The sequence below is a fragment of the Vicugna pacos genome, chromosome 28, assembly GCF_048564905.1.
Source record: "Vicugna pacos chromosome 28, VicPac4, whole genome shotgun sequence".
In the NCBI taxonomy this organism is placed as follows: Eukaryota; Metazoa; Chordata; class Mammalia; order Artiodactyla; family Camelidae; genus Vicugna; species Vicugna pacos.
Genome location: NC_133014.1, coordinates 7115573 through 7337949, shown reverse-complemented (window position 1 = coordinate 7337949; position 222377 = coordinate 7115573). Strand labels below are relative to the sequence as shown.

Sequence of the window (222377 nt, the reverse complement as noted above, 5' to 3'; positions counted from 1 at the left end):
CCCTTCCTCTTTTAAGCCTCTCCCGACCTTTCTGGACAGAAAGAGTGTAAATTGCTTCAGCTTTTCTGTGGCATAACTTATCAAAATGTATCAGGAGAGATGAAGATATGAGGACTCTTCACCCTGGGAACTGTGCTCCTAGGACATGACTACAAAGAGCCTGGCCTGGTTATGGCGTTAGTAACCCACCCCACCCCCGTTCTCTAACCTAGAGGGAAATTATGCCCCTCCTAAGAAACAGAATTGGAATAGCATGGCTTCTTTACAACCATAACTGGTCAGAACACTTCATGATGACAGCTGGTATTTTCAGCCTTTTCATCCGCACTGCTAACAAAAATGTGTAAAGTGTCCAAACATAATAAAATTGTTCACAGCCTTTTCATGTAAACCTGTTACTCCAACCACCTCTCCCCTGACCTCGGGGGGGGGGGTCCATCCTAATTTAATATTGATCTAAATAAAACAGTTATACTGCCAGTAAATCATATATCTCAAAGTCAAATAGGAATTATTTTAAAAGTATTATAAGGACCTAATTAAAGCTTTCCACACAGATATTCATGAATACCTTGTTGGTAACATTAAAAAAAAAAAAACTAGAAAGAACCTAAACTTATAAACTAAGAGATTGGTTGAGTAGTATATCTGACAATGGAATATTATACAACATTGAAACTGATGTAAAATTAGATTTAATGTTGAATGAAATAACAGTAGGTTCCACTTTTGGTGGGAAAAAGTGTGTGTGTGTGTGTGTGTTTACACATGCACAGGAAAAAAATGAGTACACAGGATTCTTTCATTTTGCTCTTTTGCTTATATTTTCTCATCATTCTCAATGAATGGGTATTACTGGTGAATTCAAAATAATTTGTTTGGCTTGGAGATATATTATGTAAAGCATTTTCAGCCTTATTATTTGAAAAAAAATCTGTCCCTTATTCCATTTCAACTACAACTGTTTGAGGTTTGTAGCATTTATTTCCTTCAAGTACCCTGTTGTAGAATCATAAAGACCTAATGATAAAGCTAAAAGGCAAAAAAAAGCAACCAGACTGGATAAAGAATTAGGTAAGTTTGGATAAAATAACCAAGGACTGATAGCTAGAAAATAGAACTTAGTTTTCTTTTTCTCAGTCATTAACTTGTTTGTCTTCCGTTTTTAAAGGCATGCTGATCCCATTTTCAACCAAGAACTGCTTCCAGTTACTGCGTAACCTCAAGGTCCCAGCAGCTGGCTTTAAAAACACAGCAAAAAGTGGGCTCATTTTACAGTCGACTTCCAATGATGTTTACCAAAACCTGGCTGTGGAAGACTGGATCCACGACCACATGAATCTGGAAGGCAAGTCGATTCTCTTCTTCTGGAGGAATTCTCCCTCTGTTGTAATTGGCCGGCATCAAAATCCTTGGCAGGAATGTAACCTGAATCTGATGAGAGAACAAGGCGTAAAACTGGCTCGGAGGAGAAGTGGCGGCGGAACGGTCTACCACGATATGGGTAATGTCAACTTGACTTTCTTTACAACCAAAAAAAAGTATGATAGGATGGAAAACCTGCAATTAGTTGTGAGAGCTCTGAACGCTGTCCAACCCCACCTGGATGTGCAGGCTACCAAAAGACTTGACCTTTTACTTGATGGGCAGTTTAAAATCTCAGGAACAGCTTCCAAGATTGGCCGGACCACTGCTTATCACCACTGCACTTTATTATGCGGTACTGACAGGACCTCTTTGTCCTCTTTGCTGAAGAGCCCTTACCAAGGGATCAGGAGCACGGCCACTGCCAGCATCCCTGCCTCAGTAAAAAATCTCATGGAAAAGGATCCCACTCTGACCTGTGAAGTAGTGATAAATGCTATAGCTGCAGAGTATGCTGCTTGTCATCAAACTGATAATCACATTACCCTAATTAACCCAGCAGATGAGACGCTGTTTCCTGGAATAAACAGCAAAGCCAAAGAACTACAGACCTGGGAGTGGGTATATGGCAAAACTCCGAAGTTTAGTATAAACACTTCCTTTAATGTGCACTATCAACAGTCACACTTGGAAATTAAAGTATCCATAGACATAAAGAATGGAAGAATTGACATGTGTAACATTGAAGCACCTGATCATTGGTTGCCACTGGAAATATGTGACAAATTAAATTCAAGTTTTATTGGTAGTAAGTTTTGCCCCATTGAAACTACCATGCTGACAAGTCTGTTACATAGAACGTGTCCAGAAGACGATGAACTACACAGTAAGTGGAATATTCTCTGTGAAAAAATTAAGGGAATAATGTGATTCCAAGTAAATTTCTTAATATTGGCAGTTTCAATGAGAAAATAAAAATGTTTCAAGTACATTATATGTCTCTTAAAATAAAAAAGGCCCACTCATTCAGTAACTTCTCCTGTTTGAAACTGTCCATCACCTACCCTTGTCCGTATTTTCTGCTGACCTCTAGGATACTCTGTCTCTTTCTGCAACGATTTTCATACCTGGCAGCATTTGTATTCCAGCTCCTTCCTCTGACCATCTTGGGGTTGTACGACAACTGGACACTGACCTCAAGAGTTAGTTCTCTTTCTTGCCTCTGGGGAAGAGAACCCAAGCTTCTTGCTACCTCTCATACCTTCAACTCTGAACTTCTCCCTTTTAGTTATATTTTCTTACCCTTCTATCCTTTCCACCAACTCAAGCCTGTTGCACTTTCTAAGCCGGTAACTCTTCCCTTGTCTCTTGCTTCATGTCCCTTTCTTACTAGCATCCTCCTTTGCTTCTCTTGATCTGTCACAATCTATCATAGCCACCTTTTTTTTTTTTTATTCCACAACTGATTTTCTATATCCTAACCCCAGATGGCAGGCAATGCTAGAAGAAAATTCACCTAACCATGCAGATTGACCCAATTTCATCGTTTTCAGCTTGTGTTTCTTTGTTGTTGGTGTCAGACTCAGCTCAGCTCATATTTAGGATTGGTCACACAACTGAACAATGAATCCATAAATTAGTAGAAACGTAAAAATTTATTGTTAAATTCATACATTATAGGAATGATCTGTCCAAAGTAAAAAAAAAATCCAGTATTCATGTAAAATAGAAATATATAATGTAAATTAGGTTACTACCCATCATATTTTTTTTGTGTGCTTGTTATGAAAAATGTCCACTGTCGTTTCATGACATGGTCTTAAATCAAAATCACAATATCCAAGGGAAAAACGACTCTAAGAAGAGAAGAAAAGAGGTTTGATTTTTTTTTTAACAAAAAGGACCAGAGCCATTTTGTTAAAATAAAGAGTGCTACACAGTCACTCGTAAGACTATATCCTACCTGTGGTTTCTTAAAATAATCAAGACCCCTTCCAATCTTAATCATCCATCCATTGTTGAACCTATTGAAATGAGAGTATATAGAATTATATTCTAGACATTTAAGTGTGACAATTGTCAAAGCTGTAGTTTATTAAGTGTCAGCTAAATTTCCCCATGACAAGTAAAATCACTTCCTTCAGCGACACAAGTTGAACCAAACCTGGGGTTACCTATGGGCTGTGTCTATGACACAAAGCATCCAGAAAACCATCAGTTGACTTGTTTAGCAGATAAAAGAGTTTAATCATTAAATGAAACCTTCTTCTTGAATTTCATCTTGCTGTTGAGACTTTCCTGCTCTGCTAACAAGTGGCTTCCAAGTGTACCCAGGCAGACTGTGCAGGTGTTTCAGGGCTTCTGCCTAGAGGTGGGGGGTGTGAGCAGGAGGCCCTCTGGTGGGCATGACACAGCGTACCACCACGCCTACTAGAATGTTTCACAGACCATGAGAAGTAAAACCACATTAAATAGATATTAGCATCCCTAGGAAAGGAAATTATCCCAGTGCCATAACACTATGTGTTCAGCTGAGTCGACAGAAAAGTAATTCCTCTTCTCACACGACATAGAACATGTAAATTTTACTCCATTAGGAAATATGAAACTCACATGCAGGACAAAATAAGCCCGATTTTTTTTCTCCCAAAAGTGAAAAGATACTAATATTGAGCTTTATTGAAATGTTTAATATTTAAATTGAGTATTAAATGCAACTATGTAAAACTGATTATAAGAAATAAAAATAAGTATTTTTCAACTGCATAAAAATTAAAATACTCTATCCCACTAACCTAATTTCTCGGTCGTGTATCGAAGAAGAGTATTCTAATTCCAACAGCACTCCGTGACTTCTGAGTGACTCTTTTATTTCCTTCAGGCCACTACTTTGCTGCTCTTTCCCACCGCCCTGTGAACAGGAAAAATGCAATTTTCTGCCTCAGTTATTAGTATTTTGAATTATTCCTAAACTATGCAATGTGAACCATAGGTGAATTAAAATGGGAAGATTCTATACTAGATTCACTGTTCATTACCTCAAAGAAGCAACCAAAGAATATGAGGTAGTTTAAGAGCAATTGATTTATCAAAATAATTGGTTTTTTCCAATGTGAACACAACTCTGTCCCATCTTCTATCATTTTTTTTAATAATTCTGTTTAGTTATTCAGATGGGGCTTCCTTCTTCTCAAATTAATCCTAGAAATAGGAGTTGTTTAGAAGCATTCCTATTTAAATCAAAATCAAGATAGAGATGATAGAAATTGTCAATAGTACAGACAGTACTGACAAACTATTTGAATAAGAGAACTAAGCAAAGTGACCAAATGCAAGATACAACATACTAAAATCAATGCATTTCCCCCAAGGTCTTTTATGCCTGTAAGTTCATTCCCAGGGGAAGAGCTCTGGAGCACGATGTCCAGGTTTGCCCTGCTCAGACTACAACCAGCAACTGAGTAAAGACAATGAAGGTAAGAAAGAGTACATGCTCTCAGATACCTACTTCTTCCAGGGAGGTGAGAAGATGGATAGTTTTTACTTTACACGGTCCCTTGACAAGCATCTCACAAAATCGAAGAAAGTTATACAGCTGAAAGACAGGAGGAGAATTTGTTTATTACTAACTGGTACATTTTAAATAACAACTTTTCATCATATTTGAGTGCAGTTCACCTACCTGATGAGTATGTCTAATATAAGGGTCTTCTATCCAAACTTCCGTAACTGTTTCATTCAGGTATTCTTGAAAAAGTGACTCATAACTGAAACCTGTCGCATTCTCTTCTATTTTAATTTGCTTGTGGTATTTTCCAGCTACAAAACACAAGCTTCAATAATAAAACCAGTAACTACTTACATTCTGTTTATACATATTACATATATATACAGTGATAAATCAGGATTGATCCAAGTTGACTGTTTTTTAAACTAGTGCACTCAGCAAACATCTCCCAATGTCTACTTTGTACTGACACACTGCAAGACGCTGCACACACAAAGGTAAACAAAACAAACCACTCCACGGGAGATTTCTGCCTTCACAGGGGCCAGGCAAATGGGAAAGTCTAGAGATTTGGAACAGTTTCTTGAGCTGAATCCCATAGATCAGGCAGTTTATTCAAGAGAGAGCCATATTTACAACATTACAAATCGACTATATTCAATAAAAATTTTTTTAATGAAAAAAAAATTTTTTAAAGAGAGAACCAAACATATAAAGGTATCTAATATTCCTGTCACCATGAGTAGAACCACAAGCTCTAATTCAGTGGCCATCTGGTCCTTCTCTTCAGATTTAAGTCTTTTTATGTCTTACAATTTAATAGCTAACGTATTAAACATATAAACACAGCATAATATGGAGTAGAGAGTGTTTTAAGCAGAAATTTATAGCACTTAACAATCCAAGCCAAAGACGAATGCCACAGGGCCAGCAGGGTCGTGCCATTGTTTTTGTTCATTCAAAATGAAAAATTATTAAGTTATCTAAGGCCTTTAAGGTTTTTTTTTTCTTAATATGACCCTTAATGGTAGTTTCTAATTTATATGGTAGTGGCACTTTTAAACTTTGGTTGAAAACCAGTACTTTGGATTCTGTTCCCAGTATTTCTGCAGACAGAATGTTCAAAACCAGGCATTGGTTTTCGAGCCACGCCAGCCACGGAGGTTAATTTAACCTAGTGTATTCAAACCACAATGCTGGTGGTTCTGTGTTTCATCAGTGTTTTAGAGGGACACTGCATTGTAGATTTCAATTTGAGATGAAAAAAACAATTTTATTTCCTCTCAACAGAGGAGTTCAGTGTGGGTATGGGCTAGTGCAGGGTCTCAGGAAGACGTGGGGAGGGGGCGGTTCTAAGGACAGTGAGGAAGAGCAGCTGCAGGCTGGAGGCAATGGCTTTTGGGGGTTTTGGAGGGGCAGGTCTGGCACTGGGTTTTTGCAGAGAGCAGTCCCTCTGGCTGTAGAAGGCAGCAGCGATGAGCAGGGGGCGGCAATGGCCTTTATGTCCATTTCTTTGTAAACTGGATGCTCAAGAGTAGAGAGCCAACAATGAACAGGGAACCACACTCCTGCATCTCTAGTCATCAGGAATATCTAATTTCTGAAGCATTTTGATTCACAGCAAAATCTCAAAGAAGTCCCAGCAGTTTCCTGAGCTATTTTAATATTTTGGTCATTTTATAAGAGGAAATACAAACAAAACACAGGATTTACGTTTAGTATTCCACAGCAGCATTGCTTATCCAGGAGTCCACACATGAGCTTCATGGGGATCTGTGAATTCCTTAAAACCGTGTGCAAAGTTCTGCAGTAAGTATCGCTGTCATCAGATTCTTAGGAGGGCATCTGACCCCTACCCTCCCACTGAGAGAAAAAAGAAGGTTAAGACTAGCTCATTACAGGCGAGCAGAAATGCAGAGGAGATGTGCGAGCCCTCAGGGATAAACGGTCCCAACCATGCACAGCTCCAACGGGCACAGCCAGAAACACTGGGTGAAACAACAGCTTGTGCACACACTCTGTGAAACAGCCTCCTTACCTTCTTTTTCTTGATCCAAGTATTTCTTTATGTTTTCTGCTCTATCCATGTACTCCGAAATTCTTTTTCTGAGATTACATTTCTTTGTTTCATCTTTGGTACCTACAAATTAAAAAATAAACTAGCAGGTTTCAAAAAAGGTTTCCTGTTTGGTACAGGTATTATTTCTCTTATCTCAGGTTATCCAAAGATTTCCTACCCTGTGGCATGGCTTGCCTTGGTCCTAAAATACACAAATAATAGGCCCAAATTTGGCTTAATCATGTAGGACCTTTATTTTTGCACTACCCATCTGAAGCAGCTTTATTTAGAAGTGGGGACTCTGACACACTGTGTGTCACTGCTGGGGACACCAAATCTGGGGAAGCAACAAAAGTGGCTTATTACGTGTCAAACCTGAGTCTGAGCACTATTTTGTCATAATTACCCATCAGTTTGAAATCTTAGCTTAATCAAAAGATAGCAAAAATATCTTTCTTTTTTCCACAAAACCAGCTTCTCTTCCAGACTTCTCCTTTATGTTTATGCTCAGTAATTTTCCCAGTCACCTTAAAAATGTAAGGTATTTTTGAATATACATTATCAATAAAATCTTACCCCAGACCCTACCCTCAATCAGTCACCAATTCACTTCCGGTTCCTTCCCTCCTCCCTTTTAATATTGCTTTTATTTTCTACTATAATTTCATTTTTAAATACTGTTTTTCAAAACATTTTATTTTGAATTAATTTTATATTTATGGAAAAGTTACCAAAATGGCACAGAATCTCTTCAGATTTCCCCAACAGTAACGTATCACATAACCATAGTACAATAATCAGAGTAAGGAAATTAACAATGAAACAACACTATTGGCTCGAAGCATCTGGAGTCAGAATGTTTTAGTTCAAAGCTTGCTTTGTCACTTTTGGCTGTGTGACCTTGGTTAGTTACTCAACCTCTCTGCATCTTCATCAGTTAACACAGAAAGAGTAATAGTACCTTAGAGTGCTGTGAACGTGATTAATCATGAAAGAGACTGGCATGTAGGAAATACTCAGTGTCATCAATATCATCATCATCTACATAATTATTTCCCGTACATCTCACGCTGGGCTTCCTTTAGAGACCCACATCATCTAACATATCTTTTCTTAAACTCACTGTCCTTTGCTACTGCCTTTGCTCTACTTTCCCTGTCCTCTGTGAATGTAGTTGTTCTTTGTTAATCATCATCCTTGATCAGCTGGTAGAAATTTGATACCACAGATCCACTCTTCAAACATGCCTTGGTTTTCTGAGCTTGAAATCACACAGCTATTTTTGATTCCCATTTGAACCTCACTTCCACATCCAATCATGTGCCAATGCCAGCAATTCAATATCCACTCTTTCCCCTCCTTTTCCTAATACTGGTGTTACCCACCCCCCCCCCAAGTTCATTCAGGCCCTTATCACCTCTCATCTTGATTCCTGCAGGAGCTCCCTAACTGGTCTGCCTGACTTCAGCCTCTTCAGGTTAATGTCTCTCCGACACTCTTGCCATACTCATTTATTCGAGGGGTATTTATTGAGAACTTACTGCATGCCAGGCATGGTTCTACTCACTGGGGACATAGCAGTTAATAAAACAAGCACAATTCTCCCCTATCATTCAAGTTGGAGGAAAGACAATAATAAAAATACACTGGCAAAACATGTACATTAGATTGTGATAAGTTCTATTAAAGAAAATAAAGCAAGGAAGAAGGGTGAGGGGGTCTTGGGATGGGGGCTGTAATTTTATGCTGGCGGTCAGGGAATGGCCTCTTAAATAAGGAGGTATTTGTGTAAATACTTGAAAGAGGAGGAGTATGCCACACAAATATTTGGGAGAAGAGCATATTCCTAAGAGAGACAAGCCCTGAAATGCAACTTTCATTACATCACTCCTTCGTAAAAACTTCAAATGGTTTTCCCTTGTCAATAGAAAGAGTTAACATCTCCTGGTAGTCAAGGCCAACCACAGTGTGCTCCAAGCCCCGGTCTACCTTTAAACTTTACTTCTCACTCTTCCTCTATAGACATATGCTAAACCACACTGAACCGCTTATTTGGTAAAACGGCACAGACAGGATTTGAACACTTTTAGCTGAATTTCTGAAATTCTACTTACTCTTCCAAAGCCCGTATCAGAAGCCACCTCCACCTTTCCACCCTGAAATGACCTTTAGCTGTTTAAATAGTCCTTGCACTTGTCTACATCGCTCTTGGAACTTATTCCCTGTGTTAGAATTACTTGCATTTATGGCTGAACCTGCAAGATCATGTCACTGTTTCTGTAATCACTACATCAGTGGAGCACACAGGGGCAGATCTCCTGGGACTCCCCTGCTTCAGATTCCAGCACTGTACACCATCTCTCTTCTGGGGAGTCAGTACAGCAGAGTCTTTAAAGCTTTGGGTTGCAATTGTAACTCTACCAATTGTGGCAGAACTGGGAAGCGAAATTTACTTTTTTATGCTGTGAAATAAGGATAACATCACCTCCTTTATCAGAGGGCAATTGCAAGGATCAAACAAAATCATGCTTTTAATGTGCTCCGCACACTGCCTGACACACAGCACTCATAAATGACAGCAACTCCTTCTGTCATCATCACCATCGTCATCATCAAATGGTCCCTGCCCAAGGTAGAGTTTTATAGTTCTGAGAAAAGCACCCAACCTTGAAGAGTGGCCTCTGCTGTCTCAAAGTTTCTAAAACACAAATTATAAACACTCAAGCTAAAAGGCACTGAGGAGGGTGGGGAGTAGGGACTGGTCTTAAGTCACTTTGATACATAATTACTATGTACCAGGGACTGTCCTGGGTGTTAAGAGTTATGTGGGTACCTCTCAACACTGAATAACTGGAAAAAAAGTCTTAAAATCCTATGCATTTCTCACACCGAATTTCAGTACACCCATTTCCCATAAAAAAAAAAACCTTTCTTCTTCTACCTCGAGATGATCTTATTTTCGTTTACTTTCAATGAACATGTTTAATGAGAAAAGAAAGTAAACGGGTGTAATGAATACATTTTTACCTATCACCTAGATTTTAAAACTGCTAGCAGTTTGTCATATTTGCTTCAATTTTCTTTTAAAGTGAAATCAAAGTCAGACATCATGACAATTCTTCCCCCAAACATTTCAGGCTGCACCCCTAAAATTAAAGACAGATTTCAAAGAAACACCATACAGCCTAATAAAGTTAATTTTAATGCTACCTAATCCATATTAAAACTTTCCAAATTGATCCTAAAATATCTTTTACAGTTCGTTCAAACTCAAGTCCTATCAAGGCTTATATATGACATTTGGTTATGTGGCCCTTAAAATTCTAGAATAGTAGTCCCTCTTTTATTGACATCAGTCCATTAAAGATAAAAACAAAAACAAAAACAAAAAAAACCCAGTACACTTGTCCTGTAGAATATTCCATCTTCTGTATTTGCTGGTTTCTCGCGGTGCATAGGTTTCGTTTTCACTCTCACTCCGCCCAGAGACAGCGGAAGGCAGCTCCTTTTCGTCTAGTCCTCTCTCCCCGGCTCATCGCTCACCTTTGAGAACCTGCAGGAGCAGGTCAATCCCCTCCTGGTAACACACCAGAGCCTGCGGGTACCGGGACTCGGACTCTAGTTCCAACGCCCGCTTTATCACAGCGACTGCAGCTGTGCTCCCAGGGTCCTGCCCCGGCCCGGACCTCGCCATCACCCGGAAAACTCGCCTCCGCCTCTATCTGGACCAGGGAGGGTGGATCAGCGAGTTCCAGGAGCGGCCACGTGACACGAGCGCGCCTGCGCTCTGTGTGGATGGCGCCTGAGTGGGAGGGACTCGGCCGGAACTAAAGTGCTCCAGTGTGCACACTGTGACGGCCAGGTTTGAGTGTGACGTTCTTGGTCCTTCCACTTCCGAGCTTCCCCTCGGAGGGAAACTTCCGGCTGAACGACATTTAGCAATCTCAGGTGAGTGGGGAACTAGTGGCCGAAAGCATTTTGCCACGAGTTCATATCTGGAAACTCTATACAGACGCGGATTGATTTTTCTCTGTTCAATTCAGGGTTTGCGGGTCACGGTAACTGAATGGGTCTGCGGCCAAAGACGTCCCTTTGGCTCCTGAAAAGCCCTTGGCAGACCGGACTCTGTTTCCCATTTCGAGGGATCCCGGGACGCGGCCTGTTGAGCCCCGCGTCCTGGAGCCCGTGGACAGAGCCCCCTCAGCTGGACAGACTGAGGGGTAAGGGAGTTCAAGTCTGTTTTTAGCATTTTTTGTGCTTCTGCTTTATTCATAACTTAAGCTTTCCACTGGGGTCAGCCTAAGTAGAATTTTTTTTTTGCTAATGGAGATGCAGGGTTCCCTGATATAAAAACTGCATTTTTAGAAGGCAAAACCCCCCGGAATTGACAGTTTAAATATTTACCGTTTTACTAAAAGACGTAATTTTGCAACCATGTTTTGATCACCCCCTACCCAAAGCTGCGTGTTCTGCGATTTTTTTGGTTGTTTTTTGACTCTTGCACTTACGAAGACTGCCTAAAGTAGTTAGGCATTAAGAGTTCAAAGAAGAAACATTTCTTGCCTTTAGAGATACTGGTTTATTGAAACGGAACTTACATGTTCTGCATTTTCTCTAGTGCCCCCCCATCATTAAATAGATGTCTTTTTAGAAAAGGAATTCGTTTTTTTTTTTTTGAAGAACGGTAACATGCATGGTCATAGTAAAAACAACAACAAACCTATCACACATTACAAGGGGGAATAAAGGAAAAGGCGCCCTGGTAGCCTACCCTCCTCTCCTCAGGGATGCTGACGTTTGTCTGATAGCCTTCCAGAGTTTTTCTGTGTTTATACGCACATTCACAGACACCCCCCCTTTTTCTTTAGTGGAAATGGGATCATACTTCTCATATGAAGCATTTCTTTTCCTGCTTTTGCGTCTGTGCAAGAGAAAACTTACTGTACAGTAAAAGACAGTATGATTGCTTCAAGGTCAACAAGTTTTGTGCGGAATTATTAACAATAACTTTTACTTTGTTAAAACTTACAACTTTTGATGGTCACACCTTCTGAATTCTGTAAATGAAACTTCATTCAGCAAAAATTAATTGGCTTCCACATGGCAGTGCTGCTTTAGGTAGATGCTTGGGATACATCTGTGAATAGAACAAGTCAAAAATAACACAAAAATTTAAAAATCATTGTCCCTGTGGCACTAACATGGTATTGGGTGGAAACTGACTATAAACCACAAACCTAACAAATAGTTAAAAATATTAGAAGATGATAAGTGCTTTGGAAAGAAAATCAAGTATGGTGAGAGAGGTCGAGAGTGCTGACAGTTGCAGTGTGGGTCAAAGTGTTAAATAATGGAATCAGGGTAGACCTCGTGGAGAAGTTGAGGTTTGGGCCAGAAGTTAAAGGGAGTAAAGGGATTAGCTGCCTGAATGTCCAGGGCATTCCAGTCAAGGGAGCATGCCTGCTCGGCAGGCTGGGGACCTGCTATGGGGCCAGTGTATATAGCGATGGAGCAAGAGAGTAACTGAAGATGGAGTCCTCAATGTGGGGGTTAAGGACTGGCCCTCAGTCTGATTGAAATGGAGAGGAATTGGAGGTTTTTCGTTTTTTAATAAGAAAACTTTTTAACATTAGAATAATTTTAGATTTACCGAAAAGTTGTGAAGACAGTATGGAGTTCCTGTAGACCCTACCCCACGTTTCCTTTTATATTAACGTCTCACATTAGTATGGTCAGTTGCTATAATTGATGAACCAGTATTGGTGCATTATTAACTAAAGTTCAAACTTCATTCAGATTTTCTTAGTTTTTACCTCATGTCCTGTGACTGCTCCAGAATCCCATCCAAGTTACTACATCACGTTTAGTTGTCAAGTGTTCCTCTTGACTATGACAGTTTCTCAGACTTCCCTTGGCTTTGATGACCTTGACAGTTTTGAGGCGGTCAGGTATTTGAGGGGGTCCTGGTCAGGTATTTTGTACAGTGTCTTCCAGCTGGAGTTTGTCTGATGCTTTTCTGTTAGAGTGGTGTTAGGGGTTTGGGGGAAGGAAGACATAGAGGTGAAGTGCCATTCTCCCTCGTATCAAGGATATGTGCATCAGCTTGACTTTCATCACAGTTGATGTTAACCTTGGTCACCTTGAAGATGTAATGTTTTCAGGTTTCTCTAGTGTAGTGGTATCCCCCCCTTTCCTATACTGGACTCTGGGAGCAAGTCATTAAGCATATCTTCTACTTCAGGGGTGATAACTTTACTCTGCCTCTTGGTGGGGGAGAACAGCTACATAAATTATTTGAAATTCCTCTGTAAGGGAGATTCATTTCTTCTCTCCCACTAATTAATTTATTTATCTGAATGTATCAGTATGGACTCATGGTTATTTTATGTTTTGGATTATAAGCCAATATTTTGTTACTTATTTTGTTGCTCATATAATTTCAGCTGTAGCCGCTGGGGGCCCTTTCAGTTGGCTCCTGCATCCCTTTGACATACCTGCATCATTTTGATTTTTTTTTTGAGTAGTTCCTTTATAGCACTACAGGATACTCCAGGCTCATCTTTGTGTGTTCCCTGATGCAACCCTATAATCAACCATTTCTCCCAAGAGCCCTGGTTCCTTTTATCTGAGAATGCTATTAGAAACTAAGGTCTGGGCACTAGGTGTGCTCATTGCTACTGGGATACCATTGCTTTTAAATCCTCTCAGCTAACAGAGCTAACCCATGGGTGTGTACGTATCTGTAATTATTTATGTATTTATCAGTATCTATATTAAGCTGAATGTGAGTTCCAACACAGATCTGTATCATTGGATCATGTGTATCATTCTAGCCTTCCTCTCTGTCTTATGTGTGATCTCCCACTCTAACAGTGAGAAACCTGGCTCTTTGGAAGGCTTTGGGTTGGCATGATCTGATTTCGGATTTAATGAGATGACTGCTGCTGTGGAAAAAAGACCTTAGGAAAGTTAGAATGGAAGCAGAAAGGCTAGTTAGGAGGCTTTTGTTAAAATCTAAATGATAAGAGATTTAACAAAGCCTGAAGCTAAATAACTTGGGTTAGTATCTAATGCTTAACCTGGGAGGAAGATGTATGGTAGAGAAAACAATTGAGCATTACGTATTAATTCAGACACTTTTCAGCAAACACTGGGTGCCTGCTGTCCATCAGATGGTGTTCTAGATGCTGAGAGTAGAAGATGAACAAGACAAAATTCTCGCTTTCAGGGCACTAAGGATATAGAGTTAACTCTTCTAAAACTGATACGTAATTAATTTTGAGACTGGTTCTGTTGCTGAGAATTTTTCTAAGTCAGGCCCTTTTAAGGGGACATCTTGCATTGATTCCCACAATTTCATTGTTTTGTCCACATCATAGGAAAGACCTGCAGAGCTTGAGTGAGCCAGACACTGGTGGACACTGAAATACAGCACGTGCCCTATTTTGGTATGTTAGGGTATTCTTATTATAGTAAAGCTCTGTAATAATTTAATAATTTTATAATAGTAAAAGCTACCATTTATTGAGGTCTTCCTATGTGCCAAGTACGGTTTTAGGTGTTTTTAGAATAATTCATTCGCAAGATAGGTATTTTCCTTCTGTCCTTTGGGGGGAAAATTGAAATGCACAAATTAAGTAACCTATTCAAAATATACATGTAGTTCATGAACCTAACCTTTCTGCATTAGTTTAAGCCAGTATAGTAGGCTATCATTGTTTTGTATCTAAATAAACATGACTTTTAGGTTATAAAAGCAGTGCATGTTCATTAAGAAGAGCTTAAAAATACAAATAAGCAAGAGTTCTGCTTTACTTTTTCACAGGAGAGTATTAAGATTAGTGAAAATATGCTGGACTAGGTATTAGAAGAATTGAGTTCCAGACCATTAACTCTCTTAAAAGCTGGGTGCCCTTGGGTAAATGATTTTCTTCATAAGTAAAGTAAGAGGATTGTCATTTCTAATTAGGATTTGAGATTTCTTCAGTCCTTTCCTGCTCTTTAATTTTTTTGATTCTGTAGCAAAGCATTCTTTATCTGCCCTTGCTGTTGAAGTTTTTTTAAATGATAGTAACCTCCATTGCCCATTTTTGTTGAATCAACCTAGGGTTTAAGTCTTTAGTGAAAACAGGATGTGATTAATGCATAATTACTACCTGTAGTTTTCTTGAACTCTGAATAAATCATTCATTATAACTTAATTCTTATCCTTATTGTATTAAAACAACCGAGATTTTACTGTTAAACATCATTCAGTTTAACAATTTGCCTAGTTTTTTGTTACTACAGAAGGGGAGGGGCTATCCATTTCCAAGACACATGTGACCCCCGGATCTGTTTTCTGCTTCTCACAGCCTCAAAGGAGAACTGTCACCATACTCATGGCAGGGATTTTGCGCTCCATAGTTCAGAGGCCCCCAGACAGACTACAAGTAAGTGTTTCTTTTCTAGAACTAACTTTTTTTTCCTATTCCTTAAGAATAGGACTCCTTAAGAACTTTTTCTCTTTTCTAATTAATAAACATACAGGCAAGTTAAACTTTTAAGTTCTTTTTTTTAAACATATTAATTTTTTTTAATGTTGAGGGTTAATTTTGTTAATTTATGGTTTATCTGCTATTTTATTCCTAAAGATTTAGAATCACAAAAAGACCTGTTCCTGGAGAACATGGTCTTAAAAGATGGGTTGTGCTGATTCCCCTTGGTCTGCCTTAATCTTTTTTAAGTTTTAGGGTTTTTTCCCCCTTCAATTATGAAAAGAGTCCATTTCCAATCAGAGAAAATTAGAAAAATACAGAAAAACAGAAAGAAGAGAAGCAATTTCCAGAGACCATTACTGTTTGTACTTTCATGTATTTCCTTCCAGTCTTTTAGACATTGCAGGAGTGTAGCCTAATCCATTCATGTGGGCCAGAGTCTAGATGTGACCCTCTGCTGCCTTTAGATGGTAATAATATGGGGTGCTCTACATACTTACCTTAACCTCAGATTATCCTGGGTGGTCAGTATCATTTCCTTCTTGTAGCTGAGGAAGCCGACCCTCTGCGAGGGCCAGTATCTCACGTGTCACAGCTGGTAAGTGCAGGGCCCGCATTAGATGCCCCGTGTTTCTGGTGTGTCAAGGCCCAGGTCTATCAGGCCTCCTCCCTGTCCCTCTCGCCATTTCCCTCCTGCTTATTCTCCCGTTATTTCTGCCATCTCTGCAGTACCGGGAGGGTGTGAAGGGAAAGATCACTGCCCACCCAGAAAGGAGTTCCCTGGTATGAAGGATGGGCAGAGAATCCTTTTTTTTCGTCAGCCTGAGAGAAACCAGACTGGAGGATTTGTAAAAGGAGCAAGAGTCAGGCGCTCGGAATTGATGGCATTGTTGGGACTAGAAAGAAAGCTGGAAACTCATTTTGGCTTTCTTTTACACTGTATTGCTGAAGGTGAATTATTGTATGTTGTCTAGAGCACACTGGCAGACTACAACCGACAAGCCAGATTCAGCCCACCACCTATTTTTGTAAAAGTCTTACTGGAGCACAGCCACACCGATTCATTTACACGTGGCCTGTGGCTGCTTTCGCTGTGCAGTGGCAGACCTGTGACTTGGCAATGGAAACTAGCCCCAGAGCTGGAATATTTATTGTCTAGTCCTTTACAGAAAAATATTTTTAACTGCTGGTCTAGAAATTAGTATTTAATGTGTTTTTTCTTTGTAATATGTTAGTGGTAAGATGAGATGTATTCGTTCAGCTAGGGGGCTGAGATAAATCTTTAATAATGACAAGTTGGTAAGAACAGACGTTTGTCACCTAAAAACTGGTAAGTATGGATTTCTGTACTATTCAGAGTTCTAAAAAACAAATGTTTTGTATCATATTTTAGACGGTGACAAAAGGCGTGGAGTCTCTTGTTTGTACAGATTGGATTCGTCACAAATTTACAAAGTCAAGAATTCCAGATAAAGTAAGAACACGGTTTTGTTTTTCTGTTACTATTTTTTAAAAACATGTTTATGCTTTGAGAGGTACTGGTTTTTGTAATATTGAAAACTTTCATGTTAAATTATTTGTGGGTACAGTAGAAATGTAGAGTTTAAAACAGAGTAGGATTTATATAAATAATTATTAAAGACAAAGATGTGCCGCTGCCCATCTGAGTAGTTGGTTTTTATCATCTCAGAATCTGTGCAGGAATTACACTAAATATTAAGGCTTTTCCCCTTAAAATTTTATGTTTTCACATTGCCATTGTCCTGAGAAGACAGTGTGTCTTCCTCATGAATGTGTGGCTCACTTTCTGTATCAACTATTGCCGGTTTGAATCTTTGAGTTTTCTCTGCTAGATTGTGTGTACCTGTCTTTCTCTCGGAAAACACTGTTTAAGCTCTCAATAGATTTTTTAAACATTTTTTATTGATTTATAATCATTTTACAATGTTGTGTCAAATTCTAGTGTTCAGCACAATTTTTCAGTCATACATGGGCATATATACACTCATTATCACATTTTTTCCTCTGTGATTCCCTGTGCTATACAGTATAATCTTGTTTGTCTATTCTACAATTTTGAAATCCCAGTCTATCTCTTCCCACCCTCTGCCCCCCTGGCAACCACAAGTCTTTATTCTATGTCTATGAGTCTATTTCTGTCCTGTATTTATTCTTTGTTTTGTTTGTTTGTTTGTTTGTGTTTTTGTTTTTTAGATTCCACATATGAGTGATCTCATATGGTATTTTTCTTTCTCCTTCTGGCTTACTTCACTTAGAATGACATTCTCCAGGAGCATCCATGTTGCTGCAAATGGCGTTATATTGTCGGATTTTATGGCTGAGTAGTATTCCATTGTATAAATATACCACATCTTCTTTATCCAGTCACCTGTTGATGGACATTTAGGCTGTTTCCATGTTTTGGCTATTGTAAATAGTGCTGCTATGAACATTGGGGTGCACGTGTCATCCTGAAGTAGGGTTCCTTCTGGATATATGCCCAGGAGTGGGATTCCTGGGTCGTACGGTAAGTCTATTCCTAGTCTTTTGAGGAATCTCCACACTGTCTTCTGTAGTGGCTGCACCAAACTGCATTCCCACCAGCAATGAAGGAGGGTTCCCCTTTCTCTACAGCCTCTCCAGCATTTGTCATTTGTGGATTTTTGAATGACGGCCATTCTGACTGGTGTGAGGTGATACCTTATTGTAGTTTTGATTTGCATTTCTCTGATAATTAGTGATATTGAGCATTTTTTCATGTGCCTTTTGATCATTTGTATGTCTTCCTTGGAGAATTGCTTGTTTAGGTCTTCTGCCCATTTTTGGATTGGGTTGTTTATTTTTTTCTTACTGAGTCGTATGAGCTGCTTATATATTCTGGAGATCAAGCCTTTGTCAGTTTCATTTGCAAAAATTTTCTCCCATTCTGTAGGTTGTCTTTTTGTTTTACTTATGATTTCCTTTGCTGTGCAGAAGCTTGTAAGTTTCATTAGGTCCCATTTGTTTATTCTTGCTTTTATTTCTTCTAGGAGAAAATTTTTGAAATGTATGTCAGATAATGTTTTGCCTATGTTTTCCTCTAGGAGGTTTATTGTATCTTGTCTTATGTTTAAGTCTTTAATCCATTTTGAGTTGATTTTTGTATATGGTGTAAGGGTGTGTTCTAGCTTCATTGTTTTACATGCTGCTGTCCATTTTTCCCAACACCATTTGCTGAAGAGACAGTCTTTATTCCATTGTATATTCTTGCCTCCTTTGTTGAAGATTAGTTGACCAAAAGTTTGTGGGTTCATTTCTGGGCTCTCTAGTCTGTTCCATTGGTCTATAATAGATTTTTGTTTTGTTTGGTAGACTATTTCTTAGAGCAGTTTTAGGCTTATGGAAAAATTAAAGTACAGAGAGTTCCCAAATACTCCCTCCTCCCACATCTGCAGTTTCCCTATCAACATCTTGCATTGATACACATTTGTTATAATTGATGAACCAATATTGACACATTCTTAACTAAAGTCCACAGTTTACATCAGGGGTCACTGTGTTATGCATTCTGTGGGGTCTGACAAATGCATAATGTCCTGTATCTGCTGTTACAGTATCACACAGATTAGTTTCACTGCCCTAAAAACGCTCTGTGCTTCACCTGTTCATCCCTTCCTCTCACCTTCCAACCCCCTGGCACCCACTGATCTTTTCCCTGTCTCTGTAGTTGTGTCTTTTCCAGACTGTCATATAATTGGCATCATATGGCATATACCTTTTCAGACTAGCTTCATTCATTTAGCAACATGCAGTCAGTGATCCTTGATGTCATGAGTTGATAGCTTGTTTCTTTTTGCTTCTTTAGCTAGCTATATACTTCATCAAAATAATGGTAAGCCATGAGTTAACTAGAAAATCTCCAGCTAGATCTAAGGAAAATGTGAATTTGAAAGGATTAAGTTGTTTCCCATTAAAGTGGCTGGGGGCTCGGAAATCAGTCAAGGTTCCGGAAACAATAAAAGCTACATTTTTATAACCTGAGCTTTGTGGCTGTGTAGTTTCTTTCTTTTTATTGCCAAATAATATTCCATTATATGGATGCACCGCAGTGTGTTTATCTATTCATCTATTGAAGGACACCTTGGTTGCTTCCAGTTCTTGATAGTGGTGAATAAAACTGCCATAAACGTTCGTGTGCAGGTTTTTGTGTGGTATGCAACTCATGTGAGGGAAATACCTAGGAGTGCAATTGCTAGACTGTATGGTCGTCTGTTTAGTTTTGTAAAGCCTGGTGTTTTTTTTTTTCTTTTGGTTTTGTTTTCCCCTATTTTGTATATTGTGGTAAAATACATACAATATAAAATTTACTGTCTTAACCATTTTTAAGTGTATGGTTCAGTGCTTATACATACATTCACATTACTGTGTGACCATCACAGCCATCCAGAACTCTTCGTCTTGCAAAACTGGAATTCTGTACCCATTAAACAGTGACTCCTCATTCCCCCTAACTCCCGGTCCCTGGCAACCACCATCCTCCATTGATTTTTTTTTTTGAAGATAAAAATAGTATTACTTTGATACCTTTAATGTGCTTAATATTCTTTCATCAGAAATCTCTTTGCTTTTCACGTCATGGTCTTTCCACAACTGTCGTGTCTATATCGTTCCATCTTTCTTAGACTGTAAACTTCTTGAAGGAAAGGCTAGATTCAGATGTTAGCTTTATTTAAAACAAGTTAGGTGATGGTTTTGATCGCCAGCTGTAGTGAACGTGAAAACTTTAGAAACTTCCTAAAAATGACTCTGAGATGTGCATTTCCCACCCTTTGCCTGAGCAAAATTCTTCTGAACTTACTCCTGTCTTCTCAAAGAGTGTCTAGACCTTGGTGCTTGGATAACCCATCAAGTTATCCAAAATTAAACTCATTGTCTTACTTTCCCTCCAAACAATCAAACAAAAAGAGGATGCTTCTCCTGTTTTAATTAGGTCAGTTAATTCTATCCTCCTCCACCTGATTTCCCGGACTAGAGACCTTTGAGACTGTCTCAACCCCATCTTCTTCCTCACCCACCATAAATCCATCCATTTGACTGCCCAAAGTCCCTAAATCAGTCCTTTTCTGTTACAGCTGCTGTTGTAACAGGCTCTTAGACCACAGCCCTTGGTGCTTTCTGAGTTTCCTTGTATCAGTCTCCACATGTAGTTCGTTTGATTCTCTTATAAGAATTTTCTTTCTAAAACTATCTTTGAAATGTCATGTTGCTTCAAACCTCCAATAGCTTTATATCCCTTCTGGAAATTTCGAAAGACTAAGCATAGTTCAGCATAGTTTAACTTCTCCTCCTGCATCGCTTTTCATGCTTTTTTTCTACTTTCTTCATGTAGAACCGCTTGCTTTTCCCAAATATTTCATGCTCTTCACACCATTTGTTTATATTTTCTGTACTTTTCCTTGGCGCACCTCCCCCACCCTCTGCCTGCCACCCTTGTCCTCACCCTGCATCTCTTCAAAATCTCTAGAAAAATGCCCTTAATGCTGCCCCCCTGGAGACAACTGTCGCCAACGCCTTCCACATACTTTTCTGTTATATGTCTTTACAGATGTGAGTCATCTTGTCCACGGTGCTTCTCTGGGAGCTTTCATCACTTAGCAATATCATCTTATAACCCTCCATGATAAGTTAATGATTGGATAACATCCTTTTTGATTAAAATACCATCTGTGTGTTTTTTCTCAGTCAAATTCCCCAGAGGTACGACTCCTGGCCTAATATTTTTGAGGCCTTTATACATACAAGCATATTTATATATGATTGTTAGAATCATATTTAGAATTTAGGATCATATTCTTAGAATCAGTATTTATGGAATATGTCACATATACACACTCCTCACGGTATAAATGAAACAAATACAAGATCCTACTACACATAGTGGTGTGGAAATTTGACATTTTTAATCAAGAATATATGATGACCATCCTTCAGTGTCAGTACCTACAAAGATGGTAAACCTTATTCATTTTAATGGCAGCATTGTATTCAGTAGGATACATCATAATTTGTTTGTTTGCATCATACCTTATATAATTATATTGCTACTAGTTTTATTAGAATGTATGCATCATTATTTAGCAGTTCTACTGAGGAGTAGGGATGTGGCCTTTAAAATTTTCAGTATTACAGATAGTGTAATAATAGACATAATCCTTATTCAGGGTTGCAGCCCAGTACATAATTTTTCATAATACTCTCTTGTTATTGTGATTGTAAATTAATATTTGTCTGCCTGATTGAAATGGGGGGAGGGATGCAGTCCAATGTCCAGCTCGTACAGTGCAGTGCATCCTTCTGGCGTTTCAGCTCTTCGGTGTCATCTGGTTGCTCCTGCTTCACTCTTAATAAAAACAAAACAGAACAGAACAAAACAAAACAAAACTCTTGCTCGTGTGATACGTTTCTTAGACTATGAAAGTCTTAGAGTCCATCTGTGTGAGTAATCAGGCTGGTGGAAGTGTTCAGTTTGAGGATGAACATTATAGAAAGATTACAGATGAAAGCATTATTTAGTTGTTCAAAGTCTTTTTAAGAAAAAAATAAAGGAGGTACAGAGAAACTATGTAAGTTGAAAATTTACCTTTTATAACCCCCTCCTTTCCAGGTTTTTCAGCCTTCACCTGAAGATCATGAAAAGTATGGCGGAGATCCACAGCACCCTCATAAACTGCACATCGTTACCAGAATCAAAAGCACAAAAAGACGTCCGTATTGGGAGAAGGACACAATAAAGATGCTGGGACTAGAAAAGGTGTGTAACTGTTTTACTTGCCTTCAGTGTCATTTAAGTTTGCTTTACATTTTCTGCATTTAAAACTTTAAGGTATAGATGTAGTATTTCTTTTGCTTCAATGTATTATTTCATGTACTGTATTTGAAAGTCTGATTTAGGCAGAATGGACCTTCCCCTTAACATTTTCCTGAAACACGGGACCCTCTGCCCTTCTGAAATTGATCCATAGCATTGTTTCCTCTGTTTGTAGGCTCACACTCCTCAAGTTCACAAGAACATCCCTTCGGTGAATGCCAAACTGAAAGTGGTGAAGCATTTGATAAGGTTTGTCATTCGTTATTCCAGCTGTTTTTTTTAAAAATGGGTTCCCACGTGTAACTCTAAAAGCATTTTCTTCCGGCACAGAATCCAGCCCCTGAAGCTGCCGCAGGGACTTCCAGCAGAGGAGGACATGTCCCACACGTGCCTCAAGAGTACGGGGGAGCTGGTGTTGCGCTGGCTCCCGGACCCTGCGGGCCAGGGAGCCGTGAAGTCCTGATGCAGCACCGCTTCTGAGGGAAGAGTGCAAGTCGGTTTGCTTTAAAGATGGTGAGAGAGTGTTGTCATTAAAGTGTATCTTAAATTCTCGTCGTTTTCACTGACCAGACAGGGTGTGCCTCCTCCTGGGCAGAGGCTTGGAGGTGTCCGTGCTGCTGGGCGGTTTAACCTTCCTCCCTCCCTCCCTAGTAGTTTCACTGAAAAGTGAGTGAGAGCGGCGCTGTTTGAACGTGGAGGTGCGGATGTCTCCTTAGCAATCTCAGTAACTTTTTGAAAAACTTGTTTTCTTGTTTCGTCAAATTCAACAAATTCTATGAGTGGCCATCCGAGTGAACAGTATGTTATGTGCTGGAGAAATCCAGAGCCGACCAGGACGTGGCTCTTCCCCAAACTGGGAACAGAGAACCGAGACTCAGCCAGAGGCGCTGGACCTGGGTGCAGCTGGGTCCGCCGCCTTGCGCTGTAGTGTCTGCAGGTACACGTGTGGACTCGGCTTTGTTTTCTCCTTAAATCTAACACCGAAAATAGTATCTTTTTTCTAATTACAAATCTAATTTGAGCTAAACCTTATTGCTAGTCTTTGAAATCCTGGAAACCTCTGCCAACAGGTGAGGTTGCTATGTGAAAGAAGAGAGAGAAGGGAAAAATCCTTTAGGGAAAATGGTTTTATTTCCTTTTTTTTGTATTTCGGACACGTGGATGGGCAGGGAGAAGTAAGAATTTGAGGAGAGATTCAATACTGGGAAATTGGGTGGCAACTCCTTAAAGATGGTGCTGAAGACTCTGAATTCTAGATGCCCTTTATTTTCCTTTGTCTCTTGTAAGGTTTGGCGCAGGCGACAGTAGCATTGGCCTGCTCACTGTTTGTGGTCCCACTGTCCATCCTGTCACAGGTCTTGATGTGTTCAGGCACATCAGAAGTGCTCCCTGCAATGAAGCCAGAGATCATTACTTAATAAGCTTCCAGGCAATCACAGTTTCAATTCAACAACGACTGAATATCCAGTAAGTGTGTCCCAGAAGGGGTACAAAGCAGAAGGTCACTAACTTCAGAGGGCACAGTCTCACTGGAGAGAGGCCTGTTTGCACAGCAAAGGCTGTCCTTGCTGGAGCTGGTTTGAGGACAGCTGTGTAAATGAAAGTGACTCCCACTAACTAATGTGTTGCCTTCTTGTTTACTGTGTTAATATTAATGTTTCAAACAAGGAGAAGACCATTGTTTAATTTTTACCCAAGGAGTCTAATAAAGTTTGGGTAAGTAATTTTAACCTCATCTGCCCATGACTAGAGGGAAATATCTAAATGTTAGGGTGGATGTTTAGAAATGACATTGTCCAGAAGTTTTCAGAAAAGTCTGCAAAGAGTCGAGCATAGGCCAGAGCACTCGTTTTCTGTTGCCGCAAAACACAGCACCATAAACTTGGCTGCTGAAAACAACACATGCTAATTATCTCTCTTGTTCTCTGGGTCTGAAGTCTGGGCACAGCTTAGCTTGGTCGTCTGCCTAGCATCTCACAAGGCTGCTAAAGAGGTGTCAGCCCAATTTGGGTTCTCCTCAGAGCCTTGGCGGGGCTGGTAACTGCTTCCAAGCTCTCTCAGGTTGTTGTTGGAATTCATTTCCTTGTGGCTAGAAAATACATAGCAAGTTGCTGCTTCGAAACCAGTGTTGGATTGAGAGACTCTAGCAAAATGGGTACTACCCTTCTAGGTAATCATGGAAATGCAGTCACCTAGATTCCATGACCTTTGTTGCATTCCGTTGGTTGGAGGCAAGTCACAGTTCCAGCCCACACTCAAGGAAGAGAGGGGTTCCACAAACTCCCAGAGGCCTGGATCAGGGGGCCCTGCTTAGAGTCAGCCCTCCAAGCCCGGGCAGCCCATCCTCAAGCTGACCCAGGGGGTTCCCCGGAACGGTATTCCTTTTCCCCCCATTATTTCAAACCTGATAAGAACTTCTTCCATCTTGTCTTTGTCTTGTGAGTTGCTGTATTTAATTTCTGTTTTACAGCTATAGGCATGAGCTCTAATTTATTAAGTATTTATGCACATGCCTAAATTCATAGTCTTTAGACAAAAACACTGGTATAATAAGGCTTTCTTCTAAAATATTACTTCCATTGTTCTAGGTTCACAAATCCCTTGCCACTACCCCTTTTCTTTTTATTATAAATCTGAACGGGCACTGCTTCACTTAAATGGACTTCACATTTGCTTATTTCAGTGTTTCTTTAGATCCAGTAGCTGAGACATGTATATCCGCCTTGTCTAAGAACCACAGCAGCAGCAACAGAAGTATGAGAAGTTCAGTTGACTTAGTTCTGGGGTCCCCGCTAACCTTGACAGTTTCCCCTGCTGTGCTGTATGGACTCTTCCATTGACAGTTAAGCCCCCAGCATCTTCCAGCTCATCACCTAACCTATGAAGTATTGTTGCTTTTCCTTCCTGTATCACTGTCCAATACTGTCACTGTCTAAGCCTGGCCACCTCCATCCCTCACCCGCAAAAGGGACAGCCCATCACTGCTGGCTTCAGGGGACTAGCCATACCCTGCACAGACCTTCTGGAGACTCCTTTGGATAACTCTGATTTAATTGTGTGCGTAGATTGTTCACACTTAGAAAGTAAAATGAAAAATTGCCAAGCAGGCTACGTCATCAGACTCAAATTTACCCCTGAAGTATAAGCTTTTCTCAGAAATTGCATTCATGCAATGCCCTCTCCCAGATCTTGCCAAGTAGCAAAAGTATTTATACTGATAGGATAGGTAGGTGATTTGGAGTTAGTCCATGATGTTGAAATGCTTCGGAAACAAGTGTCCTGACCCTCACAGGAGCCCCTATAGAATGGACAATTAAAGAGCCTTGACATGCTTTGCTGTTATGTAAGGAAGGGGCCATAATAAAAAGTGAAATTTAGCAAATGATCCATACTCAATATTGGTAGAATAATTTTAAAGATACCTCTGCGGATTTTTCCACTGCACACCCTACCTGCCAACAGCACAATCCTGACAAGATTCTGACAAAACGGGACAGGATGCTCGAGGCCCCTTTGAACACCTGATTTCCTCTAAGCTAACGGAGGCAGGGGTTGTTTTCTTGCTGCATTTACACACTCCAGGGCAAGCAGAACTGTGGATGTTAGAGAAACAAAAAAGCCACCTGATCCTCTAAAAGACTCAGCTGGATCCTGGGACATTTTTCATCATTGCCTGGGTTTTATAATCTGGGACCCTGGCTTTAAGTCTTGTCACCAGACGTGCAATCCTTCTGTTTCCGGTAATTGCCTGTGTTACAGTTGGTCAGTGTATCCTGTCCTGCAGCTTAAATGCTGCCCTGCCGCCATTGTCACATCAGATGACTCAACAACATCCTACAATGGGAAGAGGGGACTTAGCCCTAGTCCAGCAATGACGGCCCTCTCGACATCCTCCTGGTTTTGACCAGCAAAATCTTGACAAGTGAAAATCTGCATGTTGTGGATTAATTCCTTGTGGTCTGACTTTGCCTGCCCTTGGCCAAAGAGGGGCATTAGGAAGAGAAGAGCAGCTCACAGCCAGGAGCTGGCCTGGTGCCATCAGGCCTTGGTGTGCTAGGAGCTGGCCTGGCGCTCACAGGTGTCCTCCTGTTGAACATAAGCCATTTCACAGCTCGCCAGCATCAGGTGAAGCTACTCTGACTGATGGTGAGGTACAGTCTCATCCCAACTGAAATTCACCTCCTGGAATGGTGCTTGTTGAAGAAGCATCGTAGAGTAAGTGGAGTTTACCCTCCGTGGTCTGAGCATCTCGGGAAGCCTTTAATTCTCCAGCTTCCAAGCCTCCCCCATCCAGTCTGCCTCCCAGGCCTATCATCCAGGGAGATGATCAGGAATGTCTCAGCCAAAGAGCAAACGTGGACCCTCATGACTCTGGTTAAGACACAGAGCAGCATCTAATGATCTAAAAAAGCATTGGATTCAGGCAGCCAGGAAACTTCCATGAGAGGGGCCCACGGAGTCTGGTTGGGATGACTGGGGAATATTCTTGGGTGTAGCCTAGGAAGAGACCCCAAAAATAACTTCTAAAAGCTACCCAATAAAGGGTTCAGAGACTGCCTCTGAAAATGAGGTAGAAAGTGAATTGGTGAGTCACTCAGAATAGGACACAAGCAAAGACTTACCGAAGGGCTCAAGGGAGAATTGAGGCCAGGAGAACTAGAAAATGCCCAAAGTTGCACATGAGCAAGAAATGGAGGCATACCTCGGGTGTGTGCCATTCACAGCTTGCCACCAACCCTACATTGACCCCTCCTGGGAATTCCCACATCCACAAGGAAACAAGAAACCAGTCACCATGAATGGGTTGGGGTCACCACCTGAATAGCTCTTGGGAGAATCTTCCTGCTGCTGGGGGCCCGTCTAGGATTTAACACCTGGAGCAGTGTGATGGTACAGCCCCAGAGCAATCTCAGGATCCGGGAAATACTACTGGGGGTGCATAACTGAGCCTCAGTTCTCCAAATCACTTTGTACATTCTGAGAATTGACTCGCAGAAGAAGATGGAAGCACTAAAGGAAAAGTTGTCTGAAAAACTTTTGTTTGTTTCAGAAACTATACAACTCAGTCATTTGAATAACTAAGCAATTCAGTAACGCAGCAATTTTATCATTTACTTTAGGATAGAATCTCCTAGCTTCACTGTGAGTGAGCAGAATTACAGTTTGATCACAGTTAGGATTACTGTATTTCAGTATAAAAGGAAAGAGGTGCATTTTCTGATCATGTCCTCTTAATGTCAGAAACCATTTTCCATAAGATACAAAAGCTCTGGCTAACACATCACTGGAGTCATCTTGGTGTGTGGTGACTCTGTGCACATCAAGGCTTTTGATGTTTTTCACACTGGCATCATGTATTGCAATCCCCCCCTGTAAAATGTGGGAAACAAGACCACCTTCAAGGACCAGCCCGACTTTGGGGTATATTTGAGGTATTTCTCTTCAATTTAAATAAATAATTCATTCCTTGGGGCTCCAGCAGTGTAAATCTCAACCACCCATTTGGAGTTCCTGAATCGGGATTTGTTTACTTCGGTGATTCTGTGAGTCTGTCCCACCCCCTCCTGGGTAATGACCAGCCTAAGCACCTTCCTGCTGCTGAGGGCCCGTCTGGGATGTCACACCAGGGACAGTCCAGCTGGAGAACAGAGCCAAGGACCGCACAGACTCCGGAGATCATCTGAACTGTGTCCAGAGGCCAAGTGTGTGAGCCATTTCATGGCTGTGTGTCTTTGTACATGGTACTAATCCCTGAGAGGCTTAGTTTCCCTGTCTGGCAAAAAGGATTACAATGCCCAGCTCACAGGGTTTTCACAAACGTTAAGGAGAGAGTGTCTAAAACGTTAAGGAGGGAGTGGATCTCTGAATCACGCCATACCAAAAATCCGGTGCTTCATAAGCCTACATGTGAAATACAAAATAATAAAGTGTTTAGAAGTAATGTTGGCGAATAACTTCATAATCTCATGACGGAAAAATTTCCCAAGTGGGACATGAAAAGCGTGAAGAATAAGGTAATATTTATATCAGGTGCTTAGTGTAGTCAGTATCACGAAGACAGAAAGTAGAATAATGATTGTCAGGGGCTGAGAGGAGCGGGAAGTGGGTATGAATTTTACTGTTTAATGGGTGTAAATTTTATAAGATGGAAAGAGTTGTGGAGATGGTGGTCATGGCTGCACAACACTATGAATGTGTTTAATTCCACCGAACTATATACTTAAAAATGGTTACAATGATAAATTTTATGTATATTTTACCACATTAAAAAATTGAAAAAATCAAGGGGAAAAAAGGAAGCAGCTCAATGAATATAAAATTTGACGAGGCTCTTTAGTGTTCCCTGACTGCGTAGTAGGGTTTTTTCTTCATGAAACTGGGAGTAAAATATTAATGAAACTTCATTTTAAAAAAATTAAAGTATCACTTTGGATCAAAAAAAAGAATAAGAGAATAGATGGATATATTAGACTATAATAAAATATTTACTTATTTGTTGAAAATATCTTCTTTTGTGATGTCTTTTTTGACACTGTTAAATAGTTAATTTTGCCAAACAGTTTTATTGCACACACCCTTCTGTATGTGTTATTTCACTATAAAAGCGGTTTTTTTAAGAGGGGATTTTATTTTATTTTTATTGATTTATAGTCAGTTTACAATATTGTGTCAGTTTCTGGTGTAGAGCACAATTTTTCAGTCATACATGAATATACATATATTCATTTTCACATTCTTTTTCACCATGAGCTACCACAAGATCTTGTACATATTTCCCTGTGCTATACAATATAAACTTACTTATCTATTCTATATATACCTGTCAGTATCTACAAATTTCAAACTCCCAGTCTGTCCCTTCCCACCCTACTACCCACTGGCAACCACTAGTTTGTATTCTGTGTCTATGAGTCTGTTTCTCTTTTATATTTAAATTAATTAGTCTTTTTTTTTTCAGATTCTACATATGAGTGATATCATATGGTATTTTTCTTTCTCTTTCTGGCTTACTGCACTTAGAATGACATTCTCCAGGGACATCCATGTTGCTGCAAATGGCATTATGTTGTCGTTTTTTATGACTGAATAGTATTCCATTGTATAAATATACCACCACTTCTTTTTCCAATCATCTGTCGATGGACGTTTAGTTTGTTTCCATGTCTTGGCTATTGTAAATAGTGCTGCTGTGAACATTGGGGTGCATGTGTCTTTTCAAATTAAAGTTCCCTCTGGATATATGCCCAGGAGTGGGATTGCTGGATCATATGGTAAGTCTATTTTTAGTATTTTGAGGAGTCTCCATACTGTTTTCCATAATGGCTGCACCAAACTACATTCTCACCAACAGTGTAGGAGAGTTCCCTTTTCTCCACACCCTCACCAGCATTTATCATTTGTGGACCTTTGAATGATGGCCTTTCTGACTGGTGTAAGTACTTTCTGTACTTTTTGTAGTTTTGATTTGCATTTCTCTGACAGTTAGTAATACTGAGCATTTTTTCATATGCCTATTGGTCATTCGTATGTCTTCATTGGAGAATTGCTTGTTTAGGTCTTCTGCCCATTTTTGAATTGGGTTGTTTGTTTTTTTCTTATTAAGTCATATGAGCTGTTTATGTATTCTGGAGATCAAGCCTTTGCCAGTTTTCATCTTTTGCAAATATTTTCTCCCATTCCATAGATTGTCATTTTGTTTTGCTTATGGTTTCCTTTGCTGTGCAAAAGTTTGTAAGTTTAATTAAGTCCCAGTTGTTTATTCTGGCTTTTATTTCTATTTCTTGGGTAGATTGCCCTACAAGAACATTGCTGAAATGTGTGTGAGATAATGTTTTGCCTATGTTTTCTTCTAGGAGGTTTATTGTATCTTGTCTTATATTTAAGTCTTTGATCCTTTTTGAGTTTATTTTTGTGTATGGTGTGAGAGAGTATTCTAACTTCATTGATTTACATGCTGCTGACCAGTTTTCCCAAAACCATTTGCTGAAAAGACTGTCTTTATTCCATTGTATGTTCTTGCCTCCGTTGTCGAAGATTAATTGACCAAAAGTTTGTGGTTTCATTTCTGGGCTCTAAAGAGGGGATTTTAAATTAAATGCAGATAAACACTGAAATGGCAACTAAAAGAAGTAACTGATAATTCCACAGCCTTTGGCATTCAGCAGGAAGGGGACATTAAGAGCTGTCTCACAGGCTAAAACCTAGTTGGGCTGGGGACTGTTGCAGTGTCACTTTTAAGTCTTTTAATTTTTCTGGGGAGGGTGTAGCTCAGAGGTAGAGTGCCTGTCTAGTGAGCACAAGGCCCTGGGTTCCATCAAAAAATAAACAAACCTGATTAACTTCCCCCCCTAGAATTAAATTTTAAGTCTTAATTTTCAGAGGTCCACTCTCTCAGGAATCCTGCGTCCTTGGGACCTGTTGGCTGCTGAAGTCTTTCACCCAGTGGTGCTGCCACCACCACATCACCAATGATTGCTTGGTGATTTCTCACATCCTTTAGTCTTCACAATGCCCCTAAGGTAGGTCTTAACTAAGCCCACTTTTCAGATATGTTTTCGATATGCAGAGGAAGTAAGGGAAGGAAGTGTTAACTTCCGTATCTGTGACCTCTAATAACGTGCTCAACATTGATGCGTAAAGTCCTGTGAGGTATTGGTGGCCAACAAAGAGCAAGGATGAAAATGTAATTGTGAAAAAGTCCAGCCTGGAAAATCTTCTTAGGTTTTTTGTTTTTTGTGTTTTTTTGCTTTGAAAACTATTTGTAAGACAATCTTTCATCACCTTCCAATGAGAGCATAGCTTTTAACCACAAAAGAAGTGATATTTTACACAATAAGAAAAAAAAATATTCCTTAAGAGGGCACATGCAAAAAAATAAATTTAACAATTGAGGCTAACCAAAAGAATATTTAATGGAGCCACATTTGAGTCTAACATCTTTAATGTTGTTCTCAGTACATCCCTGGGAACTGTCTGGGACAGTTCTGTTGTATCTAACTAGTAACTCTAATATGCTGTGGGGAAGCTTGGCCTGGAAATCATGAGGCAAAGTGAGGCTTGTGGGCGGTTTCCAGATTGTTCTTACTATGTTGTCAGGTCAGAAAGGAAGGCAAGTGGTGTTGGGGGATATGCCCAACCTCCAGATGTGTCTAACCTTTGTGAAGCAGATGCCATCGGTGCCCTTCCCATACCCCTAGACATTTCAGGATTTTTGGTTGATTTCCAGCTGCCAGTATCTGCACCTCTGTGTCTACAGCCTCTTTCCTTGGACCTGCAGATAAGAGTGCCGCCTACTTGCATGGCAGACCAGAGGAGCAAAGAATTAACACTCTCTCCCCTCAGCAGGCAGATGCCTCAGTCAGTGGCTCTTAGAAATTAATGTATAAATATCCCAGCTCCTGTCCCTTGGCTGTAATAATTCTGAAGTGTGTGTTGCACCATTCCTCGATGTTTGCTTGGAGGATTGAGCTCCAGTGCCCACTGTGGTAGCTGGCTGGATGACTCACTTTTTATTGGCTGTCTTCCCTTCCCTGTATCCCCAAGCCCCTTCGTACCAGCATTCCTTGCACCTCTCAGATAAACTACCTGTACCTGAATCTTTGTCTCAGCGACTGCTTCTGTGGGAACCAAGCTAAAACACCTTAGTTATGGACTCTCCAATAGAGCATCTCCTGGTACCCCACTCATGAAGAGAATATGGGTGGAACAGATTCAGAGTATAAGTCATCATACTGTTTCTTGTTTTTCAAATTACTTGGAAATGATCTCACCTGGTTGTACTTTATTGCTTTAGTAGTGGCTTTGAAGGGGTTGGTGATGAGACAGAGTACATGCTTGTGGTTCCCCCCGAGAAGAAGTCATTCTTGAGCAAAGTGAACATCTAAAGAACATCCCGGATTGCCCACATGCAGAGATGATAAACAACGTATTTAACAACTGCTACAGCATGGTCCTCAACCAATCATAAAAGATGCTGGCGTGTATGCTGCAGGGCTGCCACACCAGCTGCCCACTGGCTCTGCTGGTGAAACACAGGGGTCCCAGCTCTGCTTGGGTCACAACTTCAGGCTAGACTGAGTGGTCATTGAGCAGAGAAGGGTTTACTTGGCTTTCTCCAGAGGGGCTCAGACGTAGGCGCATGTGATTTTGATTCTTAGAAAAAGAAACGATGGGTAGAAACATTTATCAGACATCTCTGAAGAGAGCTAAAGACCCAGCAGGGGCCACATCGGCAGGGACTATGAGAGCACTACACTACAGTGCATTATTTCTGTTTTCTCCTGAGTATGAAAGTAAAAGCCACAAACTGCTCCAGGTTTCCTTCTAGAGAATTGTCTCTTCTCCACTGTGGATAGCCTGGGCAAGACCAAAAATAGTAGCCAGCATGTAGGTGTGTATATGACCCAAGATAACTCCACTGGAGTCTCCTGGGACTGTGAAAGTGATGCAGACTGATGAGAGGATGGGAGGAAAAGTCGCTGGGGTTCGTCTGTGCAGTGAGACTGCTGGTTCACCCATGAGATAGGGGTGCTATAAAGAATGGTCAGCTGGTTCCTGCTTCCAGACCCCAGAGTTGCCTGGTTTCTCTGCTTGCCCTTGACCTTCTTGTTGGCTTTGTGAGCCTTTTGATGGCCTTCCAGTAATTTCCTTTTATTGCTTAAAATTCCCGAATTGGTTAATTTTACCTGCACCAAAAGAACCATAACAAATTTGGGTCCTACATGCTTATCTTCAGCCATGTTTTGTGGAGCGTGGACCCCTTGAAGGAGTGTGTGGCTGCAGCTACCAAAAACGGAGGGAAAGAAGCCAGTCCCCGGATCTTTGGCAAACAAGAGAAAGAAAACACAGGAGGTTGGTGTGGGCCTGAGGGACACAGTACTCATTCTTTGAGGAAGATGAGGGCTCAGTTACCCACAGAGCTCAAGCCCCACTCTGGGTTCTCCACTGTCCCGCAGGTTGCCTGGCTTGTGTGTCACAGATTCCTCACAAGCGAAGCCCTAGTGGCTCAGGCAGATACTGGGAAAAGGACAGAGGCCCAGGTCGGGCCCTCTTGTTTGCAATTCTGGTCAGACAGTGGAAGTGGGCATTGAAATCATGGGCTAAAATGCAGCCTTGCTGGAATATGTAGACTTACTCTTAAGAATATGTCACTGACCATGACAGTCACATTTACTACACAAGCATATGTCTAGATGTATTTCATGGGAACCCTAATGCGAACTGGGTAGATTTTCCTTTTTTATGCTTCTTTGCATTAAGAAAAGTGGGAAATGAGTTTTCTGTCACAGTTGCAACTATTCCTTTGCCAGTGTTGGGTACAACACGTCCACATCAAACCCTCAAAGAGAGGCCATCTGACCCCCTGCCCACCTGGCCCACCCACGAGCTTTGCCTAGAAGCCATGTCTCTTAAAGAATTTAGCGCGGGCCATAGTATCATTGACGAAGTCAGTGTCTATGTCCTTGAGGGTGGCAACGGCTTCAGCTCCTGACTTGAAGGCTGAGAGACCACCTGAAATGAAACCAGAGTTTCAGATTGAAATAGTAACTTAACAGCAGAAATAAGATACGAACCTTCCCAGGATGTCAGCCCTTTAGGCAAACCTTCCAAAGCAGCCAGTCCTCAGTCCTCTTTCCCCCTTCCTCCTCTCTGGAGAGGATCTAATACCTTAAGAATCCCTGAGAACAGTCCAGATTGCTTTCCCCTCTCTCTTTCTAAAGACTTTTGTTTTCTTGCTACAAAAGTCAGATTTGCTTCTCATTTCTTTGCAAATCTTCAGTCTAAGAATGCTTGTAACATTTCAGTCATTCAGTCATTTGCCCATGCACTCAATTCTTTCATTCAATAAATGCTTTTAAGCATCTACTCTGTACCAGGATGGGTGTCACACTGCATACATGGTGCACATGGTACCCAGGACATCCTCATTGCTTTGTAATGCACATGTGCGTATCACACCCTAGAAGTTTAATCTGCAGTACTTATTTATGTGTTTAACATAATTGTGCTCCGCTTGGATGTCTAGAGAAAAAGATCTCTAGTCCTGATCCCTGCCTTCGAGGACCTTGAAATAGAAAATAGAAACTGTTTATTCTAAATTAAGGCCATAAAGTGTGGAAGGAGTGAGGTACATAAATATACCATGGGTCTAGAGGAGGTAGACTTAGTAAGAATTGATGTGGCTGGATGTGAAGGGAGAAGGAACCCGAGAGCCTAAGAAAACAATCTGGTTTGTCTGGCTGGGATGACTGGGTATATTATGGCACCTTGTACAGAGACAGAGAATACAGAAGGAAAAGCAAATTTATAGTGGGAAACTAGTGAGTTAATTCAGCCTGGAAGAGGCTGAACCTGAGGGGGCCTGTGATCAGCCAGAGATCTCCACCTGGGCAAATCATGATACCTAAAGCCCTGGTGTCACTGAGGATGTTCACAGAGTAAAAATTCATTTAAACAATTCAGAAAGTGGGTGATAGCTTCTTGCATCAGGAAAAACAAAAAACATTATCAAAAGAAGGCAAACATTTTCTCTTAAACTATCACGCAGACTCTCCAGGCATCACTCAATGGCTCAATAACCAATGAGAGATGTAATAAGAACCCCAACATCTGGCAGAAGTGGAAACAGAAGTTGGGAAGGAAGACCACTCAAAGGAACTCAGTGATTCAGAGAGCACTAGGGCTCCTCCCAGGCCCACGCTGACCCGACGGGCACACGCCGGAGAGGCCCAGGGCTCACCTGGCCTTCGGGAGTCTCACTACTGCTCTTCTAAACAAAGCACCACATGTACGGCCTACCTTTGAGGTGCTGAGCCTCACTCCACGAGGGGAACTTTTTCTGGATTGCCTTAATTCTGTCCGTTAGAATCCCAACAGCCTGCAGAAGGTGTTCTTTGCTATCCCAGGTGCCAGCAGGTTGATGAATATTTTTATCAAGCTAGAAAATTCAAATAATAATATCAGCATCTGGATGAAGAAGCACATTTTTCTGCTGCTTCAGATTTCTCCTCCTTGTGTTCAAGATCATAGACACTGGCCTCAGCCCCTTTCCTTTATTCCCACAGAATCAATTCTGCAGTACTTTTTTTCACAGAAAAGAGAGTCAGAGAAGCAAAGTAAGATTTGGGAGAGGTAAATGTGGCATAGGCTTGGTTAAGCACTCAAATATAAGTAAATAAATGAAAAAAAGTTGTTTCAAAGCAAATAATTAGTACCCAAAGTCTAGATATTTCTAGTAAAAAAAATTTAAGAAATTTTTTCTGTGTTGGCATAAAAACAGACATATGGATCAATGAAACAGCATAGAGAGCCCAGAAATAAACCCACAAACCTATGGTCAATTAATCTTCGACAAATGAGGCAAGAATATACAATGGAGAAAAGACAGTCTCTTCAGCAAGTGGTGTTGGGAACGCTGGACAGCAGCTTGTAAATCATTCAAGCTAGAACACTCTCCCACACCACACACAAAAATAAACTCAAAATGGCTTAAAGACTTAAATATAAGACAAGACACAATAAACCTCCTAGAAGAAAACACAGGCAAAACATTCTCTGACATAAATCTTAGCAATGTTCTCCTAGGGCAGTCTACCCAGGCAATAGAAATAAAAGCAAAAATTAACAAATGGGACCTAATTAAACTTAGAAGCTTTTGCACAGCAAAGGAAACCATAAACAAAACAGAACGACAACATACAGGATGGGAGAAAATATTTGCAAAAGACGAGACTGACAAAGGTTTAATTTCCAGAATATATAAACAGCTCATGTAACTCAATAACAACAACAACAAAAAAAACAAACAACCCAATCCAAAAATGGGCAGAAGACCTAAACAAACATTTCTCCAGCGAAGAAATACAAATGGTCAATAAGCACATGAAAAGATGCTCAATATACCTTGTTATCATAGAAATGCAAATCAAAACTACAATGAGGTATCACCTCACACCAGTCAGAATGGCCATTCAAAAGTCCATGAACAATAAATGCTGGAGAGGGTGTGGAGAAAGGGGAACCCTCCTACACTACTGGTGGGAATGTAGTTTGGTGCAGCCATTATGGAAAACAGTGTGAAAAATTCCTCAAAAAACTAAAATAGACTTACCATATGATCCAGCAATCCCACTCCTGGGCATATATTCAGAGGGAACTCTAATTCGAAAAGATACATGCACCCCAGTGTTCATAGCAGAACTATATACAATAGCCAAGACATAGAAACAAACTAAATGTCCATTGACAGGTGACTAGATAAAGGAGCTGTGGTATTTTTATATAATGGAATACTACTCAGCCATAAAAAAGAATAAAATGCTATTTGCACCAACAGGGGTGGACCTGGAGATTGTCATTCTAAGTGAATTAAGCCAGAAAGAGAAAGAAAAATACTATATATCACTCATACATGGAATCGAAAAAGAAAAAAAGGACACTAATGAACTCATCTACAAAACAGAAACAGACTTGCAGATATAGTAAACAATCTTATGGTTACTAGGGGAAAGGGGGTGGGAAGGGATAAACTTGGAAGTTTGAGATTTGCAAACGTTAGCCATTATATATAAAAATAGATTAAATAACCAAGTTTCTTCTGTATAGCACAGTATCTTGTAATAACCTTTAATGAAAAACAGTATGAAAATGAATACGTGTATGTATATGTATGACCTGAACACTTGTGCTGTACAGCAGAAGTTGACACATTGTAACTGACTGTACTTCAATTTAAAAAACTTTTTTTCTGTGGAAGCTAGACATCTGGGTTTCTACAGACAATTAAAAAAAATAAAGCCTGGAAGCAAATATCCCAATGTTGCCTTCCTCCAGTTTGCCTAAAGAACAAGATGCTTCAAGTAGTGTTTAATTATAATGTTTTGATCTACATGGATTAAATTTACTGCTTCATGAACCCCAAGAAGATACCTGTAATAGTGCCCTTTGTAAGATTTTTTCAGTGTAAGTACATTGCACACAATTAATTGTAAGTTGTACTTATGAATCTCATAAAATATTCTTTAAAAAAGTATCCAATAACTGGTAAACCTTGAACAAAACACCAAAGATGTGTTACAGAAATCCCAGTAGGAATTCTGCTTAAGTACCAGTGTTCTGAAGCCTAGAATAAATGCAAATAGATCTCAGTTTGGATTGAGCTTCTGTCAGGAAGGATGAAGTGGGACTGATTGAAAGTTTCTAGCTAAGTACCTGCATCAAGCCAAACTTATTTCCTGTGTGGTCCCAGCCGTCTAGCAGGACAGTTCCGCCGTGGCTTACTCTGGAGATGATGGCTGCAATGAGGGCAGGGTCCACGCAGTGCCTCAGCCCGACTTCTTTGATCAGAGTCCGGTAAGGCTTTAAGGCCCTCAAATCCATGTCGGCAAACATTTCAGAACCAGGGATGCCTAAGTCAAATAAAAAATAAACTCTTTCCTCCGCTCCAGAAGAGAATCCTTTTCCAAAGTTTAATAAGTTAGACACAGCCCATGACTGCAGCCCACAAATCAGGACAACCATTCCGGGACATTTTTTGGTCTCTGATTGCATAAACTCAGAAAGGTCCACAAGCCCAGATGGACACCACTTCCGTCTTTTTGTTCTTCTGTTTTCTGCCTCATTGGTGCATTGGGAAAACTCTTGGACTAGAATTCAGCCAACCTGTGTTTGAGCTTGGTTCTGCCACTGCCTAGCTCCTGGCCCATGGGAAGTCTCTCCTCCTTGCTGAGCCTCAGTTTTCTGACCTGTAAACTGGGGAGGTAGATAAGACTGACCTTGTAGTTGCTTCCAGCTCTGACACGCTAATACCAAGATAACATGAAGAAGACTGGAACAGAATTACAAAAGAGGACAAAAAAAAAAAAAAGCAAGAGGCTTGTTTAAAATGCTCATGCTGCAACTTGAAGTGACTCAACAAACCCAGAAACCAAAGCCAGAATTTAATATTTTATTGAAGCAAGCATTTCAACAGGTAAAAATAAACACATCTGGACCAGATTTGGAATGGATGAAAGGAAAATAAAAAGAAACATTTTGTTAGGCTGGTCAGGATTCTGTTTTCCTCTAGTTTTCACTTGTGATATTAGTGCTCTAATCATGATTATACGTTTTCAAAATTAAACTACTCCCCAAGAAGGAATCTAAAAACGATGAAAGAAGGCTCGCCAAATGTTTGCCTTGCTTTTCACTTACCGCAATTAATCAACTTGCCAATATCACAGGAGGCACCAGAGGTCTCCATGGTCGTGATGTCACCATAGCAGCCGTGGTACAGGGGGGGATGCAGGCGAGAGTTCATTGAATGAGTGAAAGTATGTGAGCCCCTGGAAGTGCCTGGGTAGGGGCAGAATGATAATTCACAGGAAGCCTTCGAGAAAACATTGCTAAGCTGCTGTAGTGAATGTTACTAGACCAAAGGCAAAGCCATACACTTAATCCTCCCCAAGTTCCTCTTCGAGATCTCAGAATGGCTCATCAGACAAAACAGAATGAACGATCCCCCATTCCCACTCTACCTCAACCTTAGGAAAATTTAATACAGCACTTAATTCTAAACATTGTGCAGAGTGTTAGGATAATCAATTCTTACAGGTCTCAAAAACATTTGCTGCAATTTAGATCAGAATGAAAATTGCCACTAGAGTTTTAAGTACAAACTTTGAGAGAAATTTGAAGATACTTTGGACACAAATACTTCTGGTGATGGAAACATCTGAATTAATAATGGCCTTTGTTTAGGAGATCAGAAAGAAGGGTACCATTAACTTAAAAGTATTCATTTTAAATCATGCTGCTGTGAAGCTTAGTTTTATCTAAGTCTAATTAATACAAATTGGAAATAAAATTTAACTTACCATAAAAATTTAAGTTAAATATATGCTTATTTTTTTAATTTTGTCATTATGAAGTGAGTTTCTGTCCAATTCTGTTTACTAAAGGAGCTATAAAGCTTTCTGTACATTGAAAAGTTTGTTCTAACAGTTCCTAGGATTGTTGACTTGTACCTTAAGACTACAGATTTTTGTTGTAAGAAATTATATTTGTTACAATGTTTGATGTAAAAACCTATGTCGTTTCACTTAGTGTTGTGAATGGTGTTCTTAAACAGAGAGGTGGATTTTATCCGTTCACTGTAGGTCTAGTTCTGACTAACTTGGCAGTACAGAGAGTCTCTCAGAGTCAGGCGCACAACCAGTGGAGCTCTTCCTTATGAATATTTGTCTTAAAAGGAAAACAAAGCAACTCTAAAGATGACCTTTTTACAACCATGTACTTTTTTAAAAAGCAGAATTCATCAAAGTGAATAAAACTACAGGCACAGTCTGCTCTGTCCCACCTAAAAACAGGCAGAAAAGGAATTATAAATGGACCCAAAAGTCAGACAGTGAAACTGCCAAGTAAACTCCGGATGCTAAGAAAGCCGATGTAGGTAATAAAAGCAGCAGAAACTAGCAACGCCCTTAAACTTCTCTAAGCTGTGTGGAGTCCCATGTGAGGCAGAGAGCAGGACATCATGTCGACAATCTCCATGGCCCTTGTACTGTCTGGTGCCTGCACTGTGTGTGGGAAATACATGTGAGTGAACGAACGAATGGACAGATTCCCATGACACAGATCGCATGTAAAATTGAAGGAGAACGTGTGTGTGTGTGTGTGTGTGTGTGTGTGTGTGTGTGTGTGATTTGCTTATATTTTCAAGACACAATGCAAAGATGAACCAAGACCTTGTAAAAATTGTTAATTACTGGGGAGGGTAAGATGAAGGTAAAGGGAACAGAGATAGAGGTTAGACTTCTCTGTGCCTTCTTACAGTTTTGATTTTGGTGACTGGTAAGTCTTTCCATCAAAACATAAATATTTTGATTTACAAAGTAAATCAAATAGAAAAAAAAAGACATTCCTAAAGATGAAAAATAAACCTAACTCTCCATCGAATTGAAACCTTAACACGTAGAGGAAAACTATTTTAAATCACTTAAAAACACGTCAGTGTAAGTACAGCTGACCCTTGAACACCATGTTTGAACTTAGTGGGTCCACTTACACTTGGATTTTTTTCCAATAAATACTGTACTGCAGTGCTACACAATTTCCAGTTGGTTGAATCTCTGGTTATAGAACCAAGGGTAAGGAGGGCCGACTCTAAGTTATAAGCAGATTTTCCACTGTGCAGAGGGTCGGCACCCCTAACCCCCATGGTGTTCAAGGGTCAGCTGTACACACCACTAATGGCATGTATCCTACGAACATAAAAAATCACAAGAGAATCTTAAACTGTATTATATTCACAGTCTCATTGGTGGTTGGTAATACTGGCAGAGTTATTTTGAAGCTATTATAATATATAAATAAGTAAGGATGTTCATGTCATTAGGAACCAGGAATGGCAAATTGTTGAAAACCATAAAAGCTGGGTGTTGGGGACATGGGAGTTTATTATACTCTGCTCTCGCTGTTTTGTATGTTTGAAAATTTCTAGAACAAAGTTGGAGACCCTTTCTTGTTTACTTATATTAAAAATGCAACACACTCATACTTCATTCCTTGTCTCCCAATACCTTACATTTATATCACTTGCCACCTGGCATTTCTGTCTGTCTCCCTCCCTCCCTCTCTCCCTGCTCTCTCTCTGTCTCTGTCTCACCCTGTTCCTCTCACTAGAACTCTTTTTTCTCTGCTGTATCCTCCTCAACGCCTAGAACAATGCCTGGCACCAAGTGGAAATTCAGTAAATATTTGCTGAGTGGGTAAATGGATGGATAAATGAATGAATGAGAAGTAAAAGAATTACCTAAAACATCTAGATCAATTGTCCATATATGAACAGGTCCAGTTTCCTTCTACTGGGGAGACGGCCTTTGCTTTGCTCAATGTATGGCCCACAGGCATCAGTGTGATCTGGGGCGCCTATTACACATGCATCATCTCTGGGCTCCTTATATGAAGTCTGCTGAACCAGAATCTTTAAGTATAAGGCCAAGGAATCTGTACTTTAACCAGGATTCCCTACTTGTGTTGGCCTTATAAACACATAGGCCCTTCTTAATTACAGTCACCTTTCAGTTACACGCAGCTAGTAAGCTGGCTCATAATTAGTCTACTGGCTATAAAACCGTGTTCCCACCTGGCAGTTAAAAAAGGAATAAAAATTTTAAACTATGTTTCTCTACCTTGGACCATAAGTAACCTTGGACCAGAATTTCCAGTTGGAAATAATCACTTTTCAGTAGCCTCACCTTTCCAAATTTAGAATTAAGTATTTTGGAAACCCTTCTTAATCATCACTCTATTAACAAAGACAACTTGAAAGTTTATTCACAATGGCTTTTCTTTCTTTTTTTTCAGGCCAAAGTTTTTATCTTTTCTTATTCAAGTTCCCTGCCATTTCACCAGCCTACCTTTCCAGCCTTCCCCTCAGAAATCCTCTCTTCTGTTTCCATCATACTGACCTGCTTACTGTATCTCAAATACCTTCATGTATTTATGCCTTTGTGCCTTGACTAAAGTTATTCCTCCCACGCAGCAGCCTCTGCTCTTCTCTTATTAAACCACAAAGCCTTATTCCACTGTCATGTCTCCCCAAAAGCCTTTTTGGTCTCACCATCTTGACTGGATGTGAACTCTTTCTTTTAAACTCCTCCCCGACTAGCATTTTTTTTTTCTATCTATACTCATTTAACTCTCATTTACTTACTGTCTGGTTTTAACAGTATTCTCTTCATATGTCTTGCCTCCGAAGCACTGTTCGATGAATTCCCACTGATAACACCTTCAAGCAGAATACACTCTTAATTATAGAAATAGACAGGTGATGAATGGTCAAGAGAGCCCACCTCTCCATGACATGTAATCATCACTCTTTCTGATTCGTGACTGGGCTGGATGTTTCCGTGGACACCTTGCAAACACAGTGCTTAATGTCCACTGATGACTTACCAATGAGGGCGAAAAGTCCCCCAAACAGGGCAAAAGAGAGCATGGTGGTGAATCTTATCCCACAGCACCTGTTGTGATTTGAAGAAGAAACTGGTTAATTTTAAAACTTGAAAGTTTCCTAAAGAAATTTGCTCTGATTAAAGAAAAAAAGTTTGGAGTCATTTCCAATTCAGTACCCCCTTTCCAGTTCCAAGATTTTCATAGATTCAATATTATGGTTCATTGGCTCACTGTCTTAAGCACAAACTCCCAACTCATTTTAACCCAATTTCATGTTGACACAAGCCTGTGAACATCTTGCATGTGTTACCTACACACTCCGTCTCAAACAAGCAAGGTCACACCAGAATCTTGTTCCCATTCTCGTACTACAATCTCCTTAGAAGATCCAAAGAAACCACGGAAGGAGCATTCGCGGTCACGACTCAGCAGAAGTTTGCGGTGCTCCATTTCTTCCTCCACGGGCTCTACTCTTGGTTTCATTCAAAAAGCAGCTAAATGTGTTTTACAAAATCCCGCAAGGCTAGGACCAACCTGGTTTGTGATCCTGCCGAAGAAAACTCCCCTCTCTGAGAAGATCTTCCAAACTGAGCAGCAACCTGTCAGGAATTTACAAAGTGGTGGCCTTTGTCCTATAACATAGGTTTAAGTTTGAGAATCCATTAGACAGCAGATCTCGGGGTGCCTGGCTTCACTCTGAGCCAACGGCAGTGTGGCCCTCTGGCTCTGAAGGGGCTTTCAGCATGCAGACTCACCTGCCTCTTCCTCCCTTCCTCCTGTACCACCGTCTGGGAGGAGCTTTATATAGGCTTCAAAACCCTCCCTTTAAACCACTGACCTCATTAGGCTTAATTATAATGGTACTTTGGATTTACCTGGCCCTTTTAATAAAAGGATGTCAAAGCATGTAGTAACCACTATCAATTAATTAATCTAATGACTCCCCAAGTTGTACTGGAGGCATACATATATTTGGCAGACTGTTTCTGGGTATCTAAATTGTACTAGGCAAACAGCTTCTGAATTTGAGAAAAGGAAACAGATAATGAGCCTAAAAAAGATAAACAAACAAAGATAAAAAATAAAATACCTGTAGCTCCCATTCCTGGATTGGTAGTTTGCCTCAACTGCTGAGCCTCCTGCTCATTCTTCCTCATTCCGTTGTCACCCGATCCCTGTACCAACATGTCACAGGATCTGGACTGGTGAACTCAGCTCCTTGCTCCAGTTTGACCTCTGACAAACGGACCCAAGAGGGTGTCTGCCTGCCCCGGAACGTCAGTGCAGAACCACATGGGAGTAGCAGCATGGGTGCTGGTTTCCCAGACTTCCTGAGGAAATGGGAAAGAAAGATACGGCCAGGGATGAAAATGTCTTCAAGGATGGACTATATTCACACTTCTGTGTAAAGCACGTTGCACAGCTCCAGAAACAGGGAACGGAAGGGATGTTCTTGAAATAGGCAAAACGCATTTCCAAGAGTGGAAGGAGTGTGACGTGGGTCCCACCACCAGTGTGAGAAGTTTCTAAGACGGTACACATCCTTCCACACATCCACCAAGTGACTCTCAGGAAAATGACTCAGGGAGGGCCTGTGCCACCACCACCAGCAATGCGGCAGTCGGGGCCCCTCTGTAATAAGGGGTTTTGTGTGGGTCCAGCTGCTCCAAGGTAGCCCTCAGGAACACATGGGCTACCACCAGTGACAGTAGTAGCCACACACTGACATAGTGTTCATGGCACTCCCAGTGCAGGGGCTTATGTGGGGCTTCTGGGCTAAGTGTAAGGAGAACGTTCAAGAAAGGTGGAGGAAAAAGCGGAGGAAGAATTAAAAGTTAGGTGAAAGATACTAGGTAGAGGCTGAAGCTGTCCCTAGATTCTCCAAGAGAACAAAAGAAATGATACAACATTGCGAGGACTGTTGAAGGAGGAGCATACTTCACTCTTCTCTCTGTCTTCAGCTGGTGGGGCTACGAGTCCTTCCAGGGCTGAAGGTCTTAATGTCCATGCCCTCTGCAATTTAAATAATTATTTTCAAACTGATGTGGATTATGAAGATTTGCCCAAGTTGCGAGACTACAGGTGAACATTTATTTGACATCCATCCTACATTAGGTTCCTGTGGACACTGTATCATTTATCCCCCCAGAACCTAGTGGGATGGGTATTATCCTTTATTTTAGAGGTGAGGAAACTGAGACTCAGAGAAGTTAAGCAACTTGCCAAAGATGGCACAGGTAGGCAAAGCTGGGATTTGAACCCAGGACTACGAGATTTCAAAATCCATGTGCTTCCACTACATCAGAGCTCCTAGTATTATAGACCAAAGACCCTGCAGAGTGATTACTGCAAGAGGTTCAAATCAATCAGTTTTCACACAAAGCCTTGTCTGTGGTCTGAATAAATAGTTCACAGTCACAGATATTTACCAGTCAGTCAGGTGTTTGTAGATGCTGTTGTAATTTTTAAACACAAATGAATTTGAGTCAACTGAATCCACAGTGGCTTGCTGTCATGTTTTATCTTCCCTACGAGCCTTAATGGTAGCTAACATGCTTCGAGCTTGTACCGTTGGCCTGGTAGAGTAGTAGGAAGGGGCATGGCCTAGGTCTGAACCCAGGTTTGCTGCTCTCTAAAGCATAACTCCTTTCTTTCTTTCTATTGAAGTATAGTTGGTTTATCATGTTGTGTTAGTTTCTGGTGTACAGCATAGTGATTCAGTTATACCTATATATTATTCTTTTTCATATTCTTTTCCATTATAGGTTATTGTGATCTATTGAATATAGTTCCCTGTGCTATCTGGTAGGACCTTGTTGTTTATCTGCTTTATATACAGTAGGTTGTATCTGCTAATCCCAAACTCCTAATTTAGCCCTCCCTCACCTTCCCTCTCTGGTAACCATAAGTCTGTTTTCCATGTCTGTGAGCCTGTTTCTGTTTTGTTAATAAGGTTTAAAAATGGGCAGAAGACCTAAACACACATTTCCCCAATGAAGACATACAGATTGCCAGTAGGCACATGAAGAGATGCTCAGTATTGTGGAAGCCTGACTCTTAACAACCACCATCTACTGACCCAGTGGATGGGGAAGTGTGGGTACTATCATATGAGGATCTTAGACACTTCTGACATTTGGAAGTAGTTGACCGAATGATTCTCCATCTCTCCCCAGGGATGCCAAGAGTGACCATGCGTGGGAGTTGTATTGATGTTGCCTGTGGGGGCTCAAGGGGACCTTGTCACTGCCTATAATCTTCATCAGTTCCACAGACTTCCCAAAATAAAAACACAATCTCTATGCAAGTAATGTCCTTACTATACGAGTGGAACCCTATGACTCGTCCCCTGACCTCCTGCCCCTTCCAATCAGTTGTCTGCCTCTCAGACTTTGCTATAGAGCAATTTTCTGGTAGCCTCTGGTGAGTCATGATACATTTGGGGTTCCTGGCATGGGTGAGGACCTCAGTCAACCTCAAAATCTAAATGGGCTTAAAAATAGACCTTAAGCCAAGATGTATGCCGGTTCCATACAGACAGCTAGCTTTGGTCAGTCTCACCAGAAGCAGAGTGTGGCAGGAAGATTCCCTGGGCTAGAAGTCTAGAAGCCTAGCTCACGGTCTCAGGTCCTCCACTGACTGGCTGAGGGTTACCACCAGTGCAGACATGATTTTCCCATTTAGAGAATCAAAAAGTTGGATGAGAGCAGGTGATCTCTCAAGTGCCCTCTGGCCCCAGCCATCTGCTGTAGTTGGTGAGTCAAGTGCATGCTGGATCCAGCAGAGGGAGTAAATATGGGAGGTTGGGTAGAGAGGTGTGAATACGGATTAAGTCTACATTACAGTTTTTACTGTTTTTCATGGGAACTTGTTCTGCATCTCTGTTGCCATCAAAATCACAAATGCCAATGCAAGTCATCCTATGTTTTAGGGTGGCTTTCAAAGAGTTTTCTCTGATTTTTCTATCTAGCCATTGGCAAGTAGTACAAGACCTTTATCATATGTACACTCAGAATTTAAACTTAAGATGCTGTTTAGCAACCATTTCTGCTATGTCATGGACAACACAGAAGGAGGTGCAGTTTGCTTGTTTGTATGTTAGTCTCAGCCATAGTTACAGAGTTCCCTGCCAGGCTAGGTGAGTCGTGGCAGATATGAGTGCAGCCAAGGAAATTTTTTAAACTTTGCATGTGTCAAGAATTTCCCAAAAGAATGTAAATGGCTGGTAGATCTAGTGAACTGAAAAATCAAGCTTCTTCATTTAAAAATCGTAATTGGCATGAGACTCTCCAATCCAGGCTCTGGTCGCTGTCGCTCGTAGTTGGGGGCCAGGTGGGGCCCACTGTCTGGGGGACTCATTATTGTGTCACAGTGCCTGTTGCTGTGATGTCCAGTTCTGAGACTAGAGTCACATGCCTCTGGCAAGTTCCCTGAGTTTTCCAAATTTTCTGCTGCCTCTCTGCTCCCTGACCCCCGTGTCCTCTTCCACTGAGGTTGATCTGATAACAGAGTTGTAGTCACTGATGATGGAGACTTTAATTTCATCATTTTCAGGTACAATTTAATTTTTAATCAGGGTTTTCAATGCCTCAAGTTTTGTTTTCTCAAAGTGAAAAATGACCCAGTCTGATAGGGAACACCAGAAGGTAGAGGAGACCCACATCTTTGCAAAGGGGTTAATATTTTTATAGTAAAACACATACATTTGAAAATCCACACCTTTATTGTGGAGAAGAATGTGAAAACTGCATGAATGCTTCAGAGGGAATAGCAGGTTCAAGAAGATTTCTCTTTCAACTCCCTCTTGTGACTCTGCCCCAGACACCCTCTCCCCTAGAGTGACCTCTGTCATTGAGAGACCTTCAGTGGAAAAGCTTAAGAAGTACTGTCCCAGTGAGGATGAGGACATGAATGATGATGGAAAATGAAGCACTGTGTGTGCCCAAGGAAGTCGATTTTGGTGAGTGTTCCTTGAGGGAGTCCTCCAGTCATACCACAGAAAGAGCTGCACTTGTGCCCTGAGCTAGCTGGCCTCGGTCTGCGCCCTTGGGAATTAAATGAGGCCAGCATCTCAAGCTCCCTCGGTCCTTCTCCCTCTTTGACCCCATTCACTTCCCTCCCAGAACTATGCTGTGGTTATAGAAACTGGGTTGCTTCCGCCATGTTGCCGTATGTGAATGCCAGCCACAGCTCCCCATTCTCAAGAACAGCAAAGGATGACTATTATGGGTCACTCATTTAACCTCTCTGAGCCCCAGTTGGCCTCATCTGTAAAACAGAGATGATAATGATGCCCCATGACTTTGTTTTGCAGATAAAAATAAATTACATATGTGAAAACATGTTATAAACTGCAGTGCTTCATTCAGATGCCAGTTATTATGATGGGGTTTGCACTCAGATCTTGATGGGTTAGCTCATTGTTGATTTATTCATTTGTTTGCTGCTTTATCCATGGGGCTCCAGGAAAAATAATGGAGAGCTGACTTGTGGGACAGGAAGTAACAAGTAAAGCCTCACTTCCTCCAGGAAGGAAATACGGCAGGACAGGCAAGCGCTCTGGCTGGGACTCTGCAGCCTGCTTGGTGGGGCAGGAGAACAGCATCAAGAAGAGCCACACACAGCTGAGGCATCTCCTGCACGGCTCAGAAACCTGGAGAACGAAGGGGCTGCCCGAGAATGCACGGTAAAGGCACTTGGGTAAAAGTGGCTGGTGGGAAGGCAGAAGGGGAGCCCGTCCACGAAATTTCACTAAAAAGTTGAATTAACCACAAGATATTTCGATGCCTGGCTTGAACTGCTGAATACTCTTCTTGTTTTGGGGCTTAATCTCCTCTATGGTAGGTTAAAGGCCATGTCCTGCTGAGGACACCACTTACATAGTCTTCCAGTGTCAAGTATTTGACCAATATTTCAGAAAAGAAGATACACAAATGGTCAAAAATCCTGTGAAAAGGTGCTCAACATCATCAGACATCAGGGAAACACAAATGAAAACCACAATGAGATAGCATTTCACACTCTCTGAAAATCAAAGTCCAGCTATATCAACTGTTGGCGAGAATATGAAGCAGATAGAACTATTGAACAATTTTGGCTGGAATGAAAGATGGTATGATTGCTTTGGAGAATTGTTTATCAGTTTCTTATGAAATTAAACAGACATCTACCTTTATGACCCAGCAATTCCATTTTGGGGTATTTATCCAAGAGAAATGAAAACAAATGTCTCCCAAAGACTTGTACAAGAATGTTTGTTCATAGTAGCTTGACTCATAATAGGCCAATACCGGAAACACTCCACCAGTTCATTGGCAGGGGACTGGATTATTGTGGTGTAGCCATTCTGTGGAATAATACTCGGGCAACAAACAAATCAGAGAAGCACTCCAGTCCCTAGGTTGAGTCAGGTGCCCATATTCAGCTACATCTGGAAATTGATTTGTTTGAAAAGGAAATAGGAGAAGTTTGAATTTTTAAGAAATGTGCCATAACTATGTTCCCTATGCCTGTGATGGGAAGAAAAGCTAGGGCCACGTCTGGAGAAAGACTCGGGTCAGGCCGTTTTGTGGTTTATGCTGAGGGTGACTCAGAGTATTTAAATCCTGTAGAAGATATTGAGGCTATTGGAAATGGAAGCATCATGTGATCAGGTGAGGTTAAAGGCATGAGTTCAAAAGCATAGGAGTAGAGACTGGCCTGAGGCACGCATTGGAACTCCTCTTCCACTGCAGCGGGAGAAAAAGAGGGAAAAATCAGAGAGGAGTGCATTTCAGTTTGCAGAGTTGATAGGAGAAAATTGAGAGTTCTCTAATGATTTCTCATCCCTCTGTGAAACAGCTCAAATCACGTGCTGAGAGTAAACATTACGTGGAATTAGAGGCTTAAGGAATGGGAGAAAATGTGGAAAAGTCACTCGGGAGAATTAGAACTGACAAGAGGTCCACATTCGGACTAGTTGAGGTTGGAGCCCACGAAATGCTAGGTTTGGCTCAGCAGCCTCAGTGTTGACTGAGAAAGCAAAGCTGCTGAGACAGGCGGGGACCTGGGGCCTGGACCTCCTACCGGAGTGCGTGCACCTGAATGAACCTCTCCTGGAGCAACAGAATACAAACTATAAGGGACTAGAAAAAACTGCATGCATGCACATTTGGGGCAGATTATGAACAATAAGATACAAAAAGGCCAGAACCCAACTGCGGCTTCTGAGGGGCCAGGAGCAAAAGCAGGGCACTGCACTGATCCCTGCACGTGGCACCACCAAGGGGGTGGGCGGACCACTGAAGCCACGTCTCCGGCCCACCCACCGATCTACCCCCACCGTCACCCCATTTTACGAACCAGCCCCCCGCCCCGACCCCCGCCAACTCCTTAGAGAGTGAGCAAGGGCACCTGGTACTTGTATTCGCTCCCTCATACTGAAAGTCTCAAAAAAGCCTCGCCTGAATTCCTCATCTGTCCTTTATCAATTTCTACTGATTAAAGAATCCAAGAGCCCAGGTGAGTAACTGACTCCATCTGCGGCTGCAACCAATAGCCACATGCAAGCTTCAACCCGCTTTTCCTACTCCAGCTCACTGCCTGTTCCCTGCCTCCTGCAGTTTTAACTTGCAGGAGAACTGGACATCTCTACCGTCTCTCCTCGGTAACAGGAACGAAATCCAGGGCAGAAGGACTATTTGGGGGCGGGGAGTGGATGGTGAGAGAAATAAATCAGGCAGCAGTGTCTCGGCGGGCCGTGAGGAGGCCTTCATTTGTGGGCGACCCTGGGATGGCGAGTGCAAAGGGTTCTGGGTACCTTTTATCAGGTCAGGGGCCCCTGGAGGTGCAGAGAGAGGACGCATGGGTCAGGCCTCAGCTGGAGGCTTTTTAATAATAAGTTTTCTTATTTAACAACACAGAAATGTTCATGATTTGTTGTTTAGCTCTTTACGGAAGCAGGTTATTAAAGGGCACTAATGAACATTACCAATTCCGTTTTAAGTGTGTGTATACACAGTGACGGAAAATAAGCTGAATCGCATCTTCACCTGCATCAGCAATGGAGAGATGATGTCCCAGAGGTCAGGATGGGGTCAGAGTTACCCCGCACGTGGACCCAGCCTCGGTGGGGTTTCCTGAGGCTGGCAGCGGGGTGAGAATGCACCAGGCATTCCCAGGTTCTCCTGGTTCCTTTGTGGGAGCTCCTGACAATCCAGGGGCCGGAGAACTGACAGTCAGGGAAAGTGGGGATGTGGACGCAGCATGCATGCCACAGTGTTAACAACAGAGGCGGGCATTGTACTGCCTTTGGCTCTGAAAACAGCCAACTGAGGAAGGTGCCAGCATGGGCAGAGTGAGGGGCTCAGCCCAAAATATCATTCTACAGCGACTTTTGTTATATTTTATTAATCTCAGCCTGATTTACTTAATTTTGCCAGGTTCCAGAATTCTCATCCAAATTTCCCTGTAGGGAGCTGTAACTCATATTTTTAAAAAAAAAAGGAGAAGAAAATAAGAGCTCTAGACTTTCTTTATCTTTGTTTCTTTTGCTTCTCTGTAATGGTATCAGCACAAATGCACACGCCAAGGAGCACTGAGGACTGCAGGCAACATCAGCCGGGGGAGCCTGGCCCTGTGGATACCTTGATTTTGAACTTTTTGACTCAGGAACCATGAAAGATTGATTTCTGTTGTTTTAAAGCCACTTGGTTTGTGGTAATTTGTTACGGCAGTCCTAGGAATCTAGTCCACTGCTGAATTTCGATCGTCTCTTTTCTGGGTGGCTCTCCCATAGCCTGTTGATTTGTATTCTGCCATATTCATCTTTGTAGTCCCAGGACTTGGAGTAGTACTTGGCACACCACAGGTGCTCTGTAAATATTTGTGTGCTGCTAGAAATGAAGTGAGAAAGCATTTAGGGTTCCTTCTACTCCTGATAAATCTCTAAGAACCATCTACATGAGCCAAGGGAAAAGGCAAGTTTGGAAAATTCTGTGGGTGATTGCAGTGGAGAGTAATCCATGAAGCTTTGATTGGAGTGTTTTGCTATAAGATGCAGAATAATATACAGTGGAGTGTATAGTGGAGTATACAGTGGAGTGGAGTATACAGTGGAGTGGAGTATACAGTGGAGTAGCCAGAAGCAGAAAGACACAGAGAGCAGGGGCCATGAGGCAGGAGAAGCCATAAGTGAGCAGACGGGAGACCAGAGATTAACCAGAAAAGACCCTTGGCTGTTAGTGGTAGTAAGAGTGGTAACTGTCAGTACAGAGATGGAGGGGTCCTGAGTCTCAAGAACAGACCACCAGGAGCTGCTCCTGGGCCACTAGAGGGCTGTGTGTCCTGAGAACATTCTAGTTCCTTGTTTGTATGTACCCATCCTCTGCTGAGATGACTTTCTGTGTTTTCTCACTTTTATGAATCTTTGCAGCAGGTCACCGTCATCTGAGGAGTATTTTCCTCAACTGTATTTTAATTCAATTTGACTGCTTCTAGGCAGTCTTACTTTTACTTAGTCAGTGAGGAAACTGCAGCTCACATTAGCACACTGGGAGGCTTAGGGCTTCCTCTTTCTCTCCCCTTGCCTTCTCTCTTGCTACCCTTCCCACTCTCAGTTAGAAAGCAGAGAACAAGGCACAGAGAAGGCAGGCAACAGGAGAGGTACATTTTGATGGAGCAAGGTAGACACTGGTGTGAGAACTCATCAGAAGCCTTACTGGTCCTTCAGCAGAAGAATCAGGGCAGTGGATCACCTGCAGGGAAACAAATGCTTGAGGAGAACTTCCTTAGTTTTGCACAGAAAAAGTAAACTGTTTCCAGTAAAAGTCAAGGAGAAAATCAGAGTCACAAAAGCCTTTTTAAAAATGTCTTAATTTAAGTGTTTAAATGTTTCCAGCATTGTATTTTCACTCTGCTGAGCCTGCACGGGTTTATTCACTCACGAACACTCCTGGTGTGCTTGGTGTGTGCTGGTCACTCTTCATCCATCATGGAAGGAGAATTAATAGCCATAGTTGCAGGTAAGAACTTTTGGAAATTCTTCCTGATTGCTTCTGTGTTCTCGTAGAAATGATAAACAGACATCAACTCAGATTGTTTTGAAGACTAGGAAATAACACGTAACATGGATGAGCTTTGGAAACACTATTGCTAAATGAAAGAAGCCAGTCAGCAAAAGACCACAAGTATGATTCCATTTATATGGAATGTCTGAAATAAGCAAATCAAGAAAGTAGACACGTGTTTGCCGGAGGCTGGGGAGTTAGGTAGTGGGGAGTGTCTGCTAATGTCTACCAGGTTTCTTTCTGGGGTGTTCTGAAATGTTCTGAAATTAGATGGTGGTGTTGGTGACACAGCTCTGTGAGTATACTGAAGAAAGCAGTGAGTCATATACTTCAGATGGGTGAGTTTTATCATTACTGGAAATATATCTCAATAAAGCTGTTTTGGAAAAGAAAAGAAATAAAATACCAGGTACAAGTCAGAGCCTAAAACCCGCTGTTATGATTTTTGGTCATGGCAGCAGCGGAATCTCGATGACGTCATCATAATCAAGCCGTGCGGTAATTACTTTTCACATCCACCTCCTGTAAGAGACTGTCTTTTCCAAAGATGGCCACACCATTGTATATCCCAACCCAAGTGCTCTTCTTATTTTGTGACATTGACAATCTTGCATCAAGAGATCAGATCCATGTTTTCTCTCCTCAAACCTGGGTGGAGCCCTGTACCCTCCTCAGTTGAAAGAATGCCAAGAAGAAACATGGTGTGACTTCCAAGGCTAGGCCATGAATGGCAACAGAGCTTCCTCCTGCCTTGTCTCTTGGGATGCTTGGGCTTGGAACCCAGCCACCAGTTGGGAGGAAGCCATGCCACATGGAGAGGCCACCTGTGGCCATTTTAATGGACACCAGAGCTAGGCCCTCAGCCTAGAGCCAACAGCCAGCATCAGCCACCAGCCATCAGATGATTTCCACGTCCAGCCTTCAGAACCTCCAACAGAGGGCCCAGACACTAGGAAACAGACAGGACACCCCTATTGATCCCGTCAGAATCTCCAACCTACAGAAACCAAGATGTACTAATTTAGTGAATTTGTCACACAGCTGTGGATAACCAACACATGCCCCTTACTAAACTTTGAGCTAATGGCAAGGATTATGACTTACCCTTGAATTTCCTGCATCAGCCTTAGTGTCTGGCTCAATAACTAAATAAAACAAAATTTGAAGAAACATAACAGTTTCTCCGTTGATGGAATTCAGGTGAGGCTCTTAAGAGAAGTGAAATCAGTTCTCACTACAACAATTTTTAAAACATCCTGAAAACTTCTAGTCATTTTATCTTGATGTCAATATATCAAGGTCTCAATATTAATACATCACATCTCAATGTATCAGTGAGATTTGAAGTGGAGTAAACTATAGGTTTAATCCCAGCGCTACCACTTACTGGCTCTGTGACTTGGAATAGATTGTTTTCTCCTCTGAGTATAAAAAATGTTTTTACAGGCGGTTGGGGGCTCTCTCCCACTCCTACTTTCAGCTGTGGCAGCAGGTACCCCTGAGGACCAAGAGGAGCCCCTGGGCCAGTTTGCTGTTTCCAGTCGTCTCCCGCAGGCAGCCCCTCTGCCAAGCTCCTGAACCTGTTTCTTCTGTGGGGTGAAGAGAGAAGGACTGAAAATAAAAAGGACTACACTTAAAAAAAAAAAAACTTTACCTCTGAAACACCTAGGAGTGTGGAGCAAACTTTAAAATATATGAATCAGCTGGGGATTGGGTTAACATGCAGCCCTGATTCATTAGGGCTGAGGTGGGGCCCCAGATTTGGTGTTTCTAACAAGCTCCCCAGTGAGCGATGCTGATGTTACTGGTCTGCAGTGGGCGAGGTTTTGAGTAGTGTATGAATCACAGTTTCTATCTTCTGGATTTTATGATGTTTTGACATCTTGAAAAGATTGCTGGTCAGGGAAGGACTGCTCTTCCTAGAGCTTGCAGTTCTCAGAGATTGCAAAGGACTCAGGGGGGAGCTCGCCTTTCAGCCACACACCACCCAATCCGAGGTCTTATTCCTCAGCCACCCCCTTTATCTAACTCACACACGCCTTACCCCTGCCCTAAACCATCCCAAGGCCGGATTCCAGGCAGCTGGAGCCCACCAATATAGCTCAAAGCCCACTGCAGTTATACAGACAAGCCAGTCCTAAACTGTTTTCTCTGCCCTTCCCTGCCACCTTTCCCGCAGAAACCCCCAGAGAGGCTGACTCAGCCTCCGCCTTGCTCCCGTGTTCAGCCTCCCAACCAAGACCTGGTGTTTCCCCCATGGCCCTGAGTGAGTGGCGCGGCCTGCCTCTTGTTTCTAGAGGAACAGTGAGTACCATTCAGCTTTTCTGATGATGGCACTAAGTCACCCTTCTGTCGTCACTCAGCGTTGTCACTCAGTCACCTTGCTCTGTCGTCACTTTATAAATTAAGGCCCCAACACAGAACAAGCAACGGATCTGTTCATTTTTCTTGCTTTGTAAGATAGCCTTGTCTTAACGGTCTGCTGCCTTCTACCTTGGTATGTGCGTTAACAAAAATGCATATTGAGATCCCCACCAAATAAAAAGCATCTGGTTACCACCAGTGAGGCATTACATAGCTGTGCTGAGAAAGCCCTTGGCGCAGCACGGGCAGCAGCCAGCAGGGAGGAGAAGGCAGTGTGAGGGACAAATACAAGCTGGGCGAGGAGCGGGGACATGGGAGGAGCCCCAGGACACTTAGCAGCCCCCCAGCATGTCCTGATTTGCACCTCACCACATGGTCAACGGCTACCAAAGACTCTGCTCGTGGGAAGGGTTCTCAGGTCCCCTGGGAACACGGGGAGAGCATGAAATGCCACCTGCTTTCAAGATCTGAGAAAGTCACGACCCAGTCCCATCCTTAAACTCTTATCCTTAAAAGTTTCTTCTGTGTTTCCAGCATGAAAGTACTCCCTTTATGTGTCTATACATATGTCCTGTTTTTTTTTTTATTGGAAGTATGGACAAATCCTTTCTTTGAGTTATTAAGAGCTTGTAGACATTGGTGAGAAACACAGGCTGGTGCATGATTGTCCCCAAATGCGTGAGGTGAAGCCATTAACCAAGTGCTGTTTGTTAATTACCAAAGTCAGTCAGTGCCTGGTGTGTTGGGGCCTGGGGTCATCATGCTCTCCATGACCTGATGACATGGGACAGTGGGAGTTTTGCTTGTTTACGAGCTCACCTTCTGGAGCAAAATATCTGAGGGACCTGGTTCTCATTGCCTTCTCTAAGAACTTTAACTCGGGGTGTTAAGCATTCCCCTTTTTACTTTCCCCATCACAAGAAATAGAAATAAATTCCTGGGAGTATAAAATACCTATTAGGTCTGTGCTAAAAAATAGATTCAAGTCATGTATGAAAGTTGAACACCAGAGAAATAACAGTTGCTTCAATGGGCACTGACTGCGTCAGTATTTTTTTTTAAAACAAGCATGAGGCCACTCTAAGGCAGCGTGGGAAAGGGGCTGGAGGGGCCACAGGGGAGGCTGACAGAGTAGGAGGCGGGATGGCTTCACTGTGGCTGGACAGGCTGACTCAGCAAGACAGGTGCCTCAGCTCCACCTGCCCAGCTAAGCCAGAAGCGGTGCGCACAGCATCAAGGAATCTGGGTTTTGAATAGTCCTGAAAAGACTTAGTCTCCAGACAGCCACATAAAACCACCCGCCAACAGCCTATCTAATCCTGGTGATTCTGGAGACTCTGTGAGCCTTGGCGACATATTAGAGTCACCTGGGAGTGGGACCTGGGTTTTTTTTTCTTCCAGTTCTCTTGAGATATAATTGACATACAGCACTGTGTAAATTTAAGGTGTACAGCATGATTTGATTGACATACACCATGAAGTGATTCTCCCAATTTAGTGACCATCATTTCATATAGGCAAAAAATTAAAGAAAGAAAAAATTACTTTTGTGATAAGAACCCCTAGGATTTACTCTCCTAACTTCCCTGTGTAACATATAGCAGTTTAATGATGTTTATTATGTTGCACATTACATTCCTAGTATTTGTTTATAACTGGAAGTTCGTGCCTTTGGACTGCCTTCATCCAGGTCCTCCTCCCCACCCACACCTCTGGTAACCTCTGGTATTTCTATATATTTCAAGCTAGTCACCACAATAAGTCTAGTTATGATATGTCACCGTATAAAATATTACATAATTATTGACTATATTCCCCACATTATACATTTTATAACCTGACTCATTTATTTTCCAACTGGAAGTTCGTACTCCCTAATCTGTTTCTTTCCTCCTACCCCCTCCCCTCTGGCAAATACCTGTTACCTGTATCTACAATTCTGTGTTTTGTTTGTTCATTTGTTTTGTTTTGTTTTTTAGATTCCACATATAAATGAAATCATACAGTATTTGTCTTTCTCTGTCTGACTTATTTCACTTAGCATAATACCCTCTAGGTCTATCCATGTTGTCACAAATGGCAAGATTTCATTCTTTTTTACAGCTAATGTTCCATATAACACATCTACTTTATCTGTTCATCTATTAATGGACACTTAGGTTGCTTCCATATCTTGCCTATTGTAAATGACTGCAATAGACATAGGAATGCATATATCTTTTCTAATTAGTGTTTTTGTTTTCTAGGGTAAATACCCAGGAGCGGTATTGCTTGATCATATGATATTTCTATTTTTAATTTTTTGTGGAATCTCCGTACTGTTTTCCATTGTGGCTGCACCAGTTTACACTCCCACCAACAGTGCACGAGTGTTCTCTTCCCCACACCCTCGTCGACACTTGATGTTGACTAGCCATTCTGACAGGTGTGAGGTGGTATCTCACTGTGATTTTGATTTGCATTTCCCTGATGATTAGTGATGTTGAGCGTTTTTTTCATGTGCCTTGGAAGAAATGTCTATTCAGATCCATTTTTAATTGGTTTGGTTTCTTTTTTTTTTAATACTGAGTTGTATAAGTTCCTTGTATATTTTGGATCTTAACCCTGATAAGCAGGTGTATCATTTGTAAATACTTCCTCCCACTCAGTAGGCAGCCTTTTTGTTCTGTTAGCAGTTTCCTTCACTGTGCAAAAGCTTTTTAGTTTGACATAATCCAATTTGTTTATGTTGCTTTTGTTTTTTGTTTATTATTGCCTAAGGATATACACCAAAAAAATTATTATGAAGAACCACGTAGGTAGTCCCATGAGGGTGTATCTTTACAGAGGCTTCTCACTGGCCTTTTGGAAAAGACCCTTCAGAAAACAAGCACTGTTTGCATCCAGATGCTAAACCCGGAGTGTTTCACTCCTTTTGCTGCTTTTCTGGAGCAAAAATACTTCCTCTTGGAAACCTAAGTAAACAGACTTAGCTTTCATTGCAACATGAAAGCTACATTCATTTTCCAAGCATAGAGCTACATGTCTGTGTGGAGCAAGCACTGGAATGAAAAGAATCTATGTAATACATGTGCCAATGACTCGGGAACACTGTTACTCTCTGTCATTTTTTTTTTTCAGTTACATCAGGAAAGAGCAAGAAGCGACAGTAGATGTAGACACAGCATACTGAAGGAACCCAATTCCATGACCCAACTTTAGAGGTGCCAAAACCCTCCCTCCACTGAGCACTTTGTCATTCTCAAAGCACTGTTTAGATTGTAAGGCATCATCATGGACCATTTCCTCTTCAGTTAAACAATGTTTCTGGGAAAGGTGGAAACAAAGGTCTTTGTAGTTCTCTCACCAGAGAACCCCCATTCCTTTTCCATGAATGGTTTCCCAGATTTTCACCATAAACCTTGAACCGTAGGCAACCAGGTCCTTAGGGCCCTCCAGCCAGCCTGGAGAATGTGCTGTGTTTATACCCTGAGTTTCTGGGAGACAGAGGTAGCCCTGCCCCATCTCCCCTTCTAATGCTGGAAGGACTGAGAACTGCTCTGCACACCTGCACCCGTCTTCCTAAATTTGCTAATATTTGTTTTGTGACCTATCACATCATCTATCCTGGAGACTATTCCTTGTGCCCTTGAGAAAAATGTGTATTCTGCTGCTGTTGGATGAAATGCTCTATAAATGGATGGAATAGTCTGTAAGTGTTCTGTAGGTCCATTTGGTCTGAGTCCAGTCCAATGTATTCTTGCTATTTTTTTCTGTGGGTGTCTATCCATTGCTAAAAGTGGGGTATTGTAATCCCATACTATTATTGTTTGTTTGTCTGTTTCTCCCTTCAGAACTGTTAGTATTTGCTTAATATATTTAGGTGCTTCAGTGTTGGGTGCATATATATTTATGATCTTGATGAATTGACCCCTTTATCATACATGATCACTTTCTCTAATTTCTTGTTACCTCTTTTGGCTTAAAGTCCATTTTGCGTGATAAAGTATAGCTACCCTTGCTTTCTTTTGGTTTCCGCTTGCATGGAATATCTTTTCTATCTCTTCATTTTGAGTCTATATGTGTCCTTAAACCTGAAGTGAGTCTCTTGTAGGCAGCTTATAAATGGGTCTTGTATTATTGTTTTTTCAATCCAGCCAGCCCCTCTACCTTTTTGATTGGTGAATTCAGTCCATTTACATGTAGAGAAATTATGGAATATCTTTTCTATCTCTTCATTTTGAGTCTATATGTGTCCTTAAACCTGAAGTGAGTCTCTTGTAGGCAGCTTATAAATGGGTCTTGTATTATTGTTTTTTCAATCCAGCCAGCCCCTCTACCTTTTTGATTGGTGAATTCAGTCCATTTACATGTAGAGAAATTATTGAATGTAAGGATTAATAATGCTATGTAATTAATTTCTGGCAGTCTTTTAGTTCCATTGTGTTTTCTTAATTTTATTTTTGCTCTCCTTTGTCAGCTGGTCATTCCATGGTGGTATGGTTTATTTGCCCGTTTTTATCTTTTGTGAAACTCTTGCAGGTTTTTGCTTTGTGGTTACCATGAGCCCTGCAGAAAACATCTTTTAAATAAAGCAGTCCATTTTAGGCTCATAGGAACTTAACTTCAGTCATACACAAAAGTTCCAACATTTTTATCCTCTCCCTTTACATTTTTAACATCACAATTTACCTCTTTCTATATTGTGTGTTCATTAAAAAATTATAGTAGCTATACTACAAAATACATAGCTATATATTTTTAATACTGTTTTCCTTTAACCTTTGTACTACAGGTAACTGGTTAACATTCCATCCTATTACAGAATTAGAGTTTTCTAAATATGACTGTATGCTTCCCTTTACCAATGTGTCATATATTTTCATATGTTTTCATGTCACTAATTAGCACCTTTTCATTTCAGCTTGAAGAATTCCTCCTGGCATTTCTTGCAGGTCTAGTGGTGATGAACTCTCTCAACTTTGTTTATCTAGAAAAACCTTCATTTTTCCTTCATGTCTGAAGGGTCACTTTGGATAAATTATTCTTGGTTGGCAATTTTTTTCTTTTTACATTTTGACTGTTAAGTCATTCCACTCTCTCCTGGTCTGCAGGGTTTCTGCTGAGAAATGCCCTGATGGCCTAATTGGGAAGAGGGAGGGGCTTCCTTGTAGGTTACAATCTTTTTTACCCTCTGGCTGCTTTTAGGATTCCATATTTATCTTTGATATTTGATATTTTCATTATAATGTGTCTTAGATAAGTTTTTTTTTTTTTGCATTGAAATAGTAGGGTCATTTATTAGCTTTATCAACTTGGGTGTCCAAATCTTTCCCAAGTTTCATAGGTTTTCCACTGTTTCTTTAAACTTTTTACCCTTTCTCCCTCTTTTCTCCTTCTGAAATACCAGTTATTTTTAATATTAGTACATTTGATGGATTCATATAGAACATGTAGGCTTCCTTCACTCCATTCGTTTTTCTGCATTTTCCCCTAAATGGATTATTTCAAAGTTCCCATCTTCTTGCTCACTCATTCTATCTTCCATTTGGTCTATTTGCTGTAGACGCTTTATATTGCATTTTTTTTTCGTTTTATTCATTGAATTCTTCAGCTCCAGAATTTGGTCCTTTTTATGATTTCTAGCTCTTTGTTAAATTTACCGTTTTGTTCGTGTATTTTCCTGATTCACTGAGTTGTCTTTCTCTGTTTTCTTGTAGCACACTTAGGTTTCCTCAAAACAGTTATTTCAAATTCTTTATCAGCTAGACCACGAAATTCCAAGTCATTGACTTCAGTTATTGGAGGATTATTGTTAAATTTTGGTGATGACGTTTTCATGTTTCTTGAAGTTCTGCATTGCTGTTTTTGCACGGAGGTAGTGGAAACCCCTCAAGTCTTTACTCGTTGCCTGCAGGTGGGATATACTGTTCACTGATCCTCTTACATCTGGGATTTTCCCTGCCCTTGTTTGGATATACCTGCTCCACACTTATTACTCCCTCTTGCGGTGGAATTTTTAAGCTTTTCTGTCTTTGGTTCTTAAAACTCATCAGGTTGACTGCTGGAAGCCTCTCTCATTTGCCAGAAGGTGGCATTACCACTTAAGTTGTGGTTCTTTCCCTGTCCACAGACCCTTGTCTGATTTTTCTGAGAACACTCTGTTTACTGGAGCTCGCTCTGGCTACTGCATTCAGGAGCACACACACAGAGTCACCTGCAGAGTGAGGGGAAGTGTGCCTCCCAGAGGGTCATGGGCAGATTTCCTGCTTAAGACCGGAGAGCAGGTGGTGGGAACCTTGTCCCTTTAATGCCCTTTGATGTTCTTACCTGCCTCTCCCCTGATTTCCTCCTTCCTCCTAGTCCTGGAGGCCCTGCCTCAATGCTCTGAGTGCTGCTGGCGAGAAATGGGTTTCCCCAGCAGCGTCCTGCACGATTGGGGCAGCTGGCCCCCATTCACTGCCCCCCCCCCCATGGAGGAGGCTGCTGCTGGTTAGTTCAGCCCTACTGTGTCGCTTTGGGAGGGGCAGCACTGGCAGAGTTCCTCTGACCCCCTCCGATGTGTCCAAATCCATAAGTTGGGCTTTTTTTATCCAACAGTGTGTTAGACTCTCCCCCTAGGCTTCTTCAAAACCTCTCACCCAGGTCAGCACTCTCCAGGTGTCACCTGGCTGCGGCTGGGCAGGGCTGGGGCAGGTCCCCTGGCTGCTGCTGGCTCCGTAGCCTGTACCAAAGTCTGCCTATGACCAGACGCACAGGTGGGTGAGGCATCTCCCGGGTCCTGTGGCATGCGGTGCTGGGCCCACAACTCCCACAGGGGCACTTCTGTTTGTAGATAGATGTGTATTTAGGTGTGGTTTTTTTTTTTTTTAAGGGACAAAAAGGACAGACATCTTATACTGTGACACTGAGGTCACTCCCCATTTCCAGTTTTCGCGATCAGGATTCTTCCCTTTACGTAGGACATTCTACCTGCCTTAGTTTTATTTTTGTCTTTAGAACGAATCGAAGTCTTAGTTTTCCTGTGCAACTTAGAACATAGAAAAACACAGTTGTAAATAATAAAACAGTCACGAAGATGCTAATGACCAGCACAAAAATATTTAAGTCAGTTGCCTTAAAAATACATGAAACAGGAATTTGTATCATGTGTAAGGAAAAAAGGGCAACCTTCCCCAAGCATTTAATGGAAGAAAGACTAGAAAAGAACCAGATAGTTTCATGAAGGGGGCGTGTATCAACTTGTTTGTTTGGATGGACCTGGGAAGAGGAGGACAGTGAGGAGCTGGGGCCACTCAGAGAAGGGGCAGGAAGTGGAGAGGAAAGACCCTGGCAGTGATCTCTGAGGGAAGGGAAGCCTCCTAAACAGACCTGTCCTATCAAAGAAGTGCAGAGAGCCACGTGTTCTCTCCCACCTCATCTACCCTTCCCACCAAATACACACCCCCTATTCTATGGGGGTATTTTCCCAATTAAACATTTTACCTGGAACATGACACGGGCAATACTGGAGAATTTTCATTCCCAGCCTCGGACTTGTCAGTGGGAATGGTATATTCAGTAATTTATTTTATTAGGCAATTAAAAAGTGAGTTCTTAAGGCTGTTTCATAATGTGTAGTATGTGCTGTACATTCTATGAACACAGAAAACCTGGTACTTTGGTCAGAATTGCTTGTGTGTACCTGGAGATCTCATTTAGAGATTTGGTTTCCTGCTGTTTTATGAAAAAAAGAAGAATAGAACGTTGCTGATTTTGCTGGCCCAGAGCAGCCCGTGTTTTATTTCTTGAGGAACTGAAGGCACGGGGCAAGTCTTTCATAAAATAAGGAGTTGGAGTGTGTTTTAAAAAAGAGGGGAGTCCAGAGGGTTTTTCCCTTGACATTTGCCTGATTAGAAAATATCTTCATATGCAACATCTGTACAATAGAATACTTTGCATTCGTTGAAGAGAGAGGTAGCTCTGGATGTACTGTTGCGGGAGAATGTTCAAGCTACGTAGCTAAGTGAGTGGAGGTGGGTAGCAGAGTCCATGTTATAGGCCATCCTGACCTCTGCAGGGTACCTTGATCCTCATCAGAAAGAAGAGTCCATCCGCCCTTGACAAACTGAGGAGTGGCTTTCCTGCCCCTAAGTTTCTCTGAAATTGTTCGTATCCCTTACCTTTTCCCTTCTTTCGTCCCATTTCATTCCTAAAATCCTCTCATTGGATTAGACTTCTGTCCCAGTCATGATGGTGACTGATCATCCATTGATCATGACGGTGGAGATCCAGGAGGTAAAACTCACACAAGGGTGGGGCCCCCTCTCCCCCTGATGAATGAGTCTCCATGGAGGTTTTAATTTAACTCTCAGAGTTGTCCACCCTGAGTCTCCAGAAATTCGTCAACTACAGTTCAGGTCTCCCAACCCTGGCACGGGTTCCCAAAGAGATTGCTGCTCCAGTAAGTTGTGATTCTCTATATTCCTGTGGGTCTGTCTAATTTTAGGGACAGTGGCTTGCCCTGTGACCTAACTTCTCTTAGGAATCTAAGGAGAGTAGTTGTTTTTTCAGTTTCTTTAGCTTTTTACTTGTTGTTTGGATAAAGTGCTGACGTCCAAGCTTCTTACATGCTGGACCAGAAATGGGAAGTCTCCCTTTTATAAATGTGTTTACTGTTACAAATTTCCCATTGACCTCCCACAAGGTATGGTATGTTTGTGTCCATTTATCTCTAAATATTTTCATATTTCCCTTGTGATTCTTCTTTTTGTCTTCTTGTTAAGCGTGTATTGTTTAATTTCTATGTATTTGTATATTTTCCAGTTTTCCTCTTGTTAATTTCCAGCTTCATTTCATTTGGGTACAGAAGATACTTTGTATGATTTTGGTCTTTTAAAATTTATTAAATTGTTTTGTGGTCTAAAATATGGGCTATTTTGGAGCAGGTCTTATGTGCACTTGAGAAGAACGTATGCTCTGCTCTTGCTGGGTGGAGCGCTGTACAGATGTCTGTGAGGTCTAGTTGGTTTACAATGTTGCTAAAATCCTTTATTTCATTTCTGTCTAATTGTCCTATCCATTATGGTAGTCTCTAACTGTTGTTTTAGAAATGTTTATTTCTCTAATTCTGCCAAAGTTTGCTTCATTATTTTGGGGTTTTGTTGTTCGGGGCATATGTTTATAATTGTTAAATCTTCTTGATGAACTTGATGTCCTTTCCTGTCTCTTGTAAGTTTTTGACTTACATCTGTTTTGTCTGATATTGGTAGAACCATCTCAGTTCTCTTTTGGTTTCCGGGCTCCATGGTTTTTGATTAGGAATTTGTTATATCATTGAGGATTCCTTGTGCATGATGGCTCTGCTTTCAAGGTTCTCTCTTTGTTGTTGGTTTTCAACAGTTTCGATTATAATGCATCATAGCATGGATGTCTTAGCATGGATCTCCTTGTGTGTATCCTCCTTGAATTTATTGAGCTTCCTAAATGTGTCTTTTATCAAATTTGGGAAATTTTCAGCCATTATTTCTCTAAATATTCTTCCTACCTTTCTTTGAAATTCTCATTAATGTGTATGTTGGTGTGTGGTTGATGGAGGGCCACGGGTCTGTTCGGCCCAGTTCATTTTTCTTCATTTTTTCTTTCTCGGACTAGATAATTTCAATAGACCATCTTTAAACCCACCAGTTCTTCCTTCTGCTTGCTAAAACCTGCATGGAAACACTCTAGTAAGTTTTCCATTTTAGTTTTTGTACTTTTCAGCTCCATAACTTTTTTATGGTTTCTTTTTACAACTTACATTTTTTTTGGCCTTCTGTTTGTTTATACTTTATTCTCCTTGTTTCCTTTAGCTCTTTGTCCATGTTTTCCTTAAAGTGTTTTAGCATATTTAGATCCGTTGATTTAAAGTCGGTCTAGCTACTAGTCCGTTGCTTGTGCTTCCTCGTGGACAGTTTCTGTCAACTTCCGTGAATGGGCCATACTCTCTTGCTTTTTGCATGTTTCATAATTTTTTGTTGAGGGTGGAAATTTTTAATATTATAATGTGAAAACTCAGGAAACCAGATTCCTCATTCTTCCCAGTGTGCTTTTTTGCACGTTGCATGTTCAGCTGTTTAGTAACTTCTCTAAACCATTTTGTATTTGCTCGTCATGTGTGGTCTCTGAAGTTTCCGAACCCTTAGCTGTGTTCAGCTAGTGCATTTGTTTTTTTAACAGAGATTTCCTTGAACATCAAAAAGGAAAGGGAGAAGAGGGAAAAAGGACAGAAATAAAAGCCTCTGTCACTCTGCAGAATGGCTCTGAGCTGGGGTACTTGTGCAATGCTTGGTCAGGCTGTCAATAACTCTGACTTAGCCCTCACGTCTTGCTTTCACTAAACATAGAGATCAGCCAGAGGTGGAACTTAGTCTTCTCAAGTCCTTGCAGACCATGCGTCTTGCCTTGGGCATGCACATGACTTTTGAAATTCCTCACTTCTAAGGTGTGGTTTTGAATGTCCTAATTTTCCTCCAGAAGCTCTCCCCGTGGGTTTTCCTCCCAGGCTTTGGTGCTCTGTTGTACACTTCCACCGTGATCGTTTGCTCCAGGTGGCTTGAGGTTTGCTTATGTACCTTACCAAGGCTTTAAGGAATGCCTGCTGCTTTTCTTCCTTGAGTTCTGAGTCGGGCAAAACAAGGCAAATTCCCTCTTTCAGTCCTTCAGGTAGCTCCTCGATAGGTTAGAACAAACAATGCTTTGCAGATAATGTCTGCTCTGCTCCTTCCAGCATCGGGGGTCAGGGCCCCACACTGGGGGCAAAGGCTGCTCTCTACAAGACCACCACAGATTCCAGGAAAGGATGGGGCAAAGGCAAATAAAAATGGCACAAAGCTTTCCTTGGTTTTTAGATTGTCTTTTTCTTGATTCAGTGTTTCCTTTGATGTTAACTTTTGGTTGTTTTCTATAGTTATGACAAAGTTGATTCTGACAGTTTTTGCTTTTTTTTTTTTAAATTTTAGGGGTGGGGGTTGGGCCCTTGGAGCTGCCCACTCTGCCATTCTTGCTGACCAGAATTGGACTGGTTTTATAGGTATATACATTCAATACTTCCAAAAGCCTCGTATTAGAATTTCTACAACCATTTTCTGGTTGTCTCAAGTTTGTTGTTTAGCAGGTTACTCATTACAATATTATCTGATTCATGCATAATCATACTTTTATGTATGGTTTTTTTACTTAAAGTTTAGTTGGCTAAAATATAAAATCCTTGTTTTATATTTTCCCCTCTAAATATATTAAATATGCCTTTTTGGCATAAAGTGTGGCAGATAAAATTCCAATGCCAACCCAATTTTCTTTCCTATATTAAGCGATCTGGTCTCTGCCTGAATAAACAAAACTTTACTTTCTTTTTCTCTTTCAAAAGCCAATAGTTTTATGAGACTATCAGTCTTGGCCATTCTGGGTCAGTTTTACTAAGTATTTGGATGCCTTTCCAATACGTACTTTTAAATCTTTTTTTATTTCAATGAAGTTTTATTTAATTACAATTTGGGGAATTTTTCCCTATTCAGTTTCTTTGGTTTTCTTCTTCATAGACTCTTAATTATAATTATGGTGGATCTTGTTTGCCTGGCTTCCATATTTAACACTTTTTCTAAAGAGTCCTTTTATCTCTATTGTATATTTCCCCCTGTATTGCTTCTAGCTTTATTTTCACTCATAGAATATTTTTATTTTTAATACTTCCCTGAACTCTGTCAGCTCTTTTTCATATCCTCTTGTTGTCTTGTTGTTTATGGCTCTTCCAACTGTTCACTTTGCTGTTCCTTTACAGTTTCTATCATCTTCAAATGCATTATGGAAATGTAATTCACAACACATAGAAGTCATCCTTTAAAGTGTACTTAGTGTCTTCACAGATTTCTGCAACCATCAACAAATCAATTTTAGAACATTTTCATTAACCCAAAAGAAACCCCACACTCAACATCCATCGCTTCCTATCCCAGGACAAGCCCTGTCTTATGCAACATTAATTTACTTTCTGTTCCTATAGACCTGAGTTTTCTGGACATTTCATATAAACAAGATCATACAACATATAGTCTTTTATGACTGGTTTCCTTAACTTAGCATAATGTTTTTGATTTATCCATGTTATAGCACATATCAGTACTTTATTCCTTTCTATTGCCAAATATGATTCCATTGTATGGATATATCACATTTAATTTATGCATTGACATTGAGGCTGTTTCTAATGTTGAGCTATTTTGAATAATGCTGTCATCAACATTTATTTATAAGTTCTTATGTGAATATAAATGTTTAGTTCTCTTGTGTGAATGTATATAGATAGTTACATTTGAGTGAAAGTGTTTGGTCATATGGTAACTCTATATATAATTTTTGAAGGACTGCCAAACTGTATTTTAAAGTGACTGCATCATTTTACAATGCCACCAGCAATGCGTGAAGGTCCGCTTTCCACACATCTTTGTCGGCACTTGTCACTGTCTATTTTTTTGGAATAGGTGTTTATTTATATAAACATTGGTTTATCCAAAGAGAGCTACAAAAATGACTTGAAATGTTTCACATATAGTAATTATCTCTAAGACGTGTTTTTTGTGTAGTTCAGACTATATTGAGGAAAAGTGGTTTTTCTCCTATTATTTCAATTGCTAAGTATGTTTGTAGGCACTGATGTTTTCTGCTTGTTCTTGAAATTATTCTGATTCACATTTGTCAGTTAAGTTTATCTTACAAATGTGTACATTTCAAAAGCATTGTTAAGACCCTATGGATGGTACTTGTAGGATTATGTTTAACTAGATGAGTATCTTGTTTCTATTTCTTACAACTAACAAATTATTTTTACATTTAAAATTCGTTTTATCCTCAACACCTAGAAAAATGCATTGCAAATTGTCAAAATAAATATTTGTGAAATTAATTAACCTTGAATAAAAGTTGCTTTATTTAAAAACTTGAAGTATAATTGACTTACAATATTATATTAGTTTCAGGTATATAACATAGTGATTTGATATTTTTATGGATTATAAAATGACCACCATAATAACTCCAGCTACTGTCACCATACAAAGTTATTATAATATTATTGACTGTATTCTCTATGCTGTGCATTACATCCCAAGACTTTTTTTTTATAACTGGAGGTTTGTACTTAATCTCAGTCACCTATTTCACTCATCCCTCCTCCTCCCCCCCTCTGGCAACCACTAGTTTGTTCTTTGTATCTATGAGTCTGTTTCTGTTTTATATTTGCTTTGTTTTTTGGATGCCACATGTAAGTGAAATCATATGGTATTTATCCTTCTCTGTCTGCCTTATTTCACTTGGTAGAATACCCTCTAGGTCGAGCTATGTTGTCGCAAATGGTAAGAGTTATGCCTGAATAATATCCCATTACATATATACACCACTTCTTGAGCCATTCATCTATTTTTGGACACCTCAGTTGCTTCCATATCTTGGCTGCTGTAAGTCATGCTGCAGTGACCATAGGGGTGCATGTATCTTTTCAAATTAATGTTTTTGTTTTCTTCAGAAAAATACCCAGAAGTGGAACTGCTGGATCGTATGGTAGTTCTGTTTTTTAATTTTTTGAGGAAACTCCATGTTTTCCATAGCGGCTGTTCCAATTTACATTCCCAAGGAGAGTGCACGAAGGTTCCCTTTTCTCCACATTCTCACCAATACTTATTTGTTGTCTTTTTGATAATAGCCATTGTAGCAAGTGTGAGGTAATATTTCATTGTGGTTTTTATTTTCATCTCCTTGATGATTAGTGATGTTGGCCATCTGGATATCTTCTTTGGAAAATTACTATTTAGATTCTCTGCCCATTTTTAAAATAGGGAGGCTTGTTTTTTTGATGTTGAGTTCTTTGTATATTTTAACTATTAACCCCTTATCGGATATATCATTTGCAAATATGTTCTACCCTTCAGCAGGCTGCCTTTTCATTTAATTGAAACTTCTTTCCTCACTGTGCAAAATATAGTTGTTTTTTGCTTTTGTTTCCCTTAACTGAGGAGTTGTCTCCAGAACAATACTGCTAAGACTGACATCAAAAAGTATAATTCCTATGTTTCCTACTAGGAGTTTTGTGGTTTCAGGTCTTATATTTGTCTTTAACCCATTTTGAGTTTATTTCTTTATATGGTGAAAGTAGTCCATTTTGATTCTTTTGCATGTAGCTAATTTTCCCAGCACCATTTACTGAAGAGACTGTCTTTTCTCCATTGTATGTTCTTGCCTCCTTTATCATAGATTAATTGACAATAAATGTGTGGGTTTATTTCTGGGCTTTCTATCCTGTTCCATTGATCTGTGTCTACTTTGTGCTGGTACATTTTTGATTACTATAGTTTTGATCTAAGTTCCCACCCTCCCCCACTTTGGTTGGGGGGTTAGGGTTAGTTTTTTCTTTTAACATGTTTTAAGGTGGAAGATCACTGACTTGAGATCTTTTTATCTTAATTAGGTGTTTACTGCTACAAATTTCTCTATAAATGATTCTTTAGTGGCATTCCATAAGCTTTGGTATGCTGCATTTTTATTTTCAATTATTTGAAAGGCTTCCCTAAAATTTTTTTTTCCTTAGACTTTTGGTTATAAAGGAGTGCATTCAATTCTACGTATTTTTGAATTTCCCATATTTTTTACTTATTTCATTCCATTACAGAGAACATGCCTTTTATGACTTTAATATTTTTCAACTTACTGAAGCTTGTTTATTACCTGGCACATGGTTTATATTGGAGAATTTTCCATGGATTGTGCTATGGTGTGAATGTTCTATAGAAGTGTTAAGTGTAGTTGATTTGCTTTGCTGTTCAAGTCTTTTATTTCTTTGTGGGTTTTCTCCCTTGTTTTTCCTATTCATTATTTAAAGGTGGGTGATGGGTCATGTCTCAGACTTTTATTGCAGAATTGTCTATTTCTTCCTCAGTTCTGTCAAGTTCTGCTTCAGAGTTCTTATAGCAAAATACAGAATTATCAAAATTTATGGGCTCCATTGTGAGGTGTAGAGATGTTTACAATTGTTACAACTTCTCGAATTCTCTTCTATCATAAAACTACCCCCTTTATCTGTAGTAAGTCTTTGTTTTCAATTGATTTTTGTGTCAATTTTCTATTTGGTCCATTAATTTAGCCACTCCAGCTCTCGGATGATTGGCGTTTGCACGGCACAGCTTTTTCATTGTACTTTTACCTTTGATTCTAAAGTGTGTCTTGTGGATAGACTATAGTTGAATCTTGTTTTTGTAATTCAGCCTGACAATATTTACCTAATGATTGTTTAACTGCTCACATGTAGTGTTACATAAACCCGACCATGTGAAGAGTATGTCATTTCAGCTTTTGTTTTCTGTATGTATCTTCTTTGTTCCTTTGTTCTTTTTGTGGTTTCTTTCTCAAGTAAAAATTTTCTAGTGTAATATTTTAATTTCTTTCATTTTCTTTGTATATTTTGGGAATTATTTTCTTAGTGAATACTCCAGGATCTGCAATATACATCTTGTCAGTATCTGCTTTAGCTTTATAGCAATTTAATTCTGGTGAAATGTACCCCTATAAAGCTCTAACCCCTTTCCCCTTTTTATACATATTGCATCGCTATATGTTAAGCATATAATACTTTTTTAAAAGTTATTTTTGTTTAAAATAGTTGAATGAACATAAATATTTAGATTTTTATATTAACCTTTAAATTTACAATTGCTTATCCTTCTTTATGTGGTTTATTTAAATATGAAATATTTGCTCCCACCTGCTTTATGGTGTTGTAGTCACAGACATTTCTATATGTCATAGGTACAATACAATTATATAAATATTGTTTTACAGAATTGCTTTTAAGTCAGCTGAAAGAGGGGAAAATAGATCATTGCAATGTCTTTTGTAATTGCTTATATAATTACCTTTATTGGCATCGTTTTTCGTTCAGATTTGAATTATTGTGTGGTCTCACTACCTTTTAGACAGAAAACTTAGTTTAGCATTTCTTGTACATTAAAATCCAAATGTGTCATTTTGCCTTCATTTCTGAAAGATAGTTTTGTTGTAAGATGCTTGGTTGAGCTTCTTCTTTACTCAGCACTTTGTATGTCATTCCACTGCCTTAGGTCCTCACTGTTTCTGATGAGACAATTGTTAATCCTAATGGAGTTTCTTGTGCATGATGAGTGATTTTCCTTTTTTTCCCAAGATTTTTCTCTTTCAACATTTTTATTCTGACATGTCTGGTTGTGGATCATTTTACTTTAAGAATCTGCTGAACTTCTTGGATTGATTTTTTTCCATCAAATTTGGGATTTTTAGGCATTGTTTCTTCTAGTAATCTTTCCACTGACTTCTTCCTCCTCTCCTTCTGGCACTGCCATTACATATATGTTGATGTTCCCTATTTCTCTGAAGCTGCTTATTTTTCTTCCCTTTCCCCTCCTGTCCTTCTGATGGCATTATCTATAGCAATTAATATCCTCATTTTCTGATTCTTTCTATTGCAAGTGAAAGCCACCAGTGAGTCCCTCTAACGAATCTTTCATTGCAATTACTGTACCTTTCTAAGTCCAGAGATCTCCATTCAACTCTTTAAAAATAATTTCTATCTGTATTACTATTATTTATCTGATGGAATACTATACCTTCCTTTACCTCCAGCATGGTTTTAGTATTTAAAAATGTATGTACTAGCTACTTAGAGATGTTGTGTCTTCTAACATCTGGGCCCATTCAAAGGCACTTTTTTGGATTGCTCCCCTCCCGCCCAGTCACACTTTCCTGTTTCTTTGCAGATCTTCTAACTTTTGTTGTTGTTCAAAACTGGGTATTTTAGATAATACAGCAGTTCTGGAGACCCATACTCCCTTCTCCTCAAGGGCCTGCTTGCTTGTTTAGTGCCTCAGCTGGACCATTTCGGTTAGATCCACTTACCCTGAATTACCCTGATATTCCTCTGCAGAGTGTGCAGCCTGGATGTGACGCAGCTGCCCTGACTCCGCCCCTCGCCCGAGGACAGCAGCGTTAGGAGGGCTCTCCCTCTCTTTCCCTGAGCTCCTTGTAGGAATTCTACAATTGTTCTGCCTCTGTTACCATGTCCTGCTATCAACACCCACTGCCAGTGGACCCCTCTATTATTTGACAATGCCCTGGGACATACATTGCCACGGTTTGAGCCAATTAAATTCAGGTTCTTGTAGCCTTTGAGGCTTGTTACCCTAGGACTGCTCTGGGCTGCCCCTTTCGTTCTATCGTACGCAACTTCTCACTGGTCTTCCCTTTGACTTGTTGCTGTCATGGCAACACCAGTCTCCTCTTCTCTCCCCTGACCCCTCTTCAAATCTCCCATGTTTACAGCAGCACCCTTAGGCTTCAACTTCTCTCCCTCTATTCTAAATAAAGTCAGTCCCTTTAGGGAATGCTCTGGAAGCTGTTTTTACAGCTTACATCTCTCACTGGACAGAACCTTGTGCTACTGCCCCAGAGCTGGGGAGGGGGAGGGCAGCCTGCATTTCTAGGAGCCTTTTCTTCTAGCACTTTGCGGCCTATCAGTAGGGCAGCAGGTGGTCTTCTCTGCCTGCCTCTCCTTGCATGGACCCTCCACCCTAATCACCACTGCTCTAGTTATGAGTAAGCTGGGGCAGCAGTGATTAGAAGACAGTATCCTTGGTCTGCCTTTCCTGGGGTATGTATTCTGTGCTACAAGTGGGGACTGGGTGGAGGAAGGAAGCTCCAGACTTCTTTACTACTGTTACTTAGAACAGAGCTTCTGCAACACAGAGCTTGGGGGAATGAGAGATGCTACTAGTCTGCTCCTCCAGGGGATAAACTGAAGGCCAAGATTGGGAGCTGGAGGGGAGGAAGGGGGCAGGAACATGACTCAAATGCCACACAGACTCACTATTCTTTGGATAAATGTTTTTGTTTGCTGTATGCTCTTATGACAATTTCTAGAGACTTTAATTAAAAAAACAATATTTACCAATTATAGTTGTTTCACTGGGGGGGTCTATAGATCTCCTCTTATTGCCATTTCAAAAGGCCTTCTTGATTATTTAATACATGTCTTAAAATACAAGCGATCAGAACGCTTTAAATAAGGCAATATGTTCACAACCTGAAAAAGCTATCTGCTTCTATCAGCTGATTCAACAACAACATGCAGAGTACAGAATAAATAAACCCTTTTTAATAGTTATTTAAATATATTCCAGAAGTAAGGAGTGTTTCTAATTCATTTACAAGTGCAGTCTGTTCACACCAGGAAATGTTACTTAACCTCTTGTGGAAAGTAAATAATGCTGATTAAGAATTAGTCCTGGAATAGTCTGCTGAATTTCTATTTCCAATCCAGTACGTTAAAAACACAATTGTGAATGGTATAAAAACGTAAGAATCATACTGTGATAAAACCAATCTCAAAAATAGAGAATCCAGACCCTCCCCCAGTAATTTTCGAACTCAGAAGTTTTCCTCAATTTAAACATGAGCTGCTACACAGAAAAGATTAAAGACGTCTTTCAATGTGATGCAACTGCATAAAACTCTAGAATGTGACCGTCAGAAGATCAATGTATTGAAATCAACAGAATTTAGAAAACACATCTAATTGTGAAGAAAGCAGAAATAAAAAGACGATTTACAAAGGATTATAACTGCTCTCTAATCATCATCAGAGTCTGAATCATATTTCTTTCCTCGAATAGTTTTCTTTTCCAGCTTTGTGAAGTTTGTTCCAAATTTCTTTTGGCTCTGAAATGGTGGCTCCATTAAATTTCCACTAAAAACAAAGCAAATTTGAAAAGCATTTATTCTTTATGATTCAGTACAGCTGGTACACCAAACTGCATTAAAAATCTATCTTTCCTCACTGTAACATGTGGAACGGAGTATAATTTTCTTTAAAATGTCAGTGTCAAGGAAGAGGTACATTATTCATGCTGATGATTAACAGTTTTAAACCTTATTTTGTATTACTAAATGCTTTAGATTAATGTTTCCTTTCCTTACCATTAATTACTAGTTAACATTTCACAGGATGCACCAACTGAATTTCTGACTGAAAAGCACAGAAGGAATTTCATCCATTTTGGATATGCTGAACCCGTATTAGATTCTTGTTGACTGTGAGAATGGCAGAGAAGTCAGGCTCTAGTTCTGATAGCCTGTTATGATTCGTTTGCTCCTGTTTAACATCTTTGAATGTTTCGGTCTCTATAGATACCAACAAACCCATGGAATTCATCATCATTAACCAAGAGTTAGTATGAATCTCTTTTCAATGATGCCTGACAACTATTTCAAAAATACCTGGAAATATTCCGAGCATCTAGGTCTTGGTTTTGAGATACCACTTGCCACTGAAAGAAACCATGGCTTCCGAGAGAAACAGCCAGTTCCTATGGAGAGCACAACACGAGGCCCCGAAAGGATCTCGTCTGCGCCAGAAAGAAAGTGCTCAAAGGTTTATGGGGACACGTCAGAAGGACACAGAAGACAGTGTGAGAGGGGTTCTCACTGGCCAAATCTGAGGCGATGTGAACTTCAAAGTAAATAATAACAGTAACAGACTACAGCCCACTGAATAAAATAATCCACAGCCCATTCATTCTAATAGAAATAAATGAAAAAGTAAGTTAATGTGGGGTGTGGAGAAGTTCTTCCTTAAATCCCCAGTTGGCTCGGTAGACAACTGAGCACGGGTTAACCAGTTATCACCACCAGAAATGAGGCAAACCATCATCTACCCCCGATACGATGTACCGAGAAGGCAGAATACACCACCACTTTCGGATTACACCCGTGGGAAAAGTGTATAATCTGAATCTAATTTTGAAACATTAGACGAACACAAACTGGGGGATGCTCTACAAAATAGCTAGCTTGTACTCTTCCAAAATGTTAGAGTATTGAAAAACAAAGGAAGGTAACAAGTTGCTACAGGTTAATGAAACTAAAAACACATACCAAGGATATGCAACCCATTTTTTCAGTATGGAAGAGGTTATTGGGACGATGGTAGAATTTGAATGAAGTCTGTAAATTATGTATTTCCTGTTTTAACAACTGTACTGTGGTTGTATAAGAATGTCTTTGTTCTTAGGAAATGCACACAGAAATATTTAGGAGGAAAGGGACAATACATCTACCACATCCGATCAAATGGTTCTGAAAAAAATTTTTTATGTATCTAGAAAGACAATGAAAAAGCAAATATAAAATGTTTAAAACTGAGGAATATGGGTGATAACTCTGATTCTGCTGTAAGACGATGCTAATGGACACTTTTAAGAAATAAGCTTTCCCTTGGTAAAGTTCTTTTCCCATCTCAGCTAAAGTCTTAGTTCCATAAAATATATGTTAACATTAAACATAAAATATATGTTAACATTAAAACATTCTCTAAAAATATAACTAAGTATGTGAATTAAAATAAATTGATAGTTTGCTAAAAGTTACCTGTAATTGAGAATGTCAGAACAACCCAGTCTCCATTCTAAAGTTTCTGTGCTGAAGTCGTCTGTATTTCCTAGGTCAGAAAATCCAACAACAAAATCTTGTGTTTTTCCATCTTTTACCAGTGCTAGTGTGGGAATGACTTTGATACGCAGTCTCTCACAAAGGAAAGGTGCTTTTTCCACATTCAGCTTCAAAAATTTGGTCTCAAGGTGCTTCTTGGACAAGATCACCAAATGCCTGTCTAGTATTTTACACCTGTAAACAACAACACATGAAAAGTCAAAGCCTCAAATGGCAGACTTCTTTTCTTTTCCAAAGTAAGTATCATTACGGCACACCTAATTTTTTAAATTTTTCTGGATCTCAGAATTCGGCAGCCAGCCTCTGCCTGTGTCAGGTAACCTCACTTCTATGTCATAGATCAGCTGCCTGGTTTTCTACCTCTTATAATCTAGTACTCTAAGGAACTCAGATTTGCCTAAATGATATTTGTAAAAAAAACAAAGTATTCAACGTATGCCTTAAGTCTTAAGTGGTTCACAAAGTTGTCATGTTCATGGTTAATAATAAAAAAGTTGTCACCTCTCTTATGCATGCTCCCTGGCATCTCATACAAGGTGACAAATCTGAACTTGACAGAACTCAGAAGAGACACTTCTCAGAATCAGAAATGTACATCTGGTGGCATACTTGGAAGTCACTAAGAAAGACTGAAGGTACCACCGAGAAGGTACACTTCTATCTGTGCAACTCTGTCAGTGAGAAGCATATTAAGGTTAAGGGCTACAAATATGGTCATTATGGTTCTAAAGAAATGAAAAATGCCAGCAGTAACCTTTATTAAGCCACCTGAAAGGGAAAATGGAAAGTGACACTTTCTTTAAATTATATTTTAAATTGCTTCACAAACAACCCAGAAACACTGGGTTGACAAGGCTACTGTAATGATCCTTTTGAGCAGTAGCTCTTAACCAGAAGTAATGATTACAATCAATTTTTAAAATATACAGATAAATCAAAATTCTCTGGGAGCTGAGAAACATGCCAGTGATTCTCATGCCCAATAAAGTTTGAGAACTACTCTTTCCGATGACCAAGACACCAAATGCTTCATAGCTGATTTTACTAGCAGGCTTTTCGGGTACTTCTTGGTATAGCTTTTCTTGAATTAGATTTGGGTACAGAGAGTTTCTTATAACCTTGATGCCTCCTTACTTTTCCTAAGTGATTCTTTTTATGTATTACCCATGTAGTGTGGCAATTAGTTTTAGCGAAAAATGATAGGAGAGAACAAATTAATAAATGATTTTTGATTTAAGCTCCAAACAATGATAAACCATTACATAAGAATATACATTCTGGAAGATCTGTAATAAGTCACCTCCATGGTTTTAATGGAGTAAGAACGGAATCTACTTTAAGCAGATCTGTGTCCCATTTGTCAATTAATCCATTTTTTAAAAATCCAGAAAAAGCAATCAGAGTGTAGTTAAAACATTAGGCTTAAAACCTGGATTCCAGTTCTCTTTTATCATTTAGCAGCTGAATGACACTAGGTAAGTCACCTAACCTCGCCAAGTCCTGCTGTCCATGCACGAAGCACAGGAATTATACCTACTTACCCCAAAGGGTGATTATGAATGCTCTAGCCTGCTATGTGCTAGAAACTCATATCTATCTGCATGTATAAACTCATTTAACTCTTGATTTTTCAGTTTTGTTGTAGGGTAAGTACCCCTGGAGCTGCACTGTTTCTACATCCATCAAATGATTTACCGAGCACCTCCTATGTGAGGTCAGTGCTGCTCTGTGGCTGGGAACCTGGAACACAGTGTGCCACAACACAGGCAGACTCTCTACCTTCACAGAACTAATAATCTAGTGAGTGGGCAAAGACATCTAACAGGTCAACAAATACTATCCACCTTATACTGATGTCTCGTCACCTCGTCCTGTGTGTCTGAGGCTGGCACCTTAAAGAATGTGCAGCAGTGGGAGGTGATCGTGTAAATGGCAGAGGGTTTCCCTGATGCCCTTTTACCTTCCTAATCGCTTTCCCATTCTCCCTTCTGGGAGATTTCACCATCTCAGTATTTTCTTTCGATTTTATATTCTTAGTCAATAAATCCCAGGCAATCAATCCCCGGAAGGTGTTAATCAGTAACCAAGTTGTTGGGTGATAAAGATAAAGGCCAGGCTGGCTAAGGGAACCAGAGGAGGGTAGGACTGAGACAACAGTGAGTAACCGAGGGTATGCACTGGCGGGCGCCTGCGGAGACAGGTACCACTTGGCATCAGCAAACTGCTTTCATACAATTCTAGTTATCAAGTTACCTGATTAAAAAAAAAATCCTGAAATTTGATTTGTTGCCAACATTAAACATTTTAAAAATGTTGACAACTAATCAAATTTGAGGGCTTAAAAAAAAGGCTTGAGTCCTCTGGTTTAAGATATGACCTCTTCTGGGTCATTTTCACTTTATGAGGGATCTGCCTCCAACGAGAGGCTTGCAGACCTGGGTTGGTCTCAGAGAAATCACTTTCTTCTCCTTCTAAGCCAATCCTGGCAGTCCCAACTGTGCTTCTGGTGAAAGGCTTGGTCAAACCGCTGTCTCCTTGTGAACTGCTAGTTAAGAAGTGACCGAATTTGGAGCTGGTGTTCAGGTTGTTGGCCCCATCCCCAGTACTGTGGCTGGACCATACAGCAGGGACAAAAGTAGATTCCTTGTTGCATTGATAAAAAATTTAAGTGCATATGTCTAAGACATTTTTTAAATTAGCTAAAATATTATTCAGAAAAAACAGCCATTTCTATGGAAACACTGATTTTCAATTCTTTATATTTTTGTATGTCACTGGAAAGTTAACCTTTAATAATTGCTTAACTTTAATATACATACTTCTAGTATAAAGAAACAACTCAGAAAGTAGGAGTTCCTTTTATATTTTTCTTCATGTCTCTCAAGTCAGTATATATCTCTATTCAACAATCTCACCTTATTCAAAACCAGTCACTGAAGGAAAAAAAGTTACCTGAATGTGGAGTCTCTGTAGAAATGGCAAACCACTTTTTTACTCTCCTTGACTTCTTGAAAAAAGTCTCTCTCACTAGGGATTTCTCTGTACTCCCCATGTCCTTTCGAAAGCCATTCCTAATTGGAGGAAAGGGAAATATTACACATTTGAAATATCTCTTTCAAGATCACTTTACATTCTGTGTCCAAATCACTATAATATTTTGTAATCAAATGGATTTTATCTTAGAAATGAATTGCTTTTAGTGATTTACTTTCCTGTATTTCTAGTGTCAATGCAAAGATAGTCTGTGGGCAATGACTACCTCCACAGCATGGCTCGTATTTAAGACAATTCTCTGTCTTGGTAACTTGAAACAGAAGTTCTCTTAGAACTTTGAAAATAAAAATTTAACTTGATAGATTTAGAATGTCAACATCTATTTAATTTCTTTGCACCTGACCTACTAAAATCAGAAGTATTTGTTCGAAGTTACTATGAAGCTTTAAAAATAATGCTCATGAGATAAACCCCATGGGTCCTTGGGGGAGGGGTGTGGGGTTGGGAGTTACTGCAGCCTGAAGCTCAGGAGCCCTGTTTGCTGTTGATGACTCAGAGAGGCAGGAACGTCTACACTGGCTACCAGTGGGTAGTATCTTGGGAAGAAAAAGGTGTCTCCCTACGTGGTGTCCAGGAACAAAGAACCCTTAAGTCATTGAATCCAACTTTCCCAATCAATACAACAACTCTTATCATCCACATGACAGACATTTTGGTTTCTTTAACTGTTCCTGTGACGGGAAGCTAGTCACCTCAACTGGTGGCTCATTTCCTTTCTCAGGAGCTGGTTTTAATAAAAAGGAGCCCCGGACTTGGAAGCAGAAGGGCTGGGCTTGAATAGTCGCTCTACCACTTGTTAGGCTATGAATCCTAATAACCGGAGTCTCACTCTCATTTGTAAAGTGGAGACCATAAAGCATCTACCTCATTGATTACAGTGAAAAGAGTCAACATGAAAATAACCACGGCGGTGTCTGGCGCACGTGCTGCAAGAGCATCTGTCCGTGTACCCGGCTGTTCCTAGGGGTGACAGAGGTCTCCTCACACTGCCTGTAATATGTCCGTAACGTTGGTCTGTGGAGCCCAGCGTGGACCTAAGATCAGAGAGAGAAGTTCTAATGTCTCTTTCAACTGTCAGCCCTTCAAATATCCTATGTCGCCTACGTCCTCCCTTCACACTGAACATGCGCTTTTGACTTTCTCGTGTGAAATGACTTCGAGATTTCTTACTCTTCTGGCTGCATCCTTGCACAGCCTCATTCCTCCACGCCCTCCTGAATCCACGTGGCAGAAGTCTGAACGCAGCCCTCCAGAAGTCATCCCACTACAGCGGGCCAGGAGTGCCATCTCCTTTCTTCTCCTGGATTTAACGCTAGCACAGCCCAGACTGCATTCCTTGTTTTGCTGTCTATCTACACTGGCTTACACCAAGCTGACCCTTACAGGAGGCCCTGATCTTTCCTTATTTCCTTGGTAAAGCTTCTATAAACAGTTTAAACTCTCAAGGATGACCCCTTAATGATGTGACATTTCATGATTCTTTCCTTGCCTCACCAATGACATGTGCCCTAAAAGAGTGTTTTTTCCAAAATGATATTTCTTTTCATTATTTGTTCTCAAGTATTTAACCGAAAGGCTGAAGATCCAAACCTGCCCAGGTTCCTTAGAGGGAGGCAAGCCCAGTCTGAACCTCCATCAACGCACACGTCTCTTCCCAGTCCCGCACTTAGTTCCTTTCACACAGCGTGTGCCCACAGGGATCTGCTGGATGCGATCACAGTGCAGCCTCCCTCCAGGGCCAGGCAGCTGGGCAGCACCTAGCTCTCCCCCAGGCCTCCAGCAGGCTCTTCCTGCTTCTCTTGTCTTTCTCTCCCATCTAAGTCCTACGTCTCCAGCTGCCGTAACAGTAGAAAGGTGTGTGGCCAGCTGAGGAATACTGATTAGCACAGGCCTATTAAGTGCTCACATCACTGTACACACTGACTTCCCTTGTACTCACGTGGGTCAAGTTTACTACGCAATCAAATCAAAATTACTATGCAATCTGTACTGCTCTTTCAAAAAGAATACTTATAAAAACCATGAAAACTTCTTGCCTACTTCCTCAGAAAAGATGTTAATAAAAAAAGACCTACTAAAATGCAATAGGAGCTGTAAAACAAGACCCTCTGAGTAACTTTATGACAAATTTACGTTAAAATGGCTTGTGTATTAACTTTAAAAAGCCCTATAGCCTGCCTGCCTCAGTTGGTTTTTATTTTTTAAGCTCTTTTACGGGGGAGGAGAGAGGGGGAAGGCAATTAGGTTTATTTATTTTTAATTTTTTTTTAAATGGAGGTACCAGGGATTGAACCCAGGACCGTGCATGCCAAGCAGGCACTCCACCAACTGAGCTATACCCTCCCCTCTTTGGTTTTTAATATAAATATTCAGACTATTGTTTTTAACTGCTCACAAATTCATTTAAGACATTAATGTATGCCCTTCACTGCAAATCAGATAGACTCATAGTCATTCTACAAAAAAAATCCTAGTTATGACAATTTTCAGTTGAGCATTAGCAATTAGTATACTAACTGTAATCGTGAAATACAAGTTTGTAGCAGAATCTCATAATATATAACCTTAAATCATTATTAGTATTAAGAGAAGTAGCCTGGTTTCAAAACTAGATATAATGTGTGTATACAGGTGTGTATAAACACACACATACAATTTTAGAAAACTCAAAATATAAAAATTGGAACTCAGTCGCGTTATGGAAGTCTTTCCTTTTTGTAGCAATTCTTCCAAACAGTGAGGGTATAAACACTGTCAAACACATGCGATAAAGCAGTACAAACAAAACTCCGTCTCTTAGGAGAAGTAAAAGCTCACGTGTTCATCACAGCCAGCTGAAGAGGAACCAGAGTTGGTGATAATGTCTTTCAATGTAACTTATACCAATGGAGCCATTTTTTAACATCAAAATTCAACTGACAGAATTTAACCCAATGGATTTTGATCAGAGCCTGTCAACTACGAGTTTGTTCCATGCTCTCAGTTTAAGTGGCTGACAAGGACAAAGCTGTGGCCGCCTTTCTTTATGACCCAGATGCATTCTTTTGAAGAGATAAGCCACAAGATTAAATGTTACATGGGAAATGTCTGAAATAATTTTTTCAAAAAGAAAATTGCCTTACAGGTCTTATCTTGTTTGCTTTGAGCACGGCCAAATTATGATTGGCTTTCTCATAACTCCACCTGAAAGAGAAACCACTGACTCCTACCACTCTAGTGCTCTTCCCAGTTCACTGTCCTCAACCACACAAGTCTGAGCTCAGAAAATTATCCTGGGCATGTGTTTCTTTCACTTGATGATGGATGGATATACTGGTCAGGCTAATTCTGAACATGTCTTTAAAACTTAATTTTTTGGGTTTTTTTCCCCTTCTGGAGAAATTTTTAATAGCATTAGGTACTTTGAGGTCAAAAAAACCTAAAAACTGAGGGCTGAAATGTAGCTACTGCAGCACGGTTATATATAAGTTGTTAGAAGCATACTGTTATGGCAATTTCAGAAAGCAGGGCAGAGAGGTTACTTGTTTCTGCTGTTGAGCTTTCCTTAGTGCCTCAAGTCTCTTTTCTTTGAGGCGTTCCAATTCATCCTCATCCATCTGGTCCAGTTTCTGAATTTCCGAATCCAAGTGTTCTTCCACTAGTTTGGTAGTCTGAAGCAACTGATTCTCCAGGACTTTGGAAAACATGTCAACAGATGCAGTCGCCTCCATTCTTCTAAACAGTACAATTCAGCCTGGATGCTGGGGAGAAGGTTTACAAAGTTAGAGGAAAAAAATAAGATGCTTAAGTTTTCTCTTATTTCCAGAAATGCTAGCAAGTATATAATTTGTAGCATACAAAGTGTTCTGCTGACAACCAAGCACTTCATATTACGGATTTTTACTTAAATGTTTCAGAATTTGATTTTCAACAGGTTATAGTCACGCTACGCCAAAACGATTTAGACCCAAGTATAGGTGCTTCGGATTTAGTGTTTTACTATCCTAAAGCAAAGACAGGTCTTTGTGACCATCACCAGACCAGAAATCAATGGGTAGCTGAAGTTAAACTAAGTGCTATATACTGATAATAATCAGTGTTCTTTACCAAAGGAAAAGAGAAGAAAAGCAGTAATGACTGGGAACGATGATAATGTTGAACTGTAGTGAGGTTTTACCTGCACATATACATACCAAACTTTGCTTCAACTCTGCCTAAATGATTTTCGTTTAACTCCAAAGAGAGCTCATCACAACATATGTGAAGAACTCTGACTGGTGTTCTTAAGCTTTAGTTTCCATTCCTGTTCTTCCATTATCCAGTAACGTCTATGAGGCCACAAAAATTGATACTGGTATTGACTTACTGATACTCAGGGTTCTTAACTTTGATGTCAAACTATAACACTCCAAATATTACAAAGAATATTGATTATTCCATCACTCCTCTATAAGACAGGAGTTTGAAAATAGAATCTAATTCAGATTAGAAAGGACGATCTCAAATACGTATTTTAAATGTATTTTTTTTCAACAGCAACAATCAGATGGCGATTTTCTGTGTACCCCTGGGTTATTATCACAGAAATTCGACTTACAGTTTGCCGATCAAACAAAGAGGCTGTTGCATCTCAATTAACTTACTACAATACATTTGGAACTACTACTGAAGCACTTTCAAAAATCGGAATAAACTTGTGAACTCATTCACCCAGCTTCTGACACACTGCCTGGTCCCACCAGATCCTCTATAAACGCTAAACTGTCGAGAAAGAGTCGTCTTGCAAACTTCGTTTCAAGTTCTTTTTTTTTTTTAATATGAAAAGGAGCTGAAAAGCGTACTTGATTTCATCTTTGTTTTCCCGGAGCTAGCAGTGCCTGGAACACAGCAGGTGCTCAAAAAATATTTGTCAACGGTTGAGGAAACATGTGCCTAGCTTTTGTTCACGTTGTTGTTAAGTTTCAAAAGGATTTCTGGGTTTGAAAAACCAAAATGTAAGTTCCTCATCAATACTACAAAATTTTAAAGGAGCTGTATTTCAAATGGAGAATTTCACACTCCCTACCTCCTAAGAAAAACGTAAGGCTGTGACGCTCCGTATCGGGGCCAGATGAGGCAAAAAACTGGATGTTAAAACATAGAGCTGCACGTCAGAACCTGTTCTTAAAGGGGCGTAGCGGAGGCTTCTCCCTCAAGTTTCACGGGCTGAGCTCAGAATTTAATTCTGGGATAACCAGAAGCAGAAGCGATTAATCAGAGCTGTTCTGGGGGCAGGTGGTGGTGGCGGTGGTGACCGCAAGCAGAAACGGGGAGAGGAGATGGTGCAACGATCCTGATAACTTCATTCGTCAAACCACAGGCTTTTTTTCAGTTCAACGGAATGGTGAGCAGGAACTTGTCCTCAGATTACTTAACCATTTCCTTGATTCCCCACCGTGCACCCGCCAGAACACCCATGGGCCCTCATCCTTAGCAGCACACCAGTCACTTCCCAAAAGCATCCCCGCCACTGCCCGAGCCCCCGAGGACAGACGAAGGCGGAGTCCGGGAGGCCAGCGACTTCGACGCCTGCCGGGGCGCATGCGCCAAAGCCGCCTCCGCCGCGCTGATAGCCGCGTCCGAGCCGCGCCCCACCCCCCCGCCCCAGCCGGGAGTCCACTAGCACTGAGACGCGCCGCCGGCTTTTTCACACCACCCCTTCGGCCTCACCTGAGCTCTCGGTGATAAGTGAGAAGTGAGGAAACAGCCCCTCCAAAAGAGCAACCCACTCTGGCTTCACCCTCGCAGCGGCTGCGAGCGGCTCCGAAGCGGCCGTCACTTCCGCCTCCTCATTGGCTGCAACCCTCACGCGATACAGTCTCGACTCCCCGGGAAGTTGGAGGGGGGAGGGCGACGGAGGTGAGCCTTCTGCGCATGCGCTCTCATCCCCACTCGGCCCCAGCCGTCCGGAAGCCGAGGTGCCCTATCCTTTCCCTCCCTCCGCGTAAACAGCCCAGAGGGCGAGGGAGCAAAGTGTGCTGGACATTGTAGTTTCTTAGGGCTCAGCCTGGAGTCAACTTTCTTAGGCTCTGAGCCTCAGTACACGTAATGTTACATCAGAAATGAAATAGCTGCGATCTTGCTTGGGAGTGACGCCCCAACTTCGTTTCCATTCTGTTTCTTGAACTTTCCCCTTCGAAGTGTAACTTATATAGCATGATTTGTTTCTACACAGTTAGCACTCATATCATCGTCCAGATCCGGATACAGAGCACTTACACAACACCAGCGGGTTCCCTCGTGACTTCCCTAACGCAAAGTTTTAGAACTTGCTCTCGTTTTGAATGTAAAGATTGTGGGGAATGGATGGGAGTGTCCCTGTTTAGGGTTTTTGTTTGTTTTGTAACCGTACATACCGCATAATTCACGGAATTTACTGAGGGACCCAGTTTTGTCCCGGATTTAGCTACCTCCGCTGGGAACACCCAGACCGCTCACCGCTGGTTCACTGTGGTTCTTTACTGAACCTCATGTAGCTTAGAGTACAAAGGTATAGAGGGTGAAGGGTGGAAGAGAAGCCCAAAGGCGGCCTTTGAGACTGAGCTCCGACTCCCTACGTTTGCGTTTCCCCGCAGGGAGGGGGTTCTCGGGGGGAATTTTCAGCCTCATTGTCCGTCCACCTCCGGGTTCTAGAACCTGGAAACCGCGCGGCGTCGGTGCGTGGCGGGCGCTTGCGGGAAGGGGGCGCTCGGGCTCCTGCCGGGCGGGTGAGTCCACTGGAGACGCTCTAGCCGAGACGCAGCTCTCGATGCGCCGCGCCCTGCGTCCCCACGCCGAGGCGGCGGGGCGATGCGCTTGCGCACTCGAACCTCACACCATATGTGCCCTGTCCCAGTGCGCGGGTCTGTGGAGAGCCGGGTGCGAGAGGCGGTAACGCGAGGGGACGGAGCCGAACGGAGACCGAAGTCGGCCGGCGGACAGTGGGTCTGTGAGAGACCGAATAGAGGAGCTGGGGCCGCGAGCGCCGCTGACACACCATGGGAAAGAAGCAGAAAAACAAGAGCGAAGACAGGTAAGCCAGTGGCGGAGTCCGTCCGGCGGCGGCCGGCGCGGCTCGGGGGGTCGCGCGGGTCCCCCGGGCGCGGAGTGGACCGGGTCCGAGGCCCGAGGCCGGCCTCGCGGGGCACCGCCTGGGCCCGGAGTGGGCGGCGCGGTACCAGGACCCCAGTTCCGGGCGGGCGCGAAGGGCCTCGGTGGCGGGCGAGTTCCCAGCCGAGACTCGGTCCTCTCGCTGCCCCTCGCCCGGCCCGGAAGAAGGGGCCCCGGCCTGAGGAGCGCGGCGGGCTTCGGGGTTGGCGGCCCCACGGGGAAGGGCTGGGGCGGCTCCACGGGGCCAGGGCGGCTCGGCCAGCGTGGCCCGGGCTGGTGGGGGCTGTTTTTGCGGCGCTACTGTTGGCGGGGGTCGGGAAGAGTTCCTTTTATGTCTTTGTGTCTGTGAATCTTGGAGAGAGAGGGAGTTGGGAGCTGGTGCTCCTACAGCCAGGTTTTCCCACTCTCTCAGCCGCTCAGGTACGCTGGAGTTACCGGGAGCAGTGTAGCAGCCAACTCCCTCGTAACTTCTTTTAATTTGGGTACAGTTTTCATTTACTTAAGAGCTGATTATCCGACTCCATGCTATTTCGCTTTCCTTCTTCCGGCCTGTCTTTTGGTCATTTCTTTGCTCTCTAGCACCTCCCCTAAGAAAGGAGGAGGAGATGAAACAAACCAACCAGGGTCGCTCTTCTCTAACCATTTGAAAGAGTTTTGGGGCGAGAGAGTCTCAGGATATATGTAAATTACGTACCCCGAGATTGGAACATTTCTGGGTGTCATATTCGATTGAGTTCTTTCCCCCTTCTCATCGAAAGGGTTTATTTCCTGGGAGGGAACATCTGTTACTTTTCACCTCTGTATGCTACTCACCAAGCTTAGTTCAAGTGCTAGGCGGGGAGAAGATAAATTCGAAAGACAGAAACAACCACCTGCGATAGATAGCTCATCACTTTGACCCAAAACAGCTGTGCGGTCTTGAGGTTAAAATAAGATTACTAGTTGTAAGTTGGAATCCTGAATTGTTTCCTCACCTGAGCCTCGCCTAGCTGATGAATGGAATTAAAAGGCGTCAAGGCGAGTCTTGTAGTTCAGTTACAGGTCTATTGGAAGAAGTTAATTGGTTTGAAGAGTAGAACTTACTGCTAAACCAGATAAATAAGAAAGAATAAGCAGAATTCTGGGGTGATTTAGTGGGACAAAAAATCTCTCTGCTTTTGACAGGATATTTTGGTGGGTAGGATGCTTTTTTCCTTCAGCCTTCACAAGAAACAGAAGTGAGCTCAATAAAGCTTCATGTACCAATTACCCAGCTTCAACCGTTGTCAAATGACTGGTTCTGTTTCATCCACCTGCTGGATGTTTTAAAGCAACTCTCAAAATCCTTTCATGTGCAAATCCTTCGGGTATCTGAAAGGTATATAATTGAGGGGGGGGAAAAAACAACCACAGGAACAGCCATAGTGTCATCATTAAGCCTAAGGAATTCTAGCAGTATTTTCTTAAATATTATAAAATGTCCAGTTCTTTAATTTCACTGATTCTTATTTTAAAAGTTATTATTACTGTTTTTTTACATTTGGTTTGTTTGGATCAGAATTACCGAAGTCTCTTCTTTAAATAAAAAAAGTATGTTATTCTTTCACATACAGTTTTTACTTTCCAAGCTCTTTCACTATGGAAAAAAACCTCTTCAGAGAGGAGATACTTAATCTTGTCTGTGTATTTTTTAAGAGAAAAGTGTCTCTTGATTCGTAAAGATTTCATGGATGATGTAAAGTTTAAATTGCAAACACTGAAACTTGTTAAATGATTGGTTTGGTAGTGAAGAAGGAATGCTATGGGGTTTTTTTTCCCCCTCAGACTAGATCTTTAGTCTATTTTTTGGCTTATGTTTAAGGAAAAGTGGTGGCAATGTAATTGAAAAACACGTTTATTTTCTCATAAGCCAATGTCAAGTTTTTTTTTTTTGTTTTTTGTTTTAAATGCTTCGTGGACTCTTGCTTGAGTGCCTTTCAAATTGTATCTAAGAAATCCTAGGGTTTTGCAGGGGGCCCCCTTTGACCAGGACTGCTTGGCCTTTTTGCTTTGATGTTTCACATAGGATATTTGGGGCAGGGCTGAGAGTGTCAGGAAGATCTACTACGTTGAGAATTTTTTTGCTTTGACCTTTTGTATGTTAAAATAGTACTTTCTTAAAGGATATTATAAATATTTGTAATAGGAACAAAACCAGACTGGAAAGAAAGTTAAAAAGGAGAAAATACTATTTCAGTATTAATATTCTTGTTTGTGTAAAACGAGGTATTTGTCTGGTTTAACTCTCTTGTATAAAGATCTCCGCTTTAAAAGCTTTTACATCCGTCCCAACTGCCCTTCCCTTCCAAGCTATCCTAAGTCGCACGTTTTTCTGCTCAGGAAGAACCGGGTGAGAAATGAGCAGCTGCTTATTAGCTCTCAAGGTAAGGCCTTGAGCCACTTTTCAGTTCTTGGAAAAAACATAACATACTTGACTGCTTTAGTCCTTATATCATTATTTTAAATTCTTAGCCACTCAGTGTTCATTTAAAATTAAGTTTTTTTTAATCTGAGTGTCTAATTTTATTCCGATCTTACACGTTTTGTTATACCAGTAACTGATCTTTGTTTAAACATTGAGTTCTAGAATTTTGTTTCAGCTTGTGTAATTCTGATTATGAGATTTTGATAGGCGTTCGGCAAGTTTTCCTACCTTTTTCAGTTGACTGGGATGAGATTCAATATTCACAGATTATACAAACCAAACATAAGGCCTATATTTTCAGTTCTTCCTGTAACTTGCCCAGTCATCAGTTTACACAATGGGACCTTATGGGATCTCGCATTCTCTAGCGATGTTCTTCTGTTTTCGTTTACACAGCACGATGGCTGTTCTCTTACTGATTTGTACAGAGAAAAAAGGATCTGGATTATTTAGTTTTTCACAGTTACCCTCCAGTTGTTCATTCTGGTCTTTTTGTCTCTTTTTTTGCTCCCCCAAGTGTGGTAGTGATGTTTAATAAGGAATAATGTGATGTTACCTTAATAGGAATAATACATTTCCACCCCCTTACAAAGACTATAGAGGGAAGGAAGATACTTGTTTCACTGATCCCACAGTCAGATACGCAGGTGAGGATGAATTCAGGAACTAGAAGGTCTTTCAGGATTTAGTAGCGTTTTTGATGTATCTTCAGTATCAGTTTACTTTTTCGGTGCTATGATACTCTGCACTAGTGGTGAGCTACTATAGTGACTCCACTGTTGTTTGCGTTTAATTACAGATAATGCTCCTGTCATTACTGGCAAACTCCCTCTTTTTGGGGGGAGTTCTGGCTATCTCTGAGACAGCTGTATAAGTTTTAGATTTTTTTCCCTAGTGTCAGATATTTGTCCTGGTCAGTCAGGTACGATGAGGGTAGCAGGATCCGTCCTCTCTGATATAAAACATGGTGATCTGCTTAAGGAACCTGTCCAGAAGGAGCTGTGAGTATAGCAGGTACTCCAAAGCTTCCCAGAGAGGAAGTAGTCCAAGTGGTAAATAGTTCAACAAAGAAAATTATTTCTCATTTTCCTATATTTGAATTAATAGTAAACCTTTATCTGCGTACATTATATCAAAAAAGAAAGAAGATGTGTAATTTGAGTGTTCTCTTGGCTTCGCCTGTTCCTACACTGATACTTTGGGAAACTGATACCTGGAAGAAGGGGAAGAAGTCCTAGTTTGCCGTAAATGAGTAAGAAAGCAGATGATAAACTGTTGTTATTAGCTTATAGTAATCTCTTAAGCCTTCTATGCTGGTGAGCTCTGGGGCGCGTATGCAGCTACTTTTGATGTTACTTGCCCACTAGTTGTGCTTTACTTATCCTTCAAAGTTTATTCCAGTCTTAGAATTGGTAGATATGTTGGACAAAGTGTTATTTATTTAACTGAGGAACTGAGTGGTTAGGTTAGAACAGCAGTTCTCAATCTTTTTGGTCCTAGGGCCCCTTTGCACTCCTAAGTTACTGAGGAACCCAAAAGGGTTTTGTTTGTGTGGGTTAAATCAGTTGATACTTAACCATATTACAAATTAAAACTGAAAAATTATTAAAATATTTATTATCTTAAAAATAGAAATAATAAACACATTATATGTTAATCTAAATAACATTGTTAAATAGTCAGTTTCCAAAAAATGAGAAGAGTTATGTTAATCAGTTTTGCAAACCTCTTTACTGTCTGGTTTAGTTGAATATAGTTTGATTCTCATCTACTTGTGCATTCGTGATCTGTAGCAGTATCACGTATCATGTGGCCTCTGGAAAACGTTGCTATGCAGTTGTGAGAAAATGAGAATGAAAAGATTAATAGCCTCGTACTATTTTGAATATAATTTTGACCCTTGAATTAGTTTAGACCCCCTGAATAGGTTTTGGGGGGCCTACTTTGAGAACTGTTGTTGCAGGGATTCCTAAACTAGATTTAGGCATTTGTGGGACATTTTCCCAGCTGTTTGACTTTCATTTATGTTTGCCCAACAGGTCGTTAGAATACATGAGAATCACTCAAGGACAGCTTAAGACATACGTGGGCATTAATGCTCTTGATAGTTTATCCACTTAAGATTTTCTTAATTTTTTTATGTAAAAGGTGTATTTATCAAGGCCTGTTAAGAATCTATTGGGATTGATTTTAATTGGGAGTCCCATTAAGTTTTTATATTATTTGGGACACATATCTTTATGCTAGTGAATCATTCCATTCAGGAAGTGTATGGTCTGCTTAAGTGTTTGAGTGCCAGATATCCTTGTAGGTGCTGAAATACAGTGATGAACTAAAATTAGTAACATGACATGCTGCTCTATTTGGTTAGTTGTATGTCAGTAAAATTTTATGATTCATTTGAGTATTTAAAATATTTCTTGCTTGTTTTATTGCCAGGGGTCATATGGTTTTTGGTTGTTGTCTGTAGTATGTGTCTCTTTCTGTGTATGTATTTGGTAAATAGGAAAACTTTTTTCAAGATGGCTATCTTGTGTCTGACCAGCTTACTGAGCTCTCTATTATTAGAAGTAACTGTAAAGGATGAGACCTGAATTGTGATTAGGTTATTAGTTTGTGATAATATGCTATAGTAAAGAGACAGAGAGCTGGGAGAAAAAGACATTACAGCAGCATTCAGATGTTAGTGACAGAAATGACTCCTTTTCTCCTCCCTTTCTAACTTGTGCCTTATGACAAATATGTACTGTTAAGAAATTTTAGTACAAAATATACAATAATTTTGAACCCTTATTGAAATCACAGTACACTGCTTGCTCTAGCAGTAATCATAGTATTTACACAATTTTAATAGTAACAGTGAAGAAGCAATTAACTCTGCTGTAACTAGTTTGAGAACCTGGAGGAAGAAAAAGGTATAAAGATATATGAACTACTATGTAACATGCAGAAGGGGAAACAAGCATAATAATGTACTGTCAGCTATTGAAGCCAAACCTGACTTAAGAACCCGTTTTTTGTTTTTACTGTGCTGTACTAGCTGATTTATGACATCCTGATATTCCAAAATGTAGACTTTCCGAAGAAAAATTAATATCTACATAGGATCTTTACTGGTGAAGCAACTGTTAAAGATTAAGAATTTAATAGAGGAGGGAAAATAGAAGAATGACAGCCATTGTGCACAGGTCAATCAGTGCCAACATTTCTTTAAATAATTTCTTTTTCCTTTACCCTTAGTTGAACAGCTGCCTATCTCATAGCCTATCTGTTTAAAGTGAGAGCAGTGATGATTTAATGTTTCATTGCTTCCCATTTCAGACATGGTATATAAAATTTCAGATTTTTTTTAGAGAAGCTCCTACTTTCCGTGCAAGTAGCAGTGAGTGATTTTTTTAGAATCATTGGTTTTCAAACCTTCCTTTGGTGATAGAAAGATACTTTCTATTGAGATATAAAGTATTTGTTTGGTTTTCCTGTTTTTGAAAACTTCTTTGATACCGTAAACTTTGTATGAACAGTCTCTGAAAAGTACGTTGAGTACTGTTGTAACTCAGTTATATTTGGTCATTAGATTTCAGTTACTGAGCGCTGGTGACTGGAGATACTGTAGTAGTTGGAATGAGATCTGCTAAGTCTAGAATCACGTGTCCTAAGAGTCCATTGTGTGAATATGCCTCATTTTATTGACCTGTCCGTCAGTTAGTGGAGATCGGGTTGTTCCACTTCCTGGCTGTTACGAATAGTACTGATATAAAAATCCCTGTACACGTTTTGGTGTGGACATAGATTTTTCAGTTCTTTAGGGTATATACCTAGGAGTGAAATTGCTGGGTCATGGGTTAACTCTGTTTCACTTTTTCAGGAACTGCCAAGTAGCTTAACTCTTTTCCCAGAAACTGCCAAAGCTGCATCTCCATTTTATATTCCAACCAACAGTGTATCAGAGTTCAAGTTTCTCTACATCCTTATCAACACTTGTTATCATCTGACTTCTTGATTATAGCCATTCTAGTGGGTATGAAGTGGTATTTTATTGTGACTTTTGGTTTGCATCCCATGATGGCTTAAGATGTTGATTATCTTTTCATGTGCTTATTGGACATTTATATATCTTGTTTGGTGAACTGTCTATTCAGATCCTTTGCTGATTTTAAAATTTAGTTATTTTTATTATTAAAGAATAAGTTCTTTATATACTCTAGGTATAATTCCTTTACCAGATATGATTTGAAAATGTTTTCTCTCATTTTGTCGGTTATCGTTATTCTCTCCCACAGCAGGTTGTTTCACTTTCTTGATGGTGTCCTTTGTAGGACAAATGTAATTTTGATAAATTCTGATTTATTTATTTTTTTCCTTGGTTGCTTGTGCTTTTGGTGTTAGAGCTAAGAAATCATCACCAAGTCTAAGGTCATAAAGATTTACCGTGCTTTCTTCTAGTAGCTTTAGCTCTTACATTTAGATTTTTGAGCCATTTGTGGTTAGTTTTTTTTATATTGCCTGAGGTGGGGGTCCAGTTTCATTCTGTGCACATGAATATTCATTTGTCCCAGAACCATTTTTAAAAAGACTATTCTTTCTCTAATTCCTTGTTGAAATCAACTGACCATGTGTGTAGTGGTTTACTTCTGGACTCAGTTCTGCTTCACTGTCTATCCTTATGGCGGATTACTGTAGCTTTGGTAGTAAGTTTTGAAATTGGAAAGTATAAATTCTCTCTAACTGTTCTTTTTTGAGATTGTCTTAGCTATTCTGGATCCCTTGCCTTTCCAGACAGATTTTACGATTAGATTCTCCATTACTGCAAAAAAAAAAAAAAAAGGCAGCTGGGATTTTGATTGGGATTGTTTTTCTTCTGTAGATCAATTTTAGGAGTATTGCCAGTGTTATGCTTTCTGATCCATGAACCTGGGATATCTCTCCACTTATTTAGGTCTTCAGTTTCTTTTGATGATTTTTTTATAGTTTTCAGAATACATTTGCAAAACTCTTTTAAAAAAATATTCCTAGGCATTTAATTCTTTTTTACACTGTCATAAGTGAAATTATTTTTTAAATTTGATTTCCAGGTTGTTTATTGCTAGTGCGGACTTTAAATACAGTTAATTTTATATACTGATCTTCTGTCCTGCAAACTTTTTTTTCTTCCTTGGATATTTAATAGAGCTCTAAACCCAGAGTTTGAGCTTTTAGTGAGGAACTCCTTTACTTTGTTTTTAAATAAGCTATTTTTAGAACAGTTTTACACTTAAATAATTGCAGATATTACAGAGTCGTCACATATGTCTTGTACCCAATTTTCCCTATTATTACTATCTTACATTAGTATGGTACTTTTGTTGCAAGTAATGAACCAATATTGATATATTTTTATCAATTAAAGTCCATTCTTTTTATTGAAATATAGTTGACTTAGAATGTTGTGCTAGTTTCTGGTGTACAGCATATTGATTCAGTTATACATGTACATATACTCTTTCATATTCTTTATCATTATAGGTTATTGTAAGATATCGGATCTAGTTCCCTGTGCTAAATAGTGTATCTATTGTTGTGTATCTATTTTATATATAGTAGTTAGTATCTGCAAATCCCAAACTCCTGTTCTGTGCTGCAATCTTAACTGAAGTCATTTTTTGGCTTGAATGAATTTTTTTTGTGTGTATGTGGATTCCTTAGGATTTTCTGTGTATGTGGTTGTCATCTGCAAGTTCAGATAACTTTTCTCCTCCTTTGCCAATCTAAATGCATTTTATTTTTTTTTTTGTCTTGCCTTTCGCTCTGGCTAGATCTTGCAGTACAGTGTTGAATAGAAGTGGGGACAGTAGACACCTTTTTTTTTTTGTTTCTGATCTTAGGGAAAAGTTCTCAGATTTTCCCATTAAGTGTATCATGTTAGCTGTGTTTTTGTAGATGCCCCTTTTTAGGTTGAGGAGTTTCCTTCCCTCTATTCCTAGTTTGTTGAGTGGTGGTTTTTTTTGTTTTGTTTTGTTTTGTTTTGTTTTGTTTTTTTAAACCATTAATGGGTGTCGGATTTTAGTAAATGCTATTTCTTCATCTGTTGAGATGAGTGTGTGTGTGTGTTTTTTAATGGTTTAGGTGTTTTTATTTTGGGGAGAGTGTAATTAGGATTATTTATTTATTTATTTTTAGAGGAGGTACTGGGGATTGGACCCAGGACCTCATGCATGCTAAGCATGTGCTCTCCACTTGAGCTGTAACCTCCCCTGGTTATGTGTTTTTTGTCTCTTATCCTATTTATATACAGTGGATTACATTGGTCAGTTTTCATGTGTTGAACCAATTTTGCAATCCTGGGGTAGATCCTCCTTGGTCATGGTGTTCAGTCTTTGTTATATGTTCTTGTTAGATTTGGTTTGCTAGGGTTTTGTTGAGGATTCCTTTTTTTTTTTTTCTGGTAAATATTGTTAGCCTTTCCATGCATTTGGGATCTTTTGATAAACAGCATAAAATTGAATTCTTATAAATACAACTTGATAATATCTTTAAGAGTTTAAAGTTACTTACATTGCTTGTGATTAATGATATCTTTGATCTTATTTCACCCATCCTGTTTTTTATTTTTGCCAATTTGGCAGTGCTTTGTTTTTATTTTTTCCATCACTTGGGTTAGAATTTATACATCTATATAAAATTCATACATCTACATTTATATTTCTCTTTTTTAAAGTGGTTTGACTTAAAATTTTATCTTGGTTATACAAAGTCAATATTTAATGCTCTGTGAAACATTACAAGGTCAGTAGTGCTATTGTTTAGTATTTTTATTTTATAATCCCTGACTTCAGGTCAGTGACTTTAGAGTTGGATGTTAATTAAGGCATTACTTGTCAAGAGTGACCCTGGGGTCAGGGTGGGGGTATGTATGTACTTAATGAATTACCCATAGTTCTCTTAAGAATTTAATTTCCTCTAACATCAAAATGACTATGAAAAGTGATTTTTCTCTTTCAGATAGGTTAATAGCCAATAAATGCCTTAAAAATGAAATGTTGGGATTGAGTTTTTAAATTTTAACTTTTTATTATAAAAATTTCAAGCACAGAGATAAGTTCAGGAAATAGTATAATAAACCCCCCATATACTCATCACCTAGATTTAATCATCACAGGTATTTTGTCCTTATCTTTGCCTTATGTATTATTTTATAGACATCTTGACATTTTCTGTTTCCTTATGTAACCACAGTACCCTTATCCCACCTATGCAATTAACACAAACTCTTAATATTTAATATCTAGTTGATAGTCCAGATCCACAATGGCTTTTCGTAGTTGATTTGTTCAAACCAGGTTGCAGACAAGTTTCAGACTGCATTTCATTGTGGTGTAGATCATGATTTTTAAAAGTCACACTTTTATTATAGGTATCTGGCTAAAAATCTTCTCTCACTCTGAACTTTTTAAGACTGGTTATCTCAGCCTAGTGGTAGTTAGACTGAAGGGAAATTATTAGACTTATAAGAAGCAGTTGCATTCTGTGCTGTTGTTTGGCTTAAGGACAAAATCCTTTGGCAGGCCAACAAACTTAGCACTCCTGAATGATGAATGAAGTGTTAAATTCTAGTAGTTTACTCCTATTCAGGTTGATATGAAATAAGTAAACAATTTTATGAAATTTTTTGAGGCTAAATTCACATAACATAAAATTAATCATTTAAAATGTACAGTTCCATGACGTTTAGTACATTGATAGTGTTGTGCAATCTCCTCTTTGTAATTCCAGATCATTTTCATCACCCCAAAGGAGATCCTTCATATATAGATATTTCATATAAACCAAATCACACCAAGTATGATTTTTTGTGTGTGGGTTCTTTCATTTAGTATGTTTCTGAGGTTCATCCATGTATAGAATGTATCAGTAATTTATTTTCTTTTTATGGCCGAATAATATTCCATTGCATATGTGTACCACATAATGTGGAACCATTCATAGATGGACATTTCGATTGTTTCCACCTTTTGACTATTGTGAAAAGTGCTGCTGTGAACATTTGTGTACAGATTTTTGTTTTGAGTCCTGTTTTCAGTTCTTTTAAACGTGTACGTAGTAGTGGAATTGGTGGGACGTACGGTAATTCTGTGTTTAACTTTTTGAGGAACCACCAAATTTTTCTATACTGGTTGCACCATTTTACCTTCCCACCAGAATGTACAAGAATTCCCGTTTCTTCATATCTTTGCGAACACCTTTGTTCCTTTTTTTTTCTTCTCTCTTTTAATAGCCATCCTAGAGTTTGTGAAGTAGTGTCTCATTGTAGCTTACATTGGCATTTTCCTGGTTACTAATGATGTGCTTTTTATGTGCTTACTGGCCATTTGTATATCTTCTTTGGACAAGTTTCTGTGCAAGCCTTTTACTAATTTTTAATTTGGCTTGTTTCTCTTTGTTGAGCTGTAAGAGTTCTTTATATATTCTGGATACTTGATCCTTATCAGGTATATGATTTATAAATAATTTCTCCCATTATGGGGGTTGTCTTATCACTGTCCTGATGGTGTCTTTTTAATAAAAATTTTTAATTTTGATGAAATCCATCTTATCTTTTTTATTTTTGTTGTTGCTTGTACTTTTGGCATTGTATCTAAAAATCTATTGCTAAGTCATACTAGGTCATGAAGATTCACCTGTGTGTTTTCTTAAGAGTTTTATTGTTTCAGCTCTTACCTTTAGGTCTTAACCCATTTTGAGTTATTTCTTGTTTATAGTGTGAAATACAGGTCCAGCTTCGTTCTGTTATGCTTGGAAACCTAGTGCCAGCACCGTTTGTTGAAGAGACTTCTTTTATTATTTTTTGGTTTTGGCACCGCTGGCAAATCAGTTGACCATGGATGAATGGATTTATTTCTGGACTTTTAGTCCACTAGTGTTTATGTTTACCCTTATACAAGTACCGCATTGTTTTGGTTACTGGAGTGTAAATTTTCTTAAGTGAAAAATTTTAAACATACAAAAGTAGAGTAGTTTAATGAACACGCCTTCCATCACCCAGCTTTAAATATTGTTAATTCACAGATGACTTGTTTCATCTGTTTCCTATCCACTCTCTTCTTCCTTCTCCCCATTATATTGAAACAACCCCAGACATTTGTAAATATGTCAGAAGGTTATATAATTAATTAAAAAAAGATTTACATCTTAAATGTAAATTGTAAAGAGTGGTACATTTCCATTCATTTGAAAAATTCATATTCAGAGAATCCTTGTCTGTGTTAGATAAATGAAATGCCATTGTACTTTTCTTTCAGTGGGATTTTTAAACTGGTGTTTAAATGTGTTGTTTCAAAAATTCAATTTGGAAGTTTTACTGTGATCGGAATACAGTGATTGTTATAGTGGTAGACGTGGTTTTTTAATTATTAAGCTGCAGTGATGGAACTGGTGAGCCTTGCCTGTTGTATAAAAATAGTGGTTATCATTTCAGAATAGGGTTTTTTTCTTTATTTAATAGTGTCTATTAGGAATGTGTTGACTTTCTGCTGGTTGCTCCTTGTAGAAGGTAGGGAAGTAAATTGAGTGTACACAGAGGAGTTTTCTGTTCTGGAAGGAGCTTACGTTTTAATACAATAAGAAAACATATGCACAGGTAATACAATAAGGAGAGGCAGGGAGGATGTGAAGTTTAGGTTAAGTATGGGAGTGCCATCCTCAAGATTTCAAATTTGCCTCTTAAAGTTACTGTATATGCCTTTCAGATCCCTTTCTAGTTAAATCTACCATCAGGAGAATAAGCCAGATGGGAAGGAACAGGAATGTGCTGCATATTTCTGCCTTGAGTAACAAGGGCTGATGATAAGAGTACCCTAGATCCTCCATTGCTTCTCTGTTACCTAATAACTCTGCACAGAGGTGCGGCCAGACCATTCTAATGACGGTGGTGTTCAGCAAGTGAGAAGTACCCTCTCCTGAGAGTACTTACCGGCATCAAAATTTTATTAATATTTATTTGGTTATGCCAGGCACTATAAAAGGAAATTAGGTGGGAATAACCTTCTAAGAGCAATTAAAGACCAGAGTTACTTCTATGGAATACAGAGATTACAAGTTCACATTCAGTGAGTGCTGATAGTGCTCAATTTAATCAATTATTTTAGATGTCTCAGGCAACTACCAAACCCTTTACTCATATCAAATAGTAACAAATACAATTTTTTAAAGTTTTAATTTGCAGCGTTGATGTAATGAATGATATTACATTGTTTTATCTGAGAGATAACGTGACATTGTGGACATTGGATACCCAAGGAGAAGAAGCTGAAAGGGGGAAAATAACCGGCCTTCCAACTTTTGTCTGCCTCATTCTAAAATTTACACAGTAGATGATTTGTCATTCATGCTGTCCCACAAATAGTTCTTTGTTTGTGATTTATGACAGGTTTTATGTTATTTCTATTTGAATTTCTATATTTTCCAAGTGGTTTTTATGTTTAAAATTTAGGGAGTAGAGCTGATTAATGTTTAGAGAGTTACATGTTTTCATCTTGAGGTGGCCAGTATGGGAATATGGAATTTTTATACAAGTTATAAATGTTTGGCATAGTACATAGACTTCTCAAGGGCCAGTGTTAAAACCGCTTCCATGTCTAAGCAAAGAAAGCTGCCTACATACCGGTTTGTCCTGGTGGGGAATAAATAAAAGGGATAATAGGTTCCAGTCACAGGTGTAGTTTGGGTACTTTTAAGGCTTGGAGCGCTTACAAGGCTATAGTAGAAATGGACATCCCTTGGATATTATGTGTTGAACCATGTGTTATCCATGGAATACTTAGTCTCAGTGTGCACACCGTTGACTATAGCTACTGCAGTGTTTGTTTAGTTGTGACTGGTTTACTCTGGATAAGGGCAGAAGTGGTTCACGTTCCATTATTTGTAGTTACCTGCTGTTTGCTTTCATTATTTTTGCTATACTCATTTTATTTGTATTTAAGTGTTTTAGGCAACCTAAGAACAAATGTACAAGTAAAGATGCAGTAAAAATGAATTGCTTAATATCCCATTACTTCATATATATCAAGCGCAGCAGTAAAACAAACAAAAATCCTGATGTATTTAACTTTTTTTAGGTTTTTGCTTCTGTGATTTTGTTTTGGTACTTGCCTAACATGCATGTGCTGAAAAAAAAAAGTTAACAGGAAAATAACTTGAGATGATAGTTTTGTTTAATGTCTTAAGAAATTTTCATGAATAATCCAAGAATGATTGTTAAGAACACGTGTGTTAAGTTCATTTAAGTGGAATAAAAGTTTTATGAATTGGAGAAAGAAAAAAAAAACTTTGGAATCAAAATTGGACCCAGGTCTTCCAGCACCTGAAAAATGATTGTTAGATTCTAATGTCTGGGCAGCAGAGAGGTGTCTGAGCCAGCAAAGCAAAGGCTTTTCTTGGACTTATTCTTCTAGTAGCAGGATCTAAATGATCATTTTATTGTGAATGTTGCTTCTTATAAATGGACTTCTTTTGAGTTCAGCATGCCTTTACCAGTAAGGGCTCACATTTTCTAATTTTTTGAATTTGAACTAATGATTTCGAGCTTTCTATTATAGCACCATTTGGCAAAAATGTTTAATTTACATACTAAGTCTGCTTCTTATCTTTTTCATCAATGTGAAACGACTTAGTAAAGGTTTGTAAATAAAAGGTTGGATTGATATTCTATGACAGAACACTGATACGGTAGACAACCATATGGTTCATGCAGTGTTCATCTTGAATCTTTATTATCAAATTAAATTGAATAGATAAAAGTTATTGGGGGAGAATTTTCAGGTTTCTGAAATTACAAACCTGTGTTTCCCCCTCCCACCCCACCCCACCCTGCCTCCATTGATGGTACTCATTCCATTTTGAAGAAGCTGCCCTAAATTGGTTTTATAGTTAGACACACTGGAGTCCATAGTAAAATGTGAACTTAGATTATGTGTATTTGGGAATCTGTACGATAATACTTGTACTTACTTTTGTATTCTTGTCACTTTAACATACAAGGTATTTAGAAAGTAGAGAAGTAGGCTGAATTTTGTGGACCGTAGTAAGAGTCATCCCGCTTGCATTGTACAGTGTAAGTACCAGTGTGATTTCATATCTCTTTTAAAGTTGTCAAGACCCAATTCATAAAGAAATTGTAAGGTGGGAGGGATTTTTGTTTTTAAGGACATGAGTAGTTACCTTTGAATTTATTAATGAGTTATAGTTAAGATAGAACTCCTGGTGGAGGTGGTGTAGTGTAGCTCAGTGGTAGAGTGCGTGCATGAGGTCCTGGTTTCAATCCCCAGTGCCCCCATTAAAATAAGTAAATAAATAAACCTAATTACCCCTCCCCCCAAAAAAGGAAAAGAGAATTCCATGGGGAGGGGAGTGAGAACCGTTGGGTTCCGTGGTTGTACATGTGATAAGAACTAGTGAGGGGGGAGCAGTGACTGCTTTTTGCATCCTCTGTTTTTCCTGGCTGTATATAGTAACAGTTGATGATCTAGGAGTGCTGGGTAAGAAGAGATGAAGATTGGAGGAAATGAGATGCCAAAAGGCATCTAATGGAGAAGGCAGGACTAGATTTCCCTGTTTCCTTTATTGTACTGGCACTGCTAGGATGGAGTTAGGAGTAAAGAATGGACTTCCTCCTTAAGCTTTTCCTCTTTTTGCTCTTACTGTTCTTATTGACGAGCTTGTTTGGAGGAGGAGCAGAAACAAAGTGAAATGTCAAGGGGTAGCCACAGGGTTAGGTATCACCATTCTTTCTCTCAGCATTCCCTCAGTACTTTGAGATTACAGGTAATTTTTTTGTCAAGTTGAGAGTGGGGAGAGAGGAAGGAACAGTGCGGTTTGGATTTTACCTCCTCCATCAATGTGCTTTCCATTTCTGTAGGCCCTAGTATTGATTAGGAGTGTTGTTATTGTATCATAACAAGTCATTCCAAACTGCGTGGCTTAAGACGGTAAAAATCATTCTCTCTCTCAGTTCTGAGGGTTGTCTAGGCTCAGGTGGGTCATGCTTGGGGGTCTCCATGTGGTTGCAGTTAAATGGTGGCTGTGATGAAGTTGTCTCAAAGGTTACCTCACTTGCACCTCACTCACTTCCAGTGGTTGTTGGTAGGTGTTGATTGGGACTTCAGCTGGAACACCTACCCTTGACCTCTCTGTTTGGCCTGGACATCCTCATTAGCTCGACAGTGAGTATCTCAGGAGCCAGGAAGTGGTAGCTGCCTGGTTAAGGCCTGGGCTCAGAAACTGTAGCATTGTTGATCAGATAGTCACACAGTCCTGAATTAAAGAGGAGGGGCATAGACCCCACCTCTCAGGGTCAGAGAAATTTTGTGCCAGGTCCTCGGAGGGTGAAATAAAGAGGGGTTGGTTGGAGAGAATCCTAGAAAGCTTGGAGATTATGAATTGTGGAATAATTTGGGAAGGGGTTGGATTTCCTAACTTCTTAACTAACTTTAATTAGATACCTTTTTAGTCAGAAATGCCTGTCATTAATGAAATTTGTCAGGTTTGGAATTGAGAGGAAATTTGCACATAAGGTTAAGTTTTCTTCTTTACAGTGAATTTTTTTTCTTTTCTCTTACATTATGTGTTTTTAAAAGGCTTTGCTATATATTGGTCTTGAAATGAAATATCTTATTTTTACGTGATTTTTACTTATTTCAAAAAGCCAAACTCCAAAGTTGATTATATGCCTTGCACACAGTTAATAAAGAAATACCATGTTCGAAAAAGATTTCATCACAGTAACATTTTAGTTATGTTACATTGTGTTAATTAATACAAATTAAGGTATTATAAAAATATTACTGATTTATTATTTTCATAACTTACAAAATTGGGTAAATGACTTATATTAGGTTCATATAATTTTAACCTTAGCTTTTATTTCAGTAAACTGATAAATGCATTCTCTAACTTCTCAACTGTTTTTATAGTATTCCTAGAAATTGAAGTTCTCTTTTTTTGAAGTGTAATTGACATAAAATAACATTTACAAATTTAAAATGTGCCGTCAGTAAGCTTTGATAAATATATGCAGCTGTGCTTCCTTCATCACAATTATGATACAGAGTGGGGAGGGTGTAGCTCAGTGGTAGAGCGCCTGCTTAGTATGCACAAGGTCCTGGGTTCAATCCCCAGTACCTGCCTCCATTAAAAGATAAATAAACCTAATTACCTTCCCTCCAAAAGAATGATGCTGAGTATTTCTGTTAACCCAGAAAGTTCCCTTATGACCCTTTATAGACAGTCCCCTCTGGCAAAAAAAATCACTGTAGTTTTTGCTTTTGTTGGGGGAAGTCACTGTAGTTTTCCCTTTTCTAGAAATTCATGTAAATAGAATCATGGAGTATGTAACCTTTATTGCCTGGCTGGATTTCACTTAATGTAATACTTTTGCGATTCATCCATGTTGGTGTATGTAACATTAATTATTTCCTTTTATCATTGATTAGTATCCCATTTCGTGGTTAGATGACAGTTTGTTTATAAGTTATCCGGTAGATGAATATTTAGGTTTTTTTCCAGCTTGTGATTATGACTAAAGCTGCTATGAACATTTGAGTAGAAGTCTTTGTGTGGACATATGTTTTCATTTCTCTTAGGTAAATACCTAGGAGTGGGATTGCTGGGTCATATGGTAAGTGTGTATGTTTAACTTGAAGAAACTGCCAAACTGTCTCTTCCAAAGTGGCTGTGCCATTTTTGCATTCCCTTTTGGGATGTGTTCCAGTTGCTCCACATCCTCTCAGCACTTAGTATTATCAGTCCTTAATTTTAGTCATTCTGATGGCTGTGTAGTGGCATCTCATTGTGGTTTTATTTACATTTCCTTATTAGTTAGTGATATTGACCATCTTGTCATGTGTTTATTTGCCATTCTTGTATCTCATTTGGTTAAGTGTTTAAATCATTTGCCCATTTAAAAAATTGTGTTCTTTAATGTTGAATTTTAGGGATTTTAAAAAGATAGACAAATCTTTCATCAGATATATGTATTGCAAAAATCTTTTTCTCAGTGTTTGCCTTCTCATTTAAACAGTGTTTTGTTATGTTAATTAAACTTTTAAGATAATTGTAGATTCATATGCAGTTGTAAGAGTTAATACAGTGAGATCCCTGTACCTTTTATCCAGTTTCCTCTAATGATAACACCTTGCAAAACTATACAATATCACAGTCTGGTTATTGACACTGTTATAATTCACTGATCAGATTCAGATTTGCTCAGTTTCGCTTGTGTAGCAAACTCATGTGTGTTTGTGTTTAGTGCTATACAGTATTATCACATGTGTAGATTTGTATATTCGCTATCACAGTCAAAATATGGAACATCTCTGTGGATTCCTCATGTCGTTCATTTGTAACATACCCATCTCCTTTCTGTGTACCTCCCCTTACTAATCCTAGTAACCATGAACCTGTTCTACACTTAAAAAATTTTTTCTTTTCAAAAATTTATGTGAATGGAATCATGTATGTGTGTAACCTTTGGGAATTGGCTTTTTTACACTCAGTCTGATTTTCTTGAGATCTATCTAAGTTGTTGCATGTATTGATAGTTCATTTAATTTTATTGCTGAATAGTATTCCATGGAATGGGGATGAATCACAGTTTATTTAACCATTCACCCATTGAATGACATGTGGGTTGTTTCCAGTTTTTGGCTATTACAAATGAAGCTGCTATAAATACTTGTCTGCAAGTCTCCGCATGAGATAAATTTTTGTTAATCAGGGATAAATATGCAAGAGTGCAATTGCTGGATCATATGGTAAGTACATTTTTAGTTTTACAAGGAAATGCTAGACTTTTCCAGAGTGGCTATTCCAGTTTACATTTTCACCAGCAATGCATGTGATCCAGATCCTCTTTATTCTCAACCAACACTAGTAGTTGTTAGCACTGTTTTTTTTTTTTTTTTTGAGGAGGGGACATTCTGATTGGTGTGTAATGGTATCCCATTGTGATGTTAATTTGCATTTCCCAAATAGGTAGAGGTGTGGAACAGCCATTGTTTGTTATCTGTAAGTGCTCTTTCATGAAATGTCTTTTCATGCCTTTTGTCCATTTTCTATTTGGATTGTTTGGATTTTTACTGTTGAGTTTTGAGGTTTCTTTATTGTATATGCGAGTTCTTTTTCAAATATGTGGTTTTAGATATTTTCTCCCACTTTGTAGCTTGATTTTTCATTCCCTTTACATGGTCTTTTGAACACTGAAAGTTTTAAATTTTCATTAAATTCAGTTTTTTTATTGTACTTATAATTTCAAGTCTTAACTCTTTGCTTAGTTCAAAGAACTAATAAATTCAACAACTAAAAAAAATTTTAGATGTGTGGAACAGGTTTGTGGTTACTAGGGATTAGGGAGGGAGGTGCACAGAAAGGAGACGGGTATGTTACAAATGAATGACAAGTACTGCAGTAAAAAAGTTCAGTTACATTTTTTTATCTTAGTAAAAAGTATGTAGAAACTGAAATTAGAAATACCACTTCACATTACTTTAAAACTTGAATACTAGTTTTGTGAAAATCACAAAACACTGATGAAAGAAATCGGACAAGATCGAAATAAATGGAGAAACATACTGTGTTCATAGATGGGTAGACTGAATATAATAAAGATGTCAGTTTTCTTTAAATTTGTATATAGTTCATGCAATTGCTATTAAAATTACAGCAAGATTTTTTTTGTAGTTGTACACAAGGATTTTTTTTTAATTTATTGGAAAAAGTCAAAGGAATTAAAAATAGATAAAACAATTCTGGTGATGAAGAATAAAAGGAAAGGAATCATTCCACTTGATTTCAAGACTTTATGTAGCTACATTAATCATAACAGTGTATTAGTGTTGGAGGGAAAGAAACACAAATCAGTAGGACAGAGTAGAGAACTTAGAAATAGCTCTATCCAAGTGCAGCTGAGAGTTTTTTGAGAAACGTGCAAAAGCAGTTCCTGTAGGATGGATAGTCTGAATGTTGCTGGAGTAGTTGGGTCCCATAGGTCAAAAAGATCAAAACGGATCATAGAATTAAACACTGAAGTACACAACTTTTACAATACAACATAGTTTAAAACTTTCAGCACCTAGGACTTGGTGAAAAGTTTTGTCATGACATCAAAAGCATAATCCGTAAAGAAAAAACTTGATAAATAGTACTTCATGAAGATTCAAAATTTTTGCTCTGGTTAAAAAACCCTGTTAAGTGGATGTAAAAGACAAACTACAAACTGGAAAAAAACACACTCCAAAACATAAAAACTCAACTTTGAAAATCAGTCTGATTAGAAAAATGGGTAAAAGATAATATAGAGACATTTCACTGACTGTCTGTGAATGGAAGATAATTTTGCTAGACTTTAAGGAAATGAAAACGAAGACTGATGAGATATAACCACACATCTATTAGAACAGCTTTAAGGAAAAGTAGCCATAATAATAAATACTGGCTGGGTTATGGAAAAATGCATATCTCCATGCATTGTTGGTGTGAGTATTAAATGGTAAAGCCATTTTAGAAAGTAGTTTGGCTGTTTCTTAAGAAACTACGCATACAATATTTTTATTAGCTTCATTTTTTAAGGCCATTAAGTTATAACATTTTTTCTATCTTGATGATGGAGGAATGTGGCCTATGAAAACACTGAATTGAATACAATAGAAAATTGCCTTTTATTTCTGGAAGTCTGCAGTAAATTTAGAATAAAGGATTAGGAGCTGTAACAGAAAATGTTAAGAGGAATATTGTAGCTTTGACAAAGGAAAAAGTAAGTGGTCTGCAGAAAAACAAATCTAGAGAAAAATACTTCTACGATTTCCTAAAGGTTTTAAAACTTTCATTATCAGCATGACTGGATTTTAGATTTGACTCTTAGTTTACTGAAATCTTAAAGCTGTGGCGTGTAATGAGTAGGTATGGAAATAGGGCAGAAAATGTTGGTAGAGTTTGGTTAAAAGTTTCAAGTTAAATCACTGGTATTTATGTCACTTTCATGTCCTCTTGTAACATGATTGACATTTTAGGACATTCTCTTGAGTTTGGGGCAGGAAGTTCAGTACACGTTGAAGGAAGGAACACTTTAGAAACGATTGTAGTTAAAACTGTTAAGTCTTGTGTATCATTAATATATTTTGCAGCTATGTTTGAATTTCACACATAATTTTCAGAAACTTGGTTCCTCTGTTTCCTCTATTTTCTAGGAAGACAGTACAATTCTAGTGTCAGAGTTGGGCTTGAGTTCCTGATATGCTACTTTCTAACTCGATGGCCTTTTGTAAATTGTTTATCACCATCTTTAAACTTAACAGAGTTGTTATGAGGATTAAATGACATAAAATGTAGTATGTCTGATGGTCAGCACAATGTCTGATACATGATAAGCACTCAAAGACTTAATTTTTATTGCTTGTCAGAAAAGGCTTTTGTACTCAACAGCATGCAGATGTAGTCCTATGTTCTATTTTCTAGAGATGCTTGTTAATGAATACTGCGGAAATATAGCCAATCATAAGCTATTTTGATGAGATGAATACAGGTTAGGTGAGTGCTGACAAGTCTTTGGAGGTGAGGTGCCAAGCTTTCATCATTAACCACCTTCCCATCTCACCCTGTTTTCAGAAGCTGCTGTAGTGTGAAATACTGGCAGAGGTGCCTTTGGAGATGCTGCTGGTTGATCTGATGCTGGGCCAGATTTAGGTTTCTGTTATCTGATGACACCTGAGAATCATCCTTGATTCGTCCCTCCTCCTTTCTGTATGTGTCCCTTTGATCACTTCAGTGTTGCTGATTGATCCCTTTAGTGTTTAATGCCTGTCGCTGCTGCAGGTCACGTGTTCTTCATTGGTCAACCCAGTTAACTGTAGCAGCTTCCTCACTTTTCCTGCTTCTAGCTAGTTGGGATTCTGCCCTGCCATTTATACTGGAGGTAGCTTTCGAAAATGTCAGCATGGTTAAGATCTTTGACTTAAGACTTGGAACTTCCTGGGTTCAGAATCCCACCTTTGCCTGTGTGATTTGGGGCAAATTCTCTGTTCCTCAATTTCTTCATTTATTAAAAAAAAGAAAAACTGTTCAAATTGGACCTAAAAAAGATGGCTAAAAATACCCTGCCTAGTTCCCAGCCCCTGTTTCTGGTTCCCTAGATCTTGGATAGGCTCAAGAAATAAGTAACTTAGCAAAAGCTTCTCACGTGGTTCAGACACCCTTTTAGGAGTCCTCCTGAGGCACCATGAACTTTATTGCCACTTTATTGCATTTAGGTTTTTGTACTCAATGTGTCTGATGTATATGCACCATTTCTGCCTGGCTAATTCCTGTTTCTCCTTCAGTACCTGATTCTAGGCTGCTCCTCTGCTAGGAGGTGTCTGATTTTCTCATTCTGGATTTGGTGCTTTGGGAAGTCACCATCAGTGCAGTGGTTCAGTGTTCTATGATCCCCTTCAAATACACTGTCTAAAATATAGGACAAAAGGGAACACATTTCAATTCTGGTTAACTATAAAAACAGTAAATTCTTTTATTTCATGGCACTTAGCATTTTGCAGTTCCTGGTTTACTGGTTTGCTCTCTGTCTCTACTCAGCTCCTTGAGGATAAATCCTGTGTCCTCAGTGTCTTGTTACATAATCTTAAAATTATATTTATCATATAATTAAAAGTTATTCTCTTCAGGAATTCTCTTTATTGGAGTGAAGCATCTTTATAATAAGGCATCCACCAGTGAAGGCCATGTTGTGTGAGGTTATTGTTTTCTTATTGTATCATTTATTTGAATTCATACACCTTTTCTACTTGTGCATCTCAGACTGTCCTTCGTTTTCTGTTGGTTTTAACTGGAACTTAGTTTGGTTTACTCCAAGCAATGTTGGTAGTTGAGAACATTGTGGGATGGGATGTAAAAGATTGTGAGGAGGTTTGGTTCTAGATTTGGGGGTGTTTTTTGTGTTTTACTCAGTGAATCATTCCTAATTCATTGAGATTTGAAGGTGTGGTAGTGATTTACTGAAGCATTCAAACTTTGTGCACCTTTACACGAATGAGATAATAAACTAGTTGGAAGTTCCTTTCGGCTCTAAAATTTCTGCTATTCCAAGTAAAAAATGCATAGGTGTCCAAAGATTATATTGTTGGTAATCAAATATTAAGAATCTTTTTATCTTTTAAGATCTCTTCATTTTATAAATAACTCCATTCAGATACTCACACAAAAAAAACACCTTTGGTAGCAACAACAGTGAATTTCCTTTTCTTGATTACCTAGATTTTCTTCCTGTAGTGCTTCATCTTAACTCCTGATTTAAGTGTAATTCAGAAACTTATTGAAGCAGATACAGAGAGACTGATAAGTAAATATAACTCAAATGTAGTCCTGAAAGAACTTGCCAAATGATTTTTCTCAGTGGACTGCTCATGCATGAAAAATGCTAAAACGAAAGAGAATTACCTGTTAGTGAATGTGGTGGTTATTTTGCTCTTGAGTAACATTTAGGTCTTTCTTTTCATTTAAGTGCCAAGGATGATATTGATCTTGATGCCTTGGCTGCAGAAATAGAAGGAGCTGGTGCTGCCAAGGAACAGGAACCTCAAAAGTCAAAGGGGAAAAAGAAAAAAGAGAAAAAGAGGCAAGATTTTGAGTAAGTATATTTTAAATATATTTGATTTTTATTAGCTTTGGTACTAGATTCACTTATTAAACTAATCCAGTACCTCATAATATATTTTAATCCATTTCTAGTGAAGACGATATCCTGAAAGAACTGGAAGAATTGTCTTGGGAAACTCAAGGCATCAGAGCTGACAGAGAAACCACTGCAGTAAAGGTGAAAGATCGTTGTTGCCTGTTCATGCTTCTTCCTAGTGCCAGTGTTAGGGGCTGCATTTGGAAACTTGAGCAATGTATATATGTTGGTTAAAAGTTTCTACAGTATGTGATACCGAGGGGGAAAACATTTTTAGGAAAGAAATAATGTATTTTAAAACCTTTCACAGATATGAAGATGCTTTATTTGGGAATCTAGGGTATTTTGTGGTGTGTTGTCTGTTGGTATGTTTGGAAATACATTTCCCGTTCCTACTACCTCCAATTTTCTGTTTTCCTTTCCATCCTTTGAATTTGGATACACCTCAGTGTAATGAGAAAGTGATAGATATTTTCTTTCAGTTCTTCTCTTATGCTTTTTATGCCATTTGAAAAAGGTAGTAAATGTGGCCTGAAGATAAGTGCTTGCTTCAGAGCACCTGGATTCTGTGAGATGTGCCTGAGGCCTGTACTGGCTTCTGGTGCTTGGTTGAGTTTTGCATCCTTGTTTGTTTGTTTGTTTGTTTGTTTGAAAAAAAGGACTTTATTTTAAAATTATTTTGAGAATTTTTTTCTGTGTGTGCTTAATGAAGTACATGACTTTGAAGAGTCTCAATTAGTTAAAAAATAAATAATATTTCTAACAATGGAAATTTTTCAGCCAACAGAAGATAATGAAGATGAATCCACCTCAAAACAAGATAAGAAAAAGAAAGGACAGAAAGGCAAAAAACAAAGTTTTGAAGATAATGATAGTGAAGAATTGGAAGATAAAGATTCAAAGTCAAAAAAGACTGCAAAACCCAAAGTGGAAATGTACTCTGGGAGTGATGATGATGATGATTTTAATAAACTCTCCAAAAAAGCTAAAGGGAAAGCTCAAAAATCAAAGAAGAAGTGGGATGGGTCAGAAGAGGATGAAGATAACAGTAAAAGAGTTAAAGAGCGCACCAGAGTGAATTCTTCTGGTGAAAGTGGTGAGGAGTCAGATGAATTTTTGCAGTCAAGGAAAGGACAGAAAAAAAATCAGAAAAACAAGCCAGCTCCTAATGTAGAGAGTGGGAATGAAGATGATGACTCCTCCTTCAAAATCAAGACAGTGGCTCAGAAGAAGGCAGAAAAGAAAGAGCGTGAGAGAAAAAAGCGGGATGAAGAAAAGGCAAAGCTGCGGAAGCTGAAAGAAAAAGAAGAGTTAGAATCTGGTAAAAAGGATCAGAGTAAACCCAAAGAATCTCAAAAGAAATCTGAAGAGGAAGCTGTAAAATCCAAAGTGACGCATGATTCTGGAGCACCTCCTGCCTCTGAAGAGAAAGGAGAGGCCCCCACAGCTGCCGAAGGTTGGTGATAGTACAGAGGAAAGGGCAAGAGGCTTGACTCCTAACTAGTCATAGTTTTGCTCATTATGCCCCAAGGTCATTTTGTTATTTGTCCTTGGTTATAAAGTTTCTTTGTCGTAATAAGCTTTTTAGCAGTTAGATCTAAGTACTCTTTTATTTGATTTTCATTGTTAAGCATTTATATATGTAATATAAAATTTCACTGAAAAAGTTTTTTGCTGCTGATAACGACGAAGTTGCCTAATGAAAAATTAATTCTTCCTGTTGATACCTCAGTGTGAGATAATATCTGAATTCTTTCCCATTTTTAAAAACCTAATTTAGTCTATGAAATGGAAGAGTGACATGCTAAAATTAGTTCATGTCTTTTAAGCAGTAGCCAGCATTGTTTTTGTACCAGAACCAGTGAACAAAAAGCAGCTTTCTAGTTAAATTTCCCCCTCTTATTCAGAGTGAAAAGAAGGATCAAATGATTCACACAGTTATTCTTCAGACTAGAAAACTTTTAATGGGAAAATTGACATACCATATTTAACCACTCAAATTTTCATTATCTGGACATCTTTGAAGAGAGATACCTTGAAAGTAGCTTCATAATCTTTAGCATTATGCTAAAGAGTGCTTGGAATTTTTGTGCTTTATCCTCCTAATACCCCTTAAGGTCAGCATCAGAAGCAAAACTAGCTATAGAATTTAAGAATTCAGACGCCATGAATCAGGAAGGTGCATTAGGTACAGTGTATCTTCTTGCTGACAGGATCCTCCTGTCTTCTTGCACTCCTCAGGACAACACCAGCACTGTAGGCTTCTAAGGAGGCCAGCTGAGTTGTGCTGAGCTGTTCTGGCTACTCAAGTGCTCAGGTTGCCTTGATGGCTGAAGACCCTGTCTTGGTCCCTGAATTCTGGGGTTTGCTCACTATTACCTTAGGAAATAACTTTTCAAAACAACTCTTTGCCTCTGTTCTTTTTTGGTAGATGACAATGAGGGAGACAAAAAGAAAAAAGATAAGAAGAAAAAGAAAGGAGAGAAGGAGGAAAAAGAGAAAGAGAAGAAAAAAGGACCTAGCAAAGCCACAGTTAAAGCTATGCAGGAAGCTCTGGCTAAGCTTAAAGAAGAAGAAGAAAGACAGAAGAGAGAAGAGGAAGAACGGATAAAACGACTTGAAGAATTAGAAGCCAAGCGTAAAGAAGAGGTATATTTCCATGAAGCTGCTGACATTGACATTGTGTTTTATGTAAAACCTCTTCTCATAGAATATCTCTAGCCTTCCAATTCTAAAAATGTCATAGTTGCATGGTAATTCAGTTACATTATTGTTTTGATATAAATAATAAGATGAAGACATACAGAAACTCCTACCTTCATTTCCTTAGGTATAGACAGAAGTTGTTTATGTGTTATTGCCAACACATAGTCTACTCTCATGTGGTATTAATTAATATTCATTATGTATGTACTTCCATTTGGAATCTCCTAACTATTCTTTGCATGTATCTCAAGAGCTTTGTTAGAATTTTGTGTTGTTTACATTTAAATTTTCTATTTCGTTAATACAAGTTTTGTCTGATATGTGTTCTTCTATAGGAAAGACTGGAACAAGAGAAAAGAGAAAGGAAAAAGCAGAAAGAAAAGGAAAGGAAAGAACGCTTGAAAAAAGAAGGGAAACTTTTAACTAAATCCCAGAAAGAAGCCAGAGCCAGAGCTGAAGCTACCCTTAAACTTCTACAAGCTCAGGGTAGGTGGTATTCTTAATTAACTGAAAGGTCTAGAATCTTCTCTTGTGCGCTTACATCTCTGTAATGGTCAAAAGGAGAATTGAATCAGAAGAATTCCTATGAAAATGCTGTAAAAAAGTCTAGTAATGTAAGGAATAGATGAGATAATTTCATTATTTATACTGTGATAAAAATGTGTGTGTAAATGATAGTATGTCTGTAAATGAGTTTTTTTGGGCTTCCCAAATTAAACACAAATACAGAATAGTAAAATGAGTCCTCAGGTAGCCATCCCTCAGTTTCAACAGGCATTTATCCTTGTTTTGTCCCCTTCCACTCACTTTTTTTCCCTTAAGTATTTTAGAATGAATTCCAGATACCATATTACTTTACTCATGTTTTACTTTAGTGTGTATCTCTAATAGGTAAGGACATTTTACTTTTCAATACAAGCATACTATATGTTACTACGTTTAACAGAATTAATTCCTTGATATCATCTTGCTTTTCTGTGCATGTTTAATTTTTTCCACTTGTCTTCAAAATGTCTTTTAGAATCAGGATCCAGATTAGATTCACATGTTGTATTTGGTTAGTATGTCTCTCATTGATACCACTCCTGTTTTTGGTATGCCATTTATTTGTTGAAGGGACTGGATTTTTCTGTAGAATTTCTCCTGTTCTGGATTTACCTAATTGTGTTCTCCTGGTGTTGGCTAATCTACTTCACTATGTCTTGTGATTTTTAAATCTAGCAATTTGGCTGCTTCCTAGTGGTGCAGTGCCTTGTATGAGGAGGCACATGGTATGGTTGTCTGTCTGCTAGTGATGTCAAGATTGATCACTGAGTTTAGGTATCGGCAGCTTTGTCCATTCATTACAAAAATTCTTCATTGACTTTTCACATAATAATTTTAATGTCCAATTGGTGACCATTGCCTATATCTAGTATTTCATCAGGAATTGCAGATATTCGGTCTTTCTGCGTTTATTAGGTAGACCCTTTCTCAAAAAAAAAAAAAAAACTTTCCCTGAAATACATTTCATGCAAGAAAATCAGGATAAATGCTTGATTCTTTCCCTTTCTTTACTAATTTGCAAAATAATTGCTGTTTCTAGCAACATCTAAGGGTTACCAATGAGTTTAATTTTGTTTTGGGTATGTATCATTTTCTTTTAATGGGGTTTTATATAATTGATATGCTCTCATCTCCTGAAGTCGTTGATGTTTTTGATATTCAAAATATACTATCTTTGGCTAGCAGGAGTCCATTTAGGTGGGTTCCTGTGACTTTTTCACATGACCACAATATTCTTAGACCTTGTCCTTGCTTTCTAATGCCACAAGATAGTTCCAGTACGTCTTGCACATTTTCTCCTCTAGACCTGAAATCAGCTGTTTACCCAAGGAGCCTTGGTTCCTTTTAGTTTAGAGACCACAACCTGGACCTTTACTTAGTTATGTTTTTGACAGGTAAGATGATTTAAAATGGTGTCTTTGCTCCAATGAGAAGTATGTATTGGGAACTCTCAATTTCCTATCCCTACATTCCACAGATTTTTATATTATAGTAATTTTGGTGCTTATGCTATAATTACAGTAACAGCTACCGTTTATTATGTGTTTAGTATGTAACTGATGCTACTTTGACATCGATTATTTCCTCATAAAAATCTTAATACATATTTTCATTCCCATGACATAGATGAAGAAGTGGAGACACAAAGAGCTTGAACAGCTTGCCCAAGGTCCTAGAGCTAAGATTTAACTATCGATGTGACTCCTTCGTTGTGTTATATATTCAGCTGGGAGCAGTAAATGTAGAGAATCATAGTACTTAGATTTCTGGAAGTTTTATTCTTAATTGAAAAATGAAACTAAAGAACAAATACAACTAGCACCCAAATACCAGATTTGACTGGTGACTTTCTGACAGGCTAAAAGCACTCACGCAGAAATTGGAATGGGACCTCGCAGTGAATAATTTGCCAACAGAAATGCTGTTTTATGGAGTAGTTTGATTTGTACTTATGAGATTAGAGGAGAATTATACTTTTAAATGATGAACTGGGCATAAATCTTTAGGAAAGGCTTGGAGGAGATGGTCTTTGAAGAGGCATCTCTGGTCCTAGTCTCTTATTCTTCATAGTGTTGCCCAGTGTTTGCCCCCTTATTTGTTTCTTATTCTCTATTAATAAGAAAGTTCAAACTTCTTAACTTTAAGTCTGCATATAAATTTACATTTGGCCCTCTACACCCATGATTCTGTAAGGCTTTCCACAGTCCGCTCATTGAGTCATCTTATGAAAAGATACTACAATGTTATGCTTCACTATGTCTTTCAAAGCTTCCTTGTTAGGTAAAGGTCATTTACCACATTGATTTCCTAGAATAATATAAAACTTATTTATTGAGTCCAAAATGTGTTCTTAGGGAGTGTAGATATCTGCAGATGTTTTCAGATAATTACTCTGAGATGTGTAGCAGATCACCTTTCCAGTCTGTTCTGTAGCCTTTAGCTTGTAACTACTAAGTATATAACAAGTTCACATTCCTTAAATGATACTACCAAAACTCAAAGAAATGCATAACCTGGATAGTCCTGTATCTATTTTTAAAATAGTCCTATATCTGTTTTCATTTTAACTAAGTTAAAAAGATTTCCAACAAAGGAAACTCCAGGTCTCTATAATTTCACTTTGGGAATTCTACACAACATTTAAGGAGTAAATATTGGCAGTTATGAAGATTATCTTGGCGAACTACCCAGTTCATTTTATGAGAACGACATTACCCTCGTACCATAGTGAGACGAAGACATTACAAGGAAGGAAAACTGCAGACCAATATCCCTCACGAACAAAGATGCAGAATTTCTCAACAAGATATTAGCTTTTTGACTCTAGCAATACTTGACCCTTGTACAATGCTGAGGTTAGGGGCATTCCTCTGTGCAGTCACAAGTCTGCATATAAATTTACAGCTGGCCTTCTGTATCCATGGTTCTGCATCTGCGCGTTCAACCAGCAGTGGATCGTACAGTACTGTAGTATGTATTTACTGAAAAAAATCTGCATATAGGTATCTGTGCTGTTCAAAAGTGTTATTTAAGGGTTAACTATATAAATACATGTTTATGTGTGTATATTTATATATATATAAATTTAGGGATAATCTATCATGACCAAGTGGATTTTACCCTCAGAATGCAGACTTGGTTCAGTATTTAAAAATTAATAAATATTTCACCGTATTAATAGACTAAAGAAGAAAGTCTACATGATCATCTCAATAGATGCAGAAGAATCATTTGACAAAATTCAACATTCATATACAATAAAAATTCAGATACTGGGAATAGAAGGGAGCTTCCTTACCCTGATGTGGGACATTTTCAAAGAACATACAGCTAATAGACTTAATGATGAATGACTGAATATTGAACCCTAACATTGTAATTAAGGCAAGGATGTCCACTCTCATCACAGTCATTCATCATTGCACTGGAATGTCCTAACTCCGGCAATTAGACAAAAAAGAAATGAAGGCGTACAGATTGAAAGGAAGAAGTAAAACTGTCTATTCACAGGCGACAATTGTTTACATAGAAAATCCCATGGAATCTACCCCACCCCCAAACACAAAATCCTACAGTTAATACGTGAGGTTAACTGGATAAGGCCAGTATTCAAATATCAATTGTGTTTCTGGATGCCAGCAATTAACAGCTGAAAATCAAAAATTTTTAAATAGTACCATTTACAGTAGCACCTTCTAAAGAAGAAAGAGAATTTGAGTCACTTAGTTTAAATTCAAATATTTGTCGGACCTATATGCTGAAAACTGTAAAACACTGATGAAAGTAATCAAAGACCTGTTTAATAGAGAGAGGTTGCATTCATGGATTGGAAGATTTGATATTAAGATATCAGTTCTCCCAAACTGATTTGTAGATTCAGTGCAATCCCAGTCAAAATTGCAGCACGAACACCATATACAAAAATAAACTCAAAATGGATTAAAGATGTAAATGTAAGACCAGATGCGATTAAACTCCTAGAGGAATACATAGGCAGAATACTCTTTGACATAAATCACAGCAATATTTCTTTCAAATCAGCTCCTAGACTACTGGAATTAAAAGCAAAAATAAACAAAGGGGATCTAATTAAACTTAAAAGCTTTTGCACAGCTAAGGATACCATCAACAAAATGAGAACACAACCCATAGAATGAGAGAAAATATTTGCAAATGATGTGACCGGCGACTAATTTCTGAAAATACACAAATAGCTTGTACAGCTTAATATTAAAAAAAAAAGCAACCCAATCAAAAAATGGGCAGAAGACCTAAATAGACATCTCTCCAGAGAAGACAGCTAGCCAACAAACTCATGAAAAGATGCTCGACCTCATTAATTGTTAGAGAAATGCAAATCAAAAGTAAAATAAGGTATCACCTCACACTGATCAGAATGGCCATTATTAACAATTCCACAAACAATAAATGTTGGAGAGGGTGTGGAGAAAAAGGAACCCTCCTACACTATTGGTGGGAATGTAAATTGGTGCAGCCATTATGGAGGACAGTATGGAGGTTTCTTAAAAAACTAAAAATAGGCTTGTGATTCAGCAGTCCCATTCCTGGGCATATATCTGGAGGGAACTCTGATTTGATAAGATACACGTGCTCCAGTGTTCATAGCATCTCTGTTTACAATAGCCAAGACATAGAAACAACTCAAATGTCCATTGACAGATGACTGGATAAAGAAGTTGTGGTATATTTATACAATGGAATACTATTCAGCCATAAAAGAGAATAAAATAATGCCATTTGCAGCAACATGGGTGGTCCTGGAGATTGCCATTCTAAGTGATGGAAGGCAGAAAGAGAGAAAAATACCATATGATACCACTTCTTTGTGAAATCTAAAAAAAAGGACACAAATGAACTTAACTACAAAACAGCAACAGACTTAGACATAGAGAACAAACTTATGGTTACCAGGGGTTAAAGGGGGTGAGGAGGGATGAATTGAGAATTTGAAATTTATACCTCTTGGGGGGTGATGGAAATGTTAGTTGTCTCGATTGTGGTGGTGGTGGTTTCTTTGGTGTATACATCTATCAAAATTCATCAAATTATACATCTGAAATATGTGTAGTTTACAGGAATTATACCACAATAAAAGTGTTAGAAATTACAGGATGATATTTTGTAGATATCTGTAAGCTGTTTCTAAAATATATGAAAAGATAAAGGAGTTAAAATGGTCAGAGTAGTTTTAAAAAAGAACAAACCTTGGAAGACTCACAATATCTGATTTCATGACTAACTGTAAAATTACAGTAATCAGTACAATGTGATATTGGCAAAAGGATAGACAAATATATTAATAGAACAGAACAGAGTCAGGTTGGTTGGTTTTTCCTGTCATGGGAAAAGGCAACAGATAAAAATCTGGTGTTTGCAACAAGTGATACTGGCACAATTGGATATTTATATGCAAAAAAACCCCCCAAAAACCTAGCCCTAAATCTCACTCATGTTAAAATTAACTCAAAATAGATTGTAGATCTAAATATAAAATATACAGCTGTAAAACATTTAGAGGAAAACATAGGAGAAAATCTTTGTGAGCTTGTGTTAGGCAAGGAGTGCTTGGTTACAACTTTAAAAGCATAATATAATCCATAAAAAAAAAGATAATAAAACTGAAGTCCAGGTTAAAGACTTTTGCTCTGCAAAAGATAGCATTGAGAGAATACAGATTACCTGAAAGTCTCATAACTGACAAGGGTGTATATAGATAATAAAGATAACTCAAAATTCAACAATAAGAGAAGCAATAGCCCTATTTTAAAAATGGGCGAAAGATTTGAACCTTCACTTCAGGGAACTATAAGCACAGGGAAAGAATGCTCAACATTAGGGAAATTCAAATTAAGACCATGATGAGATATCACTGCACATTTATTAGAATACGTAAATTTTAAAAAAAAGCAAAAAACTTCAAACACTGTCTTTACCGGATGCTGGCAAGGATGCAGAACAGTTGAAACTCATACATACCAGTGGGAATGCAGAATTGGTAAAGTCACATTGGAAAACAGTTGGAAGTTTCTTAGAAAAATTAGGTTGAGCCTTGAACAACATGGGTTTGAACTGTGTGGATTTACTTGTATGTGGATATTCTTCAGTGGTAAATACTACAGTAATTACACGATTTGTGGCTGGTTGAATCCATGCATACAGAAGAACCATGGATACAGAGGGCTGACAATAAGTTATATGCAGCTTTTTGACTACATGGAGGGTTGGCATCCCTGAACCCCAATGTTGTTCAGGGGACAGCTGCACATGCTTATCTTAATGTCCGATTATTCCCACTGCAAAATACTTACCCCAGAGAAATGTTCACACAAAAATATGCATGCGATTATTCATAGCAGCTTTATTCATAATTGTCAAAAACCAGAAACAACTCAAATGCCCTTCAGCTGTGTAATCAGTAAAGGAATGGTGGTACATCAGTACAGTGGAATGCTACTTGGCAATTAAAAGAAACAGTATTGGTATGTATAGTAACAAGGATCACTTGAATTCATTATGTTGGCAGGCCGACTGTAAAGTTTTATGTGTGTGACGTTCTGAAAAGGGCATATCTTTTGGGATAGAGAGCAGTTCAGTGGTTGCCAGAGGCTTAAGGAAGTGAGCAGGATTAACTACACAGAGCAGAAGGGGTGATGGGACTGCTTTGCATCTTCATTGTGATGGTGGTTGCCTAAAAGTCATACAACTGGACAACAAGCTTATGGAATTTTAATGTATGTAAATTTAAAAATACTTTATACTAAGAAGAGGGTTTTCCATGAATGTTTTTCTATATTTTAGGGTATGTTTCTCTGAGATGAATAAATGTTACCTTAAGTAATATTTCTTAGGTGACATGTAAGAATTGTAAGCTCTGAAGTTTTCCATTTTTATTCCTCAGGTGTTGAAGTGCCATCAAAAGACTCTTTGCCAAAGAAAAGGCCAATTTACGAAGATAAAAAGAAGAAAAAAACACCACAGCAGTTAGAAAATAAAGGTTTGTATATAAAATAGCCTGTGATTTAGAAACTCTTGCTTTTTTCCTACAACCTTCAAAACCTTTTAAAAAGAAGTTGACAAATCAGAATTGCTTATTGAAACTTACTTCCTACACCTTGTTTCTTATCATTCTCAACTGATTCAAATGACAGGTTAATGGCAAAGTACTTTTGTTTGAAAAATCTGGATCCTCGTCTATGAATAACTATCCTTAACACTGGGAAGTACAACTGTCCTTCTTAGTTTTTGTTTCCTTCTCAACTTTCTATAATTTTACATTTTATTCCTGAGCAGAAAGAAAAACTAGTTTCCTGTTTTTAAAAAAAAGTGATATTTAAATATTTCCTAAACTTGCTGAAGAGTTTAGGTGTGTGCTGCTGGCTTTTATTCAGTACTTAACAGGGTATCCTAACAAATTATGCACTGAGAGGTATTGTGAACTTGGTTTCTTTTTTTTTTTTTCTCCTTTTATTCCCCAGTATCTGAACCAGTGGAATCAGGCGCTGCTGTGGAAGTTGTGGAACAAGCAGTACCGGAAAAAGAAGAGACTCCACCTCCTGTGGAGCCAGGCCAGTGGTGTTGACTAATTAATTCCTATTAAGTAACGATGTGTCACAAGTTGTCTTGTTACCTTTAGTTTGGGGAAACCAAATGTCTGGCAGGATGGCCCTCTTTCTTTATAGTTCTTTCTGTTCTCTAAATCATTTCTTTTCATTTCCACTTTGAAAGAGTGTAGGGGTGAACCTCGAGTTGCTTTTGTTCTTTACAATAATGTCAGTTTGTAGAGTGGATGGAGGAGTTTGGATTTTCTCTGATGTTTTTATTTATGGGTCAGGATTCTTAGGTGGTACCAAGAACTAAACAGTTCTTTATTTAATCCTTTGGAAGCACATTGAAAGCATTTTTAATTAGAACTTTAAAGAGTCATAAAGGTTGGCATTTTAGAATCTTAGAGGTCAGCTTCTGTTTACTAAGTCAGTAAGAGGATTCAGCTTATTCATTCTGTGTGTTTGTGTGTTTTGAGACGGGAAAATTTTTATTTTATTTATTTTTTCAATGATAAACATTGTTCTAATTAATGAGGCTAGGTATTGATAGGAGAGCTAGAGATTGGCTAAATGTATGTTTGGTAAAATCAGGAGACTCACCAGTGTTAAAGACAAGGAGTGGGAGCAGCTTTAGGGAGCGTTAGGCCTGAGCCACATGGGTGACAGGTGCCATCGGTCCTTTTCTTCTGTTCTCAGGATAAAAAGGATCATTTATCTGGGCACCTCATCTAAACAAGAGAAATTCTGGTTGTTATGCTTAATAGCAGTCCACTATTTTAGGTCATATTTGTAGCACTAGAAAGAATTGCTAATTTAGAACGAGCTTGGAGTATGTGTTTCTGGCTCTCATTTCGTCTTCCTCAAGAAGACTTACCCAAACTTGTTGCCAAATGGTAATTATTACAGGGAAACAAATACTACAAGTCCCACTCCCATCTTTCATTTGAGAAAGTTTTGCTCGATGAGATTTCAGTAAAAAGAGTCATTATTGTTAATAATGAGTTAGTAGAATTTTAAGTCTTTAAATTTAAAATTATACCTTTCAGGCTACTTTTGGGTTGTAAGCATTACATTCTGTTTTTATTTTCAGCTGGAACAGAAGTGTGAATCTGTACCTCCAACTGTGTAATTTAGTAGTGTCTGTATTTATAGAGGTTAAAGCAAAATAAATGTTACATTCTTATGTATAAAGTATAGATTGAAGATCAAAAAGAAGATGTGAAATTTTATTTGTCCTCAAGAATTGAATGCTATCATGTACCCTTTTCAAGATCTAAAGGAACATTTCAATGAGTTGCTAATATTTTAATTACCTCATAGATGAAATCTGGGTTAAGTTTAATATAGGATATTCAAAACAGGAAATTGTGAAGCATTTAATAATAATAAAGAATATAGCATGCTACGTATATTGAAAAATTATTTCCAAAGATAATGAAATTGTATATGTAGTTTTTGCATAATTAAAACATTTCTTTTTTATGTCAGCATAATTTTCTACTGTTTTCTAAAAGCAATCTCAAAATTTCTATGTCTTTAATGAAAATCTGTATTTACAGAAGAAGAAGAAGAAACTGAGGATGCTGGATTGGATGACTGGGAAGCTATGGCTAGTGATGAGGAGAGAGAAAAAGGTGAACAGCTCATAAGCACACATTGATAAATACAGTGGCTACTGGAGGTGTATATATATTAAAAGAAGTTATCTCCTGATTATGAAAACTGTATGAACTTTTCTGGGGATAGGGACCAGTCTTGCTTTCTCCATTGCCATTCCTAAGTCCTCATGTGGACAGTGATTTTATTATTAGTAAATGACTTTCAGAAAGTTATTTGTAAGATAGTTGCCTAGGATTTAGAATCTGTTCTTTTCAGAGTGATGTTATAAAAGGCGTTAGGTTATTAAAGCTAGCCTACAAAAAGCCTCTAAGTATAATGCAAAGATAATACAAACACATAGTTTAGTTCCTAATCACTGTGAATAAAAAGTGGTTTTCTTTGCCATTTCTTTGTTTTTTACCACTAAAACCTACTTTAAGGTTTAATTTGCTGGCTTTTTCTTAACTTTTTGAGATAGATGTTTGGCTCTTTGTTTTTTCAGCCTTTTAAAGAAATGTAAATTTCTCTTTAAGCCTGGCTTTAGCCAAATTCTACAAGTTATGATATGTTGATATTTTAAAATTTCTTTTTTGATACATTTTTACCTGTATTAACTTTTACTTATGATTTATTTAGAAATGTATTGATCTACAAAAGTGGGGACTTTATAGTTACGTATCTTTTTGTAACTTCATTGTGATCAGCAAACATATATGGCTCTGTCCTTTGAAATATGTTGACTAAATTTATAGCTAAACATGGTTACTGTAAATGTTTCATATATGATTGGAGAGAGTTTATATCCTGCAGTAGGTGGGTACCTTGTTCTCTGTATTTAGTCAAGTTTGCTGATCGTTTTGTTCAGGTCTTTTATTCTATTCTGAGTTTTCTTTCTAGTGTGCTTTTTCTCTCTGTCTCTGAGGGTGGTGTGCTCATATCTCCCATCACACTTGTAGGTTGCTATTTCTCTCTGAGTTCTGTTGATTTTTCTTTACATATTATTAGGTGAATGTAATCTTACGTATTTCTAGTGAATTGACTTTTATCATTTATTTTATTTACATTTTATTTCTAGCATTGCCTTTTGTCTTCAAGTCTGCTTTATCTGATACTAACATAACTACACCAGTGATAATTTACAAGATCTTTTTTTATTACTCTTTCTATATCTTTAAACAGCAATATAATTCGGATTTTTGGATCTAGTTTGTCAATCTTTGTATTTTACCTAGAACACTTAGCCCATTTCATCTAACATTTGATATAATTAATGAAATATATTGATTTTAATATTTACCATCTTGCTAAGTTGTTCTTATTTGTACTGATTCTTTTTCTCTCCTTTCTAAGCATCTTTTGTATTGTTGGATTTTTTTTTTTATTCATTTTTTTCCCTTCCATGAGCTGGGTAGTTTTATACTTTTCTGCTTACTTTTAGTGGTTATTCCAGAGACTTAACTTGGATCTTTGAACTATCAGTGTCTACTGTTACCTTCTTTCCAGGCAATGTAAAGACTGTGGAAACATGAGCAACATTTAACCAATTCTCGATTTATATGTCATTATCCTCGTTTATTTTAATTCTCTTTTTTAAACCCCATAATAGCTTTTTTTTTTTTTTTTAACAGTTAGAGTTTATTTAAGTTGACCTGTATTCTTAGCTTTTTGTGGTGCTTCATTTCTCCCTGTACCTCTGATCTTCATTTGGGATTATTCTTCCTGCCTGAAGAATACCTTATAGAATTTACTTTAGTATGAATCTGTTCCTGAGACATTCTGTTTTTGCTTTTCTGAAAATATCTTTATCTCATCTTTATTCTTGAAGGTAAAGTACTGAATGAGGAATTCTTTATTGTAACTTTATTCGTTTAACACTTTGAAAATATTAGTCCCTTTTCTTGGCTTTTACTGTTTCTGTTCAAATATTAGGTATCAGCCTAAATTTTTTATGTGTCTTTGCTTTTCATCAGTTTTATTATGATACGGCAAGATTTGTTTTCTTTTTTATTTACTCTGCCTATTGGGCTTTATGAATGTATGTTTTTATCAGTTTTGCAGTGTTATAAGCCATCATTTCCCCTTAGGGATTCTAGTTAGGCCTGTGATAGACCTTCTTACTATATCATTGTATCTTTTCCTTTTTTCTGTGTTTTTCACCTATTGAGTCTCCATGGTTCTTTCTAGATTGTTTCCTCTGATCTGTCTTCTGGTTCATTAATTCTCTCCTCAGCTATTTGTACTCTCCTGTTAAACCCATCTCTTGAGTTCTCAATTTTATCTTCTGTATTTTTAAGTTTTAGAATTTCCATTTAACTATTTTCATAGTTTTTAGTTACTTTCTAAACTTTTTAATCTTATCTATTGCTCCCTGGATTCTAGAAGCATAGTCTTCTTAAAACTTTTGTCTTGAGGGGAGGGTGTAGCTCAGTGGTAGAGTGCATGCTTAGTGTGCACAGGTGCTGGAGTCAGCCCCTAGTACATCCATTAAAAATAAATAAATAACATAATCACCCACCCAAACGAACAAACAATAAAATATTTTTTAAAATATAATTTTGTTTTTATAACTTCAATATATGGAATCCTTGTGGGTGTGTAAATGCTGGTTTCTTCATGTGGCTTTTAATTTTATATTTTGTGCTGGATATTATAAAACTGTAGAAATAGTTTGATGTCAAGGTTAGTGTTTGCTCCCTCCAGAGAGAATTTATTTGTACATCTACCAGGAGTCTGGGTGAACTAGCAATATAGTATCATCTTACTCCACATTTAGAATGGAGAGAATCTGGGGGTGATCTGCCAGAAAAGGGGAAGTCCTGTCTACTTCCTGTGTGTCCTTACTGTCAGGGTGCAGTTTTTCAGGATTTCACCACACCATAAGGGCTTTAACTGATGTCCATCCACCTTGCCCCGCCAAAATCCTTGGTAGGCCTGAACTTCCAGTGCCTGGACCCCTAAACTTTAAAGGGCCATTGAAAGCACTGCATAGCCTTTCAGCTACCCCCGCCAGAATCAGCAAATGATCCAGAGAGGGCAAAAGTACTGAGTATTGTGTTCACCTCCCTGGGTTTTTGTCCTCTCTTGTATCCTGGCTTAGTAATGCTTTTCTTTTTTGTTAGCTTATGGATTAATGCATTAAATTTTTACTGTTAAACGAAAATCTTCGTCGCAGCTTGTAGACAACAGTTGGCATTTATGATATATGAAAACATTAATTTGGAATTAATGATACTGTGTTACTGCCTTAGTACACGTTCAGTATTATTTTTCCTTTAGGGTCTCTATCTTGATAGAAATCTTGTTTTTAACTTTCATTTATTTTGAAATCTCTCTCTTCCTGAAAGAAGAAAACACAGTGCTTATAGAAGTAAAAGAAAACCCTGAAGAGGAGGAGGAGGAGGAAGAGGAGGAGGAGGAGGAAGAAGAGAGTGAAGAGGAAGAGGAAGAAGAAGGAGAAAGTGAAGGCAGTGACGGTGATGACGAGGATGAAAAGGTGTCCGATGAGAAGGATGCGGGGAAAACATTAGAGAAAAAGCCAAGTAAAGAAATGAGCTCAGAATCTGAGTATGACTCTGATGATGACCGAACTAAAGAGGAACGGGCTTACGACAAAGCAAAACGGAGGATTGAGGTATTTATCTGTCCCTTTTGCTTCACCCCTTTCCTCTCCACTCCTCCTCTCATAGTTAAAACTATATGACTAAAGGCTTTTGATGATGAGCAGTTTTAAAACACAGTCTCAGAGTGGTATCTTTGTCCATCTTTGTAATGTTGAGACGTTAGAGGTCTTTGACACTGGTCTCCCCTGGGACCTCACTCCCTTACCCAAGTCAGAATGGTGATTGCTTCATCACTTTTTTCTTGTTTTCTTCAAACTTTAATGTGCTCTTTGAGTGATGGTTTATAGGTATGCAGAGGCATTCTGAGCTTACACCCTCTAGTTATAAACATTAGTTGGGTGTTTGCCTTATATATTTAGGTTCGTCAGTCATAAGGCACCTTGCTCACTTCAGTTGTTTAAATCTTGTGGGTTAACGAGACTTCTGTTCAGTAAAGTTCACGTACCTCACAGGCTCAATGTGTTTTTCCTACTTAATGTAGTAGACTTAACTTCAAGAGAAACTTTTCATAATTATGTCAGCTTAGCATAAATAATACACTACAAACCACTTTAGTTTACTTGAGGATACTAAACTATTTTAAAGCTGAAAACTTTTTAGCTTTTCTTTTCTTAATCTTTTCAAGTATAATTCTAGTTTTCAATTTTTTGTTTTAATACTTATGTATTAAAAGTATTGACTTTTCCTTCTGTAAAGTCTAAAAAGGAGTATATTTTCTGAATTTCTAAAGGACTAAGGAGGTCTGTTGTTAAAAATTGGGATTTCTCAACCCTGGCTCTGTTGACATTTTGGAGCCAGATAATTCTTTGTTGTGGGGTCGGGGGGGGGTCTGTCCTCTTCATTTTAGGATGTTGAGCAGTACCTCTGGCCTCCACCCGCTACATGTCAGTAGTATTCCCCTCCCTTCTCCTTGCTGTGACTCTGCTTCTTCCCACAGTACCTACTCAGCCGACTCCCTTGCCCTGTACCTCTCTGTGAGAGACAGTTTGTATACTGTGTTTGATGACTTAAAAACAAAATGGGTGTAAAGCATTAAGTAAAAATTCCCTGTTATCTCATCCCCCTGTGAGGTGACAAGAATAAGAACTTGTTAGTGGATCTGGGTATGAGCTTCAAGTTTTTAAAGTTTTTAATTAAAAATTAGGTAATAAATTTGTGGATGCATACTATTTTTTCCCACTTAATAGTATGCTGTGGCCTTGTTAGCTCAACAATTTTTAAACAGTTTTGTTAAGATATGATTTATATACCATAAAATTGACCCATTTTAATTGTACAAACTCAGTGACAGTTTGTAAATTTAGAGTTTTGCAACTATCACCGCAACTCAACTTTAGAATATTTTCACCACCCCAGGGAGATCCCTTGTGCCAATTTGCAGTCATTCCCCATTTCTAGCCCCAGCCAGCTGCTAATCTATTTTCCCTCTATTTTCCAGAGCTGTCTTCTCTGCAAATCTCATTTAAACACAATCATATGGCACGTGATCTCTTGTGTCTAGCTTATTTTACTTAAGCGTGGTCATCTGTGTAGTAGCTCTATCAGTATTTTGTTCCTTTTTACCAGTAAGTAGTGTTTTTTTGTATAAATTACCACTTTTTTTTATTATTCATTCACCATTTAAAGGAGATTTGAGTTCTTTCCACTTTTTGGCTGTTGTGAGTGGTGCTCTTAGAAACATTTCTCATGTGAGACTTTGCATGGAAATGTGTCTTCATTTCCTTTAGATATATTCCTAGGAGTGAAATTGCTGGATCATGTGGTAAATTTGTGTTGAACTTTTTCAGAAACTACTACACTGGTTTTCAGAGTGGCTGCACAAGTATAGATTCCTACCAGTTGATGGTTTTACCTTCTCTTCATCCTCACTAATACTTATTATTGCCTGTCTTCTCCATTATAAACATTTTAGGGGATGTGAAGTAATATATCTTATTGTGGTTTTAATTTGCATTTCCATCATGTTGAGCATTTCTTCGTGTATTTATTGGCCATTTCTATAATCTTCATTGGTGAAACATCTGTTCAAATTTTTGTCTGTTTTTAATTTTGTAATTTGTCTTTATTATTGAGTTGAAAGAGTTCTTTTCACTTTTTAATAGTTTCTTCTGAAGTGCATACATTTTTAATTTCATAACATCTGGTTTATTAAACTTTTTTTTAGTAGAGCCTGCTTCTGGTGATGTACTGAAGAAATCTTTGCCTAATCCAAGGCCATGAGTATTTTGTCCTATATTTTCTTTTTAAAAATGTATACTTTTCATTCCTAGTATCTTTAGTGCTGTGATCTAAGATAATTTTTATGTATGATGTAAGGGGCTAAAGTCATTTTTTTAAAAGAATTTTTAACCAGCATCACTGAAAGACGACTACTCCCCCATTGCCTTGTTATTGTTGGCAAATCAAGTGGTCTGAAATGTGATGGCTTATTTTTGGACTCTGAGTTCTGTTTGTTTCGTCTGTTTATCTGTTCTTAAACCAGTACCGCACTGTGTTGGTTACTATAGTTTTACAGTAAGTTTCGAAATTGGGAAATGTAAGTCTTCCAACGTTGTTTTTCCTTTTTAACAGTGTTTTGGCTCTCCTAGGTTACTTGCTTTTCCATACAAACTTTAGGGTTAGCTTGTCAGTTTCTGCGAAAAGTCTCCTCAGGCTTTGATTGAGATTGCATTGAATCTGTAGATCAGTTTTAGCGAGAATTTCCACCTTATTAATATTGAGTCTTCTAACCCATGGAAATAGTCTGTCTCTCCATTTATTTAGATCCTTTAAAATTTCTTCCAGCAATATTTTGTAGTTTTCAGTGTACAAGATTTGTAAGTCTTTTGTTAAATTTATTGCTAAGTGTATTTATTGTTTTTGATTCTGTAGTGAATGGGGTCACTTTATTTAATCTTCCATTGTTAGTATGAAGAAATGCAGTTGGTTTTTATAGATTGATCTTGTATCCTGCAACTGTAGTGAAATTTTTTTGTTCCAGTAATTTTTCATGGATTGCTTAGAATTTTCTGTAATCAGTGTCATGTCATCTATCAAAGACAATTTAATTCTTCTTTTCCAATCTCATTACTGCTTATTTCTTTTCCTTCTTTTTTTTTTTTTGCATGATTTCCCTGGCTAGAACAATACATTGTTGAATAGGACTGTTAAGAACAGGCATACACGCTTTGTTCCCGATATTTGGGGGAAAACATTCAGATTTTCACCATTAACTATGATGTTAGCAGTGGGTTTGTTTGTTTTATAGATGACCCTTTATCAATGTGAGGAAGTTCCCTTTTCCTAGTTTGTTGAGAATTTCTGTTGATGAGTAGGTGTGGATACTTTTTGTTTATCTATTGAGTTGGGCTCCCCCCCATTTTTGTATTAATGTTTGAGGTATTAATTGATACTCAACCAACCGTTCATTCTTGGAATAAATCCTACTTGACTATGGTATATAATCCTCTTTCTGTGTTACTGGATTTCGTTTGTAATGTTTTGTTGAGGACTTTGTGACCTATACCCATGAAGTATATTGATCAGTAGCTTTGTTATGATGTGTTTCGCTGGCTTTGGTGTCAGGTTAATATTAGCCTCCTAGGATTATCTGAGAAGTGCTCTGTTTTCTGTACGAGTTTGTGAAGGATTATATTATTTCCTATTTTAAATGTCAAAATTTACTAGTAAGGCTTTTTTTTATGGCAGGATTTTAAAATTACTAATTCAGTTTCTTGTTTTGTTACTTATTTATATTTCCTTTTTCCTCTTGAGTCTTCTCAGTCATTGTTGTCTTTCTAATAATTACTGTGATAATTGATTTTTTATTCTGTTCTTTATTATTTTATGTTTAGTTTGAGTTTAGTTTCCTCTTTTTTTGCTAATTTCTTAAGTTGACAGCTTAGCTTATTGATTTGAGACCTTTCCTCTTTTCTTCATATCATACAAGCATTTACAGTTACAGATTTTCCTCCAAGTATGCTTAGCTGCATCCCATGAATTTTTTTTTTTTGGTTTTCATTCTGCTCAAAACATTTTCTAATTTTCCTTTTACTATTTCTTCTTTGACCTGTGCATTATTTAGAAGTATATTGTTATAATTTATAAATTTTGTGGATTTTCCTTATCTTTCTTCTGTTAATTCTAAATTCTGACCATTGTGGTCAGAGAACATACTTTGTATAATTCCTGTCATTTTTAAATAATTAAGATTTTTTTTATTCCTCACATTAGACCTCTTCCTGAAAGTGTTTCTTGTGCACTTAGGAAGAATGTGGATTCTGCTGTTGGTGGATTTGGTGTTCAGTTAGGTCAGTTTGGTTAATAGTGTTGTTCACATTTTCTATACACTTTCTCTTTTTATATGTAGCTTTTCTATCCATTATTGAGATTGGGCTATTGAAGTTCCAGAATTTATTGTTGAATTGTATTTCTCCCCTCAGGGTTTTCTGTTTTATTTTCATGTATTTGGGAGCTTTGTTAAGTACATATGTATTTATACTTGTTACATCTTCTTGAGGGTATAGCTGTGTCTCTCTTTAATAACATTTTTTGTCTGACATTCATATAGCCACATCATCCCTCATGGTTACCATTTGCATGGTGTCTTTTTCAGTTTATGTCTGTGTTTTTTAATACAAAGTGTGTCTCTTATTGACAGTGTGCACTTGAATCTTGCTGTTTTATCCAGTTATACAATCTGCTTTTAAGAGTATTTAATTGATTCACATTTAAAATTATTATGGATGTCGTTGGATTTTCTCTTTTTGCTATTTGTTTTCTACATATTGCATGTCTTTTTTTTAAGTTATTTTCTTCATAGTTGCTCTAGGCATGATAGTTATGTATCTTATCTTCTCATTTATATTATTAGTAACTTAATTCTAGTAAAATACAGAGATTTTGTTCTAGTATAGATTCATCTCTTTCCTTTATACTGTCTATTGTTATATATATTGTTTATGCAGGTTATAAACCCAGTAATGCAGTGGTGTTATTAGTGTCTTATTTGATCTTATATTTTTAAAGGAATTAAGAGAAGAAAGGAGAAAAATATATTTATAGTCTTTGATACTAACCAAAATATTAACATTTCTGGTGTTCCTCATTTCTTCCTATGAATTTGAGTTTCTATTGGTGTCATTTCTTTGCTGTAATGTAGCTGCAGTCCCTTCCTCGCCGTGCCTTTGTGCTCTTTGTCATATTTGTTACATCTTTATGTGTTACAAGCCCAGCCATACAATTTTAGAATTATTATTTGTAAAGTTATCTTTTAAATCAGCCTTTAAGAGAAGAAAACAGGAAAAGATACGTTTTTACTGCCTTTTATATTTACCTATATAACCATCTTTACCATTGCTCCTTTTTCTTTCCTGTGGCTTTTAGTTACCATCCTGTGGTGTCACTTCCAGCCTGCTAAACTTGCTGTGATATTTCTTCTCATGCTAATCTTCTAGCAGTGAATTCTCCATCTTTTTAAATCTGGGAGTTGTTTGTTTCATCTTTGTTTTTTTAAAGATAACATTGCTGCATGTAGAATTCTTGCATAACAGTTTTTTCTCCTGTTTAGTCCTTTGAGTATATTATTTCATTGCTTTTGGCCTCCGCTGTTTGTGATTCAAATTAAACTTAATCTTATTTGGGTTCCCTTGTACACAGTGAGTGATTTTTCTCTTGCTGTCAAGATTTTCTTTTTGATCTTGGCTTTTAACAGTTTAATTAGAATACTATGTCTTGATGTGGATTTTTTTGTGTTTATCCTACTTGGAGTTTATTGAGTTATTTTAAGGTGTATAGATTAATGTTTTTCATCAAATTTTGAAAGTTTTCTGCCGTTATTTCTTCAGATATTCTTTCTGCCTATGTCTCTGTGTTCTCCTGGAACTCCGTTGGTGCACTTGAGGGTGTCCCACAGCTCTCTTGAGACTCTGTTCATTTTCCTTCATTCTTTATTTTCATTGTTCAACCTGTATTATTTCTGTTAATCTATCCTTAAGTACTTTGATTCTTCTGCCATGTTTAAGCTGCTGTCAAGCCCCTTTGGTATATTTTTTAATTTGTTACTGAACTTTTTTAACTCTAGAGTTTGTGTGTTTTTTAAAAAATAATTATTTGTTTCCATTTATTTATGTCCTCTTTTGATGGAGTCATCATCACACTTCATTTCTTTGAACATAATTCCCTGTTTTGTCTACTAAGTCCGAAATCTGAGTCCCTCAGAAATAGTTTCTGTTGACCACCTTGAATTCTGTTGGCCCCTACAAATGTGATGGTTTTGGTTGTTTTTGTTTATTTGCTAGTGAATCACGTGGACTAACTAATTCTGTGGTGTCTTTTGCTTCTGTCTTATGGAACTGTTGATGGCTCGTCTCGGTTTTGTTTGTTAGTTTTTGTTTTTTAAATTCTTGTTTTTATTTTTACGCCTAGCTTCCTAGGGCTTTCCCCTGAGTCAGTTTGTCTCAGTGTCAGCCAAGTGATTTGTCAGTGGCTGTGCTTAAACACCTTGAGGCAGTAAGGCTTCTGCTGTTTGCCAGTGGATCTGACAGCTTACTAGTCACTCTGGGTTTTACTTTATGCATTCACAAGATCTCTTGTTGAGGCAGGAACGAGTTACTCAGTAAGGACCTCTTTGGTCTCTTCTGACAGCCTTCCAAGGAACACAGCCTTCTGGACCACCAGAGATACGTAGGATCTTACCAAAGCCTACGTTGGCTGTCTTGTGCCACAGACCTCCTGTTAAATTTCTGACTGATCTCCCAGGTTATCTCTTGCCCCATCAGTATCAAGACCTCAGTCTGGTTGTGATTTTAGTCTTATCTCTTTATTTGCCATTGGGATCACTCTTGGTTTAATAGTGCCCTGAGATGTGAGATCCCCTGTCCTTGTCTGATCACTTCTACCCATGGAATGTGGGAGGAAAAGGAGTGTGATGGAGCCACTCTCCTCTCAAACTCCACAGGCTTCTATTGCTCTTACAAACAGTCAGTAAATATTTAATTTCTTGAATTAAATATTTTTCATTTTGTTATATACTTTTGGCCAGTTTCTAGAATCTTTAAGTGGTTGTTTTGGCTGTTTCGTCCAGTTTCATATTTTCTTTTGGGGAGAGGATTTCTTAAGCTCCTCATCCCATTGTTTAAGAAGGCCTGTTTCAACACCTTTAAGAGCTCCATACTGTATTCCGTTTTATAGGAGGAGCCTAATTTAACTTTGGATCAGTCTGCTTGGGCTGCCATAAAATACTATAGACTGGGAGGCTTAAACAACAGAAATTTATTTTCTGACAGTTCTCGAGGCTGGAAGTTGAAGATAAAAGAGCTTGCAGGGTGGTTTTCTGGTGAGAACTTCTTCCTGGCTTGCAGATGGCCACTTTACCCCTGAATCCTCACGTGGTCTTTCCCTGTAAGTGCTCAGAGAGAAAATTTTTGATTTCTCTTTCTCTTATAAGCACACCAGCCCTATTGGATTAGGGCTCCACCCCTAGGGCCTCATTTAACTGTTCCATTACCTCCTTAAAATCCCTATCTCTAAATAAGACACTGGGAGTTAGGGCTTCAGTGTATGAATTTGAAAGAGATACAGTTCAGTCCTTAACAAACTTCATGGTTCTGAAACCTTGCTACATACTATAATTTTCTGACATTCATCCCAGACTTCCTGAGAAAGAATCTCCATTGTGGAGAGAGGTCTCTACCTCCACGATTCTGTGCAACCAGGTAAGCAGCTCTGGGGCTTAGGAGACACTCATTAAGAAACCCTCCACTGAAGAAGCTTAAATGTTTACTAGTTTATGCTATTATGAATAGCACTCTAGTGAACAAATACTGTTGTACCTGAGCGTCTGTGTATACTTGTCTTGCCATTGCTTCAGGGCAGTTCGTGGAGGTAGGATTTCTGAGTCAGTGTCTGTGTACTACATTGCCCTTCAGAAAATCCCAGCCGTCCGCCAAGTGTGGGAGAGAAAGGCAGGTTTCGAGCATCTCAAGTCCTAATTAACTAAGGTCATGATGTTTGCTTCTGAGTCATACATATTGTGAGTCTGTTGTGTAGTACTCTTTGCTAGTAAATACTTACGTTTTTCACTTTCGACATTCCAAAAACTTTTCTCATTACAGTTTCTATAGAAAGATTCAATGTCTAGGGGTAGAAATGAGTGAGTTCTTATAAAAATTGTTTTTAGGTGGAAAATGCTTTTGTAAATGACAGTATTTCAGAGTTTCAAATGAAAGTCTTAATCCCATTTGAATGCCAGCTTTAGTCTTTACTTGAAAGGGTGTCATTTTAAGAGGAACTTCTGGCTTAGGTGTTTTGGTTTTTTTTCCCCCCCCTCAGAAAGCTGAAGTATTTAGAAGTAAATGGTACAGAGAAACACACTGTAGTTCAAGGACAAACTTTCTCTTGCTTAGTGGTACCTTAGGAAGGTAGGAAAAGTCATTTGGATGTCTTAGGCTGAGGCTTACAGAAACCCTTTCCTAACTGAAAGGTTTTGTGTCATTTATACACTGGACGAAGTTTTGAAATAAACTGCTTTAAACTTTTTAAACAATTCTTAAGTACTAATGACATTTTTTGAATGCCAAATATACCTCTTTTACTGTAAACCCCCACTTAAGTTAGAGGCTGTACTGTATAGTAAGTGTGACAAAAAGATCAATTCCTTTTCCATCCATTATATCCCATTAAATTAACTGTGGGAAAAGTGTTCAGAGTTTGAGCCCAAACTTTACACCATTCTTATTCATAATTAATAGTGCTTCTCTGAAGTCTGTTCTGAACAGGTGTCTCCTTATCCAAAGGTTGTACAGTTCACATTTTAAAATACAATTACGTAGTTAAATCAACAGACAGCTTGGATACAGGTTGTGGCATTCTCTTGCAAAGGCAAAATAATTTAAAGGAAAATGATAGGGGTTGAGATATATTTAATTTTGTGTTTGTTTTTTTTTCCCATTCCTAGAAACGGCGACTTGAACATAGTAAAAACGTAAATATGGAAAAGCTAAGAGCTCCAATTATCTGTGTACTTGGACATGTGGACACAGGGAAGACAAAAATTCTAGATAAAGTAAGAAATTTTGGATGAAGGTTTGAGATTTGCAGATACTAATTACTATGTATAAATAGATGAACAACAAATTTATACTCTAAAGCACAGGAAACTATGTTCAGTGTCTTGTAGTAACCTGTAATGAAAAAGAATATGAAAAGGAATGTATGTATGTATATGTATGACTGAACTATTATGCTGTACACCAGAAATTGACATGTTGTAAATTGACTATACTACAACTAAAATGTTTTTAAAAAAATTAAATTAAAAAAAATTGGATGCATTGATATATAACTTTTTGAATAAGCGAATGATACTTGATAAAAAGCTAATAGAAACCATAGCACACATAGGCAGTTGTGATTACAGTAAATAAGTAGCTGTTGTCTTAATTGCTTCTGCTTCTTGCTACATTGGCAAGTTCTAATCTGAATCTGCTGTCTTATCCCAGCTCCGTCACACGCATGTGCAAGATGGTGAAGCAGGTGGTATCACGCAGCAAATTGGTGCCACCAATGTTCCTCTTGAAGCTATTAATGAACAAACTAGGATGATTAAAAATGTAAGTACACTGTATTTCATGTGTTTTCATCTCTAACAAAAATTAAGGCGTGAACTATTTCAAACATAGAAAAAAGAACGGGATAGTGCAGCAGACCCATATGCTTATTACCATTTATCATTAGCGTGTGCTGTTTTACTTCAGATCCCTTTTTTAAAGCGAGAAAACATTAACTGTTGAGGAGACCTCACATTCCATTTCCTTCCCGCTTATGCCAAGAGCAGCCACTATTCTGAACTTATAATATGCCATTTCCCTCTGTGTTCTAATAACACTTTTACCATAGCTTTATATTTTCCATACCATTATATTCCATACCATATTTACCAGTTGCCAGAACTTGAAATCTGGTATTATTTTAGAACATAGTTAAAAAAAAAATACAAACACAATTTTTATTAGGCCTGTATTAAGTTTCTCAGGGTAACCTTTATATGACAATTAGAATTATATTGTTTGTATTGCAGTGAAGTGGAAATAATTATGAATTTTGATTTAAGACAACCAGAATGCATATTGGAAATGTTTTACATTTGAGTCATTCTGATCTAGATCACTAGATAAGATTTTGGAAAATCATTTGAAGATTGACAAAAGTACAGATAAAGTAAAAAAAGTTTTCTGTGTGTGTGAGAGAGATTTGTTGGTCAGTGCTACTTTTTGGATTAAAAGAGAATGTTCATATCTGGCCTGTTGTGATATTGTTTCCATTCACTTGTGTACTTTTGTCCAGAAAATCAAGGGTTTATGATATTATTTGAATAAAGCAGGATATAAAATTATGATTCAATATTTTAAGTCGATTTGGGAAATTTTCTTTAAAACATACTTCAGGGTATTTTTCAGAGTTTAGAATTGCTTTAAAATTGGACCAGATAAATTTTCCGGATTCTGAGAACTGCTTCTTGTATGTCGGTTTTCTGTAGCTGATCACCCTCAGGTGACTGCTCTGCCATTTGTCACTGACTAATAATCTCAAATTTAGACTACATCGTAGTTATATGACTTTCACAAAGGGAATATTTTCTCATTTCAGTTTTTTCTTGCAAAACTCCATTTGACATTAATGAAAATATTAACTGTTGTGCTTTGTTGGTTGACTCACTGACTGTTTTAAAACTGTTCATTTGGAAAAGGAAGTGGTGATATTTGGGAGTTTTCAGAGCAGAATACAACTGTTTTGCAAAGAAGCTTTTGTTTTGGCTTTGCTGAGCTCTCACTTCTCCCCGCCTTTTCTAGTTTGATAGAGAGAACGTGCGGATTCCAGGGATGCTGATTATTGACACTCCTGGGCATGAGTCTTTCAGGTGAGAGTGACTTGCATCTTCTGTCAGCAAGCAGACTGCTTGAAACCACGCAGGCCAAAACGTTCGGTGACTCAGGTGTCCTAACCAGTCACAAGTCTTTGAGCACTGTTTTGAGATCTGTGGTCTGCAAACTACCAGTCCTCATCTGTGCCTTGCTGATTCAGTAGTATTTTATTTAGGTACTTGTTTTTTAATAGAAGTCTTTTCCACTCTGAAAGGGCAAATCCTAATACATACCTGGTCTATCTCCTATGAAACCCATTACACGTGGAATTTTATCCTGTTGCCTCTTGGCCGTGTTCATTAGCGCAAAAAACTTGGTCAGTAAAATTGACAGAAATAATGGAATAACTTCTGGAACTAAGTCATTTCAACTGCTGTCAGTTCACTGTCAGATAAGCATTTTGGCAAGTTAAGGGCTAATGGCACTTGTATTTAATGCATGTACTTCATTTTGTTCTTTTTGTTTAGGTTTTACAAAGAAATTAAGTTTCTTTATGTGAAAGTGTAAATTTCAAGATTTCTGTTAATGCATCTTTTCCCTCTTTTCCAATAGTAATCTGAGAAACAGAGGAAGCTCTCTTTGTGATATTGCCATTTTAGTTGTTGATATTATGCATGGTTTGGAGCCCCAGACAATTGAATCTATCAACCTTCTCAAATCTAAAAAATGTCCCTTTATCGTTGCACTCAATAAGGTAAGCTCTTCATCTGAAAACGTAAATCCTGAAAATATACTTCTTAATTTTTTGTGGTTAAAAAAATATAACTTTCATTTAAGAAAATGCACTCCTGCTAAGTGAACAGTTCAGTGTATGTTGACCAATTTAAGTGCACACATAACCACCACCATCTAGAATATAGACGTACCTCCATATTTCCAGAATGTTCCCTTACGTTGTTTTGCAGTCATTGTGCCCCTCTGCAACCCCAGACACACACCGGCCTCTTTTGTCACTAGTTTTGCCTGTTTTATAATTTCATATTAATGAAATTATATAGTGCATAATCTTTTGAGTCTGGCATTTTTCACTGTTCACATAATTACAGATTTATCCATGTTGTTGTGTACCTCACAGATTGTTCCTTTTTAACTGAGTAATTTGTTATCTGGATGATACCACACTTCATCCATTTTAACTGTTGAAGGACTTTTGGATTGATTTCAATTTTAGGTTATTAATGAAGCAGCTGTGAACATTTCTACACAAATCTTTGTGTACACATTTGTTTTCCATTACTTTTAGTAAATATCTTGGAATAAAATTGCTGGATAATATGGTAGTTTTATGTTCAGCTCTGAGAACATGATACACTTTTTCAGGGAGGTTGTACCATTTTACATTTATAAATCGGCAATTTGTAAGAGTTCCAGTTTATGCATATTCTTGCCAGCACTTAATCCTACCTATAGCCATTCTGATAAATGTGTAGTTCCAAATTATTGTTTAATTTGCATTTCCATGATGTCTAATAGCATCAAACATCTTTTCGTGTGCTCATTTGCTGCCATCTCTGTGTGTCTATGAAGTATCTGTTCAAAATCCATTGCTCATTTTTTATTAGATTTGTTGTCTTGCTGAGTTTAGGAGTTCTTTGTATATTGTTGTTATAAATCCTTTGTCAGTTGTGTGTATTGCAGATACATTCTTGTAGTCAAGGACTTTTTTTTCTCTTAATCTATTTTGAAGATCAGAAATTTCTAATTTTGATGAAATCAATTGATGAGAATTTTTTAAATAATCTCTTTCTTCTGTGTAAGTAATCTTTTCCCACTCCAAGTTAATGAAACCTTTCTCTGATGTTTATAGATATTTAACATTTAGATCTGTGATGTTTTTAAGTTAACTTTTGTGTTTTAAGTTAAATGGTGTAAAGTAGCATCAAGGTTCACTTTTTTCCAAATGAATATCCACTTCAGAACCCTTCGTTGGAAAGATTATACTTTCCCCTTTGAATTACTTTGGAATCCTTGTTGAAAATTAATTGACCGAGTATATTTGTGTCTGTTCTTAGTATTTATCTTCTCTTGCATTGACCTAGATGTCCACCCTTATGCCGCTGCTACCCTGTTGTAATTATTCGAGTTTCATAGTGATGTCTTGAAAGTCAGAGGTGGTTAATTTCTTCAACGTTTTATTTCTTAAAATTGTTTTGGTGATTTCAGGGTCCTTGAATTTTATATAAAGTTTAGAACCAGCTTTTTGGTTTCTGCAAAAAGCCTTCCAGGATTTTGATTGGGATTGTATTTAATCTGTAGATAAATTCTTGGAGAATGTACATTTTAACAAAACTGAGTCTTCTGACCGGTGAACATGGTGTCTGTCTCTGCGTTTGCTTAAGTCTTCTTTACTTTCTCTCGATGATATGTTACAGTTTCATTGTCCATGTTTTAGTCATATTCCTAGTATTTCATTGTTTTAATGTTACTGTAAATGGTAGTTTAAAATTTTGGATTTCTAATTGTTTCTCAGTTTTATATAAAAATACAGTTGATTTTTATATATTGACTTTTTAATCTTGTGACCTTGTTAAATTCACTGACTAGGCCTAGTAGCTGCTTTTGTAGCTCATGTGGAATTTTCTATATACATGGTTATGTTATCGGCAAATAAAAACTGGTGTACTTTTTTCCTTATTTCTGTCCTTTGTAAACTTTTTCTTCCTTATTGCACTAACAAGACCCTCTAAAACAACGTTGAATAGAGGTGATGACACACATCCTTGCTTTCTTCTCCATCTTAGGGGAAAAGTGCTCTTTCACCATTAAGTATGATGTCCGCTGTGAGTTTTCTGTAAATGCGCTTTATTAAATGAGGAAGTTCCCTTATATTCCTTGGTTGCTTAGAGTGTTTTTGTTTAAGTCTTGAATGGTTGTTGATTTTTGTCAGATGCTTATTCTGTATCTCTTGATATGTTCACATAGCTTTTCTCCTTTAATCTGTAACAGTGTGAATTACTGTTCATGGCGGGGGGCTTTACACACTTTTTATTATTAAAGCTTTATTATTTTTAGAGCACTTGAAGGTTCACAACGTAAGTGAGGGGAAGGTGCAGTTTTCTGTGTCCCCGTCTTCACACGATCCCCACCTCCCCCATTATCAACATCCTTTACTAAAGTGGGACGTTTTGTTAGAATTGATGAACCGCCATTAACACATCATCAGCACCCGATGCTCATAGTTTACAGCAGAGTTCACTCTTGATGTTTTATACACTGTGGGCTTGGACAAATACGTAACAAGTATCTCTCATCATGGTTTCATACCGAGTATTTTCACTGCCTTTAAAGTCCTCTGTGCTCTGTCTGTTCATCCTCCCACGTCCCAGCCCACATCCCACCCCGTGGCAGCCACCAATCTTTTTACTGTCTCTATCATTTTCCCTTTTCCAGAATCATAGATATTTGGGATCCTATGGTATGTGACCTTTTCAGATTGGCTTCTTTCACTTAGTAATATGCATTAAAGTTTCTTCGATGTCTTTTTGTGACTTGATAGCTCATTTCTTTTAGCACTAAATGATACTCCATTGTCTAGATGTACCACAGTTTATCCATTCACCCACTGAAGGACATCTTAGTTGTTTCCAAGTTTTGACAATTACAAATAAAGCTGCTGTAAACACTTGTGTGAAGGTTTTTGTATGGACATAAGATTTTTAACCCCTGGGTAAATACCAAGGAGCATGATGGCTGGGTAAGAGTGTTTTATAAGAAATTAGCAAACTGTCTTCCAAAGTGGCTGTATCATTTTGTATTTCCACCAGCAGCAAATGAGAGTTCCTGTTGCTGCTCATCCTCACCAGCATTTGGTTTTGTGTTTTGGAATTTGGCTGTTCTGATAGGTGTGTAGTAGTATCTTGTTTTAATTTGTATTTCCATGTGACATAAGACTTGGAACATCTCTTCACATACTTGGGGGTGAGGGGTGTAGATCAGTGGTGGAGCGCATGCTTGGCGTGCGCGAGGTCCTGGATCATCCCCTCATGCCTCCATTAAGGAGGGGAAAACTCCTTCAGACTTTTCATGTACTTATTTGCCATCTGTGTATCTTCTTTGGTGAGGTATTTGTTAAGCTCTTTGGCCCATTTTTTAATTAGATTCTGTTTACTTACTGTTGAGTTTTAAGAGTTCTTTGTATATTTTGGATACCATTCCTTTATCAGATGTGTTTTTTGCAGACCTTTTCTCCTGGTCTGTGGCTTGTCATTTCACTCTCTGTAACAGAAGAAGTTATTCATTTTAACTCAGTCCAGCTTATTGGTTCTTTCTTTAATGGATCATGCCTTTGGCATTGTGTCTAAACAGTCATCACCATAACCAAGGTCATCTGGGTTTTCTCCTGTTACCTTCTAGGTTGTTTTAGAGTTTTGTGTTGTACAGCTGAGTGATCCATTCTGAGTTAATTTCTCTGAAGGGTGTAAGGTCTGTGTCTCAATTCAGTGTTTTGCATGTGGACGTCCAGTTGTTCCAGTACCATTTGTTCTTCACTGTTGATTTTTTAAATGTTAAACTAACCTTGCATTACTTGACTAACCCTACTTTGTCATGATATTATTATATTTTTCATATGTTGCTGGATTTGATTTTCTAATTTTTTGTTGGAAGATTTTTGTGTTTGCATTCATGAGTGATTCTGGTATGTAGTTTTCTTGTATCTTTTGTCTGGTTTTGTCTGGTTTTGATATCAGAGTAATGGCCTCGTAAGATTAGTTGAGAAGTATTTCCTCTGTTTTCTGAGTTTGTAGAAATGATGTTATTTCTTTAAGTGTTTGATAGGATTCACTAGTAAAGCCATATCAGCTTGGAATTTCTTAAGTAATTTTAGATTATTTAGGTTTTTGACTTTTGTCAGTAGAGAAATTTGTGTCTTTCAAAGAAAAGTTGTTGGTTTTATTGATATTTTCTATTATTTGTCTATTTTGTATGTCATTGATTTCAGTGTTAATTTTCATCATTTCTTTCTTTCTAAATTTGTTTTCGTTTGTTCTTTTTCCAGTTTCTTAAAATGGAAACTTAGATCGTTGATTTCAGACCTTTTTTCTAATATAAGCATTTGAAGGTATGCTTAGCACTATTGAATGAGCACTGCTTAGACTTGCATTTTTATTACCATTTAGATAAGAATGTTTTCTGAGTATTTTTACTCGATATAGAATCTTCAGGTTTAAAAAATATTTTTTTCCTTCATCATCTTTGCCTTCTGGCTTTTCTCTCTGGTCATTCTTTTTCCTTGTGTATAATGTGTTTTTATTTTCCTTTGCATTTAAAACCTCCTTTTCTTTTTAAGATTTTGTCAATGAAATTATATAATAGTTTTTTTTTTTTATGTTTATTCTGCTTGAGTTTGATTTTCTTAGAAAGTTCTTGGTCATTACTTGTTCAGATACCTTTCTGCTCTCTTTTCTTACTCTTTTCTTCTGTAAGTGTTTTTGATAGAATTCTAGGACTTTTCTAGAACTTGAGTTAGATCTGTGAATGTTGTCCCCTAATGACTGACCTTTTTTCTTTCCTCTTTCTTTCTTTCTCTGTATGCTTCAGTTGGGGTAGTTTTTATTTGCTTTATCTTCTAGGTCACTAATCTTTTGCAGTATGTAATTTGCTTCAGGTCATCCAGTGACCTTTTTTAAATTTCAGAGTATATATATATTTTTTAGTTCTACAGGTACATTTTTTCCTTTAAAGTCATTGAGTGTATTTATAGTAACTTTTAAGGTCATGGTATGCTAATTATACATCTTTGTCACTCTGGGCCGGTTTCTACTTGCTGATTTTCCTTCCCAGCAGCATTCAGATTGGTCTACTTTATATTGTCACCCTAGACTGAGCCAACAGATTATGCCTTTTTGTTTTTACTGTTAAATGAATATATAGAGAAAAATTATTTATCGCCCTTTTGAGAAGTGAGAGGAAATAGATTATTTGATTAGCTAAACCAATTAAACCCTGATTTGAGCAGTAAAGCAATAAATATGGGCTAGTCTCTGAAGATAGGAAATATTGTTATTTTTCATTTTCTTTTATTTTCATATGTAATTTTCCTGGTAGTGGTTCTTGACTGTAATTAATCTTTTTTTCTGCCCACAACTTAACAAAACCATTTTGGAATTCCAGCGTATGTTTCTGTTCTTAGGATAATTGCAGGCTCTCATCGTTTGCAAAGAAGCAGCAGCCCCCTATGAGCTGGTTGGGGCTGCTGGGCAGCGTGGAACTTCAGTGGTTTCTAGCTTCGGGGGGATGCGGTTAAGCATGCGCAGGCTGTAGAGGACTTTGGGTACAAGGAAGTAGCTGAGTAACACACACTCTTCGAGATACATAATATACCTTAGGAATTTTCCGGAGCTTTTAAATGAACCTTAATTAAATTCCTGACTCTGAATGCTTTAGAGATGTTTCTTATGAAGAAAACTTCTCCAGATTGATAGGTTGTATGATTGGAAAAAGAGCCCCGACTCTGATGTGGCTGCTACTTTGAAGAAGCAGAAGAAGAACACAAAAGATGAATTTGAGGAGCGAGCAAAGGCTATTATTGTGGAGTTTGCACAGCAGGTAAGAAGGCTTCCCCTTCTTTATGAAGAGACCATCTCACAGAATTTTTTTTTCCATTTTCTTTATAATTAAGCCAGCATTTTCATTAAATACTGGTCCTGTTCCCCTGTTAATGGCAATGGGCATTTTTTTCCCTTCTCCTTTTTCCTTTTTAAGTCAGAAAGCTGATGTTTCAGAGACCTCTTTGTGTTCTGATTTTTTAAATTTTAAAAACCAAGTTGACCTGGAAAGAAACTGCATTTCTGTGATGTAACTAGTCCCTGCAGGGCGTGCAGGGCCTTTCACTGAGTGTTTAAACGCAGGGATTCAGAATGGAGAGCCGGCGCGTCCAGCTTCTCACCAGTCACTCTGGGTGCCTCCTTCCACGCCTGGGCCTTTTGGAATGACTTTGCTTTTTTGTGTCTCTAGGGGCTGAACGCAGCTTTGTTTTATGAGAATAAAGACCCCCGCACTTTTGTGTCCTTGGTACCTACCTCTGCTCACACTGGGGATGGCATGGGAAGTCTGATCTACCTTCTTGTTGAGTTAACACAGACCATGTTGAGCAAGAGACTGGCACAGTGTGAGGAGCTGAGAGCCCAGGTGATGGAGGTAATGGTCAGCTTTTCAGTTTATTGTCCCCTCTCTGCCTTTCAAACAGGGTTCTTGTGGGGGATGTTGACTACTTTAGGACTAATCAGCATGGTGCATTGAAGCATACATTTCACCCCCTTTGCAATAATGTCTCTTAGGTAAAGGCTCTCCCAGGAATGGGCACTACTATAGATGTAATATTGATCAATGGACGTTTGAAAGAAGGAGATACAATTATTGTTCCTGGAGTAGAAGGTCCCATTGTAACTCAGATCCGAGGCCTCCTGTTACCTCCTCCTATGAAGGAATTACGAGTGAAGGTAGGTCAAGGTGGTGAGTGTTGGCGTGTGGGCCCTTGTACAGTGTGTAAAAGTTCTGCTGAGGTCACTTCCTGTCTTTGAGAATCACCTGTCTTAATACACAACACATCCCCTTCACTCGTATCTTAGGTGTCCTCATACAGCAAGGACCTTCCATCAGACGTAAAAATCAAAATGCATTGTTTTGGTTCTACATTGCTAACTGGTTTTTCATTAACATTTTTGATTTTAAAATAAAGGTACAAAAAGTACACAGAATATAGATGAAAAGTTTAACAAATTTTTAGGAGGCAAAGGACTAGACCAAGAATCAGAACGCTGTAGACGTCCCTGAAGCCGCTGTGTGCCGCCATCTGAGTTCCCTCGCCTCCCTGTAAAAGTTAACCGTGCTTCCATTTTTAGCATAGTGGCTTGCCCTTTTTTTTTTTTTCCTAAAATACTTCAGAGTACACCCCTAAAAAATGTGTATGGACTTTACATAAATGGAGTCATTTCAGTGTGTTCCTTTGTATCCAGCTTCTAATTATTTTCAGATATATCCGTCTTTCATTTAGCTGTAGGTAGTTCATTTTTGTCTTGTGTAGTACTCCATTGCATGACGATGTCCTGGTGTATTTATCTGTTGTCCTCTTGATGGAAGAGTGTGGGCATCTCCAGTTTCTCCAGTTGTCTTTCCTCCTGGTGCGGTTGTGCCAGTGTCTAAAGGGTACGTGCCTAGGAGTGACCTGCGGTGGCACCACTTAGCTTAGCTCCAGTTTTCTAGGTGATGCCACCGTGTTGTCCCTAGTGAGTGTAACAGGTGATGCCTTCCAGCTGTGTTATTTTAGAGTTTTCATTATTTCACATCTTCGTCAACTTTTTTGATGCTATCAGATTTTTAAAAACTTCCCATTCTGGTGGGTGTGTAGCTCATTGCTATTTCAGTTGGCACTTGCCCAACTGAAATACGGTTGATCATTGTATGTTTCTTAGCCATTTAAATTTTCTCCTTTGTGAAATGCCCCTTGGTCTCCGGCATTGTTTCTCTTCACTGTAGATTTATAGGAGTTGCTTATAGAGTCCAGATACTGCTCTGTTCCTGGTTTGTACATATTGCAGCATCTTCTGCTCTGTGGCTTGTCTTTTTACTCATTCTGTGGTGTCTTGAGGAACAGACGTACTTAACTTTAACGTTGAATTTGTCCGTCTTTCTCTTTGTGTTCATTGCTTTTTGTGTCTAAGAACTCTTTCCCTATCCCAAAGTCATGAAAATAATGTCTGACATCATCTCCTACCACTGCACACTTTTCAGATAAATCTGGTAACAAGTGTTTTGATCTCTGTAGAACCAATATGAAAAGCATAAAGAGGTGGAAGCAGCTCAGGGGGTGAAGATTCTCGGAAAAGATCTGGAAAAAACACTGGCTGGTTTACCCCTCCTGGTAGCTTATAAAGAAGATGAAATCCCTGTTCTTAAAGTAGGTTATTTTAATTTGTTTCCCTTCTAGGGTATTTTGAGTTGTGCTGTGTGGGCAAATGCAGGAGTGATGAACAAAACGGGCACCTTTGTCTTCGTGAAGCCTTGTGTGGTGGCCTCTTAGCAAACAGTTGCTTCTGAATGACTTCAGTTTGTATAATCATAAATTGGCATAAATGATAATTACGTACATTAAAATTCTAAAACACATTTTAGTTAAGTAAAAAATGAATCAGAAGCTAGAAGTTATTCATGAGTTTTTTTAGATACTGAGATGCGTAGACAGAAAAAAACCAAACAAACCTCACTGGGTTCTAGGAGTCCACTGAGAGCCTGTCTGCTGTTCTCAGGAACAGGTGGCACACTTGAGCCCAGCGGAATGTTGGAAAAGCAAGTGTTGAGCCGTACTTACAGTATTCACTTGCCAAAGAGATACGTGCCACTGTCGCAGCACCTGGCTCATGTGGGGTGCTGGGGTTCTGCCTGGCCCTCCCTAAGCCTCAATTTCATATTTTCAGATGATCATTTAGTCAAGAAGAGAAGTGCAGTTTAATTCTGGGCTGCTGTGATACATTGATAACCTTGTCAAATGTAATTTCTTTTCAAGGATGAACTGATCCACGAATTAAAGCAGACACTAAATGCTATCAAATTAGAAGAGAAGGGAGTCTATGTCCAGGCTTCTACACTGGGGTCTTTGGAAGCTCTACTTGAATTTCTGAAAACATCGGAAGTACCCGTAAGTAATCAGTTGTACCCAGCTCCACAGGAGTCAGTAGGCAGGGTTTGTGCTGTTCCTGCTCCCTGAAGCAGGCAGTTGAACTGGGAAACTCCCTTTTTCCAGTATGCAGGAATTAACATTGGCCCAGTCCATAAAAAAGATGTTATGAAGGCTTCAGTCATGTTGGAACATGATCCTCAGTAAGTAATCTCTCTTCTGCTCCGAAGGCTTTCATATTGCCTACCTGTTTTCTTAGAACTGCCCTTTGTGATGTGGTCTGTATTTCATTGAATGATTTTTGATGTGTTTTAACCTTTCAGGTATGCAGTAATTTTGGCCTTTGATGTGAGAATTGAACGAGATGCACAGGAAATGGCTGATAGTTTAGGAGTTAGAATTTTTAGTGCAGAAATTATTTATCATTTATTTGATGCCTTTACGAAATATAGACAAGACTACAAGAAACAGAAACAAGAAGAATTTAAGTAAGTTGGTGACTTTACCTACTTTGGGTCTTTGGTAATAAGCTGCTTATTGAGGATTACCAAGTACCCGACAGGGGTGAGACAGCAGGAGCGCGGTGTTTGCTCATCTGCAGGAGGGAGGCCACATCCTCAGTTAGTGTGCTGTGTATAAACCACAGGTTCTGCCACCAGGGACATTCCAGCAGTGTCACCAAGTCCCAAGTCTTCTCTGTGCATTTTTGTTTATTTTTTAATTTTCAGTTTGGCAGACCTAGGTTTTATCAATGGGGGAGTAGTTACTACATTTGGGGATGTTGTCTTGCTGTAGGTTCTTACCTGGGATTGCATGGAATGGGAATAATAGAACTGAAGTGTGGAAAATGAGGAAATGAATGAGGCGGGCGTCCCGTGGGAGGAATGTCATTGCCCCCAGCTCCCGGAGCATCATGTAGCTGGTACCACCGCACGTGCTCCGTGTCTCCTCCTCTCGGAGCTCGGGGGAGAGACAGGCACATAGCACATGAGAGGCTGGCTGAAGTGCTAAAAAGCAAAATAAAGCAGGGGATGGCCAGACAAGGAGAGGGAGAGTGAGTAATGGTGTGGCGCGGGCAGCTCATCTCTGGTCACTCATCCAAGTAGATCTGGCAGCGAGAAGTGAGCCGTCCCGGCGCCCGGGGGTCGTCCAGGCAGGACAGCAGTGGCCTGGCCGGCAGGGTGGGCTGTAGAGGCGGAGGCAGCCACAGCCACCCTGGGGGAGAGGGGCAGGAGTTGAGGTCAGAGAAGCTGGCAGGGCCTGTGTTGTGTAGGACCGTGGAGGCCATGGGGAGGGTCTGGAGGTGGTGGTAAGAGCCTGTCAGGAGCTCCCGTGGTCTGGGCAAGACAGACTGGAGGCTCAAACCAGAGCGACCGCAGGGAGTGATGATGGCCCATCCTGAGATGCGCTTTCACGGCAGACTGTCTGGCGGATCCAGGATTTAGATTGAGAGTGAGCTCAGTTTAGATCGTGAAACCTGAAGGAGAGAGACTTAGATTTGCTGATCTAAGATGAATGCTGGAAACTGTTAAAGCGTTCTGAGAATGTGCTTTATAAGCAGAGAAATAATGTGCTTTCGGATCAGCTAACGTGGGGACACGGTAGAGAAGAGGGTACGGGTTGATGCCTGTGTGGCCCCAGGACATACTACACACTTGTGGGTCCCACCGAACTTCCAGAGCTTCGTGTTCGGGGTGGGGCTCAACCCTCAGTCCTGGTGCAGAGCGCCCTGTGGTGCAGCTTCTTTAAGACTTGGGAAGCATCAGAATGGAAAGAGGGGAGGGAAGAGGATGCAGAGTGCAGCACTCGGGGGCCCTGAGGGTGGGTGTGTCCTTCCTGCTGCTGCCCGGACCGCCTGGAAAAGCCGCTGTCACCCAAGGGCAGAAGCTGCCTCATACTCACCTGTGTGTGTGTGTTTTTATGCTGCTAAGTGATTTTGTAAGCTTAAAAGTTCTTGGGTTTTCCTTTTCCCTTTTAGGCACATAGCAGTATTTCCCTGCAAGATAAAAATCCTCCCTCAGTTCATTTTCAATTCTCGGGACCCGATAGTGATGGGAGTGACTGTGGAAGCAGGGCAGGTGAAACAGGGGACACCCGTGTGCGTCCCCAGCAAAAATGTAAGTTCTGGTTGTATTTTTTTTTAAAGTGTGTCATCTCTTAAAGCAGTTCTGGGAATCGAAAGTAATGACAAATGAAAAAACAGCTGCTGGTCCCCTTCTGTAATTTATTCCTCAGTCTCCGGGTGCCTTGATCAGTGTTGATTCCTAGCACCTGCTGTCAGCGCTGCGGGTAATGAAAGGTGCCAGGAATGTTGAATTATTGCCCTTTTAGAAGAATTTTCCGTGTTTTGAGCCTAGGGAAAAGTCTAAAGACTAGAACAATGAACACGCATTCCTTCCCTCTAGTCAAGCATCATAGCTAAGAAAAATTAACATTAATTCAAAAATACCCTATAATTTACAGTCCTCTTTCACATTTCACCATTTGTTCCCAAAGTGTCTTTAATAATTCCACCTGCTGACCTGGTCCAGGATCCCTTCAGGGTGGACAGCATTTGGTTATGTTTCGATCAGGAAGTCCCCCATCCTTTTGGAAAAGAGTCCAGACTGGTAGTTTGGCAGATGATTTCTCTGCTTGGATTTATCTGAGTGTTTCCCCATGACTGAGTAAATACAGGGGAAAATGACCGGAGAGGATGCTGCATGCATGGACGCTCCCATGCGCCTCTGCGTTGTCACACCTGCTGTCAGTCCTGATATCACAATGCGGGACTTGATGGCTCATCTTCTCCACCAGAGACAAATCTTTCCCTGTTTGTAATTACTGAGTCATCTTCGGGGCACTCTTAAGTCCCCGTGGACATTCCAATAGCTTTAATACCACTGGGATAATTTTAATAACCGTCAGTCCTAAGTCTGTTACATTAATGGTTTCAAAAGTGTGATTCCCCCTCCCCACACACTTCTGTAAAGAACCTTCCCCCGACCTTTTCATTAGGTATTTTATACACTCAGTTCATTTTTTAAAATAAGACTCTGTTCTCATCCATGACCCATTTTCTGATGCCCACACTGTCCTGTAGGGTAAGTGGGAGTCCCTGGAATCTGGCTGTGCCCTTGCCTGACAGTGCTTGGAGCCTTTTTTCCCTCTCTGGGGCGTGAAGGTGCTCCCAGCTCACCTGGTCCTCCCCCTGCTGCAGACCTGGTTCCTTTGGTGGGAAATGGCACTCTTAAGTCCTCTGAGCATGTGACTGACTGACTGTGGGAGCCCTGGCCACTCGACCATTGCAGTGGACTGGGCTAGGCTAGTTACTGGCAGTAATGACTCCTGTGTGGCTTTGGCCAAAGCGGGTTCCGTGTTTTCACTTACTCCTCTCTTCACAAGACAGGCAGCAGATGGTGTTTTGTTGTTTTCCCCCCAAACTGGCACTGAGATCGGGTCGCTCACAACTCTCGTCCGCAGAATTAGAAGTGGGGTTCTCAGCACGGCCTCCAGGTCCCTGCCCCTCTGTCACCTCGTTCTCCATGCCCATCTCTCTGAACCCACTTCTGACTCCAAGCTGCTGTGCCCTCCCCAATGGCTGCTGTCACATGGGAGGGCGGAGCAGGAAGAGAAACACATCTGATCCACAGAGCACTTTCCACGTCTCCCAAAGCATGTGAATGACCCCCCTCTTGTCCTCAGAGCCGTCTTGTGAAGGCAGAGGGGGTGTGGTGGTGTCACCCCGGTTCACCCGTGAGAAGAAAACCATGGTGTGGAGGCCCAAAGCCACAGCGGGTCCTGGCATGGCCTGTGACGGCAGGCGTCCTCTGCTTACACTGTGGTTTTGGTTCTTACTTTACAGTTTGTCGACATTGGAGTAGTAACAAGCATTGAAGTGAACCATAAACAAGTGGATGTTGCAAAAAAAGGACAAGAAGTCTGTGTTAAAATAGAACCTATCCCTGGTGAATCTCCCAAAATGTATGGCAGACATTTTGAAGCTACAGATATCCTCGTCAGCAAGGTAAGTGTCTCCTGATGGCCTTGGCTCGGGGCTGCGGGCTGAGTCCACTGGCACCGGGCCCTTCACCAGGGCTCGACCTTGGCGAGGCCTCGTCTCGTCGAGGACGGTGCCGCCCTTTCTGCTTTGCTGGCCCCACCGGGCCTGGGCTGGGATCCCGCCGCCCCGCAGAGCGGGCTCCGCAGGCGCTTTCTCCGGGAGGAGCGGGGCCGGGGCCGGGCTCTGGGGCCGCGTGCTCCTCTCTGGCGCTTGGTTGGTACGTTGCTCTGTTCACTCTGCTTGTGCCTGGGCGTTGCAGATCAGCCGGCAGTCCATCGACGCCCTCAAGGACTGGTTCAGGGACGAGATGCAGAAGAGCGACTGGCAGCTCATCGTGGAGCTGAAGAAAGTATTTGAAATCATCTAATTTTTCCACACGGGGCAGGAATTGGAGTAAATGCAATATTATGTTGTAATGTCACCAAGAAAAGACAAAAAGTGGAACAGACGTATCTGAAAACTGATGAACTTAAGTATAGACGGAAAAAACTAGGTGTATAAAATGTTTTCCATGAGAAACCAAGAAACTTACACTGGTTTGACAGTGGTCGATGACGCGTCCCCACGGTTCCAACGTGCCTGTTCACGCGCCCAGCGCCTTCCCCGACCCTCCTCTACTGGCTGCTGTTTTAAAGTTTGCCCTTCCCCAGATTTGGATTTTTATTACAGATCTAAAGCTCTTTCAATTTTATACTGATTAAATCAGTACTGCAGTATTTGATTAACCAAGCTTCTGCAGATTTTGTGATTCTTGGGACTTTTTTGATGTAAGAAGTACTTTATTTATGCATATCCTTCCCACAGTGATTGTTTTTTTCTAGCATTCTTCTGCCATATGCCCTTAGGAATTTTCTAATAGAACATTAGGCATTCTGATATTCTTTATCTGCTTTGTGTGACACTATAGCTGGCTGCTGCCTCCTGCTTGTGTAGTCACGAGAGTCGCTGTAACGAGCACAGTTCTGAACTCCAATAAAGAAACAGACCTGGGCTGCGAGCTCTGCTAGGCCCGAGTCAGCCCGGTGCAGCTCCCTCCTTCAGGACAGGAACCACGGTGTTAACGTGAGGAATTTTATACATCAATCTTGGTCTGTTTTGTCCTGGAAAATTCTATCAGTCATGCATCCATTTTCTGACGAGACAATCAGTGGGGTATTAATTCTTTGGACTTAGTGTTTCTAGGTTGTTGCAGAGACATCATAATGGTTTCTTCGTATTAGTAATTTGTGGCTAGTTTTTTGATTTTCCTGAAGAATGTGAGAAGTGGGTCCCTGGTGTAAAAAATCTATTAGCGTGAGATTAATTCTTCTAGCAGATCCCCGATATGTGACTACCTATTTATAGCACAGTGTTGGATAACGTCAGTGTGGGGTGGTGGAAGAAAATGTTCCCAAGTATTCATTGGTATAGAAGTAAACTCTATTTTTAAAGTGTTACGGCACAACACATAGCATAGAAAAATACTTTTATATACATTTGAAACTGTACCACGCTTACTATTGAAGTTTCTCAAGGGCCAGTAGAGGCAAAAAGACAAACCCTAACTTAAACCATCTGTGGGACATAATTTTCCCAGGAAAAACTTAATCTTCAATTGTGTGTGTTAGAATTAAAAAGATGTAAATTCCTCCACTTGGAAGAAGTAAAGAAGATTTTCTTAACATGTTCCTGTGTTCATGCTTGGGGTAGAGACTGACGGCTGGTGTGGAAGGTTTACCCTTGCTTGGACCAAGCCGACGCCCGGTCCGGAACCTCGCAGGAGCGTCAGCGCTTGGTGGAGCCTGTCACAGTCTGGCTTGGAGGGTTCTCAGCCTTTAGTTACAATAGTTGAGGGTTCGCTTCCTAAAGGAGTCACAGAAAGGAGCCTGTACAAATATACATACAGTTCTTTATTAAACAACTGTAAACACTTCACTGTAAAAATCCGTAAAACTTTATAAACAAACATTTTGTAAATAGAATCTATACTACAGTTAAAGAAGTAACACAATTATTTACATGCAATACTGACAAATTTGGCACTTATTGAAAAGAAATGTACAAAACACTTGGCTTAAAAAGAAATTGGAAATTATCAACTCAGAGCATTACTGTCATGCACTTTGCCAACACCTCACCAGCACCGATGGCACAGCCCCAGGAGCACCGGCCCGGTGCTGCTCACGTAACTTTCAGTGTGCTTCCGTACGTCTGTTGTAGAACCACCTGAACGTTGTCAAGAATAAAGTCAAATGCCATGTTCCAAACCGATTCCACCGACTGCTGCATCAACCTGAAGGTGAGGCGAGCAGATCAGAAAGGCTGATCTTTCAAGAATTAGTTTAACATCTTGTAACAAATCAATTTTGCCACCAACTCCTGAAATCCTCAGAAAGTAATGTGGTTTAAATTATATAAAACCTTGAGGGGAATGATCTCAATATGTAGGGCATTTCTTTCTCTGGAATTCAAAATAAAGGCAGCCCTTTCTCAGTAACTCACGATTGCTCTGAAGGCTGCAACATGCCCAGCGCCCTCCCCCCCCCCCCCGCTGTTGGGGCATGCCCCCCCCCCATTCGTGAAAGCACTGAATGGTTACCTTTTCATGTATTTTATAACCAGGTCCAGTTTTTCCAAATCTTTTTCCTCTATGAGATCAGTACAGTATTTCACAACTTGCAGAATGTCTTCTTCCATTGGATCTAGAGAGGAGAGGAACCGCAAATGAGAACCAGCTTATCTTCTTGAAGGAGAAAGGCAGAAATGCGCAGGGACAAAGGAGAACTCTGTTTCTACAACACTGCGGACTTGAAAGCCACCACATGGGAACTTTTCAAAGCCAGCCCCAGAGATTAAAAAGGGGGTGTCTGGTTTAAGCTTATAGATTTAGAAATACGGTTCCATCTACAAACTCAGCCTGCTCCTATCCTGTACTCACAGGACCCTCACATCTCAAGTCTGTGGCTGCCACGGGCCGCCAGCCAGCCAGCCAACCTGAAATGGTAGTTATCCACTCTTTGAGCAAGGTCTTCACATCACTGAATTCAACCGCTCCAGCCAGGTTGGGCGCTGGGGGTCTAACGCACCCAGACGGGTCAGGCTGCAAACCAGAAGGGCCAGCGACACCTGAAGTGGAAGCAGAGAGTTCTCCCTGTTAAGAAAACAAATGATAAAAAGTGCTATGTTTATATAATATCAAGTATGTTAAGATCTGATGAAGGAAAAGGTCAAAGTTTAAAAAGTGTAACAAAAAAGACTACCAGAGGCTTCTCCGAGGCAGGACCTTCGTGTTTCAGAAATCCGTCCGTTAACTTCCGGGGGCTCCCGCAGGCCCCTGGCGGGGGTTTTGCAGGACTGTTAAGCAGCTTGTTTCTCAGAGGGCTCTGGATCTTCTTTGGGGGACTGATGGGGGTTTTTTTCTTACTTTTTTTCTTTTCTTTCATTGCTGCTGGCTTTAGCTGCAGTAATGGATTCTTTGGCACTAAAAGAAAATGGACATAAGCTCCTCAACAAAGTATGTCTGGAGAGCAGCCTGGGTTCGCCTTCCTCCTCCCGCACACGCACGCCCAGCATGGGCCTCTTTCTAAGGCTGCGGGGTGGGTGTGATGGCGACGGCTGACAGCGTAGGCCCCACAGCGCCTAGGATTTGCTCAGCCACTTACCAGTGACCTTTGGGACCCTGTCTGTCTACACTGAGGGCTCTCAGGATAGGACGGAATGAAAACAACAGGTGAAGTATTACAATGGTTCAGCAGGCACTGTTTGTCCTCATTTATATGTTTGGGATGCACATTCAGAAAGCTTTCAGATTTTGTTTGTTTGGAAGCTCAGCCTCAGAACAGCTGGCTTGACACGTACTCAAAAGACTGCTGGGTACTAACGTGCTCCGACTTCTAAGTCAGGAAGTTACAGACAACCCAACGAGGGTGACGAATGACCGCACTACCGGGACTGTGTGCTTGTCCCCCCTCCAGGAGCACTTCACACGCCCGGCGGCTTAGGCCTGGCCGTTATGTACCCAGCAATCAGAGATTTCCTCTCTCCTCTCCATTTTTGTTAAGAGTGACTTCCAAAGCTTACCGGACGTGCTGGCCTGCTGCTGGGGAGTGGGGTTCTCTCCCTGCCTTTGTCTCTGATCGTAGGCTGCTTTCAGCTCCTTCTGAAGCTCAGCAGGAAGGGCCGCAAACACCTCAGGGTCCACCTAGTGGACAAGAGAAAGTTCAGAGTCAGACCTGAGTTGACTCTATATAAGCAGCTGGTCTCAATTTTTCACAAAACAGACTATTCCAAGTCATACACCTTCCTGATCTGTATGAATTCTTAATAGTCCTTCAATATCAAAGCTTCTTAAATCCTCACAAGGTTTAGGGTGAGAATAAGAAAACTTGAGTATGAACTGATTTAATTTAAAAACCACCACACTGCTGAGCAACCAGAGCAAGCAGCACCAGTAGAACATGAGAAGCAAAACTCAAGACAACAGGCACACGTGGAGCTTTTTAAACATCAGCTTTGGTGGGTATCTGCCCGTGTAAGGTTACCCGTCTTCACCCTGGTACTCGGGGTCCAGGTCTCCAGCCAGTGAGGCAGCAGAATGTTTCCTTCCTCTGGATGGAAGCCTCCCCCTCCCCTGCCATCTGCTGTCAGCCTCAGTCCTGCAAACGATGTGGTGACGAGCCACTTCTCCCCACACCCAGGGGACGGGGGACATGATGTAAGCACTGAGGTTAAGGTGCAGAAGGAAAAAGAAGTGCCCTGAGTGGGAGGAGGCTGGGGGTGATACTTGGACCTTCACCCACAATTTCACTTACCTGTGAGAACGCTGGCAGGGCTATTACATTAATTCCCGTATCACTGCTAGATTCTTGAGGTTCTGGTATTTGTAACAAAACCGTCCCCACTGGTTGTGGCAGAATCCCTGTATTACAGCCATTCATTGGTTCGTTCTTCTTGTCGCCCTGTGGCTCTCCTTGCTGGACAGCACAGACTTGCTCCACTTGTTCCCGGAGATCAGGCGGAAGTGCTTCTAAAACAGACGGGTCCAGCTGTAAGACACCACACACACCCCCATCTTGAGGTCAGAGCAGGCTCAGAGGTGATGTGTCGAGAGTTCAGGCAGCACCGTCACTGCCACATCAACACCCTGGATGAGGGACACGGGCGCAGACAGCCATGCTCTGTGTGCCACCCCGCAGCACGGCACGCTTTGGGATGTCTTGGCCCTCTGCCACCGACGCCTGGTTAGTAACGTGGAATCTGGAAATGACGAGCGTGAGCCCCACCAGAACCACACCCTGACCCTCCCGCACAGGCCTCACCCAGGGGCGGGGGCCAAGGTCTGAGGCAGATGTTGCTTCCTGGGCCAGAAGTTTACCCCTCAGACAGGAGACTGTCTGCCCCATAATACAAGTACATACACGCCAAGAGTGGCAAGCCAGAAAAAAGAGATTCTAGAAGCTAAACTTTTCTCCAGCCTGCACACCAACATCCTCTGCCCACCGTGGAAATCCCTTCGGAAACACGCCATTCCATGAGCTGGCGGGCCAGTCTCACCTTGCCAGGAGCAGCTACTGGGGGGTAACTCACCAGCTACAGGGGTCCACTCACTGCAAGCATCTCACTGTCGCCCTGTCCCTAGTCTTAACGGCCAGCATGTCCACCTTCAGCCTCCTACCACTTAGGGGACAGAGAACTGATTTTCCCAAGAGAGCCTGAAGCGCTATGTTAATAAGCTTCCAAGGAACGAAAGGGCCGACAGCACCCAGTCAGCCCGCGCCGACGGGCCCGTGTCAGGAAGAGCCCTGTCGAGGGAACTGTCTGCAAACGCTGTTAGAAAACCCTCTCGCAGCAGGCCTCTACTGACGATCTCCAAAGCTGCGTAGAATAGAGTGAGTCCGTGTGATCGCAGCCGTGGGAAAGGCACGGCGGAGTTCACAGGACCGGCTTCCGTCCATGTAGTACGACCCGCACGCACCGCCGACCTCTGCAGACACACAGCCTCACCTGACCTGACTTCCCCTTTGGATTCAGTAACTGACCCACCCTATCAAGTAGCCCTTTCTCCCTCGCTTGGCTGTTCTGACAAATTAAAAACATCATTCCTACTGTAAAACTACTCTTGTACTTACATCATATTTATAACTATAAAAATATACCTGGGAAGGTGGCGGGACCTCTATGCTCAGGTTAAGTCTTGACTTTAAACTGACAGGAGAATGCAGACCATTCCATTTCCCTGAAGACTCAGCTCTGCTAGCAGCAGGACTGGCACTTGACGTCAGATGTGCAGGAAGAGATGGCAAGAAAGTGCGGGTTCTAGAGGCAGGTGGTATTTCCAGGTCCACAGCAGCCAGGAACACTGGAAGCACAGACAGCGGCATACAGCAGGCAGCGTCCTCCAGGCATGGGAAGGGAGGGGGTCGTAGGGCACTTTAATCTACCGCAGATACAACAAACTGCGTTCCTGATTCATTCATCGTAACTCACAACCTCAATTTGTTCCTTAAGAAGTCGCACAAAGCCACCAGTTCTCACAAAAGCGGCCCTCCCAGGGATACAGCAGCACCAAACGAGAGCGAGGCTGACGGCCACTGACCTTCTTTGTGCTCCTCTTCTGTGGCTTTCTGAGCTTTCTGAACTTGGAGGAGATCAAGGACGGAGTGTGACCCACCAGGGAAGTGACCTGACTGAGCTGACGGGCGACTGGGACACGCGGAAGGGCTCGAGTTAGTTGGTACCAGCTGATTCACATGAATCCCAACCTAGAACCAGAATGAAAAATAGGTTTCTAGGGAAAAGGTTAAGGGAAAATATTAAAACAGCCTTTTATGTGATTTACTTAAAAACCTACTTCTAGGGGGCGGGGGTCAGGGGGTAGCTCGGTCATAGTTTGTGCTTATTAGCATGTACGAGGTCCTGGATTCAATCCCCATTCCCTCGGTTAGTAAGTAAACCTGATTACCTCCCCCCAAAATAAATAAGTAAATAAACAAAACAAAGCCAAAACAGAACAAACTGCTTCTTTACTAGCCAGTGAGCGCTACTCCCCTCAATCTTAGAGCACCCAATTCTACCCAAACAATCTCTCAAATCAGAAAATCCAAAAAAGTGTAATTCTGTGCTCCACTAAAGTTCTCATCAACTAAGGTTTAAAAATTTTTTTTAATTTAAAAAGGATCAGTCTACTTGCAGTTTTATTTCATCTACCATTCAAAATGAAGTACTTTTACATAAACAACAGGTTTGGGGGCTGCGGGTGTCTGTACAGAGGAGGAGTCCCCTCACACACCACGAAGAGAACTTCCTGGACGTCGTGGGGAAGCGTGAGTCACAGCTCAGCACCTTTGTGATCCTTCCACACAACCCACACCGAGCCAGTAACTGCCCTTGACTCACGTACGTGCATGCACGCATGGTCTGCTGCCAAGGGTCATCTTTAAGAAAACTAAATTAAGGTTTTTCCATTTCTGCTGCCCTCTCCTCGGTCTGTTCCAAAGGCATTTTCATGTGCCTGTGCCGAACCCCCTTCCAGACCATCACTGGTCATCAGGGACCTGAAAGGTCAGGAACCAGCTGCATGCAGCCCACCCGCCTTGCCTCCAAGGGAGCGAGCACGGTGTGTTGGGGGCGGTGGGGAAGCCAGTCCTTGTTTAAAAGCTACTATAAAAATTCACGATACGAAACTCAAGAATTATTCTAGGCAGAAAACAGATTTCAGGACAAATATGACTCTAAAGGAGGAGACCAGCCCAGGCGAGAGTCGGGAGTTCAGCCTCCGTTCCCCCCGTGACTCAGTGGAGCTGAAAGCCTGTAGGCAGACCCTCTGCCCACCACGACCGGCCTCAGGTCGAGCCTCACGTGAGAGCGACGTCACACGAAGTCCTGTTTAAAACGTCACCCACTCACCCCTCTCATATCCGAGATGTTGACTTTCATCGTCTGGAACATGTTGAGCGCAGCCTTCCCGATTACCTGGGCACTGTCTGCTGCCTGGCCAAGAGTCACCGTCCTGTGAGTGACAGAACTAACTTTTTAGGGAACAAAAGCCACATTCCATACGTACGCTCTGGTACCTCAATAGTATGGAACTGTTTGAAGAATTAAAGGACAGTTGTAAGTAAGGTTACCAAAGGGTTAAGTAAGTACTAAATATATTCCCTAAAAAAGAATGAGATAGTCTTCCTTCAAGGGAGCCAGTAATACTACATTAATTACATTGGCGACAAGGGGGAGAAGAAAAATCAAAGAACAGTGGGACTTTCAGATAAAAACCAATGGGGACCTGGTCAACTTAAACTAAGTTAAGAAAAATGTTTTCAAAAGATGTATTGCAGTTAATGTACATACAAACCACATATTATGTTGCAACTAAGCATGAATGATAAGTACAATGTTTTAGATTCTAGGAGAGGTTTTAGGTTCCAAGATCATCTATGTTGAGATACGATTAATATTCAGGAAAGAAAGATGAGTCTCCTGTATTTTCTTGACTCTGTTTTCAATATGTGAATATGCCCAGTACAACTATCCTTTCTCAGAGGCTCCGTAAGCGGACACAGAAATGTGCTGACAGCTCTGATGACGGAGTCTGGTGTCATCCTGTCTAAACCCAGACAGCCTGGAACAGACACCTCTTAGAGCCACATAACTCCTGATGGAGGAGAGCATGTGCCAGCATTCCTTACTGGGTGACCAAAACTACATATACTGTGTTTTTACAGTATCATGAATACATTATATATTCGTCTATGAATGTACCTGTTTCTTTAAAGAAGCCATTTGCAAAAAATTTCCATTAATTTATTACCTAATAACTCCCTTAAATTTATTTCACACAGAGAATAACTTAAAAGCAAATCTGTAGTGGCACACGGTGGTTTAAACACACGTGTTTATCTTCATTTCTTTCCAAAACAATACTTACTTGACTTGAAATTATTTTTAAAAGGTGTAAATTCTTAAAAGACAGAGAAGTGACAGAAGACAAGAGTAGAGGGAAGATGTTAGCCATCATTTAGACAACTGAAAGCAAGTCGGTAAATGGAAAGTTACCAAATGCCTGCTAAATGCCCAGAAGCAAGACACCGACCTGAGATAAGTGAATTTATGCTACAAAACCTCAGAAAAGGTCAGCAATTAGAGGTGTCTGGTATCTACGAAAGGAGGGGAGAAAATGGGGCTGAGAACAGCTGAGGTGACTCAGGGATGACCCCCTCCGAGTGACGGATGAGGACGTTGACACTGAGAAGGGAACCAGGCACCAGTAAGGAAGAGCGAGGCCCCCGCTCAGAAGCAGCGTAACATGCTCTTTGGTACCCAGACCCCGTTCCTACTGAGTAACCAGAACGCCAGCTGCCACCACTGCGTCTCACACGCCCCCGAGCAGGACACGGGAGGATTTCATTCTGGGGGACCGAGCAGCCTAACAGAAAAGACTGCAGTTACTGCCAACTGGTTGTAACCAAAGACCAAGGCCCTCCAACCACTCACCCGCCCCCTGGTCTGTAAGTCCCGCTAAGAACCTAGAGGTTCCAAACAGCCCTGTGGCAGCTCACATACAAACTGCCAAGAACCAGCAGACAGATAAATGCTCCAAGGAAATCTCTGATGTAAAAGGCAGCAACCAAAACAGGAAAAAAGGAACTCGGAGAAACAGATTGACAGAGGATATTTAAGAGGTAAGAGATAATACAGCATCCATGAAACGAGAGATACTATAAATATTTAAATGTCCAAAGAATAAATTTAGAAATGTAAAATGTTAACAGAAACAAAAAATTTACTGTTGCCAAAATACGTGGCACAACAAACACAGATCAGTACAGTCCCAGAAGCTGCACCAGAGAGAGGACCCTGGGGGCTGGGCCACGGCCACGGCAGCGGAGAGGAGGGCGCGGCGCTCACTCCGCCCACGGAGACGCCGAAGCTGCATCCACACGTGGAACGGCTCTCCCAGAACACCGACCAGCTCTGCCAGAGTATCTCTTACAATCGGAAATACACGGAAATGCTCACAGAACCAGATAAACGAGTTTCTACCGTAGAGTACAGGGAACTGTGTTCAGTACCTTGTAACCTATCGTGAAAGAGACTTTGAAAAGGGATACATGTATGTGTGTGTATGAGACATGCTGCTCTACGCCAGGAGTTGACACAACGTTGTAAACTGACTATAAAAAAAAGAAAAAGGAACGAAAAAGAGGTTTCAGAGAGAAAGAGATCTCCTGCACCGAACAGGCCATTAGAAGAGCAGTGCCCACCTCAAGAGGAACCCTGGAAAGAGGACCACACTGGAGCATTTACATGCGTGAGAAGAACGGTTTCTAAATTATATTTATAATCTTTCAGTGAGAAAAACTATTGAGTGTGAGTATAAACAGGCTCAAAACAGTTTACACCCCCGGACTCTTAAGATACGAGGAGGAGGAGACGCAGGATCCATGAAAACAGGGATCCACACAGAGAAAGGACATCCCACGACTCCAGCTTTGCAGCAGGTCTTAAATGAATCCAGGTTGGAGGAGCAGGCTGGAGGGCCCTGAGAGCGAGGTGTCCAGGAAAAAGACCAGACCAGCAGACTGCTGATGTGATTGATGCAAACAGTCATGGTGGAAGGGAGTCTGGGGACAAGCTCAGTGGCAAATTCACAACAAAGCAAGCAAAACAAGGTACTCAGAGGTAACTCCAAGAAAAACAAGTTCAGCAGGAAGGAGAATGTGGTCGCAGTGGGCCAAACGGACCAGCTACATGCAGAGCGTACGTGTCACCGTAATGTAACACTGGACAGTGATCGAACCAAAACCTGCCGGCTTTCCTGGGGGCAAAGGATACAGGTCAGTGGGGAGAACAGGAACAGGCGAGGGAGGAGAGGGAACAAGCCCCTCCCACAGCAGAGGGTCAGCGAAGACCTTGTGAAACTCACGCTAGAGACAGCAGTTTAAGTATCTTTCTAGAAATATGGGTGTAAATTCCAGAAGAAACCACAAAAAAGTTGAAAATGATGCTCAGAGCCGGAGAATAGTGCAAGGGACTGGAAGCTGTGTCTGACCTTTTCAGTTACACATAGCGCTTTAAAAAATAGACAATTCAGATTAAAAAACACATAAACACAAAAGAATTCCAAGGGGGTGAAATTCTTTTCCCAAAAGGAAATCTGTTTCAAGAAAAAATTTCCTAAGTGATAATCAAGCCACAGATGTCAGTCTACATGTGGCTCTGTGACTTTCGCAACCTAGATTTTGTCATTTCAATGACTGTTATAATGTGTGAGTCACAGGACTGCCATGGAGCTTTTGATTAAGGCCAAATACAAGAGATCACAGAATTATTAGACACGTCTGAATTTACTCAACCAGACACAGCTTCAGTGAGACCACAGCAGGGGTCCACAACTACTTCTGGAAAGGGCCAATCACTAAACAGCTTGCACTTTGTGGTCTCTTTCACATAGTCTTCATTTTTTTAGGACCCTTAATATAAAAATCATTCTCAGCTCCCACAAATCATGTAAAAACAGCCAGAGGCTGGATCTGGCCCACAGGAAGTAAGTAGCTCGTCAGCCTCTGAGTTAGAGGAATACAGAGTGAGTATTATAACATTTCACAGTCTGTCACCTAAAGCACGTATGCAGTTATAACACCACCAAAGTGTTAGGTTTCGATTAATGGCTTACAGTTGATCTATATAGTTCGGTAACATTTGTAAAATTACAGTTTCAGTTAATCGTGCTGTTTTACGCGTTATCATGTCTCATCCAAAGATGTTATTTTACAGGCAAGGCAAAATGTATACTTTATTGCCAGCAACGCAGGCAGATTCTGAACTGTTCTGTGTTTACTAAATAAAAAGTCCTTACTTGTTAGAGATAAACTGGAAGATCTGCGGAAGAGATGACATGGTCTCTGAGATTTGCCTCAAAATAACTGGGCGGCAGGGGAGCGAACAGCAACCGCTGAGACCAGCTGCTGGGTACAGGGGGTCACGACACTGTTCTACTTTGGTGTATGTTTAACACTTCCATACTAAAACTTTAAGTTTTGGGCAAAAAAGAATAAAATGCCAACAGCAGCAAGCAGGTATGTGCTTACAAAAAAAGCTAAATGAATATTATCCTTCATTTGGGGGAAATAGAGTATAGTGAAAATTTCAATTTTTAAAATGTTGTACTTAGACTTTTGGAGAACCTGGATTTTCTAAGGAGGATTAAACGAAGGCTGATCTTCCTATCGCATTTAGACAGAGTGAGCTCCTCGCTACTGCTGGATGCACCAAGACACACGATGCTCAGTAATGACAGGTGTTTTACAGGCACAACAACAAGAGGAACCTCTATCTCCAGTTCTCTTTTCAAAGAAAAATGTAGTTTTTTTACGATCCTTTCCTTGTATCTTGAACAAATAAAGTCCCAGGTTACATTATCAGAAAAGGCATTATAAATTGGATCTCATTTCCCCATAGAAACCATGTTTAAAAAGATAGTTATATCCCTGACTAAGGACCTAATAACCAACTTATTATAGAAATGACTACTTACACTGTATTTATAAACCACCACTTGAAATATAGGTATAGCAAAATGTTTATTAAAACAGGTAAATAGTTTAAGATTACCAGTGGCATAAAAACCTATTTAAAAATTACGTTGTTTAATGTGTAATTTATAACCCTTGTTTTCTTGGTGAATAACTGCATTAATGATAAAGCTGGAAGTTTTCTGAATTTGAGAGCAGTCATCTCATGACTCTTAGCAACATACCATAACAAGAATGTAACGTATGTGGTTGGCATGTGCTGACCCTTAATTAAACTATGTTTCAGATTTTCTTATATGTGGCTTTCAGGGCCCAAAGTCTCAAAAAGCTTTCACTGATTGACAGATAAATTACAATACAGTGTTCTGTGTCGTATAAAATGGCATGCAAAATTGGCATTTTCACATTGGTCACAAATCTTACATGAAATTTTACATCAGAGGCCCTCATAAAAACACCAGGTTTGAAGATGCTTCCTACCAGTTTGCAGAGACTAAGTGACTAATCTTCCCACAAAAAGCAATGATCCCTCCCTACATGAAGTAAACGTCTCATCCAGGTCGTTTCTGGTCATTACACTGAGACATCACGCAGGAGGACCCTAAGTCCACAGCCATCTCCGTTTCTGTCCTTACGCTGAAGCCAACAGCCCCGAGAGCCTGGGGACAGGCAGCCGAGGTCAGGACGCGCTGACGGGCGGACAGACAACAGCGTCCAGGACCTCGGCGCTCACAGACCTGCATGCACACGCTTCCCGGATTTTTCGTTTTCTATTAACTGTAATAACCCGCACTAAAATGTCCACATCCAGTGTCCTTTTTAAGACACGCTTACCTGGTGACAGTATCACAAATTCCATGGCCTCCGAATTTTGCAGTTTCTATGGGGGCCCCTGGCTTTCGTACCATGATTTTGAGAGTCAGGCGTTTGCCCTTCACACCAGCAGCTTCAAGTCGTCGCTGAATTTCTTCTGAAAGGCTCAGAAGAAAAGCTTCTGCTTCTTTTGGCTGCAGACGAGCATTTAAAACAAAACAAAAAAACCCTCCATGTTATTTTACTACATACCTAAGAATTCTCAAGTACTTTAAACATTAAACACGTGTAGGATTCACTATATCCTGCTCCCGTCTGTTAAAGATGAGCCTTCTGGGAATAGCAAGAGCTTTAAGACTTCATTTCAAGCATCAAGAATCTCTGGTCTAGGTGGAGAGGAAGGACTACGTGAAAATATAAAGAAGAATATGAGGTAAAAGCTGTGAAGAGGTCAGTACCTGAGTAAACCTTATTCCATAGTTGATCTCAGCTGAAACAGATTTTCTTTCCTTTTCAGTTCGAACTGGTCTATCATCCAGACCACGGCAGAACCTATAAAGCATCTGACCTGTTTTGGGACCAAATTCTTTCTGGAGTTTTGCCATGGTCATATACTGCAAGTCTCCACAAGTTTTAATTCCCAAAGATGTCAACTTGGATTCCATCGAACGTCCAACTCCTAGGAAAGGGGACAGATGGATGGACAGATGGGTAGATAGTTCTTTAACCCTGCACATAAACTATTAGAAACAATTTAGCAATATGAAGTAACTTCCATGCAAAAACAACTAAGTTAAAATAATCTCCCTTAAAATTCTGAAGTGACATAACAAGCATCTCATGATTAAAGAATATTTTTCGTGCAAATCATACTAGTAAAGTTATTTCTAGAATCTGCTTATCAATTTGGACTCCACATAAGGTGAACAGAACTTCTCAAATATGAATAAGTTTTCAAAAGAATGTAATTTTTACTTATTGAGTAATATCAAATTTTCTATCTTATTCACAGAATCAGCTCAGTTACAGACCTGCTTAAACTAGTCTACAGTGTGACTGACAGACGTACCAGGAGACTCAGGAATGTTAGGGATACCACTGTGATTTCGGTGATGACCAAACTTCACCAGAATTTCAGCCACATTTTCTCTGAATAGAACAAGAACTTATGAGAGGTCCAAACCCACAGATGCCACCTGCCACCCTACTGGACAAAGTGGTACAAGTGACGTGGGGATGCAGCTTCCTAAGCAAACAAAGTGGCAGTGGGGCAGTGGTGGGGGGGCGACAGAGCGATTTCTTTTATCAACAAAGGTTATCTCCCTGGAAAGGTGTTCACGCTCTTACGGCGGAGCCAGCCTGCAGCAGCCCCCAAGTCTTCAAGATGCAGGGCTGGAGCCTCACCCAAAGGATGCTGATAAGCCCTGCTGCTCTCAGTTTGCCCAAAAGCTTAACAAAGGGATACACACCTAGAAAAGACATGTCAGAGTAACCTAGGAACTAAAACTCTTATTCAAGTGGCCTCCACGCTGCCAGATCAGTATTTTCCGTCCAGGGGGAAGACTGTTTCTGGTTCTCTGCAGCGTCCTACCAGCGAGCTCAGAGGGAGCTCTGGTGTCTTCCACCCGTCACTGTCACTGCCGCTTCGAGCTCCAGTTCTCCGCGTGGTCATCAGGAGAAGGAACCACCAGTCTAGCCCAGGAGAACCACTTGAAGCCGTTACGCACGACACACGGTTACACGGTTAGGAGGCGGTCAGTCTTACAGCTTTGCCCACTGCCACAGAGGTGGTGAGACAAGGTTAAATCAAGAGAATCTGTTCCCTCGTGGGAGCCAGATGAGAGGTGTTAAGGGTGCCACCTCCCACGTGTGCCATTTTAAAGTTCAAGCCTGAACAGAGAACAAGTCAGACCAGCAGAGTCTGAGTTGTCACAAGAAAATCCCCCAGAGGATACCTTCACCAACAGGGGAAACGCGTGGTGAAGCCCGGCCGCGTGCTTCTTGGGATGGGGATGGGGATGGGGAGGAGAAACCCAGGGGAACGGACCTGCCGTACACCAGGCTGGCCAGAGCCAGAGGGACGCCGCACACGGCTGCTGGTGCTCGTGGGAGGCCTTCTGCCTCCGTCTTCCCTCCCCCTGAGGATGCAGCGACGGTGCTGCTGCGCCAGGCGTGCCCCTCGCATGGCCACAGGCACACGGGCCGGAGCCGCCTGCAGGGGACACGGTGCTGCCGCTGGCAGCCCCTGCTCACGGGGGGGCGGGGAGAGCAGACGTCCTGGGGCAGGCTGCCACGACACGGCAGCAGGCACCACACACTCATCTTCAGGTATCTTTGGGGAATTACTAGTTGTTAACAAGAACAAATGGGCTTCTTTATCGTAAGAATTCTCAGAGCTTGTCCCCTCCCCGGGCACAGCCCCCACACACCCATGAAACCCCTTTTAACAGGCTTTTAAGGGAACAGCTTGTACTTAGGATGGGCTGCCATCTCAGGACAGGGGCAACAACACAGAAGCCTGATGTTTTACATGCTGACATGTTTTCAATCCGGCAGAGTATAAATCTGGGGATTTTATGAAAGTCAGCAGTTTTACACATGAAAACAGCAAGAACAATTCCGGGTGGCTACAGGCGACCGCCAGGTTTTGAAAGAGAAAGGAGGCGGGGGAGGAGGCGGCTCCTGAGAGGAAGCCAGTCTCCCCACCCCCACATTTCAGACATCCCTTGGGAAATTCAAGGCTGTGCCTAAGATCCCAGCCAGGTCATGTGAGCCAGCACCTGCCCTTGAGAAAGTAAAGTCCCTCCAGCCAGGGAGCAGATAAAGGGGAAAGGTAAAATCACTAGGTCAAGAAACTAAACGTTCTCTATTTCTGTATAAAAAAACCCCAAAACAAGCAAGAAAACCTTAAAAAATGGTGCAGTTTAAAGATGGTGCTATGTGATGGCAATGTGCCTCTTCAAACTCCCATGCTGAAGTCCCAGCTCCCAGTACCTCAGAACGTGGCTGAAACTGGAAACAAGTCCTTTAAAAAGGTAACTGCAGTAACAAGAGGTCATGTAAGTGGGCTCTAATCCTACACAGCTGGTGTCCCTGTAGGAGGAGGAGATCAGGACACAGATGAAGAAAAAACACCGAAGACACAGGGAGAAGACGGCCATCTACAGGCCAAGGAGAGACCTCAGAAGAGCCGAACCTGCTGACGACTCAGCCTTGGGCTTCCAGTCCCCAGGAATCTGAGAAAGTAAATTCCTGCCGTTTAAGCCACGCGGTCCCCAGTGATTTGTCACAGCGGCCTTAGCAAACTAGAGGTGGCCAGTGAAAGGAATCTGAATTTCACATGCAGCTTGAAATATACTGGTTCCTTCTTATATCAAGTACAATAAAATGTTATTAAAACTGTTAAATTGTGCTGTCTAATAAGGTGATTTGCTAGCATGACTTTATAAGGTTAATTATTCTTTAAATTTAACCTCGAATTGACCATCAGAATGTCCCATTTCACACCTCTGATGCTAATGCATTCTTGGGTGTTACTTCCCAGGGAGTCAGGAAGCTTTAAAACTAACCCACCATAAAATAACACTTGGGTCATTTAGTGTTTCATGGCCTATAACAGAAATTTCTAAGATATACTTTTATTAGGCTTAAGAATATGCAACTAAAAATACCACTAAATACACTTTTAACAAACAAATGAATTTAAAAATGAGTCATGAATTTCACCACAAACAACACATGGGAGCTTTGTGAAGCTAACAGGCTGCTTTACAGAAGCAGGAGAGGGTGGTGTGAAACAGTACCAAGGGTTACTGTATGGTTTAGAGAAACTTCTTACAAAAAGGTTTCTGCCCTAGAAAGCAAGTCTAAATATTTAATAATTGTGAGATGAATTGCCCTTCACAAAAAAAAATCACATCTGTTCAAGGCCTCAACCATGTTTTTCAGTTACACCAAATTACGTCTGATGATTTCTCCGTAGAAAGAGCCTCACGTGCTAGGTCGGCGAGCCACACGGTCACTGCGCAGGGAAGCACCACAACGGGGCAGCCCGCCCTCAGGAGAAGGGCGCACCTTCATGGACATACTCCTTCAGCGCCAGTTAACAAAGCCCAGTGCTTCATCTTAGGTTTTATTCTTCTTAATGCAGTTCTTACATTTTCTACTTTTAAAACCTATTTGCTTACTAAACTCAGAAAACTTTCATGGGGGAAGGGTAGAGCTCAGCGGTAGAGCGTGTGTTTACAGGCATGAAGTCCTGGGTTCAATCCCCAGTACCTCCGTTAAAAATAAATTAAGTAATTAAGTAGGTAAATAAATAAATACCTAATTAACTCCCCTCACCAGGGGAAAAAAAATAGAAAGAAAAAAGTGTCATTAGTTCGACAGGATAATTTTGTAAACAGAAGAACAGAACTTGATGGCCTAGAAGTACACTATTTCAGTTCTGACTTATCTAAAGGACCAAAAGTCAGTTTCATTATACTCTTTTAAAAATAATTTCTTAGAATTCTGTGATCTTGCTGCTTGAGAAATATTTAAATACTTAAAGTAAAAGACATGAGAAGCAAAACCAAAATGTTACATTAAGGTTCTGATAAAGAACTGACAGGGTTATCCACTGTGGAACTCTCCAATCTGTTTCTCATGCACTCAATAAAAGATTGAAAGATTTTTTAATTCATGTTTTGGAAAACAGAGATACATGACACAACTATGAAAAGCACTAATGAATGTTTGTAAGAAATAAAGTTAAGAAGAGAAGCCCTGCACTCACCTGGCAGGTTAGTAACTAGCTGGCCCCGGATGAAATCGTCCACGTCTTCCGGCTTTAGGTGGTACTGGCCGTCAGGTTTCGCTTTTCTAGTTGCCATTCTGGCCAGGAGAATGTTGGAACCTGTAAAATTTTTTTTTTTAAAAAAAGGAAGAAAAAAAAGTCATTCAAGAAATATTCACAATTATTTTCTAAATTGCTTAACAACGACATCTACAACAGGTTACCTATCAAATTTCTAAAAAGAATGAAAATTAATAATTTGCAGTTTTGATCATTTCAAACACAGGACAAAACTGGCAGAATTCTGTTAAGTGTTACAGATTATAACCAGCATGGTTCCTGGACAGAGGTTTCTCTCTGTTCCAAAACAGTCATTTCAACACCTCCTACCAGATAAAGGAACAGAAAAAACAGTCCTAATCTTAAGATTGGAGGTTTATAGGACTCCTGGGGAATGATCAGCAATCAGTTCATTTGACCAACCACTGGATCCACGCTCGGTAGAAATAGGCCAAAGGAATGCCATCAGACCGAGGGAAAAGAAAGCCCAAAGGACCAGAGGTCTCACCGTTTGTCCAGAACACGTGCAGTAGGAGCTGAGGGTATGAATGTCTTAAAGATGAAGATAGATACTGACAGGGAGGTCCAGGGTGTGTGTACGGACGTGGTAACTGACGCAGAGCAGAGGGAAGGGCACTGGGACCTGAGGCGGCACCAGGGGTCTGAGACACACCCGGGTGGGGTTTGGTGAGCCCCCGTGTGAGTAAGAGAACCCCCACGAAAGACAGAAGACTTCTATAAAGGCCACACGTTGGTTTTAGGGGAGACAAGTAAAAATGGTGTGTTTTCCTATGGTACAGGAAGAGAGAAGGTACTGTAAAGTCACACCAAAATGATAAAAGTGGTGAGTTTTGAAGGAAGGGGAGCTGAGGAGTGGAAACATCATTTGGGATTTTTGTCGTAATTATCTGCTTGAACTTAAAAGAACATACATACTCATATTATCACACTTGTAAATTAAAAATAAGTACAATTAGAAATGAAGAACTAAACCTGTGCCTGCTGCTGGACCAGAGAGGGCAAGGCCTGAAGGGACGGTGTGGGGGTCTGCGGGCCGCACCCCGGGAGACGGGACAGCCGGCTTGGCACGGAGCGGGCCGCTCGCGTGCTAATCACGCTTCGTGTTTTCTGTACTCGTGCGATTCTGACATCTGGGAAGTCCTGCTGATGGGGAGAGACCGCCCCCCCCAACGGCTGGTTCATCCCTCCAGGCAACAAGCAACCTCCTGGGGAGCAGGCCCCCTACACACACGGCATGCACCCCAGCCAGCTCCGTATCAGACTCAGACACAAAGCCAGTATTTCTCCTGCCTTAAATCATCCCAGGGCCAGGTCCTGTGCCCTGTTCAGCCTTTCCCACAGAAACCCTGGCAGAGGCCGGCCCAGGACCTCCCCTCACTCCAGGCCCACAGCTGGTGCCTGGGCATGGGGTCCCGTGTGGCACATCCCCACCATCTTGGGACATGCAAGTAAGGAAAACCTTTCAGTAGCACCGGCCCCCCTATGTTGTCACTGTCACTCAGGTATAAATGAGAACCCCAGAGAGCACGAGATGAGGCGCTGCGGAGGAAGAGGGTTGTGACCATGAATGCAGGTGCAGCGGGTGGAGTGACATGGGGACCTGTGTCACCTCTGCCTCCTGAGCCTGAGGCAGAGGCAGCAGGGACCCCGGGTCCACCGGAGGGATGGCAGGAAAGAGGCATCTTAGCAGGAAGCGCTGAGCGTGTTCAGAAAGGAGGGCCTGGGGGGCTTATGCTGGGAGAGGAGGAGATGGGAGGGGAGAGGCCGGGGAGGCTGGGGAGAGGGGGACCAGGGAGGGCACTGTCAACAACGCTGACCCGGCTCTGAGCGAGTGAGGACGGGACTGGCTGAGTGCCCCAGGAAGCTCCAGTCCAGAAAGTAACTGAGTCCCAACAAGACTCAGACCACACAACACTTAACTCAACCCCGCCCCCCACACCGCTTTCAACACGGGCCTCTGTTCACTCTCGGAAAAAAACCCTGTTGACAAATACTGAATTCAATCCTCCATTTTTGAAGAACAAGTAAGAACTATACCACCTTGTTTATTCCAAAGATATTATCCACCATTCACTCACATTTCCACCACTTTTATCTCATGTTCTGCCTAATTGTGAGCAATACTAAGAACTGTTTTAGAAGTGGGAGGCCTATGCAGTAAGGTAATTAAAAAAAAAAATCTAAAAATCACTCCTAAAAATTAAGCGGTAGTCCTCGCTCGCAGGGCAATGCTTTGAGTGAAATGAACAGCAGGAGACAAGCTGCTATACTAACCAATTCCAACGGAGGCCGCGCACTTGGTCTGGTCCTTGATCTCTGTGCGGACGGCACTGGCGAACTCATCAGGGGTGAGCCTGGTCTCCGCGAGGATCTCGGTGATGTCCACCAGCGCTTCGTCACAGCTCACAGCTTCGATGTTGTGTGTGTAGCTGCCAACGCAAAGCCAAGGCAACAAGTCACAGCCACAGCTTAACTCCCAGCAAACACACACGCGGCCCAACAGTCTTCCCGTGCTATCTCCCTTCAACATTCCCCACAAGACTTAAAATGCTAAAAATACTAGCGTTTTAATTAAACTGTCCCAAGCGCCATTTCACTTAACTTTTAACTGCAGCTAATTAATTAGCATTTTCTTTTTTTCCATAACTACCAAAAATACAGCAGAAATGATCACTCCAGTTTCTTTATACTGAGAATACCTTCGTAAACCTCTGAATAGTTGAAAAGTAGTAACTGAATTAGAACTGTCACAACATTTAATTTAAAAAATATTGAAACGTGGTTTATCAGCATCCTTGAGGGACAGAGAAGTCACACAAATCAGTCAAGTAAGTAACTGATAGTCTCCTAAACAAAAATCCAAAATTTAATGCCACTCTGTGTCAGGCCTCAGACACAGCAGGGTGGGAGGAACCATGGCCTACACACCTGTCTAGAAGACACCCATCAACATGCCCCGCACGTGGAAATGCTCTGGGCGCTGTTCTCGGGTCACAACCTAGCCACACAGAGGACTGTTTCAATTTGCCAGAGAGGAAGAAAAGGAAGAGTTGCCACATGGTCCCAATGCTGATTAAACATGGGGACCACAAGGCTGCGTGGAACACAGCCTGGCTCGCTCACGCCTCGTCTGTGGCTGCTTCCACTGTGCACAGCAAGCTGAGCAGTCGGGACAGCGGCCGTATCTGGCTGGTTACAGAGAAAACACGCCGACTCCAGCTTCAGAGCACACATGTCCTGCCATATACTTATTCTAAATTTTGAGTTTTGAATTAATATTAAATATACCCACACTGTAAATACTTTTAACCTCCTTTTCTCAAGCCAACTAATCGCCCACCTTGAAACTACAGTTGATCCTTGAACAACACTGGCTTGAACTGCGCAGGTCCACTTACACATGGACTTTTTTCAGTAGGAAATACCTGAGTGTTACACGATCAGCGAATATGGAGGAACGCAGGCACAGAGGCCGACTACCTGGATTTATACCTGGATGTTCCACTGCATGGAGACAATGCCTCCAACCCCCACGGTGGTCAAGGGTCAACTGTATTACTAAAAACTTTTATAAAAATTAACTTTTGGCATACCTAACAACTTCAGAAGACAAAGGGTTTGAAAGAGTCTCTACTCGTTAACCAAGCAGTCCTAATTTTAAACAAAACTATAATTCAAATGTAATAAAAGAGAATAAGCAGGTTAAAAAATTCCAACCCTTCATCTGTCTCGTTCCATGGAAGGAAAACCGGAGCTGCTGAGCAGAAGGTAAGCAGTCAGAGCACGAGGCTCTACGTCCCCGTCGGGAAGCACCGAACAATCCCCACAGCGCAGACGGCCCTTAGGACTGAGCCACCGCCACTGAGGTGCTCGCAGGCAGGAGAGGAGACCTGATGCTGGGATGCTGAGGGAAGGCTTCCCAAAAGAGATGGGAGTCCAGCAAAAGTGATCCTGACAGTCCTAAGGAGAGCTGGACCCTCTCCCACATGAGATAAAGGAAGTGCAGCCACCCAGACGGGGAGGGGCTGCGGCGCGCGCCGTACCTTGCCAGCGTTTCATACATCGTTCGTGCGACCTCCTTATACGCGTGGAAATCGTATGGAACAGCTTGAAGGTTAGGACAAAGTTGTTTAGCTTGCCCAAAAAACATTCCATTCCTAATGCCAACTTGTCTAGAGAAAAAACAAAATACAGTGGAAGTTATACTAGGAATTTAAGTGCCAAATCAAGTATCAAGTATACTGACAATACGTCCATGCCACTATTACTAATACACAATTTTCATTTAACTCCATTCTCATCAGGAGTAAAAAAACAGGCATTAAGAAAACTTACAGGTTTGTTTTCCCCCAAAGGAGAATCACACAATCGTCTGATTAGTGAAGTGACAGGTGCAGATGTGCCAAAACCTGTTACTGAGAGACCAGGCTTGGCTCCTGCCTATCTGGGGCTGGCCCCTGTGCAGAGACGCCGGCACGCCATATGCTGGGGATTCACAACCACCGCAGAGCAGGAATGTGCTGTCAGAAGAGGTCTGCTTCCCCTAACCCACAGCACGGTCTGGCCAACGTTCATCCCCCAAAGACAGAGTATAAACAAAGGACATGCACAAAACAGTGCTTGTGACAAACAGACAAAATGCACTCATCCTATGACCACCCAGTTCCCACTTGACCAATTCCCTGCTCCTGAAGTGGCCGCACAGTGGCTGAGATGCCAACAGCAGTGTCCAAGGACAGACGTCACTCTGGCAGGAGCCACGGTTCCAGAACTGTGAGGGACCTAACTGAAAATGGTAAATTTTAAATCTTTTTGCGTGTCTTAATGCCCACATTACCTTTGATATTTGGAGCATTTGGCACAAAACTATGATTATGGAATTATACGTAACTAGTAAAATTCCATTTTACCTCTCCGCAATGAATCAAGAAAAAATACTGACATAAAAACAAAAGCAAGTAATAATAAGCAATGCTTCACCAGATTACATACTCCGGTGTAAATACATCAAACGTTACTTCATACAGTCATTCGATAAATATTTACGAAGAGCTTGCTTAGTGTGGAGGTGTGCCCTGCTTTAGGAAACACAGATACAAACAGCCCTCAGTTACTCAGAGGCCTCCGGCATGCTGCCCATCTCAGACCACCAGTGAGAGCGAGGAGAGGAATCCTCCAAGCTGCTCAGAGGAAGTAAATGCAAAATGATACGCATTGTTTAACAGATGATCTAACTGCAAAGCCCACAGCAGATGAGAAACACGTAACAGGAGGGAAAAATGACAGCAAAGGAGGAGGTGACCAACAGAAGCATGGGACAGAAAACCACTCCTTCATTTACCACAAAGCTATGCGTCAGGCATTATATGAAGTGGTGGGTAACGTATACCGAGCAAAGTGGATCTCATGATGTCCAAGAGGGTGACCAGCAACTGGCCCAGGAGATGATGGATTCGGGTCAATGGCCCTTGTTCATAAGGCAGGGAAGTGTGTATATGAGAACTGAGAAGTCTACACAGAAGTGCACGAACAGTTTAAAACATTTTCAATAACGCTAGGTATACAGGTTCAGCGCGCAAACTAAAGGTAATTATTCATTTTTAAAGGAAGGTGTTAAATCCTATAGATATCATATTATTACATTTACAAGAGTTTCATTTTCAAATTTTTTACTTACACAAAAAATTTCAGGGGCATATTACTTAGAAAAAGAGAATGCATCAACTTATGAACTCATGCATCCTACATCCCAGAGAGAAATGTGTAGGGGCCACCAGACACTGTAAGGAAGTCATGAACAAAAAAGGGAAAACCTAAGGGGCTTCCTACAACTAAGGGAAGCGAAAAACCTTGAGGTGATGGGTGGGAAATTCGCCTTACTGCATACAAAACAAACGGGGAAAGACGACTGCAAAACAGTCCGAAGTGACTCTTCACCACAGGGATGTCTACTCTTCCCACTAAAACCCCATCGGGTCAACCACCCGGACGTGAGAGTGTCTGCTGCAGAAACAGCTTCTTCCCAGGCTCTTCCCGCGTGCTCTGTGCTCAGACAACTGTATCTGTGTTGCATTAGACAATATTAAAAAATTAGCTATTAAGCCACTGCTACTGTCCATTCGACATACTTAAGGACATCCACATCACTAATTAAGGAGTGTAGCAGGTCCTTAAAAAAGCATGTCCAAACAGAGGTTTAAGAATGATTTGACCTTAAAAATTTATGAGTCTATGAATTTCTGTATCATTCCCTATCCATTCACATGTCCACCTTCTTATTATGTAAAAGCCAGTTTTTCATGGTAAACCACTGTCTGCCACACATGTTCTGACCTACACACACACACTCTCCCTCTCTGACTCCTGCCATCTCATGCTCACGTTTCACCCTCTGCTGACCCCATTATTATAAAGTCTGTATCTACGGAAAGAAAACCAGTGCCTAAAACTGGGATGACCGTCCCCACAAACCAGTCCCCACTCCAACTGCAGAAACATTTTTCTGATGCAACTGTGAATATACTTATTAACTGTGAATATACTCACTTAAGGAAAATATAACTATTAGACAGCCACACACACACATACACACACACACACACACAAAGGGTAAAGGCTATTCACTAGGAATAGCCTTCTAGAAAATGAAAATTATAATTAAAGGACAAAAACCCCACTGCTGTGGGTTTCATGGTTTGTTTTTGTTTCCCCAACTTTAACTCAAATTCATTTCCATCACTTTCTGCATCTCTTTAAAATAAACAGTTGCCATCTGAGTGACACAAACAGCTTGCTACACGGTATCTGGCCCTCAATACTGTCACCCCAATTATTCTGTCATACGTTCCTGACAGCCGCCACCTGCCGCACAACACAGATGCACCATCGAAACAGCAGCGGAAGCCAGGAGCACAGACACATCTGTGGCTGCTGGAGGCCAAAACCACCAGGAACTGGCGACACTTCTAACTGAGAGGCGGCCTTGGCACTCACTCCCCAAACAGCCTCCCGCTTGGGGCGCTAGGTGAGAAGAGAGGTCCTGCAGAGGCAGCACAGAAAGGGTACAGCCTTCATCTGATCAGCTAGAAAACTCCAAAGATGAGCAGGTATTTCTGGGCTTCATCACCCCCCCAGATACGGAACACAACGTCCAGCCGTCAGAACACGTGGCCTGTCACCATTCCATAACTCAGTACGCATAAGATCAGCTCTAAACTGCCTGTGCTAATAAACATATAACAATCCAAAATGCACTTAGATTTGACTTTTCTTTATTTATTAAAGTAAGCTTCAATTCCTTGGCTACATTAGCAACTAACAATGAAAAAGAAAACAAACATGGTTACTAGAGAGGAAAGGGGATGGAGAGGGATAAATTGGGAGTTCAGGATTTGCAGATACACACTACTATATATAAAATGGATAAACAACAAGGTCCCACTGTGTAGCACAGGAAACTATATTCAATACCTTGTAATAGCCTATAATGAAAAAGAATATAGAAAAGAATTTATACATATGTATGTATAACTGAATCACTATGCTATATACCACAAATTAACATAAAATTGTAAATCAACTATACTTAAATTAAAAAAAAATAAAATTTTAAAGTGAATGAAAATAAATAAAAATAAATCTAAAAAAGAAAAAGAAGAAAAAGATTAAAACAATTCTGTCAATGAGAAAGGCAAACTTGGTCCAGGAGTAAAAGTCTGATATGTCATAAATGAAAAATAATTTTAAATTATTTTATAATTATGCATGTTTGAACATAATCCTTTTTTCTTAAAAATCCTTTTACTAAAATAATTGGTAACATTTTAAACAAACTAAATAGATGCTGCTGAACTATATTTTTACGCAGATTAGATTTGCTTGAATAACCAACTTTAAATCAAGACTAAAAAAGTTACATATTTCAAGTGAATATTGTATACAGTTAATGTTAATATCAAATATATCTCAATTTTTAAAAAGTATGAAGACAAACCATAAAGATAGTACTCCCCCCCCAAAACGACTGAAAATGTAGCTGATATGACTTGACTCTGTTTAATTACTAAATACTTTAACACTTGCCAACAGTGTGTAAATAAATGCTTGCTGTGTTATAAAGCTAAAAACATCTGTGTTTAGTTATCAGAAAAGGGAAAAAAAGGAATGTTCTTTTCAATTGATCACTTCATTATTACTCCCTCAATTTTTACAACTATTATAATCAATTTTCTAAAAATGAAAATTATTTTAAAATATGAGGATCATATGCTATAGATGTCTCCTTCTTGTACTGAAACAGCTGGTTGTGATCAGATCAAGGCCCCTGTGAGGTGAAGTTCCGCAAACAAAGTGGATGAGCTGACACTGCAGCTCACAGTGGGGAGGGGGCGGGCCGGCATGCAACTGTTTAGTTGTGATTAACAGGCAGTCAAGTTTTGACAAAACTTAAAAAGGATCCGAGTAGACGAACACTAAGGCCCTCTCCCATTCAAAAATATCTAGTTCTTTAATTCTGTGCTTCAAAAGACAATGGTTTAAGAATGACAATGTCCAGCTTCTTTTGTTTCCACTACAGGACCTACTGGTTTCAGGCCACTAAAATATTTATTTAAAGTTATCCAGCATTTGTGAAGGGAAAAAAGGGAACCAATGGGGCTTAAGGCTAGAAAGATTTCTTTCCGTAACATATCTCTAAAAACTTAAATCGTAGGCCTGACTAGCATGTGTGAATCCATTTCAAAAGATTATACAAAAATGATTAAGTAAATTAACTATTCACTAAATACTGCAACGCCCTCACTTTTACATACCTGGCTTCGTAACTGCATGACGCAATCTCGGCCTTTGACAAAACAGAATCAATTCCATTTATTTGCACTGAATCTTGATTCTCCCACATTGATGGATCTGGTATTTCTGCTTTAAAAATAAAATTTAAGGGCTGTATGTTAAAAACTGATTTTTTTCCTTAACTTTCATTCAAGAAATTTTTTTCCACTCCTTTCATACACAGATGTTCAATAAAGTCCAAATATACTCATCTCGACTAACATTTATCCCCTTATTAACTCTAAAATGGTTTGCTTCTATTATATTCTTCACCAGCAGACAAAAACTTATCATAATAAAGATTTCTGTCTTAACAGTAATTTTAAAATATATATACCAAAAGATAAATATAAAATATTCCTTTAACACAGTCTCTTGAGATGGACAAGGATGGAAAGTGATCAGGAAGATGGACCCCCTCCTACAGCCTCACAAGGGTGGCAGAGCTCTCTGGAATGGGAAATAGTTAAAGAGAAACACTGTAAATTTCTCTCAATGCTCTTTTGGTTTCCTAAAAAAAACTGCCTGCAAAACTTAAAGCTAATTAATATTTTCAACAAACATCAAATTCCTACAAGTCATTCGATCAAAAAATAATTTAAAAAGTCATATACCATAAAAAGTTTCAACCTAAATCTAAGATCGTTCTTTTGAACACACATCAAGTTAAAGAGCATCACAATATCATCCTCCTTTTCACGAAATCCTACTTTTGGTTTAACAATGCATTCTCAATTAAAACCACTCAAGTGTGATCAAAGTATCAATTACTTTACAGATGACAACTCTAGCCTGAACAGGACAGCTCACAAGTAAGTCCCAAAGCCAAACCAGATTTACAGCTTCACACAAGGACGTTAAAGCACAGTCTGAGAGCCCACTGACTACACATCACGTGACCTCACCAGCGAGTAGGGAACAGATTAAAACACAACATGTGTTATGTCCCTTGGGACACCACTGAGTTCCAAGAAGAGTATGACTTAAAAACCTGTCTTCTCAGTCACAGTTCTACTATTCTGAATGAAAAATACCATCAGTTAGTAAAGTAAGACCAAGATAGCACTCAGGTAATTCTAGACAAAATTATTTTGAGTACACCGTAACAACACATAACTAACAAAACCAATATTTATCTTCCATTTATTTCAGAGACATAACGTTCCATGTAAAATCAGCCAGGTAAACACCACCAGGAGAACATGGCAGAGTGTCTGGCCTTATGAGCCAAAACGCTCTTCCCGGTTTGACTTCCATCATTTCATCAGCATCTTTCCCCCAGCTACGCGACCCACACGAGCACTCCTGGATTCCAGCTCCCACACACACCAAGCACAGTGCAAGTCAAGCTCTAAGGGCTGGCATCTTAATGGGGTCGAATTCCACTTGCATCAAAAATAAAAACAGCAGAGTACACAATTCGAGCTACGATTTCGGATATATGGTGACTAACATACGCTGTACTGTGACAAATTAAAGACAGAGTGCAGAGCAGACCACCGGGGTTTGTGGGTGCTTGTGAGGGGTTCTGGACGGCTCAGTATGAGCACTAACAGCCGTTGCTCTAAGCTGAAAATCGGTAGGAATCTGCGGGCTGGCAGTGCCACAGCTCAGCAGAGGCTGCTCTAAACCAGAAAAAAGAAGAGTTGGAACCTGAAGAGCCACCGCCAGCGGCCTGCCTTTCAAAGGCGTAACCACAAGTGAGGCCTTAAAAGCTGGGGGTGGGGGCAGGTGATTTATATCCGAAGGGCTGGTTAACCTAAGAAACTTGTCCTGAAAATCACAGAAAAATCATGCTTGCGGCGGAACAGCGTCTGGGCCCTGCTCCCGAGGCCCGGCCGAGGGCGCCCTCGCCACCCCTCTGCGGGCGGGCTGACCTGTTCCACAGCGCGGCAGGGTGCGCGGTCCCTCCACGAGCGGGGTGAGCTGCTTCATGGGAGATTCAGGGAAATGCAGGGACACACTGTCCTCACTGGAGGGAAAGTAGAGAACTGCTCGTCAAAGCTCGACAACCTAGACGGGCACATGGAGAATGTGGAGGAACGCTTGGAGAAATCAGAGGCCAGGACCCAAGTCTGTGAAAAAGAAATCGCTGAGAATAAATCTATGACTAACACGGTTTTAAAAACTGTTGTTCTTTAGAAGTTGTTGAAGGGACAGAAAACATCTGCATTCTGGAATCCAGGAAGGGAGGAGAGGCCCCAGCCAGGAAACCACGAGCCTACAGGAGTGCAAGCAGATCATCAGTGGGAAGGCTCCCTGCCGAGCATCGCGGAGCAGACAGCTTCCAAAGGAAGTCAGGGATGGAAGGCCCTGGTTACTCTGGCCCGATCAGACCAAGAGTCTGTGAACACGACAAGCAAGACACTAAGTTTCTGTAAAGGGCTAACGATGCCATTTGCTCTAACACTCTGCCTAGACAGAAAAGCCACAACATCAGAACTGAATTTTTCTCAAAAAACCTCGCGTCCAGAAGCCAAAGATTCTAATTCCTAAATTGATCCTCAATATTTTAAAATTGGTGTCATGTGTAACAGGACCCAGAGAAAGAAAGATCGAAGAACAAGGAAAGAGGAACAAAAGCATTGAAAAAACAAATTCTAAGTACAAAGTGAGCTGCAACCAAACTTTATAATAAAGGGCAATCTATTCATGTTAACATGTGGCAAATATCTGATAAGATCCTACTGGGTCAAAAGCTTAGGAATAAGTAAATGATATCAAATTAAAGAGAAAGTATAAAACACAAAGTATCATATTCACTTTTCCTAGTGACAGGAAAGTCTATTTTCACAGTTTTCAATGGCAAGTGAAATTTCAATAGTTCTCTGAATATTTACCTTCAGGTTTACTGTAACTCACACTCAGAGGTGGAGGGGATGCGAGTTATAAAAGGTCCTTACAATGTTATGAAAATCTAGGGGCTAAATTGATGAAGACAAGTAACGAGCGACACAATTCTGGGAATAAACAGTTTATCGCCAGAGCTTTTGTGATGGAAGGAAAGACGCAAGAGGACCAGCTCTCTGCTGCTCCTGAGGAATGTGGGCTTGCCAAGGCCACACCTCGAGATGCAGACTGTGAAACGAGGGGTGTCACAAACACAAGATGCACCACTGGAGAAACCCTGAGCACTGAGCACCTGAGAGACGCCACCGAGGAGTATGCACGTGCTATGTTTTCCCTTTTTAACGTTCACTCGGTAAGTTTTCACTGAATAGCCAGTGTGGGACAAGTTTTGTTCATTCCCTTAAGGTTATCTGTTTCCTAGAGTTTTAGATTTCATCTTTAAAATAATACTACACAGGAAATACAAAAAGAAAAACCAACCTCCACAAAACCACCAACACCTGAGAACTACCCATATTGTCAAATATCACAAAACAACTGAATCTCAACCAGCTCGGTATCCCACACCTCAAGATCTACTCAGGACCCAGAAAATGCTAGAATACAAAAGCTCTTAAAAGATTTAAAGGCCAAGAAAAGCTTTAGGAAATCTGGAAAATACAGACACATGTGAAGCATAAAGATGTATCTAAAATTATTTTCCTCTGCACCTACAGCATGTAAACATGATCACAACCAACAACACTGTAATCTTAAAAAGGTCCTCAGATGTCAACTTGATTTCCTTTTGTCTTAATGTTTCACTGAGATCATTTCTAAAGAAGCCCCAAGTTTTATAACTGAAAACTAGGGACCTGAAATAACTGGGATGAAATTTAACTGCTTGCTTTCCATTCTAATGCATACCTAATTTCTGATCAACATTTTTCTGAAAAATTAATTTAAAAAAATTTTGGCTTTGTAGACATCCATGAGAAAACTGATCAATGTCAAATAATTTAATTTCTAAGCAAATATTTTTCAGGGAATTTAACTAGGGGGAGGGTGGAGAAGAGATGAAAACCTTAATAGTACTATGATTAGTATAATTTATGATTTTTCTTTATTAAAAGCCAAAATCTAAAAGTCTGAGGGGCAAGAAAAAAGTTTTCTCATATGAAATAGGTTCAAAAAAATATGGCAAATGAACGCTGGTATTTATCTTCTTATTCCAATGCATTAAAGCCCTGCTCTCTCTTACTCCACTGACTCACACAAATCTTCAGCAACACACACTTCAGCGTCCTGTGATCAGTGACCAAACAGCTAGTAACTAACTTTCAAGTCTCGAGGCTTCCACAAAATGATGTCCATAGTTTTCATCCCCAAGCTAAATTTACACAAAGCAAACTAATCACACTTTTTAAAACATTCTTCCCTCTCTTTCCCAGGAAGGTATCATCATCCAATTCAACAAAGCGTACTATAAACCAGTCATTTGTCTTACATTCAGATTTTGCTTTAAGATGTCACTGACACCCTTAAAACCCTTCAATGAAAAGGCTAATTATATCAACTGCTTTTACTTCTGTAACAATACCAACAGCAAAATCCCGAAGTGTTCAACAGGAGCACTATGGCTTCAAAGAGAGCTCATTATGTGTACCTGCTTTGCCTTTCAGGATTTTATTCTGGTAATACTGCCACTCCAACTGGGGGTTAGCACCAGGACGCAAAGGTGCCCTTCCAGTCCCTCTGTTACTTGTAACAGCCACTGGTTTTCCTGTAAGGAAAAGGATGAAATTAGTTTTAAATCCACGTACAGAAATGTTAACAACACTGATAACATGTAAAGGAAAATTTTTCAAAACATTTTCAAAAAATGACATTTTTTCTTTAGCTCTACTTAGGCATTAATCCAAAAAGGAGATAGTATCTTTAAAGATTATCAATCACCATGCAAAAACCACCTAAGCTTCTCTGCACCCCCCTGAAAATAAACTATTTATGACAATTTTGATGCATTTATTCAACTGAAAAACAACACTATCATAGCTTCCCATGTTTTCTTACAGCAGAAAACAGGCAACTCAGGTCTTAGACTCAGACTGGTAAGGTGGGGAGAGAGAAAAAAAAAAAACTGTATCTAGATTGTACTTCTGGAACCAGAAAGTAGGGTAACATCTAAACTAATCTTTATTTTTACAGCAAGAGAAACAAATACATACGCAGAAGAATCACAATCTGACCTACTACATAATCAAAGGTGAGTATGTACAGCCCCAAGTTTTTTGGCTGTAAAATCTTTCATATATCTTCTCCTTGTGCGTGTGTGTTAAGTTACCAGATAACTCTAACTCTGCAAAGCAACAGCATGGATAATTCATATATGTATTTCACTGAATGCATTTGTTGTGAGGACAGAAAAAAAAAAAAGCATCAAAAAGTCTCCCATGGGCTAAAATCAGCTCCAAACATCGTGATCACTCCTGTCAGGGCTAAAGCAGCAACTACTCGGGACAAAAACAAAGCCCTCGGGTTAACCCCAGCAGCGCCCGTGCTCTCCTTACAGAAAGAACCGGCTCTCAGGAGAAAATGCTAATGGTCATCTTTTTCAGACGTAGAGAGAACTACTGAAAAGTCCAGAAGAAATGTTTTAAGAAGTACTGACTAGCTGACAAATACCTAAAATTCCACTGAAACAAAGACTGCACAAATGACAACATATTTTAGCAATGTTCAATAATACGAAATTACCCCGCAAGCAAAAAGCTGGAACATCCCCTAGTGTCAAGACAGTTAATCAGGTTATTTATTCAACAGAAAGCAGGGTGACCCAAGTTGCAAAGACGTACGCTACCATAAAATTTCTACTTACTGACAAAATAATAGTAAATATAGATTAAAAATACAGAAAATGTCCAAAGCAGGTCCCCATCTACATTAGTCTTAGATGACAGATGCTTCAGCTGAAAATGAGTACTCTTCCCTAAAGGCCTATCTCTGCAGGGAGGAAAAAACTTTCCTAATTTCCCTGTATCTTTCTTGATAATGGAGTCTAGAAAATTTGGAAACAGGAATTGATTTTGCCAAGGAAAACTAGATCAATATTCCTTAAAGAATATGTTTGATCCCTTAGAATATATATTTATAACAATATACCAGTTTTCTTAATACATAAACAAGAATACAGACCTTTGAGATCTGGTCTATTTCGTATACCCACTGACACAAAGAAGCAGTCCATATCAACATGCATTATACAGCTCTGATGTCTGGATGAGCTCAATACTGACATATTTCCTAGAAGGAAAAAGAGAACGTTCAAACCCCACACTAATTTTTAGTATTTAAAAGAAAAACCAAGTCTAATTAATTTTAGAAATTACATTTTTAAAATACTTACAAGCAGAATGAAGCTTTAAAACAAATTCTCTAAGAGATTATTTCTATCACCCCAAGAGAAATCACATTTCAGTTTCTTTGGCTCTAAACATAATTCAGAGAGATAAATTTGGTCTCCAAAGATAATTTAAAATCAACTGTGAGGACGCCATGCTTTCTGAGTCTGCATTCTAACAGTCTCTAATTAAAAGTTTGTCTAAATGCTTATCTTAGAATTATTTCTGTGTGCTGAACATTTTATAAAAACCTATAAAAGTGTTTTCATGTATTAGTTCCATGGAGTTAGGTAACTTTAGATGATCACTATTCCATACAGTCAACAGCATCCCTGATAAAACATCGGGAGTTACTGAGTGCTTGGTAAGTTGTCAACTGTCATAAGAGATTTCCAAGTATTAGTTCATTTAACTTCGCACACCGGCACTGAGATAGGTACCCTCATCACCCTCATTGTGCAGATTAGTAACTTAAGGCACACAGCCAGTAAGAGGCTGAGCTTGTATTCAATCCTAAACAGTCTGATTTCAGAGTCCACGAGCCACCACACCTGTAAAAAGTGAGATCTCATAAAGGGGTTTTCCTCTGATAGATTTAAGAACAGTAGCACTGAGGGTTAATCTTCATAACAGGCTTCCAAAACCTTACATTTACTCACAACTCTACTTACCAAACTGCAATTGTGAAAGCATGGACCTAGTCCTCACTAAGTGCAAGGCATGGGCCTCTGTGTGCATCACCTTCCTGAGCTCACAACCCCACGAGGTGAGCATCCTGGACTACCAGTCTTCTATCGACAGGAAACTGAGACTCAGAGAGATGAGCTCATGTGCCTGTGGTCCTGCATCGTAAGAGAGGCAGAGCCAGGATCTGGATTCAGGCTATGGCATCTAACTCCAAAGCCATGGACTTCCTTGTTACCCGCTATATTACCCTGAGAGATAATTTATAAAATAAATCTTAACAATTAATTCTGCTGTATAAAAGTATTATATAAACACAATGTAAACAACCCAAAATAATTGTTTTAAAGATTCCAGTCGTAGAGACTACACACACTGCCTGCTGAGCGCTTCCACACGATGCAAAATCTCTCATTCACTCTCATTCATGGACCTGACTCATAATAGTTCTCTGAAGCTTTCAAAATTAGATGACCTTTAGGTTACAAGGCCAAGGCATGATATAAGGATAATCTAATACCTGTAATATTATTTTGAAATATTTCACAAATAACAAAAAAGATCTCAAATACATGAAACAGAGCAAAACATACCAGAAAAAACCCACATGGAGAGGCTCTATCATATTCTGAGGGAACCATGAGTCTCTCTCTGCACCTCAGTTTCCACAGCTATAAAGTAAAGGGTAGCACCAGACAATCTCTGAGATCCCTCCCCAGAAAAAAACAAAAACAAAAAAAATGTAACCTGTAAAAAGTAACTAAAACATCAAACCAGACACCAATTCGTAATGACAGGCACAGAAATGTGGCCTGCTCTTGTTGGGTTTGTTTGTTTTCGATGACAAGGAAAGTACTGAAAAACAAAACACAATAAACTGATCTACTTATATGTGAAAACACTTAATCTCATTAGAAGTTTACCACTATAATTTCAAAAGCTATTATGTCAAAGTTATTTAATTATTTAAAAATAATTATGATGCAAGCTCTTAAAAATTACGTTATTCTCATCAAAAATTTTTACTCTCACAGGAGTTAAGGCACTGAATATAATACATGTTGTATTTTACGGTTCAAAACTTCAACAACTGATAAGGTCTACGTGAAGAATGAATGCTCAGAATCCCAACCTTGCTACTATTCAAATAACCTAAAAATTTTCAGTTAGCCACACACAAATCTAATTTTGTCAAAAATATTTTTGTAAGACAGCTTTCTATAATCTGTTATACTTACTGTAACTTACACGACCTGATATTCCTACAGCCTTTCAGGTTACGAGCGCGTACTACTGATCAGAATGCTAGTGACAGATTAAGAACAAAATGGTCAAGCATGACTGTTCCTTAAGAAAACAATTTTAGTAAGTATCTACCTGTGTCAGTTACAACAAGTGCAGACCTGCCTGTTTTCATTTTTTTTAACTTTTCCCTTCCTGGAAAGATACCACTACTTTGTCTCTGCAGGGTATTGACAAACTCAGTCAATTCGCACTTCCACGTGGAGATGTGGTGCAGTCTGGAGCGAGAGTAGAAGTCCGAGATGAAACTGCAGTCCCAGGGCCGCGGCGGCCCGGAGGGCGCTGCCCTGCGCAGAGGCGGCCCTGAAGAAGTGCTCTTTGTGCTGGAAGGCCCCGGGACGCCGGAGTGGTGAGCGCCGTTGATCTTCGTGTTGCTGTGCAAAGGCGGTAAGGAGAAGGGGTGAGTTCTGTGCGGGCTCCGCAGGGCGGCCGTGTCCCCAGGGCTGTGCGGGGGCTGCTGCACACCCAGCTCGTGCTTCTCCGCCGGGTCTGGGGACAGCCTGCCGCTGCGGCCTGGGGGCACTGAGCAGTCCTGCGTCTGTAAGGCACCGTTACAGCTGCTGTGAGCGTGTCCATTACAAATGGCACTGCTGTCTCCAGGATGCATGATTCCGTTCTGTTTCCTTCCTGGAAAGATCGGCTCCAGCTCCACAAAACCAAAGTCATTTTCTGCATCCTCTTCCTTCCAATTGTTCACGCCACCAACTCTGACTTCATTTTCTGTCTCAATCTTTTTAATTATGTGATTTCTAAAGCAGGAAAAAAATTTATTTAAATTAATAATGCCTGACTTTCATGCTAAAACACTTTTTTATTTAAACACTGTCTTAGTGATACACACTTTAATATTCCCAAGTCTGAATTATTAAGCCACAAACTTTTATATTATTTCTCTTCTAACAAAAGATAATTCTTTGCTCAAATGAAGTAGCAAGGTAACTAGGAAAATCCTAGAACCTGAACAGTTTTTTAGGTTTTTGTTTTTTTAAATTTCAGATACTCCCAAGGAAGAAATCCAATGGAATCTTTTTTCAGATTGAAGAAATATCCAAAAATCTATTTTCAATTATCTTCCCACAAAAACTAATTGGAATATCTAAGCTTTAAATACCCAGTTTGTAGCACAGTGTCTGGCACTTACTAGGCAGTCACTAAATATTTGTTGAACTAATATAATATGGATAATTCCCATAACAATGGGTAAGAAACTTAAAGTTCTTATTCCTAGTTTTACTTTTAGTTTTATGTAAGGCACTGTTCAACACATTAAATCCAATACTGCTACAATCCTGAGAGTGTTGGTCACTTTCCCTCCAAAAACAACTTACAGACTAAATTAATCCATTAATGGGGCCAACTCTTGTATAAGTAGTTAAAAATTTAAAAGAAGTCAGGTCAATGTATTAATTCAATTAAACTAATTCAGTAAAATTTATACCTAGAAAAATGAGGATGCTTGCCCTATTGGCAAGGGAACTAGCCCTTCATTTCTAAGAAAAGCATTATTTAGATGCCAGGGTGGTAGGTCCAACGCAATCGGGACCAAGTGTCCTGACGACAGGTTTATAAACACAGGACAAATGTGATGCTACATTCACATCCTGGCTTCTGTAGATGTCTGCTTGGTAATGCTCTGTAATAAAGACAAAATTCATTTGCATCAAAAGAATCATCTAAGTAACAAAAACAAAAACCTGAATTACAAAATAGTCATTCTACTTAGAAAAGTCCACAGCACTAGTCCAGTTACTGTTCAGATGCCACACACAGCACCGAGGCATGAGTGAGACTGTCACTTCGTCACCAGGTTTAATCTGAAGCTCCTCCTCCTAACACCTCCTGGGTGAATTAGCCATGACAATCTGACCACCCAGAAAATCACACGTGAGCTGATGCAGAACTTCACCGCCCATTTCTGGGCTGGCTCCGGCTCCGGCTGACTGTCTCACGGAGTACGACAGCCAGCCCCGAGTAGGTCCCATCCTCACAGATGACCACACCAGTGAAAGAGAAAAATAAGGCCTACTGCAAACGATTAAAAGAGGAAGGAAAGAAATCCTAACGTGGTACATGTCAGAGAAAGTCTGGCCCTTGAAAGAGAGTGAGCGAGCAAGGAAGCAAAAATCACTTAAAGGAATTTCAAAGAAATTTATAAAATGCATTGAACATACCAAAAAAATAAAGATCACAGAAAGCAGCAAGTGTGAAGTCGGAAAAGTCTGACATCTAGTTTTCTACATCGTGAAGATTCTTCATATGCACGCTAGCAACACATGCAACAGAAATGCACATACTGGCAAGAAAGCACTGCTCAGGCCCGTTTTTTCTGCACTACAGGGTTTCAGCCTAGACAGGGGAACATTTACAAAGGAGAGGTGCTGGAAATACATCACCAGTGAGTAGTTATCAGGCAACAGCATAAGTGTACCAATAAGCAAAATCTAATAGGTACATTCTTCCTAAAATCAACAAAAAGAAGAATTTTAAAAACATATTTTCTACTTTTATTAGTAGGGTAAGAAAAAAAGATGAAGTTGTGTATTCGAAAGGTTTTCTGATATTATATGCACAGCCTGATGGTATTAAAAAAAGATTAGAAGTTTTAGGTAACCTGGAAAAACTGAATACACTTCTAAGTGAAAACAAGCTAGAGAACAAATGACAACAAACAACAGAAGGTGGTGACATCGGATCCTCCCATGTTAATGAGTCTCCAGGTCTTTGGGAAAAAATATATCGAACACCCAAAGCAAGTAATTTCATACATAAGGAGAAGGCTAATGGTAACGAACCACCTGATATACAAGTTAAGGCAACACACCAATTAACTATGAAGCCAATTTACCCAGGATGATTGCAACTAAAGCTTAAATAAATACACTTAAAAAAAAAGACACATGGAATAAAGTCTAGATTAACCTCTAACTCTATAACCTTGAGGGTCTTCAACTCAATTTTCGTTGATATAAAATACATATTTAGAATTGTTACTGATTTAGAATTTTTCAAAAATAACCTAGAAATTTCACATTTTCATTAACTGTCTATAGAACAGTACACAACAAAAGCATAGCTGGCGTAGTACAGTTTTTGAGAAAGTAACATTCTATGGCAAATAACATGTGTCAAAAATGATTACTTTCAAGTGAAGTAAGCCAGAAAGAAAAAGAAAAATGCCATATATGGCTTACATGTGAAATCTTAGAAAAAAGGACACAAATGAACTTATCCACAAAATAGGAACAGACTCAGAGACATAGAGAACAAACTTATGGTTACCAGCGGGTAAAGGGGGTGGGAAGGGACACACTGAGAATCCGAAAATTGCACCTCTGGGGGAGTGATGGAAATGTTAGCTGTCCTGACTGTGGTGGTGGTTTCATGGATGTGTACATCTATTAAACTTCATCACATTGTACACCTGAAATATGCGTAGTTTACTGTACAGGAACCAGACCACAATAAAGGTGTTAAAAAAATTACTTTCAAGAAAATCCATGGAAAATTTTACTTTGCTTCTATCTTCAGCAGATTGGGACCATACCCACTGCTAAAAACCAGCTCTGCAGTATCTCCAAACCAGACGAACTTACACCCTGTCGTTGAGCTGCCTGGTGACACTGCTGGGACCTGGTGCGGGATCCTCGGGTCTGCACACAGGATTGAAGGGGAGACTTCTCTGCACGGTGGACTGCTTGCTGTACAGCTGATATGGAATGTAGGACAGGAGTCGTCCAGCTTTGATGCTAAAACAAACAAGCAACATCAGTTTAAGGGTATAATACTTGGGGAAAATGGGCTTCACAAAAAAGTCAATTTTCTCACAATAGGAGTATTTCACCAACAACATGCCATCTGTTTTTCCAGTTTAATCCTTCTCCCTTTGTTTTAGGGGTCCTACTACAATATAATCTTACTCAAACACTTAAGAATAAGACATCTCACCCATGAAAAGACACATGTCTGAAAATTTAAAACTTAGAAGCCAGCAAACTCACATTGAAGGAAAAAAACCCCACAGAGTCGGAGGGGAAACACTGCAAGCCCAGAGCTGGGCTAGTCAGTGTGGCCATCATCATGACTTTAATATTAACTGCAATCCCCCTCAGACATTTCACACAGGATCCTCAAGATTTCCTCAAATCCCCTCTCACATATTAAGTGTTTCCAGAATAAGTAAACTGGATGAGGATTCCCATTTCCAGGATTCTTGTTAGGTCAATTAAATGCGAAAAACTGTAAAACAACAACAAAAAGGACAAAATAAAATAAAACTTTAGGTAGAATTACTAAATATGCTGAAATATTAAGTTAGGATGGCAGAGAACTACTGACAACATACTTCAATTTTCACTTACCTAAACAGATTTATTATGAAGCTAAAAGTTCAGTTAAGATTACAATGTATTAGAAAGAAGGGGCAAACTGGAGGAAAAAAAGGACTAAGAGAAAAATTTGAACGTCAACTTATCCTATACGTACACATAAGATTTATAAGGCAAAGGCTCTCAGACCTTAAACTAAGGCACACGCCTCTCATTAAAGGACACCTTGCCTCTCAGAAGTCATGGCCCCAGAGTCACGCCCACAATAACTCAGGTTTAATGGCACCTCACACAGACACCAGGGAATTGTAGTCACAGCAAAGCAGTCACCCCGCACACTCAGAAGTAGTAGCTGCTTTTCAAACTGCTCAAACTAAAACCAGGAAAACTAATTATAGAAGAGAACAGCATGTATCATCCATTAAGTTGCTGATACAGTGTTTAACATTTTAAGTATAAAAAAAATCTCATTAAAACACCGCTGAGAAGGAGACGAGATGGGCAAGACCGGGATCAGAGTGTGAGAGGAAACAGCACCACGACTTAACCTGAAGGATCTATCCTCGTGAAACCACGGACACCGGGCATTCATTTCACACATTAAGGCATATGCCCAGACTCCTCCATTTTCACACGGGCCAATTCACCTACAACAACTTAATTAAATGGCAAAGAGCAGACCCAAATATGAGTCAGAAAATCTGGATCCTGTAATTCTGTCACTGTTAGGAAAATCAGTTAACTTTATTATCTTCTCATACATAAAAGAAAGCAAGGAGTCCAAAGTCACTTCAGCTATTTTATTTTATTTTATTTTTTCACTTCAGCTATTTTAAAACAGATAATTAAGCCTGACTTCAAACTAAAATAAAATCATTAAGGTGAATTTCACAGCTCGTCACCGCCTTATCGCGGTGCACGTCTTATCGCGCTCTCTCTCTGGCTGCACTCAGGGCAAGAAGAGCAGGTGTAAGGAAGCACCTGTCATGAAAACCACCATCTTCTAAGCACAAGTCCCACCCAGCAAGGGCGACTTCACCTCCACTTTCCTATTAACCACGGATCTCCTCCATCCCCTCCAAATCCAAACTAACATCCCCAGAGCAAGACCCCAGCCCTAACACGATGAAAGGATTGTCCTGAAGTGACAACACACAGTGGGACTCCAGAATGACGCTAACTTCTTACACCCAAAACATCACAATTCCTTTTCTATGGGGACACAGCTAAAATCCATGTTCACTAACCCTACACAGTGAATGGACAGTGGCTGGGTCACACGAACACAACCTGAGGATGGCTGAGATGTGTAGGATGGGTCTTCAACTTAATCCCCAAGGATTAAAAAATCCTTCATCTGGAAGAATGCTTCCAGAAAGCCAAATGCACTTTTTTTCAAAATGCACTTTTGATCTCCTGGAATTTATTTTCTAATATTTGCTAATGTTTACAGAATACAAATAAAACAGCAGCAGCAGCTTCAGACGTACTATGCCTCTACATGGTGCGAGGCCCTGTGCGAGGCAGTCTGCACCAATTACTTCTAGTTCTCGCAGAACCGCAGAGGGGAGACCAGTCTTCTCTTACAAAAGAGGAAACAAGGTCCAGCAGGGCTGCACAACCGCTCCCATGACACAAGGTCACAGGGACACGGAGCCGCTGAGTTGGGATGTGAACCCAGCTGTGTCTCCAGAGCCCAGGGACAGCCTTCCCACTGCAATACATCGCCTCTCGTGAATCTAAGCTGATGCATCCGCTACACAAAGGAACTGAGCAATTCCAAATCTGACCGATTAATGGAAGGTGTCGGGATTAATGACGTTTAGGATAAGGAAAAAGGCCTGGCAGTTGACTTAAAAAAATAATTCCTAAGTCTGCTTCATTAATACTCCATTTTATAATCTAACCATTCTCTCATACACTGATTACAATCTATCCATACAGAAAATTAGGATTTTAATACTTTCACTTTCAACTTTCGTATGTCTAGCAAACATATGTTATATATGAATCACTTCAGTTCTGGCTCATCACCAAGATACCATATGACATATTTAATATCAGGAAGTTAATATGAGTGACCACCACTGATTTACAACATATTAACTTCAAAACAACAGCCAAGAAACTATAATAATTGAAAAACAGGCATTAATAACACTGCAAACTGCTCCCTACTCCTAGTACTCCAGGTCCACAGTACCCTCATCTTCTTTCTTCCCCTTAGCATGTATTTTTTAACGTATGATTTAAATCTATTCATACATTGTTTATTATCTATTTCCCCTAATACAGTGTAGGGTCCAAGAGGTGTGGAGGGGGCCCTCTGTTTTGTTCACTGCTGTCTCCCAAGCACACAGGACATTACCTGTGGGTAACAGGTGAACAAATATTTCCTGAATGAATAACATGCTGAGTCAGCCCCTCCCATCACTGCTTCCTGCGGCTCACCTGAGTCATCACCCCAATCCCTGGTGGCTGAGGCTGCAAGAATGCTAACATCAACCCCCAGGCAACCTGAATCACCATGCGAGCTTAAGAAGCACAGCACTGCTGTTTAAGACACTGATTACTCTTCACCCTTAGGAGGTAATGCAAGTTAGGTAAGTGTTTATAATAGAAACAAAAAGTATTCCAATTTTTAAAACTCACTAATTTAATTAAAAATTAAGTTACCTTTCCACAATCCATTCTGGTCGAATTACTTTTTCCCCCTTTAATTCTTTAATTTTGGCATTAGGAAGATTTGTCGCAATAATGTGTGTTGTTTTGGATCTGGAATAATACACATGGTATTGGCCTCCATGCAACATCATTAGCTTCCTCAACTCCTCAGCAGAAGGATCTGTAAAATCAATATTAAAACATGTTAAACGCTTCACATATAAGAAAGTAGAGCCTAGCGGAATAATCCCTTAGACAGGATGACTTAACGTATCACTGGTTCACTTCCTCCTTGGCCGTGTTGCCAGTAGACAAAGTTGGGAGGAGGATCACAAAGTGACAGCTACTCTGCCTTCCCACATCCCATTCTCTGGCTGCCAGAGACACAGTCAAGCAACACAAAACCACCTACTGCCCAGAGATGCCCAGAAGAGCAGGCACGAACTTGAAGTGATGAATCAAATACTAGTAAAAGAGCAAATATTTAAAAAATTTTGACTATATTTAGCTATATGACATTGATATTTGTATCTTATGTTTAAAAATACTTATGTACAAACTTACTGTAGAGCTCATTAGACTTTACTCCTATGAAGCTTAATAATTTTAACTTTCATTTCAGAAAATAGAAGAAAAGTTAGTCTTTTTCAGTTTCCTAATATGAACTTGCATCAAAGCCAGAAATAAAGTTAATCAATGCTAAAAAAGAGGAACTGCAGACCAAGAAACACTTTTTCCCCATTGTTTCAAATGATTTTATTCTTAATAAAACTATAGAAAAATAGCTTAAACAAGGATCAATGTGGTTTATGCTTTCCAATAAAAAATGTCTGACTCATTTAAGTTATGTTATGACCAGCATTGCTAGTATCGCATTAAACTAATTATGTTCAGTACTTTCCATTTCCTTTACCTATTATCCTAGTGAAAACTATCACAGCTCCCCAAGCAGCAGCTGTACCCACGGGGTGGGGGTGGCACCCAAAGGAGGCTTGGGTTTCTACTTTGTTGTTCAAGCAACAGATTTTTTTTAAGCACAAGCAATATAGATCCAAGTAATTAAATAAATACTTGTATTATGATAACTATCTAACTAGGTGAGCTTTAGTCTTCAGAAGAAAAAAGCTATCAAAGCACACATGGATATGCCAGACTTGATTACTCTTGGTAAATTCTTACAGTGTAGAATTCATTTATATTCCTGACTGCACATACTGCTACCACTCAATAAAAACATAACATTAACCACAAATGCAAACCATATATATAATTTACAGTTTTCGAGCAGCCTCATTAAAGATAGTAAAAAAAGTTATATTTGATTTAATAATATTTTTACTTAACTCAGGAAATCCAAAATGTTATCATTTCAACATGTAACCAATATGTAAAACTGGGATATTCCACATTCTTTTTTTCATACTAAATCTCCAGAATACAGTATGTATTTCATATTTACAACACACTTCTACTTAGACTTAGTCGTATTTCAAGTGCTTAACACATGTGGCTAGTGGCTACCAAACTGGAGAGGGCACTGGAAAGAGAAACGAAAACAACTTTTAAATAAAATTAATTCAAAATTCTTAATTGAAGGTTTTCAGGGGTTGGGGACCACAACAACTAAACATAAAATAGTGGAAACTAAACAGCTGGCCAGTCTGGAATCTAGTTTACTAACTTCCTCTCCCTATAATTAAAGCAATTGCCGACCTTATAGAAAAAAAATCAAAAACAGTGTAAAGAACCAAATTAAAGGCTAGATACAATGTAACAACATGGACGGACACCAAACCAGTAATAACCACAGAAATGTAAAAAATTATTTGACAAGTTAATCTACAACCTTCCTAAGCCGATTCTAACCGTACCTCACAACTGAAACAGAAACCAGCGGCTGCTGGGAGCACATGCCCTGGGCACACGCTCATTAAGCACTTTCCCCTCCACTAGCTGCTCCTGGAACTCTACTGTAGAAGTTTGGAACTGGAAAAGCTGGAGAGTTCACTGCTCTTTACTGGATAAAGTTAAGGGGGCTCCTTCAAGTTTGATTCTGAAAACCCTTCAGTATCTTTCAGGGTGAAGTGGACCGTGAAAACCACTCTAGTTCAAAGGTAAGACAACATCAACTCCAGAGTCAGACTGACCTGGGTTTAGTCTTGGCTTTAACATCCTGCAGCTATGTGACTCTGGACAAGCACTTAACTCCTTTAAGCTTTCTTCTTTTTCTTTACAAATAAATAAGGCTGTAAGGATGAAATATATGTGGCACATAGAAAGCGTTCAACATAAAAACTGTTCTTATTATAAACTCTGGTGACACCCGAACTCCTCGACCCTACGCACAATGGTGGAAGACAGTACATGCTGACACGTGATGGGGGTAGCTTGCAAAGCAAAACACAGCTTCCAACAGTGCACTACAGAGGCAGCCAGGAACCATTCCTCGGCCCAAAGAGCCCGGCGTGCTTGGTGGTTGGTAGCTGCTCTCATTTTGATTGTTTTTTGTATTTAACACTCTTTAACCCAACAGATGTGGGCTGATTCAAGAAAAATGTTTGGAAGCCAGCATCCAACACCATGAAGTCTGTATGACACTAGGCTCTGTGTGACACACACAAGGGACCTCATCCCTGCGATCCACTAGCTCATTCCCTTCACAGCGCTGACAATGCCGGCTACTTGTTTACGCGTCCACTGTCACATTTATTTCCCCCTAAACCCGTGCTCCTTGAGTGCAGGACTCTGTCTTACTGTTTCCATGTGGCTGGCACAAGGCAGGCACTCAGCAAATAGCTGCTGGATTAACTGACAGCCTCAACGCACCAGACTCCTGCCGGGGTCCACCCCTCCAGCAGAACTGGAGTGAAGGAGCAATAATGCCTCAATTCTCACAACATTTATTCAGTCACTCACAAATGAGGCCATACAGCACAGACTCCAAAGTGAGACTGATGGGGCTCAAGTCCCAGCTAGTACCGTGGACCTCAGGCAAGTTACTGAACTTCCCAGGGCCTCAGTCTTCTCATGTGTAAACTGGGAATAATGACAGCACCTCAGGGAAGCTGTGGCATTAAAAGAGCTAACAGTTATAAACTGTTAGCGAAAGCACCATGCACACGGTAAGAAGCCCGCATCAGCCACTACCAGCAGTAGCACTATTATTACCATCTCTTATCCCAAAACAGGAAGAAGGAAGGGACCCCAGGGCTGAGGCTGCCCTCTATCTATAAATCATTAGACTTTTTCAACCCATAATCCCCCCTACAGATAAATCCTTTCTTGCTGCCCATCCTTCAGTACCTTTCCCTTTAAGAATGTCCTCAATGTATTGGCAAAGAGTAAAAAAAAAATGAAAAATCACCCAAAACAAAAATACACTCAGGCGAATTCTACCCTCCAAACCTTTAAAACTGCAGAAAATGTCAGAACTAAAGAGCTTTTAGAGTCTAACAGCCATTTCATTTCCCACACTGGTATAAACAAGCTTAGTGAAGTTAAACTGACTGAAGCAATTCAAGCAGCCTGTTAGTAAATAAAATTAACATCCCTCAACTCCATTTACACCCTCACTGTACATATTATTTTTAAATACACTAGAGTTAAAAAAAAAAAACTTAATCACCAATAAAAATCATCACCACAGATTGCCACTGACATTTTGATGAAGATCCTTTTAAATAAGTGTCTCTGAGGCTCAGCAGCTCCCAAAGATGACTTTACCAGAATGAAAAAAACAGCATTGGTTCTAACAAAAGATTTTTGCAAAGGGACATTCACCAATCAAACTGTTTCCTTAAAGTGCTACTTTTTAATTTTTTTAAACAAGCAAACAATTCATTTAGGTACTTTTTAAAGTTTCCCGTCAACAGCATCGACTACATAGGCACGTTAAGTTACAGAAAAGCAAATCAAAGACTGGAGAGATTAAGGCATCTTTCCCAAGTAGGACCCAGCTCATGGATAGCCACAGTCAGCAACGCCAAGGTCACCAGATCTGGTGTTTCATCCATATATTGAAAAAAGCAGAAAATCACCAGAACACCACTTTCTATATGAACTGTCCTGAAGCAACTCCACAGAAGAGCAATTACAGCTCCCCAGTCTGAGGCCCCAGCTCACCCGGACAGCTTTCACCAAAAGCAAGATGCCCACGGGCCTCTCTCGCAGAGATTACAGTTCCCTGAGCCTAGAATGTGGCCCACTTCTTATTTAAAGACTAAAGGCTTAAGGAAACTGAGTTGAATTAGTATATTTTAACAATCTGATGTACAAATGGGCTCTGTTATTCATTCATTCACTCAACTAGTCTTTATGGAGCATCTTACAATGTGCCAGGCAAGGTCCTAAGCCCCTGGGACACAGCAATGAACAAGACTCAGGTCTGTGCTCCAGGGCACTTTTATTTGACTGGGCAGACAGACAGTCAGTCAGGTAAATAACACCAGTTCTGGTGTAAATAAATTCTAGGAAGAGAAATAAAGCTGGACAAGGCGCTAGAAAGTAACTGGAGGGTAAAAATGTGGCTATTTTAGATAAGGGTGGTCAGGTAAAGTCTCGTGGAAAAGGGAACATCTGACCAGAGATCTGAATGCTGAAGACCCTGCAGTGTTACCCCTGATCCACGTTTGGCTAGGGGATACCACATAAAACGAGCTTTCTGATTCCCAAACACTTAACACATAAAAAAGACTTGACAATACAAGACAAAACTCAGGTGTTTCCAGCAATAATGCTATAAAATGTATATACTATGGACTGGCTTAGGGAAGGAGAAAATCTAATTGAATCTGGGCCTTAATGGGTGAATATGATTCCAGTTCACAGAAGTGAGGGAAGGAGCTTTTCATCAGAGCAAAACCACCAACAGTCGCACAGGAATAAAAAGTACAAAGACAAATCTAAAGTATCAAAATAACCCTGTTGACCAAAATCAGAGAATAAAAAGGTGGAAACAGGGGAGGCTTAGGAAGGAATGCCTTTTCCCCTGTTCGTCTAGAAAACACCTATATATCCAAGACCAGGTTGGAAGACTTCACCTTCTATGAGGGACTCACTCTCTCAGAGGCAATTACTGCTTTTCTGAGTTGCCGCCCACCTGCGTCTGTTCATGTCTAACGCCGAGATTACTTTTCTGTCACAAAGTCTACATTCTCCATCACCGTCATCTCTGTTCACAGTTCCTAACACACAAACAGCATACGAAATCTATTTGTTTTAATTAACTAACATAGAGTAAAATGAGATGGAAGGTCCAAAGACTGGAAAACTTAAAACAGTAAAAATGTCAGTGCTCCCTAAATTGATTTAAGGTTTAATGTAAATCCTATCAAAATCCTAGCAAGGTACTGACTTTATAGACATAGAAAAGCTTCTAAAATTTATGTGGAAAAGCACAGGCCCTAGAAAATAGTTAAAACAATCTTGAGAAAGAAGAATAAAATGGAAAAAATCACTCTACCCGATATTAAGGCTTATGACATAGGTACAGTACTCAAGACCATGTAGTACTGGTGAAAAGACAGACAAATACATCAATGGAAAAGAAAACAGAACCCAGAAACAGACCCACCCAAATATGCCCAACTGATTTTTGACAAAAGTAACCCAATGGAGGAAGAATAGCATTTTCAACAAATGGTACTAGACCAACTAAATACCCACAGGCCACAAAAAAACAAATGGGCCATGAACTTAAAAATATTAAACATAAACCTATAAAATCTTTAGGAAAAATAGGAGAAAAATTTTGGGAATCTAGTGCTAAGTAAACACTTTTGACTTGAAAGCACAATCCATAAAAGGAAAGATTGACAAATTGTACTTCATAAAAATTAAAAATTTTTACTTAGCAAAAGACCATGTGAAGACAGTGAAGGCAAACTACAGACTGGGAGATAACATTTGCAAACCACATATCTGACAAATGAATAGTATCTGGAATATATAAAGAACTTTCAAAATACAGCAGTAAAAAACCAAGCAATCCAATTGGAAAACAGGCAGAAGACAGCTGCAGACATTTCACTGAAGAGGACCTACAGATGGCAAATGAACACCTGGAAAGTTGTTCAACATCATTAGCCACCAGGCAAATGCAAATTAAAACCACCATGAGATGCCACCACGTATCTATTAGATACCTAAATTAAAACACACCCGAAACCTCAGTCTATCTTTACAAAATGCTCGTAAGGATGTGGAGCAAATGAAACATGAATTAAAACCACAGTCCTGAGACATCACTACACACCTGCTGAAATGTTCAAAATAAAAACCACTAAATGCTAACGAGGATGCAGAGAAACTGGACCACTCATAAAATGCCAGGGGGAATGTAAACAGTGTAGCCTCTTGGGAACCAGTTTGGCAGTTTCTTAAAAAAAACTAAACACGCAACTACCACACAGCCCAGCAACCGCACGCTCATGTTCACACAAAAACCTGTACACGGCGATCATCACCAAAGAGAGGAAATAACCCAGACGTTCTTAAATGGATGAATGGTTAAACTGCAGAACATCCATACAATGGAATACAACTCGGTAATAAAAAAGAAAAAACTACTAATACACATATCAACTAAAATGAATCTCCAGAGTATTACGCTGAGTAAAAAAAGCCAATCCCAGAAGGCTATATACTGTATGTTCCATTTATGTAACATTCTTGAAATGAAAAAGGAACAGAAATGGAGGTTAGACTAGTAGTTACTAGGGATTAAGGAGGGGGCTGAGGGCAGAAAGGAAATTAGTACGGATACAAAAGGGAAGCATGAAGGATCCCTGTGTAAAAATGTTCTGTATCTTGACTATATCAATGTCAGATTCTTGGTGAACATAGTACTACCTTTTATAAGATGTTACCATTGTAGGAAACTGGGCAAAATGTTTAGTCTCTCTCTGTAATATTTCTTTCAAATGTATGTGAATCTACAGTCAAAACATTTTTAACTACAAAAAAATGGGATGGAAGGCAATGAAATTAACCTTAGAAGTGAAAAGATGCTCTTTGGGGGAAAAAAAAAGAGAAGAGAGAACAGGTTAAGGGAGGCAGAGTATCCAGGAGACAGGAGATCTTACCTCTCAACTGACGTTCAAAGCTAACTGCATCGGGAGGGATGGGGGTTACCAATGAGAAGTTCATATGGCAGAGGTGGGAGCTTTAAAGGAATCAGGAAAACCTGGACTATCAGTTAAAGTCTGTGGGAAGCATAACTAAAAATCAACAGTCACACAGTGTCCTCCCCCACTTGTCTCATTACATCTAAAGAGCTAGTCTCTACTTGCCGATTTATTATAGAGGTTGTCAGATTCTGTTTTATCTATAAAGCTGCAAATATTCATTAAAACTGAAATTTTTCTTAAAAAAAAAACAAATCTATCACCACAATTTGCACATCTCTATGAAATTCAACATAATGGAACTTTAGTTGTAAAATTATAATGTAATCGTAGCAATGACAAGAATACAAATTAATATTAGTATTTCTACCTTAAAGAAAAGGACAGGGACAATAACGGGTCCAAATAAAACGGGTCTGAAAGAGAAAACGTCTTATGGTCACACAAAAGTTAGTGACAAGAGTAGGATTAGAAGTCCAGATTCTCAACCATGGTAATGATTACTATAATATTCATTTTTTTTCTTCCTCCCACAAAGAATCTCTTTCTTCCTCTTATGTGGATAAGGGTATGGAACTGGGGGCTTCCACAATTGGCTGATGTAACAAGCAATATTTATTTCTTTTTATTATCATTTTCAATTTTTTACAATGCCCCTCAGGAAAGTCTGTGGAACTCGAACGTTCTAGGATACCTAATTAGAAAAGCTGCAGGTGAACTTCCCCAAAGCGGCACCAGCATTTGTTTTGAGAACATTTTTAGACTAAATTGTCAATGATGCCTGATAAAATTCAACCAGGCAAATGTATCAGTTAACTAGAACTTAACTTTAATCAACAAGTATTTCCTGAGTGGTCAAGTCCAGTCCCTGCAGAGGCACCAGGGACACCGTAGTAATGAAAGTGTGACAGTGTAGTTCCTGCTCCTGTCTAGCAAACAGCAGTGAGATCTAATAAATGCTAACGAGGAAATAAACACAAGGAGCCGGAGCCCCACAGGATCCTGAGAAGTCGCCTCTGCCAGTAGGAAGACAATCAGATAACCCAGGGGAAGTGATAACAGGAGACCTTAAAGATGAGCAGGTATCAGCCAACTGAGAAGTGGACAGAAGAAAATGTAACAGATTGACACAAATATTTACAACCATTCACTTAATAAAATGATCTGAAAAGGAGAGGAATCCTCAAGCGAATGAAGAGGAAACTAGCAGTACAATCTGACAGCCAACAGGCAAGTGGTAACTGAGGCTGCTGGTCAGAGAAAGATAAAATCGGAGACAGGCTGGCTGTGTGGAAGCCCGGAAGACGGTGCTTGGTGCCAGGGAAACCAAGGCATTGGGCACCTGCAAACGTGGACCTGTGGATGGGTGGTAAAACAGGAAGTCCACGGTTCAAATTCTGAATTAGCATTCCACATCTCCTCACCAACTCAAAGAGAAAAACTATCCTTTCCCTTCCAGATACTGGACTCAATGACAACGGGTGTAGCGGAGGGGAGAAGGGACGCAGAGGATGAAAGAAAAAAGAACAGGGAGATGAGATGGCATTCTACTCCCTAAATGGTGAGAATTCTGGCCCTCTCCCTTCCTCTTGGCAACCAGAATACCAGAAGCTGGGTTTATACCCTTCTCTAGGCAAGATTCTGGGAAACCTGACACACAGACTCCACCCCTCTCCTCCACCAGCCCAAAAGGACCTCAGGATAATTACAGCTGAAGATTCACCAACAAAGGGGCCCTACCAGATCCTCCTCTATTGAAGCTCACAGTTTATAAGCCCCACATATGTGTGATGAGCCATTTAAGCAGAAGGACCACAATTTCTCACTTTAAATCTCATCTAAACTTTAAAAACTCTGTGCTTTGACAAAAATTAAATAAGACAATGGTAGCCACAGGAAGGATGGAAAGGAAATGTGACAGAAGAGCATCCAAGCAGAGGATTTTGTCATTTTTATATACAAGGTAACTTAAAATAGAATTCAAATCACTCTCAATCCTAATAAAAGTGCATGCCAAAACAGGGTACCTAAAAAGTAAGAAGTACTCAACCTGTATATCCATTAACATAGATGGCAACTCCACTAAAAATTGTAGATGAAGTTCCATCCTTCTGTAAAGCAGCATCTGATCGAAACTGTTGCTCCAATTTCTGGACCTTGGCAGCCATATACTCACCCTAGAGTTAAAGAAAAGGTAAATTAATCACAAAAGTTTTATTTTCTTCCCCCTCGCCCCTTTTAAGATAAAGTCATATTTAAAAAAACAATGAAAGGACCTTATTCTGTGCTCGTGACCAAGGTGTAAGATGACAGAAGGTACAATGATAAACATGAACCATAAAGGCAGGGCAATTAAGCAGGCAGGTCAAGGAAGGTGTTCCTTCTGTCAAATCCACTTTTAATAACTCGATCACATTCTTATAATGATAAAAGTTACTTGAAAAGAGGGAAAAGGTAAGTCAGGAATAAACACTTTGATGCTACAAAATTTTTTTCTTATCTACAAAATCAAGCAAAAGTTACACCAAAGTTTAAACCAATTAAAAACTTGACAAGTGGTCAATAAGAGTGTATTTCAGACTGGTTTCTACTGTCTGCTGTATACAGGAAGCTTAAAATTAACAGCTTCAAGGAAAACGAAGCAGTTTAACAACCAATACAGTCCTCCATACATGTAGATAAGAACACAATAAATGATTCAGTGGCTAAATTCTGGATTTATTTATTTGACAGCAGTACTAATTTTCATTAGATAACATCAACCTCAAAAACAATATAAATAAAAACATTATTATTTTTGCTAAAGACGTTTACATACCTATGAATTCAGACACACTTTTCCTGAACATTGAAACAATCATGCTCAATTTGAATTATCAATTAAGTCTTTACCAATTCTACTTTACCAATAAAGTCTTTAAACTAAAGCTGCAGGTATCCAGGAGTAGCATATGTTTTCTTCCAAAAAGGAAATGACTCATTGTTTTCCATTATTCAAATATTCAAAAAAAATTTTTTTCCAGAAAATATGAAGAAGATAATTTAAATTAGCTGTGATCCCATTCATTGCTAACATTTTGGGACCTTATTTTCAAAGTGTATTTCTGTGCCTTAGAACATAGAGGTTCTGTGTTCAAATAGGATCATATATCCTATTCCTTTATAATATACCCTTTTAGACACAGCCATCCTGCCAGGTTATGAAATGTACAGCCAAATGATGGGTGCACAATGCTCCATTTTATTTAAAGAGGTAATTTACCTGACCAATCTCCTATTCTGGATGTCTATTTTTTCCTGTTTTTCAGTGTTGTTAACAATGCTGCAATAAAATTATCATAACAATAAATTTTGTGCACTAAAACACTTACTTCTCAGGGCAAAATTTCTCAGAGTAAAGTTTAAGCTTTCAATATATTTTGAAAATGCAAAGAATTGGTGTCTAAAGTGATTTACAAATTAGAAAATGCCTTAAACCACATTATAAACTAAAAGAAGAATGAAAAATACCTAGCCAGTTCAATATAATTATTTTTATTCTTTGAAAACACACCCAGTTCTCCCAGCCATCATTTTCAGCTCGCTTCCTCCATCCACCTCGTCTCATGGTGGAGCTTCTGTATTGGGGAAAAAAAGAAATACATCAATTTCATAACGTAATGTACTACGAATTGCTATTTTATTTCATTATCAAGAAAAATGAGAAATTAAAATCAATTCAAATGATCAATTCATGAAAATTTAACGTACAATACTGAGGAAACTTTCCCCAAAGCATGTCATTCACTGCTTCACTAGTGAAGTTAGTTCCCAAAATACTCCTTCCAGATTAGTATCAGGCTTTAATCATAATTACTTCAAATTTTAATTTTAATAGTAAGAACTTTTATGCATTTCTGAGCATCAATCCTAGTACTCACATAAAACATCCAACTAAATCCAACTAAAATACTGTGCTTCCTTGTTAACATTAATTAGTGTTAACAGAATCTAACATTTTCCTTCATGAATTGCCCTATAACATGACTCTTAAATTCTGTCTTTGCTATTACATACTGAACACTTAAGAGTGTATCACGGTGTAATTAATTTATTATGCAAAAATCCTAAAAGAAGTCAATTAAAAGAATACGACTAGGGGACATGATGCAGAAAGACGATCACTGACAATAAATCAGTAAATCCGGCATTCTCTGTAAGGCAACATGTGCCCAACTACACCATAAAACCACCAAAATGACCAAACGACAGCTCAAGTATCAGCTGGCTTACTGGCAAGCAAGGTATAAATCAAAGCATGCACTAAATGAAACTCCGTGTAATGTCAAATTCTTCTAACCCAAAGGGATACATCTTGGGATGTGACTGCATTATCCTTCACAAAATTAATGTGATCTCTATTTAGGTATGTCTCTTCTGATAACTATACAGGTTAATGTCAAATGGTTACCATATACCAATGGAGAAGACTTCTACATTATCCAAGTCAAACTGGCTTTGATATGGTTTATAAGAATCTTTTACTGAATAACACCTTAAAACATCCACACTTTATCCACATACATAAGCAGATATTTTCTTTCAAATATTTTTATTCTTAGTACATTTTAGGATCAACAGTTTCTCGTTGCTGACTTTATATAAATTAAGAACTTTTACTGTCTGCTAAAAGGTGCCTACAAGACCAGCAGATATTCCCAGAGTTAGTAGAGGCACAAGGGGCAGGTGCAAAGAGCTCTGGGGCAGGAGGCTGATCCAGTGTTGCGGATGCCGGAGGCGAGAAGGGCTGTTTTGCCTTTTGCAGTGGGATGAAGGTGCGGGCGGGGCTACCCAACGTGCTCATCCCAAGTCCCAGGACTGCCAGCTGTGCTGTTCAATGCTTCTGATTTCAAGAGGCTCACTTTGCCCAGTCCCTCAAGACTCCCCCTTATCTCAAAGGAGTCTGGGAGACGTGTTAGCACATAGTTCTTGACTTCACATAAACTCTGAAACCAGACAGCTGCTCTTAGAAGAAGTGTGTGGGAGTTCTGGCCATTGTATATTAAGAATACATACTCACAAAATTATATGCAACTATTAATCTGCTAAATGAAGGTAAGTTAAAAAACAAAATCTATTTTAAAAGTTTAATTCACCTGGCCACTTAAGAGCGTCATTTATTTAAGATCTACAGGGTACCTACTGCAAAAGGCCAATATCAAAATTCTCATCTATGGTTTAATGAGGGCAGACCAGTATGAAGCAAAAGTATTTTTTTTAGAAGTTTTTAAGGTTCTCTCCCCATTTCAAAGGAATAAAGCTATCCCAGACAAATGTTTAAAGTCGTGAAAAGTGAAAGGAATGAAGGACTAAAAATTGTAATTTCATCAAATTTTGAAAAATGTAATTTGACCCATGTATATAGCAAACTCCTATTGGTCTAGGATTCAAATAGTAAGGCCAAGAAAAGGGAAAAGGAAAGAAATACTTTATTTATACATTCAAATTCTACTCTTCAGAAAATCCTATAGCAAGTAGTAAACTAGGTAATTTGGACCTACCCTCTTGCTGAGGACAAAGAAAGCTAGAAAAAATACAGTTTTTAAAAAAATTGCCTCAAAGCATAGGCCTAGCAAATAATGAAAAATTACTGAGCCAAGATTCAGCAGATGGCAGAGGAGACCTGTCACCTCACACTGCCTCCCCGACCTAGGAGACCGTTTCGCTCCAAGAGCATCTGGCAATTCTAGAAGAGAGGCCGAGAACAGACACAGTGCTAAGGGAACAAAAGCTGGGGTTCAGGGTCGTCACAGGACAAAACTCTCACACCTGGGATTAGGACCCCAGGGTCAGAGTAAACTAGAGGCAGGCAGAGCGGACTCTGCAGGAAACTCTCCTGCCCTAGGTTATCTCTGTCCCTGAAAGTGGGTGACAGTGACCCCAGACTGAGAGTGTCCCCCTCTCTCCCCACCCTGGCCGAGGGAAACGTGAATCCTCTGGGAGGATGAGACAACTTCCTGAACTTCACACATTTCTACAAACAAGTTTGCAAATATTATATCTGGCACACAAAGAAATAAGATCACGTGGGCCGATACAAGAAACAAAATAAACCGACAGAGATGCCTGATATGGAATTTAAGGTAGACTTTAAAGTAACTGTGCTTACTATGCTCAAAGAGGGAGAAGACAAATTTCAGAATGTTGACATGTAACAGGAAAATACTAGAAACAACGGTAACTCTGGAATTGAAAGGTACAATATTACAAATTAAGAACTTAATAAGTAGATAAAAGCAAATAAGTCAGAAGAAAATGTCCAGATAAAGCACAACAGGATGGAGAACATGGACGAGAGGGAAAGAGGCACAGAGGATACTCAAGAAAGTCTAATTTAAATACATTTTGGGGGAAAAAAGGAGAAAAACAGAAGTTATATTTAAAGAAATAATGACTAAAAGTCCAAAACTGAGTAAAGATATCAAGCCACAAATTCAAGAAGCCCAGTGAGCCCCAAACAGGAAAAGATAAAAAGAAATCTACCCAGACATATAATAGGAAAACTATGAAAAACTAAAGACAAAAAAAAAAAAAAAAAAACCCTTAAAAGCTGCCATAGGTGGGGACAGAGAGATTCCATTCAAAATACGCAAAAGGAGCAGCAATTAAATAGACAATGGTCTTTTCAATAGAAACAACATTCAGAGGCCAACAGTATTTAAAGAAAACAATTACTTAGAAATTTATACCCAGAAAAAAAACTCAGCCGAGAAAGACAGAATAAAGGCATTTTCAGGCAAATAAAAAGGGGTTAACGCCACCAGCAAACCTGAACTGAAGGAAATCCTAAAGGATATCCCTTCAACAGCAGGAATTCTCCTAGATGGAAGATGAAAAACACAGGGAGAAAACACAGCAAAGGAAAACAATAAATAGCTGGATAAATCACTGTTGAAACTAACTAAAACTAACTACAATGACAGTCAATCTGTTATTGTTTGTAACATAACAAACAGCACACGCGAATCAAAAGACAATGAATAAAAGACTAGAGGTAAAGGGAAGTATTTCTAATCCAGGCTTTGCCCCTGACTGGCTTCGTTGATTTCTGGTAAATCTCCATCTCTCTGAGTCTCAATTATTCTGTTCTCTGGGTCTCTTGCTCTAAGAGGTTTGTGACTGACGACTGGAGTTCCTTTTGCTGCTCTACACAAGACATACTGAAGAACTATTTTCAGAAACTAAACATAAAACTACCACATCCACGCACTTTAGTAATGCACTTCAATTTCAGAAATTTGATTATGCAACAACCTTGATGCTCTACATGTTTATTTACTTACACATATTTTTTACACATTCCAGAGATTCAAGGGAAAATCAAATTCATTTAGATAATCTATGTAGAGACTAAGATGGCCTGTGACAGTGGGTTGAGAGGGAAAACCTAGCTCCAAGTCTGGTCTCTGCTGAATACCAGCAGTGGCCATTAACCAGCCCTGTCACTGCGGGATGACAGCAACTGTGCAACTTTCTTCTGTCAGACTGCAGATGCTACACAGTTCGGGGCATCACTGTACAGACTGCATTTCATAGCACAGATGACCACGGTGTCTAAGAAGTAACTTAGGATGCACATGTAGAGGAGGCCCAGCTAAACAACCTACAGATCAAAGCCAATGGACCACTACTGTGTGTGAAGTGCCACATGGTACTCAGCACCACAGAGACAAATGAACTCACAGGAATCTCTGAATGAGCTCTAAAATTTGCAGTCTGAAAGGAAATGAGCACCCGTCAAGGGAATTCTAGCTGTACAAATGAACTTAAACCCTAGAGCATAAAGCAGACTGCATGATCTAAAATTTATAATGTACATTACAGATCTAAAACGCTGGCAAAAGCAGTAACAGACCAACCAGGCCTGCAGCAAAGCTCCCAGTCACACTAAACAGTAGGACCAAATAAAAGGGTCACTCAGGTGACAGGAAGCAAACCATAAGTTCTGTTAACACATACATGGCATCAAAGATTGTTCACACTTTATTCATGTCAGTTAAAGTGATATTCATCTTCTTTCTGATACTCAAACATGATACAATGAAACATATACTATATACATAAAGTTACTATTAATCTTCTATATAATAGGAAGTCAATAAATTCTTGTTGAATGAAGAAAATGAACTTATATGTAACAGATAAAGCATTGCAGCAATAGTAGTATGTTCCAAGTTTAGTGGACCCCAATATATCAATATTTGTATATTTAGTTTAATCTTGTCTACTTTTTATTTCTCTCATTTTAAAACATCTTTCCTAAGATTCACAATCGAATTCTGTGCTATTTAAAAGACAGCAATACGACAGACACCACCTTCTCAAAAAGTGGTACACAGACAAGACTGCCAGATGATACACACGTTCGATGCTGACAAGAACCACACACGGGTGGGATTAAGTCATTGAGAGGGTTCTAAAGACTTGGATGCTTCCCCTGTACTGTAAAACCACAAAGCAGGCAACATGTAACTCTATTCTTGGAAACTGGTATCCCACTTTTCTGTTAACCAGTAAGGACCTCTGGAAAGAGGCTATGCCTATGCATCGGAAGCCACATCGGGGGAAGGTCCTCCACTGTGGATGACGGATTCACTTCTGCATACAGGACTCCCCTCGAGTGGGTACCACAGCTGGACAGAAAAGGCAGCCCTCAAATAACACATCCTCCTGTTCCAAGCAACCTTCTGAATTACAACGTGTTCTCTTGACTAACCCTGTTCACTAAGAGGAGAATGCCCTTTAACAACAAACCATTTCATTATCAAGCCAAGACTTGTTAACAAAAACTGCCTTCTAGTTTTCAGAGGAAACGCATGCAGAATGGGTTCCCAGTGCAGTTTCATAAAGCATGGTGGCCTTGAGGAAAGTGATAAACGTATCTGAGACTGTAATGTATAACCTACTAACCTCTCCTTATCCAAGCATTAATGTAGAAGCCAATGTCTGGGTTTTTTACTAATTAGTTAAAAAATAGATAAAGAGTGAATTCAGGGGTACCTGACCCCTCCATTTAGGGTATTCCCTCAGTAAACATTAGCTACTATTGTACAAATCTACCCTGCCAGGCCACAGAGTGAAAATCAAATGAGACCACACACGTGGAAAATCTTTGAAGGCCATAAAAGATGAATGCGGTTATTTTAAATAAACTATCCGTGGTCTACAACACAACAGATTTAGTGATACAAGATCTGGGCCTAATCCCAGACCTACCACTGCCTGGCCATATGATCTGGGATGAGTCCAGCAGCACCACAGGCTCCCCAGCTATGAAAGAAGGTTTGGTAAGCGCTCCACAGAATCCCTGAGGAGCCATAAACAGGGGGCAGGGTGGGTGCACAGGAGGAAACAGGAGTTGAAGGTATAAACAGCAAGCAAGGAAGGTTCCATTCTCTAAACCCACAACAATGCCAGCAACCCTACTTTTCTAAGTTTTAGAGTATCTGGGGCCTGAGTAAGAGCACTGCCGTAGGACCCAGCAATTCCACTTCTGGGTACATACCTAAAAGAACTGAATGCAGGGTCTCAAAGAGATATTTGGACACCCATGTTTATAGCATTCTTAGACAACGCTCAATGGCCAAAAGGTGGAAGCAAGCCAAGGGTCCACTGATGGATGAATGGATAAACAAAGTGTGGTTTACACATGGAACATTACTTAGCCTTAAAAAGGAAGGTAATTTCAACAAATGCCACAACATGATGAACTGAAAGGGTATTATGCTAAGTGAAATGAGCCAGTTGCAAAGAGACAAATGCTGTGTGATTTCCACTTCTGTGAGGTATGTAGAATGGTCAGATTCAAAGACAGAGGGCAGAATGGTGGCTGTCAGGGCTGGGAGGAGGGGGAATGGGGAGCTACTGTTTAATGGGTACATTCTGGACAGACAGTGGAGATGATTACACAACGTGAATGTACTTAGTATCAATGCACAGAGCACTTTAAAATGGTTAAGATGGTAAATTTTATATGTATCATGTCACAATTAAAACTGTTTAAAATATTTTCTTAAATAAGCAAAGAAAGTTAAAAAAAAAAAAAAGACTGACACTGGAAACACTCCACAGGCAGCTGGGTTCGCAGGCCCTGGCAAACTGAGATGTTCACTTGGAACACAAAGAGGCTTTTCTTCTCCAAGAAATCTGTTCAGCACATCTGGAGTTTTTCCCTTGGGGAGGGCAGTGGGAGACCCTCTGAAGGACTAACTTACTAAGTACTGTCCTTATAAGTGACTAAGTAAACCAAGTGCTAGCTATGGTCGTGCTGGCACAGAGCTGCTAACACGGTCTGACAATGCCTGCTCCAACGTGCTGATTTGTCCTTAAATGGTCAAGGCTGTGACACGAGATAAACAGCTGTTTGCAGGTTTGCTTTTGACTCAGCCACAGAGACCACCACTGTCTGAGGCTGGAGTTCGCGGATCACAGAAGCTCTAACAGCACCGTGGAGGTCCTTGAATGCCACAACCCCAGGAACTGGAGCCTCCTTCCAGTCCCACCCTGTGTACTAGTCAGGTTTCGACTTTGAAAAGACACCCACCAAGCTACTGAAAGAAACAAGCAGACACCTGTGGGAAGGGCATTATGCCTCTGAAACAATTTTTAGTCTTCACCATATACTCGCTTTCAGGGATCCTAAACCAAGCTGACAGTTCATCTCCTAATACTGCATGTATTTCACGTATTTAAAATACCTTTGAAAAATAAGCAAAAACTGAATGTTGAGATACTTAGACGAGGCACAGTCCTAGTCTAATGGAAACCTTTCTAAAACCTTTTAGCCTGGTTTCTTCACCTTCTGTATACTGAGGCATCTTCCTATCATCGAGTTTTCTTCTGTGAAATGAAATCATCCCTATACTACGTGATACCATCTTGATCAACACCAACCAAACACAGAATTCAAAACCTTAAATCCCTCAAATAAACGTGGCTAAACTACACACAGCACTCTCCAAACAGCCAATTACGCAGGGGGTAGATAAGCCTTTTCTAGAAGCGAGCCTGGTCTACCTTCTCTTGAGACATTATCCTCCGATCTCATGATTCGTGTTTACACGCTGCTTTGCCACATGGCCAGTAGTCATTCTTGCTAGGTTTTCAAACAAACAGTTTTTCCTTCTCTATTTATAAAAGCACTATATATTTATTGCAAAAAACTGAAAAAATACAGGAAACAGAAAAGGGAAGGGAAAAAAATCCCCATATTCCTACCTTCTTTTACAAAATTCACCTGCTGACTGACATTTTACATTTCCTTTTTCTCAGTATTCCTGAAATTTTTAACATTTAAATTCAAATTTTTAAAAATTTAAACATACCAATATATCTTACATTTCCATTCAACTTTTATTTTTCAAAGGAATCTTTAAGCTCCTATTTATCTTTACAACACGTGTATGGAGTAGGCAGGCCAAACACTAGACATTTTGTACGCAGGAGCCGTCTAGGGTAGAAGGGCTAAAATAGAATGCGTGATGAGGCTGCACGGCCGGCCTGCGGCGCACAGTCAGACTCATCCTGCACAAACCTGTGTCTCCAAACCGTCAGTGGGGAAATGAACAGAGCTACCAACGCCACAAAGCTCTGAAAAGTGAGTCGTGAGGACACTCCTGACCTGAACCAGCCTGATACAATCCCACCAAACAGATGCTTCCACTCTAGCCCCTGCCCGGTCAGACACAGTGACCGCCGTACATAGGCCAGAAGGACCAACGAGGAAAACAGGTCCAACCAACAGGCCGCACCCAGACCCCAGTGGGAAGCGTCCACATGCATGAGAAGCAGAGAGCCAGAGACACTGCCGGCTTCGTTCACTGCTTCTCAGACCTTAAGCAAATCAAGCAGTCAGATCTCAGTTCTCTTGTCTGTGGGTAGAGTTGGACCCGACAAATTCTAGTCCCTTGGAGGTTTTTAAATGTATGATTCTATACATCTATCCATTAAAAAAAACCGACTTTTTAGATGAAAGTACACGTGTTGCGCTCCTGTCTATACTTCCAAAAGACAAAGGCTACGCTCAGCTGTGGCTATGGAGTAAAGAATTAACCCTGCCCCGAGGCCCGGCCTCTGCCCCGGGCCCTGGAGGGGGATCGCTAAGCTCTTGGAACGTCCTGCCTGATGAAGGTCTTTTTCCAGATACTCTAACAATGTGGTTTACAGTGGGGACTTCGAGCCTTGCACTATCAAGGGGATGGAGACAGAAGGGCAATCACATTTATTTGACCAAACTCCAACAAAACTCTGGACACTAAGGCCTAGGTGAGCCTCCCTGGTGGCAACACTTCGTGGGTACTGTCGATTGTCATTAACAGACATCAGCGCCATCCCAGACTCCAGTGGAGAGGACAACTCAGAGTTCCACACATGAAACTCTCCTGGGTGCCCCACGCCCTCTGGCTGGTTTTAACCTGCATCCTCTCACTGTAATCAATCGTAATCACGAGCACAACAACTTCCAGGAGTTCTGAATCCTTCTAGTGAACCTGAGCCTGAGGGTGGTCTTGAGGACCCCCAAACTTGTAACTGGTGTCAGAAGTGAGGGTGGTCTTCAAACTCCCAAACTCTGGAGTAGCAAAAAGACAGCTGCCCTCCAGTATTCCTTCTCCATCTCTTCTTAGTGGGGAGCAGGGTGTCCACTAGACTACACTTCCACAGCTCCTTTAAAATCAGGAGTGGCCGTGTGACAAACGCTGGCCAATGGGATGTGAGCAGAGCAATGTGTACAAACATCTGTGCCATACAGTCTTGAAGGAAGTTGTCTACTTCTGGAAAGCACAAGTGAGGTAACTTGGCCTCAACCAAGAGGACAGCACCCTAGGGGACGGCCAGACACACAGAAGGAACCTGGCCCCCGAATGACCTAAAGCAAGCAGCCGCTCATCAGTGTGAACGGCCACCTCCCACCACGGGGGAGAGGACAGCTTCCTCACTGTCCGCAGCGCTGCATTCTCGGTCTCGGCCACAGCCTCGCGCCCCGGGGCGCCCTAACGGACAGAAGCACAGGTCAGTGCTTTACTACCATGAGTTAGCGTCAGTACCTCAGAAAACTGCACAGAAGAGGAGACGAGCAGTAAAACGCGTAAGAAAATCTGGATATACAGGATATACACTTCTCAAAAATTCTCTTTGCACCATTTCACTCTTACAAAAGACCTGTAACAGTACCTGTTCCCACTAACCAAAAGAAATCCCAAGGGGATTTTTGCTTTTACAAAAAAAAGGGAAAAGCGAAAACAGCATTCAGCACATGTTTTGCAGCAGCCCTTACAGAGGCAGCGCCCACCCCAAGCACCTTGGCACCGGCCAGCCCCTTCCCCGGGAGCCACACTCAGCATCTAAGCATCAAGCCCCCATGCTCTAGACTGTGTCGCTGGGTCTGTGAGCATCTGTGCTTTCTCTATGTTCACTCTATGCATCCATTAGTAAGGTGAGTCCTAAGGTAATCATTTCTTTGCTTCTCACCATTTCGGTCTAAGAAAGGTTTCACAGAACACTCTACCTTCAGCTAGCAGGGGAAACCTGTATTAAAACTGAAACTGCATAACAAATATTTGTAAGGTCCCAGTTTGAGGCTGATCTTATTAAAGGCAAAACTTCTGTCTCAAACAATTCAAAATAACAAAGAATTCTGTCTCTCTTTTCCTCTTGGTTATTCATAATGATAAAAATACCCCGCAAAATTGACTGATTTGACAAAATCAGCCATTTGAATACAAGCTGAAGAAGGTGTTCTAAAAGAATTACTAATAATTTTCTTCCCTGTAATGGCAATTTCCGTGGAAGGAAAAGGAAAAGACACTGTTTTAATAAAGTACAAAGAACCGCCTTCTCTGGCTTTCCAGAGTGCAGTGAATTAACTGCTTTCCACACACCTTCCTTCATCTTTGTGAGCTCCAAACCACATGGTCCAATTGCTTATTAAGGTCCAATTGCTCCACTAGGATGTCCTACATGCATATCAAAGTCAGCATGTCCAAGAGTAGGGATCAAGCTACAAGGGGAAACAAAAGAATATTCTGGAGATGACATGACTGAAAAAGAGTCTGGAAGGAGCAGTAAGAAGTCAGTGATCCTCCCTAAGGAGAAGCGGCACAGTCTCACAGGGAAGCCACGTGGTCATCTGGAGAGAAGTTCAAGGTTGCAGTAAATCACAGACTCCAAAGCCACAGCAGAAGTTAAACAGCAGGGACAGAATTCAGATAGAGAATTAAGGAGGTAGTTTCAGAGAAGGGGGTGCTGTATCTTGAGCAGTGGTTCTCACACCTGAACACTCATCAGTATCACATGTGGGCTCGTTAAAACAGGCTGCTGGGCCCCAACTCCAAAGGCTCTCATTTTGTAGGTCAGGAGTGGGGCAGGGAACCCGCACTTCTCAAAAGCCCCCAGGTAACGTTGATGTTCCAGGTGAACCACCTGGTTGCCTGTATCTAGAGTGGTAACTGGGAACAGAGACAAGCACAGAAGTTCATAGGTAATGAGACAGCATACCGAGTAGAAAGAATATTGTTCCAATGCGCGCCAGGAAAAGGGATCTCACGACAGGAGTAAAGGCGACTCACCAGCCGAAGGTCTGGATTAGATGACAGCTCTTGGTCCTCAACTCCCTCTCCCCACAAATTCTAGGTCTGATCTAACAGTTTACTCCATAATCACTGAATATCTACTATAATTTGCAGTTTTCGAGATGAGCAAAGTATAAACCACAATCCAAAGTAACCTGTTAGAAAAAAGAGATATGCATAAAACTACCATTCAGGAGCCGACATCAGAGGCACTGACAAGAAGCAAGACACACAGAGAAAACGGCACAAATCTCAAGCTGGAGAAGACACTCAGGGAGGCTTCACTGAAGAGGTGGGTTTGAGCCAAGAGCAATGAGCAGGACATTAAAAGGCAGAGGGGAGTGAGGGGGTGATTTCAAAACGAAGAAAATTAATGAACAAAAACGTAAAAGAAAAAAGATGTTTAAGGCAGCATTCTGGGACTGACACATAGACCGAGACAGTGATAGATGAACTAACCAGGTAGTTGAGGAAATAGAACAGAAAGCCTTGAGTATCATACTGGGAAGTTTCAACCTTCCTTTGTGAAAGTTAGGGAAAGAGAGTGTGAATTTCTGCACATAAATGATGGGGGATGGGACGGCTGCACACGACGGGAGAGGTTCTGGCTCCTGAGCCCCGTCTGCGCCCAGATCCATTACCCCGTCTCAGCAGACGTCCTCGTCTTGGGTGTTCCACCGATTCAAGGCGTCAGATCTCCAAGCGCGCATAGTACGCTGGCACACACAGTGACACACAACTAAAAACAGATCCCTCTGAGTGACTGCAATTCAAAAATATGGTCAGACTCACTCTTTTCTAGATCTGCTATCAGTTCCATCTGCCACAAATCTTTTTTCCCACAAATGCTTATGTTAAATGTAACTGCAAGTAAAAATAGTGTAGAATGTTGAAGAAACTGCCACTGCCATTACTTTCTTCCCTCTTTCCCTTGCTTCATGCCAAAAACTCCCCCACATATATTAAAAACAGCATCAACAACAAAAACCCACAACTGCTGAAGATATGACATTCTAAGGAGATGCTACATTCTTCAAAAGACTCTAGAAGTCTGACTCAAGATAACAGTTTATTTAGCACTCTATGCCTGAATTAATAGATTCTATTTCTGAGAAACATCCAGTGAGTTCCAAGGAATGTAATAATCTCTAAATGACTATCAGAAGTAAGATTTTCTGTTGGGTATAAACAGTATGCAAAAGAACATTATTAACCTTCAACACTGTAAACTTGAACAGCTAGGAACTTCAGCTCAAGAGCTAAGTATCAAAATGGCCTTGTTATTAAAACATTTTACAACTCTAACAACAAATACACTATCAACACCTCCACTTAGCAAACATCTAAACGTCTCACTTCATAGGGTTAGGTTATTCTACTGTTAAGTGAAAGGAAATCTAAGTCTAAAATTACAAATTCAAAAAATACGAAAAATCAAAGTGTTTAGAGCCAAAAGTATTGCACTTCTAAAATACCAAAAAGTATGTAGTTTATAATCCAACCACAGCACAATTTATGTAAACAAAATATTTAACTCAAATGAACATCAACCCAGCTTTCTAATACTATTGTATCGATAAAAGAAAACGTTATACTTGTCAGCAGAAGGCAATCTTCCTATGTACACAGATATACATTCAAATGCAGCCTGCTCCAGTTTTTGGCACACTGGAGACCTCCGAGCTACTGCTACAGAGGCGCGCTCTAGTCTGAACTGTCACAGCTGCACAAGTGTCAGGTCCCACTTCTTCAGCTACTGTTCTCTAACAAAGACTTTGGCTGGCCTTTGTCCCCGGTTCCTGGGAGACTCTGAACACATGGAATTTCACAACTGATAGTCTCTTTGTTTTCCATGGTGGACCCCTAGGACCACATCTTTTATATAAACAGGTGACTCCCAGTGGGCCCCTCATTTCAGGATGGGGCTGGCCATGCTGGAGAGGCCAACCAAGTGATTGCAGGGGTGGCTCTGAGTCAGATGGTATCAGCCTGACCTCTTGAAGAGGAGGGGGTATGGAGATGGAATTTGAACTTGTGGCCAATGATTCAATCAGACAAGCCTAGGTAATAAAACCCCAATAAAAACTCTGGACCCTGAGGCTCGGGTGAACTTCTGCAGCTGGTAATCATAAACTGACATGCCATGGGGCTGACAGTTCCTGAGGACATGGAAGCTTCATATCTGGGACTCTCCCAGACCTCTCTCTACATATCTCTTCACTTGGCAGGTCCTGATTTGTATCCTTTATCATAAAACTGTAATTCTAAGCACAGTACTTCCTGGAGTTCTGAGGGGCATTCTAACAAATAATGACGTCTAAGAGGGCGGTGGGAACTCCCACTTACGTGGCCAGACGGTCAGCAGCGCAGGTGCTGGGCAGCCCTGGAACCTGCAGCTGTGTCTGAGGTAAGGCAAGCCTGGGGACTGTGCCCTCACCTGGGACGTCCGCCCCTACTCTGGGCAGTCAGTCCCAGAATCACACTGTGGTTACGAAACAGGACACACCACCCTATCTTGCTTCTCAGGACTCCCCTGGGAACTGAGTGAGGAAAAAGTCGAGTGAAAGCACGTTTTAAGGCATAAAGCATTACAAAAAGGGACTTTTTTTGGTTATGCTCTCAAAAATATTAAAGAAGAAATTGTTAAAATATTTTTTAAATTCAGGTTTGTCCACTTTAAATTTTTTAAAGGCTTAAAATAGATAATCAACAAGTCATCTAGAAATACAGCTTATTATAAGACAAAATTCAGAAATTTGATGAAAAGCATTTAAAAGAGCAAGAAATCTAAATCAATTTCAATTACATCATTAAGACTAGTGCTTAGATGACAAAAACACAGCAAGTCCATTCATAGTAATCGCAAGTGTAGAAATAACTGTTTAGAAAATGTAAGATTCAGCTATTATTTGCTGCCTACACCTCCAAAGAACTCACTTTAGCCTCAGTTATGATCAGTAATGACTGACAGCAATGGCAACATTTTGGTTACTCAGATACTGCATTCAGGTAAAAACTGTTCACATCAAGACCAACTGTTTTACCCATCGCTAACTAAGCTTTTAATTTAAGGATAAAGCCAAAAAACCAGATTGATATTTAAAAGGCTTACTCAAACAATAAGGCAGTTGCCTGCCTAAATGAGAAAGGGTGATTTGTAACTCCATTATAGAATTGTTTCTATTACTTTAAAGCCAACAATTAAAGGGGGAAAAATGACAAACCACTCGATTCTAGTCCTATTTCTCCATTTGATCAGTCAGGTCTGACTTTCCTCTAGAAAAATAAAGGGCATGGCCTACAGAATCTATAAGGTTCATTCTAGCACTGGTGTTCTGAGTCTATGTAAGTGTCGAGAAATCAACAACGCATAATTTAGATATTCTTCAAATCTTAAAAATCTCACATGTAGATGTCAAAAATCATTACAGCTTTACCATGGTGTAAAAACATTCCACACCAAAGTGTCCCTCCTTACTTACGAAAAACAAAGATAACAAAAATTTGCTGCATAATGAGCAGAAACACATGTATTTACTTGCTATGTGAAATGTATCTTAGCTTTAAAACAATTTTAGACATTAGTGTTTTCCTAAATCCGATGTTCCACATCTGTCATATCTTATGTTCCACACCTATTATATGCAAAAACCTTTTCAAACTAATCACAAAGCTGACCTACCATGACACGTGATACTCTTATTTTTAATGACTTAATAAAAAAGAATTGATTTTGCATCATCAACCTATTAAAATGTTTCACACTTAGCGTTTAATATAAATGGCCCCTAACTTATGATGCTTCAATTTACAATTTTTTTGACTTCATGGTGGTGTGAAAGTGATACACTCTCAGTAGAAACTGCACCTTGACGTCTGATCTCTTCCGGAGCTGGTGGTATCAGTATGACACTCGCCTGTGCTGCTGGGCAGAGGCCGTGAGCCACAGCTCCCAGTCAGCCACAGGCTCGTGAGGATAAGCCACTGATACACTTGTAGCCATTCTGCACCGAGATAACCATTCTATTTTTCACTTTCAGTACAGCATTAAATAAATTAAGTGAGATGTTCAACACTTTATCATAAAATAGGCTTTGTGTTAGTGTTCTGAGCATGTTTAAGGGAGACTAGACTAAGCTATGATGTTCAGTAAGTGAATGTGTTAAATGCATTTTCTATTCACAATATTTTCAACTTACAATGGGTTTATCAGGAAGTAATCCCACTGTAAGTCGTGGGAGAGAAGGGAGGGAGGGAGGAAGGAAGGAACAGCCACAGATGATAAAACTGCTAGTGAAGAAGAACAACACATACAAATAATACGATAAAACATAATGGCAAGTTTCCAAACAAACACCTTGTTTTTAAAGTGCCTTGCAGCAATGACCTTGAGTTGCAGAATCATGTGGAAACAGACTGAAATCCTGGCTTCTTTCTTACCTGTGTGACCTGCCCAAGTAGTATCATCTCTCTGAATCTGTTTCTTTATAACTGTGTCTACCGTACATGATGGTTGGGAATATTAAATGAGACTGCACAAAGCAAACAGCCTGATATACAGTAAATATATAATGAATCAACAATTATTAAATAAATTTCGGAACAAATGCTACATACAGAAGTACTATTTTGATTTTTTTTTCAAGGTTAAGGCCCAAAGTTTAGGATCCTACTGGTTAAAGTTCAGACTGAGAAATAAAATGAAACAACGTTCCTACAAAGAGGCATTTTACTAAAGAGGAGTGGACTAAGTAAAAAATAACTGGCATCATGCAAGTACAACTACCAAAGGCAGAATCCTAGTTTCTAGGAATAATTCAAGTTGCGTTAGCTCAAAGTATCTATTACAAAATTATTGTTTGTCCCCATCAATTTTTTCCTATTTATGTAAATGCTAGAGAGAAAACAAAAGCACAGGATGGAAAGAAGAACACAAAGGAAAGAAGATACAAAGTAGAGCTGGGTTGCTATAAGCTCCACTTAAGAACCAAATACAATGGTGGGGGGGACCTGTGATGCACACACTAAAGATGATAAAGTATCTCCCCTTTCCCAAACACTGCAAGGCTCATACTTCAAGCGGATCTTCAAGGATTTTCCTGTCTTCAGCCTCCAGCAAGTCCTTTCATCACCACAATCACATCTCCAGCTGAACTTCAAACAGAAATGTATAAAAGCCACTCTGTTGGGCGGCTGTTGAGATGATCACTCTTAGCATCTTCCACCGATCTAAGAATAAAAAAGCTGACTTACACATTAAGACCAAATACTGGTCACTATTCCCAGCAGTTAATTTTTCAATCTGTTCTAGACACCCACAAAATGTATAAAGGAGTTCCATAAAGATAAGTTCGGTAACCAGAAAAATTCAACAAAAGTAGTAAGATAAAATTCAATGATAGCATTTTTATCTCACGCAAAAACACAGAATCCTAAATGAATACCCCAAGCTAATGTCAAGTATTGGTTTCAAAAACTGAAAAATTTCCCTGTTCTAAGCACTTTACATATATTAACTCAATTATTTCTCACTATAGTCCTATAAAGTAGGTACTACTGTTTCATCTTACAGACAAGTAAACTAAGGCACCAAAAGATATTAAGTGGTCCAAGGCCACACAATCAGGAAGTGGTAGGAACCAGGTTTCTGACAAGGCTGTCTGACTCCAGAACCAATGTTTAAATCAACTATACCATTTACTCATTTAACAAGTTTCACTGAGGGCCTACTATGTGCCAAGCATCCTTCTAAGCAACTGGGGACAGAGCCATGAATAAGTCAGACAAGGCCTCTGCCTTGCAGTGGGCAAGTCCAACAGGGGAAATGGGTAAGTCAGTGAGGAGTGTACCTTCACTTCGCAATAAATGCTATGAAGAGAAATAAAGCAGAATGAACTGAAAGCCACAGAAGGAGGGCTGGCTTCTATTTTAGGGATCAGAGAAGGCCTCCCTGCGACGATGACATCTGAGCAGCAAATGGAAGATGTCAACGCAAGATAACCACCAGGAGAGAGGGGTGGCCCAACTAAAAGAACAGCAAGTGTAACATCCCTAAGATGGAATGGTTTGGTTTGGTCAAGAAATGGCAAGAAGTTCTGATTCAGTTCTAAGGGTAACAGAAAGCTTTTGGAGGATTCTGAGCACGAGAGTGACAATATGATTCATGTCTTTAAAAAGACCACTCTGACTGTTACATGGGCATCAGTCAGGAAGGGAGGAAGAGAAACAGGGACACCAGGGAAGGCACCGGTACAGCAGTCTAAAGGAGATACCTGAACTTAAGCTAAGATTCATGTACTGTCTGTAAGTACCTGCGATACTCTAAGAACAGCATGCAGCCTAACTGTCCCTGAAAAACTTTTACTATTCCTCCTTCCTCATCCCCCATTCCTGACTTGACTATGAAAAAATATCAGGGATTCTTTTTTAATATCCATGTTAATGCTTTATGGGTGCTATTGTAGGAGGAAAACAAGATTACAAGGTATTTCCCTCACTTACAAATGTTCTGTTTAATATACTCTATGGTTTGCATATGCCATGTACACGTCGTACATTCTTGAGAAGCAGAGCTTCACTGCTCTTTAGTTTAAGGCTTGTTCATTTATTTGGAGACAAGAGGTACCTATCACCTCTTCTGATTAGCTTTCTTCTTGTGCTTTGTCTCGGCACATCCCAGCACATTCTAGATTGTGAACTGCAATAAAGAGGTATACCAAGGGGAATACGTATTTACTGAGCACCACTGGGTACCAGTGACTCACTAGATGCTTTACACTTAACAACTCATTTAGTCCTCAGCTACCCAAGGTAAGAAATGATACTGTCATCATACAAATTAGGAAAAAATCAGAGATATTAGTTAAATTGTCCAAGGTCACACACCTAATAATGGGCAGAGCCTGAATTTAAATCTATGTCTAACTCTGAAGTTTTTGTCTACTACAGTAGCTATCAAAGAAAGGACAGTAAAATATACATAACATGTAGTCTGTCTAACGTCTTACTAATGACTAGCTTGTTGCTGGTGAGGACAGGGTTTCTTTCTCTTACATAGAATCTGACTTTTGGAGTTGGGGGTGGAGAAAATCAAGTGATCTTACGAATTCAAACACATTTTTTTGGAAAAGCATTTTACACTTAAGACTTTAAAGGAACTAATTCTAAAAGAGAGATCCCCTCCTCTTCGGGGGAAAAAAAACACTTAAATAGGTATTGTTTACTATGAAATAGGAGGAAAGTTCTATGACAAGTTTGGTACAGACTCTGCCCTCAAGAGACCTCGAGAGACAGAAAAAGAGGATATGGATAAAAAGACAATCATCTTAACACATGAAAAGTGGCAAAGACATAGCCTGAGGATTGAACAGAGTTCCTTCTAGACCGGGGAAGTATTACTGGAAAAAGAGGGACTTCAGGTGAGCTTCCAAGAGTCACAGGAAATATAGGGAGGGAAGGACACGCTAGGAGCACCCGCACCGGCTAAGGCAAGGCTGCGTGGGGAAGCCGACACGGGAAGTTGGGGAGGCAGGTAGACGGTACCCCACAGGATGGGTTACCGCGTAGTCCGCCGGAAGAACCAAGGTTACGGCAGGTCCTACCCCACCTACAGAGGAAATGGCTAGTTCTCCAAGACTAGTGGAGAGGCCAGGCAGACACACGCAATTAAGAATTGTTACACACGCCAGTTAGTTACAAGCCCTTTTATGAGATGTGCTAGTCTACGTTATTTTCACCTAAATGATATCATTTCCACGCTATGCGTGACCTGAAAAGACGCGGAAAACAGAAACAGTAGATTTACACCAGGTGCATTTGTTTTTTAAAAATCAAGGCGGGGGGTGTCAACTAAGGAGTGATATACTAAGCTATTATTTCTCTACAAACTGGGGTTCGGTAGCAAGAGGAGTGAAAGCCGTACGGAACCGGCCCTTTCCGTCCACACAGGTGCTGAATCATTTTCTCTGAGCGGAGTGGGAGCGCGCCACTTGTCAGGACAGTTGGGGAAAGGTGTCCGGCGGATTAAGGCAACAGATAAGCAACGGGGGAAGTAAGTGAGGGAAAATTGCCTTCGGATAGTCCGACACCGATTCCGGGATCCCAGGGGGGGCGAGGCCGCGACGGGAGGCCGGGCGGAACACCCAGCGCTTGGCCCCGGCCGACATCCTGCGACGCGCAGAACCCGCGACCCAACGCGCGTGAATGAATGGCCGGCCCGGCGCCGGCGCGGTCCGAGCGAGGCTGGGGAGGCGTCCGCCGGCGGGACGCGGGGGCGCGGCGGGCAGGGCCGCGGGCGCGAGTCGGCGGCGGGCGGCGGGGGCGGCGGGCCGGCCGCGCCATGGCGGAGGGGGAAGGGGAGGTCACGCGTTACATAACCCGGCAGCCGCCCCGCTCGGGCCGTCGCGGGCCGCCCAGGCCGCGAGAGCTCGGGCCGCGGGGCCCGGGCCGGCGCGCCCTCCCCGCGCCGCCTCAGGCCGTTCGCGCTCGGGCCGCCGCCGGGCGACGCGGGCCGCGTCCCACCACGCCCCCACCCCGCCGCCCGCCCGGGGGTCGCTCACCTTCCGCGTTGCCCCGGACCACCATGCCCGGGCAGGGCCGCCGCCTCCGGCCTCGCCGGCCCCCGCGCCGCCGCCGCCGCCGCCCCGTGCCCTCGCCGGGGGCGGGGAGGAGGGCCGGGGGAAGGAGTCGCACCGCCGCGCCGCGGTCCACGCTCGCCCCACGCTCGCGGCGGCCGGCCTGCGCGCGCTCGGCCGCTGCTCCGCCCCTCCCCCTCCGGCGGGCGGGCGCGCGCGCCGCGGCCCCGCCCCACCCCTCCCCCTCCGGCGGCCGGCGCGCTCCCAGGCTCCTCCCCGCCCCTCCCCGCTGCGGGCGGCCCGCCCTGCGCGCGCGGCTGCGGGCGGCGGTTCCCGCCCTGGCTCGCGCTGCTCCCCGCGCGGCGCACGCGCCCGGCTCACGCCCTGCCCCGGACGACCCCGAATCACGGGCGCGGCGCCCCTCCCCGGCCGGCCCGCAGCGGGCAGCGCCTCCGCCGCACGTGACCGTCTCGCTCGCGGGGGCGGAGAGGATGCGGCGCGGGCCCGCCTTCCGCATCGCGCCCGCCCCCCTGCACCCGGGCACTTGCGCGCTTCCCGCTCCTGTCGCCGCGCCTCGGCCGCCGCCTCCGGTCTCGGCGCTGTTCTCCGCTCAGCGAGCCCCTGCTCCGCTCTGGACTCCCAGTCCCGGAGGACACAAGTGCAGGAACTGACCATGCTTAAAACCCTGGAAAATTCGTCTGAAGACCCGTAAAACACACGGGTACCCCCACCTCTAGCGGTTGATTTACAGTGACATCTAGTGGAGAAAAGGACACAAGTGAACTGACACTTCGCTGTGTCGGGGAGCAACAGAGAATCAGGGCCCGCGTAGATGAGTGGAAATGTGAACCGCGCCG

At 40.2% G+C, this 222377-nt stretch overlaps 6 protein-coding genes and 1 long non-coding RNA gene across 25 annotated transcripts; 3 read left to right on the top strand and 4 right to left on the bottom strand.

The window, feature by feature from the left end:
- Positions 1 to 964: 964 nt before the first annotated feature.
- On the bottom strand, positions 965 to 10723 carry MITD1 (microtubule interacting and trafficking domain containing 1). Of its 2 annotated transcripts, none has more exons than XM_031691997.2 (7): positions 10476 to 10723; positions 6912 to 7013; positions 5048 to 5184; positions 4874 to 4960; positions 4161 to 4276; positions 3329 to 3389; positions 965 to 1434 (listed from the first exon to the last, which is right to left on the bottom strand). In XM_031691997.2, exons 1-7 carry the CDS (start codon positions 10624 to 10626, stop codon positions 1273 to 1275), a joined length of 816 nt encoding a protein of 271 aa, XP_031547857.2. In that variant the 5' UTR covers positions 10627 to 10723; the 3' UTR covers positions 965 to 1272. The 2 variants fall into 2 exon arrangements, with proteins under 2 accessions (XP_031547857.2, XP_006203943.2); XM_006203881.4 differs by lacking the exon at positions 965 to 1434 and adding an exon at positions 3002 to 3221 and having other exon boundaries at positions 10476 to 10722.
- A 9-nt stretch (positions 10724 to 10732) lies between these two features.
- Positions 10733 to 22803, top strand: MRPL30 (mitochondrial ribosomal protein L30). Of its 2 annotated transcripts, XM_072951337.1 has the most exons (7): positions 10799 to 10880; positions 14312 to 14380; positions 15287 to 15364; positions 16803 to 16883; positions 22053 to 22199; positions 22432 to 22505; positions 22587 to 22803. In XM_072951337.1, the coding sequence occupies exons 3-7, from the start codon at positions 15314 to 15316 to the stop codon at positions 22717 to 22719; spliced, it is 486 nt and encodes a 161-aa protein (XP_072807438.1). In that variant the 5' UTR covers positions 10799 to 10880; positions 14312 to 14380; positions 15287 to 15313; the 3' UTR covers positions 22720 to 22803. The 2 variants fall into 2 exon arrangements, with proteins under 2 accessions (XP_006203998.1, XP_072807438.1); XM_006203936.4 differs by lacking the exon at positions 14312 to 14380 and having other exon boundaries at positions 10733 to 10880.
- A 9219-nt stretch (positions 22804 to 32022) lies between these two features.
- LYG2 (lysozyme g2) lies at positions 32023 to 42991 on the bottom strand. 4 transcript variants are annotated; one of them, XM_072951333.1, is made up of 8 exons: positions 42947 to 42991; positions 42726 to 42823; positions 42192 to 42259; positions 41950 to 42042; positions 38448 to 38588; positions 37467 to 37663; positions 35055 to 35193; positions 32023 to 33767 (listed from the first exon to the last, which is right to left on the bottom strand). In XM_072951333.1, exons 3-8 carry the CDS (start codon positions 42232 to 42234, stop codon positions 33649 to 33651), a joined length of 732 nt encoding a protein of 243 aa, XP_072807434.1. In that variant the 5' UTR covers positions 42235 to 42259; positions 42726 to 42823; positions 42947 to 42991; the 3' UTR covers positions 32023 to 33648. The 4 variants fall into 4 exon arrangements, with proteins under 4 accessions (XP_072807434.1, XP_072807435.1, XP_072807436.1 ...); XM_072951334.1 differs by having other exon boundaries at positions 42726 to 42790; positions 42947 to 42969; XM_072951335.1 differs by having other exon boundaries at positions 41950 to 42024; positions 42726 to 42970.
- Positions 42992 to 46618: 3627 nt separating this feature from the next.
- LOC140689976 (uncharacterized) lies at positions 46619 to 74218 on the top strand. 4 transcript variants are annotated; one of them, XR_012065126.1, is made up of 5 exons: positions 46619 to 46745; positions 47013 to 47151; positions 47658 to 47877; positions 54417 to 54541; positions 73799 to 74218. It is a non-coding gene; the product is annotated as an uncharacterized lncRNA (long non-coding RNA). The 4 variants fall into 4 exon arrangements; XR_012065125.1 differs by adding an exon at positions 52069 to 52192 and having other exon boundaries at positions 46619 to 47151; XR_012065124.1 differs by having other exon boundaries at positions 46619 to 47151.
- Positions 72746 to 84742, bottom strand: TXNDC9 (thioredoxin domain containing 9). 4 transcript variants are annotated; one of them, XM_072951331.1, is made up of 6 exons: positions 83217 to 83630; positions 82993 to 83124; positions 81694 to 81912; positions 78071 to 78189; positions 75038 to 75292; positions 72746 to 73358 (listed from the first exon to the last, which is right to left on the bottom strand). In XM_072951331.1, exons 3-6 carry the CDS (start codon positions 81880 to 81882, stop codon positions 73241 to 73243), a joined length of 681 nt encoding a protein of 226 aa, XP_072807432.1. In that variant the 5' UTR covers positions 81883 to 81912; positions 82993 to 83124; positions 83217 to 83630; the 3' UTR covers positions 72746 to 73240. The 4 variants fall into 4 exon arrangements, with proteins under 4 accessions (XP_072807432.1, XP_072807433.1, XP_006203945.1 ...); XM_072951332.1 differs by lacking the exons at positions 82993 to 83124; positions 83217 to 83630 and adding an exon at positions 84547 to 84742; XM_006203883.4 differs by lacking the exons at positions 82993 to 83124; positions 83217 to 83630 and adding an exon at positions 83861 to 84026.
- Positions 84743 to 84952: 210 nt separating this feature from the next.
- Positions 84953 to 150664, top strand: EIF5B (eukaryotic translation initiation factor 5B). Of its 2 annotated transcripts, none has more exons than XM_031691996.2 (24): positions 84953 to 85202; positions 108241 to 108366; positions 108468 to 108552; positions 109192 to 109867; positions 110843 to 111060; positions 111453 to 111603; positions 118583 to 118678; positions 119160 to 119249; positions 120788 to 120862; positions 124175 to 124458; positions 133383 to 133490; positions 133927 to 134037; positions 135277 to 135344; positions 135901 to 136042; positions 141763 to 141894; positions 142303 to 142485; positions 142626 to 142787; positions 144113 to 144244; positions 144851 to 144982; positions 145088 to 145164; positions 145285 to 145449; positions 146940 to 147078; positions 148806 to 148967; positions 149263 to 150664. In XM_031691996.2, the coding sequence occupies exons 1-24, from the start codon at positions 85168 to 85170 to the stop codon at positions 149368 to 149370; spliced, it is 3657 nt and encodes a 1218-aa protein (XP_031547856.2). In that variant the 5' UTR covers positions 84953 to 85167; the 3' UTR covers positions 149371 to 150664. The 2 variants fall into 2 exon arrangements, with proteins under 2 accessions (XP_031547856.2, XP_031547855.2); XM_031691995.2 differs by having other exon boundaries at positions 84954 to 85202; positions 124172 to 124458.
- On the bottom strand, positions 150452 to 221719 carry REV1 (REV1 DNA directed polymerase). 7 transcript variants are annotated; one of them, XM_072951327.1, is made up of 24 exons: positions 221506 to 221719; positions 201895 to 201958; positions 200392 to 200518; positions 191230 to 191398; positions 187822 to 187974; positions 184304 to 184977; positions 182037 to 182144; positions 180508 to 180624; positions 175994 to 176102; positions 171227 to 171355; positions 169458 to 169612; positions 167103 to 167222; positions 162784 to 163004; positions 162347 to 162519; positions 156888 to 156990; positions 155578 to 155743; positions 155138 to 155340; positions 153794 to 154027; positions 153063 to 153183; positions 152243 to 152463; positions 151977 to 152133; positions 151582 to 151684; positions 151121 to 151275; positions 150452 to 150868 (listed from the first exon to the last, which is right to left on the bottom strand). In XM_072951327.1, the coding sequence occupies exons 2-23, from the start codon at positions 201946 to 201948 to the stop codon at positions 151164 to 151166; spliced, it is 3729 nt and encodes a 1242-aa protein (XP_072807428.1). In that variant the 5' UTR covers positions 201949 to 201958; positions 221506 to 221719; the 3' UTR covers positions 150452 to 150868; positions 151121 to 151163. The 7 variants fall into 7 exon arrangements, with proteins under 7 accessions (XP_072807428.1, XP_072807426.1, XP_072807429.1 ...); XM_072951325.1 differs by lacking the exon at positions 150452 to 150868 and having other exon boundaries at positions 150878 to 151275; XM_072951328.1 differs by lacking the exon at positions 150452 to 150868 and having other exon boundaries at positions 150878 to 151275; positions 175994 to 176099.
- Between the last annotated feature and the right edge of the window lie 658 nt (positions 221720 to 222377).

Bases quoted from the DNA above. Each gene is read 5' to 3' on its own strand.
- MITD1 (XM_031691997.2), bottom strand. From the start codon at position 10,626: ATGGCGAGGTCCGGGCCGGGGCAGGACCCTGGGAGCACAGCTGCAGTC. The intron at 4,961-5,047 runs GTAGGTGAACTG...CCTGTCTTTCAG, and splicing joins ATATTAGACATACTCATCAG to CTGTATAACTTTCTTCGATT. The intron at 1,435-3,328 runs GTAGGATATAGT...TTCTCTCATCAG, and splicing joins ATTATTTTAAGAAACCACAG to ATTCAGGTTACATTCCTGCC.
- MRPL30 (XM_006203936.4), top strand. From the start codon at position 15,314: ATGGCAGGGATTTTGCGCTCCATAGTTCAGAGGCCCCCAGACAGACTA. The intron at 15,365-16,802 runs GTAAGTGTTTCT...ATCATATTTTAG, and splicing joins GGCCCCCAGACAGACTACAA to ACGGTGACAAAAGGCGTGGA. The intron at 22,200-22,431 runs GTGTGTAACTGT...CTCTGTTTGTAG, and splicing joins AGATGCTGGGACTAGAAAAG to GCTCACACTCCTCAAGTTCA.
- LYG2 (XM_072951333.1), bottom strand. From the start codon at position 42,234: ATGCTCTCTTTTGCCCTGTTTGGGGGACTTTTCGCCCTCATTG. The intron at 42,043-42,191 runs GTAAGTCATCAG...TCTATAATTAAG, and splicing joins GGGACTTTTCGCCCTCATTG to AGTGTATTCTGCTTGAAGGT. The intron at 35,194-37,466 runs GTACTTAGCTAG...TGAATTTTCTAG, and splicing joins ATAAGTTTGGCTTGATGCAG to CTTGATAAAAATATTCATCA.
- TXNDC9 (XM_072951332.1), bottom strand. From the start codon at position 81,882: ATGGAGGCGACTGCATCTGTTGACATGTTTTCCAAAGTCCTGGAGAAT. The intron at 75,293-78,070 runs GTAACTTTTTTT...TGTTGTTTACAG, and splicing joins TACAGAGACTCCACATTCAG to GTGTAAAATACTAGACAGGC. The intron at 73,359-75,037 runs GTAACTTTTAGC...CTTTGTTTTTAG, and splicing joins TCTGACATTCTCAATTACAG to TGGAAATTTAATGGAGCCAC.
- EIF5B (XM_031691995.2), top strand. From the start codon at position 85,168: ATGGGAAAGAAGCAGAAAAACAAGAGCGAAGACAG. The intron at 111,604-118,582 runs GTAGGTGGTATT...TTTATTCCTCAG, and splicing joins TAAACTTCTACAAGCTCAGG to GTGTTGAAGTGCCATCAAAA. The intron at 144,983-145,087 runs GTAAGTAATCAG...CCCTTTTTCCAG, and splicing joins TGAAAACATCGGAAGTACCC to TATGCAGGAATTAACATTGG.
- REV1 (XM_072951327.1), bottom strand. From the start codon at position 201,948: ATGAGACGAGGTGGATGGAGGAAGCGAGCTGAAAATGATGGCTGGGAG. The intron at 191,399-200,391 runs GTTGAGTACTTC...TTGATTTTACAG, and splicing joins CTATGTTAATGGATATACAG to ATCCTTCTGCTGAGGAGTTG. The intron at 180,625-182,036 runs GTCTGTATTCTT...TTTTCCTTACAG, and splicing joins AAATAGACCAGATCTCAAAG to GAAAACCAGTGGCTGTTACA.